This window comes from Anarhichas minor, unplaced genomic scaffold (genome assembly GCF_050575085.1).
Source record: "Anarhichas minor isolate MPS153535 unplaced genomic scaffold, ASM5057508v1 ptg000001l, whole genome shotgun sequence".
Classification (NCBI taxonomy): Eukaryota; Metazoa; Chordata; class Actinopteri; order Perciformes; family Anarhichadidae; genus Anarhichas; species Anarhichas minor.
In genome coordinates, this window is record NW_027466447.1 from 2,276,451 (window position 1) to 2,564,808 (window position 288,358).

Sequence of the window (288,358 nt, forward strand, 5' to 3'; positions counted from 1 at the left end):
CGGGTGTGAGAGAGATTATATAGGGAAAACGAATCTGTATGTTTTGAGTGCTGCTGCCACTTTTCAGTGTTCAGACCCAACTCCCAACACGTTCAAACTCCTCTGAATGAAGTCAATTAAAATACAGAGTTATCTTCCTCACTCACCCCAGCCTCATGCTCCAACTCGGCCAGTAACTGAAACTGGGATCTCTTGTGACTGGATGAGCTATCAGAAGCGCACTGCCAGACCTGTGAAATTACCAGCATCATCAACTCTTCCCTCTCAACTGAACACGCACATAACCCATAAAAGAAATACATGCACCACATATGTCTGCAACAACGATGCGATGTTAGCTGACATTTTGTATTATTCATATCTTTCACACTCAACTTGTCCAAATGACAAAATGCCTGATAAATTCATGGCTGGATAACAATCGAATAACCTCATTACAGTACTTGAGTGTTTACCTTCACGGTGGAATCCCAGGACGCAGTGTACAGCCGCTCATCAAACCAACACATCTCACTCACTGCATCATCATGACCCATCAGTGTGTCCTGCCGCCTGCCGAATGGGACTGAGTAGAAATAACTAAGGGAGGAGAAACATGTGGGTCAGTGTGTGCACATCATAATAAAAATCATATGTACGTAATAACTATACGTACACATTGTTGTCCCAGGAAGAGCACACCACAGTTTTACCATCTGCCAGCATCAAACATGATGATAATGCCTGTAAAATAGAAAAGTGGTTTATTGTTTGGAGAGAGTTTGATGGGACTAGAGGGACGGTGAATTGGCAAGTGAATCCAGCTGCATACCATGTTAGAGAAGGACATGCTTCTCTGGAAGTCCTTCAACTCTTTGGAAAACATTTTAAGGGTTGTATCTGGAATAAAGAGTGATACAGATCAGTACACTTTTTCCCACCAATGAGAAAACACTACAGTCAAGGAACATATGGCTTAAACTGAACTGTAATCAGTGCCTTTTGAACCAATCTGCAATCTTGTTCGCCCTTTCTACTTGTAAAATTGTAAAAAAGTGAATTGCAACTTTAAGTGTTGTGCTATTCCTTTAATTCCTGAGTGAAATTCTGACTGCGATGACATCACTTTGCACCACTATGGTAACAGAAGAACCCCAGACGGCCACTAGAGGCAGACGTTGCCATAATGCTGAGCACATATAAAATCTCAGCACACAGTAACACTAAACTGCAGTCAGTGCCTGTCTTTTGATCTGTTTTTTTGTGCCTCTACAATAATCAATATCTGTCTCTTGATTTATTTAAGATATTCTCCAGACCTTGAGATGTGGAGAAAATAGCTGCTCCATCAAGAGACACAGCGATGCCCGTCACAGCCCTGCACATTCAACAGAAAAACAGAACATATGCATAAATATTCATAAGAAAAACATGGAGGGGAGGATCTACTTAGATTGCAACAGAAAAGGTTTCATAAGCAAAGTTTAGAAATGTGAGAAAACACTTTTCTTCAGAGTGGTCGAAAGATTCTTTTTTCTTCTGAACTAGAGGAGTTTTACAGCAGCCACCCATCCACAGCTGCTCCCCCTCGACAAACGTCCTCACAATACATTTTAATAAGTTACTCTTTTCTGCAGCTGCCTGTCGCCTTCTCACTTTGCTTGCACTTCCTCATATTTGAACCAGAGCTTTCACTTCAGTTATATCTGGACTAGCGATGCAATTATACCCGTACTTTGTCATTACTGTAGCCTCCTGACTTACTCTTTATGGATCTTGTGGCTGGAGATGGGTTTCAGATTTCCAATGTTTGCCCAGGCTAACTTCCTGCTCTCCTCGGTCAAGTCTTCGAAGGACGAGTCCTCACTCTGAGAGGCTGCAAAAGAGCACAGGGAGAACTGCAGTTAGGACACATGGAGAATAGAAATGACATTTTTATGAAAATGTACTATGCATCACTGGAAATTAAATAAATCAGCAGTTATGGGCAGATTATTAAATTATTTCTTACTGGTAAAGAAATGATCCATTGACAAATAATCAGTTTGGACCCATTTTTGTTCATAAACTAAGACCCTAAGAAATATGTCATGGATTGCATGTAAACACACCCACCTTCACATTACTGTAACAGGGATGATTCACTGAAATACAAATCGTATCCCAAACTGCACACAGCAAGAGCTCCATTCACAGAAAACTCAGACCACTGGCCATCACCACTTAGAGGTATGAATCATCATCGGCATATATATATTACCAACGGTATATATACCAACGGTATATATATTAGTAAACTGCACAGTGTGCAGTTTACTAATATTATAACATGACCTTACATTTGAAAGTGCGGTTTCAGGAGTTGCTTCAATTCTTTTTTTTTACTGTGTGTTTCTGCAATTCTACCTGGAGACAGGTCACTGACTGGTGAGTTGCTGCTGGGGCTTCGAGTTATGTTTTGAAACCTTGGCGTGATCCTCTGAGGGTGAGGGATGGTGAACAGCTGTTTGGGCGTCTGGCCGAACTCCAGGATCTGTGTCAGCATGGCGATTCTCTGGTCAGGGTCCTCAATGCTTTTCAGAGAATTGAAAAGTTAGTTCCATGATGTAATCTAAAATTTCTTAAAAAATAATTCGTGAGCGATTTCCTTTAACACCTATCACAGTCGATGCCTCCTTCGTAGGTCAGTGGGTGAAACACTGAAAGATAATGACATAAATATGAGTCTTTGTCCGGCTTTGGTGGGCTTGATGTTGGTGAACGGCTGCTGTATTTTACCATTATGGGCTGCGAGAGCTTCACTGCCTCTCTGTTTAAAGCCAAACACCAGGTCAATCCACTCATGGAGGTGCTCCGACACATACTGACTCTCCAGTGCTGTTCTGTGCTTTTGAAGAAAATCGCTGGTGTCTGGAGTCGTGACAAACAGGACACAGTGAATATGAAGCAGCACACAGACTGAAAGCAATATTAATATTGTTAAACACAAGAGTTAGAGGGTCAAGAGTATCATGTTGTCAGGTGGATGTTAGCGTGGGGGTGAAGGGAGTATATGGCACCTGGGTCCAACAGAGTTTACATGCATATCATGGTCAGACGGGAAGAAGTTACCCGAGGCCCATAGTGGGAGAACAACGTCCCCCACTAAGCTCCCGTTCTGCCTTCTGCCCAAACCAAGCCTCAGTTTGTTTTCCAGGAAGCCGCAGTCATTCCCATAGAACTCTGGAATCAACTGCATTAAAGGAAAGGCATACAGACAAGGCAGACAAGTCATGAAGCATAATCTTGGACAGAAACCATATCAACACTGATACAGTACATGCATTTTTTCTTGCACCTCATTAAGAGCGTCGTACAAACAGATAGTGCCTTAATCAACAACTGAATGGAAAAATTGCTTGGTTTAGACTTATACATAATGTAACGTTATGTATGTTACCCAGTTATGGTTGGGGTGCTTTCTGGATTGAAATTCTCAAAAACCTTCCACCTTCCTTATCTGACTTGTTTGTCACTAAAACTGCATCTTATCAAAACAACAGCAGCCAATTCAAGTGGCAAAATACTTGGTTCAGAATGCCATTTTCACAGCTGTGTCAAAAAATAATGACAAGCACAAAGTGTCTTGTCAGCATTATTGGATGATTTTTTCCCCTATTACATGTTCATGTGGTTTGACAGAACAACTGTGATTTGGCCGTATCGATAGGGCAAAATCTTCACTTCTAGTGTCTAACGGACATAATATACAGTCGAGTCATATTTTACCTCTTTGAAGTCAGTTGCCCCCTCTAAGCAGTTTTTCCATGTATCACCTATGCTGTAAGAAATCAATGCAAGTCAATAAATACCAACGTCTCAAATCAAACCTTTTTTTAAAGCTAAAAATACTACATTTAATTGATAATCATTAATGCAATAATGCATTAATGTGTTATCATTGAAAGATTTCATATAAATATGTATGTATTATCAGTTGTTTTTTTCCCCCCCTTAAACTGTGTCAAGAAATATTTTCATCATTTATGATATTTTTGTTGTTACGTTATATTGTCAGTCCCTCGAGTAAAATCTGCCTTGCACTGCTGATTTCATGGTTTGTCAAATTTGAAGTAGAAAATAATGTACCTATTAAACATGCGATCTGCATGGTCATAGCGGCCATTCTGGAGACACAGCATGTGCTCTGGAGCTGCAGGGGAAAAGACAGTAAGCATTGACAAATTATTAGCTTCATTTTTCAGTAAAAGCAAAGATGTCAGCTACATATCAGACTCAAAAGACCCAGAATACATTTGCAATAGAAATGACCTAACCTTGTATTCGTGTAATCAGTCTCTAGATTGCTGTTGTGAAAGGTGCTCCAAAGAGATTAAAAAAAGAAACCAAGAAAAGGCCGTTTGATTTATTAGTTGTATTTAAGTTGTGCTTGTTTTGGTCTACATGGTGTGTCTTCAGGCTAAAACAATGACCGACATACTGATTATAATGAGGCTGCAAGAGCAATAATATTACCTATAGTATTAAATCTAAAACATGTTCATTGTGTAGTTTTTGAAGGCAAATCAAATTTGAAATGTACAAAGAAGAATTTCAGTTTGACATGGTAGTGTTAATTAATGAACCTGGTAAACTTCTACCAATCTACAACAAACGGAGACATTATTGTTACAGGACAGACAGGCGTGCAGATGAAAACAGACACAGTGGTTGAGCAGTGGTAATGAACATAAACTGTGTGCACTGTGCTTCCATACATGCTGTAGCTTGAATGACGACGTGTGTCACATACCGACTCTGACCAGGTAGAAGAGGACGTAGCCTGGAGAGGAATAGTGGCTGCCATACATGAAGCGAGGTTCAGGCATGCCTCTGTAGCGAGCCTGTAACCATGACAATTGGGCGTTTACTGATACTCACAGTACAAAAACAATATGAAGCAAAACACTCAGCTACAGACATATCTATAGTATAGGTTACATCTGGAAAAAACACAGAAGCAGCAGAGTCTCACCAGCAGCTGGTCTAGTCGCTCTTTGTTTAGGGCTCCCACAGGTTTGTTCAGGTCCCTGAATGTGGCAGCATTTGTCAAATCTGGGAAATAGAAGAAGTCCTGACTATTATGCTACTGGTGCATGTTTAATATGGCTGATTATAGCAATATCAATCAATATAAGTTTGGAGAACAATTGGATGAAAAGTACAGTAATTGCATCTCAGAAGCTGGACGGGCACAGACCATGATCACCGTGGGCCTCTAACATCTTATGTAAATGAATGTGTGTGTATTTCTTTTCTGTTGACTCACCCAACCGTACGCTGGTGTAGTCAGCAATGACCCAGGGGAAGACGGGATACTGGGAGAGGTTGTTGCAGCTACGGTCAGCCAGGTTGTTGAGGTGAAGAAGGTACTGGTAGTTGCTCAGGTGGCCGCGCTGCCACTGCAGCATGTAACTCTCTGCTGTGTGCTCGGTCACATGGTTCTCTGAGCAAGACGGAGGAAATCAGCAGGGTTCAGTTAGTCATGTGTTATGGGGCTTCACCAATATTGGTTTCAAATGCCAATATTCTGGATAAATGCTGAAAGCTGATACACATTTAGGCCATCAAGGGACTGTAAAACGTCCTCTGAAAGCCTGGCTACATCATTGCATATTTGTCTCATGTTAGAGAGTTTTTAGTGACCTTTTGCGGGCCAGTAACTTACATTCATAATGCTTAATCTTCAATATTGTTGACCTTCTTGTTTTTAACATTGTTTAGGAACTCAAGGCACAGATTCACTACTGGTTTTGAGTTTTGCTCACCCAGGAACGTAGCAATGTAATAGTAGATTTCATCTCTATCAGTCGTCTTGTAAAACTTCAGGTAGATGTCAGAGCAGAAATCAGTCTCCGTACAGAATACCTCAAGACCCTGGGCGAGGAGAGACATGCACACAGACATGGGCATTTGAAATTATACAAGCCTTATTGACCACATTATTATCTATTTACTTACTCTGGCTGGTTGCACTCACCAGAGGTCTGAGTCCATGCCGTCTTTTGTAGATTCTCCTGACTCTGTGGAGTTCGATTTGAATGACCTGTTCCTGAAATGACACGTCACAGAAACACGATATTAGTACCTCAGCTCGATAACAGAACATGTCCACTCAGATGTGGTGGCTCACCGGATATCCATTGAGAGGCTGGAAGTAGAGGCTTTCATCCGTTATGCAGACGTGGCCAGGATTGGACACCAGAGGCATGACCATCTCCACTGCACACTCCATGTGAGGCTTCTCAGCAACACTCTGAAAGCTTTAAATCAGAATCCCACCGTTGTCTTATTCAGCTGCATATTAATACTACGACAGTAACTGTTTTAATCAATACATTTCATTAAATTGCGGCGGAACAGACAGTGAAATGTGAACTAAAGTGCTGAAGGCCACATACCAGTTTTTGTCAAAAGACGACCTCGCCAGTCGTGATTGTAAATTGGCTGCAATCTAGAAAAATACAAGAACTGTATGTTTGATCATGCATGATTATATGATAGTTACCAACAATTAACAAAAATCATGCGTAGCAGGAAGTTAGATTATGTGAATTAAAGTTTAAAAAAGCACAATGGATCATTCGTGCTGATTTTCCATCATCATTCAGACTTTAGGTGCCCACTGTGTGCCTGAACTTTAAGTATTGATTGACTCACCATTGCAGTCTGGTCTCCAAGCTTTTCGAGACAGGATGCTCTGTGGAGCTGCAAAATTGACCAGAGTCAAAATGAGCAGAACAGCACTAACGCACACCACAGCAGCACATGCCCAACTTCATGCATTACCCCAACTGAAGCACAATCTAACCTTTATCAAAATACTCCAATACACCGATTCCCATGACTCTGAGGTTGTAGTGGACCTGGCCACGTCATGCAATGTAACCCCCAACCTGAAACCCCCAACCTGGAGCCGCTCCTGTTTGGGAGCAGCTACGTACCTGAAGTAATGTTTGAACGACATCTTCGGTTTTACTCCAACCTTCCAACTGGAAAGTCACTTTATTTGGCCCCTGCAAAGGTGATGAGATAAGTTTAAGTGTTTCATTTGAAGAAATTAGTTCTCTGCACTACTTCTTCTGCACTTTTGTTTTGGTTGAATGTTTCTGTGTGGCTTCAACCAATTCATTACAGATCTTAATGTTGGCATGATAACGTAATAGCTGAAACTTCACTGTTTCAGTGTGGGAATTTGCATGACAACAGGACTTAAGCACAGAAGACCCAACCTTGTACTCAAATATGACTCCTGGAAAACACTGCGGCAACGTATCCGAATGGTTCAAATCCACATTTGGATTTTATTTGAGGCTGCGACAACTCAAGTGTAACTGATTGTATTTCACACACTATTTAAGCTCAACGGGACCTTCACCGTCCACATGTTTTCAAACAGAGAAAACAAAAAACATAAGTGCACAGATTGCAGATTTGCTTGAACAGATTTTCATACTACAGAAACAGGTGTAACAGGTAACACTCATATACATATGAGGACCTCTGTTGAGATTTTGTTCACTCACCCTTTCATTTCTGTAAGGTGCTATGACATTACTCTCTTTGATGTAAATAACCTGAAATTACAGTGAAAATGAAACGTGTGGTGTTACTTTGAAAAGATGTCATGACAAATAATGAGCAGCTGTAACAATTAAAGATGATAACTGTGGACAAATGAAACAACAAACTATTACCACAATGAGGAGTGATGCATCTTTGAAGATCAATATATGTAAAATAAAAAAAAATAAAAAGATATTTACATTTTAATGATGACTCACCTGTACACATAAAATAGAGATGGCCGATGGCCTCGGTCTATGAGGAAAAAACAAACAAGTTAAAATACCAAAAACTCCCTGTAGTTTCATACTTTATTTAAATTACTTTCTAAAAGGAGTTTGTAGATGTACAAACTGCAACAGACAAATGTGACTCATTCTGCCTTAACATTCGCAGGCCAGAAGTTACCAGACCAGTTTGACAAACTGAATAAACATCATCATGTGAGCTGAGCTCCAGATGAAAACATGCTCACTCATTGAAGGGGTTGTACTCTCTGTGCACAAACTCAATCTTCTTACAGTCTCGAAGAGGAATCTGCAGAAACAGAGATAAATAATGATGCATCATAATTCAGAAAGGCCTGGTCACTAAATCTAGTGCAAAACACACGATGCACAATATAACAGCCATGCAAAACATGCAATAGAATGTAGTGTTGTAGTGTTGAATACTGGCTGTAATATATAGAGAGCCATTAGTACCATTAGTTCTTATATCTTCAGTTTGTAAGATAATATTATTGGAAGATGGTTTCCAATTTAGAAGAAGTTTTACAATTTATGGCAACTTCATTATTGTTTTATATCTCATTTCCTGTTTTGTTAAAAGAAACATTTTATCTGGATGCAAGAGTTAAAAAAAAACAGACATAATTTATAATTATACATAAACACATTACTAAAACAAACCTTTAAAATTGGCTCTTCAGGATCCTCTGGATCAAATATGACAGATCTAGAACAGACCTTGAACGAGCCTCTGACTTTTCTGGAAGGAAAATAGCTAGCATTAGCTCGTTAGCACTGTTAGCCACAAGCCCGTCTAGTTAAATATAACCACAATGACACTATAAGGACTGTAATAAAGAATAAAACAAATATAAACTGAAACATGGATTATTATTGTGCGTAACAAGGAAACATATATAATATAAAGCAATACTTAAAAATGTAAAAAAGTGGGGAAACAATGCTAATTATATCGTAAATTTCTCCTCAGCCAGAATAAATTCAAACAACAGTTCCTGGAACTAGACTTTGCAATAAGTGTAGAATAAATGATGCTTTGTATGGCTCTCATCTGGTCTCGTGCTGTAAAGCAACCCAGCAGATTTCTAGACTAATCTAGCATGGTAGCAAAATGTGCTGACTGGTAGAAATGAGCAGAATTATACTAATGACACAAAGTAAATAGGCAAAAGACACTAATATCACTGTAAAGTTCATATCTGTCAGTGGAAAACACAGCTTTTCACATGAATCTATCCATTCTCCTTATTATACACACACTCCACCTGCTTTGACAGGACAATAACACTAAACCATCTCAATAATCTTATTCTGAAAGGCTTGTGACTTGTTTTTAGTTTGTTCAAGCCTTCTTAATAACAGGATACTAGGATGTTTGAACAGCTGCTGCATGTTTTAAAGGCTTTAACTAAATACCAGTACCTGAAAAACCCTGATAAGTACAATACAAGTGCTTTAAGCATATCCACATTTACAACTTATTTGGTCTTTCACACTATTGAGTTTTGGCTGAGGTCACAATGTGGTGATCAGGACTATTACATAATATGACAGAAAAGTTTAAACAAATAAATTACAAAATAATAACTGCTGACCCAAGCAGACAATTCAGAGAAATACATTCATATACAGGGTATATAACAAAGTATTGAGATGAACTTTTGTTATTGACCAAATACTTATTTTCCACCATAATTTGCAAATAAATTCTTTAAAAATGATTTTCTGGATTTTTTTTTTTTTCTCATTTTGTCTCTCATAGTTGAGGTATACCTATGATGAAAATTACAGGCCTCTCTCATCTTTTTAAGTGGGAGAACTTGCACAATTGGTGGCTGACTAAATACTTTTTTTTCCCACTGTATCTCACATACCTCTCCTTTTTTGAACTGGTTGTCACATGGTATGCAGTGTGCTGTTCAAAATAATATTCCTCTAAATCCAGCAACAGGAGAGAAAATCTAGAAGAAAACAGAGGAGAGTGAGTATCTCTGATTGTGCGGCATCAATTAAGATTGTTTTCATGATTGCACTATTGTTATAGGAGTGCAATGCTAAATCTGTGTAGTACTCTTAATATTTGAGATGCGGTCAAAAGTTTTAGTCTATCAGTAATATGGTTTATACAGCTTTAAAACATTTGAACCCATATATGATCCGTTGAAAAACACACAAACTGTAAATTTATTCATTTTAACTTCTGCATGTGTAGCTAAAACGATCTGAATAAAAACGAATGTACCTTTAATTAATTGTAAATACCAAGTCCAAGAAGCCAAAAGGTAACTGTTGGGATGAAGTGCTTATCTGATGCCACTGTACATGGCGTTTCTAGATATTGAGACAACATTTCCCGTAAAGCTTTTAGCTTCATGTACTTCCTGCTCATCCCTACTGGCTACCGGTTTCTTTCTTTAGCCTTTAACCCTCCACAATGTCCAGAAATGCTGAATATTTAGCTTGTTTGCACTGGACAAACATTAGCCTCTTGCCATCAAATCCAAACCCCGATAACAAAATGAATACGGTCACAAAACCTGTACAATACTATGAAGACTTACAGGATCAGTGTGAAATATCTCTGCAATAGTGCTTTAAAAACACATTACCATTTAACACTAATGTGGTTTTCAGTGCGTGACATGCTCACTTCCTTCATTTACATAACTGCATATCCATCTGGAACCAGCTGGAACTTTCTCAAGAATAACATCATAAGCACATTGTAAACTATAGTGAGTGGATGTTAACTGCTAATATATTTAGACTATAAATGACTAACAAACCAGTATAGGAAATGAAAAGATACTTTAGAGCCCTGTGAAATGTCCCCCCTCAGCAGATGAATGTGAAAAGAAGCACACACATCATTCTGCACAGGGGAAAAGCTTGTGATGTATGTTGTTGGCAAGTGCAAAGTGAGTAAGCATGCACATTAGTCAGAATGATGCCAATTATGTGAATAAAATGCAGTTTATAAAGTACTAGAAAAAAGTTTCTTTTTCAACGATTCAGTGTCTTCTAAACTAATCTATGTCCTTTCTATATGCTCCCCTATAATGCACTTTGCTATATCGCTCTGTGGGGACACTCATACCAGTTGTACATAATGTTGTTGCTCCTGTCTCGAGGTCTCGAGTGTGTTTTTTTAAGGTTAAAGAAGATCATACGATAATTCTAAAAATAGGTTTTATGAGTTCAAACGGAGGAGACATTGGACATTTCTACTTCATCGCTTCACTACTGGCACACAGCCACAGACTAAACTCCTGCTCCTTACCGAGGACACTCGTCGTGCCTTCGGTAACAAGGGTGCACCACACAGCTGACATTGAAGCTCTCATTAGCGGAGTGGCCCAGTCTGACGGTATACCGTAATACGATTCATCCACACAGTCGATACAAACACGCCGCTGCTGGTACGGAGCTCGTGCTGGACCCACAGAATGACCCCCCTTATCTGCAGTGTTGTGTTAACGATAAGATAAGCGGCACACACCTTGCTTTAGTTCGCTCTTGCGTCTTTAAAAATGCCATGACTTCACACCATTCTCGTAGAAGCTGAACGCCGAACAGCCACACAAGTCTGCTCACATCTCTGTAAACACGGAAACTTGCCGCCCACCACGTGACTGACTCAGACAAATGATCCATTAACAATGTAGAGAAAAGAGGGCTCACTCTGACACCATTTCTGGAACCATAACTACGTAACAAAATTTTGCCCAGGCTGAGGCATCCTTAATTTATCAATAACAACATTGACGTCATAGTATTTCTATTTTGATTTTGATTATCTGTCAATGATTAAACATATTTCAAAAAACAAATTGAAAGGCCTAATGCTTTTGGGTGTTGCCATTAAAGTGTAGCACAAATACATTACATACATCAGTGCATTGACTGACTGTAATTACTAATCTAAATACATAGAAATATTTTTATCTATAGGACACATTACAGATGATTTTTAAGCCAAATGTGCCTGTTTTTTCCCACTTTTTTGCATTTACTTATTTATTTTTAGTTGTTTATTTATTTACTTTTTGAGATATTTAATTACACAATTTTAGTGCAAAATTATGCCAAAGAGGAAAGCTATTCCTTAAAGTGGCACTAGAGTGATTTAGTATGGCAGTTCTGTAAAGTTAATAAGGCACTCAAAGGGGCAAATCTATAAAGAATGGTTTCAATGAATACAGCAGAGGTCGAGACAGCCTGACATTTGTTTTACTTCAAAGAGGATAAAGTTCCAGAGTTTCTCTTTCTGACTTAGGGCTGCAACTAACGAGTAGTACCGTTGTTGGTTCATCTGACAAAGTTTATATTTTTGATTGATAATGTCTTCTCTGAAATGTCAGAAAAACAGTGTACAATGTATATTATAATTTTCCTTAAAATAAATAGTTTTGTCCAGCAAACAGTCCAAAACCCACAATATATTACAAGCTTCACATACATAGTATTCATCATAAGAATTTTACTTTAATTATTTTTGTCAATTAAAATGTTTTATTTTTATTTACTGTTTTTCTATTTTAAAATGTATTTTAGTACTTTATGTATGTTAGTGTATGAAATGTACTATAGAAATAAAGTTGATTCGCATAATTACATTCAAATTTATATAAAATTAATATATAACAAATCCTCACGCATATTTGCATGAAAAATTGCTCAAACTTAATGAATCAAGCTAGCTGTCAACGAATTTTCTGTCAATCTACTTTTAGACGAATCGACACTGAATCATTTTTAGCACTACTATGACCCCATACAGATCCTGGGGTAGGCCACATGTAGTATTCGTTATTAGTCGAAATGCTTTTGTTTTATTTTGTATATATTCAATACTTATTCATTGCAGATTATCCTGCAGAGAAACAACGAAAGCCGCCTTCATGAAGCAGCGTGATTCACATTTGGGACCAGTGAACGATCATCCCAAACATTGACGATCTTTGTCTCACAGTGTCTTGACGTGTCATCACAGTGAGAGAAGTTTCCTATCTTGAAATGTCTCGAGTTTGAGACAGAGTTCGTGTATTGACGCTGAATAAAAGTATTATTAGTTGTTAGGAATCATGTCCCTGCTGCAGTGTGTCGGAGGTCAACATGCAGTGGAGAAGACACATCACTGGCCTCGCTTTCAGTTTTGTATTCGTTGTATCATATTTCACGAATAAGGTGAGTTTGAGTCGGATATGGTTTTATCTCAACTCCAAGTAAAAGTACATATTTCAAGCAAAGTAAAAAAAAGTGACTTTAATGCATCGATTTAATTTATAACTGTCACACTAGATCTTTTTTTATTATTATTTTGCAGCGTACAAGCAAAGCAATTGACAGCAAGGCTCCATTTAAATTATTGTACATCTCCCAGTGTGGAGAACGTGACTTATCTCTGTGAAACTTTCAGAAAACTGCAATGTAACCCTCATCATCAGCAATAACCATGAAGTGATCATCATTCAAGAGTCTTCTCGGTCTGCTGTAACTAATCAAGCATGAACATGACCCATCAAAGCAACTACCAACCACTACTGACTGTATTAACACATCCTCAACCTCAATGTTGGCACAAAACAATAGAAAAGTAATACATTGTAAAAAATGACATGTTGTTGGATGTACAACGCGCCGAATTGAAGAGTGAATCCCCCCCATACATTCAGAGTTTTATTATACCAAATAAGTGTCTTTGTGCTGATTATGGACACACTGAATTGGCAGAATTTTATATTTTTTTGGTGCCAGTGGGAGTATTTATTTGTACCAAAATAAGTTAGACAAGTAACCACACTGGCTAGCTTATGATAAACTCATGACCTGAAGTATATTTTTCTTTTTTGCTTATTTTTTTCAGTTTGTCCTGTCAGTGTTGAAATTCACCTATCCTACGTTATTTCAAGGGTGAGTACAGGTTCATGCTGTATCAGTTCATCGTCATTACAGGTGTAGGCACATTGAAAAATGCTTTAAAAGGTTCCCTGTACGATATTCAATGAATCAATACAGCATCAAACAACTATTTTTTATTTAAATTAATTATGAATTTTTAAAAAGCTATACATTTAAATCTAAAGCTGCATCTTGATTAAAATGGCCTGCATATTTCCAGATGGCAGACATTTATCGGGGCTGCCTTGCTTCTACTCTCTGGGAAGTTTGGATGGGTGGAAATGAGCCGCATCACCAGGTACTTTTTTAAAAATATACTATTGGAGTAATAATACTTGAGTGTTTTCAGTGGCTGCCAATAAGCACTTGGATGATTAAGAGCTTTGTCTGATCTGTTGTGTCACAGGTCTGCAGCTCTTTCCTGGCTTCCAGGCTCCCTCCTCTTTGTGGGAAACATATATGCTGGTTCCAGGGCCTTATCGCACATTGTACGCCATATAACCTATACACATTTAGATGCAGCAGGTTTTCAAATGCACTCATTCTAGATAATCTAGTCGGTTGTTGCCATGCTCAGCATTTACAGTTGGGATATAGATCTAAAATCCTTGTTTTTCTTTTTCTGTAGGACATTCCTTTTTTCTTCACTCTTCAGAATTCCTCACACGTTGTTAGTTATATAATCTTGAAGGTTGTCAATCGACAGGAGAAGACACAATGGCTGAAATTAATCAGGTTTGTGCTTTTTTCCGTTTTTCCTTCACCTGAACTGTACGTTTTATCCAGATGGAATGCAACTGGAAGCATTTGCTGCAATGTTTCATATGGCAAGGACACAAAGGTTGCAGGAGATGGGATAGCACAAGGGAACACACCGCATTTTAATTGTAAAGGAGCATAATTGCTTTATGGTAATAACAATGATGTTATTACCATAAAGCACTTTTCTAGCAAGATTCTACTAAAAAATACAAAACTCAAAGATGAAATATTCCCTTTCACATGACTGCATCTTTGAATATGCTTATTTTCGTAGCATATGCTTCATTCTGCTCTCAGCCATCAACCTCCCCCTTCATGATCCTCAGGTAATAATTCATCATCATCAAATGGGGTATTACTTATTACAACACCAACATTTTAACAATCAAAAATCTACTCGTGTTTACATGTTTGCTTACTCTGCAGTTTGACTACAGCGGTTACCTTTGGGCTGTTGGCCATCTGCTCTGTGTGGGTAGGTCTAAGAATATACAGAGATGCTACACTGTTAACTGCAATAGCTCTGGAGTTACATAATGAGAATAATAGCAGCTTGAGGTTTGAGCCTTGAGGGACGCCATAGATAATTGGAAGAATGGCAATAATCAGTAGAGGCTGAGAGCGTAACGGCGTCATGTACTCTTTCAGGTGCATACAGGGTGTTTCAAGGTCACTACAAATCCAGTAATTTGAGGTACGTGGAAGCACAATGATGGAAAATATCAGTAAACATAAACACTTTGCTTGAAACTGTTTCTTATCTGTGCCTCTGTTCCTCATCAAACACAAAGTGACGTTCTTTTTTTTTTAGCTTAAAGTTGTTAAACCACTCTGCTGATGGAACCAAATAAGGAAATACTGCACTTGTTTACCCAAACTCACACACTTAACTTAAAAGCAGTTCACTGAGGCCGCTCCTTTTTGTGATGTTTTCCCTGTAGTGACCTTGAACAACATTGCATCAACTACTTGTTCAGGTAAGAATAATAAGTACTTCTTAATAACTGGATTTTGTGCATAATAAGCACAAGTTAAAGATGGAAGGTTTTACAATGTCGTAAATGGTCAAACAATAATTCTCTCTTTCTCAATAGATGTAGACCTATATTCATGTCCTACTTCTTTTACTTGAGAAGGGATTTCAAACTACATATAATAGCTTACTTACCGACGATATTTGAAGAAAACCTCATTTTAATTAAGTGATTGTAAAAGGTGAATTGATTTGCGTGTGCATCCAGAGAGGCTGTAGTGATGTATCAAACACAAAAGTGCAGCTTCAGGTATTCTCTTGCTAATTTTAGCTTCTTCTGCCTTTACATAACAGCGTACTGCTGCTGGCCATTGCAGCCCACCCAACAGGTATGAATATGAATGAGCATATTTCACATGGTGATAAAAGTTGCAACAACCCAACGGAGGTTTTACGGTCTACATTTGTACCCCGTAAACAGATCTTTGTCCCTCTAACAGGTGACCTCACGGGTGCCTTGGAGTTCCCCTCCCTTCAGTCGTACACATTTCACTGTGGTTGCTGTGCCAGGTGAGACATTTCAGTCACGTGGTAGTTGTTGTAAGCACTGAAAAATGATTATAGAGCTACCTAAATAGTACCTATGAACATTGGCTGTGCCAAATAATCTTCTAGGTTAATGTGAGAAGCAGCACTAGTAGAGAATACATCATACAGTGTTGAAATAGAACATGCTTTCGGTAGCAGCTGACATGTCAGACTTGAGGGATATCAGAGAAATCCTTTTATAATATGTGGAGGCCCACAGATATAGTTAAGTAGATCTGTGTTAGAAAGTTCTAGTAACATGTTTCAGCATCAACAATTATCCTTTTAAGTTTTAATTTCTATGTTAGAAATTCCTTCCGACAGGGAAGCCGTGACACTCCTTTTCAAAAGAAGAATATTTGTAATTAGCCTCAGTCTCATTCCACAGTGCACTGCTGGGTTTTTTGTTGATGCTGGCAACAGTCAAACTAAAAAGTGGATTGTCCCTGGAGCACTTCGGGGTCTGGATCTTCTTATCCAAGGTGATTATACTGTATATCATATGGTTTTCTTTTTTCCAATTTAGGTTTAACAGTATGTTATGGTTGAATTATTAACATGGTGGGGCGACCGTGGCTCACTGGATTAAGAGGGTTGTCTGGTAACCGCAAGGTCAACGGTTCGATCCTCGACTGGGATGTGTCATGTGTCGAAGTGTACCTGAGCAATACACTGAACCCCAGGCTCCCCGGGCGCCTGTCATTGGCAGCCCACTGCTCCCTATATACAGGGATGGGTCAAATGCAGAGACAAATTTCCCCCTTAAAGGGATCAATATAGTATAATAAATTAAATTTAAAAAAAAATGGTGCACTTTACAGAAACTTGTATCCAACACATCATGCATCATAATTCCCACAATCAAAGGACTGAGTGATGTGTAATGAGTGTTTGACCTCCTTCCAGATTACTGCCATGTCCCTCTCCCCGTTCATTTTCTACATGGACATGAATGCTTCATCTCTGATTTGGTAAGTGATCCTAGGTACTGAGATGTGTAGATCGGTTATTATCAAACCATGAATGACTTCTACTGTTTCTTTTCCTCTGTTTGGTTGCAGTGTGGTGACCAGTCATGTCGGAGAGGCCCTGCTGGTGTACTCTCACAGAGACTCTCAGCTGGGATGACATAGTCGCAGCTCTCCGGATTAACCCACAGCTTGCACGCTAAAGAGATTATTTTTACCTAGAAAATGTATTTTATTTTTGCGCTGACAATCTGACCAAATAAAATTTGATTTGTGAACACATTGTACTTGCTGTGTGCTGTCATTTTGCAACCCACAGTGACATCTCCCTGAATGAGGAGCTGCAGCAGTCGAAGTAAAGCAGAGTGGATTTCTCGGGTCATTTACATCACTCCATAGACATCGAGTTATTTTTATTTATCCAAACACACAATCTAGAAGATCTTACCTAAACACAAAGCAGTCAAACAGTCTACACATACATAAAGAACATCGACATTATAGACATGAAACTGAAAATAAGACGACTAGAGGTCAACATTCTTAACGAGGGTTAAAACAGAGATTCATTGTACACAGTGCAGTTTTAACACAGTGACAAGCCTGCTCTTTATAAACTGTAAATGGGCCATTTCAAACAGCTCTTCTTTCAAAAACACACTTTTTTTTAGCTCTCCTGCTGGTTTTGCTTCGGGGAGAATAAAGCATTGAATGGTTGTCTTCTCCGAGTACGTGCCTGAGGATTCTGCTCTTCCTTGATATAACCTACGAGGAAATTATATCTCAGTATCTCTATGTCATTCTCATGAATTTGACATCATTACGGGATGCTGATAACACTGACCACATTGTTAGAATGACAGTTAAATGATCCCTGAAGGTGTTAAAATGTTCTGCTAATGCTTTACCAACCACGTTAAATGGATGGTTTAACTCAAAAGTTAAAAGAATCGGTTAATTACCTCTTTCAATGCATGTCTGAGTCGATGGGAATCCAACTTCCCAGAAGTTTTCAGGAGTATTAGGAGGAATATATAAAAACCGGTGCCTCGAGCACGCAGATAACTTTTTCTGCTTTGCCTCTTCCGGAAGATGGGCGTAATACTGTTTGAAATAAACATCATCAAAATAGGCTCAGCGATGAAGCGTGTCAGTGTTTCTCGGCTTTACGGTCTAAATACTTACAATTTCACATTCCTTGCAGGTAGCGCCCTTCAGTTTTCTTCTCTCGTCTTTCTTGCGAACCACAGCCATGTGTGCGAATGTTGGACGTCTAATCCAAACGGACAACATGTAGATTGAAGGAAATTGACAATGTCTGCGAGACTGGAAAGATTTTTCTGCATAAAATATCCCACAAGATAACAACGTTGACCCCCCAAAAAAAGCAATCAAAAGCCCCTGCCTGTAAGGCTGATAGGGTGCTTCTTACCGTGCCTTGTGCCCGTAACTTTGGCTCATCGTGTTTTCATGAGGATCTTGTTGATCTTGAGATTAAAACGAGGGCATGAGCACAAGTGAAATTCATGAAGGGACATCCAATGTCAAACACAGAAATGCTGGTCAAATGACACGATGACGAACACAGTTTAGCTCAATCTGAAAGCCTACCGTCGTCCTCTTCTCCTGCTTCATCATCACCACATGGCTGGCTCTGGCCCAAGTGTGAATTGTTGCAAGACTTGTACTCCCCGTAAGCTGTTGTATCAAACATCATATCCAAACTGTCGTTCGCCTTCTCTCCCAGTCCTAGAGAAGCAGACAGATAAGACCCATCAGCTTATGTGTAACCACACCGTAAATCAAAATACGTTATTTTAAAAGTTGTAGCTTGTAGCTACCAGACACACTGTCCCTTCTGTCCCGGACGTTTTCTCCCCGACACTGGAGGAGGCTGTGACTGACCCAAGTGCGGTCGGAATCTACTAATTCTCCATGACACTCTTCTTCTTCTTCTTCTTCCTTTTGCTAAAATATAGACAGTGATACAGATAAACAGCCTGGTGTAAGAGACAACCATCCATCCAATACATCCATTTGAACACACCCAAAGATTTCAGATTGGAGGATTTTCATGTTCACATGTGCTCTTAAAAATCATGACATATTTCAAATCACAGAAACGTGTCGTGAACAGAAACAGTGGTCACAGGTGGACACACTCTCCAACTGGCTTGATATTTGCTAAATGAAACAGGTCAAAAACTTAATAACTCGTGGTAACATGTTGACTAATTGATATACAAATGTTCATTTTGTGGGTGAAGTATTTCTTTGAGTCATAAACACAGGAGAGAAAACTATTTCGATCAGACTTAGAAAATGTAACACCAGATATTTTTTTTCCCCCACACAACAACAATAAAGGGCTTTTAAAAAAAATTCATAATGCATTTCAGTTCAGCACGATACAGCCATAGACTGTGTATTTATAGCTAAAACAAGGCACAGGAACCCAGCAACTGTTGTACATCAGGTCATGTGACTTTACCTCGTCTCCTCTCCCCTCACTGTCGAACATGGACAGGGCGAGCGCAGGGTCAATGCTCCACATGGGCTCCACTTTGAGCCACGTTCCAGCTGGGAAAGCAGAGTTAGTACGCTCACATTCAATTCAATGGACTATAAAGAAAGCCAACAATCAGAAAAAAAAGAAAATGAGCGATGAAACGACACTCAGGCCAGCAACAGGACAGAACGCTGACCTTCCTTTCCTTTGTGTCGGTCATGTGAGGCGTCCAGATCCTGCTGGGGGGTTCCTTTCTTCCCAACACCGTCCTTGTTTGCTTCTCTATCATATGGCTTCTTAAAAGCAGCACTTATAGAGGACACATTTGGTCTTTGGTTGGAGGTCCCATTTTGTGCTGACTGATCCTGTTAAATGTTAAAAGAGTCACATGGCAATTTAAAACCACTCTGAGGAATTAAATCCTAATTACCATGCTTATATATAATAGGCACTTCTATTGGACATATCTCTCACCTTGCTGTCCACCAGCCACTTCTTCAAGCCTTGATTGCTTAAAGGTGTGGAGCTTTGTTTGGTCAGTTCAGGTTGTACGTGTTTGCCTTCCTTCTGTTTGTCCACCCCTTCCTCGATTCCTTGCACCTCCGGCTCACTTTCCTCTTTCTTCCGTTTTGCTTTGTTATTGGAGCCCTCCTCTGAGAACCTTTTGACACTTTGGAGAAGTGATGGGGACATTTCTGTGGCCGTGTCTGGACCGCGGAACAGCGTTGATAAAGGGGATGAGCGGTAAGGTCTTAAGGGAAACAAATATGATTATTGGAATGCTTTTTTGCATGGGAGGAATACGGGAAATTGGAGTAAAACCTTGAAAGCATGGTGATATTGTATTGTAGTTTTGAAATCTAAAAGATTAAAAGAGAATTACGACAATTCATGGGGGGGTGAGGGGTCGGGGTTAGCAGCCTGCATTGCTGTCTGCCACAGCGTCTTTTTGAGTTTGAAATGATAACTCATGATACTGTCCAACATAACCAACTTTATTCATCCTTACTTTAAACGAAAGCCATGCTTCCTGGAAGGTTTTGAGCTGCTCTGCTGACCTGCCGTCGTCTCGGTCTTCTGAGAAAAGACAAAAAGGAAATTACAGAAATTATATCATTTGCTAATTAGCATTAAACAAGAACAGCTGATGTGGGTGTGATTGATATTAGATACACACACAATCTCTCTAATAAGCACGAAGCCTTCCTACCACGTGAGGCTCGCCAATAAGTTCAAGGCCACAGGTTTCTGCTATCGCTTCTTCCAGGTTTAGATTCACATCATCTGAACAGAGACAGATACCCAAAAACACCTTTACACATGTCACAGAAACATTTCTATCTTCTTAAAACTAAAAACTCCAAAAAGTATCATCATGTCTACCATCCCTGCCGATCTATGATGCTTCATATCAGTTTTCATCAATCAGTCCTCCAAGTAGAGAGGGCTTAACACTTGAATCTGTAGCAACGCCTCTTTCTATGTAGCACCACCGTCTGAATTAGGCTGATAGGATGGGTGTGCATGTAGAGATAAATGTTTCCCAGTGCTCATCTAGTACTTTGAGTTATAGACAAGTTCTAAAGGAAGGACATATATATGGTTTACAATTCCTGTTCTCTTAGAAACTAGAAGTAGTCTTCCTGTTTTCATATTTCTTATTTATGAAATAATGATGATATAATAGGAGTACAGGGGATGAAGTCATACTTGAGATTTGGGATGTGTCCAATTCACATGTGTTGGGTACAAGCACTTGTGCTCTTCCAGGATTCTTTGTAGCGTCAACAGGCTCCTCATCCAGAACTTTAAAAACAGAACCAGACCCGTTAGAAGACTTGGTGCATTCAGACATGTGGATCAGAAAACAGTTCCTTTAAAGCTGACTGACCAATGAAGAGCGACTTGTTTGGTAGAGGCATCTCTGCATAACGAACGTGCTTCATTTTGTTGATATCTTTTCGTTTCTTCAGTTTGTTTGCAACAGGCAGCGAGCTCGTCAGGATTGGCGAGTCTGGGATGATGCCGTCTTCTTGTTCCGAGGATGAGGCCTGCTGGGGCTCTAAGCTGATAAAAGAACAACACCTGCAATATTTAACTGGAGCTTTAATCCTGTGCCAGGACACTTGAAACCTGACTAGTCAAAGCAGAAGTGAAACCACAACGATACAAAGGGCAACTTTTACAAAAAACAGCTGATGAAATATAGAAAATTGCATATATTTTTACAATGTCAAAGAGAACATGTTGTAACACACTAAAGAGCTTACCGAGACATCTTTACTTTTTGGAGTTCAGCATGTAGTTTTCTGTTTTCATCCTCGAGGCTCCCTCTTTCATTCTCTAGGGAAAAAACACCACACACACACACATCACCATCAATAACATAATGGTCTTCAACATGCTAGTAGCCATAACTGGTGGTACACTAGTATGGTCAATATAAACCCATACTATGCAGTAGTAAGTACCATGGATTCTCTGCAATCAAGACTGTGCTAGCAGCTCTGTGGGGCTGTATTTAGGCACTAGAATGCTAACATTAGCTGATTAGCACTAAGAACAAAGTACAGCTGAGGCTGATGGGAATGCTATTAGTTTTGCAGGTATTTGGTAATAAACAGTACTACTGCACCAATTGAATTGTTGACTTGATAATGGCACTAGAGGAACTGTTGATGTATTTACAAAGTGTTTAAGACTCATTGTCGAGGTAACATGAATGTGTGACCAAAAATATCATGGTAATTCATCCAACAGCTTTCGAGATATTTCAGTACGGACAAAAATGCTAGACCAACCAACGTTGCCATCCCGAGAGCAGTGCTAGCGTGGCTAAAAACGCAGGCCTGCGAAAACTTAACAGGCTTCATGTCGAAAATACCACACCTAAAGGCACGGATAACCTCTTCAAAAATAAACCCAACAGCATGGTTCTCTGATTATTGGAAAGCTGACAAACAAGGTTATTCACGGTTTCAGGAAGCTATTTTGGTCCATAATGAATACATATGCAAAATTAGGTGTTTTTTGCCCTCAAATCTTAAATGTATAAAAAACTGTGAGCCCGCTATCGGTTGAGCAGCAGACTTTGGAGCATATGGTGGGTTGGTCAGTCCAACACATGAAGTCTTGATGTTGACTTCAGTTTCAACAGTGGTGGGCCGTCAGGGCCAGCAAAGCCTTCTCTGCTGGCCTAGACACTGACAGAATCACAAAGTTATAGCTATTTTATAATTAAATTATTTTTCACAAATACACTACTTGTATTCTAATCATTGTACAGCTACTGTCTTCCTCTGTTGCCCTGCTTCCAGCACAGCTTGTTTTAAGTCCAATCAGATTTCTCCCCTGTGCTGTCTCTAGGTAAAACAATCTGCCCGAGGCCTGCAGAATTACAAGTGAATCCTTTTGCAGTTGAAGTAAATGGGGACGATATTGTTGATTGTCTTCAACAAAACATTTTCAGCCCTCAAACACATTAAAACGTATTCAAGAAACACAACTGGGGAGGCTCGACTGTCTTCACTGGCGTCCATGAATGGAGAAGGACCTCTGGCTGGAACTGAACCGATGTTCTGTACAACCGCGTCATTGAACTCTTTGTTAACAAATAAAGGAGGATGGACTTTGTCTTTAGTGAACAGCAGCTTTGGTAAAGTGAACTGATTTTGTTTTACATCTGCAGTAGCGTTACTACTGCGTTAATGTTTCTATGGTTTCTATATTGTTCCCTCTGATGTGAATAATATTTGAATGGTGATCTTGTCTGTGGAGAAATGCGTGTTTTAGCGCCGCAGTGTTGCTGGAATGTGCAGAGGCTTGTTGAATCGTGTTATTTGGGTTTTATGTTATTCTACCTGCTTTGTTGTCATATAAATATATGTGACTGGTTCTGCATTGCCCGTTAATGACGAAGCATCCCGTCATGCGGTAATGCTTCGTGATAATGCATGAGGTTATTAGGAGGTGGTTCAACTGTAGTAGGACAGCATTGAAGGCCCAGGTATAAAACACACGGCACGCCACTGGTTTCAACTCAAAAGTTACTTCACTTTTCCCATTTGTTTATCATCAGATGACAACATTTTTTATTTTATTTAATTGAAATTACATCATTAAGGAAACCCCAGTCAGCAAAAATGTGCAGTGCAATCATGTGAAGGTGTGAAGATCTTCAAGAAGAAGAAGTGCCATGCCCTGACCTTTGTCCTGGAAATACGTTTGAAAGTGATTAAGATTTCTAGTGCCTGGTAAAGTTCTCGCCTGACCAAAATGCAGCTTCAGAAATTCAGTCTCAGCAAGCAGCCATAATGAGTAGTGGATATTGTTAAGTATTCCACTTCAGCAGCGGGGATATTGTCCTTAGCAAAGAGGTACAATTAATGTTTCTGTATTTGATTATTTTCTTTTATAAGCAGTTAATGTATTATTCTCAAAGTGATTCAAACATTGGGACAAAGTGTTAAAGTAGAACATAAGTGTTTTTTTCTTTTTCTTTTTTACAACAGGAAGGGTGTTGACCTGCAGTTCGTCACTTCTCTATCTGATAATGGAATAATAAGAATAATGAGCAAACTTACTCAGTTTGGCAATGAGACGCAAATTCTGATCCTGGTTATTTTTTAGGTCCTCCTCTAAGATGGCGCATCGATCACACTCTCCCATACAGAGCCTGGAAACAGTGAAACAAGTTGCTGGTCTTTGTTCCATATTGTTTCTGACAAAGTCAACCTGTTGGGAATGAAGTTACCTTTCCTGCAGGCGACTGACGGCATCCTGCAGGGTTTTGTTTTGCTCCTTTAGCTGCTGGGTACGAAGGTGAAACACCTCAAGACTCTGAGCATCTCTGAAGAAAACAAATGCAATGACAGGTAGATTCTATTCAGCCATTCACAAAAGAGCTCCTAAAGCCAGGGTAAAACATGTTATTATCATCATTTCTTTAATATTATAAAACGAATGACTCAATATACTCACAAATAGCGCTCCTTCTTCAACTTGCTCACTTTTTCCTCCAGTTCTAAAAACAGCAACAAATGCCATGTTGAAGAGTGTGAAACACAATGTATCTGACTTCTTTATAACCTGCAAGAACCATTGAGGAAATCACTTTTTATCTGCGTGCATTACATCATGGATCAGTTACCTTGAAGTGCATTATGATGGCTCTCTCTGAGCTGCCTCCATAAATCGTCAAAGAGGTCAGTTGGGTTGGGTGTTCCACTGCTCGGTCCTGGGCTGCTCATCCTCCATTCACTGTTAACCACAGCCGGCCCTGCTGCCGCTATGACTTGCTGCAACTTGTCAACTTTACATGGGGGAAATAAAAATCTGTCTCACATATTTCTGTATTAATTCGTGATGTAATGTACGTTAATGTTGGTTTCTCAATGTAAAATACTAACTAGTACAGTATGCCACAAGCTCGGCCTTATTTTAGTCCTGTCAATACAGCTAAGCTAACTATTGCAAATGTTTATATTGAACATGAACACTATTTGGGTAAATATTCTTCATGACGTTGACGTTATCTATTTTCTTTCCTCGTGTCCACCGTGATGTTATTCCCTTTTTGTACCTCTCGTGTGTTATAAAGTTAAATTAGCCAATGTCACAATATATGGAGAAAAATAACTGCAAGTAACAGCTTGTAGGAGCTTTAGCTAGCGTTAGCTAAATATCCACTCGGATGCACTTTATCTTGAAACTGAAAACAGGTTCATTCTAGTGTCTGCTGACTTGACCGCGGTGTTAAAGTTACACAATACAAAACACTGAATTCTTTATATTTATCTACTATGCCCTAACGAAACATTAACGGGTTCAATGTTACGTACTCACCACTTTGCTTGACTGTAAACACAACAGCATCACAACACTAGCACTGTTAAGATAACGTTGAATTACACGTCAGTTAACGGCTGCAACCTTTCAAAATGAGCAACACTTACACCAATGAGTCAGAAAAAACGTTAGGGTTTAAAAGATTAGTACTGTTGGCTAACATATTACTGTATGTTAGTACAGTACGAGTATTCCCCCTGGATGGTACTCCAAAACTAGACAAAAAAAATTCTATTTCGCGCGCCGAAATGCATGCTGGGACGTTTACCCCCCTTCTTCTTCTTCATCTTCTTCTTCTGCTATTCTTGAATCGTCGGCGCCCTCTTCTGTTCAAACGTATTATTAACTATAAATAGTAATTCAAAATTATTTGAGCAATATAACTATTTCATTAGTTTGATTATTTTGTTATCGTATGTATTTGTTGTTGACTCTAGGGGCACCGAGCACTAGGCCAGGCACTTGTCTAGGTGAAGGGATATAGGTAGGAGGTGAGTCAGTGGCAGGTGATGCACCAGGAAGGGACAGGTGTTGTTTTACCAGAGCAAGAGAGAGACTGCACGAGAAATGTTTGCTTTTAATCACTATAATAAATTCAACCTAAACTGCAAATCACACCTAAACATTGGGACTTCTTGCCCGAGTTACAAACCGACTGAAAGTGGCCTTTTGATGCAAGTTTTGCTTTGATGTTTTTTTTCCTTTGACAAAGAGCTACTTCAATGACATTTTTACAGCATGTGGAGCTGATTCTGTCACAGCCGTTTACCGTACAGTAGAGCATCGAGGTCGTTTTCTCGTTCTAGCTGCACAGGATTACAGCACCCACATTTCTCTCAGTACAGAATGTGTTAACTGTCGCTCTAAAGTTGTCAACGTTTTTACAGCTTGATTACATATCACCTGTTTGGCCAACAATACACAGTTTGGAGAATGTGGTTGTGCAATTATTCATGTGAAAACACATTTTCCTCAATCTTTAATTATTATTATCAATAATTACATATTGTTAAGAGCTTTACTATATCTGCCAGGTGGGCCAGGAAGTACAAAACGGCACAATAAAGGGGAAACAAAGATTATTCTTATATTTGTTTATTTTTGGTCTTTCTTTAGAATACAAAACAAGAACCAAAATCACAAAAATAACATTTACAAAACAGATTATTTAACTGAGGTGACTGAGGCAACATAGAAAAGCATGTCTGAAACAGTGATATTGGTGGGTTAGCCTGGAACCTTGAGGTAAAACAGCGAGCAATGTAAAAGGTCAGATATCTTTACTGTTTTGAATTAGTGCCTTCCATCAGTAGTGCTATTCACAAATAGAGTTTAACAATATCATGTTTTCTTAACATGTCCACAATTAGCTTGATTTGATGATGTAGTGCTTCAGACCTACCTAAGAGCAAATTGATTATTGTGAGATGTAGGCCGAATATTCTAGGCGCTTCGCACTATATGGCACCATTTTGAATGGTTTCTATTTCAATTCTCATTTAAAACACACACATACAATCACATACACACAACGCTGGTCCTACTCATCCACTCTCTGCACTCTTAAAAGGGTGCAAATGGTTTCCAAAACGTCCTCTACTTGTTCCCCACCAAGAATGCTTCCGGCTAAAATAAGTGAATAGTTAAAACATTGATATCACTCAAAAAAAAAACGAAAAAAAATAAAAAATAAAAAATAAAACAGGAACCCAAAGCTGCTGCACACTTTTGGAATAGTTGGTACTCTTCTCCTAAAAGGTTGGACAGCAGAGGAAAAATAAAACGCTCAGAATGATTAAGTATTGGAATGGCCGTCAGTCGGAGGCACAAACTCAAAGTCCCATCTTTCCTAAAATACAAAAAAATGGTAAGACGAAATGCATACACTGCATCACTGAGAGAAATAATAAAAACCTAGCTCCAATTACCAAAACACGAAGCAGTGAAAAGAGTACAGTTTGGTCTGCACATGTGTGTGCAGGTATGTTTTTGCATGAATAAACGTTTCTCGCCTTTTAATCTTTCACATGTAAGACATGGTCACTGGTGATTCAGCATTGCAGATTATTACTTTTTTTTTTTTTTTTTCAGATCCTTTGGACGTGTGCCTTTTGTTTGATTTTGCATCTGTCACAGCAGGTAGATTGCGCTAGCATTACTTCATATATCTATATATACACATGCATTCAACATCATATGTATCCCCCAAATTAAAAGAAACAAAAAATACTATTCCAAACTCCCTTTTCACCACTTAATAGTTTAAGCTATAAAAAACCTGCATGACAATCCACAAAAAAAAGTTTGCATGGAGGCATTGCTGTTTGATGCGAGATATGCAGCAGGTTGTAGAGGTGCTGGCGCTGGGGTGTGACATGGAATGCAGCCTTATTCCATTGAGAGGGGTCATGGGGATGGGCCTATTCTTCACCCCCTCCTATCCAAATGGGCCTCGTTCTATGTAGTTAGGTTTTAGATTCACATTATACTGGAAGAAGAGTAACTGGTTGCAGACGCTGGCAGGGCAGGTCTTCACCAATAGCAAAAAACACTGGAGTAGAGTGTGAATGCATATCTACCATCTTCTGACCTGCAGAGAAAACAACATGTGGAAATATAGACTTAACACCTGCATGTGACTTTAAGAGAAGGTTTTAAACAGTTGACGAAAAAGCCAGAGGGGTGACGCGTTTTATTCAAAACAAATGTTAAATGCATGCAACAATCTTGAACCCATATCAGACTTACATACGGCCGGCAAATACCAAAACAGCATACTCACGCTTCCCTCTCTTCACCACTGTGGGTAGGTGTAACTGGGTGTGCCAGGATGCCGATATGTCGGCATCGTGACTTGGTGGGGGTTAACAGACGCTGGTGATTGAGTTGTCAGCAGAGTTCCTAGGAAGCAAAGTGGCCACAGAGTGAACACCGGTGCACAAGTTTGATATAATATACACTTTCACAACAAATAATGGGGCACAGATCTACTGAGACTGTAAAAGCAAACTGGGCATGCGTAATAATATATGTTTATTTTGCTATATTCAACACAAGGTGGTATAGCTTCATATGCATCTCTACAAAGTATAGATACTGGTTAAATGATAAAAACAGAAACGGATGCTCACCAGCTGACATGGCCATGGTGGTGCCGGCTACCATCCCCATGGCGACACTGTTGTGGCGTTGGGGGGCCATGTGCGGGGCATACATGGCCGCGGGCATCCCATTTGGCTGGACCACTGTAGTGTGATGGATAACGTGAGGCGGTGCAGCATACAGAGGCTGTGTGTAATAAGTGCCTTGCTGTTGTGAAGGTATTAGTGCCTGGATCCAAGAAGAAGGAAACACCACATTACAGTTCAAAATTATAAAATAAAACAGGACTTTGTTAAAGTTAGGTGAAACCTGACAGAAGACAAATCGAAACAAAGAAACCAGTTATGGCCTTGAAGTTTGAAATTTGGACCTATTGATTATTGCGCCATCCTCAGGCCAACCTGGATAATACTTTAATAACGCAGCCAAGAGCCAAAATCTGTCACCCGTCAACAACACAAATGCACCGACCTGTGCATAGGGGTTCTGTTGGGGGTAGGTGCTCCTGACTGGGTAAACACCGGCAGGGTAGGGGTTGGGTGAGGAGGAGTATGGTGGGACAGTCCCATTGTTGGGAGAGCAGGACATTTTGAAAGGAGTGCCTGGAGCGTAGCCTGGGTGGAAGGAAGACACTTAAAGTTAGTACTGCCGACTATTCAGTGCAAGTCACTTTCAGTCAGTGGGTGAAGAAATATGCAGTTGTTGCAAAATTGGTGAATAACAACTGCATCTTAAGAAAGGTCCGCAGACGGAAACTCTGACCCGCTTACAACCTGAAGAGGTGTTGAAATCCTTGCAACAGCACCGACTTGTAAAATCTCCATTAGCTAATGTCGTGCACAGTGCAAACACACAGTCTACAAACATTCTTACCACTGGGGAAGGCTGCGTTCGCTCCTGCATAGATATTGTGATATGCTGGAGCAGCTGCTGCATAGCCAACAGGGAATCCAGCTGCCATGACCAAAAACAGAACATCAAAAAAATCGATCATTTTCAACTTTCTTGATTTCAGAATATTTGATTGCAGTTAAGATATTTGCTTGAAGCATTACACATCAACACGGGGATTTACCTGGGTAACCCATACCCTTGGTATTGGTAAAGGGGACCCCTGCTGCTGCAGGGTTGTAAACTGGATTCATAATGGACGTCTATTTACGGATGCTGCAATGAAAAAGAGAATGCGAGTTTCAGAGAATGTAAAATTGACAAAACAACAAACTAAATTGATAAGATCATCTGGGTAAATGTAGCACAGGTTCAGGAGACTCATGAGTTCCAAAAGCAGCCTATGAGACAGTATCTTCTGCAGCAAAAACAGAGCAAAGCATGATGAAATGCAGACATTCCCATGATGCTGCAGATAGATGATAGTGCCAAGTGATGGTCTGAAATATGGACATTTCCGTGACTAGAAAGGTTAAAAGGAAACAACAATGTTGTATTGGGAATATGATATCCTCTCGTGAGGGAACAGGGAGGACTGCCGGTGGCTTACATGAAATGACCTTGCTAGGTCATATAGTCACAACTGTTTTTATTCACCTTTTAAGCGCTGTGCACACATACTGATAACTGGAATACCATCGTTTTGGTTTTGCACAATATGCAGAATTTAACATGGACTTCGGCACTTCTTTAAAATCTTAGTTTTGATTCCCCCCCCCCCCCCCCCATGTCTTAACTAAGTATGACCACTTACTACACCTTACTGTTTCTGTGTTCATCCACTTCGCTTTCATAGTAATGCAACTGTAATTTTGTACTATACCGTGTATAGAAAAGCTGAAATATACTCCCTAGGACACATGCATTTGGAAACATTTCATAAAAACAAACGCTACATTTGTTCAATCATTTACAGAGTTGCGTTGGTTGCGTTGCAGCAGTTTTACAACTTTCTAAATTCCATTACACAAGAGAAAGACATCGACTTCTGCTACACATGATGCTCATTAACTGAAAAAAAAAGAGAAGAAAAAAGAAAAGAAAAGTGCCCTCTAGCGGGGGTCCGCAAACCATTACATCACTGTAGGTCTGCTGATTCAAGGACAATTTAAACAGTGACGGAAACGCATCATTTCCATACTATATTTGTTATTGTGTTAACCGAAAACAAGGACACCACTATTTCTAATGAGTAGATTACCAGCACCTCATGTAGTTATGGAGAGGAGTCCTACAAACCCAAATCTATTCTACAGTCGGACTTTGTACGGAAACCATAGGGCAACATATAACCCGACTAATCCTTACTATCATATTTTCAAATTGACAACACATCACAAACTATATACAATATTTTAGCAATGACTGTTTTCTTCCACTAAAATATGCAGTCGACATGAACGGAGAGTGTGACGCAATACAATAAGTTGATCTTTTTTTATTTATTTTTATTTTTAACAAAGTCCCGCTTGGTGGTTTGCATATAATCTTGTTTGCATCCGGCCTCGATACTCAAGAGGTGTAAAGAGGCTCATTTTCAGGTGACGTTGGAAAATGTTGCCTACAAAAAAAATAAAGATGGCAACCTTTAAGTAGAAGAATTCCGAAAGGTGAACGTAGCGGGGCTTTGTTATCATTAGCTAGCTTAGCTCACGAGCCTTTAATATCCGCACAAATCCGCCGCTATCTAAACGTGTTTCACCGTAGCAGGTCGGTTCCGATGTGCGGACGGACCCTCTAATCACCTGTCCGACCCGAGCAAAGTCATCGGACCGTCCCCGGACAGCAGCCAGATGGGGGCAGCTTGTCAACAGGCCGCACAGCACAAGAGACAGACAGCCAGACAGCTGTGGTCTGCAGTAACGCGCGTCTCAGCCCTACAGATAACCCCGATAACACACGGATCATTTTATCTAGAGATTAATAAGCAACAAAGACTCACTGTTGACTGTTCTGATCGTCCGTTAGTCCGCTCCTTTGGTCTTCTGGTGGAAAATTGTATTTAAGCTAGCTGCTGTTTTGCTCCCAGATGCTTTTGCTGAACTCTTTTGAGCATCTGCGTCACTTCCGTGTAGTGTCACGTGGCGAAAATAAAACATATTACGACGCTTTATCAGACTGTGACCAATTCTATTCTGGTAACGTGTAGCTATTTGTTTTTCGTCTTTACACACTAAAGCATTTTTCTATCGAAACTGCCCCAATAGAAGCACAGTCTCTATAACGATTATTAATTTGACTAAACGACGTAACAAATCAGATACAATTATTTATTTGTTAGTAATGCAATTTGTATTGAGTACAGTGCCTTTATGATGTTTGTTTTCTTTGCCACACGGTTGCGACAATGTGACATAGCAACAATATGTAAGGTCCCTAAACCCTGCAACATTGTGGCAATTCTCCTTGAGCTCATTATTATGTCGACCATACGGTCCTTGCAGGCTATAGAAAATATTTGACGTTGGTAGGGCTTTCCTTTATCTGACAATTTATCATTACTGGATTTAGCTGATTATACTTAACAAATAATGTAAACAACATTTTTTCTAAATTAAATTAAAATTTTCTGTGACAGCACAACTATATGTATATTTGTTCTTCCAGGACCTTGACGCATCGCTTCCATTCAGCCATTGAACTGGGAAGAGTAGAGGGTCCATACTGTTGTGGTTATACTGCGACCTGTATGCGATTTTATAGGCAAAATGTTGCTATTTATCTTATATTAGGGTATCATTCTACGGTGTAAGGTGTAACTATTCGGTCGACTGGAGTCGTCGGTAAAGATCAGGGCCATAATGTCTGGAGCGGCCGGTGGGGGAGGAGGCTCCTCCTGTCAGGGCGCAGCAGCGGCAGCCAGTTGCAGCTCCGCCGGCTCTCCCTACGCTGCCGCAGCCGGAGGAGGCGCAGGGGTGGCCGGGAGGTTGCCAGCTCGGGTCCTGGAGCATGTTTTCTCGTACTTGGAGCTGACCGACTTGACGCGTTGCGCGTTGGTCTGCTGGCATTGGAACAACATGCTGGCGGATGAAAACAGCGAGGTGTGGCGCAGCCTCTGCAGCCGGTCCTTGAGCGATGAAGCTATGCGTTCTGACATCCTGTGCAACCTGCCCACCTACAAGGGGAAAGTAGGTTTACCAGCATACCGCTGTTGTCTCGGGTTAAGAGAACCGTGATTTGTGGCGAACCCCATTCAAATATCTGCCTGTTTAGTGCATACCTGTGCTCTGCAAACACCCTCACGTAACGTGACTGATGATGTGGTAAATTGTACACTGTCCTAAGGATACACCAATAAGCAATAATATTGTATGCCAGAAGACCTTATCGATTCGAGCTCGGTCTTTTGTAAACACATACAAAGTAACACTAATACATTTGTATGTTTTCTTAAAGCCCCGAATTAAATTGGCAGATTCTTAAATGGGCCTTGGTGTAAGGATTTGACAGGCTAAATCATGTGTTTTGTTGTCATTAGCTCACATTAGGTCATTGTATCCTATTTTATATCATGACCTAATAGAGAGGTTACTGTTACTGTTTATTATTGGATAATTCTGTGCACCATGTGCAAGGAAATAATAAGCCCCCTGTAAGAGAAATCTAAGAGCTGTCTCTGTATGAAAATTTGTGTCATGAAATTGTTGTTGATTTTCCATGGGAACCGAAACTACTTCAAGGAACTTTAAAAGGTCCTAGACCACAATCTTGGGAAATTAGTCTTTCAGATATTGATTAATTTTTCTCAAATTATAATAGCAGCCATAATTATTTTCTTATAAAACGAAGAAGACCTTACAGAAGCTTTGAGCTCTTAAGCCCTGATTGGTGCAATACATTCTGTCCTGCATGGTATCAAAGCCTAAGTCCATGACCATGTCTCACCTTGTTTATGTAGGCATCTATACAGCATATAGGATATGTTTCCCAGATCTTCAGTGTTCACCAACAAATACAATAGGGCTTTCCTTTTAACTGTAGCACCCAACAATTCCAAAATATTTTATATTTATTCATAATTATGATTTTTGAACCATTACACATAATTGCACTATAGGATTGTTCAAACCTAAATGTCTTTTCACTAAAGCTGTCGTCCCTGTCCAATCGTCCTCTACAGCTCAAGGCCTTTCAACATGCTCTGAGCACCCACGACTGCTCCCGCAATGTTTACGTGAAGAAGAACGGCTTCACCCTGCACCGCAACCCTATTGCCCAGAGCACGGATGGTGCTCGTGGCAAGATCGGCTTTTTGGAAGGGAGGCACGCCTGGGAGATCTGGTGGGAAGGCCCTCTTGGCACCGTCGCAGTGATAGGCCTTGCCACCAAGCGTGCGTCCATGCAGTGCCAGGGCTACCTGGCCCTGCTGGGCAGTGATGACCAGAGCTGGGGCTGGAACCTGGTCGACAACAACCTGCTTCATAATGGGGAGGTCAATGGAAATTTCCCCCAGTGTAACAATGCGCCAAAATATCAGGTAGGAGCCGGAGTCACATCTGTCGTTTGTACCCTCATATGATTTTAGATACTCCAAGAATAACTTGTGGAATGTATTGCCCTATTAGTTGTTGTTGTTTTTAAAATGTGTTATTTGTTATTTTTGTAATCCGGCAATGTGTAATTGTGTTTGTCCATAGATCGGGGAGAGAATACGAGTGATTCTAGACATGGATGACAAGACGTTAGCCTTCGAGAGGGGTTTTGAGTTTCTCGGTATAGCGTTTCGTGGACTGCCCAAAGCTTGCCTTTTCCCAGCTGTCTCCGCAGTATACGGCAACACCGAAGTCACCATGGTGTACCTGGGAAAACCTCTAGACGGCTAGATGCAAAGTAACCTGTGCCACCATTAAAACTAATAGGCCACTGGCGAGTGCAGGACTTTTTTTCTGTCAACAGACTGCAGACTGTGTTTGTTGCACCGTTTCAAAAGGTTTTGGAGACCAAGGGGTCATGTTCCTTCCCAAGCAGAATAACTATTCACACACACAAAGAGAACTGTTGGCATTTCTACTACAGCTCGACATGAGGAGTCAAACTACAGGGGAGAAGGAATGCGTGTCACAAAACACGTTTCTGTATCAGTGTGGAAGTGTCCACTTTTACAGTTTAGCTGCTGGACTGTTTTATTTACAGGATAGCGGAACATTATTTAAGTTCATGCGATTCGGACTAACAGTGCTGAACATTTGCGTGAGATTTTATGTCTGCTTAAATGAGGCCAAAACTATTGTAAACTGTGGCAAATACTCTCAGACATTGTTTTTAACAAGTGAAACAGTGGTTGTTATCGATGGCTATCTGTTGTATGAGTTAAAGGAAACAGCTCATCATGGATTAACGCAGTTTAACTATAATCGATGGCTGGAGTATAATAGTTATATGCCAAATCAATGTGACCTGATCGCTATAGGCAAACATAGAGGACATGCGGACCAACTGTCATGCATGTGCATGGATAATGGCGTAAAGACTATAACACCTGTCCAGTAATGGCGGAAACTATAGCTGTATCATGTTTATGTGCGTCCTTTTTAATGTGCTACTGTAGTATTACACACTATTTATTTCTTGGTTTTTATCTATGGTACTATAGATGCTGTATGGTAATAAGGCCTGAAAATAAAGTCTACATGATGCCACTCTTATAATAAAGAAGGTTTGATGTTTCATGCCTGCTTATCCACGGCTGTCCAACTACATTACATGTTTCCAGCCCCATGTTATGTTAACCAGCCACGTTCATTTGATGTTTTTGGAGGCTGTAAAGACAATGCTGCAGGAAGACTGCATAGTGTTGCTGTCCTTTGGAAAAAAACATGCATCTCCAAAATTTGGCATTTTGAAGTATGAACTGTTCCTAAAACTGAATACATGGCTGTTTTGGAGTTCCAGTACATTGTTTTCAAAAACAGCGATATGAAATGTATGGTTAACTGCATTAGTTATTGGTCTGTGTATGAAGTGCAGAGCGTAAAGGACACATTATCACGTATACAAGATTAACCATGCATCATACGGACAGGTTGCTAATGTGGTATGGATGAAGTGCACAATAATATAGGCAGTTCATAGTATACACCACGCAAAGTGACGATGCATGAGAAGCATTCCAAGTCAAGGCTGTCCATTGAGCTCTTACTGTAGGTGTTGCTGCATGTCACTACGTGTGGATCAGCGATATCCTGAAAAAGAATCTGTGCTCGGTGTGGTGGAAAATAATATTTTTAACCTCCCGGTGAGAAATAACCGAGATGAGAAAACTCTTAAATATAAAAACATATTTATTGAACAGACACTAATAATAATTCAGCTGAATGGATAGAGCTTTTTCCCCACAGATGGTTCGGAGCAAAACAGCGTATATATGCACATTATCTCGTCTCCTCTCCCTTCACCCCCCCCCCCTCGCAGATGTCGTCCTCTGTCTGCCACTGCACCCACCAAGGCCACGTTCCCAGCCTTTTCGTGGGAAGAGGGTTAGGTGGTGAGATCAGGATGACACTACAGCCAGCCAGAAATGCTAAAATACCTTTAAGTGGTGAGATCATTTATTATTAGCTTTTTAATGAGTCTGGTTGGCCTCATCTGCATATGCAGGTTTAAGCGATACAAGTTATCTAAAAGAACCATATGATACATTTCCACAACACTCGGCAGTCATCTTTTCCCCTGGATCAATAGAAGTGTGGATATGGAAACATATTGCTGTTATGGCCAGAAATATCAGCTATTAAGGCGCACTTGACACTGATGGCCTTTCTATCGTAGAGAACAGGAAGTTACACGGCTACGTATTAAGTTTAACTTTACAGTCAGACAGCCTTTTTAATGAAGAGATTAATACCTGACCTTTGTCCTAATAGCCTCTAAGTTTTTGGCGCATTTCATATCAGACATGAGGAATATTTATTTACAATGTAGAGACCTATTTATGCACAATTTTGTTTTTAATCTACTGTAAATGCATGCATTTTTAGCCAGATTAGCGGTTTGGCTCAAGGAGTGGCAACGTTGGTAATCCCCTGACATTTTTATTGCGCTATCAAGAGGTTGACATTTTTTAGATGATGGATTTCCACAGACGTGTGTCCACACCTGGCCTGATTTTTGCTGCTGGAGGATCATATACACTACAAAACTGTGTGACAATGACATTACAGGAAAAAGACTCACAAAATTACAACAATATATGCCCAAAACAGGAAAACTGTATGAGCAGAGCAACAGTCTGCCCTCAGCAACAATAGCTAGAAGATTGCATCAGGATGTTTCCTTGGACAGAATATGGCCTAAAAATAATTGACACCCAAAAACTGAACACTTTAAGCTCCACATAGCATTTATTGCAAACCATGCAGTTTTAAAAGTGCAAGATCCGCGATCGGGAGCATTTCGTTAACATAAACAACATGCACCACCCACAAAAACTCAACCTTCATCAACAGGAAATAGAAGAAAAATACATCACAGCACTGGACACACTGTTCTGCTTCGGTTCTGCGGATCTCAGAGGATAACTTCAGTAAAATTAATGATTGAATGTGCTGCCAATGCTAAGAGGTATGTCTGCCTATTTGGCCCTTTCTCTTTGAATTCCCCAGAGTCTGCGTATCACCTAAAACAGAGCAGTATCTCTAGTCTGTCCTGTTCTGACCCTGAACGTCTGTTTGCCAGACTGTCGGTCTCTCCACCCTTGATCGTTTATTACTGCCTGTCTGTCAGTCAGTCAGTCACTCTACCTGTTGGTCTGCTTTTCATCCTGACTGTGTTTCTAACTGCATTATCTGTCTACCAGCACAACAGCTTATTACAGAAACCATAGCTGGCTGTCTCTAAAAATCATCTTCTGTTGTTCTGTATATTATCCCATGGGTTTACATCTGCAATACCAGTTTCAAATGTGCAATATATCCTGTCTCCACAAGGCGGCAGTAATCCCCTCATGCATGTCATGCCTTACAGCATAGAACATCCTGGTCATGTGCACCATGAAATCTCAAGAGAATAGATGTGCCCCACCTAACGTTTCATTATGAATCAAACTTTTCATTGCATTTAGTTTTCATTAACCTGCAGCAGTGGATTAAGTTTTATGGTTAAACAACATCTTAAGATATTACAGAACAAACGATGTACGCTAGAAAGATTAGGATGAAGAGAGTTACATTCATATCTCTTGTAGAATCTACCGTTTACTGATGGTTGATCAACAAAAAAAATGAAACCTGAGACATAGGAATCATATGAGTATTTATCCTCATATTTGGTAACGTGATTCCTCAGTGCTGTGGTGTTTTTTTACTACAGGATTTTAGTTGCCCACATCCTCACTCACCTATGAGACTTTACACCCCAACTGCCACATCACCTCCTCAGCTCTTTGTATCATGTATTAATATGTCCTCGAACAGACAAATAGTAGTGCTTGTGCTCATACTTCTGCTGCACATATTTTCACCACAAGTCCAGTTTGAGAGCTACTTTCCATCTGTCTGCTTAGAATATAAGAATAAAACAAGTGATGCATGCTGATCTACAGCTGGAAGAGGTCATGCTGGTTTATAGAGCTATTTAACACAGGTGAAGTTACACCCGATGTAACCCGACCCATCAGCCATGTTTCTGCTGCCCAAAACGGACACACTGGCTCTAGAAGGGCCATTCGCCTTTTCACGTTTTCACGTTTTTACGTTGGCCACCATAGTTCTCCTACACGCTTTGCACACGGAAGAAGTTTCAGTCGATTGCAATCTGCAATCTCACCGCTAGATGCTGCCAAATCCTACACACTGCACCTTTAATGTTTCCAATCTTTGGGCTCACTCATTTGACATGAAGGTAGAACACCCCTGTATCAGTTTCTAACCGTCTAAACCTCTCTTGGCTAGTTATAGAAAATGACCCCAAATAATAATTCCCAGGCTTATAATTATCAAATCTTTAATCATAAATAAAAGAGCTCTTCCACTTCAACCGGACAAACACTTCGGTCATTCATAAAGGTTTACCCACCCAGAATACTTATCGTATTTGTGACGCCACATGGTTGAAAAAAAAGATTAATTGTGTGGTATTAAAATGGACAAATAGAGGTCTCATCAAAGTATGAAGTTTATTAAGACAAGAGCGTCTGTGTCTTAGCCGTCTCTGCTGAGTGCAGGGAGGAATTGAAGTTATAGGGTGAAGATAACACCAAGGTCACAGAAGTAGCAAAAGAGAGTGCATCAGAATTGAAACTTTCTCTCATAACGTGCATTCTTGTGTGTGCACAAGATCCAAACGAGGGCCCACTCTTAAAAACAAAAAATTTAAATAAATCACAGTGAACCTTTAAAGGTGCTAAATTCAAAATGTAGAGCATTAACATAGCATCAATCAACTATTTGCTCTGTCAAGATATAGAGGAGTAATGTCTACCTGAGCAGAGAATGAAGTCAGTCTCCCTCTGTGGCCTCGGTGCTCCAGTGGGCCCACAGTGAACCTTATGTTTACACTCTTTTAATTAAACGTTTCAGAATAGGATTAGATACATTAATTGTAACATTTTTTACATTTTTATAACCAGTTGATAGGCTTTGTCTCAGACGTTTTACCCATATAGTGTGAGGATCGTCACACAACCGAGACAATCCACCTCAACATGGAGTCCCGGATCAGAAAATCCTGTCGCCACCCAAACTTACAACAGAGCCAGAAGTGAGAGCTGGAGATGTCCTGTATGAAAACAGGAAGAAATCACCAACAAATCAACTCTACAAGGATGCCACCATCACTTCCTGATTCCTATTCCCTATTCTCTCACCCATGGGTAACTTGTGAGGAGAAAGAAGTTAACAAGCAGATTTAACAAAGTTAAGAGTACCAAAGAAAGAGTGATAGAAACACATGCATGAAAGCAGACCAACAGGTAGACAGACAGTCAGTGTTTAAGGAACTTGGTTACTTAAAGTAGCCATGTTGGAAACATATTAGTATTGAAAGTAGAACATTAGAGTACATTATTCACTTAGAATATGCTGCAGTGAATTTGGTTGTGCTGAAAAGCGGGCCATGGATCAATGTTACCTTGGCCCAGAACCATTGTGACCCTTCAATACTTCACACTTGAAACTTTTTGAAACTACATCTGTGTGTTTTGTAATGGCTGTTGCAGTGACAGGCCGAATATCGGGCAGGAAGGGCGTGTGTGTCGAGTGGTTTCCTCTCTCATAGGTTGGCTGATCAGAACAAGCCGAGGGTGTGAAGGGTGTGTTCTTGTTAGGTTTTTGTGGTTGCAGTTGCGCTACCAATCGTAGTTGCCTGCACACCATGATCACTTTCATGGTGTTTGTGTGACAGGGTGTGTGAAAAAAAAATTGTGCTGTGCTGGTTGAGAGCTGTTGAGCCTGCACTCGCCTTCCTGTGGCCCCCGGGCTTGAGAACCTCTTTCTGATTGCAGCTTGTCCATGTGACTCTGGTTTCCGTTGCTTGCCTGCTTCCGCGACTAGTAAAAAGAGTCATCAGTGCTTCAGTCAGAAGAAGGAAGGCAGCTGAACCTCACACACGAGAACACTCTCTGCAACAGCAAGTCAACCAGCGATATGGTCAGGGGATCAACCGTCAGTGGCTTGGGAAATCCACATCTAACCACCAGCGTAAGTAAATGCACTGTGCATTAGTTTAGTACTGCAGTATGCAGTGTGCTAAAAGAAGCAAAAAAACATGCTTTGTCTTAAATAAGAATGTTGAGTTTTGGTCTTTTGCACAAGATATCATATTGATCTACTTATTTTGTGCATACTTGAAACCTGCTAGTACTGTATAGCATGTGCTTAAGTCTTGTTACAACACATGTCAACATAAAAATGTAGTTTTCAATGTTTATTAGTGTTGCATAATGAGTCAATAGTAATGTTACCAAATTGCTTGGTATTGAATTTGAGTAATGTCGCTGAGTTATGGATTGCCCACAATTAGAACTTAACATTTTGAAAAAACAAATCTCACTTTAATAATGCTGATTTTCAGTTTCACTCTATGCATGTTTAATTAAAATATCACACATTTTACCATTATTCTAATGAATGAAAAGCGTATGCTGTCTTTTTGAGCTATCCTTATGTGATATTATGTCAGTATCAAACACTGGGTGGATCAGTCACAAACTGGCCAGTAACACTCAGAAAAGAGAGATTAGTATTCTGCAAAACTGTTTGTACACAACAATGTAGTCAACTACCGTCAGATAAGCTATTCATTTGAACAGTTAAAAAAAAGAACAGAAAAGTGATAAGAACAGTGATAAAATGTTATATATAAAATTATAAAAATTTTGATATAAAAGTAAAAACTAGACAACATCGTATACTTCATAAATCCACTAAAATACAAAGTGTATGCGTACAAGCCAAAAAAGGAACATAAGGCCTCCATATCCAGCATGCGTCACGCAGTGGTTTGAATTGAAATTAGGGAAATTTGACCAAAATGCCCTGCTGCTATATTCAGTAGAAAATACAATATTACAGAAAAGAAATTCACACATTAACATCATATTAATCAACTCCAACTTCTTTCATCGTGTTTGGTCAACCAGACACAACAGAAATGAAACACAGATTTCATGTTGCAGACACGTGTAATGTGAAAGCCCCGTTCACACGTTTGTCAAGTCTAACATATACGGTTAGGATACAACAGGTGAAATCATTTGCTCACCGCTACAGAAATGTTTAAGTTGTGACTCAATACAAATTTTAACTGAAAATCATCACTCACAATATGAATGTTTTTGGCACGAGTAGTTAATTATATATCTGCCAGTCCACTGCATTGACCTCCAACACATTAATGTCAAGCTGCCGTCTCGCTCTCCTAGTTTGATAATCCATTTACAGCGGAGGGATTGATTTACCCAATTTTGCATGCCTGTAGACGTGGTGTCATGGTGCTCGTTCCAAAATGTCATACCATGCTCATCATCACATGCAAATCAAGGCTACTGCATATACTCACGGACTGATTAAGTTGAATCACCTATAGTCAGCACATGTCTGTGTTGATCAATAAGCATCCTCCCTCTCTCCTTCTATCACCTTGTCAACAGTGAGGATGTTAAAATGCCAGTCCACGGGCTCACTCCCATCCTGCTCTGCTTGTTACCCATGTGGAGAATCCTGACGCCGGTCTCAAGTCATCCACAACACAGCCAGTGCCAGCTGGTAAGACGTCTCATTTTAACTCAGCTCCACATAATAAAAAGCTCCTCTCTTGAGGATGACACCCTGTGGCTCAATGAGATTACCTGTATTAATAAAGGTTAAATTAAGAGATTCCTTTGGGATTAATACAGTTCTATCTTTTCTTATCTTAAATAAAAAAAAAAAGCACAACTCAAAACGAACTGAGGTCTCAGGAACATTGGTGGAGTAAGACAAATGTCCCACTGGTAGGTAACCTCAGATGTATTTTGTTGAGAAAAGATAAGCATTTTGCATTGCAACACTGTCCTCTGATGCTGCATTCAGTTGTTGTGAAAACATGATAACTGAGAATAAAAATGGTCACATGAACATCCTGCAGGACATGACATTTTGTGAGGATATTTTGAGTGCTCCGACATTTCCCACTTTGTCTCATCAGGAAGGCAAATTGAGTAATTTAATCCATAAATAATCCATCAAAGCTGTTAGTCCACTGTATTAAATTATTTGTTATTTTCACACTAAAACCAACTTTCTAACAAGCCATACTGTTAGCGATCATTTAACAATGTCATATTTACAACATTGGATTTAATGCACTATTGTAGTGGAAGTACACATTATTGATTACTTTTTCACTTTCTAAACAGACATGAAGTCTGCATTTGTCAAAGTGAATACATTTTTAATTGTCTTCTTAATAAATTAAGTAGCTAGCTAAAAAGTTTTCACAACCTGACAACCCCCACATGTCTCTTAATAATGATTTATTACTGATATATTAAGAAGTAATTAGTCAGTTGAGAAACACTACTAAAGACTTTTTCTGATGTGATCAAAGTGCAGCTGAAAAGTGGCATCCAGAAGAGAAAATATATTAGCTGGTTTATTAAAACTGAAACGTTTTTGATGAATTGTCAGTTATATTAATAGTATAAAGAAAATATCTACAACTACTGTGTGAGTAAGAGTGCCTAAAGGGCGTGTTTAAAATATATATATATTTTTTGTTTATAATTTGTTTTTTTATCAACGCTGTGAGTTAAAGAGCAGTTCTTATGCAAAACTAATTCTAAAAAATAAAAAAATAAAAAACTGTCAAGTGACCAACGAAAATGTTCAATTGTGCTTTGAGCTTAACGCTAACATCGGCATGCTAAAATGTTCACAGTAACAATGGTAACGTTGATGCAAGTAATATTTATCAAGTTCACCATCTTAGTTTAGCCTAGTGCTAATTAGCACTAAAAACAAAGCACAACTGATGCTGAATGCCATTAGTTTTGCAGGTATTTAGTCAAAAGTCAAAAGTCAAGTAAAGTATTGGGCACCAAAGTCATTTGAATTCATTCTTTAGTGACCTCGAGTGTGTGTAGCAAATTTAATCTCAATCCATTCAACAGCTTTTGATTAATTTCACTCTGTACAAAAGTGGTGAGTCAACCGACCGACAGACCGAGGTCCATGTTGTTGCTAAAAACAAAAAAAAGAAAGCCCATATTAAAATTCTGACGTTAGATAAAGAGATATGAGAGGTTAAACAATCCCTCCAAAAAAGGAAGCTTGTTGATGTAAACCCACAAAAGAGTAAATTCAGCCTGATGATTTTTGCTCAGGAACCTTGCAGTATTTCTAAAAAAAATGTAAACATTTCTTTCCCACAAGGAGACATACAATAAACAAACCCACAAACTTAAAGCTATCTGCTCTCCTTCTCTCTGCAGATACAAAGAACGGCTCTCTGCAACAATGGCAAGCTCTCCTCTGTGCCTGCTGGACTGCCCGACAACTTAGAGGAGCTTCAGCTCAACTACAATCACATTCAAACACTACAGGACAACTCTCTCCTCCGTTACCCCTCACTAAACACCCTGAGTTTAGCTTGTAATAGTTTGGAAAAATTAGAATCAAACACTTTTCAACACTCAAAATTGTTAGTAAGCCTCAATTTAGCAAACAACAATCTTCATATTGGCTGCCAAGAAACTAGCCACGCATTAAAGACTCTACCCAGGCTTAGAGCTCTGGATCTCTCCGAGAATGTGCTCGAGGACGAAATGGTGGCCACTCTTCTCCAAAATCTGACATCCCTGGAGTACCTCAATCTTTCTGGAAACTTATTGCAAAGACTCGATGAGACGTCATTCAGAAATCTTCACCAACTCAAAGAACTCGACCTACAGAGAAACATCATGTACGAGATTGATGGCGCTTTCGACGGCAATCCAAAGCTCCAGCGGCTCAACTTGGCCTTCAACTATCTGCTTTGCCTGACAGACTTTCATATGACCCAGATGGTGGTCCTCAACGCCAGCCACAACTTCATTGAGTGGTTCGTCACCAGACCAGACCTTAACGACACTTTTCAGCTAGAGACACTTGATCTATCAAACAACAAAATGCTCTTCTTTCCTTTCTTGCCCAACCACAGCCACCTGAGGAATCTTTACCTATCCCACAACAGCGTTAGCTTTTACGAACACTTGGCAGACAACAGCACATTCCTGAACTCCACCTCAACTGTTGAGTTCTACAACATGAAGAAGTACATGGGCAACGTGACGGCTCAGCTGTGGAACGAGAGCCTTTACGGGGACATCTCCTCTCTAGAGATTTTGGACCTAAGAGGAAACCAGGTGAGGTATTTTCCTGAAGGATTCATCCAGAAAATGCCTGCCCTGTCTAGACTTCAAATGCACACGAACTGTCTGGAAACCTTAAATCTAGCGTCGGAACAGTTCTCTGGCAGCTTGTACGAGTTGGACCTTAGCAACAACAGGCTGAACCAGATCGTTGCAGATAGAAGTACGCTGACCGCTCTTGGCAATCTGACGTACCTTAACCTTAGTTTGAACAATCTTGAGCGGTTACCCTCGGGTTTATTTTCCTCATTGCCAAGCCTCAGGTCAGTGGATCTCAGTTACAACAACGTTGACATTTGCCGTGCCGAGGAAGCTGAGACCAGTACAGACACTAGCTCAGCTTGCGCAGATTGGAAAGACATTGCATCCCTAATGCAGCTTTACCTTAAGGGATGCAACCTTACAATAATTCCATCGTCTGCGTTCACTGGGTTGTCTCTAACGCACTTGGAACTGTCCGACAACCCTGGACTCATTGTCCAAGAATCAATACAAAGTCTCAGCAGAACATTGCAGCATCTAGGTTTAGGAAACACTCAAATACAAGATTTAGACTTCTCCCATTTACACAGTCTTGAGTCTCTGAACATTTCAAGGAACTCTCTTGGCTATCTTCCCCCTTCACTTCTAAATCTTGACCTGAAAGTGCTGGATTTGAGGGACAACAGACTGTCCACTATTCCCTCTAGTCAGGCAAACGCATTAGCCCCCAAACTGCACACTGTTTTTCTCACAGGAAATCCGTTCAACTGCTGCCAAACTGAATGGTTCAGGACATTTGAAACAACAAAGACAATCAATATGGTCGGACGATCAGACATTGAATGTGAAGATGTCATCCAAATGACACACAGAGTGGAGCGCTACCAGACATTTTTTTGTTTGGAGAAAGATGGGGAATCTATAATCTGGTATCTTCTGCTTTTTGTACCCATCTGTCTTTTTTTTGTGGGCATTTTGATCATTGTTCTGCTCACCTTCAAGCCTAAAATGCTACAAAAGTCAATCAAAAAGAATTGTTTGAAGCCTACATCTTACTGATACTTTATAAACCTTAAACAAATGTGTTTTGTACAGTGTAGTATTGACAAATGTAACTGAATGTATGTTGGCAATAAATTCAATTAATTGTAAAACTGTCTACAACAATGAAGGAACAATTCTATGATATCTATTCAAGTAAGGGGGCATTAACTTTTTGGTAATGATGTGCTGTTGACGTGCGATTAAAATAACCAGACCCCTTGCCCGATATAACAATGTGGCTGCGTTCTTGTGTGTGTGTGTGTGTGTGAACATATGCAGAAGTAGTGTGATGCAAGTTGTTGCGATAAGCAGCAGAGGAAACATGAAATTTCCTGTTTTGCTAAGATGTGCAGGAACTGCCCAGTTCAGAATCTCAAAGAGGAGGGGTATGAGGTTTCCTTCCCATCATGGGGACACAGATGCAACATAGGCATGAACTTTTAGTGTGTCAGAACAGCTATCATAATAAACCTTACAATCCCTTTTTTGTTTTACAGTTACAGTTGCACAGTATGTGTGTTGTTTCTCAGGAGTCGGAGGCTGGTAGATCAGTGTGTCGCTGTGCACGGTGCAGAAGGCCTAACCAGAAAGTAACCAGAATACCGCTGTGGTGATGCTCAGGGTCATGGTGGTTGGAACATAAAAAAGAGAAACCGGAGTAAAGCTGTGCCAAAGCCAAGAAACTTCATAATTTTTACATATCTTTTATGACAAAGTCATCAGAGTCAAAACTTGTTTTTTTTTGGTGTTCATCTGCAGAGCAGGGAGGATACGTTCTGAGCATGCACATGGGTTCAACTCAGGGCAGCAGCTGACTACAGGTGGAGGAACAGACTTGTGAGTTGAAGGTTTCTGTTTGAACATCTTTAACCAAAATGAAGTGAAGAATAAGTAGTAAAACAATGACTCATCTTGCACTTCTTAATTTATTTCAACTTGAAACCAGTGTTAGTCTACTTGAAGCAAAAGTAGCAAATATCTTGCTGGTAAGGTACAAATTGAGGTTTTCAGTTTCTATCAGGAAATTAACAGCAGGTTCTGACAAAGCGGCTCAAGAGTCTGATCCTATTGGGAAAGACTTGACGTCAAGAATTCATCATTTGCGGAAGGCCCTTTTCCACTGGTCACAGATTGTTGACCAAGGGGAATTTCATTTGATTACTCAGCTATATCAGGTCAGAAGTTAGAAGACAACTATATAAAATAGGTTAGAGGACATTCACACAACACGGCAGCCAAACTTTGATAACTTTGTATCTAACTTATGGTATGTTATGTGTATAAATGCAATACATGTGATTGCACAAGCCATATTCAGTGGTGGCTGGGGAGAAAACATAAACATAAATATGAATTATATCACCACCCAGTCAACTTTGTAGTGTGGACATAGCACAGCAAATTTGCAAAGCACACATAAATAGAGCGGATTTGTTATTGCAAAACAACCAGCTGTGGGTTAGGGGTCCGCACTTAAAGTGAACAACCAAATATACACCACAATACTCTAAGCAATGCAGCTCAGTGGTCACAGTTTCTCACAGAACAATGCAAAAGTAAATGGAGAAGTGAAATTTGAGCTTAAGTGGTCAAATGTGATTCTTTCGTGTAGCATTCTGACAGCGTGCGAGTACTGTGGTACATCTGAGCTAGATCTATACTGCCCCCCCCCCCCACAGCAAAAGTGCCTTATTTGATTTGATGCCCCTTTAGTAGATCAAATGTATTGCAAGATAACACGAAAGAAAATTAATCTTGTCAGGCTTCAAGTAATGCTTTAGTGTCCAGCCAGCCAGTGACCGGACCAATCAGCATCCTGTGAGGAGCTACTGGGCGACTGTTCGTTCTAAACAATAATGGTGGTTCCTTAAGAGGTTAGCGTAGCTGCAATAGCATCAGTTATAGCAGAACTGGAGTGTGTTTCTTTATTGAAAGAAGAGCAAAGAAGCTTTCTGCACGCTGGTGCCCCACCACATGCATTCCGTGCCCTCTTTTATTTATGTATACAGTATATATATATATGCACAAATTGCAGCTGAGCCTGATTGGAATATCAGAACATCATTAGTATTGCAAGTATTTGGGCGTAAATCACCAACTGTCTCAAAAAACTAGCATTGCCATCCATAGAGCCTAGTCACTGGCATGGCATGGCTAAAAAAAACAACCACACAGTCTGTTCAGTAGAGACAATTTGTCTTTGACAGTGATAATATGGTGGCTACTTGTTACAGTGTGAACCAGCATCCTCAGCAAACACATCAGATAAGCAGCAGTTTATCTTCTCGCTTCACTTTTTTACCCAGTTTTTTTTTTTGCCAAAAAAAAAACCACTGCTTGATTTTGCACCCAAACTCTTTTGGCCCTCGAACAGACTCGTAGCTGTCAAAAGGAATGTAGAACTGCCTGATTTGAAGTTGTTAATATGTGAGTATGAAAGCCTTGTTCAAGATGAATCACAAAAAACTGTCATTTTGCTTTTTTCCCCTTAAAATCAAGTGAACGCCTATTTTAGGACGCCTAAAATGGCAGATGTCAAGTATTTTCTGTGCAACATACGAAAGAAAATTAGGACTGATGAAAGAGGAAGTGTTTCTTTCTCAGGATCACTCATCTGATCTGTGAACTGGTTTAAGGCTTACTTTATCTAAGCAAGTGGGGTTATCTTTAGACAGATAAAGAAAAGTCAGGTTTCAGAATACTGTGCAACTGAAATGTCCACAGCTGAGGTTTTATGAGGTCCAATGTTAGCCTCAAATACATGATTTCTTGGTCTTTACTCTATATTTTTGTTTGGTGTACAAACACTTAAGGATATTTTTCTCCATTGTGCTTTCAGGCTTTACCTTTCAATATCGTACTCTTTTGGAAAATGGTAACACAAGCTACTGTAGGTCAAAGGTTAGTGGTTAATGTGACGCTGATGGCCGCATGTCAAAAAAGCAAATTATTATCCAATGTAAGCTGACGTACAGGCAGCTTCTTAGTCAACAGGCAGTTTGCAAAACTTGACTTCCTCTTAACCCTTCCTGCTCTTATGACAGGCGACGATGGGCGCTTTGCACTGGACTTATCGTTTAGCCAGGAAGCCTTTCATATCAGTTGTTAACCGTGTAACTGCATCAAGACTGCTAAAAGTGACTAATGAAAGCATTTGAGTGTGAAAAAAACAAGATTTCACTGTATGTTTTACAGGCTCATTTTATTAAGGTCACTGTATAGAGCCTACCCAGAACAGGGTTCCTTGGAAATCTTTTAAATCTGCAAATTAAGAGATTCTGTCAAACTGGGTCAGATTTTTGAGATGTTTTCTGGTCCACAGCTGCTGGCACTGCAGCATGAAGATCCACTGGGAGTTGTGGAAGTCACTGGGGATCGGGCCAGGAGAGAGCCCAAGACAACAACTGGGTAGAGGGAATCTACTCTTCTGCTCACCAAATTCTCTTTGAATGAGTCAACATTGAGAAAATATTTTGTGAATCACTTTAAAATAGAGCTGCTTTTGGATGAAGCAAGACAAATCATCAGAAGAATAAGCGTCCATTCAGAAGTGTCATCCATATCATAATAAACAGCCTTTTGATCATGGTGGGCATGACTTCAGTCAGAGTGCATCTGTTTATCTTCTTTCACGTCTCCCACCACTACTGTAGAAACCCTTTGTCGGTGTTAAAATTAAAAACTTTACCTTTTAGACTCAACATTTTCTTTAAGATCTAGAGTAGATTATTGAAGGTTTGACATGAAAGTGCTTTACTGAGAACTAATGAGAAAATGGTTTTGGAAATTGACCTGTAAGAGTACTAAATATAATTATTTTCCTTGAAAATGGTTAATTCCAGTTTCCTCTTGGTTTTTGTCCTACAGTATTAGTATGTTCATGTTTAGTCCTTTAATGACATTTAGCACTATATCACTGGGTCTAAAATGGCAGCTTTCAAAGGTGTTCATGCATTACATGACATTTACTTTCTCTAGCTCAGTAACGTGTCTCAATCTCACATGATTCTGCCAAATTACATTTCTTCAGTTGTATTTAACAGCACAACCAGTTGCTTGCTCTGCCCTCTAGTGGTTCCACTAGGAATCAACAATCAAGACGACAGTAAATGCCACATTTTGTTCCCTCACTACTGAAAGTGTGCATGGACATAAATAAAACGAAAACTCAAAACAGACCAGTGTTATTTTCTTATTTTAACTCGTCATATTTTATATTTATTTTACAATTGTATGCAATCTTATCAGTTACACAAAAACAAAAAGCAGCCATGGAATAATATACTTTCATCTCCCAGAATGCAACAAGGCTTTTTTTTTTTTCTTTTTCAATGTGAAGTTGAAATGCAGGTTTAAGGGAAACTGATGTTAGTAAGGTAAAAAAGAAAGTGTAAATGTTTTTACTTTAAGGCTTTTTCTTCATGTCGACAATGAACATGTCACTTACTGTGTATTTATGTACAATACACAAGTCAATAATTTAATCAAAGACAACAGCTGTCTTCAGATAAATGAACTTCCAACAGAAACGTGGAAATGCTGGTTTCCAATTGTCAATAACTTAAATAGAAGTATTGGGGTTCAATACATGCAGAGGAGACTGAATAGACCGTCTCAATACGGCTGGTGTAGCTGCAAACAAGGCAAATGGTTTCAGAGAGGCCGATTCACTGCGATAGGCACTTAACGATGTCTGGCATGTGAGTTTGGTAACCGCGCGGTTATCAGCAGGTAACACCGTCTCTTATTCCGCCTCGCTCTTCAATCAAATGTACTGGAACAATGTGTTTAAACTCGCTGTCCAGCATAGCTCCATGTGAATAAAGCTGAGGAACAATACTTACGATAATGTTTAAAAAATAATAATAATTCATTCTTTGGATAACCATAACAGCTACTGCACCGTAAGATTATCAATTATAGAATAAGGCTTAATAATCAGCATCACTCTCCAGTTCAAACTGAAGTGCATTTTTGTATTTAAAAAAAAAAAAAAAAGTGTCTGCTGTATCGCTACTTGAGAAAACTTGCAGTGAGGGAAGAGAAATACAACCCTCACATTAAAAGCATTTATGTCACCATCTGAGCTATATATATATATATATATATATATATCGTAAACAAAACTTTTTTTTTTTTTTTAATTCTTTCTTTTTAAAGGTACAGTTTGGGAGATGTTCTGGCACATATTTGCAGATTGCATGGCGTCAAGCACAAAGGCATGGAAGCATGTTATAGAAATAGCATACAAACACATCAGGGACTGGGGGTCCGGTTCCTTTCCCTTCTCTCAAATGTATTCACTCCAGCGTGTCTGCTAAAACTGAGACTCCTTTTCATAGAAATATAACTCATTCTAAAATGGCCAAATGGAAAGGAAAGTGAAGCCCGTCCCTGGAACACAATATAAATATGAGATCACAGCTGGTTACAGAGGGCCGGTGGTGGGGTGGGGTGGGGGGGTCTCAGTTAAGCAACTCCAGGTAAGTGATCGGCACTTTGCCCATCTGGTTGCCACGCTCGCCCATCAGCCAGTCTGAATCCATGCCAGGGACGCTGCTGACGACGATCACCTGCAAAGACAGGGGAGGGGGTACATTCTCCATTTCTATTACAAACATTACACTGGACCATTTGTCAAGGCACATTACTGACATAGCAGAAGCTCTCACGTCAGTACAATTCGTTGCACTCATCCACTTTACTTACAATTTTCCATTCGTCAAAGACACCAAATGTATGAACTGCTTGGTTACCAATCCCTGTTATTATCAAAAGTCAGTTCGGCAAGGGCAGACTGGAAAATGTGCCTGAATGTGAGTATTAGGGTGAATGAGGTAATGCTGGTTCATTGTTAGTCAACCGCTGGCTCGTCATGGACCGTTCGGTGCTTTTCCAGGAAAAGGGAGTGGCTGATGTTCCGCTACTGTACAGGAACTGCTCCACTGCAGTTTGGTTTCAGACTCCCAGACTTCCCAATTTTGTTAGTTTAATATAAAAAAAAAAAAAAAGGTTGATTCTAATATTAAAATGAAACTGGAAAATAATCTACAATAAAAGACAAAAAATGGAAACAAGTAAGAGTTGATGAATATGGAAACGTGCAAAAAAAAACAGCTTCTTAAAATGTGTGTTTCACTCCTTGTTGACAGTTTCTCTCCGCGGTGATGAGAGAGAATGGAGCAATGATTATCTCAGACTCACCTCATCAGCCAGCAGGGAAAGCTCGCTGCTGCTGGCAGCATCGTAGTCGTAGAGCACTCGGGCTTTGCGGCTGCCGTTGGAGCTACGCAGCTCATTGAATCCGCCCGACGCCGTGGAGCTGCTGCGGCCCGCGGACACACTGGGCAGGGAGGCCGACACCGGGATGGTGGGCACCGAGTTGCTGGCCCCGCCCGACACCGACGATTGGTTGTTGTTGGAGAATGTGGAGGGGAAACTGGCGGGAGGAAGGGGGTGATGAACACTGGCAACTGCAGACTGCTGTGCCACCCTGCAGCAGAGCTGGGTGATTACATGTTCTGCACTGATGCAGTAGATTATTTACCAGTCACATCTTTAGGCTCTCTCTCCCCCTGTATGAATTAGATAAAGCTGACTTCTCGGTGACCTCATCCCTGATTAAGTATTAGTCACTTTCAACAGAAAAGAGAAAAGTTAATGTAACTCTACTTGAACTACTTAATCACAAAAAGGATGAGAAGATCATTCAACATCAATACTTTTGTTTACAGAAAGAGTTTCTAAAAGTAAGACAATAAAATAATAACTTGCTGCTCCCTGCATTAACACTATATTAATACTATTCATTTTGAAATGAGCACTGCAGGTCCTGTTTGGAAAGCACTGAGATGAGTAATGATCCTTGTATCTCAGAACAAAAGCTGTCTTCTATGTGACATTACAGAACAAATGCCCTCTAATGTAGTGTGATGCCAGTGAGCTTAGTTGAATGAAGAATGGATAAACGGTCACAGTGGTGTTTCACCTGCCCAGCTGCTTTTGGAGATCCACCATGTACTGGTAACACTGTGCGTAGTACGTAGACTGGGCCTCCACAAAGTCATTCAAGCAGCGTAGGTGATGTGCCTGGTAATGCACAAGGAGAGACGAATACTGAAGAGAAGAATACTGAAACGTTCACTAGTTTGTATCAAACTTTTTTTAACTCACATGGTATAAAAAGGAGAGTTCAATAGATTTCTTAGCTTAATTATTCTTGTATTTAAAGTTAGATATGCATCATTCTAGAACAAACATTTTGTCATCTTTTAAATGGCAGCTCTACCCACTTCACGCACCAAAATCGGTATTCATGGCAAAAACCAGCAGCACGACAACAACATCCCTAAATGCTATTGGTTTAATGACTGAGTGATGATTAAAGCCTGACGCCTGAGAGAGGAGAGGAGGGTGTGGGTGTGCCGGGCTGGGCTACGTACGTGGGTGCTGCTGACGCCTTCTAGCAGCAGCCGGGTGATCTCTGCCTGCCGGTCAAACTCACTCTGGGTCATCCTCAACTCCTGCTCTGCCTGAGAACCAAGAACCAAAAGTAGACATTTAGAGAGCAACATCACCGTTCCACCGGTGATTGGAGAAATGATGATGATGATCCAAGGGAGCAAAAATCAAGTCCACTGTTCTTATCATTTATGGCTGTAACCACAATGCTTTACAGAGCGAAGAACAGACATATGGCTTAAAAGTAAGAGTGAATGAACATGCATCAGACTAACAAATTGGTTTGCTGATATTCTCTTTTTGAAAGGCTATATTATCTGTATTTGAGTGAAGTTTATGTCCCGTGGTATCTAATATGGAAATAATCACAATCATTTAAGCTGAATATCAACATTTACCACCTGTTAGTCCATAAAAATGCATTAAACAAAATGAACAGTCAACCACAAGAGAAGATAAAGCCAGAGTCTGTATATGTGCATATGACAGGATATGGCTTCAGCAGGTCAAGACCAGAGAGGACAGAGGCCCATCAAGGACAGACGGGGAAAAGGACAACTAAACATGATGTTTCTGTCCTCGTATTGAGCCAAAGGATTCCATGACAGTCTTGTGGAACAATGGTTTGTCGAGACTCTCTAAAGTCCAATAAACATACGGTCTGGAGCTGAGACTGACGGGGACAATGGCCGTACTGTCCTGAACATCCTGAACCCTCTACAGAGAGAACATGGACAGCGTTTGGTTCTTGTGGGACTCGTCTACAAGGATCCAAGGTTCTCCATGAGATACGACGGTACGTGTCATGGAGGAGATACAGAAAGCTACGGGCAGCAGCTGTTCACACTGCTACCAGGGGGTTTGGTGTGTGTGTGTGCGCGTGTGTTCAATTCAAAGATAGCTCCAACATTCCACTCACCTCTGTCACTTCCTCTGCTCACATCTGCTGCTTTGCGTTGTGAAAACAGTGACACAGTAGTTAGAGCTACAGCTGCTGCACGGCCGCCGCCAACACACAACACATCCTCACACTCGGTGTGTGTTTGTGCGAGGGCGAGACGGCGGCGTACTTTCACAAAAAAACCACACTCTGTAGATGCTAAGAGGACGGTGACAATGTAGCACAGACATGTTTCTCATCCCTCGGCATTCACACAGCCAAACCACCTTGGTGTGATGGGTGTAACACCCGCCACACCAAGACTAATGGTGTGAATAAGCTGACACTGTTGATACAACACACCTTTGTTTCTATGGATTAAAGCCACTAGACAACCCTTCTGTTTGGAAAAGCTAGATGCTTAAAATGAGCATGTTGACAAGCCACAGGGATAACATGGCTCGGAATACGCCAAAGGAATCACAGTAATGGATGGAAGTTGGGCTCACTGGGTCTCATCTAGATAGTTTCAAAAGCCACTCATTTACTCTGCAGCCAAATAGCTTTGCTGGGATGTTGCCCAGCGCTGTAATGTCCATCCAGGAGTCTGGCATTACATCATATTGTCTCGTGATTCTTGTAGTTCTATAATATCAGCAGCTTAGTTGGGTATTTGCCTCGTCTCTATTCTCACTGGCGTTCTACTCTTGACGCACGAGGGGAAATGCTAGAGATATCATCTTCAGACATTGTTATCTGGAAGACGGTCTCGCAACAAAGTCAGACCCTTCAAGTGCCAGTGTGAATCAAATGAAGGTTTCTTTTTGCAACTAGACATGTAGATGAAAAGCTGCAGGTCAGCAGGACTCTTGATTTTTCACTAGAAAACGTCATGCATCATCTTTGTAGTGTTATATATCGTGAAATGCATCAAGATATATAACACTACGAATGCAGCAGTCGGTGAATACATCATATTAAAGCTTTATGGGACAATTAGCAAAGCTCAGCATCACTCTGTAACACCAATGTTTGCTCTTGTAAAACCATCAGCTGATCACATCATGTCATTTCTAACTTTCATTTAGTCCTGCATAATAACCTTCAGTATGTGAAGCTTTTGGAAAATATGGTGTGTCAAAGTCAGGAGGCTAATGTCATTTGAATGTGTGAACAGTAGTGCTGGGCAAGTTAACGCGTTAACGCATTCATTAATTAACGCCGACAATTATTTTATCGCGCGTTAACGCAGGTTTTTTAAAATGTATTATTAAGCGGACATTTTTAACACAAGAACCGGGCAGCGAGCGGTGAACAGCTGTGTTTGTGTGGTGTCACTTCCTGCTGCTGCTGCTGCTGCGCTGTGCCCCCCCCCCCCCCCCCCTGGGTGACACGCCCGGTCCGGAACCCCCCTTCACTCAGTCACCGTTGGTCCCTCCTGTCTCACACACATACGCGCGCGATCGTGTCGTTACAGGATCAAACGTGACAATATCAAAATACATATTGTCGTGTTTTTAAATGAACATATAAGCATGTGAGAACAAACTGCAACTCTTTATTAGCATAACTTCCACATGCAGATGACTGCCACGGTACAGACTACAGGTTCCATGCTTCACCTACATTCCCCTGAGTCCTAAGTCCGTCCAAGTACAGCTTCTTATCACCCTCTATGTACCAACGTACATTTATAACAAATACCACACATATTACGGTAATCAGCGTTGCATATGTGTATGGTTTGCAGTTTTCAAGGTGTATATTTCAAATTGCATCTCTTACACACATGAAAATAAAGTTGTGAACACCGGCTGAATATCTATTATCAGAATCATTATAACTGTATTATAACTGCTACTGTGTAAAGGGAATACTGCTGTTAAAAAGCACCTTATTTGTTTAAAGTGTTTGCAAACCAAATGTTATTGCATTTTTGTTCATATAGCAGTACTTTTAAAATAAAAGTGCGCAATACACTACTTTTTAATTCATTATTGAACTTTGTGCATAACAATGCGATTAATCGCAAAAAAATCATGTGATCAAAAATTGTAATCGTTGCCCAGCACTAATATATATATATGTAATCAACATCATTAGATCTTTTCTGCTGATTTGTATAATATTAACTTTACTATGTCAGCATCTTTGGCACAAACATTTCTGAATGTTCAATCTTATCTCATGCTACAAGCTGTGAACATTAATAAATTAGGCTGCAGCTTATTTAGAATTTGAAATAGGTTCACCAAGAGGTTGGAAAGACATCAGATTACAGTGAGTGAATTCAATACAGGATTCAGACTGAATAAAATGCAAAAACCCAAAACTTTGAGAGCCTAAAAAGACTTTGTTGACTCTATGCTGTTTGAAAAGTGATGCATTTTGCAGCGCATGCTGTTTGTTGCATCTCTGAAGCACAATGCTGTCTTTGAGGTCCCAAATACACGTAAGGTTTCACAATTCTTTAGTGATCTCCAAGTTACGTCAGTTTGCCCCTGCCTCTTATGAATATAGCGTTTTAAAACATTCTTTTTTTCTTTTAAGGACACTAGTGCCCGTGAACAATTGTGAGCAGCAAAGAAAAAGAGAAACCCAGATGTCAGAAGAAAAAAGGAGAGACCATAGCAAGAAAACAACTGTCCAGAAAAAGGGAAGTTTGAAGTTCCCAGAGCTTCTCATGTGACTGTGTTGAAGTCACAAGAGACACAATGATCAGCTTCATGTTGTGTAACTCGGTGTGGCAGTCATGACTTGTGCGACTTCAGACAGAGGGGCTGTAGGATATATACGCACAGACAGCTTTTCTTCCTCTCAAAGGAAATTGCCTAATGCTTTTAGAGAATATAGAATTCACTAACAGTGTTCATTAACCAGTATTAAAATGACCGAAAGGCATCCAGATGCATGGATGATGATGATGACGATGTGTGTGTGTGTGTGTGTGTGTGTGCGCGCACACTTACCGCAGCTCTAGCATCAGCCATCCTGGCTTTCTTTAGCCTGGTTTTAGCTGCATCCAAATCCAAACGTTTCACCTGCAGTAGCTTCTTCTCTTTCTGGACACAAAACAGAAATCTTAGGCCTGTGCACGTTTTGCAGATGACATGGCGTGCATCTGCTGTCGTCCCTTACTTTATGATAGAGGGTAGAATGAATTAATGTTGGGATTCCTAATAGAACCGCACGTTTAATGTGCAGGATTTTTGGAGGTCTTGATTAAAAGGTCTAATGGGGACAAGTAACATCATCGAACAGCTACACTGGGTCAAACACAGAAGGAAAAGCATCTGAATGTTCATTTCTTTAAGGATGCCACCGTCATTCACTAAAAGGCTATTGGATGCTGTCGCTCCTCTTCTATAGCAGCTTCACGATGGTCAGCTGCAGAAAAGCTTCGACTCTGAGCTACAGGAAGTGGTGTGTTTGCATTAACTAAAACTGAACGGCAGCTTCGTGGGGCTGATATTAATGATGATGTAATGACCTCAACCCCACATTGCTGAGTCCTCCTAAGTACAAGTCTTTCTAATGTTTTTTAATCAACTTCACTAAACAATTTGAAACCTTTGATAATGTATAGATAATTATCTTTTAGTCTAACTTCTTAACTGAACTGAGGATACAGGAGTTCAATATGATTTCTGATTATTAATGCTGCAAATTAGAAAGGGACCGTCATCAAGACACTCCTCCTCTACAGCCACTAGTGCTGAGAGTCAGTTCCATATAAAAGTTCAAAGTTCAGTGAAAAGCGAAAATGATTTAAGACCCGTAGCCAGCAGTCCAACTCACCAGGATGGTTTTGAAGTCTCCCTCTAAGAAGTTCCTGAAAGGTGTCAGGAAGTTGATGGCGGCACTTTGGATCAACTCCCGTTCGGCCCCGCCAATCTGCTTCTCCGTCTCACCACATTTTATCAGAGCATTTCCTGTAACGGTCAGCAGCACACAAACACACATTCACTCCCAACATAGCACTGGACGGCATAATGTGGCACCGCAGTCTAAAAGGCAAGGCCTGAACTCGTCCGTTTAAGACACAGAGGCCTGCGTCTGCCGTGACTGAGGAATGACACTGACCACCAAAGACTGTTGCAGGGGATTGAGGTGATGTTTAGCATCATAACAGAAGAAAGTTCTCCACAAACTGTCAAAAAGACTCAAAGTCTACACTTGACAGAATAATCTAAACCATTTTATGCAAAGTGATGTGCTTTACTGAATTTACCAGATTGTAAGTTTTACTGAAGATCATTCATCAAAAAAATCTCATTGTGTAAATATGTTACGTACCCTACAATATATCAGTATTGAGGTATTTGGTCAAAAATATCATGGTATTTAATTTTCTCTATATCGCCCAGCCCTATTTTCAATCATTTTATGCTCTATAAATTAGGAAATATTGTGGGGGAGGATTGTGTTTGTCAACCAACAACATGAATCATATAAAAAATAAAATGAAGTTGCTATTAGCCACAGCCAAAGTTGACCAGAATACAAGTCGCAGTATGTCGCTCAGTGTTATCGCTCACCGTAGGCAGTGCCAGGACCAAATTCACCACCCGACTCAATCATGGACTGACCCAGCAGGTCGTGGTTGTTCATTCGTGTAGGGGCTTTTTTCTCCAGTTTCTCGTACACAAACTCTTCTAGCCGGACATCTGCAGATTGCAAACAAGAAAACTTAATTAACAGAAGTCATAAGACCGCCAAATGTAGGCGGCTGCCTTGAGGACAGAGAGTCCAAACAGCCTGCTTTACATTTGTAAACTAAAAGAGAGGCTCTCATAATGACAAACCATGACAAGAAAATGTTAGCACATCACATGGATGAACGCTGACATCAGTCAGCATTTCTGTGGCATGTTGTTTGGATGTACATTAGGAAAAAAAGAAGAACAAATCCAGTTAAAAAAATATCACAGGACTGTAATCACCAGTTGGTCTGTCTGTGTTTGTTGTGCCACAGCGTCATGGTGTGAATGGAGGAGGATGCACAGCTGAGCTTACAGACTTCACAGACACCCTACCTACTGATGTATGTCAAACACCACCTCAGAGACATTAAGCATGGCTTTTATGTGACCCTTGCAAACATGGAAATCCAGGCATCTTCTGGTTCAACGAGCTCCGCTTGAGTGTAGCATGCTATCATTTATCAACACATATAAACTAGTTTATCAGTCCAGTCAAGTTCACCCCAGAGTCAACAGTGGTCTTACTTGGGTTGGGCTGCAGTAAGACTTCCGTCTGCTTCATAATCCTTTCTGTCCATAGCTTGGTGTTCTCAGCTCTGACCAACAGGTTCTCCAGATGAGCATCCAGCTCTGTCTTTTCAGCCTGGCCAAGTTTCTCTTCTGTAAACTGGAAAAAAGAAAATATCCGGTTACAGTGTCCACATAACCTTTCGCATGTGGGCGTCATGCGAGGCATGTTTGTAGGAAAGTGCCAACATGCGTTAGAAAGTTGGACGGAGTAACCAAAGAAATAAACGTTAACGGTATCTGCTTAGCTAACGCTAAATGTTGATGGCTCTATCTAACGTTAATGGTTTCTGCGGCCTGCTTTGATGGTTGTATTGGAATACGGTAGTGTTAGCTATAATAGAGACTGGGATGTCGCGGGTACTACTTAAACAACAGTCATGTAACTGCAGACAACTTTTAAGGATATAACATTGTCTCTCAGATGACAGCAGGCTACTTAGCAATACAATAACAGCCACAGGAGAGTTAAGCTAGCTGCTTAGCATGGGAGCTAACGCTACCTGACTGATTAGACGAGCAGCTAACGTTGGTTAGCAACAACTTCCACAAACTAGACGGTCAAACTTACTTGTACCGCACGGCTTAGGAAAGTACCGGCGTCTGCGGCTAACCGCTTTACATTAAAATCCATGGCACCGCGGGGGTAATAAGCACTTAAAATAACAGCTAGCTTGTCTCACAGTCAAACTGCCATCGCTATACGCTTTAGCAACTTTTTTTTGTCGGAGTTCCACCCAGCTGTTGGTCCTGACAAAGATAATGTACGGACAAGATACTTCACATCTACACCCGTATCTGACAGCTGAGAGAAAAGCTCGCGCTTGCGCATATCGTCACACGACAAAAAGGGAAAGGTGACAGCAGAAAATTATGTCAATACATTGAAACAACTCAAGATTTAGTCAGTAATACGTGTTGCTGTTGTTTTTGGTCGACTGCCCCGCAAATAGCCGCAATACCCTGGGCTTGTAAGAAACAACTTTTATCTGCGTAATATTTTCATGATACATGGGAGTGCTAACAGATTTTGTCCAGTTGATTGTCCCAGCATCTTTGACAATGGTTAAGAGGTCGACGCGCTCTGCTGTGCTTAGTTGTATGTTAATGAAAAGTCGCTGCCATTAGGCTAATCTTTTGTTGCATTCATGTCATGCGGAAATACAGGAATCGTGTTACGATTAAAGCGGAACAAGAAGTTGTGAAAATAAGAGGGAAAATCGAAATGTTCCACAATAACAGCATAATCAAGATGTGACCTTTGTGAACAGAGAGACAGTTCAAACTGAAGTTAATGCTATGGAAAAAGTGATCTAATTCATATTCACACGTTAGAAAATGAAAGGACATATAAAGGAGTAATTTCACTCTACACTTCTATGTGGAGGAGGAGGAGGAGGAGAAATGTGAAAGAGGGAGGCTCATTTGTCCCCATAAATTATGCATTTTCTTATCAGTTGCAGTTATGGCTAGACTCCAAACTTGGTGGTGTGCACTGCCAGTGAGGCAACAATGGAAGACAGGGAGAGATTATTTAGATCCCCCCCCCCCCCCCTTTAGAATATTCTCTATTTTATACCACCATAATGCAACTTCGGTACATGCAGGTCATTTGCAATGAGCATAATGTTCTTGCAACATAATATATTCTGCAACACTCGCCTCTTTCTTAGAAATTGTCCCGAGGAAGAGGACTTTGGCAGATTTTGGAAAAACAAAAACACTCTTCAGGTCTGGATGTAATTATGCCAGACAGAGCCTGCTACCTGCTGCGTGGGAGGATGTCAGGCAGAGAGAGAAATCAAATTACTTCCCCTCTGTAGGCTACCAACGCACCGTCAGCTACAGCCTTTCTAGTCAGCCAAACGATGTCTCGAAGGTTTCCTCATCCACACATGTGTTCCTCTGATGGGTTTGGGCTTCACAAATAATAATGCCGTGGGTTTTCCCCATCACACACATACGCTAGTTTCTTATTGCACTGCCAAGATGTCATGTAATACCAGTTTACATAAAAGGTATTGATTTACAATGTTAACCTGAAATGTTTCAGATTTGAACAAGCTGGGACTATTGCCTATTTATCATCAAGTATAAGCTGTAAAACAGCAAATGGTCTGCAACAGTAGCCCACACACTGCATTTTTTTTAAATAACCACACTATGTCAAAGATATTAAAGCTTTGGCTTTGCTTCATGCTTGGCTAACTTTCAGAATTGTTGGGGCGGGTGCTTTAAACACGTGAATATGGAAGTCAGCACTTTCAGGAAGGCCGAACAGCTCCTTTGAGGGAGGAATCGGTTGCTGTCTGGTTGTTCCATGTAGTAAATCTGTGTGTATCTGCTCTTTCACTTCACAATTACGGAAAGCACACAAGGGTAAGAGAGAACCAAAACCAGCTGAAACTTCAGCAAAATTACTTTCTCATTAACGTATGTTTCCTGGGATTAGGAAATCCCAACTGTCCACTTTGCAGCAATGAACTAATGGAACAATGCATGTATGTCGGTGATATTTAGGTTCTTTATTTGAGACATTTGTTATAATGCAGCTGCTGAGGATAAATGAATTCCAGGAACTCAACACAACATAAATACCTTGCACTGAACTTTCCCTTTCTTACATGACGCATCTTTGACAGAGCAAATGGTTTCGAGTTTCATTCAGCACAAGACTTTAGAATGCGACTGTCATGGATCGTTGTGTCAAAGTACATCTGCAACTTGAGAAAGTCTTCTAGCTTCAATTATGCACACTCCATAAATACTTTCTATGGGATAAAAAGAACGGCATTTAGGGCAAAAATCAAAGCTGAACTACAATTGTAGCTTTTTTTGGACCAAATCTTCGGATAGCTCCAGCAGCAGAGGATATCTCAGTGTCCTCTTCCTCCAAGACTCTGGGACTCCCTGGAGACCAGTCTGAAAAAACATCAAGACGACAGCTGAAAGGCAGCACAAAGCTTTCAGAAGATCTGAGCTCGCTCTCAAACTCATCACACAAGCTCCACATTTATAACGATAATATATTAAACACTTATATAACAAAATATAAGTAGCAACAAAAAATATCCATATAAGAAAAACAACAAATATAATAGTTCATATAAAAGGATTGCATTCAGGGTGATGAATATTGCACAATCCAACCCCCCTGTGCAATATTCATCACCTTGAATGCAATCCTTTTATAGAAAGTCTTGTTTGTTCTTAAATGGATAATTGTATTGTTTCTCATATTTTATTTCATTATTAATCTTTGTTTATGTCTTTCTCTAATGAAGCCTCCCAGCAGAAGTATTTCACAGATTGTACTTGTACAAGCGTAGTGACAATAAAGATCTGGAATCTTGAACAATTACAGACAACAACAATATGCTAAATTATAAATGTGAACCATGAAACACACATGGTTGATATCTTTGCCTGCTTTTAAATGATTATTTTTTGTTCATTGTTGTTCATTCATTGTTGATTGATTTTGTGACCAAGTTAAGTCTTGTACTCTTAGAGTAGCATTGTGCTGTCACACATTATTTGCATATATGTCTATTTAATTACAAAACAAAAATCAAAACACCTTTTCCTCAAATCACTCTTTAGAAATATAAACTATTATAGAAAAAGCACATTTCAGAACGCATTTCCTACTCAAAACAGTATCAGTGACTAATGACTATGTCATATGCCTGAGAGTCACACTCCTGCAGTACCTGTGCCCCAAAACAGGCTCCTATGAAGGAGGCTCTGCTGGCGGTGCATCCCCCGCAGCGCATGGTGTCTCTGACTGCTTCATCCAGCTGTTTCAGCTTCAGGACTCCATGAAGCGCTCCCTGGAACGCACCAGGCAAAGCTAGACGCAAACCCAGATTTAGCAGGTTAATGCAGTTACTTCACCGTGCATTATTTGATTTACTTTTGCAATCTCATTATAACTAGGCTTGTAAGTTGAGCAGACCTGGGCTGCACAACCTCACATGTACATTAAGCATCTCAACCTTTTAGCCCTGTAAAACCTGAGACACTCAACTCAGCAGGAAGGGGGAAATGAAAGGGAAGGAGGAGGGAGACCATTAGTCAGGAGATCAAAGGATGGAGGACCCTCCTAACGGATATGCTGACAGGGAGGGTACGCAAACCGTGCCAAGTCAACAGACCTGGATCCTGCTGCCACCGCCTGGCTTACCTCATGTGTTTGTGAACACAGCAGGTACGAGCTGTTGGGATGTCTTGACTAGGTTGTCCTTCACCTGGTGGATATGCGCTTCAGCAGAGATCCAAGAAGAGAGATAAACTGTATTGTTTAGTGTTCAAACATTGAGGCCCATTTTTGGCTGTGTCATAACACACATTATGTATCTTCTACATCTTTTCTGTAACATTATATATTGATTTTGAAAGACAAATGCTAAAAGACCATTTTGTGTTTCGTGCAGTTTTGAACATGCACTTTTCCCACGAGACCTTTTTGTACTCTTTTCGTCCAACTCTTGGCAGGAAAGTGAATAAGATTATCTTGTTGCTATAATCTCTTTATTGCTTTGAATCTCAAAAGGACCAAGACACATGTAGCCTTACCAACGACAGCCCGGTCCAGCTCCTGAGGGTTCTGTCTCTTCGGGTCGTTCAACTGAGCCAGAACTGCATCCAGGGCATTGGGATCTGGACCATTCAGAATGAAATGCTCCAAAAACCTTACGATGTTAGACAGACAAACAAAGGGTAAGCCTCCCTCCAATCATGTCAACATAATTCTGCAGCTTGTGTGCATGACCAAAAGTTTATCAGCTTCTTCAGAACCTTCTCTCACCTCGCTGCAGCCAGCGTCACAGCCACACACATGTCGTTGTTCTGGGTCACCCGCACGGCTCTCTCCACTTTCTCCAGCATCTCAGGACGGCCTGCGTACATGGCCACCACCGGAGCCAGCTTAGTGACCCCGTCCATCTGACAGTCCACATCACAGCCTCAAAAACAAATACACAAACAGAGATTAATGCCACCAAAAAACAAAATGCCAGGGGATGTCTTCACGCACTTCTGATCTGTGATCTTTACCAGTTTCTTCTTTGCCAGCATCCACATTTCTGATGAAAGCCTTCAGGCTGGCGTTTCTCCATGGGCCGTCTATGGGGAGGATGGCTTTGGGACCTAACAAATGCAGCAAACAGCTGGTTTATATAGGGAAATGAATGCATTTGACAGCTTCACCCTCATTAATAAGATAGAATCAGAGAGGCCTGGATAGGGGACAAAAGAAGAGAGAGAGGAAGAGAAACATTTCCTTGTCTGTCGATGCAGTTTATGTTTCTGTAGGTGGAGCCATTTTCTTTGTCTACTCCGTCGTGGTTATCACTGCCAATGATGGTGACACAGCTCGTCTTGTATTATTCAGAGACATAAAGCCGTCTACAGTTTACTGCACCCAAAAGTGCCCTACGTGCTGTGGTGATTTACAGCAGCACTGTAGTTATATGATATTCTGACCGTAAAAAAAGCAGCACCAATCCAAAGCTCTCAACACCAAGAACAGAGAAGTCTGACTGTATGGAATATCTTAGAGGGAATTCCCCATCAGCTGGTAGGAAAAACGCTGTGCACAGAGTTATCAGACAGTAACAGAGGCTCTCACATCCGTCTGGGCCAGTTAAGTTGATGATTGATACATATGGACATCACAATATCGACAGTTGCATGAGAGCAGAATGGGCACAGTATACCTCCTTTCTTCATGTAAGGATCATTGAGAGGCACGTCGTAGACGGTTCCTGGGCCAAAGAACTTGTAGATGCGCTTGTTCAAGTCTTCCACATTAACATCTGCCAACACATGACATACTGTATCTTTAAGAAAACAGTCATTTTAGTTCACTATTAAACACGCTGAGGTGACATCGTCATCAGCCCCAGGAAGTCAGATCACTCAGAGGAAAATAGTCGAGCACATAACCCCTGATTAAACCACACCATGTCCTTTTTAAACTTCAGCTTGGCTTAACGGTTCCCCATGCTTTCAGTCTTTCAGTCTCAGCTAAAATACTTGTCTCCTGGCTATCGTTTACAAAATGTTCACTTGTGTCAGGAAAGACAAAGAGTAAATCTTAAACGTCTGAGAAATCTTTCAAATCTTTGAAGAGTCGTCCGTCCTCCTTGAAACATTAGGATTTATGGTAAATATATTCTTAATTTTACCAACAGTAACCATGATGATTAACTTTGATGATTTATTGGCAATCGAACAATGCTAGTGTAACACGTTGGCACTGAGAAAGTCATGTTGCTGCCTGTTTTAGTACCTCCACACTGGCTTAGTGACTCAAGTAGGACGTATGCCTGGTCTCCATAGCAGGTCTGCTCGCCAGTCGTCCTGCGGTAGAAAGGATTTGCTGACTGAGGCCGGAACTCAGGACAGGGCTCCAGATCAGAGAGAACTTCTTTGAGCCTGTCTGGATCATAAATCCAATGCATAGGCTGGGCTGTATGGGTGGGGAACACACACAAACACAACACACACACACACACACACGAAAGAGAGAGAAAAATAGTAAAACATTCAATAGCATGTTTTTGACATGAAACAGTCTGACAGATACCATGGAAAGGGAAATAGATGTGTGTTGTTTGAACCTGATCGAGAATGACCTGTTCGACATTCACCAAACAGGAGCTTACATTTGGGATTACTCCCTTTATTGTGCATCATTATATGATGAGTTAAGAATTGCGTGGTCATAAAAAGGCAAGTTTATTCATAAAGCATTTCAGCAACAAGCCAATTCAAAGTGCTTTATAAGGCATCAAAGCTTGAAAAGAAACACAGCACAAAAGGACATGCAAATACAATTAAAACCAGTAAATTGTACCAATAAAAGATCATTTTGGCTAGTATAGGTTTAGCATTGCAGCTATTGCAGAAACTGTGCTTTCGTAACACTATGGGTGAAGTCAAACTGACTTACACAAGTTAAGGAAACGCCCGTTTTTTTATCAGCATGTACAGATGTTGCTTATGCTGTGTGACACCTAAGAAAACAACGAAACAGTGTTTGAAACAGAACACTTTTAAAGATGTATGAAAGATAAGTGTGATGTATAAACTCTAGAATTAAACATGTATATAATATGAAACAGTAGAAGCCGTAACATGCCGTATGAGTAGAACTTAATGAGATGAGATGTTAAGTGTAGGAAGCAGATTTGGTTTGTACTATGCAAAGCCCTGTTGCTCTAATTAACTCAGTCCCAACACCAGTATCACACAGTTTATCTTACCTGCTGCATCTGCTGCTGCTGCCCCAATAATGGCCCCAATGGCTCTGTCTGCCAAAGTCAAGGCCATCTGCTTTTATTTCAGACACGAGTACAGAATACACAGGAAATAATGTGAGGGTTTACTCGTTTGTTAGAACATAGATCGCCTGACATGAATGTCTGTCATTTTAATTTAATGAAATAGAAATACAGCGCACTGTTGTTGTTGGAAATGGTCTAATGCAAGTTACCAAGATCATTTTGCACATTGAGTTTTATTTCAGTTTTATGAATGCAACATTCCGTATATCCAGATGTAGAAGTCATTTTGTCTTTTTTGTTAATTCTTTTTTTTGTGAATCAAACTTGGTTTCATGTAGTTTTCTACCTTATATTTAGGTAGACAACAGAAGTTACCTTGTAAACGTATGCAACACAGCATTTGACTACATACCATTTTGTAAAAAGGTTGGAGGATTATTCTTATGCATCCAAGAATTTAACCTTAGACAGAACACACTTTGTATTTTGGTTCAGTTTTTTTATAATATGCTTAGAATATGAATGTGTATGTTTTTATTGAATACAGAAGTCCTTGGAACAATGAGGTGCATCATAATGAAGTGCTAGAGGACCTTTAATGTCAATAACGGGATAACTTGTTTATCCTTACCTTTGAGCCTCGTCTTCACCTTTTAGCAAACCACTTGAAGTGTTGGAAAATGTTGTCAGTTTTCTGACAAGGGGAGGGTTCCATCAGCCCAGTGATAAGCACGCACCAATGGTAACCCGAGAAAAACTGTTTTGTATCGTACAGGAGGGTGGCCAAAGAGGTGGTAAGATAGAGGTTACAACACAGGACTACAGTTATGTATGTAAGGTTAGGTAAAAAAAAATAAAAAAGCAGGTTTTGTATCATATATGTGGATTGCTCTTGAATCCAGTCAAGAGATACCTTGAAACATTTTACTTTTAACATTCAGAAGGCAGCATCTTGTTTGAAAGTCATCAGGAGATGAATAACATGTATTGTGCTTCAGGCTGGTATTTCTATAATGTTGGAGGTTTTAACTCTATTTTTGGGAACCTGCAGTATTTATGCAACAGTGTCTCATTAGGGGAATTGGCATAATCGTTACTTGCATACAATATATTTATAATCTTTATTCATGACAGCCAAGCTATGCTGTGAAGCGCTGTGAGGTTGTGCTTATAGGCCCAGCAGTGCTTTGAGCTAAATGCTAAAGTCAGTATGCTAGCATGCAATTACAATGTTAACGTGTTGATGTTCAGTGAGTAATGTTTCCCAAGTTCTTGCTGTAGCATGTTAGCATGCTATAATCTGCTAATAAGCATCAAACACAAAGCTGATGAGAATGTTTTGCAGATATTTTTGAAATATCTGACCTGACAATGGCGCTCAATGAAAAGCGAGTGAAGGTCAGGGCCATAAATGCAGTGGCGGGCTGTGCATTTTATACCTGGGCCTTCTGAGCTGTCCTACTGAGCTACAGTTATTTGTTTCTATTGGTGCAATAATACACAAATTCGTATTAAACCGTTTGGTACGAGGCTTACGAACTGAACAATACGTTTGAATAATACTAGTGCATTTGGAAAATGCAGAAGCTTTTAAATTGTGGGAAATATAATGTTTTCGGTGGACTGTGCTCACGTAACAGACAACGGGATGTGTGACCTTTTGAACCCCGGAACAATAACAAAAAACCGAAATAACCCCGTGATGACGGGATGCTTCGTCATTAACGGACAAGTCAGAATCAATGTAATTAACACAATGACAAGAACCAGTCACATAAAACGAAACACCGGCCGGAATCTGATTGGATAAAAGCTCTCCTTAAAACAAGCTGTGCTGGAAGCAGAGCAACAGAGGAAGACGAGCTGTGCAATGGGAACAAAAATTATAATACATGTAGTGTATTTGTGAAAAATTATAAAATAGCTATAACTTTGTGATTCTGTTTCGGCCAGCAGAGAAGGCTTAGCTGGCCCTGACGGCCCACTACTGCATAAATGTCAACCTCTTGGTGGGGCTTGTGGAAAGGTAAGGCGATCACAAGGGTAAATTCGGTTCATCCTCTGGGAACCATGCCTAGTACCACATTTTGTGCCAATACATCAAGTAGATGTGAATGTATTGCACTCAATTAAAGAAAACTTTGACCTACTGGAGGACCACCATAGTAATTAAGATCCACACTCTGGGGACCGTGTATGTCTGTACAAAATGTCATGCCGATTAATCTGATAATTCAGTCCGGATCAAAAATAAAAAGTGAAAGTTAGTAAAAAAAATAAAGATAAAAGGAAGAGAACATATAACTTGCAAGTATATTGATCAAACTCAGCTTGTGTTGCATCTTGATACAACTGACTGTCCCAAATGCTTTTGGAGATGCAGAACTGTCTCCATGCTTCTTCAGACAACTTCTGCTTTGCAGGGTTTTTGAGGCCCTCTACAGACATAACACTGGGGGTCACCCCCCCTCACCCACTGAGCTTGGGGCTCCAGCCGTATGGACTGTTTCTGAGCCTGACCTCGTGACTAAACTCTGACTGTTTTAATAAAACCATTAATGTCTTTTTTAAATCCCTCAACTCATTTATCAGTTAATTTGCACTTGACGAACTCTACTGCGACACCGGAGGGCAATTTACTATGTGTTGAAATAGCTTTCAAAGACTCTCTTTGTCATTTTAATTTGTCATGCTCTCTCTGTATATCTTCCACTCCATTACGTCCATCCTGATGGATCCCCAGCTGATCCCACTGTTCCAGGACTGGCCAGGCGTCACTTATCCCTGGCCTCTCATGGGTATCCCAGGCCATTGATTACTCTCCTGTCCTCCTAAACCAGCAAAATAGAGTGCTATGGGTAGGGTCAGGTAATCAATAGCAGTTAGACAACAATGAACAAAAGCTGATAAGGGGGTATTTAGTGATACCTCTGTGTATGGTTGTGAATGTAATTCTGGAAGAAATCTGAAGGTATTTATGCTACTTTATGTTTAAACTTGCCATGTGTACCAAAATCCTTCTCAAGACATACTTATTAAAATTGTGCATCATTTAGGATAAAAAAGGAAAGAGGAGTATGAAGGTCCTTTGATGAACATTACACACATTACATTCAAATGTATGTAAATACATTAAGTCTCAGTTACAGCAGAGAGATTAATTTTCATAGGACAAGTCCGCTGGAAATGGATTTGCATTCTCTGGCAGGGAGATAACGTGCCCTTCACAGAGGGTATAAAAGAGCTGCACAAATAGATCAGCCACTATCATCAGATCAAGTGACCAGCAGGGTGAAGCTCTATAAATGAAAGCCTGGCAGAATTTGCAAGAAGATATTGATGGAGTGCGTGCAATGTGGCAGTGCCCGCATGTTCGGGGAGCTGCCAGCTATGATCATCTGACGGTGGGGAATGGAGGGGATGCCACTCTGTTTTTTGATGCCAAAACTTGCAAAGCAACAATAAAGAAGGCATGTGTGTGTGTTGACCTGGAAACAATGCTGTTGTGTAGCTTGTGGCATGCTCTGTAACACTTTTATGTACCCCTTTATATTTTGTTTTTTTGGGGGGGGGGGGGGGGGGGGGGGGACTCTTTCAGGCTCCAGTTTGCGGAAAATACAGCAATTATGACTGTAACCAGAAAAATAAATTTGTCAAATTACGCGTCTACTAGCAATGCTAGTGGCTCTGTTAGGCAGAGTGAAGCTTTGTGCTAAATGCTAACACCAGTGTGTTAACATGCTCGCAATGACAATGCTAACATGCTGATGCTAAGCAGGTAGCCTATACGATTTAGCATGTTGCCATAGCATTAGTTAATTAGCACTAAATACAAAGTACAGCTGAGGCTGTTGGGAATGTCATTAGTTTTGGAGGATATTTGGTTATAAAACAAAGTATTGGAAACATTTAAACTTGAAAAGTCAGGTTATCATGAGGACTCATCCTCTTGCAACTATGTATGCATGTATAAAATGTCATAGCAATCCAGCCCGATCTCGTTCCCAGGTTGTCAAATACATATTGTCTGTATATTACACTGGACTTCAAGGATGGATGGGTCAAACAAACAGGACATTCACCTTGGAGACCACAGTTTGTGTCCCATAAGGAACCAAAAGTCAATGCTATTTTAACTCATTTCAAGTAAGTCACATAAAATAACTCTAACCCAAACCACGATCTTTTACTACATCTAACCAAAAAGTTTTGTTGCCTAAATCTGAGTGATGCCAATGGAGTCCTGACCAAGCGCAATTTTGTGACTAAATGGGAATGGATACGTGGTGGGCAATCCATCCCATTAACCAATCTCGGAAATCGAGATTTTGTTCCTGTTCAAAATGTTTAGCCATGCTAGCTTGAGGGGTCTTGGGATGACACGGAGCTGATGGCTGTAGACTCTCCCTTCAATCTAATTGATATACTTGCTTTTGTGTGATATCTTTTACTTTTTGATATCCTACATTCAATACCCTCTTATCGTTTGCCATCTTCTTGTTTTTGCTTTTCTTCAGTGAATGTTTTTTTTATCTCTTATTTGATGTGTTGTGTTCTGATGGTGAGAGAAAAAAAGCCCTGGCAGTCAGATCAAATCTGCCATATGTGCCCAGACATAATCATGCTGTTTCTTGGAAGCTCACATGGATAGTCATTACTTTCTAGTTCTGGTCATATTCCAGGTGAAATAACCCAGAAATAGGCCAGTCATTCATCTGTGCATTGATAGAAAATTTAAAGCAATAACAACATGTTTTGATGGGAATGCCAAGGTGCCACGAAACATCATAAACTGTCGGGATTATTGGGGACGGGCAATGTTAAAAAGAACTGGGAGCATTGCAATTTCCCAAATGTATGATTGTGTTACACTTTTGTGTTTGTGTGCCTCGTCTCATCCCTGCACAGCAGAGGAATGCTGATAATTGTCTTGCTGCATGGCTGTCCTTCTCGGCTGCGGAGAGTGAAGCTGAAACAGGAGAAGGGTGCCGAGAGGTATGCCAGCATCCGGCTGCTAGCCACCTCTCTTGTCATCTGTGCTATGCCAGCCATGGCATCGACTTCGCAAGCCAGCGGAAGACAAAGCTGGACGCTGAGCCACACAAACTCCCTCCACTCCTGATCAGTCTTGATTTGAATACATTGTGGACAAACAAAAGAGTGGGAGACCTGACATCTCTGACATTCATCCAAATCATCTGCACAAGTATGAAGAGAAGAAGGGGAGATGACGTCGTTACAGAAGGGTTTACAACTGCAAAATGCTGGAAACTAATCTTCACAGCATTGTTTGCACAGGCCTCTGTATGTAAATGTACCCGGTATGATTCATCGGCATACATTCTTCTTCTACTGCGTAGGGTCCTTCCTCTGCAAATCTTAGGGTCTCTGTGAATCTCGTTTCTATCTGTAAAAGGAAATGAATCTTGTCGGTGTGTAGTTCTCTTCTTATCTTCCATCATTTCTGCACATACCATAAGAGCAGCCTCATGTAGGGCTGTTAATGTGATTACCAGCACACCCTGCGCTATATAGAGGATTGCGTTTTCACATGTTGGATTTCTCATCCGTGTCTTTTGTTATGTAATTCATACGTTTTTGTAATACATTTAGAATGCTATATTTATCACGTCCCTCTGTTGTGTCGCTCTGATGCTTAAATCCCCTTTTGCACATCCTGATTCAGATGTTTATCTATTTAATCCCGTTTACTACAGTATTTATGTAGCCTATTACTTTTTGTTGTAATAGTCCAACAGGGATCGGTAACAACTTGTGTCAATCTGAATTGTATTGCAGGTGCACTCTCACTTTGCAGCTCGTCTAGATCAGTTGGGGCTCAACAGCAACTTGACAGTGACAGAGGAGAGCGTTGTACTATTTCATATTCGCTGAGCCACTCTGTATGTCTGGGCACAAACTATAAGGCCACATAATACACTGGCATTTGGTGAAGATGGCGCAAAGACAGCCTGTGCATACTGTAATGATCCAACATCCTTTCCATTCTCATTGCTGCGCAATTCAAAACATTTAATTTGATGCTCATAAATCGAGCAGCCAGCATACAGCATTATCACATGGAGGCAATATAAGATAAACCCAGCTTCAGTTAGACCATATATTGGCTCAGTCATGCCAATCATGCGTGCCTCTTAGCGAGATGATTAGCGGGGTTATGCATTTGGCAAGAATGTTATGTTAGAAATGTTAATGCTTTGTTAAAGTATGTCTTAACACGTATTTGCCTCTTTCTGTGAGAGTTCCTATAGTCATTAACAAAAAAGATTCTCAAACCATATTATTTAGGTATATAATCCAGTAATATTGTTACAGTGAAACATATCGTGATGTATGGCCTCTTCTTTAGATGTTTGTGTTGGACACAAATCTAAATGTCACACCTACAAATGTGTGTAAAAACAGAAGTAGTTCTGTTTACTTTCCCCACAACAGAGGAAACAATGGCAGGGGCGGTGATCATAAACTGAAAAAGGCTTATTTAGATGGAGGAGAAACACCTAATTGGTCTTTAATTGTAAAAAGGAATAATATAAATTGGTAGGAGACAATCTGTGGTAGGCTGATGAAGATGGGGGAGGAATAACATACATATATGTCACTCTGTACTGCAATAATAGTCAGTAAATGCTATTAAAAACAACTTTCCCTCCTAAACCGATGTAGCTGTACACATCCTTTTTTGTTATTGTGTCAAAATAAGGAAGCACAATGGTCTCAAAATTCCATTCCATTGAGTGTGAACACCACAAACCCAAATGCTAACTAAATAAAGATGCAAATCAGAAGACAGGTCTCTTATCGTAAGTCTGGTAAAGGAGCAGAATTACAGCTAACATACAGTACAAAGATTACGTTTAAACATAACACCAGCTGTGACGGTTCACGGTTTACCGTGTGGGTTTAGGAGTGGATAAGAGACTCAGGCGCAGACTAAAACACAGGACACAATGTGAGGTGAAAAACAAGGCTCTTTACTGGGCACTTAAACAAAAACAGAAACCAAAATCTACTCCAACCCGGGAGCAAAGAAAATCCAGACTGAAAATAAAAAGCAAAGTCACAAAAAAGGGCTTGGACACAAAAAGGCAGTCACAAACCGTGGACCGCAGAGGGTCAACACGATATATGACCACCGGCGAGCAAAGAGTCCACGGGGAGGAAAAAGTCAAATGATAATCCGGCAACTGGAACAGGGCAAGCAGGAGAGTATAAGTAGGTGAGGGTTGATGAGTGGATTGCCGGCAGGTGAGTAGAGATGACTGGGGTTTGCAAAGGGAAAAGCCAGGGGCAGGTGATTTGGCACAGGTGGAGAGAATAAGCATGATCAGGAGACACACACAGACAAACACACACCACACTCACACATAGCAAAACCCAACCGTGACACCAGCACTGTTAAACACTACTCTACCAAAACCTCCAAAGTTCAAAAAAATCAGTACAGTTTCCTCCCAAACACTATGACTTTCTTTGATTATTATTATTAGAGATTCATGCAAATGAAAGGTTCAAAGTTCTGGTAAAAAAGACCTGCGATACATCACTGAACAAACATGCAACCATTCATTAATATATGAATGTACAAAGCATAAATATAAAATATATACCAACAAAAGATGTCACATTACCTGTAATTTATTGATACAGCATTAATTATAAATGCTGAAATAGAGAACATATCTCAGAAACTATTTGTAAAATTATGCAGTGCATAGCCTTTCACTTAATGCAATACGAAGACTGTTATTGAACTATTGACTACTTTCAACTTACCTCATTATGACTAATGTCAAATGAAGACTTTCAATGGTTTCATGAGTCATAAATCATGACTACATCATCGTAAATGTCAAACTTTTTTGGAAACCATAACAGTAAAGTGGGTCTGTATCTCAGAGTGATGCACTCATTTGGTTTGTTTAATCATTAATTGACAGCATAGCTCTATTATTCTACTCAATGTGCAGCTGGGATATTTGCATTCAGCAGGAACTTGGACATGCTGCTTGATAATAGGCTGTTAATAATTAGCATGTTCGTTGATATCATTTGAGAAATGCATGTTTTTCCCCCCCTTCAGTCTATGTTTTGTTCTATACTAACAAGTAGGAATATATTTCACTGTAATTTCAGATAGTAGGCTACACAACGAGTCTCTGGGTGGCAAGCGGAAGAAGTGAAGAACTGGGTGAGGGGGAGGGAGGAGAGACATTTAGACACATTCAGAGAGAGAGAGAGAAAGAGAGAGAGTGAGTGTGTGTGTGTGTGTGTGAGTGAGAGAGCGAGAGAGGGTGAGAGAGGAAGAGTGTAGGCAGAGCTCCATCCACAGCCTCAGTACACCGGACTGTCATCCTCCACTAGACCTCCGCGTGGTCCCCTTCTGTTTTCATCGGGTTTTACAGTTGGCGGATGTAGCATGGAGACGATTTAAGACGCACTACCGAGCCGTCAGCAGTTTCACTTGCTTAAAAGAACAGATTCTCTTGACGCTCGTCCGGCTGAAGTCAGAATAATGATGGAGTATTGGAGGCAATGCGCGCTGTGGTTAATAAACTGCAAGGTGCTTCCAGCTAACCACCGGGTTACATGGGAGTCTGCACAGGTATTTGACTTGGCCCAAACCCTCCGGGATGGAGTCCTCCTCTGCCATCTGCTCAACAACCTGAGGCCCCAGTCCATCAACCTAAAGGAAATCAACCTCCGACCGCAAATGTCACAGGTAAGGAACGAAAGGCAAACCTGATATCTGCTTCTCGCTCCGTCCCCAAAGTACAACTGAGAGAGCGCAACCAGACATCATAAACAATGATGCTCGTTTAAAGTTTCCTTGCATGTCGGCAAAAACAGCATACCTGCTAGAACACTAATGCAGCTGATTCCAAATGAAAATATATATATATCAAATTCGGCATAGCATAATCCACAAGTTAGCACTTGGTTTTAAGAACATTTGAACTTTTAAACATTTTGTTTAGCGCTCGTTTACGCCCCCAGTGTATATTTTGGTCGCGGAAAAACGGTAAGAAGAAGAAGAATTAGAAGTCAACAAATGATATCAATTAAAATTATATTCACTCTAGTCCGTGATAGCCTATGGAATATGTGCAGAAGAAAAAAGGCAATCCATGCCTCTGTGAGGGGCTCTTAATTGTTGCTTTATGACACAATAATACAATAAGCAAGGAAACACTAAATTGACAATGAATTTAACGGAATTTGAAAGCATTGGGTGAAATTTACAAGTCACTGTGAAATAAAGTTCGGTTTATGTCATTTTCGCTCATTACTTTACTGCACCCCTTTGTTAAGGTTACTTATAGTAATTTATAGTATAGGCTAACAGTTACACATAACAGTTCAGTGACGCTTCATGTATGCAGAGCTTAATCTGCCCTCAGAGACTAGAGGTTAAGTGGTGACATTTTGTTTTCTTTTAAATCTATTTAAAATTTAGTTTTTAATCTATATGTAGCAAGAGCTGTGGCCACGTGGCTCCTGTTTGTCAGATGCCATCTGTTTCAAATACAGGACAGCCGGAGCTATGAGCAGATTAATATTCGCCTTCATAACAGTGAATCTGGTTGTCTGGCTCGGTGTCAACACACAGTGAGGTAGACGCTCACTTACTGAGGCTGCAGACCTGCTCTATAAAAATTAGACTGTACCAGTAACACACACAGACAGACTACAGTATTGTATGTAATTGATGCCCCAATGCTCTCATCTGATGCAAAGCAGGTGATTGAGGTTTGAATATCAGTACTATTGATGTTAGGCTTGTTTCCTGGAAAAAAGCACCATAAACTCAATGTCACAGTGGGATGGTTACTATAATATGCAGTTACTTTCTTTCAAAATTTAATTTGGTACCCACTGTTCAACTTAAAGCACACAGGTCGAGTGCACAATTTAAAAAAATTGGATTTTAATGTCATCAATGGCAATGGAAATCAACTTTTAAAGGATCTGCTTACTCGTAGATTTCAGAGGAAACTAGATTGGGACTGTAAAACGAGAAGCTGATTGGTCCATTTACTGTTCGAAGTTTTTGCTAGCAGCAATACAATTGCTGATTGAGAGTCATCAATAGGTCAGTGTTTGCTGTCAGTCATGACATAATAACATGGAACGGAGCTGCCATGCATAAGAGAGGTTGTGAACTATTATTACGCTCAGTGCCTGGCCTGGCCCAGAGTAGACTGGGTTATTTTTAGGCACAGTTTGTTTTAATGCATGGCTGGATGGCTTACTCACACAAGGCACTGATGAAGCTAAATTTAGGGGTTAAATTAGCATTAGTAGTAGTCCCATAAACATACAAGGCACACATGCAAGTTCACATGTGTCGGGCTTGTTTATACAATGTTTTTGAACTGCGTTTCCCAGAGGTCATCTGCCAATTGAATAGTGTCAAGGGTGAAATATTTTTCTTGGTAAAGTGTGAGGTTTTTTTCGGTGGTCCTTGTCTCTTTGCCAGATCAACCACAGTGGTTATAATTTCTCATGAAATACAGCCGCTGCAGTTTCGTCTTTTGTTTATTGATTTTCATAACCTGCCAGACACCACTGTTGTGATAAATAGTTCAACATTTGTAAACATTGAATATTAATCATTGGTTCTAGCACTTTACTACTTCATATGTATGTTAGTAGATCATGACTCGTGCCTTCTCCTTTCACACACATTCACACCATGTGAGGCTGCACCAACTCCCTGGACCCCCCCCCCCCCCCCCCCAGCACCTTTCCTCCCTGTGTCTCCTCAAAGTTAAATTTACATAACTGAGGGCGGAGTCGCTTCCCCTTTTACCCTGCATAATTCATGAGGGCCGTGGCAGCTACTTTATCATTGGCCAATAATAACACATGGGACACCACTGTGGACTCACCCATGGGACCCATGCGATGGAAAGACAAAGGCAGTGAAGGGACAGAGCTACAAAGAGTCTGCCGGGCCTCGGCAGACGCATCTCAGAGGACATAAAGGGCCCCGAAGGGCTAGCCCGCTATGTCGGTGTTGGCTGCGTAATTAAGGCACAATGCTCTGGAGGGTTGACATGTGTGATGTTGGCATCAGGGCGGGCTGCTTCTCATTCATCTCAACTGTGTTTGGGTGATTTGTATGGGCTATATACAGTAGAGAGTCAGTTCTGTCCATGAAACAAAGAGCCAGGCAAAATAAGTGACATTATGGGATCAGTCTATTTACTGATGAAATGACCTGTGCTCTTGTGGTGAAAGATGCAGAATGATGCATGGGTTTGTGAATGTGTGCTCTGTGCATGTGCGCATGACAAGGTTTGCTATAACGTTTAAAGCAAAGAGCTCAAAGTTCTAGTTCAGGGTGTTAAGGTCAGTGTAAAGCAAACGTTCACCCTCTTTGATCATAGTTTTAACAGGGTTGTAATGACTCAATTACAAAGTCTAGATGCAGCGCGACCACAGCAACATTGTGCTGCCATACAAGAGAAAACACCACATAATCAGCAGTTGTTTTTTTGTCTCACTCTGTGAAAATCAATGGTTTAACGTTAAGAGGAACTATGCAATGTTTGTCGTGGTGTAACGACCCAACCATGTGGTCATACATGCAGCATGCAGCCTTTCCATCCTTCCATCAAAGTTCTGCTTAATCTCAGATTTTACTGAGAAGACTACAAATATATTCAAAACGCTGCTTGTATGAATTGGTGTGTGTGACTTTCATTCTGTCATAATGCTGCGACCAAAAACGTGTGCTAAAAACAAACTAGCTAACAGGCCGGCACCATGAGTCAGCCATTGATAGATTCTGTTCAAACAAACACAAACAACTGCTTAAAAACACAAAACTGAGCTTGTATGGTTTGATTGAAATTTAAATCTTGAAATTTGCCCCTAACTTGTTAAGCCTACTGTTGCCTTGTTCTCCATGACACAGGATTATAAACTGCGGATTCAGAGTTGAGCACAATGTGGCGAACCCACCGGCAGCTGAAAGCCTCTCACACAGACCAGCCGTGAGCCTCAACATGCACAGGAAATCAGGAAATGGAAAAGAGGAAGGAAGTGAAACTAAACATGCCCTCGATCACGCTCAGACCCAAGCGCTGATGTCAGACACAATGAAGAGAAAAGCCGCCGCTCTCTTCTTCACACAGCAAAACAAAAACGCTTTTCTCTTCATTGAGCCAGCATCAAAGACTTCACTTCATTTTTTTGCAAAGTGAAAGTGAGAGAAAGACGGAGTAATAGTCAGTTTCTAATTTTAACGAGCATCAAGCGTCAGAAAGTGTTCCACAGAGCGACAAAGTGCATCATGCACCAAAAAGACACGAGAGAAAAGGCTTCATAGATGTTATGCAGATTCAAAACCAACATAGAGATGCCATGAAGACTTAATCAACACATTTATGAATGAATTATCAGTTTATTTTAGTGGTATACAGAATGTTAGGCTAGCATGTATAGCTCATACACATGCAGAGAACCACTGCCGATACATATGATGGCTTTATTAGAGCATGTTTTCAAGCACATAAATGAAAATGGTGTGGAATGGTGACTGCTCAATGAATAGCGCAGTTGATTTGCTTTTAATGGTTTTATTTTGACAGGTACGCTGCAGGTGCGTGGCTTCAATTGGTAAACTGGTCCCGATTTTTTCCAGGCATATCACATTTGCACATACTGCATATAAAGAGAACAATGTTATACATTATACATGGTACATATGTATATTTTGTCAAGCCCAGACCCAAACGCTGTGATGTCAAACAATGAGGAGAAAAGCCGGCTTCGCGCACAGGCACTCCACGCAGCCTGCTTCAAAGGCTGCGAGGCTTTCTCTTCACTCGCAGAGACAAAAGTTAGCGAGAGATAGAAAGCGTGGGAGAATGAGAAAGACAGAGAGAGAAATGTCTTGATTTTCCTTTGGTTCGTGCAGAATAAAACCTCTGCAAGTCATATGGGCTCAGGAAACATGACAGATTGAGATTCTGTGTAAAAGATATTAAATAAGATGTCCCAAATGTTAACACATAAAAACCTGTCCCCGTGCATTTTTTTCACTGAGTTAGGGTTAAAATTAGGCATTGACAGGTAATTAGAGTGGGATAACGGCTAATGTGGAATTGTCATGGCAACTGAAATTTAAGATACTCGGTAATAAAGCTGAAAAAGGTCATAGATAAGTGAGGTGTAACCACATGAGGCGTTAAGAAAGGTTATTAATACTTTATGGATGTCTGTATGTGAGTGTGTGTGAACACAGACTCATAACACGCATACTCCCTTGTCCTTATCCATCCTCTTGAACAAGAGGATGCACATGATATTTTATGGTAGTAGTTGCAGCCCCCAGCCTCCAGTTTGTGTGTAAATAGTAGTGTATATCCGTCTCAGATCAGGCATTAGAATGCAGTCATCCTTATTCCAAACCATTGCTTTACTGTGATTTGTTCCGCAGTAAAGTGAAACTAATTAATATCTGAAATATTCCTTTTTGTGGTGGTGACAAACCACAGCGCAACATGTGAAGCTTTTAGTGCATTCTTAACTGAATGCCACATACCAGTATGCAGTTTGTGGCACTTTCTGCTTGCAGTCAGACTTTTATTACATCAAAGCGTGAATTTGCTGCTGTTCTGCTTCCTTTGAAAATGTCCCCTTCTGGGTTGTTTCTCTGTCGACTAGAAGGCATAAGAAGAATTATGGGTCAGATTTTTCATGACCGCACTTCTCAGCGATACTGTATGCATATACCCATACCTTTAACCTACTGAATTTGCATACAGACATGGCACACACTACACATTGCATGCTGTTAGTATGCACTATATGCGCCTTCGGACACGGCTTGCGAGTCCCTTGATGACTACCCGAGTTACTGTGGCTTGGCTCCCCTCCTTGATTCACTTTGAAGAAAGGATTGCACCTGTCAGTGTGTAAACACCACGTTACTGCAGCCGTGCTCGGCGCGTCAATGCAAGGCACCATGGCCCTACCGTTTGCAGCGTAATGCAGTCGCACCACGTTAGCTTTGTTCCGTGCTGCGTTATGTACAGGGACGTGGATGTGGATGTGGATAGCGAAACTGACCTTTCATTCCGTCACCAAGGAAACAAGCCTGCACTCACAGCCAACCGGTAACGGCTGTGGTCTAGTGCACATTAAAGTATGGATAGTGTATATGCTGATTTTATTAGGAGATATTCGGCGGTAGAGAATGCACCTGCAATCAATGTTTATTATGTTACTCGATTCTGCCGTGGATGGTTCAGTTAATCACTGTTGAGTGCTCTGAAAGCTCTGAGTAAGTCAATACTGTCTGTTGTCTTTACTGGCAAACAATCATCATCATCATAAGTGACATTTTAAGTGTAGACAGAGGCTTTTAGACACGTCAGAGGAGACCTCACACCATACAGTATGAATGTGAAAGTTTCAATATTCCCAAATGATGATTTCGCCTTTTTTTTAGCTTGGTGGAAATGTCAAAATGCTATCTGGAAGTCAGTGAGCAGTCAGGAATTGTAGCTTGAGATCCAGATGATACCAACCTACAACCATGGTCATAGCCAGCAGCAGTGTGTCTACAACCTTTTACTGTCAGGTTCACTATAGTGGAAACCTGGAGCCAAGCGAGGGGGAGAGCACTGGATCAAGCTCTACAGAAAACTGATTTAAAACATATATAAAACCTCTATATACTGCTCAAATAGACTTGAATGGACCTCTATACCTTTTGTTTTTTATGACATATTGTGTGTATTGTGCAAGTGTGGGCACCCATCGCCTGCAGATCATTGTCCTTTTTTTCAGCAGGGACAGTTCTGCGTTCTGCTTTGAGCGACTCAAGGTGGAAGTGATGGATGACTGTAGTCTATTGGAAATAGGAGTGTCCTTATTTGTGTAATGGAGACAGAGAGGGAAAGAATGCAATAGAAATAGCAGTGGCTCCATACATGTATGACAGAACACACACAGAGGACCAGCAAAAAGGATAGGGCCATGTGCAAGTCTATTACTGGTATTACCAATATAGTGTATGCAATTTTATGATAAGGCTACTTTATGGCAATACAATTTATGAATTTATTCAGCAACGTTTCACTTTTAGCACTTAAATCAAAAAATATCAGCACGGATTCTGTATCAGCCATAGCGGTCAAACCCCACACCTGAATGGACACACACACACACACACACAGGTCAGACATGAGTTGACCAGGCTCTGTCAAATGGCGCAGCGGAGCATTATTCACACCTTTTTAACACAATCTTCCAAGAGGAATAAATCATGGGCCGCAGAAGGAAGAAGAGGGGGGATACTGCTTCAGTGTTTGAGCATTCGGTGTGTACATTTTATTTAGTGCACACTTTATATGACATTCAACCCTCTGATCTCCACCCTTTTAAATACCTTCTTTTGAGCCAATCACACACAGTTGAGATTAAACTATTTGACCTAAGTTTCTGTAGCCAAGAGGGTTCATATCTCACACAGTAACACTAATTCAATTCCCCTATCTAGTGGGGGGGGGGGGGGGGGGGGGGGGGAATGGGGAATGGAGTAAGTGTTGTGTATAAGTGGGGTCATCGGGGTTAAAACCAGGACTTAATGGAAAATGGCCTCTGAGACACTCATTGGTGTTGTGGGGGAGTTACAGGAGAAGGGAGCTGGCTCTTCCCTTATTGCCTTTATTGTGATTACATGAAAGGACTATACGCCTTTGTCTATCATCTGGTCCTGTGATGGGGACTGAGAAATCAAAGCTTCTCCAGAACCTGCATGTGCTGCGAGGCAGAAATATCAGGAGGCCAGTTTTCTGTCATCTTCAATTTATTCCGCGATTGTTCACTTTCAATGACACCATAGCTGATCTCGCAATTTGGGTAACCTTTATTTATGTTAATGTCGTCCAACGACTTTGAGAGCATAAAGAAGTGAGGTGATCTCAGTGCAGCGGAACAGTAATTATTAGAAACGACTGGTATTTGTTTCAGCTTGAGAGTCTGTGTGTGTGTCATCTCTAGGTCAAATGTGTTACTGACAACACCTGCATTGTATGTTTGGCTATATTTTAACACACCATCAGTGATACTGACAATGGCTGTGATGCAGTTTTGTTGTTTGCCAAAGCAAAAATTATAAAAAGGTGAAGTGGTTTTATTGATGTTGGGTTTTAGTGTGTACAGTAATCGCTTTGGCAACATCACATCATTGTCTTGAAATTTATATGGTGGGTCTTTAAAAGAAGATATGCAGCAAAACTACAAGAACTTTTTCAAAATGAGTCTTGTGGACACGGCATCAGTCTGTTCAGTCTGTATGAAATTTAAAGGAAAAGTTTTGACATCTTGGGAAATATGCTTATGTGCTTTCTGGCAGAGAAATGCCAAATGCTCATCTATGTTCATGAGCTAGTCACTGACGTTTGTCGGCTGTTAATGGCTAAAGAGGCAGCATGTATTTGGTTTATCAGGGCTTTTTTTTAATAGCTTTACTGTTTTTGGCAAACCCACCAGCTGTGGGCCGTAAATGAGCTGAAAGATGCTAAAACGCTCTGTAGAGCTGAGGCGAACAACAGAGTCAGGTGATAATTATGTGCGAGTCATGTGATCATCCAGTGATCCATTGTTAAAAGAAACATTTTTATTTGTGCAGCTTTTACATTTAGTCTTCAAAAAGCCACATGTTCTCATTTTCTTTTGAACAATGCTTCGTTTCCCACAATTACTTAGCGTACTGAATGGAAGGATTAGCATGGGCCCCGCACAGAGCTATCTCCTGGAAACACAGATGACTTTCATGCCGGTCCTCTCCTCACCTAAAGCGGGAGGTGACCCACGATCCAAACTCCTGACAAAACAGAATAGTCCCTCACCGGAAACGTGAGACGATAAAGGGGTGATAAAGAGGCTGTCACTAACTAGCGGGGGATATTCGGAGTCACGAGAGTGACTGGAAAAAGTGAGTGGAAAGACCATCTGCATGCTAGGTCAGTGTTTTTCAGTCATGTGGGTTTTCATTCCAACCAAACCAGCAGCTCACTTCACAGTTCATCAGGAGAGGAGGAGCTATGAATTCAAGTTACCATAGTTTTTTTTTCTGGATTGAAAAGCTGAAAAGTTGAAAAGCTGCTGACCACTGTAAAATTTACAATACTCCATCAAGATGGTGTCTGGCCGGGCCGTCTGCTGTGATGACCCCGACCTGAGAGTCTGAGACAGAGCAGCGGCGCTTTCGTCAGCGCCAGCCTATACGTCCCACCTCCCATTTCCTGGTTACACAGCTGACAGAAGCTCCAACATGACATGGATGTGACCTGATGGCTCGGACTGTGATATGTGTCACCCACTGGTTATAACATGCAGAGTCTTGACAGACGAGCTCTACAGACCAGGCCTGTGCACCTTATGTCATTCGCTCCGGACACAATATCTCAGCGGCGTAATCCAGCAGAGGTTTTAAACTGGCAAACATACATGTCTTAAGGTTTTTTACCTCAACATTGCTTAGACATGGTTTCCTCTGAATACTATCCCTCTTTACTTTCCCACACTGCTGTCAGTTAACATATAAAAGAGAGCCAGCGAGAGAGAGCCTTTAATTACCAAATTAGATTCTTTACACAGGCCTTTATTCCCTCTGCAAGAGATTCATCTATTTGATTGCCATTAATTGACGCTCAACAAGGTTTAAGCAGTAAGATGGCCGGACTCTGGCTGTCTTTCATTGCGTAAATCTGGGAGAGAACAAGAGCAGGATTTCATTAAGCTCCACAATACACACGGGGTCCATAAAAGGCTCCAGCTTGTTGCTATGGAGCTTTGACTTGTATCAAGGAATACATAAACAGAAATTGGATACTTATTGTGGATACAGAGCACGACCTGGCTCATCTCAGAAACGCAGCAGCGAGATGGCTTGTCTTACAGGAATATTTTTCCCCTTATATTCCAGATGGCTGGCCTGGTGGGATTTTAAACCCTCCATACACTGGTCGTGTGTAAACTGCACATTTTTTATCCTGAGTCGACGTGTGTGTTTGGAGTTTCCTGCTGAGGTGTTGCGACATAATCTACACTTAATTCCTTATTCTACACAATGAGGTTATTTGCAGGTTTCATTGAAATGCAGAAATAGATATACTGACAGTGTTGGTTATATTTGCCTGGGATTTGATACAGTTTCACTTGGTACATTTATAAATACCAGGGTTATAATCAGAGCCCACCCAATACTGTTATAGGATTATAATTAGTTGTAAAAACAAATCTGACAATAATATATTTATGGATATTCATTTTAATTAATAAACACATAACATTTTTTAAGAATTGTGACTATACTATGTACTAAGGGGGACATGTCTGTGCTAATGGACCAACTATATTTTGGGGACACTCTCTTTTAAAAGGGTTAAGGAGAGTTAGATGTAGATGGAAAGATTGATAGCTGTCTGTACGCTAAACATGAATCTACTGCCAGTTTGCTTAGCTTAGCATGAAGACTGAGACTGGGGTAAACAGCTAGCCTGGCTCGAGATATAACGAGTAAGCATGTTATATTTTCTTTGTTTAGCCAGTCTATAACCAGACAGCAATAGAGAGAAACAGAGCAATGCTCTCAGTGAAGAGCATAAATTGCCATTTTAACACTATAGGTTGTACGGTGTTAATTACTGAGCTTTAGAGGAGCTGGTAGACAAATTGCTTTACTTAGAGAGCCAGGCTAGCTGCGTCCAGTCTTTGTGCTAAGCTAAGCTAACTGGTTGCTGGCTGTAGCTTCGTACTGAGTAGACAGAGTTGAGAGTGGTATTATACTATCAAATATACTTCATGCATATTTTTAAAAAAAACAGCAAAATAATCCTTTCAAAGCTATAATATAACTAGCAAATTCAAAATAAATTTGTGTTTATTACCATGAATGTGAAGGAAATGACTAAACAACATACATTTATGGCATGTGCATGGGCTATATGCATGCAGATACAGATGTGCACACACACACACACACACACACACACACACACACACACACACACACACGAGGCCATTCACATCCTGAGCCCCAGAGAGTCAGTAAAGCAGAAGAAAAGCTGCCAGCGGAACAGTTACTGCTTGCCTCATACTGCTACACTCTTGTTAATACAATTCCCCCTCTACTGTCTCGAGCTCAGTGTAGCAGAGACACTGTCTTACATATGCGCTCTGTGAAGCTGCTTCCCTCAGATAATATACCGAGGTCCTTTGGGACTCTCCGGAGACTCCAGGCAGACAAGATGTGCTTGTCTGATAAAAGAAAGTGATGTGTACAAGTGTAAACATTCAATATTATTCACTCGCTGCTCGCTCGCTGCTTTGCACTGCGTCTTATCTGGAGCTCGCTGGCTGGGGGCTTTTCTCTCTATTTGTGAAGCCATCTGTAAAGCCTAATTCAATCGGAGTGGAAAGGCATTTCATATTTGATGCACGGACATGTGCCATGCAGACCAATCTGATTTTGGGGCGAAGGTGTGTCATGAATAACAGAAGAAGTCCGGCAGCTTCTTCTCTGGAGATATTTGTATTTTCAAGATGACACTGACTCAATTATTGAAGGTTTTTAAGTTACGGTTGTCAAACATGGTTACAGTCAGGCCTTTGAGTATGGACTCCACATGTTAACAGTATGGCAAAGGGTTGTGCTCTCTTTGAAAAACAGGAAAGGCCTTATGAAATCCACTTCCTGTAAACCCGTTACCCAAGAAATAGAAAAAGGAGAAGGAGGTGAAGATGAGACATTGTAATATGGAAACGTATCGCTGGAGAATTTGAAATCAGGTTAGATTGTGAGTGCTATCGATGCAGTTACTATACTATATGTGAAGTTGTGGACAAAATGACAAAAATAAATATCCAAAAACATAAACGGCTCCCATGCAAATAAAACCGACTCTCACCTAATCTAATAATTTAGCCTTTTCTATGATTCAAAGAATATTTTTCAAAGCTGCACTGTTCAAAACTGCCTTTATATGTACAGGAGTCCAGTGTTTTCAGCAGTCTTTGTTCATTTCAGAAGCTGGGCCCTTGTACTGGTGCAGACAACGCCTCACAACCACACAGTTGGTCTTGCAATGATCGCCTCTGTGTTGGCTGTGATATTCTGTTGTCTTTGTACCCCGCATGTCAATATTGATGCTGATGATACTCCGTTAAAATTCCATCATGCAAGCAACCATTTGCATTTAGCCCCATTACAGGTGTTATGATTTGCCTGTGACAGGTCATCACTATAACTACTGCAAATATCTGCATTTTTTGATAAAACATAGCTGCAACAATGCTAAACAATGTAGTTTTCAGTGTAACATGAATGCACTAAAAATGCACATTATCAGGTGAGGTAATTTGTGGTGGACAGTGATGTGGCAAAAAAAAGAAGAAAAAAACACCCCTTTCTGAAAACATCCCTTTCACCAGCACCCTTTTTTTGCTCCATCCTGTATAAACTACAGGAAGGCTAACTGGTGTAAGTCACAGATACTGCCCGTTGGCTAACTACCATATGTTGACACCTTCCCCTTCACTTCTGCGCCTGCCACTCTTCATAAAGAGAGTGCACCACCTCAGAAAGCCTTACTTAATACTGTGTCCCCCCGCCCCCCCCCCCCCCAGTTTTCTCAGTTTCATTGGTGTTGTTGGGCAGCATTCAGCGCTAACTAATGCATAATTTGGATAAATCGTTTCTGGATGAAGCCTCATTAGCATCATTAGCGAGATTTAGATTTAGGATGCAGACGAGGCAGAAAACACACAGTCAGTAAATGACCTTGTTTATTAGAGGAGTTGCTTATTGATTGATTCAATTTTCTCAGATCAAGGTGCACCCTCAGCTGTGCCTGTAATTAAGCTTACAGTGAATAAAAGCTAGCTGAGAAAGACCATGTCATAACACCATGATGAGTTTAGATACACAATTCACCCCAGCGGAAAACAGAATTCCCTCAATTTATTATGAAAGCTTCTACATTTGCAGTTTGGTCTTTCCCGGGAAGTAATTTGCTATATTGTTTGTTTTTGTTTGTTTTGTTTTATGTCAAACAAATTGAAGACAAACTTAGGTTATCCCAGACATGTCAGCTGATAATTAACAAGACATTGCAGGACAGAAATGCCAAATATATGTAGAGTTAATGACAACAAATTGACCATCTCCAAACAGAGAGGTGAGAAATCTAAATTGCATTTGTACTGCACCATCAAACTGACATCATACTTTAATAGTAGGAGAAAATATGATCTTTGCCTTTGTCTCCATGCTCTGATGAATTATCTCTTTCTAATTACGCACCCTTCCATTGTCCTTCTTCGACAGGAAATACATCCTACTAATGAAACAAGATGCCCTCATGGCGCCTGTAAACAGCAATTCATCTATGTTTTAGAGCTGTGGTCCTCCAGTGTGTCTCGCAGGCCCTCAGCTGCACGCCCTGGTTAGACTTCCAGAGTGAAAGCTATACTGTATCAGGAAGAACAGCAGCATGTGAGCCCATTCTGTGGCGTTAAAACCATACAGCTCTATGGAAATGAAAGTGAAATATAATAATGCATCATATCATTTGCGCATGTCGTGTTTATTTCTCGGTGACTCACTCACAGATGAACCCTCTCCGTCTTCCCAACACAGTTCCTGTGCCTGAAGAACATCAGGACGTTCCTGGCGGTGTGCAGCGACGTATTCGGCATGAAGAAAAGCGAGCTGTTCGAGGCCTTTGACCTTTTTGACGTCAGGGACTTTGGAAAGGTAAGGCAGGGTTTGCTCTGTGACACAGAATGAGGCGGAGGCTTGGTTCTCTGTGACGACGACCAGGATCTGCCCTCGCTGTGTTTGCCAGCTGTCCCGAGAGACTGAACTGAATTTGCCAAATGTGTTTTTACGCCTACTCTTGTCCTTGTGTGGAAGCTATGGAACGTAGTCAAAATTATTTATAAAAGGGAGAAAGCTCCTTTATCTTGGACTTGGGTTTTTAAATTAGAATGCAGGTCTTGGTGCATGAATTAACTGTCTTTTTGGAGGCCTTTATCCATTTTGGATAGTCTCTTTTTGTACTTCACCCTCACACTGTAACAGCAACTTTAATGGCCTTCAGTATCATTAGTAGATGTTCTTACTGGCATTGCTGGTGCTAATCAACACAGCCATGTTGCAGTCTTCCTCACACTCCTAAACTCCAAGCCAAAGCTGAAGTCAGCAACATGACCCAGCAGTTTAATCGCTTCCTCTCATTAGAGTGAATACGCCTCAGCGCGCAGACTTTACGAGGGGTTACAAGTCTGGCCTCGGGTTCATTACTTTGACAGAACTCTGCTTGTAGTGCTGTGAAACTGTCTGCGGCTCTTTGACAGCCCTGCTGCTGCCCTCGTGAAGTCCACAGGAGGTTTACCTAGAAATCAGAGCGAGAGAGAGAGCACGCTGCCGGACGCTGGTGCACATGATGTTCGGCCTTTATGAGACGACAGGGTCGTGTATCCTAGTTTTAGATGTGTGCATGTGTGTCAGTGGGAGACGTATTGACTGACTAGTTGTCATCATCCTACATCTAATGATGATGCAATCTGTGAAGAAGGGGCATTTAGAACATCATGGGATGCTAAAGATACTCCAGTGACACCAGTAATAACATCAGTGATGTGTGGTATAATCAGCTGAGATGAAAACAATACACCGTATGCATTAAATCAGCCCCACAATAATGCAAATAGATATTATCATCATATCCATCATATTAGAAGTGAAACTCTGACTGTGATAGCCGATTTCTAATAAAAAGATAAATAGTGGTTTCTATTTATAGTATTGCAACTTAAGGGGAATTGACTCATAGGTGCTTTTTGATGAATGGAAAAATACAATTAACATGTGTCAATTGAACTTCCCCTTTCATGGCAAAAACAACAGGAAGCAACACTCTTCCAGAGAAACATTTATTAAAAAGGTCGCAGCTTGTGAAATGAAGGCGTGTGAAATTGCCACAAAATTTGAGAGTGGCAAACCTTCGTTGAGTATGCGTCGATCGGCCACCTTGTCCTCCTATGATAGACCATTCAACTTATGTGTTCATTTATTAGCATCAACATAATTGGCAAACATCATCTGTGTGTTCTCAGTACAGCTGACTCTTGATCATTTTGGTGTTTGTGAACTGAAAACACAACAATAATCTGTTAATATTCTCTGAAAAATATTCTACTATGTTACTATGACGAACCTTTAACTGGTTATGAAAGCCTCAATTTCATACTGATGTAAACGAGACCATCAGCAACAAGATTGGCTGTTTCTATATTACTATTCTTAGTACTCGTCATCTTCAGTTTCCGTGCAAAAAAGGAGAAAAAAAAAAAGGAGCAGAGCTTCGCCTAGCTGCCTCGCCGGTCCACGCAACACCAACACCATATCTCTAGAGTCCCATGCCGTATTGCTGGGCCCGCTGGAGGGAAGGAAGGCACGGGAGAAGCAGAACCAGGACTGAGCGAGGCAGACTGTCAGACCCTGCAGCAGTAAAATGAGAGATTTTCTAAAGGGACTCTGGTGCTGGGAAACACTACCGCTTTCGAGCACATCGACCGCCATAATCAATACAAAATGAAAGTTCTTTGTGGAAGCTTTAATGAAGGCTTTGACTTAATGATATGTTAATACAGTCCCTCAGATGACCTCTTAACTATGTAATGTATGAAATAAAAATATTTCTAAGAACAGATAATGGAAATGAGAAAGGCTTTAGATATGGTCAACAGCACCTATTTTTATCCCTCATCTTTGCTGGCGTGCCGAGCTGAATTAAGAAGCTGAGAAAATTAAGTCATCTATTCATTAAGTCGTCTATAATTAAAACACATTGGGACCGCTGGCAAGTTCTTTTTTCCCCTCTTATAGGGAAATATTTTCAGAAAAAATCTACAGAAGAACCAACGGTGGCTCAGTGAATTACTGCAGGATATTCAAATACAAATCTTCATTCTCACTCCAGAACTAAAAAAAAAATACTTTGTAGATTTGCTCATCCTTGTGACTTTGCATTCATGTGCTTTTCTTATCAAATTCAGCCCCTTCAAGCATTTTAAAGAAACAAACAGTTATGAAACGGTTGTTTATAAGCTAAAGCTGCTTCTGGAAAAGCCCATATATATCTATATATATATATATATAGATATATATAAAAACATATAGTTAGTCACAGAAACCTGATGTGTGATCAATCTGAGGAACTTCACAATAGTTAAATCCAATCAACTCATTTTAAATGTTTTCTTTGCTGAGAGTTACATGACTGAATGCTACATATGAAGCCACAGTCGGCTAGCTTAGCTAAGTGTAAAAACAACCACTGTTTGACATGGGAGTTTTCTGCCAGACTATATTTTTCTACAGATTTAACAAATTATTTTTATATAATGTGTTCATTAGTGAACTTTTGAGGTGCTGGGAGGCAGATTTTGTCGAGGCATGCCAGGCAAGCTGATTCCCCTGGTTTCCAGTATACTAAGCTACGCTAACTGGCTGCAGCTTTCTAATAATAGACATGATCTACGACAGTGGTATCATTGAGTTTTTCCCAAATGTTGATCTATTGCTTTAATATTTTACATATTCTTCTGTTGTTTAAGCACTTTGTTTTACTTCGAGTTCCGTGTAACAAATCTGTGTTGAGAATATGACATTCAAACTCTCCTTTAAGATTGATTACTGCGCCCCCAAACAATAAATGCTCGATCCTTCTTTAGATAGCTCTTATCATAACTTGACACTAAATGGCTCGATGTGCAATTGCTCTCTTTCTGCCTGACCAGTTTCAGATGAGGAGATAAACTCTTTTCAAGCACAGACTCATTTTCACTTTTTTGCGATACCTTCCTCATTTCCCTCAGTGATTTCAGTGCGCTCAAGCACAACACTTTGATGACTCTCTTGAGTGAATCCCACATTGCCCAGCGTGAATTTAACATCTCTGAAATTAGACAGCAAGCAGGCCGCGTATTCCTCGCTTGGCTGGCTCTGCAGAGGCTAATGGAGTGAGGAGAGGAGGGGATGGGAGAAGCTGCCACTCACCTGCAGTTCCAGCTTTTTTTAATTGTGTATTTAAAAAAAAAGGCAGACTGCTACTGAATAAAACATCCATGTTGCCTGTTTATCTTACAGTTGGTGTGTATTGTTCTGCCTGCCGTTATACCGGACATGTTTTGAACTGAACTCACATGAGGCAACCTTAACCATACAGCCAGAAAATTATTCTCGACTCTTCCACCTTCAAAGCTGGGAAGGAATCCAGCAGTAAAGGACGGGTCCCTGATGAGATTCGGGTCTTAGAAAACATGACCGGACTCAAAAGGAGACTGTGCGTTTATATGTGTGAAAATACTGATACATCTGACAAACAGCCCTTGCCTTGTTGGTGTTCTGAGACTCGAACTGAGGCCGCACAACGCTGCAATGGTAGGGAAACTGACAAATACAGCAGGTCTGTCTGTAGCCCTTTCCCCTCAGTGCAGGAACATCTGGTTTGCACATCTGTCTTGTAGACACACGGAGGGTTGTGGGCTCTGTAGGGAGAACAGAAACTTGGTTGCACAGGGCATACTTATACACTGATGCACACCTGGCAGAGAGCGGGAAAGAGATGGTGGTATTTAGAGAAGATATTGAGAGCTACGGTATCCTACAGGATAGAGGAGGAGGCATTTTGTGGCTGTATGATGAAGGAGATGAAACAGTGGATTTCACAATAAGCATACATAGTTTTACTCTACAAGACACAATAGCGGTACAGTAAATAGACGTAACCTAAGTTACCCCTCTGATCTGTGTGAAAACATCATGTATCCTTGGTTGTGAAATGATTGAAAAATACGTGCTGCCGTCGTCATCTTCCCTGAGAGCGAATGACTAATTGTCTCACTTCTATTTTATTGCTAATTCCAGTCATCTCGTATCAGCTCCTTTCAAAAATAGAATCAAAGTGCTGACAGGAGCTTTCCAGTCACATGACGGACAGTCGCTTAGTACTTGGAAAAGTTGAGTGTCATGGACTGACCTGCTAAATAATGCAGTATACTTCAGCTATAGCGGTACACAGAAACCTGCAACAGTAGCACATCATCTTTGCAGCTGTGCTTGTCATTTGCTGATTTGGGAGTAGTGCTCGCTGACCACTGAACGTCTTCTTAAAGTGACACACTGAGAGAAGAATGTCCAGCTTGGTGAATGAGATTCCAAACAGTGTGTAACAGTATGATAACCAGTAAACACACAATGTAGTTAATACAATAAAGTAATCTCAGATAATTATGGATAATGTTTTATTTCATGCTCAAGTGACGTATGCATGTAAAACAGCAATAGGGGCCCTCATTCATTACAGCAGAGTTCTTTTCAAGTCTCAAAATTGATGCATGCTCATGTTCTCGTGTTCTCAGCCTAACTCTCAGTAAGAAAGCAAATAAGCGTATTTCTTGCCAAACTATTAATTTGAAGAATTTCATATTGTCCTGTGAAATCGCATACTTTTTTGGTCATATTTCAGTTTTAAAATATCAGATACTGAAATGTCTATAAAAACTATGATTAAAGACCCTACTTAAAATCTTAAAGACGGGCTGTGCACATCTGGATGATTGATGAGCACTGTGGGCTTCATGTGGGCTGACTCCTACATGGTGGAGTAACCTCAGATCATCTGCTGCGTTCCATTCTGTGTAGACTATGCAAATTTTGCTGCACCGCAACTTCCTTTAAATGGGCCAGGAGATGCCACACCTGCACGTGTTTAGCCGCACATTATGTAGATAATCTGGCAATAAGAGATTGATTGCGGCACGCTCTTGTTTTTGCAGCTGCTTTCTAGTCGTCCATCTGCAGTGAACTCACCCCACGTTTACTGTAGATACTGTGTGGCGGCTGCATTAATCAGACGCAGATGAAGGCTGAAACGTTCCTCCCAGACTGGACTTGTTTTGAAGTATAGGTTTGTTACAGTAAAACCTGCCTCTACACAGAGTTCTGTAAGTTAAACTCCTTATTGGAAAAAAATAAAAATCAATGTGTTAATATTTTTGTTGAGACTTTTGAGGGGACTGCTGTTATTGAGAGAAGTTCAGCACATCACTAGGAGCAAACATGTTTTAAAAGCTATTCTCTATTGACCTCTGCATACAAAGACAGTGTCAACTCAGCCCCAGTGGGCTCTTCTCTATTACCATATACTACCACTGGCAGTTTTAGGTGGATGAAGACGCTGATTATTTTGGTGGGGAGGGGAAATGGAAGCCCCGGGGGAGGGGAAAGCAAAGATGGAAAGGAAGAGGGAGACAGACAGAGAGGGTTTTTATTGATTAGCGTCTTCCTCCTCAGTTGACTGTGATAAATTTAACCACGGAAACCCACATAAGGCTGATGCATCTCCCGAGCAGCCCTCCCATCATCTTTGTCTGTCCTTTGTCCTTCAGCCGTGCTCTCCCCAGCAGATCTGTGTGGTCAGATATCATATGTCTGCTACAAGCTAATGGATACTTGGGGTGTGTCTTTTGTACTGCAAGCTGCAGTAACAGTGCAATCACAATCGCTTTGGAGGCAGGATTGCGATAGCTGCCTTTAGGACTAAAAGTGTAGTGGATGGTCAACATTAGGATGATGTTGGTCTTTTATTCAGAAAAATCACATATTGGCCTTTAGAGGTTCCTCCCAGACCAGTGTTATCCTCGAGTGGATTACCAGAGATGTCTTTCTAGTGTGGTATAAGAGGTTTAACGTTACAGCCTCATAGGTGTCAGTAGGTTAAACCTGCAATTACATTTTCAAAAGGAGCTGTGAACCCACTTACTGTAGATCTATTAGTCTGGCTTGTAGTGCAAAGCTTTACTTTCCCATCATGGTCCAAATGCTGTTTCAATTGCCTTTCTATTCCGAGAAAGCACCAAAGAAGATACACAGGAAACACTGAATTTATGTAAGTTTGTGGTGTTTTGGGCACAGAAATGTGGCCTTCAAAAATCCTCACACTGGTAGAAACTTCTGCAGCTGTGCACAGCGAGTTTGTTTACTTGGATGAACAAATGCAAAAACAATCTGTTTGATTTTATCGGCAGATGTCTGCACAACAGACCTGTCTCTGACGGACATTTGGTCAAATGCAGGCGTAAGCGCTAACATTAATAGTGGCTGCATTCCAATTGTATTGTGCATGCTGGCTCACTGGCACATCAGTCTCAGCTACACTTTGTCTGCCATGACGAATTTGGCAGTCTGGATTATTTCTGGGAGCTGAAGTAATTGTTTCTGATCAATAATACAGAGGTATCGTCTGCAAGCGTGTAGCTTGAGCGAGGAAGTCACAGGATGTTTGTGGAGCAGACTGTAACATTCATTCCTCTGGGTTTTTTGAGTCTACATTGACTTGCATTTTTATTTATTTTTTTATATGAGAAAAAACTGAGGTTTATAAGGTGTCAAAGGTCAGAATCAAACCTGCATACTTCCACTGTGATTCAACACAAACTATATTATCACCTGAGTTCGGTCAGCACTGTAGAGAAGTCTCTAATGTGTGGTTACTAGTGATGTGCTCTAAAATCACAGTGCATCTACCTCGACCTCCAATGTTTGTGTCTGAAAAAGCTCCCATGCTTCACTTACTTGCACTCAATACATTCGGAGTTATTGTTGTGTCCAGAGCAATTCGATTTAACTTGCTCTAAAGCTGTTGTGCTGAAAGCTCTATGTATAATCCATGGCCTCCCGGTGACTGACTGCATGACATCAGCTTCCACTGGAATCACACTTTTCATATCAACTGGCTTTACTTGAGCGTGAATGCATGCACACACTTGCAAAAAACAACAACAACACACACACACGCACACACACACACACACACACACACACACCCAACCCTTGCCGGCTGAAGATTGCTCGGTCGGAGAGTTCAGTGCTTCCCTGCTTTCCAGCTTCAGCTGAGTCGGATTGTCTCTTTGATTGTTTCAGCGTGTCAGAAAAAAAATCTTCTTTGATGATTGCGGAGACATCTGTTTATGCCCTGTGTGAGTGCGCTGGATGTTTTAGTGCTGTGGTAACCATCACATACGTGATACATACACACTCCTACAACGGCAGAAAAGTAGGCTCATCGTGGAGAGCATGTGGGTTTGGTTAAGAATATGACTATAACAGCTAATTCCTGTCCAGTTGTGACATATGCAGACAAAAAATGTTGTTTTTAAGGCGTTTGTTGCTTTGAAAGGCCTCTACATTGTATTTTACGCTGATAACCACTTGGTCAGAGTTAGCAAAGGTGATGTTCAGCAACAATAGAGCCCTATTTTTTAGGCAGTCAAATCTGCTGACAAAGCCATCATTCACCCCTAGTGCCCCCATTTTTACGTACAGCATGCAGAGCAGTATAAGGGTGTTAGCGTGACTTTTTGGACCACCTTTATAGGCCACAAAAAAGATAAAAACAATCACCGTTCCACTTCAGGTCGGGCTGAACTGATACATTGGTGAGGCATTTTATCTGTCATGTTTTCTTGCAAAAAAACACAATGAGGTTAAAAGACATGCTCACATGAACATCCTTCTAGTAGGAGTTCATATTGTGGCTTAACTGGAAGAGTTTTTAGGCCATCTTGTTGACGTGAATGTTTTCTCTGTTAAAAAAGTGTGAAAGCGCCTCTCTTTATGACATATGGGGGACCGTAAGACTGGGAAAAGAGATTAAGGCAGGACAAGAAGCATTAGGTAACATTAGCATTAGGCTCTCCTTACTGTAACAGGGTTTCTAGGAAATTAGCTGAAATTGGAGAAATATTGGCACTAGTACGGCTGGAGTGAGACAGAGGCTAGTCAGTCATATCCCCTTGCGTTTACACATCGTACAAATAGGCATAGCAATTTTTCTGATGGGGATTTCTGACATTTTAAATGCCACATGGATCTTTTAAATGCGAATTATGGGAATAAGAGGTTTGCGTCTGAGCGTGTCTGTGAGTGGCTAAGTGCTAGTGTGTTTATGTGTGTGTGTGTGTGTGAGAAGCTAGCAGTGACTCCCCTGAGGACTGACTCATCTCAAGTCTCAGTAAGCAGCAGGAAACAGGAAGAGGAAACGGTCACCACAGAGCCCCTCTGGAGTCGGTTCTCTCTGTATGAGTGTGTGTATATACTGTATTCAGATTTAGCTTCAGGTGTAATGGTGCATTAACACCAGTGTAAGCACTATCCGTGTGTGTGTGTGTGGGTAGGTACAGCATACTGGCAGATGTGCTCCATTCCTCCTCGGGCTGTCAAAATCAAAACTACGTCCCCTGTTGTGTTCTATTTCTCACCAGGGCCTCATGGGATTGACAAGTCTGTCTTTTTTCTGTGTTTAACCAACACAATTGGACTTCCCCTCAGTTATCTTCGGCTTGTCTCCGTGTTGTCCCGTCAGAGGCTCTATCAAGCATCCACTCTTCCTGTGACCGGGCCCCGGCCCCTGGAAGTGGATGTGTGTGTCTGTGTGTGTGTGTGTGTGTGTGTGTGAACACGACAGAGAGTGTGTGCAACATAGAGGGTGTTTCCCAAAGTCAAAACGGCTGAATTTCCAGGATGACACGTCATTGAATTCTACCGAGGACTAAGTTCTTTATGCAGAGGATGCATGTTTTCTGCACTACGAAAACACGCACAATCCTATGCGCACAATGCATTTCCTGTCAGTGACAGACTCCTTCATTGAGCTGAGTAACATAAACAAAGAAGCCAGCAACAGCAGAGAGAGACCAGGTGTAAAGCCGGCATATTTTGACATTTAACCTTAGAAATTAAGGGTTTATTTTGATAAAACCAGAGTTGGTGATTGTTGAAATGGCAGAAAGACTAACCAAAATGGGTTTAACGAGTTTTATGTAGTTTCTGTCAAGTTTGAAAGTGTGTTTTACAATCGGCGAGGTAAACATACTGTTCTTCGATGGCGACTGGTGGCTATGAGGAGAACATATTATTCGTATGTTTTGTACATTAATAAATTATTAGTAATTGCCCAAAATCCCGGGTTGATTTGATTAATTTTTACACGTTTTGAATCTGTTTATATTGTTTTGAGGAAAGCAAAATCAATATTCCTACTGGAAATGGTAATGTACTGAATTTATAGAAATACAGTTTAAAAGGAGGAAGCAAGGAAGCATTCTTGACTTGAGAAACACCCAGAGAGAAAGAAACAAAGAAGCAAAAAGGGCACTCCGGAAACTGAATGGCTGAAATTTATTCTTGCCACTTTTGTGGTCTACTGTGTGTTTGTGTTTGTGTGAGAGAGAGCGAGAGAGAGTGTGTACGTCCTTGCACCATACCAGTTCAAAAGGAGCCTCCCATTGAGTGTGTAACACATAAAAACTGCAGGTAGTCCTACAGTGAAATGATTCAAAAGGAAAATGCTCCTCATGGTTTTTTTAAAGTCTTTTCTACTGCAAACCATCGAGACAAATGAACAGGAATGCAGCACACAATATAAACGTGTGTTCCATTGTAATTCTTCACCATTTCATTTTCAATTAAAGATAGATTCCGTGTTGTAATAACTCTCATTTGAGATGCAGTACATGTTGATGCTGTCCTGCTTCATTATTGATTGACAGCACTAGTAGGAAATAGTGCAAGGAGATCGGTCGTTCTGCTTGCAGAGACCTTAGTGTGCAGGCTTTGCATCTTAAAGTGTTGCTATTGAGGTTACCTGGTTACAGACATGCCAGGTATTTATAGGCCACTGCTGAGTCTGGGCCAGCCAGAGAGCATGTGAAGCTAAGCCACCGTGGTCAGGATCAAAGACTACAAAGACTGAAGTGCAGGTCTACAAACCAGCCCTCCTCCCCTCGCTGTCCTACTTTCTGACAGCTTTTTTCCCCCCCAGCGTCAACACTGAGCTACCTGGAACTACAGACCTACATCTCACTGTGACTAAATCATACAGAAGAGGGTGAGACTGATGTATTGGTATTGCAAGGCTGGTAAAAGCCTTTTATTAAAAATGGCATCTGGTTTAGTCAGTGTTGTTGACCTGTTATTGACAGGATATGATGCTGTTTGATTCATATATAAGAAAACACACCAATGTAATCAAATAATGTGCCATTTATTACTTCTACAATATTTATCATTGGGTTGACCTACAACTGAACTCTTTCAAATGTAACAACAAATTGGATTCCACTGAAATATGTATCAATATAGCATCGGTTTATTGTCACTGTTATTTTCATTGTCTTCTATGGTCTAAATGGTATTTTGGAGGCTTTTTTCACCTTGACAAGAAAAAAACACGGGGTCTTGAAAAGGCCTCGGAATATCAACTAAATGTTTGTTGCCTGCAGCTTCAATTGGGATGGTGGGAAATCTTCTGTACCTATAAGCTGGGAAATAATATTAGGTGGCTGTAGAGACAACAAAACACATGATTTATTCAAATAGAGTAAGGTCTCATAAAAGTCAATACAAATGATGTAAAATCAAAGTTTAAAAAAGACACTTTATGGAGTGATGGGGTTTATCCGCCAGAGCATTTTGTCAGTAAGTGTATTTACCCAAATGTCAAACTATTCCTTATGAGGAGACTCTTCTCTACTGGAATAAATAATATTCTTTGTCACCTCAGTCGTGTGATGCCGGTTTTTCCAAGTTAGTGGGTAACTACAAAGATTTCATCGTGAGTTTGTGTATTTAGCTTACTTTTGGTAACAAATTCGTGGATCTGAGACTGAAATGTCAGAGTTCCGGGATATATATTTTTAGGACGATCATGGCTCAGGGCTACTTCAATCCAAAAGTAACAGCCTCCAAAGTGTCTGTAAAGTTCTACTAATTGCAGAGTTTTTCAGCCCACCAAAACATCAGATATCCGATATCTTCATTGCTGTTTCCGGCAGCCATAACTAAACGTTTTAGGTGTTGGACTTCAAAAACACAGCAGACAAACCTCACTATGTAGTTCAGTCTTACAGAGTCGAGGCGTAAAACTTTGATTCTGCTTACTGATGACTGTACGAGGGGCATTTAGAGTCAGAACATGAATTGCCCACAGTCAGTGTTGTCTTCCAGATGGGCAACCATGCGCTGAGATGGAGCAATGTTTAGATTCTTCATGTTTATTTCACTCTCTTCAGTCCACTATCTCCCTGTGGCAAGGCTCCCCTGGGCACCTGCCGGCTTCATCTAAAGGAGGGTAATTTTTTTTTTCAACAAGTGCAATCCCTGTCTGACACATCTTTAAAAAACTTTTTCCTAAATCTTTCATGAGGTGCCGAAGGCAGCATCTGTCATCTCTCCAACGTGGCTGAGCTAACAGCAACGAATGGGATTTCACAGGGACGTTTATGTTCTTCTGATCTCGCTGAGATGTTTTTCTGTAATGCTAAGATCCTGCAGAAGCCATGCAGACGACTGTATGTATGTCAGCGATGCTTTTTCCAGATGCTGAAGGCTCACACCATGAGGGGGGGGGGGGGTCTTTTCTTCTCTGTATTGCTTCCCAGAGGTGGAGGTGGAGTGGGTGGATGCGCTGTCAGTGGGGGCATTTCTAAAACCTAATCTCCAGCCTCCACATTTTGCTCAGTAAATCAGATCCCACCTCACATTATACCAACTGCTATGCGTTATATAATATCCAAAAAGATGCAGTTTTGCTGAAACCACATGGGTTGTTTGGGAAACAAAAGTCAGGCAGTAGATGAAACATGTATATAAATACATCGTGGAGAAAGGAAGCCTCGTGATTATTACATAAAGATAGGAGAAACATACTGACGAGGATCACAGCACTGCTGCATTTATCAGTTGAGTTAATGAGAATAAATTCACAAAGGCCACTGTATATAATGAGACCAGTCAACATTTTACTGGAGGGTTTGACATGAATTTAAGGCAGAGTGAGAGATTATAAATGAAGCCTCATTTTAACAGCATTTGGACACAATGATATACAGTGGAGGTGTACCTATTAAATAGACACTGCAGCAACCTCTGGGTCCGAAAGGTGAAGCCAATGCGGAAGAACCTTAAACTTGAATTCTTTCTCATGGTCTTCAGGAGGTGGCTTTAACCCTTTCACAGTGTGTTTTGACTAATGTGACGAATCTGCACGGTAAGATTGAAACAGTGCGTATTTAATTGTTCATGATTATAACGGGAGCTCCTCGGGGTATGCTAAGTGACGCTAACCCACTTATGCCATATAGATGTGACATGCTGGCCAGAGCTTTAGCGGCACAGAAGTGGGAAATGCATGTGTTGCGTAGCAGGAGTGAGGCATGTTTGGTTAGTGTGGTTCCCTCTCTGTTCTTGTTCGACGCAGTTTTTTAGCCAGTTTGAGGTTTCATCACTTGGTTTTGATGTGTCACGTTTTGTACATCAAGAAGATTTCCCACACTTACTATAACTTACATCAGAATTTTAACGAACACGATGAACACAAGTGAGTGGACGCTCATCTCCGTTGCAGCCCTGCTTTTTGATCTAGTGATCAGAGGAGTGGCTGTTTACGTATTAATCCTGCCTACTGCATTTTTAATACGCTAAACTAGGTAAGAAAACATTGAGCAATAACAGCCAATAAAGAGGATAGTTGACCTCAAATTTAAAAGACTGACAGCCATGATTCACAGGATTGGAATATTGGACTTCTCAATTCACTTTCCAGGCTTTTAATGTCTGGAAGCCAATAATACAGATGACTTTATGTTTATGAACCATGGAGATTTGGATTTATGGCACCGTCTCTTTGAGTATTTGCCTGTTATGGCTTTGGTCAACACTATAATCCAGCATCGACGGAGGAGAGCAATAAAATGGCTGACATGTAAACTACCATGATGAATAGCGGTGCGAGGTGCAACAAGATGGATAACCCCGCTTCAGCCTTTGTTTACCTATGGCCAATATAGTTATAAATCACAGCGCAAGCACAGCCAAGCCGGAGATGCTGTATATTGGCCAGGAAACTACAACGTCTGAGCTGCTGGGACTTGTAAATGGTGGCGCTACCTGTATAGGTCTTATCTAAATATATCAGAGAAGTATGTTTCTCACTAAGTTAAGCAGCAAGCCAAACAGATAGATTTATTTTATGGGAAAAGCAGTAGAAGACTTCTTCATCCCAGACTAAGTGCAGTTGCTTTACTGAGTGCTACTCAGTTTTGGCTCTCGTGAGCACTTCAGCCTCCTGGCTTTTCTGTCCTTTCAACGAGTTAATTGCATTCACCGGCTGTAGGTGTAAATGAGCTCCTGATTAGATGGCTGCAGTAAAAACCAGCAGACTTTAAACACGTCTACTGTTGGAAAGAAGAAACACTTTAAATAATTTATCTTCTTAAAACATTATTAGAATATAATTTCATACAAAAAGTTTTAAATTAGAGGTGTATTCACTGCCTCCAAAATGTTTTTTACGGCTTTGGAGGAATATTCCCTTTTTAGTGAGAGGGATTTGAATAGTGCCACTATCATCATGCTATTTTCAAAAAATGTTTTAAGTAATCATAATTAGTTTTAAAAAATACAAAAAAAACATACTTAACCATTTAGTACAAACAGGAATTATGCAATACATGCGCTGGCAAACATCCAGTCAATTAATCTATGAATTTCACTAAGAAAAAAATGTAATACTTTGTGGAGCTCTCTTGCAACATCTCACACTTTATTAATATGTTTTTTTATGCACTTTTGCAGCTCTTCCATTTGAGCATTGCGCTGTGGGACAATAGTGTCCACCAGCACATGGATCACATGGATTACCTCCTCATATTGACACCTTTGAGTTTACGTAGGTTTAACACACAACATACTCAAAGCCTGCCTAGATTTACTAAGTATAGAATTTGCCCATAGCTTCTGTATTTCCTCCTACTGATGGCATGCTGTAGAGGTGTAAATCCCCATAACTGATTTCAGCATTTAGTTGTCCCCTCTTGTCAATCCTAAGGTCCCATGGGGTGAGGCAGGACCGAATAAACCTGAAGTGTAGGGGTCCATGACTGACAGCAGCATCAAAGGCTCCGAGAAGAAAGAAAAAAAATCTTAAAGGAATGTCCATATGGATTTTCACTGACCGCCTTAGGACATCGTTTACAATGCAGACAACCCACTCAAACTCGCTCTTACACTTGGTAACGGTCTTGGCGAGTCTTTCATGTCTTGGCTCCCCAAATGAGTCTACAAGGAGCTGAAATGCGCAGCTTTTAAACAGCATCCTGATAACTTCACTACATCGGTTGTTTGAGTGACTCTTAAAAGCAGAGTTTATATTTTCGAACTGAACCCCCCCCCCCCCCCTCCGTTTGCCTCATTTCATCCTCAGTTAACTGCAGGATAGTGTTTCGGCGCCGAGGGAATGAGATCGTCATGTCAACGCGATGAAACAATGCAGACTGTATTGTCAATTGGTTTGGAAGTGGGCGGAGAGATGAGGTTATGTCTTTAGCATGGCTGCCGCAATGGATTCAATGATGATAACAGCAGTGGACACAATAGGGGGGACGCTGTGGGATGCCTCTTTCTATCTCTGAGTGGAGGATTTTCCTCAGTTATCAGCAGGCTTATATTGAAGAAAAAAATGATCATTGGTCCTCAGTCTGTGATGAATATGTAATGCTGAGGTTCTTACAAGCCACACACACACACACACACACACACACACACACACACATTATTTCTATTGTACTCGCATGTAAGCTGTTCTGGCAGTGCTGGGACAAGATCAGTTCAATTGTCACCTAAACTTAAGCTTTGAAAATAGCTTTTTATTGTCCTGTGTCGTTCTGAAATTAGTTTTTTGAAGTCTGAAGAAGTAACCCTGACGATGTCATAGTGATGTCATCAGGGTTATCATGGGCTTGAGACTTTTTTTCCAATTCTTCAGTGTTTTTGACAGAAAGCCTGTGTTAAGAACTCCAGATGTGGAGTTTAAAGGATGTTGGGATTTACCAGGCAAAGGAGGTAAAAATGAGAGGCTATTGGCTTGCATTATGCGAGTTGTTGGATCCAGTGTTTTTTGGGCTCTCACCCATACTGAGGACTAAAAGTCAGGATATATCTCTGACTTTGCTGCTGTGACAATCCTTTAGTCTGCGACTGACTATTGATTGGTCTATAACATGCACTAAAAAAAGGGAAAAATGCCCGTCACAATTACCTAAAGCCCAAGGAGATGTCATCTGATTTTCCTGTTTTGTCCAACCAATACTCCAAACTTTAAAAAAATTATCAGTTTATCCTCACATAATGTAGGATGAAGAAAAGACACTATGTGCAGAAAATTGTTGCTTGACAAATGACGTTAACAATGAATCGATTATCAAAACAGTTGCAAGTTATTTTTGTATTCGTTTACTAGTTGATTAAATGACTAGTTCTGCTCTACTTTAACAAAATCTGTCCCTTGTGGGTCGATTGAAAGTGCACCGCTGAGTTATCCCTTCAAAAGTTCCATGTTTTATGATACAGATCTGTTTTGCTTTTAAAACTTTTCATGCACAAACATAAACATACATATTCATTCATATAATACAGTGTAGTAACACCATTGCTTTGACTTGATTGTATCTTTGTTACTCATTGTTACAAAGAAAGCCTACTGATAGCCACACACATGCTGTATATATGTCACGTATGCATATATCTGTGTTTGTACAGTATAGCTGGTGGTAGACTACTGGTCAGTTGTGAGCAGCCTGCTGATTCAGACTGTGTGAAATACAGCTGGAGTTACCTCACCTGTGAGCAGAGTGAGGATTTTTCAGATCAAATGTGTTTGTGCATCAAGACGTCAAGCCGCGCGGGAACATCAGTGTGCTTGCGGAGTGCAAATGTGTCATCACCTGGCTGATGTGCTGCCCTATTAACGTGAACATAAAACATTCAGGGAGCGTGTGTGTGTGTGTGTGTGTGTGTGTGTGTGTGTGTGTGTGTGTGTGTGTGTGTGTGTGTGTGTGTGTGTGTGTGTCCTGAGGGGCTGCAGTCTGTGGAGGTTGATGTGATTTACCTGGACAGCAATGATGCCCTTGCTTTTGACCTTAACCCTGCTGAGATGGAGTTATTAAGAGGGAGAGCGATAAAGGCCTATATTCCGGCTCAAAGCATGCAAACACTGTTAACTTTCCTTCCACAGCACACCACCGAACTGAGCTGAAGTTCAAGAGAAGGAGTAAGAGTGTGACATAGTTAGGAGGACAGGGAGTGTCTTCCATTGGGACGGATTCTGTTCCAAATCACAAGTTTGTGAATTATCTCAGCAGTTGGACCCCTAAGCACAGAATAAACTCTCGCTTATGCTCCAGTTATCACATAGCAGGAGGTTTGTGGCACGTTTCACTTCATGTTTTATAAATATGCAGGCGGTGCCGTGTCGTCCACGAACAAGAAACCCCCATAGCTGCGAGCAGCCACGCACAGCTGTGATCACATTACTTCAGATGACATTGAAACAATGGATCTTTGATTTCACAGAGAAGTGAGGTAAAGCAGGCCCCATTTCACTAGCCGATGATGTTGGATTTCTGGTTTGACGACATAAACATGAATACAGATTAATGACAACATATCCATTGGTCTTTGAAAATAAGTGAGCACAGGGAAAGTTGGCTTCTGAACTTTACTGCCATTCAGCCTCTGACTGTATCTGAGTGGGCTTGTGTCATTATTTTCCTACAGTACAGTTTTTCTCATCCGCACTAAAACACGAGGCCGGCGTTTACAGATTTATTACTTTTTGTGGACGGAGGTCCAAAGAAACCCAGAGAAAAAGATATGTATGGAGCGGTCTGAGGTAAATCGTTTCCAAGGAAGTAAAGCAGTGTTCGATTGGCAGAACAGTGGACTAAGTGAGGCAGGCAATGAAGAGTGAAGAGAAAATGGCAAACGTGTGTCGCATTCCAATCAGCTACACGTCTGTGTAATCCAAACACACTAATTATGTATTATGGGCGTTAATGAGCCGTGGCACTGATTGCCAAACATTAGCTAGTTTCTCTCTCCGAGACAATCAGGCTTTTATTGGCTCCTCTGTATGTGGATTGCATTTTATACACCGGCTGCAACAGATATACACACACACGCACACATTCATGTATGCATATAAGCACCAATAACAATCATCAACCTCACGTTCGAAACAAGCTAAATTCACACACCAACCTGCATTGTATTTGCTCCCTCCATTGTGTATTTTAATGCAAATGTTGCTTTTTTTAATGTGAATGTAACATTCATTGTTTGCCGCTAGGCCCAATAACAGAGAAAGATAGGAGGCCGTTATATGTGCATATGCCCTTTAGTTCCAAACTGTTTAAACGGCAAACATGTTTGAAAATGAAAAGTGTGTGAGAGAAGTGTGTCTTTTGGTGTTCTCCCTGAAACACAAACATCACTTTCCTGACTTCCTTTCCTGCTTTTCATGAATGTTTTATCGAGCCTGGCCCTCAAAAAATGAGATTCATTGAGTAGGCAGTGAGCATTTTAAAAGCTTGATGAATGATATGCAATGAAATAAAATACATTGACAGATTCTATCAAACCTAACAAACCTTTATAGTTTTTTTTGTAGTCTTTCAAAGGTGTTGGCAAAAAGCCAAGTTGAAGCTTTTAGTTCCTTCACTGATGCAGCACTTTCTTTCAGGCTAAACAACATAGAACATCCTTACATTTGACACCCTTCACACTCATCCTCTGGGTCTTTTGTGCAGAAAACTAAAGCAGTAAACTCTCAATATTCTAATAAACTGAACAGTATGCTAAGTGTGAGGGAGGGCTCCAGTCTTTGAAAACACTGCTCCAAAGCATCAGGTGGGAAAATTCCCCAAAAAAAAAAAAAAACGGTCAGCGAGGGCTGCAGATGACGCTAACACCATGTGAAGGTGCTCTCACACCTGCTTGTTTGCTGTGGTCAACCACACCCCCATTTCCTTACTGGTTTTTCTCATATGTGGTGGTGAGAAAACCCGAAAGCAAACAGCTGATCTCTGGTCAGCCTCAGTTAGAGAGTCACGGATGGCTTTCATGTGTAACTCGGAGTGGTTTGTTTTCAATACATATATTATGTGTAAAAATGGCGCAGGGACAAAAGCTGACAAATGGCTGCAGCTTTTATCTAACTCATTTTTGGCAAATTGCCCAAGGCTGCAGTGAAAAATGACAATACTGCTTTTTATTTAGGATTCACTTAACGTCCCAGATGAGGTAATAAAGCTAAGTGGGTCTTTGTCATTTTGACACCGCATGCGGTTCGGTCTGTTTTCCTTTAAAACGCTGCAGTTAAGCACCATTTTCCGCACTGATTTCAGAAGTGGGTAGGTGACCTCAATTACAGTCTGTAAACAGGAATGAAGTGTTCCTCTTCTTGCTTTGGAAGGCAAAGCCACAGAAAGGAGGAATACAAGCAGGAAACTGGGACAGCGTGCTGGGTCATGTGTGAAACCAATAGAACTGTTGGCATGTCATACATTTAAAATGCATCACACTTGAGGTGCCTTCTACCCTGAGACACAGAGTCTCAGAATAGATAATAAGGAGGTGATCAGATATTAGAAGTTGTCTTTGTTCGCTTCCTGAGGATAGAACGTTTTATGTGGACAGATGAATAAGGCCAATATTGATCTTTTTGAGAAAACCACCATTTGTATATCGATGACAAAATTAAGCATGAAAGAACATTTTATGTACAGTAGTATATTATCTGGGATTTCAATAGAAAGTTTTTGCATTCTATAGTATGATTACACTTCAAAGTCAACAGCTTCATTTTCTGACTTGAACTTACACTGTCTATCAATTTTTGAATAAACACTTGCAGTTTTAATTGATTGTAGGTTTAGAATTTCACTGAAAGCAGACAGAGTGCAAGCACACGCACACACACACACACACACACACACACACACACACACACACACACACACACACACACACACACACACACACACACCATCTACTGCTTCAACTGCTCGGGTGTGCATCATTAGATCCAGAGGTGCAGCTGAGGTTCAGACAGGGCAGATTTATTAGCCTCCATCAGAGGGCCGGTGTCCCCTTGCATCAACACTCCTCTCCCACACGGCTGCTGAGCCTGTGACCTCTGCTTCATGTGCACACTCTGGACACCAAAGTGAATGCGGGACCTTTGAGCTTTTTCATTTTGAAGTCTTCGATGATGTCTTACTGACATTCCGTTTTTTTGCTGTTTCATGATGACACAGTTGTTCAATGCAGCTTCAAAGAACAGATGCGGTACCCGTCCAGCATTGGAGTCCTTGTAACGGTTGAATCACGATGCATTTTTGCAGCTTTGCGAACATTAGGGATAATCTATATTTTTTTTGCTTCCCAGCTAAAATGATGGCCTCTTGGAATTTAAACCTCTCATTTCCCTTGTGGTCATTTTCTTGACATTTCTATTAACAGTTGTGCGACCGCGCCAGTGGATGTAATACACGTGAATCTTCAGAGACGCCTCTCGGTTGTCTGCAGATGGTCAGTTTTGTTGCGAATGAGTGTGACTCATGTATCCAATGAAGCCAAAAAGCACTCGAATAGTCGCCCGAACTTGCCTGCCAGCTAAAACTGGAAAGCTTCCAAAGCTCTGTTCAGCACACAGTGGATCTTCAGCTTTTGGACACACTGTGCCTGCCAACTGGCCTCTGGATGTCATGCCCTTCATTTACTAAGAAGGAGAACTCTATCAACTCTGTCTGATAACTGTGAGAGGATTAATAATTGGACGGAGGAAGATTCTCTTTGAGTTTTAGATGATGAAGTCAGTGCACTCACTCACATCTGTGTTTGGATTCAACATGTGTTCCTGAGCATACACTGTATGTTGAGTTGATTGTGAATGCACTGGACTGGGACAGTGATGCACTGGACTGGGACACTGGTCTTTGAGGTTAACTGTCCGGGTGCCATAATCCAGTTGAGAAAAGATCTGAGTGGATAAAAATGTTGCTCAATAAGCTTAAAAGAGTCGATTAGGCATTGCACTGATATAACACTGTCGGTCTAAGGATGGACAGTGTTAACAAAAAATGTTAAAATTGATGCAGCATTTTCAAATTCTTTTTTCGTGTCAAAACCTGGGGCCTATATTACCCACGATGCAAAGTGACTGCCAACAGTTCGCTCTGCAATTTGTGTGTGTTATGCTGCTAGCAGGGTAGCGTGGTCTCGAGCTGCAGTAATACTCCCCAACACCTGTAAACAGACAGCAGCGAGTGCTTTGCATACTTGTTTTTGCCCTGGGTTTTGCCTCTCGGGCTACATACAGCCCGCTGTACCTGATTGGAGGAGGTATTTGGGGCTGAATGGAGCTACAATGCAGGACCTGCAGACACCACTCCTGAAAAATGTACCATAAAGTATACTGTATGTACTGTATGAGTGAATATGGGAAGTGCATCAGCCAGTTTTTTGTTTTGCGACTGAATTAAATGTATATAAATGCAGGTCTGAAACATTAGTGCTACCTCGTCCCATGACGTGTAATCACTGCTGCTGTTCAGCTGCTCGCCACTATTAGTTCCCTTTGATCAGAGCTGCGACTGATAAACTCAATGCACTGATGCACTGCTGCCTCAAAGACTTTGACAGGTTTATGGAATGTCAGTCAGTGTCGTCCACCTTCTATTTGACGGACGTGACACCCTTTGATTGATCACATATTGTGCAAGTAATAAACACTCGTCTGCTTATCTATTAGAGACCCTTGGGGTTAAAAACACTGAATACTGACACCAAAAACAGCTCAGGTCCATCAATCTTCAGCGTCCAACATTGGACGAACATTGGTTGTAAATCGTCGACACACAACATGTGACATTATTGGTTCTATTGGTGCACAGTGTTACAGTTTATAGCATAAAGGATGTCTGCAGAAACTGTTCTTTGTGTTCCACTGTTTATTCTGCTCACCGGTGGGGGAAGGGAAAGGCCAGTTGTGTGATCAGTATTGATCTCTGAAAGCTTATGCTCCAGGCCAGATGTATCTACGGTTACATCTGTGATGTGTGTGTGTGTTTAAATGCGAGCGTGCAGGCCCGTTTTCATCGGCACGTAAGCATGTTATGTCAGCGGACAGATGACCCACAAAAAAAAGAGGCTCTCGGGCCGTTTTCCAAGGTTGCAAAAAAACATGAATGAGCAGAGCTCCCCAGTCGAGCTTTGACTCAGATTCTGTATCGCTCGTTCGGCAGGTGAGTTCAACGCTGATTAGTCAAGCAGGTCACACACACCAACACATGCAGAGAAGGGGTCAAGGGCACGGGCAGGACTGAGTGCAGCGGCGTGAAATTACATGTCATGCTAATAGCAATCATGTCAGCCCACGCGTGCATGTGGTTAACTTCACAGCACGATCAATTACTGATCGGCTCATGCGACTCTGATCTGCTGCTACTGTACTGTTGACTTTGTGTCCAATGAGCCATTATTCTGTGCAGCGACAACATTCTCTCTCTCTCATTTAACACCTCCCTCAATGTTCCCCTCTCGTTATATATGTCTAAATATGTCTGAATGGGTGTGTTATTATTTTAGATGCAACGCAAAATTTGCTTAAATGTTCAAACAAACCCAAATATTATTGTATGATTATATATATGAAATGCTTGTTTGTTGGCTTGCACATCTTAATTAGCTCTAATGGAATGTAACTATACGTCTGTTGCTGCACACAAATAAATGACAGTTACAGTATTTGTCAGCGGCAGAGTTGGAGTGTTTGAGAATGCTGCCCTCATGTGCCCCCGCTTAGAAATGCAGCACCAAGCATTAGAGCACCAAGTCCCAAACAACAAACCCCATCAGTCCCAAATCTTGCTTTCCATCCTGTAAATGTTCTTTGTGATGTAAATAATATTCATAAGATAACTATAATTCTTATTTCCATTGCAGGTTATGGACACACTCTCTAAACTTTCCCACACAGCGATTGCACAACAAACTGGAATCAGGTATGTGGAAGTGAAATGACTCCAATATAATGTGTAACATGATGATACAGTATTATACAACACAATCCACTAGGTGGTCTATGGCAGAGTATATAATGATGATGCTCTCTGATTCCCTTTAAAAGGCCCTATCCATCTGAAGAGAGTGTTGAAGATGAGGATATCTACAACCACCTTAAGGACCTTATAGAGTATGTATCATCTCCTAAACACACTCATTTGCATAACACACACCCTTCTCTTTTACATACTTGTGAGGATTTTCACAAGAACTTCATTTTAAAAAGTTATTTGTTAATTTACTCCCAAGTGTCCCGACCACATAAAGAAATCTACAGGCTGTTTTGTGGGCGCAGGCAACATTTGTTCCCTGGGTGTTGACTGGAAGGCAGCCACCTCCTCCAAAGCTGTTAGCCCACTCTTTTATTAGTGAGCCGCAAGTCGTGTTGGCGTGATCCCTTTTTTCAGCCAGTTTTCACACCTATTGTTTCCCACACACATATGAAAGCTTTGCAGGTTTAAATTATACATTTACACATATACATATACCCTTAAAGCCTGTTTAAACTTGAGTGAATTGTTTTAGGGACATTAACTGAAATGTATTGTTTTCTAATAACATTTGAACATAAAGTCTTGCAGTCTACTGGCAAGCCAGATGCCATGCACTTAACATATGATGAGAGCTAAACATTTTCTGATTGGTGTTTTCGACAATTTAATTCTAAAATAATTTCATCAAAACAACAAATATTAAAACTGAATAAGGAACAAAAGTCACAATACATACTGCAAACCACTCCTGACACAAAGCCCTTTATCTAAATGTTATGCGGCAATAAAAACTGAATCCGAAAGATAGTACATGCTGAAGTGAATGTCTTCCTATAGCTACCAGTGGAGTCGCCTTTTGATTCATAATACTTATAGTTATCCTTTGTTGGTTAGAGTCAAATATATCTTCCTGGACCTAAGCACAAACCATTAACAAATCTGGAAAAATCTAGGGATTGGTTTTGAGTTGCATTTCAAGGGCAAGTAGCTTGTGTGGTGATATAAGTCAGCGGAGACAGATAATCTTACAGTAAAACTGCTGTTGGGAAGGCCAACACTGACACGGTGCACTGGTCTGTGTTCAGCGCGGACAGCTCCTGGAGTAGGAAGCAGCCCACTAGTCAGTAGTAGTGAGGAAAACAGCAGTCTGACAGCAGCCAGCAGTGGATGGGAGCTGGAAGTGGCAGCCCGGATGACACTGAACAGAGCCGTGTTCACCTCTCAACTCCCATCTGCTCAGTGTCCAGCAGCAAATGGACACAACAAACGTACCCATTTCATTGACCATCTAGAGCCAACTGTCTGAACTCTTAACACTATTCGTCAAAAGTCATGACCAAAATACATGTTTTAAGGCCCATTATGTGTTTAACAGAGCAAGGATTCAATTATATAAAGAGCATGTTCTGTATATTACCTGTCATGCTTATTTTCTGATTTATCATTGGCTTAATTCACTTTGATGCAACAGCAGCTCAGAGACAATCTGCCTCTTGATCCCTTGAGAAAATCTAATTATTTAGAAGATGCAATCAGGCAGCTTCATGCTCCACAAAAAAATGCCCAGTGTGTGGCTGGAATAGATGTACGTGGAACTTTTATTAAATGTGGAAATTGTAATAAATTGAACAGCTATGCAATTCAACCTTTTTTTGTCCTGTATATTTACATACTAGAGTTAAAGTTCAAAAGTACTTTTAAAGCCCTTTCCAACTGAAGCCCCGCCCACTTCAAACCAGCTAGATGAGCAGAGAGAAATACAGAAATGTGTCATGAGAAATAAGCAAAACGGTTCAAATTTTGACAACTCTTTTGTCATTATACAGGACCCTCTCACTCATAGTAAGAAGTGGATTAAGAATTTCCAGAGCCTTTAAACTCTAAACTCAACTTTCAACAGTTAGAGCGTCTTTATCATCCGTAACATGGTGTATTTCAGAGTGAGCCAGAATATGAGAGCTGTTTCTTTCAAGCCACAACTCCTTCACCCTCCCCAACATTGTTAGATCAGGAATCTATAATTAGTATCAATGCGTTGATTCTTTTTTTTTTTTTTTTACTTTTAGTGTCTTGAAATATATTTGGTTCATGTTTGTTCTTGTATTCATTTCAGGGGTATCTCTCCACTTGTACAATGAGTGTTATAGTATACTTCTTCTTTCTATGCAAATAAGTACATCAGTCCCTGCTGGTCAAAACAGCATGCTAGGTACCCATACAAAAAAGGGCGAGAACACACATAGAAGCACTGAGTCATGTCATGTTAGGCCAGTTGCTAAGGTACAGTAATTGGCTCAGATGTGAGCAGTCAGAACAGGCCTATGGCGTCACACATAACAGTCTCTACTCGTGTGTGTGTGTGTATGTGTGTTTTTTCTGAGCCACTTTCACAGCCATGGATTAAGTGTTGTCCCCAGCTAACAAGATTTGTAGTAAAGTATTAAAATCCACTTCTGTTAAACCAGAACTGTGTGATTTTGCTTGAACCTTTCATGAGGGGTAAAAACCATTACAGTAAAACTCAAACGGACGTAATGTGATGTCAGTATCATATTCTGTCATCTGTGGTGCAGCGAGAACGGGGTGGAGGATGAGGAGGATCTGTATGACTGCGTGTATGACGATGAAGATGGAGGGGAGATCTATGAGGACCTGATGAAGACAGAAGCCATCCCTCCTCCGGTTAGTCGTCCTCTCTCTGACTTCACTTCTTTACCATGACTGAGATTGCGACTTAACGCATTTAATTACCATCTGTATTAAAGAAATAGTGTGACATTTCATGAAATATGCAAACTAGCCTTTTTTTTTTGTTGAGAGAGAGCGATAAGAAAATTGATACTACTTTCAATTCTGTAGGATAACTAAATGTGAAGTTATAGAGCCAGCGGTCGATTAGCTTAGCCGAGCATAAAAGCTGGAAGCTAACACAAAAATCTGCCTACCAGCACCTCTAAAGTTCACAAATTAACAGAATACAGTATATCTTATTCGTCAAAAGTTTTTCTTGGAGTTATGCTCAACTATTTCTTAGCCGGGCGCTGTAACTTCCTTAATATTGTCGTAGGCCAACGTTACCAGTGAAGTTGCAGGCAACCAGCGGAGATAACCTAAACATAAAATTACAACCTGTCAATTGTACTGTTTTAGTTTTAGTTTGGATTAAATAAACAATATTTAACTTGTTATTACTGAGCTTCATTGGGACAAAGTCAGGCTAGCTTTTTCCCCCCACTGCCTTCCAGTCTTTGTGCTAAGCTAGGCTGCTAGCCATAGCTTCATATTTAGCGTACACTGTCTCACGGCTAAATCTGGGCATTGAAGTCCAGAAATAACTCTCATGTTGCCTTTTTTGGGCTGCTAGTGCGTGAAATTGCCTCTTTCGAGCTTTACGGTACCAAGTTGATGAACTATTGCTATTTAAGTGAAAGTCAACAGAAATGTAGAGACCTTTTTAACCTTATACACAATGTAAATTCACATTTGATATTTTTGAAAGGTTCGGAATTAAGTTATTTTGTATATTTATTTACATTATAAATGCTTAGTTAAATAACAAATGATGGTACCTCCTGCTCATATCATAATTGGCAGACAATCTAGTGAGCATGTGTGACTCTGACCTTGCTCTTAGGGTTGCACAGATTACATCTGGTTGCAGACTCAACAGTTTGTCAGCCCACAGCGCTGACACATAGTAACAGTCCTGTATGTGTGTGTGTGTGTGTGTGTGTGTGTGTGTGTGTGTGTGTGTGTGTGTGTGTGTGTGTGTAGGCATTCCAGAAGCAAGCAGAGACTGACATCAGGAGTTGCTGTTTAACAGAGATCAAGCAGACAGAGGAGAAATACACTGAGACCCTGGAGTCTATAGAGAAGGTACTGACTCACTAAAAGGGCTCGTTATTGTCACTGAACATTTTTGCTGTGTATTTATGCAATTGGTTTTGTGGTATAGACCTGAAAAGTACTTCACATGGAAAAGAAAAAATTGAGAATTCATTAAAACAAAATCTACAATAAATTTAAGTAGCGCAACAATATTTTTCCTCTTTCCTGTCAAATTAATAATCACGCATCGCCTTCGATTTATCCCCTAACCCCATTAGAGATTCCAACTCTCAGGCTGGGAAACACTGGTCCTACACTGTAAATGTAGTGTGTTTAGAAGTTGAAGTCTGAAAAAAAAAACACCTTTCCTGTTAAATGAAAGGAGGGATATGTACTAACATCATGACTTACAGGAACAGTTCTAAATGAGCAAGAAATATTAATGTATTACTGCACAATTTGTTTTACCAGCTCTCAATAATAACATAATAACTACATTATTTCAGTATCAGCAATACAAATTCCCAATCAACATTTTTATTTCCAACCAATATCTACAGTTTGTCAAAAATGAAAGTAAAGTTAACTTTCTTACGGTGAAATTAGTCCCACTCCATTGATTTTATGCAGTGAAAGCATGACCAGAGCACTAGAAATCAATTTGGCCTCCTTATCACTTGCAGTATAACAAACTGCAAGACTGACTGACTGTAATTTGGGGTATAATGGAAAAAAAAACGAGTAGTGTAACAAATATGTGGCGATTGTGGCTAAGTGGATAGCAGGGCCGTCTTTCAATCAGAGGGTCGGCGGTTCGAACCCAGGCTCCGGCTCTGCTAGTTGCATGTTGATGTGTCCTTGAGCAAGACACTTAACCCCAAAATTGCTCCCGTAGCTGTGCCTATGTGATAGACTCTGAATTGTAAGTCGCTTTGGATAAAAGCGTCTGCTAAATGACTGTAATGTAATGTACTCCCAGAGAGAAAAAAATAGAATTTTATTTTTGAAATTAGTAGTGGGTAATGAGTATTCCTAGCACCAAACTATAAGAAAATACCTTTTGTTGTGGATGTTTTCCGCCTTACCCTGCACTTCTACAGAGCAGTGGGAAGGAGGCCCGCCGTCCCTCACCCCCCCGGCCACAGCTACTTGTCTTCTCCCTCTTGTGTACGTTCACGTCTGGAAAAAGACCTTGCTTGCTCTCCCAGCGGAGTACCGAGTAGATGACTTTCTATATGAAGTGGATGGTGGAAGTTAGTTTGCGCTCGCCCACTCCTTTGAGATGTAGAGGTGACTATGCGGCGGGAGTTTTCTGAGAGGAAATCATTAAATTGCAAACTCTGAAAATGAGATTATTGTCGTGACCCAGACAGTCCTCCTTGTGTTTGCTGACTGCAGCTCTTTGCAACAAGGCCCCATAATATAATAGCTTCTCGCACAATGTTTTTCCCACTCTTACTCTGGAGGGGACGAGCTTCATTCTCTCACGTTCTCTCTTCATCTCTGCTGCAGCACTTTATGACGCCCCTCACCATGTTTCTATCCATGCCCGAGATGGAAAAGGTGTTTGTGAATATCCCGGTAAGTCATTGTCTTTACATGGTAATGATCCAACCGGGTGGTCAACTCAAGGTCACCAAAGTCTTTATTGAGGGCCCTTTTTCATTGAACACATGTTGACAGGTCACAGTAGGACAGTCACAGGTTCCACATTTTTCCAAATTGAAACCCAACTGTCCATGTGGCATTAGAAGTGCATTAAATACATTAGAATTAGTAGTAAGACGAAGAGTCTACAGGCATGCTAGCTGCTCTGTGAGACTGTACCTTTGGGGAAATGCTAATGTCAGCATGCTAACATATTCACAATGACAAAGCACACTGTTTTGCCTGTTACACATTACTGTTATAAGAGAACCACAAATTGAATTAAATGTGTCGTATCATACAGTCTGCATTCATTCAAATGTTTAGTTTCAAATGAAAGTTGAGCTGAAATGTACGGAGCCCCTAAGGGGACATAAGGGGGGGAAATAATGCATAAAAAAGAACAATACTTTTCCTCCGAGAAACTTTAGTGTTGTCACACATATATTTTCATTTAGGGTCCCTATGACTGCTGTTAGTAGCTTGGTAAATAGCGTTTTTTCGCTAACTGAAGGCCCTTTTCCAAAAAGTTTTCTCCAAGCAGCTGGGATTGAGGTGGACGGACTTGATAAGACCAAACATTTCCTAATTCTACCTTCTCAATTGTGAGGATTTGCTCCTTTTGTTTGCCCTATGTGATAATATACCAAATATATTTGGGTTTAGGGCTGTTGGTTGGATATAACAAGCAATTTGATATAATGAATTTGGGCTCATCGAAAATGTCTTACTTTTCATATAGACCAAATGATCATTGGATTAATCAAGAAAATATTCTGCAGATTGATTGATAATGAAATAACTTCAGATGAATGAAAGTAACAGAAATGTGATGAACATCAACATTAAAGGATCTTTGCTGCTGTGTTTAAGGACCTGGTTAAAGTTCACAAATGTTTATTGCTGGAAATCCAAGAGTCAGTCCACCACAGAAGTGCCCAAAACCTTTACCAGATCTTCATCACTTTCAAAGAGAGGTAGGCCATGGACTTTGTAACCTCTATATATTCTCTTCTGGTGTTTACATAAACCGTTACATTTTCTATAAAGCTCTTTACATATATTATGTAAAGGTCATAAATGGTCTTTTAAAGTCTTAGCTATACAATTTTCAGCAAAGTGTAGGTACCCTGGCTCTCTGTCTATTCTTATAGTTGCATGCGTTTGATCTGTCCCAGGTTGCTGATCTATGGGAAGTACTGCAGCCATGTGGAAACAGCCATCGCCAGTCTGGATGAGATCTGCAAAGACAGAGAGGATGTACGCATGAAGCTAGAGGTAAAAAGTGTTTGGTGTCAGTAGATGATTATTTAGTGTGACGTGTTCTCATCACCTCAGAATAGTCAGAGAATGCCCTCAAGTGTGTATCTGAGGCATTGCAGGTGATGACACCATGACTTACAGAATACATTTTTGTAAAATGATCTATTAAGCTCTAATAGATTGCTCCATTAGACTCCTACTCATTTCTAAAAAGTGAAAAAAAAAAGTTCAATCCAGCTCTTTTTTTTATCAGTTAACACTTTCAGGTTACTCTTGATAAACAATGCACAGTCACAGGCTGGCTTTCTTTATATGGTCTATTAGATATGATTTTTAAGATAGTATATTGATTTTGTTTCTTCATTGTCGTCTTACAGGAATGTTCAAAAAGAGCTAACTACGGCAAGTTCACACTGAGGGATCTGCTAGTGGTTCCTATGCAGCGAGTCTTGAAGTATCACCTCCTACTGCAGGTACAATACTCTAACCTATCCAACACGATTTCTATACTAATATAGTCATAACTTGTCATGTAATCATGGTGTAAAGCTGTAGCCTTCCAATTAGTGCTGTGAATGTTGGAAAACCAGGTAACTCAAGACAGGCATTTTCCACCTATTCACCTGTGAATACACTGAGCATGTAATATCTATGGTAACATACATTTTTGTATGTATCATTCGGAGACAAATTAAAAAATGTAAGGTCTACAGACATAAATTAAATATCCTGTTATTTACAGGAATACATAGACTTCTAATAAATAAATAAAAAGTTTTATATAAATAGACTCTTTATTTATTAAATTTTTCTGCTGTATTTGTATGTATATAAAGTAAATATATTTGTTCAACAGTCAACAAATCATTTTTCAATCACTCATTTTTCACATCTGTATATAATGTCAGTCATTGTCATTAAATGAGCAAAGCTTAAAACATCCAAAGTATTTACTGACTTTATAGATAACTGAGCCTCATCGGAGAGTTTTTGATTCATCAGAGGTTCATCATTGCCAATCAGACTTTATGAGCAAGAGGACTCGCTGTCACTAGGTGGTGCTGTTGACCATGTTTGGTTCCCGTCCCCTGCCTTCGTCCTTCAGGCTCTGAGACTCCTGTCGTCTATTTCTGTTGCAACCTCTTTTTGACTCTCAGTCTGAAATGACCCACACATAATTGTCATTTGATCAAGCCAATTAAGAAGTAGAAGGGAGAAAATAGATAAGGTGAAGTGAGGACTGAAAGAGAGCGCGGCAGACAAGACAAGACAGACTACTAAAGAGAGACAGACAGTGAGAGGTGAGAATCCGAATTGGAATGTGAAGCTGAACTGAAGCTGTGGAAACTCAGTACAAAGTCAGAGAAAAGTTGTTGGCTGCAACATTTTATTATTTCAAAACGTCTCAGACGACTTTAATTCTAAAATACATTTTGAATTGACTACAAATAATATTCGATGATGGTACAATATGTTTTTATGATTAGAATGTTGAAATATTTACATGCATTTGTAATATAGCTACATTATATAGTTATATGTAGTTATACATTTCCACATAGTACCTCATGCGTATACACATGAGTGAGCATGGCCTATTCTTTTGTCTAATATATACAAACACATACACACACACACACACACACACACACACACACACATACATTCATGCAGTTCCACATACACACACTAGACAGTTATCCCAGAGGATACTAAGTTTGAAGGTGGTCTGTGTGCGTCATATGCAGTACATTAATGAAAAGAGAAGCAGCAGCATTTCTCCTAATGAATAGATGTGTGTGAATGTCCTGTATGTGTGCGGAGGTGACAGGAGCACCTCTTCCTCCTCGTCATCCATTGGGAGGGCTCATCCTCTCTGTGTGTTTTATCTTAATATTTTATTTTTTAATTAATTGTGAAGGCTAACGCTGAACCTCGGCAGAGCAATGAGCACAGGATGGTCGGATTCAAGAGGCTTTATATGAAAGCAAAAAAAACAAAAACAAAAATCCCAAAAGGAAAAGCAACTGAAAACCTACTTTTCAAATTTGATTACTACTGAATACTTAATGTTGAAATTGTAATAATTGAAATATTTTTCGAGCATTCAATAATAGTTCAATTTTACAATTAGGTATTCAATTAATACGGCCTTTCTTTGCTTCCAAAGGTATCCAGTACTCGTTTGATTTGCAGTACAGTATGTATTGAATATTTTATCTGAGAATCCTTACAGCATTAAAATCCCACCAAAAGAAGAAAAAAAACCTGTAGCAACCTAGGTAACTTTCCCACATGGTGACAGCCAGAATCTATACAACAAATGTGTCACTTCCTCTTGCTCCCAGAGTTCCTCTCTTGGTGGTTCTTTCTTGCTCTCTTTTTTTGTCATCAATCTTTCTCTCTTTCTTCCTCACTGTCTCCCGCTCATCACTTCTCTTCCCCCCTGAACACACCGCCACACTTCCCCTCAATGAGTCCATCACATATGGTCCCGACTATCAGTGTGACCACTCCCTTCCTCTGTATCTCTGTGGATGTGGATGTGTGGAGGTGGGAGCAAGGCTTGATAAATGGGACTCTGTCGCCTTGCTAGTGATAATAATGCCCAGGTTGAGCTTGACTGACACCAGGGATTTGAGCAGTGCCAAGCAGACATATATATCTCCCTTAGCGGCGCAGTGTGTGCGTTTGTATTTGTGTGTGTGGGGACACAGTTTATATGGGCCTGTATGAAGGACATGCATGGCATCCTTCCTTATCCTCCACTACTGAGGTCTAGATGTCTTGTTTACGCTGCAGTCAGGCACTGGTAAGCAATTTCAGATACACACTTTCACACACACCTCTGCTATAGATGACTGCACACACACACACACACACACACAGATTATCTGATTTATTTCAGGACAGTATTCTTTTCCATTTCATATCTAGAGCTAAAGCATTGTGTTCTCATGTGTGGAATGTAGCTGCAGTGTATGTAAGCAGCAGGATAACAATGTTCATGAATTTTTACATGTTTTTTTCCGTTTATAATTGTAAGACAGCCTCGCTTTCCTCCTTCCATTTCTAACTTTAGGTGTGTGATTTAAATTATGTTAACTAGTTGTTGAGACTTTAAATCACTTTTACGATATGAAAGAGGTGTTATTATGTGACACTTACATCTATTTTGTGTGTTATTCTTTTCTGTCCACTAGGAGCTGGTGAAACACACTCATGATGCCACAGACAAGAGCAATCTGCGAACGGCACTGGATGCCATGAAGGTATATCATCAGTTTATGTCCACTAGGGCTGTGTATTTGCAAGAATCTGGCAATACGCTTTGTATCTGAGAAATTGTAATGTAGCGCATTTCTTTTTTTATATAATTTTTTTGAAAAAAAAATGAATATAGAGGAGACACAGCCATATGCATACAATCTAAGTACAAAAAGTTTATATTTTTGCAATCACAACAGTGGGATCTGCCTTTTATTACAGTGTACAGACAATTGTGTTCATATAGATTCGAGTAAATATGTGAAAATGATTGAAAATGACCTTTAAAAGGAGTGCTTTATTGTTTTTCAGTTTGTTGGTTAACTTACTGCTGAAGTCATCCATTCATTAAGGCGCTGTAAACCATAATAACAAACATCATTAATATCTGTGTGAAATATTATTGTCCCTCATTCGAGTGACATGTTTGCATCCTGCTATTAAAGCAATTGTGTTGGCTCACAAACTAACATGATCATGTCCAAAAAGCAATATTACACTTAATTTTAAGATATTGCATGTCCACAACTTTTGACTGCACATGAATAAATAAGTATTCCAATACAATCCAGCACATATAAGTCCTGCTCATTTTATAGCCCTGAAAGGCTGCTTACTTGCCTATTGTCAAATACAGTGTCTCATTGGAATTAACAAGCCCACATCAGTAATGGTTCCTTTTGAAGGAGAGAAAAACAGCACAAAAAGAAAGAAAACCTTAGCACAGGAGGGGGAAGAAATGAAAGGAAAAAAAGGAAAGAATTTGTTTTTTGATGATTTGTTTACAGGACTTGGCTCAGTACGTCAATGAAGTCAAGCGAGACAATGAGACAATGCGCGAAATAGATCAGTATCAGAAATCCATTGAAAACCTGGTAAGCCACCTGTTTCTTCCAAATAATTTGATTCTGATCTCCTTTTTGCAGTGCTTTCTTTCCAATGGATTTAATTCCTGTCAGATCCCACCCAATCTTTTCTGTCTCTTTTTCTGTAGAATCAGCCTCTGAGTAACTACGGGAGACCCAAAGGTGATGGCGAGGTACGGGTGGCCTCGGTGGACAAACGAGCTAAACAGGACAGGTGAGATGTCAGGTTGACATGCTGGTTGGCTAAAACACTGACTGACTGACTGCAGCTTAATCAGGTGCTGTAGTTGGAAAACTGCCAGAGTATGTGTTGCTTGAAGCCAAAGTGAAGTTAGAAACTTAACCTGTGTGTCTTGGAAGTGAAGGACTAAATAAAGTGAAGTACACGGGTATTTAGTTATGACCACACAGAGTTCCAGACAAACAGGTTGATAATGTTAAATTAATCTTATTTATTGATTTTATTATGTTAGAAATAATGGATATTGTAGATTGAAGTTAGTGTGTCACGTAAGGGACACAATGATTTCCAAAAATGCAGTGGGTAGAGTAACATGAGTATATGCTCTCAATGACTTCGAAAAATGTATTCTTATTTAATTTCATTTATTTATTATACAGGAAAAGATTAAGAGCAACATTAAATGTGTTATAGTCAAACTGGCCTGACTCAGTTGAAAGTGGTTCACATCACATTTCTGTTGTGTAGCACATACAAGTCAGAATCACATTACAATACATAATAAAAACAGAGATACAAGACCCAAAAAATAGCTATACACACATTACAGATGTGAGGACTTAGGTGGATTGAGCAAGTTGGTGTGTGACATCATCAGTGGTTGCGGATATGTCCTTCCATCAAATGGTATTCATATGGCATGTATAGCTGATTGAATAATTGGATGCTAAATTGATCTAGTGATGCATTTCTACCTTGTTTTGTGTCTTGAAAGTAGAGCAGTAAGTGTTGGAGGGGAATTATTGTTTTGGATCTGAAAGTAAAATTGAATGGCTAGATTATTTGTGTAGTTCTGGAAAGTCAGGGCATTGTGAAAGGGCAGTGCAGGGGTGAGGCCTGTTGTGAAGTGGAGCTTCTAATGACGACTAAGAGACGTCTGGTTTTGAACGGAACACTTTACTTCCTGAAACTGCAGTATTACAACTGTTACAGTGAACAGACCACGCTCTTGCACCCGACATATGGTTTTTCACTTATCATCATCATCATCATTTATTGTTAGCATCAATAAGACACGTACCATGCTACTTCTCCCTCTTCAAAGTAAAAGCACTTCCTGTTTCATGCTATTCACAATAAAAGTAAATCAGGTCAATTAAGCTTCTCACATCTACAGCTTAACAACATAAACAGTGTTACACAAGCAACATGAACCATATTAATTATGTTATGCAATCAAAACAATTCACAACAAGGCCAAAGGGGTAGTGCAGGGGTGAGTCCAAAGGGGCAGGTTGCCATGGATGTTATAAGCTCCTTTGTACTGTTTTGCTATTGGTTCAATGGTTTCTTTTGTAGTGAGAGACCAAATTGGGAGACAGGAGGATATACTAGGGGTATAGGAAAGGATAGGAGGCGGTTGAAAGAATGATTGCAAGATATGTGTCAGAAGCAGAGATAGTATGGGTAAGATATGGTCTGATCTTCTTATAAACATAACATTTCTGTTTGAGCTTCTTCTACAAGTTACAAATGCTGCTCCGATAAGTGAGATGTGAGTCAAGGGATATTCCAAGTTATTTGTAAGTTTCTGTGATGGTTAGGGATGGTAGTGTTAGGGCTGGGTGATAATTCAATATGACAATTTATCATCTTTCAACTGTATCATTTTGTGATGAAATCATTTATCCAAATATTGTGAAGTATAATTATGTTATCTAACTGATAATGACAAGCACATACTGTACAAATTCAAATTTCTCAGATAATCTGAAAATGTTCTGTTAATTTAAAAAGAAAATACACAGTACTTTTCATCTGTCCAGTATTTAATTCACACAGGTGTATAAAAAATGATGTGGTTATTTAATATAGACCGTTTATTCATTGAATTACTAGAAAACACGCTATATCATGATATATATATTGTTATTAAGATATACAATGACCTATATGGTGATAGAAGATTTTGAACATATCGCCTTGCAGTCTTTTCTGCTTCAGTCATAAGACATGGTTCTCTTCAAATCACAGGCACATCTTCCTGTTCGATGCCGCGGTGATCATTTGTAAGCGGCGAGGGGACAACTATGAGATGAAAGAAGTGATCGACCTGCACCTCTTCAAAATCACCAACAACCCCACATCAGACAAGGAGAATCGAAAGGTCCACACACACAGATATGGTTTCTATTGAGACACATCCATCCATCCATCTATTATACGTAACTGCCTTTCCTGTTCAGGGTCGCGTGGGGGGGGGTATGTTGATATGTTGACTTTTTCTGAACCAAAAAAACATTTCATGAACACGACATATCAGCCTCATATCACGCTTGCAGAAATGCACAATGACACGTGGTTAAGAAATGATTGCTTAGGTTGAGGCAACAATACTACTTGGATAAGGTTAGAAATAATTTGTGTTAAAATAATGACATAACAATGTGACAAAGTAACGCAACAACTGAACTACTGTAACTGGGCAACAACCATCCTTATCAGACTTTCTTATATAATGTTACGTAACAAGAGCAACAACTTTATCTAACAAGAGTGAAGTCAATGTTTACTCTCGGTTTTACACGGGACATGAACAGCGGTCTCCTGGGTGAAAGTCCTGTTTTGACCCATCAGCCACACCTTCTCCCCTTTGCTATGTGGACTTCTTGCTTGTAATACTTTATCTACTCTCGTTCACAATGCCGGACAGGGGCTTAAAGTTGGGGGGCCCCCTACTTCTGGCGCCCTTGGCCTTGATCTCCTCAGACTGCATGAGTAGGTCTCCCAGGGGAATTACTCCTCCAGCATGTACATGCCAAAGAACATGTTTTTCATGTTTCACATCTTGCCATCACCTTGGAAAATATATTGGCACACCCTTCAGTCATTTCAGGGCAGCAACACATCTTTTTGTGAAAATTTCCCTTTCGGTTCCAAGAGAGTAACTCAATTTCACTTTTGGCGAGGCCACAAAGATGATGTTTTAACTCAGAGATGCAGCAACAGTAGCCTCAATTAAATCAAGCTGAAGTCAAAAATAAACAAAACAAGTAGTTTTCTTTCCTAGACACATAGCGCTAATTTACAATTTACCGTTTTTTTGTACTTCCTTATTGTAGTGCACACTGAAATGAGGACTGACAAAATATCCCAGTAATTCTGGCAGCCAAATAGTTTATTTCTACAGTTAACACCTTTTAGTCCATATATATCACAACGGAGAGGAAAATGTCTAATTGTATTAGTTTTTTATTGGAATAAGGAGGCTTCAGTTTCTCAGGTCTGATTGGTGGTTATCATAGTGTGTTATCACCATTTTAAAAAAGCAATAAACTGGTGATTTACAGTGATTTTACAACAGCTAAAACAGCTTTTGATGAAATGTTATTTCACCAAGACTAAAACAATGTAGCGAGTGAATTCTACTTTTGCTCTTTTACTGTTGTAATATACAGCATGTAAAAGTGTAACAATAATAACAGTACATACTTCTCAACATTCCGTAAAATAATAAGAACAAAACAAGCATCTCATATAACAACCAATCAGCTATAATGGAGGGAAGTCTTGCACTGTTGAGTCCATTATTGCCTCTTTATGACTAAGTCAGCAAAGCTCAGAAACCACATTGGACTCCTGACAAACCAATTAACAGTGCTACTTCAGCACAACGAACAGCCATAACAATTTATCAGATGAACGCAGGTTCATAAAATTGAGTAAAAATAAAAAGTATTTTATAAGCACCTGTACCAGCATCTACACCCCACGGCTGCCTTTTGTGCCCTGAATCCCTAATGTCCTGCTAAAATGAGCTACATGCAAAAATCTTTCCAGCTCATAACACAAACAAAAAAATAATCACCAGAAAAGACTCTTAGATAATTTGATACAGGCTTGTTCCAGCACATGTTTTACACTGTCTTGTTCATTCACCAGCATAATACTGAAAGTGTCAGACTATAGCAGTCTGCCTCCGCCCAGATGGTGTTATCATTAAATCTCGCTTTGGGCCTGACTACACACACACACGCACGCGCACACACACACACACACAGACACACACACACACACACACACACACACACACACACAAAATGAATACTAAATGCCAAGTGGTGAAAAATATTGCCAATCATAATGAGGGATGATATCTAAGGCGTGCCAGGAAACAATGATTGGGATAATAACGATGTTGTAAATAGCAGACATTAGTAGGCTTATTCCCATATGGGCTTATAAAGTTGTATTTTTTTATGAAACCTCACCTACCTCAGTATCATTCTCCTCTGACATAATGGATATGATGCAGTTTGTTTGATTACATATTTATTATGGACATGCCAAAGATGATCGTGGCTGTTGGAGAGAATTAGCAATAAGAACCTTCATCATAGAAGCAGAATAATCACATTTACATGCAAGTCATCTGGAGGTAAAATCAAAATAATCTTGAAGTCTAATCATTGTACACAGCAGTGGGAAGCTTTTATGCTAGAGCTGATGGTTTGAGATTTTGCAGCTTTACATGTATTTCTGCTGCAAGCTGTGATAATCACTGTTTTTATAATAACAAAAGATGAAATTGCTATGTGTAATCTGTAAAGTGTCGCCTGTAGTGACAAACCAACAGATAACCATTACCAGACTCTACTTGGCTAAATGGAGCATTGCAGGTCATTGTTTTGGTTCTTCAGCTTTGCTTTTGTTTTTGGTGCACTCTCAATGCATTGTTAGTTGTTATCCAGAAAAAAGAATTGCTCTAAAACCCACAGTACGCTACCTGCACAGCACCAAATGGCATTGTTAGCACCTAGCTAGTGAACATGCAGAGCATTTAGCAGCGAAAGAGCTAGATATTATCCTCTGGAGTTGGTGGAGACTAAAACAGAGCTAAAAGAAAAATGAATCTTGGACTTACATTCGCCAGGTGGATAGAAACACGACTCCAAATGAATTCTAATGTTGTTCAGTGTCTGCTGGATGTACAAATAGTCAGCTGTATGCTAAAAAGTGCACCACATCAATTTAAAAAGGTGATAATATGTAAGTGTTGTGTTCTCAGCATGTTTCTGCGGCACTCAAATGGCCCAAAAACTGTAATTGCAGAGTTCACTTGGGCACATTGACCGACGTGGTGAGAGGCATGAGCAAGGGTCAGATTGATTATATTTAAAAGGCAGGTAAACGAAGCAATGCTTTACATTATCCGTCTGGATGTGTGAACCTTTTCAAATTCCTAAGATACACCAAGCAAAAAAGAATATAACTGACAGATGGACAAACACCTTCTCCTTCTTTTTACAAATTGGTTGCTGGAGATATCTCTGCTGAGCGTAGGTCTTGGTGTCCACTGGGAATGCCTCTGTAGAGCGTTGCTTTCCTTTTCTCTTTTCTTTCAATAGAAAAGATGAGCCTCTGCACTTCCCTGACAGCACTGTGAGCTTGCCATGTTTTTAGCCTTTAGAGTTGAGTGCTAGAAGTTCAAAACCCCACCTAGGAGCCCTAAAAAGTGCATCTCACAAGCATCTGTTTAGTGAAGTCATCGAAAAAAACAGTGGCGCGTGTTGACACGGAGGCTAATAGACTAATATTTTGCCTTTGAAGTGGGTAATGGGGGCTGATTACAGGCCCACTGGTCTATGCATGCTGTCTGATGCCCAGCGGTTATATGGCACAGCAACCTAACACTCTCTTCCTGTGTTCCTTCATGCTCTCCCTCTCTGTTTTGTCTCTGTCTGTCAGTTCTGCCCTTCAGCCTTTGAGTTTGCTCTCCCCGAGCATCCCTCTTTCATTTTGCATCTCTTTGTCTCCATCTGTCTCCCTGCTTCACGTCTCCTTCGGCTCCTGCCCCCTCCTGCTCCGTTTGCCTTTCACTCGAAACCCTCAATTTATTTATTCACCGTTGTTTTATTTTCTGTCTGAAATGCGAGTGTTTTTCTTTCTTGTTGCAGTGGTCCTACGGATTCTACCTCACCCATAACCAGGGCCAGAGCGGCTTTGAATTCTTCTTCAAGACCAAAGAGCTGAAAAAGAAGTGGCTGGAGCAGTTTGGCATGGCCATGTGAGTGTGTTTTTTTCTGTGAGCGCACGTGTGTGTGTGTGCGTTCATGCGCCACAGTGTGATAAGAGAGTATCTTTGTCTCTTCTGCCTTTAGTCAGAACATCAAAACGCACACATTGTCTATCCTGTTATTCAAGTTTGGCTACTTGATGATTTATGAGGCACGAGGCACGCGCCACTGTGACAAAAAGATGAGCAGATTATAAGTCACACACCTACTTTCGACCTGACACAAAAAAACATTTTTCATCCAGTTTTTTATAAACATTTAGCACTTTATATACTCAGAGAACACAAGTGATTGAATTGAATTGCAGTGCCACGTGTATGTAATTAAACTGCATCAACCAGTCCGCATCCTGAACTGGATCCAAATTCACCTAAACTGACAAACTGGTGCCAAGAGTGACAAATGGAACCATTGCATTTCACCTGCAGAGCCAAGAAGGAGTAGTCTTTCACAGAGTTGACAGGCCAGTTGAGTTGTATTGGTTGTAGTACATTTCTAGGTATTAAAAATACTATAGTAACTGAAGTCCAAAACACAATTCAAACAATATTGGCCAAAAGTGTGCATATGATTTTAATGAGAATATAAAACAGTAAAGATCGTATACAACAGGACGGTTTGTGAAGATGTGGCCTTTAAGCTGAATTGTTGTATGAAGCTCGCGGTTGATCTACAGTAGAGGGTCAGGAGTCTGACAAAACTCCATTCCCTCATTTCAAACATCACGACCAAAACGTGAACAGGAATTTGTCTTGTGCTTACAAATAATACAACAGGTGCAGTAGGAGACAGTTGTATTATATCCTCTGTGACTCTGGAAAAGCTGTGTAAAGTCTAAGAAATAACCCTGATGATGTCCTAGTGATGTCTTCAGGGTTACACGGGTTTGGTACAGGAGACCGCAATATTTTAACAGAAACCGTTGTTACAGACTGAAGGTGTGGAGTTTGAAAGATGTGTATAACAAAAAGACGCTGTAGACCTTCATTATGGGAAAGGTAGGATCAAGTATTTGATTCTAAAAGTCCAATTATTTTGGCCTCTGCTGCTTTGATTCCAGCTATTATTTAAAAATGTAAAATCTATTTCTTTAGAAAAACCCATTCCTTGTATCTGACACGGATGACAATCCTCCACATCCTCCCAGTCCTCTGTCTCCTTTCACAAGAGCTGAAATACTTGTTATTATATCCATGGATATGCCGCCAGTGGCATCAGTGACAATTACTTAAGAGCAGTGGGGCTCTCAAGCAGGTGCAATTACACTAATATAGATATAAAAATAAAAACTGAGAAAAAATTTAAATCTGTGAAATAACAAAGGAAAGCAACAGGCCTTAACAGGAAGTGAAGAAGAGGATTAGGAAGATGAAGCTGGGTGCGATGTGAGACTGAGAAAGAAGGGGCTTTGGTTGATTCACTTTTGGGGCTGATTTAACTAGCTGTGAGAATAGAAAGTCGTTGCCAGACAATCACACAAAAGCGCTCCCACGGCGATGCTTAATAGCGGATCTGCGAACAGCAGTGAGTGAGCACTCCATCCTTGAGAGTCAGAAGAAGACTGAAGACAGAAGTCCGTAAAATTCAAGCGGCTGCCTCTTAGCAGACTCTACAGAGTTGCATCGGACATCTTTAAAAGCTTCAGCATACAGAGAAATAGTGGAACTGGAAGAGGCCAGTCATATCTCAAAGTCAAGTCTGAAGGAAAAGGAAGCTCAGGTTTTTTGTTGTTGTTGCCATAAGCTATAGCAACGTATTCAGTATTTTTCAGTGTGATGATTTCTATGGTATATGCAACTTATAGTTAACAACAATCTTCCCTAGAAAGCGTAGATATTGGCTGATCCCAGTACAGAGGAGATGACACCACTAAAGGTCTCTTTTTTCTTCTTTAACACTTCCTTCCATCTCGGCGCTGTTTGTCCTATTTTCCAGAGAACATGCTGTAGCCCTTCAGTTTGACTAATCGTTTGAGTTCCAAAAGTAGCACCTGTGCATATGAAGCAAAATGCTTATGCAACAATGTCATCATGTCTAGCTATCATAACACTGACAAAACAAAGGACCGACCTCTTAAATTAGAAAAAACAGGCCTTTGTGCTACAGGAAAACTTGGGCCATCCTGTCTTTTTCTTTCTCCAACACACACACACACACACACACACACACACACACACACACACACACACACACACACACACACACACACACACACACATTCATCCATGTCCCAAGGGGCCAAGAATACTTCTGTGTTCACTTCAAGCAGACCTTGCCTATCTATTTGCAATTCTCTCCTTCCCACTTCAAAGAGTCGTATCGAAGGGTTTGTTGGCTGCAATTATAAGTGAACCTTTTATTTCTTTATTTTTTGCTTTGAAATTCATGTTTTCATCAAAGACCAAAGCATTTTGAAAACTATAACAAGGCAGACAACCAGCACAAATTCGTTTTCATTCATTCATTTTGGCTCATCTGTAACTTGTAGTACAACTTACAGCGCTCAGTGTTTGTGATGCAGTTTCGGTCCAACTGCTTGTTCTGATTTTGAGTCATTACTCCTCCATTATTTGGAACAGATGTGTTCAGGGGCACAGAACAGTACATACAGTTCAATATTGTCAGTGTTACATATGATATATGGAGCTTTAATATTCAACCTGAACCCTAAATATCGAGACATCATGTTATGATTTTTTTATTTCATACCACAAGTTACTGTATATAATATCAACATGTGCTAAGGGAGGTACAGGAGCAGAGACCTATTGAAAACTCAGTGGTGCATTTCAAGCACACTCTCAACCATTTAGCTGACACTGCATTTTGAATGCCAGAAACAAGCATATTTGCAGAACTCTTTTGAAATCTGTTTGCTGTTTACCCACTACTGGATTTGATTTGGCAGCTCACTCTCAAATCAGACAACAATGGAAACCAGTTATCTTTTTTGTGTCATCTTTGACATTTTCAATTCCATTTGTTGAACATAGAATTAGTCCCTGCTTGAACTGAATTAGCATGTAGTCAAGGTAAAGGTAAAGGTGCTTTACTGTCGTTTACTACTCGACCAAGCTTGAACTTCCTGCCAGTTGATTTTTAGGAAATCAGTCTAATGGTTTATTTCGAAAATGTGTTCTAACTACTACTACTACTAATGATAATAATAGTAATAGTAATAATCATATTACAACCATCTTTTGGAAGTCAAAGTAACCTTATCATTATCTAATGTTTGTTGTGTGTTTCTCTCGTTTAGATCCAACATTCATCCTGAGAACGCCACTAACAACTTCCACGAGTTTAAAATGCACACCTTTGAAAGGATCACCTCCTGCAACTCTTGCCACATGCTGCTGAGGTAAGAGGCCGTTTATTATTCACACACACACACACACACACACACACACACACACACACACACACACACACACACACACACAAACACCCACAGCGGAAGCAGCACAAAACCCTCTTCAAGGCCATCGTCAGACATAAAGACTGAGGACGAGACATGGACCCTTTCCCTTCAAACACCTGTCAGGACTCCTTTGAAAGACCTCCCCTCCTCCTATTCCTCTCCTGTGTAGCCTCACAATCTATTCGTCACTTTCCTTTTACTCCTCTCTTCCTCTGCACATGTGCCTCAGCTACACAAAGTTTCTTTTGAATTTGCTGAATGGTATCGGCACCCGGAGCACTGCGGCTCATGGTCTTTCTCACAGCGGGAACGACTGAGTGGTTTCACCGACCGAGGACAGTCAAGGAAAAAATGTCTGTCACACTTCAGCACTATTTGAAGTCAACGCACTGTGAATATACAGAGCCAGGCGCTGAACATTTTCTCAGGATAAGATATGAGAAAAACAAGAATAATGCAGGGAAAGTATCAAGAAGCAACTGAAGTGCCGTGTGTCATTGATTTCTTGATTATTTCTCAAGTGTTCTTTTACATAATGATTGGTCCCTTTGACTGGTTCACTATGACTATTGTGCTAGAGCTCTTTGTTTGCAGTGCCTGTAAAGGAACAACGGATCAACTTGAAAGGACACAATATAAATTGAACCCCTAATCAAATATCAAATTACTTCATGAATCATAAGTCTAATGAGTCAAGTGTTATTCTGTGTATTATTAAATCTGTGATCTAGTATACTCATTTTTTTCTGATAATCTATGTAAGAGCAGAGGCCTTGCTGAGGTATTGTGTCATTAATCATAAAATGAGCAACGTGCCTGGTAAAAGTTTTCTTTTAAGTTTTCATTTAAAAGGGAATTCCCCTTCCTTTCATGTTATTTCATAAGAATTGTGAAGGATTCAGAAGAGCGGTGTCCTAATGGTTTAAATTCACTGCTCTGACTTCTTCCACCAGTGCAACATACACACCCTGCAGTTCTGAACTGCGCAAAAATATTATAGTGTTCCTGCACGTTAATGCCATGCCAGTTTTCTCAAAGATGTTAAACAGACAATTAGCTGGAGAGCAGAGCAAAGCTGCCTTTACTTTCATGTCATTTTAATTAGGACCTCTGAGATGGTTAATAAAAAACAGAGCAACACACTGCTGCTTCAATCTCTGTGTGCACACACACATCATTTACTACAAGAATGTCAGTATCTTCTTTTGTGAGCTGAAACTGTTTTTATGGTCTTTAGTTCAAATTTAAACTTATTAGAATTAACTTTCACACCTGTTGTGGCTTTGGTAGAAAGTATTGAAATCTGGCTGGCGTCCTTGTGCTGCTGAGCTGGCTAATGTGGAACCGTCTTCATTTGAACGCCCAGGGCCTCGAGGACCTTAAGGACTTAACTATACTGCGTTTTAGCAGGGATGTGTTAACCATCTCATTTTAGCATCTTAACATGCTAACATTAGCTGAGAAGCACCAAACACAAAGTACAGCTGAGGCTGATTGAAATATCATTAGTTAGTTTTGCAGGCATTTGGTCAGCTATTTTTGACTTGATGATGGCGCTAGATCAAATGTTAAGGGGTCACATAAGTCATTACAATTCATCCAGATGGCAATCCGTCCAATGGTTGAGGCATTTCACTCAAAACCACAAATGTCCACCTCATAGTGGTAAATACGGAAGTCAGGGGATCACCAAAGTCATTAGGATTCATCATCCTGGAACCATGAATCCTGTACAAAATATCATGGCAACAATTTGCATAATGGTAGAGATATATCAGTCAGTGCCACGCTGCTAAGGGGGCTAAAAACACAAGAGAAATTCACTGTTGGTTTCCAAACTTCTGTTCCTCCTGTGATGTCAGAAAATGTTGCAGCCATTTCTACATAACATTAAACCTTTTGATTGCAACTTGGATCCATACTGTCCTATAAGCCTCACAGCAATGTTGCCATTCTTCGCACTGATATGCCGTTACTACTGTTTCTATACCTTTAAGCAATCCATGTGATGCCTTTCCCTGTTCGTCTGTCTGCAGGGGCATCTTTAACCAGGGCTACCTGTGCTCCAAGTGTGGTTTAGGTGCCCATAAAGAATGCCTGGGCCGCTTTGGCAGCTGTGGAAAAACAGGTAACACTCCGCTGCTTTACAGGCGCAAATAAAACCAAAGTCTCTCGCTTTATTGCACAAACTCATATCAGTCACATCTAGTCTGCAATAAGTCTGCAGTTAACAGTTTGTCCCTGAACAAAATGATTTTGAGGGACGCATTCAATTTAATCGTATGAACACAACTGCACGTTTATGCTGTAGCAGTATGAACGTAATGACAGGTGACGCACATAAATCCAATGTTTGAGTGTCTCATGTGACTAATTATGATTAAGAGGGAGCTTTATTGCCCGGTTTAAAGTTACACAGTAACATCCTGAACAGAATCGCACCAAGTCGAATTGTGGGAATTAGGGGGTTTGCTCTAAATAAATAAGAACTTAATAAGTGCCCTTATTTCTACAAACCAAGGTCATCCAAGTATTCGATCAGAATTGCAGATATTCATTCAAAAGCTCCCCCGCTTCCCTGGGTGGTTTTGACACTTCAGAGCACCTTAAAGGCAATGTCACTGTGTATCATTGTACCGATCCCCAAAGCTTAGTAGTAGTTTTACTGAGGAGTTTTATGAAACTCCTAACTTTTTTTATTATGCCCCTGTTGTGTATCTGTCACTCAGCTCCCTGTGCAGGAGCACTGACAGCTCGGAAAGAAATGGTGGGAAAACTTCAGACATGTGGAATGAAAAGAAGGCCTTCAGAAACCAGCTTAGCATGTCCTGTGTGTGTGTGTGTGTGTGTGTGTGTGTGTGTGTGTGTGTGTGTGTGTGTGTGTGTGTGTGTGTGTGTGTGAGAGAGAGAGGTGAAAAAACTAAATTCACACTTTTTGTTTGTGGAAGTTTTTTTTAGGTCTTGAAAGTGCATGCTTCTGTTCTCATGACACCAAAACTCTGCAAAATGTTTTTTATAAAACCAAGCGATCTTGCTGGTTTTACTCGTACAGCCCGTAACATTGCGTGTCACAATTGCGTGTATTTGTCTGTATTCCCCGTGGCAAGCTGCCAGCTCCTGTTGGACCTGGCATCTGTCATGGTGCCAGCAGGTCGCAGAGGCAATAAAGCCACTGCCAGGCCCACCCTGCCACAGTGCGGACCTTAGTAGATTTGGGCAACACCGGCAGCAGGAGAGCTGGTGAAGACCGGGATGTCGGTTTGAATTCCCCCTCTCATTACTCCACACAGTATCTCCACCCTCTGATGGTACAGGGAATTGTGCAGGGACGAGGACCAATACTTTAGTATGAGCGTAAGGAAAAAGTAGAAGCACGAAAAAAGATGCTCAGTTACAGTGATAAGAGGCATTGTAATGTGTTGGTTGCACCACTTTTTCCACCACTACCGCAGAGTCTGCATGTACAAATACTGTCAATGCACAGGCAGGGCTGCAGAAACACACAATCACAGCATCACAGAAGAGGGTTAAGTGTGTGTGTGTGTGTGTGTGTGTGTGTGAGAGTGTGTGTGTGTGAGAGTGTGTGTGTGTGTGTGTGTGTGTCAAAGATAAGCCATTGTTTACCTAAATTTGTCTCTGTTATCAGCTGCTGTTTGCGTAACAGGTCAAAGGCCTTCTGAGAGTTGTGTGTGTGTGTGTGTGTGTGTGTGTGTGCGTATAGGTACAATGCATATGTGTCTTTCTGCCTGCTAGTGTTTGGGGGCGTGTGTGTTTATGCAATTGCTCTGTTTGCACAGGTACAGGAGTAGTCGTGTGTGTGTGTGTGCGTGCAAAGGTATGTGTTGGTGTGTGTCTTGGGGGTGTAACCCGTCCCTCAGGGGAGCCAATGAAAGAAACTGTTGGAGCAAAAACCTCAGGTTTGCAACCCCCCTCCCCCCCCTAAACCATCCCACTACACACACACCCCCGCCTCGTTACCTCCTCTATCCCGGCTGTCAGGTAGTGGCAGCGCAGCAAAACAAAGCGAACCACGGTCAGACACGAGCGTCCGCCTTCTCCACTAATGAGGGAGTGTTGCCTTGTACCAACGAGTGTGTGCAAGTGTTTGCGTGCACCTGCTAACCCGTCATTCACTATGCCTGTTCTCAAACTTCTTTCAGATCCTGGCTCCGTCAGAACTCAGGTGAGCTGCTGCTGCTGTGTGTGTGTGTGTGTGTGTCTGTGTGTGTGTGTCAGTGTTGATGTGTATACTGTCTCTGTCTGCCGTTCGCCTCCTCTCCAAAGCTTTGCTGCACTTTGAAGACTGCTCTTTCCTGCAGCTATTTGCCAAAGAGACTCCAATTGACTTTATTTGCTGCAGCCTTCCTGACGCCACAAATAAGATTTTTTTTCTTTTGCAGATTTTTAACCTGTGGTGTCCCTGCTGTTTTTGAAACTGCTGTGTACTTTACTGCTACAATGTTAAAAAATATCCCCAAGCAGGAAATTAGACTGGGCTAACAACCAAAAGCAAATAACTGTAGCTAAAACTGCATTGTGCAGGTAAGACTTTTATGCAGAAATGATCCCATCGCATCAGCAAAAAACACAAGACTGGTGTGAAATTGATAAGTGTCCCTGTTGCTCTGATTTTATGTTTATTTATGCACCTTTATTTTGCTAGGTGCTGTCTTGCAATGAGAAGTGTTATTTATGCAGAAAACATGCCCAACACAAATTCAAAATGAAACATGCAATCTCTTGCAGAAACGTTTCGACTAACTGCTTTGATGCAATGCACACAAAACGACTAAATGACTACAGTGTGTTGAATGGTTGTTGTTGTAGTAGTAGTAATAGCAGTACTACTATTTTGTGTGGAAATAGTTATATCCCACTGGCTTCATGCAGTTTTCCACCTATGCCAAAACTTTCTGTATTTGCCCCTAAAAATCACACCAGTGTAACTGCTCTCTGCAGCTTTTAGATATTTCGGCTGCAGCGGGACACACAGTAGTTTGCCTGTGGCGGCAGTACATGCGATATTTGTTTTAATATGTTATGAAGTGCCCTCCATGTCAGGCCCGTTGCATGTGGGCTTCATAGGGGAAATAGCAGGCTGGGTTATAACATGAATTCTGTGTGTGCAGCAGTTGAGAGGTTTATTGGTTGGACTGAACACATTCAGCTCACTGAGTGTAGCTAATAATTGATTTAGTTTGTTATAAGGCAGTAAGGAGAGTTCAGTTTGGATGGATTGACGATATTGACTTTCACCATGGCAGACATTTGTGTGTGCTTGCGATGGAGAAACTGATGAATGGACTAATGATCAGTGGAGAACAAGATGTTTGTGTCTAAAGGTGCTTGTGTTTGTTCGTGAACATGCATGTGCCTGTTTCAGTGTGTAACTCTCTGTGTGTATTTTTTTCAGTGCAAAGATCGAGATGCAGGTGAGAAATTCAGAGCACAACACTGCACCAGACATCCTCCCACCTCCCACTCTGTTTTCTCTTCCGCCCCTGAAATCAGTTTCTTTCTCACTGCCGATGTTTACCTGCATAGAGACAGTTGCTCCTAAAACAAATGACCAGATTTTGTAATGTAATTCACTATATGCACTTATACTGTTTATTAGCATGCTGCAAGTACCAGCTAGTATCAGCTTTGAAAACATTGATCTCTCCCTGCAAAATAAGAACTGGCCAAGTGTTTTTAGTTAAATCTTTTTGAGATGATTTTCACATAACTCATCTATCTAATTGGCTTTATGTTATAATTATGATTATTACACCTTTTAGTGCTGCAATTAACACGTATTTTCATTATTAATTAATCAGATAAATATCTTTCCAATTCCTTCTTTAAACAAAAATGGTAAAAAATATATGTTCCTCACAATTTCAAAGAGCCACAGGTGAGGTTGAGGTTTTACATCGCTTATTTTGTCAGAATAATAGTCCAAAACACAAAGAAACTCCATTTATAATGATAGAAAACAGGGAGAAGTCTCTGTTAATGGACACTTTGTTTAAGCCCTATACCTTTTTCATGTTTGTGGTACTGTAGATGCAGTATTGGCTGTGAATGTGCACACACATACTCATTTTAGTTATTCTATACTTCCCTCTATCAGGTTGTTTGTCTGGATTGGCAACAGGTTTTTTACATGAATTGCCACTGGCATGGTGTCATGATTGTATTTCCTGGTGTCAGAGGCAATCTGGCTCAGTCAGAGAAGAAGGTGTACCTGGTAGCTATTAACTGATTTTATCATTGCAACTGAGACTCAATCTATATATGAAGGTATCATGTTAAGAGTATAAGTGAAATAAAATCAAAATAGATTGCATAAAATAGCATTTTAGTAGTAAAGTAAATGCAGTAAAGTAGAGGCATTGTATTTATTCCTCCCTCCTTCTGCGGCTTTCTGTCCCTCAATCTTTCTCCAACAGAATATGAGTAACATGCAGCATCCTTTCAATTGTGTGTGTGTGTGTGTGTGTGTGTGCGTACACCACACAGAGGGCCTTTAATCTCTCATAAACCTGGCTTCAACACAGATTTTTCCACCCCTCCATCCATTATGCTGCAGAAAATCATTTCTGACTGAAGATGCATTAAAATCAATAGGCATTTGATTGCCCCGGCCCTTGGCGTTTCATAATATTTCGACGCGGCTCTCTTTGTCTGTTTTCAAAGGTGCGCTAACACTTGGCTTGTCCTTGTGTGGATAGGAATGCAATTCGTGCCCCCAAGACTCAATTCTCCATGGCCCTGTGTCTTTAGAAGTCCTATTCAGGCAAGCTAGCACATGTCAGGCTGCCAGCCTCAGTGCTACAGCACTGGAACAGACCCTGAAAGAGAAGAAAGCCTGATATTGATGTAAGAGCTTTCAATACAATGTTGTTGACGTCTGTATTATTTGCCTTAAGCTTTACCCTTTTCTTCATGCACTCACTAGAAGTTCTTTTTCTCACATTGTATTCCTGCACAACACTATCGCCACACAATGCAGAGAAAGATTGCGATACGAACTCGGCATTTGTTTGGCTTGGGTGGGTGCTTCATAACAGACGAGTTATAATTCAATTTCAGTGATTTCTTGGTGAATAATGGGATCAAAGTTGGCCATTGTGCAAAATCAAGTACTGCTGACTGAGGTCATTTCAACAAACAAATTCGGTGTGATTAAAATGTACTTCTTTAAGTGCCAGTGCAAACCCTTACTACTATATTGTAATATATTACCTACAGAGCATGCCTCAATTAGTCCGTGCACTGGATTGTTGCAGGTGAGGGAAAGTTATGCATGGGCGTGAATGTCGGGAAATGTTGACAGTGACAATATTACCGATCATAGTATTCTGAAAAGTAAGGGAACAGTTTTCCTTTTCATTTTTTATTATCAATGCGATTAGGACTCGTTTTTATTCAATTTCAATAATGGAAAAAATTTGATTGAATTTTCCTTATGACTTCCCCCAGCAGGCCAGAATACATCGTACAGCAGTAAACAGTGTCACTCCTGCTTATCTCTTATCTAAGAACCTGATAACCAGCCATGCACCAGAGTGCACTGGTGCTTATCTGTAATATGATAATGGGTCCAAATGATATGCAAGGGCAGTACACTGGTGACAAGGGGTGTGTGTGTGTGTGTGTGTGTTTACACATGTATACTCCCTCTCATTACCAGCTATAATGGGGCCATGTATAGTTTAGTAGAGCAAAGACGCACTTTTAGAATGGCAAACATGCCCTTTTAGACCTGAGGCCAAACAGTGCATCCATATATATATGTATGTATATATATATATATATATACATATATATATACATATCCGATGCAACCACGCATTCACGACTGAAGAAATCTAGACGTAGAAGTCTTAAGACATTTTATATTTGTCCTCCTTTAATTATACAGATTATTTTAAAATATAAAGTAGACATTAACAAACAGGAAAGGGAAGACACCCCATGTGAATAGGGTAAAAAAAAAAAATAATAATAATAATAGATATCACCGTGAAAATTTCCCAGTTAATTATTTACATTTAAGGAAATCCTTTTTTTCCAATTCAAGTTGTTCAATTTTATGTTGAAATATGCAAATGAGGCATTATCTTAGTTCAAAATTCTTGTTTCATTTTGTTAACATATAGAGTCAAAAGTTTTGACAGACGGGACTCTGGATGTCTCTTTCTATCCTTCCATAAATCAGAAAATGTTCTATAAATCAGGCTTTCAATGATATATGAGCAGACAAGAAAATAAGGACAAAAAGTGGAATGTTTATAAATTAAATATACATATATTTTTTGGTATAGTGTAGTTTCAGACACAGTGAATACTGACGAGGCAGATTCGTTTTAAGCCCAAACAGTACACAGCAGCTAACCGTGTCCCTCTTGCAGGTCGGCCCAAGATGCTGGTAATCAGGAACTACTTTGGTGTGCCGAGCCCTACGTCTGGTCCAGCGCTCAGCATCCAGACGGGTGACATCATCGAATTAATCTGCGCCGACCTTCACAGCCCCTGGTGGCAGGTCAGAGGTCCCACTCTTAATGAAGTCTTTCACAACACACAAAAATAGAGCTAGTGTGTTTAAATCTCTCATTTCCTCCACTGTCACACCATCTAACCCTCGTACTGACCTCATATTCTGTAACAGGGTTCGAATGATGTCGGTCAGCTCTGCGTTTTTAATATAAATCAGATCTGGTAAAGTCTTTATGGCCCACTCATTATTAAATGGATTTTGCACTAATGTCCTTTGTATCAACTTTCTCATCAGTTAAAGATATGTTCATGTAGACATCTTACTTCAAGTTGGACATGTTATACAGGTGCCGAGTCAGAATAGCATTCCAGTTGTGTCTCTGGCTAAAGACAGCCCAGGTTATTTGGATTGTTCTTGCCAACAATCTGCATGTGATAATCTAATTCCTTTTAAAGGTGTATACACTCCGAGGTAATTATACACACAGCAGAGCACCCACTTTAAGGAAGTAAAACTCCAACACACTGGAAAAATGTTTGTTTGTTAAATGCAATGTTATGTGTCAACACGCGTGATTCAAACCTCAACGGAGGTGGAAAGATCTGTAAATTCTGATGAATTGTTGTGTATCATTCACATATTGTGTGTGTGTTTCAGAGGCTGAATCAAAGTCATCATAATTATAATGGGATTTTACCCGAGGCCTGAAAAGGGCATTGTATATTGACATGAACTACTGTACTATTGTTTTATAATCTGACATGTAATGAGGAAACCAACCAATCTCATAGTACTAAATACAAGACAGATGAAATAGATAAAAAATTTCAATCAACCCTGCGTAAAAGCTTAACTGGAGGCAGCTACAGCCCCGCAGTCAGCAAACATTCAATATCCATCACCTCTGTAGCCAGCAGACCATAATCATTTCTGTTCTGGGGATGCGTGGAAAAATGGAATCGATCACTGTAATTTTATTTCATTCAACAGCAACCATCTGTTTACTCTGTCAGTGTTAGCAGCTATACTCATTATCACCCTGTTAGCGAGGATGCAGCAGAAAGCAGGGCTTTCCACAAGGTCTGATAAAATGTCCTGAGATAGCAGGGATGTGATGGGCCACAAAACCATCGAAATGGGCTTAGCTGGCTGTGTGCTCCTTGTGCCTCCCATATAATGGCTGAAAACACACAAAGCAATCCCTCAATCACCTGTCATAAAACACTTTTTAACCCCTAGGATCCCTGACATCGTCAAAATCACATTTTCAAATCAAATCAAAACAGTGTGACAGTCAACAGGTAGCTTATGTATAGCCTGATGGTGCTGCAGCTGCTGTTGTGGTTATAGTTCCGAAAACTGTACAAAACAAAATAATACATTTAAATTGTGTGAAAAAAACAAAACAAAATAATACATTTAAAATGTGTGAAAAAAACAAAACTCATGTCTTTTAAGTCCAATTGGCTACATATAGTCCATGCAAAACATTAGCCCTTTTTACTCTCGCTCGGCTAATAGTCTTTACATTGGGATAATGTAATATGAATTAAAATAGCTCTTCTAGGCTTTGAAAGACTTCTTGTATTAAATAATCATGATAGAAAAGTAATAATTGGGACAAATTGGCAGTAAGGCTAACTGATGTCTCTTGATACATTAACAGGGCCAATTATTAAACAGAAACGCAAGAATGTATTCAGAGCGTATCGCAGGTAACATTTGAGCTTTGGGATTTGCAGAGCTGGACTTGTGCAAGACAGAAGTTATACACAAAAATGCTCATTTACGCATTGGACATATAAAACGGCAGAAATGATGTATTGTGTAGGAAAATTGATGATGGACTTGTAAAGTGAAGATGTGACAGTGGTGAAATAGCAACAGCAAATTTACTGAGTATATAAACAGACACTGCATGCATGCTGCAGCTAGGTCACTGTGTATCTACTCCTGCTCAGTTCAGAACGGCCGTCTGCATATGCACAAAACTCCTAATCTGAATAATTTTGAGCCTCAATTTCCTTTTTTTAGCTATGGAATTCATGACTGGTTTATTGTCCCTAAATCAAATATCTTGTCAACGCACAGAACAAAAGAATCATCATCAACCCACAGTGCCTGAGAAGACCTTAACTGCACTTCAGCCTCTTTGTTTTTACAGACTGAGTTTCCCCATTGCTGATGAATCAAGGCTGAGCGTCATCACCACGGGAGGAATAAGGAACTCTTCCTCTTTCCTTCTTCCTGCCAGCCATTATTTTCAGCACTGGTTAACTAGGGCTGTAAATTTACACTGCTCTGTGTCGCGGGCTAATTGTTTCTGAATAATAGAGACAGAGTCTGCCAGATGTACGTAACACAATTATCTCTCTGTGGTTTCAGGGCAAAATCCTGACGTCGAAAGAGGTTGGCTTCTTTCCAAGCGATGCCGTGAAGCCTTGCCCATGTGTAAGCAGCATTTCCTTCTTGTCCTTCGCTACATTAGAGCCTGTTGTAGAAGCTCATGTTTGGCTACATGTTCTTACTAGCAGGCCAGTGATGCGAGAATGTTTGGGGATTTGTGAAAGGAAGGTAAGCTATTTTACCTGGCATGAGAAGAAAAAAACAGCCCCCGGGTTTTTATGTTCTGCGCACGAGGAGCTTGTGCTATCTTATGAGATAAAAGTGCTTTACTGTCTAATTCACTTTATCATTAAGAAGCAAAGATGAAAACCATGTCTTATAAAGGAACAAGCAGTACTTTATATTGTACAAACTAATCTGGAAAGCTGAGAAGGAGGAATAGTGGTTTGCATCGTCTTCATTGTGTTTCAATTGCTTGTTTTTGTTCCCCCTTCTATAAATCTCCGCACCACTGGACTGTCTCGTTCCATTTGATAAAATAAAATTCACTCTCTGTCCAACTGCTTCAGGAATACGAGCCGTCCCGTAGATAACAAACCATTATCACCATGTCAACACATTTTTTAAAGATAAGAAGAGCATTATGCTGTTTTATTGGCGTTGTACAGTTTTTTTGTTTTTTTATTGAAGGGCAAAACATCAGCTTGAAAACAGTACTGTGGAACTGGCGCCAAGTACTCCACTGTAGTGGTGCACGTGGTATTGAGCCTGGATGAGTTCAAGCTTCATGAAAAATAACAACAACACACTTTTGCTCTTTGCTCCAGGTCCCAAAGCCCGTCGATTACACCTCTCAAGCTTGGTATGTCCACACAACAGCCGTCTCAGTCTGAATGTATTACTAAAAGAAGGTGAAAGTCTTTACTCATGCTCAAAAATATATTTATTGGATAAAGCAAAACACAGCCGATACAGATGTACATTTACAGATACAGATGGTCACACAAACCAGCTACAGGCTGAAAAGTCTTTTGGCCCAGATAATGACAAAATATAAATGTATTTGAATTTCACATACACACACATATCAAAGCATTTACACAAGGCAGCTCTGACCTGGAAGTGTACGCAAATTGAACTGCTAATTGAACAGTCAATAACTTGTCTTCTTTTCGGCTGTCGTGTTGTAGGTTTGCGGGGCCCATGGAGAGGCTCCAGGCAGAGGCAGAGCTCATCAACAGGGTCAACAGCACCTACCTAGTCCGCCATCGCAGCCGAGAGTACACGGAGTACGCCGTCAGTATAAAGTAAGTGTGACACTCCCATCAAGTCATTCAAGAGCCTCATATACAGAAATTGTCAGTGTCACCCCCTCTGATTACAACTAGCTTCTTGGATTTAATTGATTTAAATGAAATACTATCATGAATGAAAATTATACACAAGTTGCATTCATAATAGGAGTGCCCTTTAAATCTAATATCCGTTTTTTAATGAGACAAAGTGTTGACAACAAAAATGAACAACACATAAATGTGTCTATTTAATCATTAAATAGACACATTTATGTGTTGTTCATTTACTCATTCAATTTTAATGAGTAATAATTATGGGCTTGTCTCTGGTCTGGTTATCAACAATCATCAGATTTGATTGTTTCACTTTAACATGACAGTTGTTCTGTCCGTCTGCGGCTGCTCTGCCTGCTAGATTCATCAGACGCCTTCAGCCAAACCACACTATTGACCAGATGTAACTCCCGGCTGAACAACACAGTTTGACAGACCCATTTATAGCTCCTTTGCAGGATGATGTGCTTTCGGACTCTGGTGTCCCACAGTGATGTGTGTGAATCTGACCAAACCAGATGCTAATCGTGGAGCAGGATCTCTGGAGTTAAGGCACGGAGCAGTATTCCTTATGCTTTGACCTTTAAAAAACGTTATTACACACACAGCCATGTTAATCTTGGTAATAACAAATGAACAAAGCACATTTCAGAACCTTGGGGTGTCAGCGACCATATCATTGTTTGAAACGTATCTCTTTGCATAAGATAAATGGCATCAGTGTGAGCGCAGGCAGTGAAAAGAATGGCGTCTTCCACAAGGAGCCAGCACGCTTCTCTCTGAGCAAGGAAAACATTCCTTCAAACTCATGCAACTGTTTTTAGCATCCTTCTTTATTTTCTCTGGAATGGGCCCCGCTGTCAGTGCCTTCAAGTTTATTTTGCGCGGACGTCTTAATTGCTTGTGTGCACACAGACGGCAGTGGTCCGAACAAAGCAGAGAACAACTGTAAGACTATTCAAGGTTATTTAACACCCCCCCCCCCCCATAAAAGAGAGCGGCAGAGAAGAAAGAAACGCCTACGTTGTGGGAACAACATTTAAAAATAATTAGTCACAAATGGAAATGCCCCCTGCCCTCTCCTTCAATGTGTGTTTCTCAGAGTAGAGCTGGCAGAAGATTTTTTTGATGATTGTGTCCAAATAGCCAAGAGACCCCCGTTCTGTACAAATTAGGCTCCAGCCTTTTGACTCACTGTGGAGAGTTCTGGCCACACACAGTGGAGTGGATATCTTCATGTCATTACAAGTTTACTTTTAACATTGAGAAATCTGAAGATTTCCTTGAACTAAACAAGACCAAACAATTTGAAATATACTACACTATATCTCAATGTTTTGGGAAATAAACCCAATTGCTGACTTGCAGAGAGTGAGATTGATAACACTCTTGACTACCATGAGACAGTTCGTTTAGCTTAGCACAAAGGCTGGAAACAAGAGGAAAGAGATTCAGCATCACTGTGAATGACAGACATCTTTTTTGCACACTCTGACCAAAGCTTTTACCCGCCCAACCACAGAGTTCCCATCAGCCACCCTGTTATTGCCAACACAAGTATGCGGGTGGAGGGGGCGCTTACACACATGCACACATTCTCCTGACCACCCATCATTCATGTGTCACAAACCTTCGGGACCCTATGCATTACAGAGAGGGCCGTGCTCTCCACATGGGCCAGGGGCCGGCCACCGATCGATGGCGGTGATCAGAGACGGAAATTAGACTCATAACTTATTCAATCGCCCACAGGTACAACAACGACGTGAAGCACATAAAGATCCTGACCAAGGACGGCTGCTTCCACATCGCAGAGAACAAGAAGTTCAGGAGCCTATTAGTGAGTCTTTTCAGCCTCTTTTATTTTTTTCTAATTCCACCACTGCAATTCATAAATAAATCATCATGTTCGCTTAATGAAGTGTCAAAACCTGAATTTTATTTTAGCAGTGTGCACAAAAATAGCCATGATTAGAGACGTGTTTATACTGGCCTGAGGGCTTCAGCATTATAGATAAGTCCAGTGCATATTGGAAAGGTTCGCCAGCTTTCTTCAAGCCAGCACAGTATTTTCTCAGATTTTTCTAATAACAGGTGTTGGAGTGTAAAAACAGTATTTTGTTAGCATATGATTTCACTGCTTTTTATAGATTCAGAAACCCTGATCTGACTATTTCTCATCTACAGCAGGTTAAAAGCAGGAGGTACTGTGTCAAAAACAAGATTCAGTTTTCAAGCAGACTCTTTCATGATATGTAAATTATAGATTATAGAGCTGAAATGGGTGATTTATCTGGTTTTACAAACTTAATAAATAAATGTCACATGCACTAAACATAAATGCAAATGACTGCCTATCTAGCTTACTTATTTTAATATGTGTGTGTGTGTGTGTGTGTGTGTGTGTGTGTGTGTGTTGTGTCTCCAGGAGCTGATTGAGTACTACAAACACCACTCCTTGAGAGAAGGTTTTCGGAGTCTGGACACCACACTGAAGTTTCCTTACCAGGAACCGGAGAACGCTGCTATGCACCGCCTCAACCGGTCGGGTAGCAACAGTAAGTAGATCTGAATAGGCCCTAAGAATAGGAACAGTCCAACACTAAAACACTTTATATGAAGTAATGGCAGCAACTGATAATGTATTCCTTTAAATACAAGTACAACTACAGCTAGAGTTTAATAACCCGTTTAATCGATAAATCTGTATTTGTATAATATGAGCTGATGATACATAGCACTTCAAACTAGATTTTTCGGCTAAAAGGTTGTTTTAGTGGGACAGGAACTGAATTACAATCTGGACAGTTGTTGGCTTGGATTCATTAAAGGCACCCTGTGGAGTCTTTGACCACTAGGCTTACTATGACGTTTTGATGAGTGGGTTCATCTACTGTTTGTATCTCATGCACACTGAAGTGTTATTGGAAACATAATACTTTCATGTAGAGGGTACCTTTAAGTTTCCTGTGTCTTTATTTAGCCATGGCTGCAAATAATGATTATTTTCTTCATTGAGTAATCTGTTGATTCATTTCCCAGATTTCGTCTTTAAATTCTGGACCACTAGTCCAAAACCCAAAGATATTTAGTTTGCTAAATATTAGTTTGTCTGTGTGATCTGACACTTTCACTCTGCTGATTATTGTTGATAGTTTTTGTTTCAACCTGCAACAGGCTGCCGTCACTGGCTCTGCTGATTTCTCCCACCACTACTCCTTTTCTGTGTCCTTACCCAGCATCCTTTCCAGCTCTCTAACACACGCTTTAATTCACTTGGCAGCATCTTCACAGACTTAAAAGAGCGAGGTAGCTAATTTGTTTTCACCAAACTGTCAAATGGTGGTTGGAGAATCCACTGAGCATGTTTTAGATTTGATAACACTCTCTGGACGTTTACTGACGATCAAATTGATTTGAGTTGCAGAGGAGAGAGCGATAATCTGGTAGAACCTTCAACAAGTGAAAGTCAATAACATTTATTATCTGAGTTATAGTCATATCTACCTAGTGGGTGTTACAGGAAAGACAAATAATAATAACTTCCATTGTTAGTTACTTTTAAAATATTTCTTTTCACTTTTAATTTCATGTGTTATTGTCACCAGAGTCATAAATACACTTGATGTACCCTATTATAGACATATCATATATATATATATACATATAAATATAAATATAAATAATACTACAACAGCTTTTAAATGTTTTAATGCAAAAGTAGAAGTAGCTGTTTTTAGAGAGACTCTTAAGCATATACAGTTTCTTTTTTTAGATATCTGGTCATTCAGTTTTTATTTAAATAATAATTTTAACATCAGAGATGTCGCATTTCTTCAATCAATGGTTTAGTTTATACGTTTTATTGGTAATCTAAATAATGTTTCAAACATTTCAAAATACAACATGATTTAAAGTTTGAAACTTGCTAAATAAGAACATTCATTTATTAGTTAACAATACACCATCACTTGAACATATGGCATAGCCTGAACTAAGTGACAGTCACAGATTGATTTGAAAATGAAGTATTATTGAATCAACAATACATTTATTACACAAGTGTAATTTGTGATAATGAACAGGAAGCTCACCAGCAGATTCTTGCTATAATTCAGCTGTCAACTGCTGCAATCATTTTACACTTCAGACAGCCCAGAATGTGTTAGCAACCGCGCCTCAAGAAGTTGTGTGGAACTTTTTGTTCTTGTCAATGTTGTTGTGTGCTGTCTGGCAGTTGTTGGGGTGAAGATCTTAGCTGTGTGATATTTCCTACCTGAGTAAGAAGGAGCTGTTTGCTATGTTTTGAACAAAGCTGGCAGCACCTCGATAAAACAGCTGCCGTCACCAACACTATCTGAGGAGCACAACTGTGCTGATGATTATTTATGCATGCCGCTGCTTTTTTCATTACCCTTAATAACCTGATTTCTCTCAGCATTCAAGTGTAAGACATATTGTTTATCAGGCCGGATATTAGAGAACGAGACATCCAGTGAGGCGGTTTCCCTTTCTTACTTGTGACAGATGTACAGTGTGTAACTTTGAACTTGAATTTTAGAGATGATGTTGGGGTTTGAAGTGAAGCAACAGGTGAAAGAGCAGAGCATTGTCAAAGTGCCAATTCTGTAGAGAATATAAGACATTTCTCTGACAAAAAGAATAGATTTTGGTGATGAAAAGTGTTTAAAAAAAACGTTTTAAAGACCTTAGAGGGTTTTTTGGGGGAAAAGAAATGTTAAATTATTTGTAATCCTTGGTTGTATTGGCTTGTCTGTTAACGTCAGCTGGGAATACGTTTAAAAAACCATCAAGAGAGGCGTAAACACTGAAGTAGAAAGGGCTGTTTGCCCTGTAAAACAGCCATGATCACCCCACACAAGCTGAATGTTTCAAGCAAAGCCATAAAAAAAGGTATTAAACCGTTTGTGAGCCTGCCAAAGCAACACTGTTAACTGTTGGTTAATGGAAAATGTATGACTTATCAGTGGCAAAATGAGATTTAATTTGAACCCGTATGCCACTGCGTGCAATGGGGAAAAGAACAACAACAAAAACTGACAATCACATTCCAAGCGGGAGAAATGTGAACAGATTGTACAGAGCTGTTTGGTTGTTCCAGACGAGGCCTGTTGTTCAAACTCTTGCTTCAAAACACAAGTCGAGACAGCTTCAATCCAAATTAGTTTTGCTCCGGTGTGGTCTTCTATCTTATGAGCGGCTCTCCTCCTGGTGTGCAGACTTCATTTTCTCTCTTTCACTTCTAAATGACTCTTTTGTTTTGATTTCCATCCTCCTCGAGCACTGCTGGAAGACTGCTAATTAATGTTCATGCTTTGTTTCATGTGCTTTTGGGCAGTTTCGCAGAAGGAAAAACTGATTGATTGATAGTTTTTTTAAAACCAATGCGCTAAATACAACAGCAACAATACCAGAGTTAACCCAAAATATAAATGACTTTGTGTCCATGGAACAATCTCAGCTGACATCGTGTGGGACTCTGGGCTGCTGATTGGATTTTAGCTCATCTTCTACAATGCGTGTGTATGTGTGTGTACCCTCGATCTTAGTCTCCTCCATTAGTCACCCAGCTCCATATCGTGTATTCCAGTGTGTTACACAAATCAGATTGTGCAAAAATGAAGCATGTAAAATGCAGCTGGTGTTTTGGTGGCTGTTTGAAGTGGAGGGCGATCCCTCTTCATATTGCTTGTACCTAGACACCATTAGGGGTTGCTGAGCTGTCTCTCAGTGCGCTGATTAGTATTCATTTTAAAAACCACTGGAGCTCTGCTCTCCTTTCAGCATATCAATAAACCAGGCAAGTTAACTTGCCAGCGGTATTGTTGGGAGCGGCACATTTTTCATAAAGTTTGGGCATTCATCTGGCATAGGTGGGGATTACATTTTCTATTCTTGGTGGCAGAAATAAGGGGTGGGGGCATTTGTATTGTGACTCAGATTTAAAGCACAGGTTCTTTAAAATAGTAAACTGTATTAATAATTACACGGTTAATTCAGTGTAATAAATACATGGCAAATAAAAATATATTAAATATTCTCAATTATCAGCTGCTATTTGTAACTTCAAATAGCCTACAGCATGGATTACGAGACAACCCCCCCCCCCCCCCGCCCCGATCTTTCTGAAGTCGTTTTGCTTTACTTTGTATTTGTTTTGCATCTCCTTGTAGTCACATTATCTGTTGATAGTGGTTTTGCTTCTCTTCCTGGCAGGTTTGATTGTCTTTGTAGTAATTTTCTGTCTCTTTGTGGTCATTTCAAATGTCTGTCTGGTCGTTTTTTGCTGTTTTGTTGTCATTTTGCATCTCTTTTTATTGTTGTTTGTTACCTTTCTTGTTGGCAAATCAATCAGTCACTTCATACAGAGACCCCGGTCCATTGGGCCCCCGGGTCTGTGCCCAGTATGCTCATTTAGTCGTCCATCCATGATACTAATAAGCCAACTACCATCACCGTCTGACTTCTGCATCTGTCTATATAATGTATTTTGTATTTTCCATTGCCCAGACAGAACAAATAATTCCTGCATCAGGAATGGGATGTTTTGTTCACCCCACTTTTCTAAACAAAATCAATCATTGGCATCAATTTAGCCAACTACCTGTATAGATATATGCTGCATGGTCTGTTTCTACTAATAAATACCTTTATAGCATGAGCATTTTCCACTGACGTTACTTGCGCCATACTTTATATGTTGACATTCCAAAATAACCCAGTGGAGTCAAATTTATAATACTTCTATTCCCCAGAGCAAAGCCCCAACACTGCCAACTCTAAGACATTGTTGGAATCAGATGAGAGATAGAAATACAAAAGCAGTGGGCCTCCGGTAGGTTATTGCTTTGTTGTTTGAAAGGCAAAGGCACAGTTAGTCCTTTGAAAGTAGAGAGATCTGCATTTTGGACATGTAAGCTTCAGAAAGACGACATAGAACAACAATTAGGACACCATAGAAGGTATACTATAATAAAATAATATGAAATAAAGCACTGTTATTGTCTCATACATTATCAAGTTATACATCTAATTCCTGTCTGTCAGAAGGAATTTGTGTGTATCTGCAGTTGTGGCTGCATTACAGCTGGATAATTGTCTTTATAAATATGCAAATAGAAATGTATTCCCTATGCTGTAATTGTGAGACACCTCATGTTCCTCTCTATCATCCTTTTAGCAAACTGGAAACAAGGTGTCATCACTTCCTTTTTCAACAAAATCTCAGCAGTGATGTGTAGATGGACCTTCAGTGTTTGACCTTTAATTTATTCCAACACCAGAACGCAAAATGTGCATTTTCTAAAAAAATTGACATTTGTGAGATATCACAAAAATGCTTAAAATGTTTTTGTTTTTGAGTACCACTTCATGCCTTCAATTTATAACAGCCAGGTTTTGTAAATTTGAGGTTTCATTTTTAGAAGTACGAGCATTTCAATAATGGAAATTCTGTTTTTATTCTTTGTTAAACAGAAGCGTTGAAACGTTGAGTTTGATTGTTCATATTTGAATTAAACTTTTAGATTACTAATTACAGTGCCCACATAAGGCCAACCAGTGTTAATATTTGTAGGGGTATAAATCATAAGAGAAAGAACTGCTACCAGTGGCTGTGTAGATAAAGAACCACTCGCTGGAGCTCATCCTGTGCCTGTCGTCATTTATTTTTTATCAAAATGCAGCTGTGTTCTTTATCCCTCAGAGTTGGGATTTTGAAAAACATGTTTTTTTCTCCTTTGCTTCTCTCTCCTTCTACATCTACCCCCCTCCCCCCATACCTGCCCTCTCTCTCTCTGCCCCCTGCCTGGCCTGCCCTGCCATAGCCCCATTGCTCTGCGGCCTCTCTTTTGTAACTCCTGACGGCTACAGCTTTGTACCTCCTTCCTCTGCACCCTTCTGGTCAGGTACAGGTATCGCTTCTCTCTCTGTCTGCCTCTCTAACGCTGTATCTCTCTCTCTCTCCTTTCATGTTGAAGGCTGCTTAGCATGCTGGCTGTAGCTCAGTGTATTCACATCATCGTCTGAATCTCAGCCTTCACAACTGCCGTTCGGCTTTTCCATTGCACCATTTCACCTCTTCCATAAGTTGTGTGCACATATATGCCATCTCGTGTGGAGAACAGGGACTGTTTTAGTATTGCATGTTATTTTGAGTGTTGTCATTTTTGCATGTGAATATCAGAGAGTGAGGCAGAAACCGCTGAAAAAAGGAGTGGTGTTTGAGGTGTTTTCGGAGGCACATGTGGCTGAGTTTGATGTGTGTTTGCTTGTGTGTGTCTGTCCGTCAAAGTAAAGGTGGAGGTGTCCAAATACACAGAGCTCCTCTATATTAGATATTCTCTCCCCACGGCCAGGTTGTAGAGGTCTGACATTCCATTTCCACCTGTCAGCTTAGCCCAGTCCGACCCAGCAGTCAGTGTCTGGAGAAGGTAGAAAGCCGGCAGGGTGGGATGGAGCAGAGGTAACTAGCTAACCGTCTCCACAGCTGTCTCTCATGCTGCTGTCTCCTCTGCAGCATGTCTAGTCTCACACACACACACACACACACACACACACACACACACACGGCTGTCAGCACACTGGACCCGACTAAAGCAGTGCACTACACAACTACAAGAACTTGTAGGGCCTCACTTCTCTTTTAGTTAGGCAATGTATAATGAATCACTTGCACAGGGAGTACAGACGTATATCTTATGTATGTTGTTTGTCAGATTACCTGCAAAATTCCGAGAAAATAAACAGCAAATGAATTCCTTTGCACATCATTTCTAACTTAAAATTACATTTAAATGAGGTTGCACCACTTAACCTTGGATATGGCTTAACTAGAACCTCGTTAACTTGTACATTGGTTTTTATGAGACATTTGTAGAGCCGTACAATTAAAGGCAATCAATTTATGTTAGGTAAACAGGAAGTCACTGTAGCGTCACAAGCTGTACTGCCAAAAATAAGAATGTCAGGAAGGAGACAAAACAGAGAGCCAAAGTCATGACAACATGCTCAGGCTAGCCCCCGTTCCACCTGTGTTCCACCAGCTTCTATAACTCAGTATTTGGAAAAATAGTTGAAAGAAATGCTGAATTAGATGTTACATTAATCTAGATCCACTACAGTAGTTGCCATTAGAAACTTATTTAGATATATATAATGTAAAAAAAATATTTAGTACAGTACAAATTGACAGATGTTTGTTTCAATTCATAAGAAAAAGAGAAGGGGAATAGAAAGATGGTGAGGTTTTTCTTGTTGAATGAAAAGTTATCATCCATATCATCCGTGTGTCACGTGTTGTCACTGCACCTGATGTTTTTAAATTTCTTTCAAACACATCTTCTAGAACCTTGAATGAACTTAAAATCCTAAATTTTTTTGAATACCCGCCTCTCTTTCTCTCTCTTTCTAGTGTTTACTCCAAAAGTGATCGGTGTGGCGATCGCGCGGTACGACTTCAGCTCACGAGACACTCGGGAGCTCTCGCTGCAGGAGGGTGACGTGGTGAAGATCTACACAAAGTCGAGAGCCAACGGCTGGTGGAGGGGCGAGGTCAATAGCAGGGTAAGTGGCCGTCTTAAGATGCCAATAAAACACTGCCTCCCATCACCAAATCCAGGGGGGAAATAATCTTTTCTGAGTGCTGATATTGGCTTTTAGGTTATCCACTTCAGCTAAAAAGCCTAGAAAAGTCCCCTTGTTTGTAGGATGAAATGTTGTCGTGCCCTTTTTCCATTGGTTTTCATTTGATATATGTAGCTTTACACTGCTTGCATGTCTAGCTTAAGTGATATTTCATCAAGGCAGAACGTTTCAGAAGTCCCATTAGCTGTGTTCACTTAGATAGTTTTGTTTATTCATTCTGTCCATTCAATCCTTAAATCCAATTTTAGCTAGCGCTAAAAACTGCCTCTTTGAAGAAGTAATTTTTGGCAGATAGTCTTGTCTAAATGTGAATAGTCTCTTCCAGGTATATGTAGTCGTTTTATCTTTAGTCTGTCATGGACACCTTCCCAACATGTCTGTTTTTCCATTCCTTGGAAGTGTTCACTTGCTGCTCTTGTACGTCTTTAATGCGCACTTTTTCCCTTCCAAAAGCAAAATCACTTTATAATCAAGCATGCAGCATCGACAGAAGCCTGCTTCTAAATGCAGGAATGTATATGTACTGACTCCCACTCGCTTGCACTGCATTTTAGCTTGGCGGAGAGTGATAGACTGAGTGACAAATTCAGTCTGTGTGTGTGTGTGTGTGTGTGTGTGTGTGCGCTGCATCCCTCAGTAATGTGTCTGTGCCGTGAGTGTGTTTTGTAAACAGCTGTTGTAAATGAAGAAGCTTTTCTCTTTTAACTAAGCCTGATGTACGCTTGATGCCGCTCTGGTGAAAACTAAACTCTGTATCGCCTAGAGTCTGTCGAGAGCTGTTAGACTCTCTTTAGAGCCTTCAACCGGGAAAGGCAATTGCTACTGCTGGCTTGAAAAAAACCGGCTGATTCTGTCAATTGAAAAGCACTTCAGGATTATATCACTACAACCTTTCAGTATCCGTTTGATGTAATAGCAGGCTCTTATTATCATGAAAATGGTCAAAACAAAAAAAGATACTGGCACAATATATCAGTGATCCTAGTATGTGTATAATAATTTGGCTTATTCCAATCGTACAAAATGACCGCCAGCATGGAACGATATGTGTCATTAACTGGAATTATTTATTACATTTAATGAACATTTAATCAGACTAAATGTGTCTTATTAAAAAAAAAAAAAAGTTCAGCTCAGGTACCATGCTTTGGGACCATGTGGGGGATGCTAAGACATTAAAAAAAACATTTGCCAAAAAGCTGTAATTGATGTTAATATTGAGTTTAAAATATTAATCAGTGATGTGTTCCCAAAAATGAGAATCCATGGCTTACTTATCTTATTGATTTTGCCAACAATTGAAAACAGTAGCAATAAATGTTCCTGTATGGAATCACTATCTGAAATAGAAAATGCTAAGTGAGTACACCATAAATTACTACTATGTGATTACTAATTCCCATTCCCCCCCCCCAGGTCGGCTGGTTCCCATCCACATACGTAGAGGAGGGCGAGGAGTGAAAGGTCCAACATGGGGACAAGATAAAAATAAAGGAAGAGCGGCAGCAGTGGAGTAAGCAAACTGTGAACGTAACAGTAACAAACAAGAGTGAGCTTCTGCACCGCTGCTTGCCCAAGTGTTACTTTTCAGAGCAAAGCAGGCCGCTTCACTCTCCTCCGTGGAGTCCTGTTGCCGACAACCATCCCAGAGGCCTTTGGGAGAGAAAAGGGGGCTGCAGTACGTTGCCGATGCAAAGATGCCCCATCATTTCTTGTTGACTCTGTGTGGCTAAGTGACTCTACCAAGTAGCAGCTTGCCTGTCAGCGGGGCACAAGCCCTCGCCAGACACCCCCCCCCCCCCCGTCCTCCCTCCCCAACTTCATCCCTCCATCCATAATTCACTCCCTTCCTCTCTCTGCACCAGCCAGCCCCCAACTCCCACCTGTTTCTGCTTGCCAAGTCTGCCGTCGCCAGTCTGTCAAAAGTAGATTCTCAAATGCCACTCCTCCATTCATGCACTCACCTGTCCATCCATCCCCCCCCCCCCCCCCGTGAGAATAGAGTAATCTGAGCCAGAAAAGACCCACACTGTACTATTTTTCTTTTCTTCTTCCTGTCATCCCCTTCTCTCTATGAAGGGATTTCAGTTAGTTTTGACCTTGCCTGTGTGTTGCTTCCACTAATGCAGGTGGTTATTGATGACTTGATGACCCAGATTCACACACACACACACACACACACACACCACCCACCTCTCCTCCCCTTCAGATTATGATCGCCTCACACGCGCTCTTACAGGAGATGGAGGAGAGGCATGGCATCGGATAGCATCACTGCGCAGTGCCAGCAATTGATCGCTGTTGTTCCTATTTTCCTCCCACCTCCTACATTCTTTATCTCCAGCCCAGCCTCTCATGTTTTTAGTTGTCTTGGCCGTTAGCGATCCTCTGCTCTTATCGGTGGCAGCTCTGTCGACAGGAGCCCATTCGCCGAGGGTTTATCTCATCGGAGGCATTAGCGGCTTGTCGGGGAACAAGCCACACTACCTAGAAGCCACCTGTCCCCTTAACACAAAAAGAAAAGAAAAGAAAGAAAAGTTCTGCTATGGGTCTTTTACTATAACTGATATTTTAGCTGTTTTTTCACACGCGACAGTACAATTTGTGCAGTAGAACTTGCAATTTTGGGGATTTATTTTGGCAAGAAAACATTTAATTAAAACAATGTATTTATGCATTAACACACTTTTTCCACTGCTTATATCTTCCTGCTAACTGTCCTCCCTCTCACCCCCTCTCCTTTCCTGTGTGTCTCCCCCCCCTGTATACATTATGCACACTGTCTGCTTAATCCACAGTGAAAGAGGATTTTCCCACATTTGAGGGACCTTTACAGCAAAACATGCTGCACAACACACGCGTAATGTTAACACACGCCATAGTCACAGACAGAGTAAGGAGGTGGTGTGTGCAGAATCAAATAGTGTCTGGAGGTGAGACCAGAAAATCCCCAGCATTTGGCTTTGTGCAGCGATGTTTTAATCTCAGCCAGGACGTAGATTATGTCTTTCATAAAGAGAGACAGAAACAAACTACAAACTACTTACATGTTTGAAATATGTACATATTCATTTTTTTTAATTTAACTTGTATTTTGTGATTTCTGCTCACACAACGAGCAGAAGGCAGGCAAACTCTTCAACCTAGTCTTTAATGTCTCCCTTTCTTCAAAGCTGTTCTTTGGCTGTGTTTCTCATGTTCCCCCTCACTCCTCAGATACTTTCACATACGCCTAAGCACGGCATTTTAAAAAGCATCCGTCTCTTTTTCTGCGCAAGGAAACTAATAATGCAGTGTACATAAAATGCAATATCTATCACTAAAACACACATTGGGCTCGTTTTCTAAGGGGCAGCATTCTCTCGTTGACAACTTAAGTGAAAAGATGTATCAGACGTTGAATGAAGCCAGAACTTTCAGAGCTAACAGAGAAGTATAACTATGTGGCTAAATTGTGGATCCTGCCTCTGGTAACAGCCCTCGGGCCGTCCCTTCCATTCAAAGCTTTCATCCCCCCTGTCATGTCTTCATTGTGTCCATGCCATTGGGAATCTGAGTATGAATTTAGTGTAAAGATATGCTTTGGTATGCACTTAATGGAGCCATTATGTTTGCACATCCTTAATAACACCCCTGACAGACCTGCCACTCCAAGCCATTATGATATGTATGACAATAGATGTTTTTGTTCTCAGTCATATTCTTTAATAATACTGGACGGAAGAAATGTGTCAAAAAGAGTCATATTAATGTATTTCTGCATTGTGAAGTCCCCGTTTCCAAATGATCAACAGTGTCATTAAGTGACCACTAGATGGAAGCATCCTAAACACATCTCTTCCTCTCCAAGCCAGTCACCTTCAACTTACTTAAGTTTGGAGATGACATCATCTGATTAGGAGAGGTACAATATTCAAAGAAGCATTTAGCATCAGCCTCAGACTTGTAGCTCTGAGCGAGAGGAGACACCTTATAGACAAAACCAAACCATAAATAGATCACAAGTTTTCTAAAGAGGTGAACAGTCATGAAAAAAGGTTTGTTTTGTAAATGATCTTTCTACCAGATGTTAACATATTCCCTGACTTTCTTTCAAAATGTCCCGATGTTCCAGGAACTTCTTGTCTAGTATTAACCCTAAGGATGATAGTTATCCTTTTCTCCTGCTTCCTAAAGTGTCTGCAGTCTCCGAGCAGTCAAACATTACATTCATAACATCTTTAGGAAATCTGCAGTGAGGCAGCAGCACGAATGCGATCTAGTCTCTCCCGTCTTGGGAGAGACTGGAGAGGCAGAGTAGGCTCTCTCTGTCTCTAATCGCAGACTCCGGTAATCCACTCCCGCACTCCTCCTCCGCCCAGATGAACTCTGACAGCGGGGCCATTTACAACTGCAGGCCTTCCTCCACTCCGAGCACGCTCCCAGATTTTTTTTTGTTGTTGCGCGCAGGAGGGACGTGAGGAAGGCTCAAGGGTATCTGTGATCTAATCATTACACCATCTCCTCACCCCAACGACCCCGCTGCATCCATCTCTTCTGTCGGCTACTCTCTCTCTCTCACCTTGTCACTTCTCTCTATCTCTCTCTCTCCATCTCTCATCCAATATCTGTCTTCCCTGTTTCTCTCTGTATTCTGTCCCTCACCCCGATGCTCTGTAAGCTGTTACTGCTGTACGTTGGCGGGAGGAGAATAGAAGATTCCGTATCATCAGGAGAGAGAGGTGGTCTGATGCTCTATGAACAAAAACCACAGCAAATCGAGGACCGGTTTTTATTTTACTGCACATTCACGGAGAGAAATTATGCCAATTAGAGAATGAATAAGACACTCACTCTCACCGCTGTTATCTCTTCATATAATGTGCACTGTGTGCACAGATTATGTCCATATGCAGAGGCACACGGTGTGTACGTGTGGAGAAACATTTTGACAGGATTTAGGGCTGGGTGAGTCTTAACCCAGCAGGGGGTTTTAGGATCCAATCTTCTTAACCAACATCAGAGGACAAATGTGAAGTAACCTGAACAGAAACATAATACCACCCATACATGAAGAAAATATGTCATATGATACTGGGCTGAAAATCCATCCTTAATCCATTGACAGATCATCCACACCTCTCTGCGTTATGTTGCCGTCAGCGCTCACTGTGTTCTTGCTCCATGTCCATGCTCTGTTGTCCCTCTGAAGCCAAAGATGTATGCCGTACTTACTGTACACTCAGTGTTGTGTCTCATAACCACGGTACCCGACCGCTGTGGCCTAACTCTAAAACTGTGCAATCTCGACTGTGTAGCGTTACCATGTATTGTTGCTGTACCATACTGTAAAATATGTACATAGCACATAATAAAGATATACATTGCTTCTTCTAATGAATTCTTATTTCATATTGCACAATGGGATATTTTCATCAGCAGTGTTCAAATGTGTCAGCTCTCTATGAATATTCACTTAAAAAACAATAAAAAAAACATATAGGATCACGTAGAATGTGTGTTTAAATCATGATTTTTGATACATTTTGAGTTACATTGAGTCTGTTAGTTGTAGGTATCGACATTTAAACCTTCCTACATTTGGTTAAGTACTGTTATACACGACGCCCCCGAATTTGGGGGCTTTGTGCTCAAGTGGCGTAGCAAAAATTATCGAAACAATTTACATATCGAGAGCGAATATTTTGCATGTATACATATGTTATACTGTATACCAGATTAAACAGCAACAGCTGGGCAACACTATCATGTAAGTCACTTTGTACACACTCCAAACACAATTATACCAACTAATATAAGCAACTAGAAGATTTACCACAATATCACGTATTTTTTCGCCACGAATCGGCGACCTATGCACTCCGTTTACATCTCCCAACAAAGCTGTCCATTATCATGGCGGATGGATACATGAGAAAGCACGAGGATTCGACCGCGAGTCGACTCACAGCTTCCAAATTCCTCTCCGTGAAACCATTCAAAAGTTACATACATAAAGCCAACGAACAACAAACCGCTCCCCAGCAAAAAAATTTAAACGCATCGTACCTTGAGGTGATTTTGGTGACGAAAAACGCTGGAAATTGATTGTAATCCGTCAATATCCGTCAATAACCCGCCTACAGCTTTCCTGAGTCTCTTTCGCATTGAACAAGGTGTCACATGATGAAATCCGCCAATCACAGGCCTTAAAAGTTCTCCATCGACTCAGACAGAGATGAGAAAATTCCATGGAGGAGAGATATGAGATCTCAAAATGATGGCAAACTACTGTATTAGGATGTATTGAACACTAGTAGTGATACAACAAGTGAAATATATAGTTATATAGTATATAAATTATATATAAATATATAAAAACCAGCGCAACAGCTGGTTCCAAAAATGAGAATTTGGCTTGAAACTCCGTACTCAAACCTCTATTATGTTGGCCTGCTTCACTCAATCGAAGTAAAATTAGTTTGTGGAGACCTCAAACATGTTGTGCTATGATTGTGGTGTATTTTTAGGCTTGTATCTGCATTATTTCAAATAAATATTTTCAATAAAAGTGCTTTTTTTTCAGGTGAACCTGAAACTTTTCAATTTGAGCTGTGTTCCATCTTCATTCACTATTAACCAGTAACATATACACAATATTTACACATCTGAACAAGTGTCTCACAAGTTTTACCTGTATTATAACATCAGAATTATTAAAATAGACCTTGTAGTTAGAGATCTACACTCTCTTTAGTATGGGTATGCAATTTTCGAGCAGAGGCCTAAAAATAGGGCTCGTGTTTAAGAGGTTTAAGTCTCATTATGGCTACGGATGAAAGGTTTTATTCATTTGAGTGTGTCATTTGGAAGTTACAATACTCAATAACCCAAAGTGATTTATTACCGACTCATCATTAAATGTTTCACACAGCACAAAATGCTTCTCCAGTTGCTTAATGTATTTGTGCACTGATTGAATGAGCATCCACAAGCCTTCAGTATGAAATATATCAAATAACATGGTACATCGTACAAATGAAATAAATTGTATGCTGACTGCATGGTTCATGTTATTTGCTTTGACACGATGATCATGTTGCTGTCAGGTTTGTAGTGGTGGAGGAAGTAATCAGATCCTTAACTAGAGTTCAAGTAGCAATATTACATAATAAATGTACTACTACAAGTAGCGCTTCAAGTGAATTAGTCGAGTCAATTTTATTTATACAGCCCAGTATCACAAAACATAAATGTGAAAAAAGGGGATTTTGCTAGTGTCACTGTCCTTGGAAATGTACTAAGAGTTTCAAAAGTTTAACTCATTGGGAATTGTTTCTGAATAGTGGAATAAGCGTTAAGTAGCAGAAAGGGGAAATAAGTAAGTAGGTGCTTCAAATTTGTACTTAATAAGCACGACGCCCCCAAATTTGGGGGCTCTCGGGCTCAGAACCCCTCAAACTCACATGCAGCAAATAGCCTGATTATTAGCCAGTAGTGTGGACACGGCCACTTTTTATTTTCGATGAACCAGCAACGTGTGGACAACAACATCATATAAGTCACTTATTATAAACTCCAAAGACAACTATAGGCTACTCATATAAGCACAAAAATATCGTGGCATAAAAGCACCAAATCCTGGCCCGAAATCGGCGCTATGAGTACAGTAAATCAATGTTTGTACCCTCATGCTAACGGCTACCCAGTCATACAATGCATTTATTAGCATTAGCACACGTGGCGGAACACGTAACTAACTTCTGTTTTACGATCCGTAGAAGCACTAAACCGTTGTGGATGATCAAACGTACCTTCATGCTGAACTTCGCCGACAAAAATCGTGGTTATGCGCCCAAGTTTTCTCAAAATATGGATAATAACGTCGCGGAATTTCTGTTCCAAAGCTGTAGTCATTGCTGCCAACTGCATACTGTTGACTTCCGACTTGTTTCCAGAATAAGAGCGGTCAAGGGGGCTTGGGCGAGTGGTCAGACTGCCTGCGACCGGAAATTTCCGCCGGGGTACACGCCTCACTTCTGGCAACTTTATTGTACGAAATCTTTTGTCGATCACCACCAAATTTGGCATGAGTCTTCCTAAGCCTGTGACGCGTCTAAGGAGGGGTTGTTTTTGGAAATCGACCGAGGATAGGCTGAGATCCAGCCACACACACACACATGAACTGAGAAAATCCTACAGATGACAGCCAAAACTGGCTCTGATGATGTTATGAATATGAATATGATTCCTATTATCTGTATTTGGATGTATTGAATCATATGAGTGATAAAGAAAGTGAAATATATAGTTATATAGTGTATAAAAGTACAATGTAAGAGCTGCAACAGCTGGTTCGAAAATGATGCCTCGCCTGACTAAAACCTCTTATTCTTAACTTTATTCCACTTTATTCCACTTTAACCTTTTTTTAATAACTACTGATCAGTTATGCTATGACTTGGGAAAGAATCAGGGAGCTAGCTGCATTATTTCAATAACCTTTTATCACTGAAAGTGCATTTTTCCCAGGCGAGGCTGAATATTTTCACTTTCAGCTGTGTTATGTCTTATTCTCTATATTAACCAGCAACATATTCACAATATGACCAATGTAAACTATGTCACAGGTGTTGTGATCTGATTATATCAACAAAAATTATTAAAATCGACCTTGTAGTTACAGAGCTATGGTCAGTTTTGTAGGGCTATGCTTTTTCGCTCAGAGACCTCAAAAACGGCTCCGAGATTAAGAGGTTAAGAGGTTAAACAGACATTTTCACACATGAAAGCAGCCTCTAAATAGCTCTTTCGTAAGATGGACTCTAATAATTAATAATTCAAAGATTGTGATTTTTAATGTTGACGTCATCAACGTAATTAGCTAAAGGAGCCCACTGATTATAGTGGCCAACTGTCAGTAAATCAAAAGAGTGTAATTCAGTCTCTGGCCTTTTTTGTGTGGTCAGTCTCATCCCTGTTAGCTCAGCATGCATAAGTGACTTCCTGGCTAAAATTAGGAGTCCTTGAAGTATAGAAGTGCTCATTAAATGGCTGCTGCGGTGTGTTACTGCCCTGTTTTGTGGCTGTTCCCTCCACAGGACTTAAATAACCTGCAGCCAGTAGGGTGCTGTTTCTCACTGGCTTATTGGCTAATAGGTGTGAATGAATGTGGGGATGAACGGTGGGATCTTGTTGCCGTTATCTGCTGCTATCTGCCGTCAGCCATACCTCTAAATATAGTGAGTTTAAATGGATGCAAAAAAAGGTGAGTGCTAACAGTACTGTGGGTGTGTGAAAACATGCAGTGAGTAGTTGTACAAGTGTGTGCAAGAAGCACACCATATGTCTGTGCTCACTGCTGGTTCCTAGTCAAAATGATTGTGCACGCATGTGCAGGTCGCGTGTGTGTTTGTGTGTGTGTGTTTGTGTGGGTGGTGGTCTCCCCGGCCATCTGGTGCCCGGCTACCTGCCGTTGCTGGAGCTCGACTGAAGCTCGGAGACCAAAAGGATCAGTGGTGGTGGGATATAGCAGCCAGTGCTGCTGGCGCTGCAGGGGTGAAGAGAGACTCTGCACTAAATAACCACCAGGCGGGCTGTTCACCTTGGCCGGGCCTGTCTGGATCCACCACCAGTCCACTTCCAGCTGAGGCTGGACCACCAGCGTGACAGATGGCTGGCGAGAGCCGGTGACATCAGCCCTCCTCGTAGCACTCAGAGATCGTTGGGACCAACTTTCCGGACTGCTGCACTGCTTTCTGATATGAAATGGATTTGAAGATGAGCAAGGAGTTCTGTGTTGTTGAGACTGATAGAACGAGAAGCTCTTGTTACTGATAACATGAGAGAGCAGGGGTGGCTGATAGTTATAGTGAGGTTGTTCCCAAATCAGAGAGTCCCAGGCACAGTCTTCAGTAGAAGTACACACTGAAACTTTGCCTATGTGACAGATTCCGTAGTGTAAGTCTAATGGCTCCTGAGCGCCATCTCCCAGTCGCTAGGCAGCAGTGAAACTTTGTCAATTCATGAGCAATAAGTTTATGTTTTTGATTATGTCATACACCTGCACGTTTTCCAACTCACATGGATGTTTGACACCAAGCCATTTCAAATGAACTTGGTCGACTAACTCAAGCTCCATTTCTAAATAAAGAAATGAAAAAAATTATACTTTTTTCTCTTAATATTGTCAATGATATTGTTTTTTAAATTTTCAGATCATACTAGTACATTTATGTTAGTGCTTTGTTCAAAAGTTATGTTTTCAGAAGATCAAACCTGAAGTTTTACTGAAGTAAAATTAGTCCTAAAAACTCAGTTAACTTAATGAGGAGATTGTTTTATCTGTTCTCTAAACTGCAATGCCAAATGTAGTAACACGTTTGTTTGCTATTTCGTTCAGATTTTACACACATTTCTTTTGGAAAGAGATTTTCTTTCAGCCTTAAAGTGAATAAAAACCAAAGGATACCTGGCAGCATGCATGGTACCTTAATTGTCAATTCTGATGTATAAATATTACTCATACCATAGTTAACTGTCTAGAACATCGTAAAACACCAGTGAGGACCATGGAAACCAAATGACCTGCAGTTAACTGAGCATCTCTCTTGTTTAAGTTCAGCACTGAAGTCATTTGTCTATTTTTCCCTCCATCTCCCTTTTTCCAAATCCCTGCATCTCATCTAATCCGTCATGTTTTGACTTCTTCGACTGCACTCCATATATCCTGGTCTATTTCTCGCTCCGTCTCGCTCGTGCGTGTCTCTGGGTTTATTGCTGCCTTTTGGGGCCATGAGGGAGCCATCATCATTGCCAGACGGTATGGCTTCTGTGTGTAAATATCAAGCAGCACTCATTCCCCCTTGTTTTCCTGGAGACTATCAGCACTGCATAAACACTGAGGTGCCGTCTACGGAACACACCGAGACAGCTCATCATCATAAAACACACAAACTCCTCGATTCAGAGACACACACACACTCCTGCATCGGCATCTTTCTGTGGTTGCAGCGACATTATTCTAGCCTTTAGTTTTTTCTCATACATAGTTATGCAGTCCTGAAGTGTTGATTCAAGTGAACGTATGTCCTCTACAGCCCTGTGTGCATGTTGACATGTCCTGGCATTTCTCAGCAGCGAAGTGTGTGTGTGTGTGCAGCGTGATTGCATTCATTCCAACTGGCACTGGCATTAAATGAAGGCATACACTCATGCATACTCTAGTGTACTTTTCAGGGCTGTTTTTTTAGTAGAAATCCACACATACATACATACATACATACATACGTACAAACACACGCGAGCTGTACAGAATGTACAATCACACAAACGCACGCACACACATGGGTAACAGATGGTGGCACAAACATTGCCTTCAATAATAATAATTAGCATCATAAACAGTTAAATATGTATCCTTTAATGTGCTGAAAGGCTGACTCCAAGTTTCATTTAGCCACAGTTCACTTGCAATATTTAACACATTCTGCTCGTATCTTCCTGAGAGGGTGCATAAAGACTTAACGGTGTTGTCCTTCCCAATTCACATTCAAGGTCAACAGGTACCACCAGCAAACCCGCTGCACAGCTGAAGTTGAGTGAGCTCAGGACCATGAAACGTTCAGTCTGAAACACACACACACACACACACACACACACACACACACACACACACACACACACACACACACACACACACACACAGGCTTGATAAAAGTGTCTCAACAGAAATCACATGTGCAGTTGATATTGCAGCAGTTACATTCAGCTGGTGCTGGAAATAAATACTTGGGTGTGATGACACCTTATAAATTCCACACCAGTTTTTCTCTGTGCATGAATTGAGATAAAAAAAGTACTGGGAGAGTGTGGGTGTGTGTATCATACTGTGACCTCATCATATTGGGGTTGCAATGAAACATAGTGTACGGTAATTATACTTACGTTGTATTATTACATGTACTGCTATTATACAACTCTTCCCCATGCCACTGTCACTTAAATTATTCAAATGTGTTGACATATCAGTAACCATGGTTACACGACAGTATAATACTCTTAACATTATATGACTGAGAGGTAATTTGTGCACATCATTAGCAGATGCTGGCATATAATGATGAATTGTATTATTCTGTAGCCATTAAATGTGTGTATTTATTAGTTACCTCTCTACGTATATCGTCGTTGGTATTTTCAGGGGCAGAGTCCGCCATTCCAGTTAGAGGACGAGGGGGGAGGGTCTGATTATAGGCCATTACCATTCTTATATTTCTTGACGAGGACTAGTCCCAAACAGGCAACTCTATCTCAGAATCGGCCTTGCAAGATTAGGACTGATTTGAAACTTAATAGGCTTTTTGAGAATGCTGATTTTTAGAATGTGTTTCATTACAGTACAGTCCTATCATTTAGTTTAGAGCTTAAAAAAACAAGTTTAAGTTTGCAGTATTCTTTAAGTTTGGTTTTTAAAGGAGCAATCATGCCCAGGAGAGATAAGTGTAACGGACATAAGGCTAATGACTGGACGTTTCTATTAGAAAAGAAAATGTACAAACTGTCTCTAGCAGTATTAAAAAAGTGAGCTGTGTGTTTATGAGAACACATAACTGTACCTTTTGTTTTTGAGCTATAGTAGCTTGGTGAGCTGTATTAAGCAGGATAAACATATGGTCAGACATATGGTTAACAGTATGGAAATGTGTCATCTGACATTGAAGCAACCCAAAGTGAAATTATTGGTAACATTAAGTTCAAATTGGGCAAATGAACTTAGACTGCCCTTTTATTTTCACCCCGGTATTTTGACTTGTGCTCAAGTGAAATTTCCAACACAGCCGAGGTACTTCCATGTGTCCCAGAGATTCCTCCCTCCCCTGTGCTTTGTACGGGAGTCTGGAGCTCACACTGATCCACTCCGACATAGCAGAGAAGACAAGGGAAACTATCTCTGTGTGGTAAGCTACTGTCTCTGTTACATTTCATTTGCCCCTCTGTTCCAAATGCATTAGCTCATCATGCCGTGTTATTGAAGTGGGACTGGAAGGATTTACACCTCCAGTGTTAAAGAAACTTCTCTGCTGAAACTACTACCACGGACAGCCGATATCACGTACCATTTGTCTGACGTATCAATTATCTACATGACTATCACATCTCTAATTTGGCATGTTAACTGCCTGAATGTCTGCTCTTGTATTTGCCCCGCTGCAATATACGGTCCATGTGAACTGTTTTGATCGGTTGTACAGTTGGTGGGAGCTCAACACATTTCCCCACTGTATCTTGTCTAATCGCTAGATAAGTTTATTTTAGGTGCTGCTGGGAAGCTTCACATCCATTATTTATCCGGACTGTTTGTGCAATGCATAGAAATTGCAGTTTACCGTATGTTTGTGTGCATGTGTGTTTAAAATCTAGAGCATCGTGCTGCCTCTCTTCAAAGGCAGAAGAAGGATTTAAACTTTAAACTATTAATCATATATATATGTTGAAGAACCTTTTTCCTTCTTGGGCTTTTTATTATCATTGTCACAGACCTTACATACAACCTTAAAAACACATTTGGTCAATGTAAAGGGTGCAGGGTGAACACATGGACAAACAATTAGTCTTATTTCTTATTCAGCTCACACCAAGCTTAAATGCAGCTGTATAAAATGTGTGGATGTGTCTTATTTAACACACACATGACTCCATACTGTGACTCAAAGCATGACTGTGGCTGGAAGGAGTTTAGCCGTTAGTATAACACACAGCTCTCTGTATTATGTATGCAGACCCCTATTTCCTCCCCGTAGCAGAGGGATGATGGAGATGTGTGAGGCAGAGCTTCTATTTTAGGGTCTTTGAGTCGGCCTCACTCTTTGCCTTGCCTTTCTCTTTCCCTCCTAACCTCAACTGGCAATCGTGCCATTCGCAATGTGCCCATTCCCCAGTGTCCCCTGAAGCACCTCCAGATGCATTCAGCTCCCATTTGTCATTCCTGGGAATGTGGTGGCGTCAGCAGTTATGTCCCAACCTCCACTGATGGCACCACACCACCACTATGAAGAGTTTCAGCCCCGCCTGAGGTCACCCTACTCCCTTATTACAGTTTTATACCTTCAGCGTGATGGATAATGATGATGTTGTTGCCCTATTTAGCCCGCTGTGGCAACTACACTCACGCATCAACTGCTCATTCAGTTGCATTTCATTTATGTGCTGGCTCACTTCTTATAGATCTGTTAGCTTCACTCGCACACTCAATGCCAGAGCTGGATTTGTTGCACAATTTTCCCTTTTAAACTAATAACCCGTTTTCTTGTTATTAGTGATTGGTGCATGCAAACATTATAACTGAGACAGAGTCAAGTACCAATGGAATAAACCAGACTGGTACAATAAATTGCAACTTACAACTAAGTGTGATGTGAGTACTGTAAACTTCAATATGTGACAAAGCATGGGTCAAATGCCTTAAACCAAAATATCTCACTTTTCAGTAGCCTTGGTTAGTCAGTTTAGTACATCTTGAAGTGCATGAATGTTAGAAGATGAAGAATATCAACTTGATCTAATGGGAACGCATATTAATCGCAATATATTTCTGACATTTCCACGAGTCATAATGGCGCATATTAGCGCCGCTTTCCACGACACGTCATTTTCCACCATGTCATTATCTTGAAAATGTCGTGGTTATATTCAGAGAGAAAAACGGCATTGTTGGCCGCAGTTAGGTTTAAGCAATGAAACCACTTAGTTAGGTTCAGGAAAAACATCATAATTGGGCTTAAAATAGCTACGTGAACTAAGTAAAATATATATGGAAACAACAAAACGAGAGAAAAACCGTTGTCACTAGCATAACATCACTATCGTATTGTTTTTTTTTATATAACACTATGGGACACCACTCCGGTCTCCTGGTTGATAATCTGTTTAGACACATGCCTCCCATTCCGCCCACAATAAGCGATCTGTGTCACAATTTATATTATGCCACTTGTTGAAGGTGTAGCTTATTTACATTGCAGTCAGCACAGACTACATGACGTACAAAATGACAATAAAGCAAAAGAGCGTTCCTCATGCACACTTAAAGACTTACATTCAGCCTACAAATTCATTTGGGAATGTGACAGTGGCATAGGTGTGCATAAGCAACATAAGCTAATGCTAAAATTTAAGTTTGTGATCAGCATATAGTGACAAAGATACTGGGTAACAAAACCTTCTCATGATGGAAGGTGAACAGGCTACAATACGGAACAAAAAAAAAGTATTACTAAGTTCCTACCAGAGGATGTTGTTTTCTTTGTTTAACTGATTAAATTCTGCTCACAAAACAGGATGTGATTTGTATGAGAGGCTTTTTACATGATGAAGAATCCCATTAGCTGGTGAGATAGAAGACGATGAAGCCTCCAGCAACTTGTTGAGCCGCTATAACGGCTGGCCTCATTTGAAACAGCTTTGACAGCCCTGTTCTCATCCCCCGCAGCTACAACATCCACCTACGGAAACACAAAGGCCCAGTGGCAGCATACGCTGATGACGATCTAATACATTAAACTCAATTAATTACCATGTTTAGCATAGTTCTGGAGTTTAACAAAGGTCTTTGTGGTAGATGTATGCATCACAACAATTATTCATTTTGATGAGCAGGGATTATAAATGAGGCAATTAACGTGCTGTCAGATTGGAGGGGAAAAGCCTCGCTGCTCCTTCTTTGAGTCCTTTTTTTTTTTTTTTTTCATGTAAACTTCAGACTTGAGTGCAGCGGTGGCGGCTGGTATCAGGCTGTCAGATGGGGAGGGCTGAGGGTCGACTGGGTACTGGAGCGACCGGGACAGCAGCGGACAGTTGCCCCCATCAAAACGCAGAGCGGCTGAGTTGCGGAGTCCTTCTATCCTCTCAGGTTAACCCGATTTAACTCAACAAAAGACAAATGTACACTCAGGATGTTAAAGCCCTCCTTTCTACAGATCACGTGGGCACGCACACAAACAGACAAAAAAATACACACACACACACACACACACTGGCTGCCAGCAAGTTAAGTCCCCAGGCGAGAGCTGGGGCTGCAGAGACGGAGAACACATTAGCCTAATAAGGGCCATCTGGTGGCCATTCATTAACTTGACCATCCTTGAAGTCCCTGACCCAAAATGTCATTTTTCACTTTGCAGAGGAATCCGTTAGGTGACAAGATGAACTTGGGCCAAATTACCAAAGATGGAAAACACGAGTGAAACAGGAAGACAGAAAGTGAGAGAACAGAGGGAGAGGTGGGGTGTGAGGAGGACTGGTGGTGATGGTGGTGGATCTGGGAGAAAAGAGAGAGAGAGAGAGAGAGAGAGAGAGAGAGAGAGAGAGAGAGAGAGAGGAGAAAGAGCAAGACTGATGGGGAGTGGGGCCAGGAAGAGAAGTTAATTAGTTGATATTGTATACACTGGGGGGGCTGATCTGAAGCATTAGTGACAGTGAAATGGAAAAACTCTTTTTCACCCCATTAGCTAATTCTTCATATCATCATAAACACATATTCAACAATGGGGTCCAAACATTTGACAAATGTATTACTTTTCCCATTAAAAAACCCATTTCTTTTACTTCATGGAAAAGCCTACAATTATTTTTTGACACCTTAATAATAATAATAAAGAAAACACTCTTCTTGTCCGGCCCAAATAGCCACCAAGATGTCACAGAAAAGGCTTTGTGGAGACTAATGGTGGAAGGATTAATGAGGAGACACTGTGACAGATACCTATGCAGTGTATCTCAGACCTTGACTGACACTCATTTACCATGATAAGTGATTCTTAAATGAGTGTACGCTTGCACACGTGAGCTGCAAGCCCCTTATGCAACAGGGGTCTGCGCAGCTTTAATCAAGCTTTCTGATTAGATGCGTGCACAGAGAAGCACCTTTCTGTCCTACACCCAAACACTCCACAAGGTCATATGCAAATGCACCGACGACTTCTTACCGCTTAAATTCTTCCAAGTGGCAATGTGAGATATATGTATTTCTTTATAATCCTTGGTGCTAAGCGGTCATTGTTTTTTTTTTTACTCTGCAGTTCCCACAGGATAAATGTGTTTTTATCTTAAACATCTATTGCTGTCTGTGGTCAAGGTTATTGAAAATGAATGGAACCATTTTTGGTACAGCAGGTAATATAGTTTCATCATCAGGATAACAATGCACATATTGGCTTGGAGCTGCCGGCTCTGCACTGTACTGGTATGTTGTTGTGTTCATGAGCAAGTGAGCTGGAGTTTCATTAGATGATTTGAGTCTGGTCTAACTTGTTCTTGGTACACCTCCTCAGGATCTGTTCTGGGCCATGTGGTGCATCTTCACATTCCTTTCTGCAGGTCAAATGTACTTTTTCGTACGACTCCTGCTGGCTGCTCTTGAGACCCTCAAAAGGGCCTGTGAACCCCTGTTTGCTTTGCATTTGCATTGATACAAACACATGTATAGTTAGTGTATACATTTCATAAATAGAGTGGTTGCCTTCTGGGATTCTTCAGCCATGCTCTCTGAACCTGCACTACCAGTGCTTTGAGATCAAAATGCTAACATGTTTGTGTTTAGCAGGTGCAGTGCAAACCACTTATAGTGATCGTTATTACAGTGATCAACCGCTTATGTGTATCAAAAGCTTGGGACCAAGACTAGATTAGTGCGTCAAGGGTCCCTGGGCACTAAAGCTCAATTGCAGGCACATGCCCAGATATTCCATATAGTAGATACGGGTTTGTTTGGGATAGAGTTATTGTTCTGTTTAAATTCACTTATTCTAATGTAGTAGTCCGCTTACAGTGTTCATTTTTGATCTTTTATGCTTTACAACATATTGAAAAAAAATGTGTAACTACTGTAATTCAATAATATTCAGCAAATAGCGAAGCTGTCAGTTTCATTACTTTATATTCATGTAATAAATACACAAATGTCCATAAAATGGTAATCTGCAGAAGAAATGATTAATGTTAATGTTCTTCTTTAGCTCGCTAGCATGCTACAGCTGAGGCTGATGGGAATGTCATTAGTTTTGTAAAGTATTGGACATATTTCACCTGCTGGTTTGGCCCATAAAGACAAACTCTGTTTACAGCTGCTTTAACTCCTGCATGACCAAAATGCCTGAAGGCAAGGCTGCCAATGTTTCATGCCGCAACAGCCCCAATAGACCTGCATCACGTACTGTGCTGTGTTGCTCTGTCTTATGTGTCCGTGTTCTGTTGGTGTCCTCTTTCTGCTCCGCAGTCAGTCATACATTTGTTTGCCACTGTGTGGGAAAATGGACATGTGGCGTGACAGCGTTTTGAAAAGTGTCAATTGACCCTTCCTAAGTCTCTTTTGGCTTTGTGCTCCAATACCATCTGAGCAAGCTTGAAACCCTGCAGAACCTCAGTCAACCTTCCCATTCCCTGTTATACTTTAACATTACTATGTAAATCCCATTACGTTGACGTCACAATCTTTGTAGACACATTACATTGTATTTAATCACAGTTACTATGAGGAACTTTCATTTTGTGTTTTTGACGGTCCCTGTGGATGTAAGCAGTAGTGTTTCTGAGAATTCTACTGCAGCTGGGTCTGACAGTCTGCCTCACATATTCCTGATGCCTCCCTTGCGTACAGCTGGTCCAGCCAGCAATCCGACCCGGGCCTCCAGCTGCGAGGCAAAGCTCTGCTCCCGGCCGGAGGTGGAGTCGCTCTCCCATCTCTCGCCGGAGCTCTGACTGCAGGTCAAAGGCTGCAGCGAAGCTGGATCTGGGTCTGTCAGAGGCGGGCTGGTCGCTGCTGGAGGCCCCACTGGAGTCTGAGTTTCTGGTAAACATGCCACCCCGATGGAACTTTTGGTTGTATTTATTTTGATACACAATGTCTAGCAACCCAACAGGAAAATTTACCAGAGCAAAAGTATATCGTAAATACATCCTTCCATCGCTTACTCTAGTCCTTGTCGTCGGCTTCTTCAAGCTACATTCTATGGCTTCCAGAAACTGTACACACTGCGGCTCCCCGCTAAACGTCACTATGTTTCTTTTTGTCAAGGTTGTCCGACCTAGCAACAGTAAGGTGCTAGAATTTAAGGAGCGGAAAATTAACCATAAAATTGGGATTTTTGAATGTTTGAATGGTCTGGTCGATGAACAGAAGGGTGAGTCTTAGTCAAAATACAGGTGAATATCTTGTGCTGCTAAAGGAGGTATTCAGTTACAGCTTCCAGCAACATGACTTAATGGTTTATTATGTGGACAGAATGGAGATAGTTTCCAGCACACAAAGCAGGGGGATTATTCTTTTCATTTTGACTGCTTTAAAAACAGGAAGCCATCACATTCATCGCGGTAAGGTATATTCATATCTCCATCACTGAAGTCGCAGCAAAACAAAGCTGTGCAGAAGACTTTAGAGCAAACACGCCATGCATAATTATTTCACACACACATACACACCTGTTTGTGTCCTTGGGGATATGCGAAAGCAAAAAAAAGGTATTTTCTGCTGCTCAGAGACGGCTCCTTAATGAAGGTCTTCCTTGGCAACAATATAGGTTACCAACTGCATTCGCTCATCAGCACTAACCAGACAGGAGGGATTCTCACCTGGTTGGACGAGAGTTTCAGTAAAAAAGAAATGTCTTACTTATTCTCTCATTATCCCTTTTCACTATGGGCTTCAAAGATTTAAAAAAATGTCCCTCCGGTGTCAACACCTCCAGCGCTGTGTCTCTAAGACACGCTTCTCTTTTAATCTTCATGTATAGGACCATTTTACTCATGCATATTTTTCAGCATTGTCCTCTATGATAGACTCACTGACGCAGGCTGGATGTGGTTTGCTCAAGGGTGCTTTAATTCCAGTAGATGAGAAGCAAAGAGGGAGGTTTTCATTTCCTTTCCCTAGTTGTTGCCGCTGAGCTGCCAACCTAACACACTGTGCTACCCAAACCCTGGAGGTTGCCCAGTGGTCAAGTTGCCAGACTGAAAGACCTTTTAGCCATATTTGTCTCTTTACCGTCCAATGAACGCCTTTTGTTTGATTCTCTGCCAAAGCCTTTGCTGAGCTATTCCCCATCAGGAGGGCTGGACCACAATACGGCTGATTATCCCATCCTTATTAAAAGCTGCAGGGATGCCAGCAGTGGAGCAAACTGTATTTACAGCACCCAGAGATGCTCTTTTGTTCTCCCAATAAAAAGGGAAGGAACCGGAATGTTGGCTAATGATGGCACAGATGACCATCTTGTCCCTCATTTGTAGTTAGCAGGCAGCATGAGGCATCATTCTCTCCCTCAGACCGTCACCCTTTCACTCCCATCTCCCACTACATGGTGTACCTGCAGGAACATCAAAGATAGCAGGAATTAGCCTGCCTCTTTGATGGTGAACAATGCCACAGTGATGCTAAATCTCTAACCCCCATCTCCTTCTCTTTAAAGTGAAAGAAACTTCAAATGAATCATATCACTATCTATCTGTCAAGTGTGTCCTCATTTTTCGATGAAAAAAAAAAATGGGAGGAAGCAAACAGTAGGCCTAAAGGAAGAATTACTTAGCTGGCATGGTCCTAGATATGAAAACATCGAGATATGACTGACAAGTTTTCTATCAGTGACTGATTTTTAATTTGTCAACCCATCCAGGCGCTTTTGCCTTTTTCCCAGAGTGGTTTACAGAGGCCAAAGCTACAAGTCTCACATGTTTTTGCACATCAGGTGTTTTGCCATAGGCATGGCACTGAATCTGTTATATTTCTGACGACACAGCTGTCTCTGGGTCTTATTATTGCGATACAGGCAACAGTGAACATTGATAGAACTGCCTTTAAAAAGACGGCATGTGAGTGAATACCTGGTTTTCCGACAAATTACTGTCAAAACCAATCTGCCCTCGGTGACAATAATGTGACAAAGATGACTGTCAGTAACATCTTTGATTCATTTAATTAGCTGGTCAACAACCACTCTGAGATCAGAGGATTACGCTAGCTTTATAGTCATTAATGCCATCAAAACAGGAAAAAAAAGACCTGTTGAAACTTTTGATGGAAAAAAATCAAACATCTTTTGGGCACGTGTGCTTTGTGACTTTATATTTGACCCCGCATTTGTTCAGTCTTTCAGTCTATCAGGATGTTGACACTGTGGTTGCACTCTGCGTTTGTCCACGGCACACACGACATTTGTGGAAAATGGCCAGTGTGTACTCAGGTTGATACTACACACACCACAGTGACACAGAAAACAAACAATCTGTTCGTCCAGATCTCAGCACTTCTATATTCAGTCATATGTATTATTTTGGACTTGTGTGATGTGAGCCTGAGGGACAAACGTCCCGTCACATTCCGCCCCTGAACACAACACCTTTCGTAGAGTTCTGCTTTACACACGCGTGTCAAAGGTCTGTCTGAAGTGACTTCTGGGCCTTTTTGAAGGCTTGGTGCCAATAAGAGAAGGACCAAATCCTAAATCCTAAATGTAATCAATATACAGCCGAAGAAATAGCATTGTCTTAGTTCAAATCTCATATACTGTATATCATAAATCCATTAAAGCACATGGCACACCTTCCTGTTCTAAAAGTCTTTAAAGTCACACTGAATTTAAGTTTATTTGACATTTTAACATGACATTTAAAAAAGCACAGGCGTAAGTAATAAAATAAATGATGGCTAAAATGAAGAGATTTTGCATTATAAAGTTTTGTTTTGTTAACAGGATTACATTTAGTAGCCTATAAATATTACAGTTCTAGTCTACAATATGAACTTCAAATCTCGAAGTGTTGAACGACACAAAACCGCCGTCTTAAATCCTAGAATATCATTTTAGACAACTGTGCCATGGCACATGTCTGCGTGAAGATTTGGCAGATCAGATCTCACAGCCTGATCCCAAAAATTGTTTTGTGTCATATCAGGATTACTCCTCAAAACAACAAATATTTATGTCTTATACCTCCAGATTTCAATCAGTTGGTTTTTATCATGATATCAAGTTGTATCAAATACTGTAGTCTTCATTGATTTCTTCCTTTCGTCTGACTCATGGTTTGTTGTCCTGTCCGCTCTGTATATACAGCTATAACATTACCAAGGAATTTCAGCCAGCATATCACTCCTATTGTAATTCCATTCACAGAATAACCAGTTACATTTGGCTGCGGTTCCCAGTAACAGGTGCATCATTCCATGGCCAACGAAAAGGTTGTCTTTGTCGCCAAACTGTCACATCAAACCCTCTCTACCCATGTGATGGGGGCTGGCGTCACTCCCGACTCTCGCTGGCATGAGAGCTGCATTTGACATCCATCAACCGCGTTGAGCCACGGTGGAGTTTCACTCGCTTTACATCTCAAACATTCCCTGCTCACAGCTGGAAAATCATCATGAGTGTCAAGTATTTTAAAGTACTGAGGGAAAAGCACAAAAAAAGCTTGAGTCCCAATTGCCTAACTCCATCGTACAATATTTTCACTTCAGCGAGATGTCGCCCCTCGGTCTCACTTCTCAATCACTTTGTCTCCCGTGTGTTGCCTCACTCTGCCGATGTGACGGGGCCCAGCGCCGAGTAAACACACTGTGATGATATAATGTGTATCACAAGATGATGAAGAAGTCTGCACAGCCATGGCCCCGCATACAGAAAAGACACGTGTTGGAACATTTTTGTTCTAGTAAGGGCACACTACGACACAACGCAACACACACCGTCTTTGTGGAGCCAAAAGACTCATTTCTGAGATCGTTGTTTTGTGGCGTTGTTGAATTGGATTGGTATATATTGTAAAGTCAAAACATCAACATCATACTCTGAGTGTTTCTTCTTTGTGGCAATAAAAGGCAGTCTCCCTTTAAGAATTACCTGTGTTTCCAAACACTACGGGAGCTGACTATCTGACATTTCCCCCATGAAAAAAGGATACAACACCAATATGTTCCAGCCAGGTAAGGTTCCCAGACGTGAAATACTTAATCACCAGCAGGGAGACGTATTACCCTGGTAACATCACCGTGGAAACTCTCAGGTGTCCTGGTCTCCAAAGGAATCTGTACCTTTGAAAAATGGAGCCTTGAAAGTATTCATTAGTTAGTCAAGCATCGAGATTACCCTGCTAATGCTAGTTTTATTTAAAAGGAAAATAAGTGGGCCAGAAAAAAAACAGAAAAAATACTTTTTACCTCAAAAGAACCATTTCTAAAGAAAAGTCAAACAATTTCAGTCAAGCTCTGTGAAGGCTTCTTGCTGAGTCTCAGCTTTAGGATCCATTAATGGACATACTGTATGTCTAGTTTCAGTGTGGAGAAACCACTCAGCACCCGCTGTAGGAAAAAGAAACGCTGATCAATAAGTGCTGTGTGCGGTTCAATAAATGCATTGATCATCACACAAACAAACACATCACAACCGTAGCGGGAATGAGAGTGCTGGGGCAAGGTCAATACCTCTCAACCCGACCAAATGTAAGTCTGCTCGGGCTTGTTTTTCGCTTGCCCTCTAAAACGGGATCAGTCATGTACAGCAATTGAATACACACTGACATTGAACGTTCAACATGTGAGACGTGTCTGCTGTCACTTTATTTTTCTCAAATTAGGATGATTATATTCCATGATTATGGCAGATTGTCAAGACATGCAGAGTGAAAGAATGTTATCAATCACACACATTTCACAAGACAGTCAAGTGACATTATGAATTACTGTTAACTCAAATCATGACTTGCACACGATAGCTGAGGGTAAGAATGCTGGGACTTTTTATTAGAGGTTAGGGCTCTTCAATACACAGTTCTCTTCAAACCACAGCTGTCCAGCCCAACGAGAGTCAGGGACAACAAATAGAGCCATCGTCTGTTGAACTGTCTATTTACCAGTATTCCTGAGTGAAGTCCAGGTTAATGAGATTGAGACTGTATTCTATCATCAAACAGCTTGAACAGTAGTACATATAGCTGTCGTAAACGGGAAGAAAGATGTCCACGGACCCCCTTAGGTTTGGGCTGAGCCCTGAGCCCTGAATGTGTCCAACATCTGGCTCCGTCCCTGGACTTTATGTCTTTAAAGTGGCTATAATCAATATGCTTAGATTAACTATGTATCACATGACTACTTGTCTATGAAAGGTGTCGCTTACAGTGATAACCTGGCAGATAATTATTACCCGAACCAACAGCCCCCCCCCCCCCCCCGTCTCTACAGCGTTTTGTAGCAACTCTCAGTCACTAAATATGCCACTGCCTGGACACGGTTAGCTTAGCTTAGCATAAAGGCTGCTCCCTGTTTTTAGGTGACACATGAAGTGTATCCAGGATTTTTTTATTCCAATCATTTTTACAATTTCAAAAAAGTGTGTCCTCTGTGATGCTTTTGGCAAAATATCCAACAGCTGATGTATGACTACAAAACAAAAACAAAGCATGATAAATATCCCTAAAGTCTGCTTGAGAAACAAGGACGCATCAGACGGCAATTTGACTCACTAGCAAACGGGAAAAGCCTCAAAGACTCTGCATGATTGAGGTATTAGGTTTACTAAACAGAACTGTCTGAAAATGGAAACAACACAGTCCACCTCAAAGTGTAAAGCTTTTTCATTTCTTTGGAGGTTTGCGCTCATTAACACAAGAGAAGTCCCCCCACAAGCTCTGAGTTGTGTTCCTGGATTCGACACTCACCTTTTATCTGCACAAATCTGCCAAAAAGGATTGTCCCCTTGAGCTACAGTGGCTTGTGAGTGACACATGCGGTTATTACATTTCAGGAGAATTCAAGCTAATTATAGCATACAACCAAAGAAACATTCATTGCCTCCGTAACTGAAATGCCTTTGTTGAGTCTTTGATTCCCCACAGATAAGTTCCACAATGTTTTTGCCACACGGCAGGAATAAAAAAAATGAAAAAAGCCATTTCCACAAAGCCCATTACAGGGGGAGATAATCCAGTGGCAGTGCAGGGTTTGCTCTGAGGTATTTTGGTGATGCTTCATGGTTGGGTCAGCCAACAGCTGCTGGAGGTGAGATATCTGGGATGAAGTCCTCTCCCCAAACGACATCGACTCTATTTTAATTCTCCACGCAGCATGGTGCATTGACACCTGGGCTGAACACATGGTTAAAATTAGGGCCACTGCAGGGGACCTTGACAAACAAGTGACTTTGACTGAATGTATCAGGGCGTCCCTGGAGTCAGACAGAGGCGGAGGAAATAGAGTTTTGTTTTGTTTTAGTTTGTGTTATCTATCAGTCATCACTACCAGTTTTAAAATGCACTTACATGTGATGCAATTATAAATGGTAAATCTGCTTGAGAAATGTATGCTATGGAATTAACAAATATTGTCTTCTTTATTATCTATAACACATTATTTGTTAAATATTTTTCTGCTTCTATACTGCTAAACAGTATAGAATAACTTAACATATTGAAGAAAAAAACAATACTTCAAAATGACTTTTGCAAAGAAATCCCAGCACTTACAGCCAAAAACCAAAAATCCAGTCAAATAAATAATGTCTTTTATTTTCATTTCAGTAAAGGTGCTGCGGTACACTGAAGATTTTTCTCAAGATGAAGTTTGGAATTTAAATTGTTTTGGGGATTTGGTGGCTCTGACTCAGACACAAACAGAGATATGGAAACTCAGAATCAATCAATTTGGCCTAATTCAGCCCAAACCTAGGGGTCAGGGGGCATCCTCCCCCGTGGAGATTGTTTTACCCACTTAGGGAAGCTATATGCACTACTATTCAAACCATTTGGTAATAAATCACCTAAACATCATCCTGTAGATCCAACATCCTATTTTGTATCCAACTGTTCTCCAACTGTCTTCATCATTGTTAACCCAAAACACAACAAATGTCAAGAATGAATAATTTTCCTATTTCTGTTACACTATGCCGAAAGTGGAGTTCACAGACTGAATGAACTGACACATCTGATACACTTAAATTCATCCCATAATAATCTGGGCTGCTCTAATTGCAAATCAAGGACCCCCAACAATGCCAAGTAAATGTGGTCTTTAATACTCTGATTGAATATTAGGCCAACAGCTGAACATTTACCCAATTATTGCAGATTTCTAAGGAATAGCATACTCTGCTTTCTGTGCTGAGAAGAAAGCAAACTTAATAGCATATGGCTGTGCTTGCATTCTCAGTTAATTAATACTGTCCTATTGAAAACATATTAGCTTTCAGCGTAATAAACAGTCCTAAGTTCCTTCATTTCCTTTGAGTCAAACTTAAAGAAAAAACAAAAGGGTGCAGACTGTTTAGCCGAAGCTGCGGCTTGAATATTTCAGGTTATGGATGAACTGTCGGGTGTCTGACAAGACCCACTATATAAACTTTGACTCTCACAGGCTCTCCAGAAGACATCGATAGTTGTAAATATTTAATTCAGTGCCTCCGACAATGCATGCCACTGAAACAAATCTTTACCAGATTGAATTCAAGATAAATAGCACGGAAATATCACCAGCGCTGATGCACAGCTTTTTATGCCGTTGTTTTGTCAGGGTGGCCTTGTTGGGGGTTTGTGTTCCACAGATCGCATGTAAGGTTATCCAACGTGTCAGCACTCCTCAAGCAGCACCTCAAGTGTCTGTCACATATTATATGTGCAGATGTGAATTAGATAACGATACAGTATGTAAAGGCTATTTAAGGACCTAGAGTGTTTTTATAAAAGTCGTAAACTACGGTTTCTGAACTCTCACGTGCTGCTGTTGGTTCAAAACATGCAGTATTTAGTTCCCACCAGAGAAAAAGAGCTGCAATCCACATTGACCCTCCTCTGCATGATACTCAATACTACGGCAATCTGCACAAAATATAATAGGAAACCATCAAACACAGCCTGACATCCTTTTTACTGTATTTTAATGAAATGTTAATGTATCCTCAGTATGCTGTGCAGCTGTAAGATGAAGGACAAAGTAACCAAGACAAAAATTGTAAAAATTATACATGGTTTCCCTGCTGCCTTAAAAATTAGTTAGACTGAACTGAATTTAAATAAATGTCATTAGTTGTGAAAATGTACGTTCACTGAACTTAAGAAAACAAGTTCAGTAAACTTAAAGTATTTAGTTGATTCAATAACTGTCATAGTCAGACTAGTTATCCATTGAATTTTCAATTGACACAAATAACTTCACAGCTGTGGCTGCTACTGTAGGAGCCACTTTATCACCACAGACCTTACAGGAAGCTGTCCCCACAGATGTGGTTAAAGTAAAGGCTTATGGGTGAAATATAAAGCTCAAAGTACTTTTTAAAACATGTATTTTATAATATATTTGATGAAGTTAACAACAAATCATTAGTTAATTCAGCTAAAGTCATGTAGGATATTTTGTAGTCTAAAGGTAATGCATTATTTCACATGTCTGTCATTTTATAATAATAATAATACGAAATAACATAATTATTTTGAGGAAATGTCTTGGAAATGGTTGGCAGAAGGACTCCGGATCAGAAACACAATCAAGAGAAGAAGACAAAAAGTCTAAAATTCTGATCTCAGTTCGGAAACATCTAAATTACATGGCTTCCTGCCATCAATAAATGATCAACACAATTCAATTTTTAAACTTTTATTCACTTAAATTCTCAAGTGTTAAAGCAAGAACAAAAACATTTATAATGTCCTTTGGTGGGATTTTATTACACTTTATTAATACCGTATATGTAAACTGATATTCTTTGATGCCAGCACGTTGCCAATACAAAGGAAAATCAACTGCACAACTAAAAGTAATATCAACAAATAAAAAAAGTGAATGAAAGAAATGGAAATCAAAAGAAAACCATAAACAATTGCTTCTGCATTTGGATGTTTTAAATAAATACATTAAAGGTTGCCTTTTTTTCAATCACAGTTCGGCAAAGATACAAAAGGACTACATGACTCTTTTTTTTTGTTTGCTCTGTCGAGAAAAGAACTTGCAAATACACCGATGGTTTTCTATGCACTTCTCGTCTGCTCAGGTGAAAACTATCCTCGGACCGTAATCGCAGGGAGCGTGGAGGCTCTAAGATAGAAAAAGAATCAGACAGCTTTATTGGAGTATCTTTTTGCAGGAGAGGAGAGGCGGGGAGGGTAAGGGGCTTCTTACACATGTGCATCACTAACATCGGACAAAAGAATCTTTCAACCAACAAGGGTTTACAGAGTAACGTTCACGAAAGCACAGGTCTGTGGCAGCATGGCGAGGGGGTTTGGGACTGGAGGCAAGAGAGGGAGGGAGGATGAACAGGAGGGAGGATGAGATAGAGCTCAGGGTGAGAGGGGTGGGGAGACAGAAAGCTAGAGAGGGATCAACGTGGGCAAGGTTTTTTGTGTCACAAAGTGGCAGTCCGGACGGATTTCCTTCTATCCACAAAGCACTGACAGCAAAGAATGCTTCGTGTGTTTCCTCCTCTTTTTTGTCGAAAGCGGCACGGTCATATTTCAGGCGCCAGCCAGTCAGCCATTCAGCGCGGACGGCTTCTTTGAGATTTCTTCAGCGTCAGTCCAGCCAACATTAAGTCGCGGAAGCGTCCCGCAGGGGGGGATCGACGGCCACTACCGGCTCGCTCGAGAGCTGATTGGTCGCAGCTGTTGTTGCCGTGGCAATAAGAGGGGAAGTGAACGAGTCCGTCATCTTCAGTTATCCCTTCTCAAGCTGGAAGGAGCGCAAGTACCTGGTATGGCTTAGAAGGGGAGGGGGTCTCATTGTTCTTTGCACATTTTACTCTTAATAGGCAAACGCTCTTTTTTTTTTTTTTTATAATATCTGGCATTTTTAGAAGTATATGTTTTTTTTTTAATTTTTTTATATATATTCTTTGAAATTAAATGAAAAGTTTTTGCACTCATTTGTCTGGCACATTCCCTTTATCGTCAGCGCGAGTGTCCTTGAGTCTGGCGGCGGAGAAGCTCAGAACAGTACAGTCCAGAAAGCTCATGGTTGTTCTTGTTTAATGGTTGTTGATTATTTGAAAGGGTGGGGGGGGGGGGGGGGGGGGGAGGTTAAAGTGGAGGCGGCGGGGGAGTTTATCACTCCCACCAGGTCATGGGGCCTCTTTAGAGCAGTGCGGGCCAGCAGGAGGCCTCTCTCAGCAGCGCCGAGCCCAGCAGCAGCAGCAGCAGCAGCCTGTGGGGCGATGGAGGCGTCAGGGGGGCCTTGCCCGAGTCGGGGCCCCTGCAGCCACCCAACTCCGATTTGCAGCGGGGGTTCTCGCACAGCAGACCCGTGTAGTCTGAGGTACAGCTGCAGCGGACGTTGTTGACACACACCCCGCCATTTTGGCAGCGCAGGAGCTCGTTGTCACAAACCCGGGCTAATGCAAAGACAGGAGAGAGGAGTCAGGATCAAACAGTCAACACAGTTTGGGTGACCCTTTACTTGAAGTGTACTGTGCTGCAGCAAAAACGTATCAGAATCAAATCAATTTCAAATCATTAAATGATCTACTCCCCATCATTAAAATTAAAATGATCCCTGCAGGGAAATTAGGAATTCTCTCATGCTCCAATTCTAACAAATCAAAAACTCACAAAAGGTCTTCTTCAAGTAAAGCGTTACCGCATTTTATTCCAGATTTGATTTAGCTGAACTTCGACAGGAAGAGTTAAACATTTTGGAAAATAGGCTTATTCAATTTATTTCTGCCACTTTGATGAGGTCAATACAACTCTTATATCTGTACAGTCGATATGGAGCTAGAGACAGCAGCCAGTTAGCTTAGCTGAGTTCATATCTCTTTTCGTTAATCTGAAAAATCGGAAGTGTAAAAGCACCATTTTGTTTAATGAGTGTTTTTTTTGTGCCAGCTGGTTGCTTGGAAACATTCCCTTATGGGCACATACACCTCTGTAAAACGGCAAATTGACCATTTAAACACTAATCGGCTGCTGCTGCCTCCAGCTTCATATCAACAGCATAGTAGATGTAAGAGTGATTATATATTAATATTATGATCTTACTCTCAGCAAGACAGCCAATAAGCTGATTTCCCAAAATGTAGAACTATTGCTCCAACATTATACTATGCAATATACTGGATTTGCAAAAAAATAAAAAAAAATCCCTGCTATGAAATATATATTATTCTTCAAGGCAAACTACAGTGCATGCATCTTAATTACATCAGTCAATAGTTGACTATATCAGGTTAGTAATGTTAGTCTAACTCGTAAAAGCACACACGTTAAAGCCACCAGGTGTAGAATTATAAAATGTCTACCTTGGCGCCCCCTGTGGTAGTACCAAAACAGACATTGATTTTCACAAAGATTGTCTAATTTTTTATATAAAACTTGTGCCATCACAATCATTTCAAAGATGGCATAATTACATCAAGTATATAGACAAAGTGGATTCATAGGATTCTTTCATCACATCTAGTATTCTAGTTTAAGTTTAATATTTTAAAATTCCCTTCACGAATTTCATTATTTCCTTATAAAAACAAACTATACAATTTAACATCCTCCTAATAATATGACATGCAATCAAACATCATGGCACCTTTAAAAGTTACAGCAAAGAAGAATGATCCTCTTTTGTTTTGTAAACGTAATCATTCCGTCTGTTGCGTGAGTACATTCCCTTCTTGTTTACGTCTTTCATAACAAAGCTGATTAAAGCCTCGTCCCATCAGCGGTGTTGCTGCACAGAAGTCCTCAAAGCCTGACAGGCTTCCCCCCAAACAGCATTGTCTTTAGACAAACCGAACGTCAGGTGAAAATTGGTGTATATTTAGAGCTGGGACACCGAGGCCACTCTATTCCCAGTGGAGGCAAGCTGTCAGGCAAGCTGGAGGCAAACACAGCAGCGGCGCACAAACTAATAAACCAACAGAGACAAATAAACAGTGATAAACACAGGGGCCACTTCTGCCCATTTCAGTCCTTTATGGGAGTGGAAAACAATGTGGTGAGCAATCTATGAACTCTATGGGACATAAATATCACAATAACAAATATCAGGCATCTCTCCTGATACTCAGGATTGGACGCATGCTGTCTCCCAGGAATAGTCAAATGGGGCTTTGATGCGAGGCTTGTTAAGAGACATTGACTCTGTGAATCCTATTTGTGCCATGTCTGTTTTGCAGGAGAAAGGGGACCTGCTGTTTGGCTCAGTACGTTCTGCTCCAGGACACAGCTCACCCAATTACCATACACAACTAGATCCAAATAAGACATCTGAACTCTGCCGTTGTCTTTTTGTCCCTCTGACTGACATATCAATTTCATGACAAATTCAACCACTCAGCAGGAAATAAAGTAATGTGTCAATAAAACATCAATCACTGTTTCTTTTCTTCAGAGAGCCATTGTTCTCTTGGTTTTCTCAGCAGCTAAACTTGGTAATAAAACGTCTCCTTCAAGATGACAAGGAAGAACGTATTAATTAAAGAATCGTGTTTTTCCCCACCAGGCCTTGATATGATCAGTTCACTGCAGAGACTCCTTTAATTAGACAATGACTTTTCATCATGTCCGTCTTATCTCTCATTGCTTTCATGATAAAATGCTTGTATGTTGTGTATTTCTAAAGATATTAATAGTGGTTTGTGTTATTTATGTGCTCTAAATGTATCATAAAAACACTGGAAATGATGTGCAATACAACATTGTATATTCAGATCTTTTCAAAGTAAAAAACCAGCCCAAGGTCTACCAACAGGCCAGAGCATGAGGGGCCTGGAGGATAAGCTCAAGCTATGCTAATTTGATAAGACAAGCAAAATGAAGGCAGCTTTAAAAAAAGTGCAGCCTTCTCCTGCACTACAGATGTGACAAAAGAGCTTCGTGACAATTGCACAATATTTGATTTTCACCCTACTCAGGCTACGCATTTCATACTTGGAAGACATTACAACCCTGAGTTGTTGATTAAGTCTACAGAAGCTTAAAGAGTAGCTTTCAGTAATGATACAGAAGTAAGTGTGTTAATGGTGATTATGTTATGGTCATCTCCAAATCAAGTTGGTTGAAGGGTATTTGTTTGAGCTGCAAACTACTTTCAGCAGAAATCTTAACTACCGGTAGCTAAATCCATCTATCGCTAACTTCAGCAGGTATTACTCCTGTGTCAAACAATTACATAATGTCAGTGAGTATGAATTCAGCTGAGTTGGTTTCGGAATAAATGTTGGCTAACAATATCTGTGTGACTGGTAATCTTCAGCAGCAGGGATACTCTCCTCAGGTTGCAGGTTTTAGCCTAAATTTATAACTGGTTGACTGTCCAGAAACGACAGCAACATGAGGTGTTTCATGTATTTCTGTGAGACCAGGTTGGAAAATGTTATTTACTTCTGACTTTCAGCAGTAAGTAGAGAAGCAGCCTTTGCTAGCTCAGTGTGATTTATGTTTAAATATCAATATTGAGAGTGAATCTTCATTTTACGGTTAACCACTACTTTAAATATTAACTATGCATGGTGCTCAACACGGCGTTCAGTTGACTTCAAAGTAAACCTCAGGTAATGGCCGACCCCTGCAGGCAAAGTGCTTCATTTGCTGCCAATGAAGCAACGCTAAAGTCCAAAATTATTGTTTTTTAAACGTGCAGTAGCAAGTTTGTCAACGATGTAAACTACAATGAGATTAAAGGTTCTCTAACAATGTGACGGAGAGAGCAAAACCTGAGGGCACACAAAGTACCAGCATGGGGCATTATGTTTGTATACACTAAAGATGGGTATTCTAAGGATGAGTGTGGAATTATGCTGAAAGCCTGAAAACTCATTTGGTGGAGGATGAATTCTTCTTAGAGCTCTGCACCTTTATCTCTCTTCAATCCCTCACATTAACCATTTTCTCGGCATGTAAACAGAGCCAGCGCAGGCAGTAAATGACAAGATTTGTAGCGTTTGCTTTTGATATGAGTGATAATATTTAGAGAGGGGCTCGATGAACGAGGTGTGCCTGTCTGGGACTGTGATGTGTTTGATGAGAGATTTGAGTTTTAATTGCATTCTTCAGTCTGCATGGAGATCGAGTCTTGTCCATGCACATAAATACTGCAGCAGCGGGGAAGCAAGGGGAGGTCAAGACTGAAAAGTTTTCAAACTATTTCTGCCGTGGAATAACTCAAGCATTAGAAGCTCCTTGGGCAGGCATTATTAAACTTTATTTAAACTTTTTTGTAGAAAACCTTTTGTGAAGCCAATGTGAGATCAAGTTCACTATAAAAAAGCTGTGTTTTCCACTTTGGACCCAGTTTTTGTTAAGTTCTTTTTTTAAATTTCCGTGGAAAACTGGCTTTTTAAGTTATTGCCAGAGCAGTAAGGGATTAATTTCATCTACTAAAACATCTACAACAAGACATGGAGAAATCCATAGCCGAGGCAAAAATACTCATTCCTCCACCGTGGCCTCAGAGGACCAAAATGCAATGCAGTCAGGGCTTTCATCTTTGCAGATTGTCAGTAAAGTAGAGTGTAAAACCCGGTGTATTCTTCACCAGGGCCGAATATAATGGTGTGTTCACACCAAATGCAAAGGAACTTTTTGCCCTTTGTATCTTACGCTAGTTTGACCGCAAGTCTGTGGAAGTCCCAGATATGTTGTAAAACCAAACGAGTTTGGATCGATCAGTGCTAGGCTATGCTAACATTGTAGCATTGAAAAGGTCGCTTTTTGGTTGTTGCTTTTTTTGGTTTGGTGTGAAGACACCATAACACCACACCATTGTTCTTCTTTTTCTCTTTTTGATATTGCTATTATAATCACACACGTATAGCACAGGAAACTCCTTCTTTCCATGAAAGGCATTCTGGGAAATATAGTTTGTGTCGACTGAAATAAAATAATAGGTTTAATTAAGGGCAGTGGGCACGCTACAGAATAAATTCTAATTTAATCACAAAAGAACACATCTTTCATGTAAATAAAAGGCCCTCAAGTTAGATTTCTACATTTTGCACATGATCAAGTGTTGCAGTATTTCTTAAACCTCTTTAGTCTCATTGTAGGAAGAGTGAAAGTTTGAGGCTTAGCAGTTTTGAGAACATACAAATACTTCACACAAGCATGTTTGCTTGATTTTCTAATCACTGCTTCATAGCTAATCTGACAAATAAATCTACGGATCTATTCTGTGCTCGGTGTCTTCCCATCTGTTTGACATGTTTTCTGTTCACTCATTTTTACCTTCCTTGTTTCTTGTAAAAATTACTCCTGTTGTACAGCTCAGTATTGTCAGTATTGAGTAGTGAGTTTGGATATGGATTTATAACATGTTGGCATGTGAACCATACAAACGTATGCCTTCCCCTCTACCTTTTGTGTAGAAACAGATGTATTCACACTATATCATTTATAAGGGTCAGGAACTGCTGAACTATGCACATGACTTTAAAGCACTTGTATTTACATGTTGCAGACTAACAAAGGCTAAATAATAATAGTAATAATAAGAGTATTGGTGTTATTTTTAATATATTAGTGTCAAGCTGCATACACTGCATCTTATAGTGCATTGTGGTCTATTGTAGCTGCCGCCATACAGCAGAAAGCTTTGGTCTCTTTGATGATGGATTTCTTCTTTATTGTTGAACACAATAGTGAATAGTAGTTCCTAAAAAGCCTTTGCTGTTATTTTGAGGGACTAACATTACAACCTGTCATTTACAAATTTCATCATAGAGCCATAGCTCAACAATTGTTCAATACAACGATTAATTATATTGATTATATATAATTGTGATATTGTATTTTTAACACTGATAAATAATCTAGCTAAATTATAGAAGGCCTTATTTTTTTCATTATTCATAAAGATAAAAAAACTATTGCCAGTTGAAATCCTACTGAAAAGATATTACCATTTGTTTGTGCCATTGGCCAAGTGGTTCCTCATCTTTATTTTCTTCCTGCTATATTTTCTTCAATACCTCTTTCTGTTTGTTTGAATAATTCATCACAAAACAGATGAAGGCGTCATTTATCTCTGCTCAAAGTTTGTGCTGTGCATTTATTGTGCTGTGCCTCTCATTCACATTCCTCTGATTGGATCAGAAAGTATTTCAAGCTCGGCGATTGGATGAATACTTCATAGGAGGCAGACCAACTGCTGACATTCGTCATGATAATATTACACTGGCTAAATCCTTAAATCCACAGGAAGAAATAGAGGCCGCCACTAGAAATGAATCCCTCAAAATCCTGTCACCCTACAATGTTGAGGCACCTTATTTAGGACGCCATTGTTAGACAGGACAGAGATTAATGTTGAGCTACAGGAGGAGGGCAAATAGATGTCACCACCGTGTGGAAAAGGTCTATAAATCTGATGTAACTTAATCACAGTTACAAACAGTGACACAGAGATGGGTAATGGTTGGTCAAATGCTAATTGGCAGCAATTACTAACTCGTCTGACAATAAGTTATGTGAGTTACAAGACAAGTAATTGCTCCAAACAGGCCAAATCCTTTGTGCCCAAACTGTAGGTTAATTTGTCAAAACATATGCAGCATAAACAGCGTTTGCAATGGTGATTTTGTATCTTAAAGATCTTTTTTCATCTGTCAGAGTTAAAATCATTCCTCATGAGGTGAGTACTTTATTATGGCTACCTCCTGTAGGTTTGTCACCAAAAAATAAAAAATAAACAAATGAAAAATTGGTGACATTTGAAAACAAATGACTACATGGGGCATGCATTGCAAAATGACCGGGGGGCATATAGACAATAATGAATCTCCTTTGAAAAATGTTAGCGTTGGATGACATTGTCCTGTTGTGAGCTGGCGAGGGGGTGATGGCTACTCAAACAGATCACAGGCAGCCTGTCAAGCAGTCAACATTGACTCAGCTGTTGTTTTGTTGGTGTGCGACATGGCTGGATAACTGAGTTACGGAGCAGCATGCACCCTGCCATGCCATTGCCTTTTCTCTAGTTGAGCCACACAGGGCACCTGCTGATATTACACTGTTAACTCGGCCGCAGCGAGTGTGAAATGCAGGTTCAGTTGGTGAATCAAATGGCTTAGTTTATTGAGTTAGATCGTGTTATGGGTTAGGTCTGTATTTGTCAAGGCAGCTGGGCAGTCCTGCACATGTGCAGCACATTCTTCCAGGCAAAGCTCAGGAATCAGAGAGAGAAGAAATCAGAGAGAGGTAGCAGAGAGAGACAGAGCTGAGGGAGAGAATAGTCGTGAGCTGCGTGGGGAGGTTTGTGGTTCTACTTACATTTGCAGCCATCGTCCCACAAATAGCCGGGTAGACACTGCTGACACTTAGGCCCTGTAGTGCCCTCCTTACATATACAAAATCCTGTGCCATTACAGCGATCACTGACTGAGCCAAAGGGATTACAATTACACTCTGGAAAAACAAGACACACACATACACACACAGGCTGGAAACAGGGTGGTGCTTTGACTTTACCGGCACACGTCTAGGATTTTCACAGCGTGGACCTCGTTCCTCGAGCTCAATTATAAGCTCAACTATTGCAACAAGAAGCTTACTCATCTTTAACTGCTAAAAAGAGAGATTTAAAAATAGATTTAAAGACATAGAGAAAAAATGCTACCATTTCAACTGTAATGGAGACAGAATGAGAAAAGAATGACTGACCCTAGATGCATGAACACTTTGTATTCATTACAGAATATTTGTGAATATTATAGAAATATTTTTGCAGTTATATGGCTATACAACGTGCAATGAGCAAATATGCAAAGCATTATCAGTAGCTTTGATTTAAGATGAACAAAGAGAGCTAATCGGCACATGCTTTTCCAAAATCGTATTCATTCATACAGGTATGGACAGAAAAAGATGAAAGGAGGAGAGAGGAAATGTGATGAGCAGGTATCAGATGGAAAATGGCAAGAAAGAGTGATTGATTATAGAAGAATGAGAGTACAGCACATTGAAATGGGCATTGTTGTAATATGTTCTTTAATTCTCTCTAATTTTCAAATGGATGTACATATTGCCTAGAAATTTGGCATAATCCTCAAATGCCTATTTGTCAATAACAGAAGAAAACGGCCATTAGCCACAATTAGATTTGGAATAAATAACCTCTGTGAAATAACAACCTGTCAAGTCTCTGGTGTCCTACGCTCAACTGACCTTCCAGCTTTCCACAGCGACTGGAGCACTCTGCAGTCAAAGTGACACCTATTTTGACAGTCCCTGACCATCACATTGCACCTTCTGTGGCTGTGTTGGCTGCACCCGAGTGACATCCGGGGGTCAGGCAAGAGGAGAGAGGTGACGGCAAGTGACAAACGGGAGGGTCAGTGTGAGAGAGGCAGGGTGACGGCGAGTTTGGCACAAGGTAACGCCTCGGTGACTCTTAATGCCTTGTGACGGGTTTCAGCTGCTACTCTTGAGGCCATTTCATGTATATGACATATGCACTTGTGTGGCACCTCTGACTGGCGGTGTGACTTCCCTGCGACATTTCTCTCAGAACTCTTGTTGCTTGTCAGACTCTCCCCTCAGGACTCACAAATGCACCTGGCACTGAGCACTGATAACTCACAGTCCACATGCTTGCTAAAGAATCCAATAGGGAACCAACTGATTGCCTTAGGAACTAGGTGAAATGCAATTTTCACATACTTTTTCACTTAAGAAAAACAGATGATGCAGTGTATGAATGCCTGCATAAAGGTCATGGACAAAATAACAGAAACACCGGATGAAAATGGCCTTTTAACTTTTACATCACAAAGGTGATCTGTCTTCATAGCTGAGTCATATTGATGAGGTGACAAGCCAAATAGTAAAATTACATGTACCTTGATCACAAATGATGTAGTTACTAAGGATGACATTTTGAGAAATATTAGCATAATGATGGGAAACAGAAGGATACAGCTAGCCTGGCACCGTCTGAAAGGCTTTTACAATTCAGTTTTTGTACAGATTAATCAAAGGACATATGATCTGTTAATTAATTAACATGTATATTTTGTTACCTTTGGACAGACCCAGGCTAGCTGTTTCCCCTTCTTTCCAGTCCGTGCAATGCTAAGCTAAACTGCTGCTTGCTCTAGCTTCATTTTTAATGTAAAGACATGAGACTATTTTCGGTGTTTCCATTAGTTTGTGCACATGCTTTAATTCTTTTTAATCAATGCTTGGGTCCAAACCAATTGTAACGTACTTTATTATTAAGTAAAAGCTAGCAGCTAGAAACCAATTGTAACGCACTACATTAATGTGAACTAGGAGCTATAAACCAATTGCAACACACTACATTAATGTGAGCTAGCAGCTATGAACCAATTGTAACACACAACATTAATGTGAGCTAGCAGCTATGAACCAATTGTAACACACTACATTAATGTGAGCTAGCAGCTATGAACCAATTGTAACACACTACATTAATGTGAGCTAGCAGCTATGAACCAATTGTAACACACTACATTAATGTGAGCTAGCAGCTATGAACCAATTGTAACACACTGCATCAATAAATACAAGCTAGCAGCTAGCTAACTGTGATACTGTATCAGTCTAGAGTGAAAACCATGCCTGAAAGGAATGACTGAAAACCACCAAGCATTCTGATTATATTTTATATTTTAGTATTTGACTAAAGCTGATGGACGAGTGTCCTCCATATAAAACTCCACCATTTTGCAAAAGCAGAAGAAGCAAACAGGAAGATGTGGAGACCACCAAAATACATGGGACAAGAGGATGTAAGGGTGATGAAGCGGTGGGGGATGAAAGATGACACTTTCTCTGGTAACGAGTCAAAGACAGGAGGTGAGGCAAGGAAAGTGTTTGTGTGACAGCAGGGTGGCGGTGAAAGGGGCCAGGTGGGGGACTAACCTATGCAAACATTTTCATCGTCCAGTTCTGCCGAGGTATTGCGGTAGTAGCCCAGCTTGCATAGCTGGCAGTGCTGGCCCCTAGTGTTGTGCTTACAGCTCACGCAAATGACGGTGTTTAGCAGCTCGATGTAGCTGCATCGGTTGGAGTGGCCGAAGCATTCACAGTCTTGCAAAGACAGCGTGAAGGGGAGAGAGGGGAGAAAGAGAGGCAAAGAAAGAGAGAGACGCGGTAGGGAGTGTTGTCATTGTTGCTTTTGCTGCGAGTGCTACGGCGGTGGGGTTAGCAATAATTTGAGTGAGGCACCATGGCATGCAAGGTTAAGAATGGAGACTGCGTTGTGAGGGAGAAGATGTTAGGAAAGGGATGAGAGTGAGGGTCACTCATGATTAGTCTGACATGGGCACAGCCGGAATTAGAAGACATCACATAAAAAAGCACGGCGTTAGTAGGACTCGAAAAGGTCACATCACTTCAAGCACACCACAACACGAGGCAAGGAAGGCTCCGCAATGATGAAACAGAGACACGGTCACATTGGGAACACCGCACAGTGTAAGGCAGGTCAAACCATGAATGAAATGGAACTTCTAACTCAGGGAATTGTGTTGGGAAATTTTGAAATAGTTGTCTAATTGATCTCTTGAATGTCCCAGATGATATAGTTTGAGCTAAGCGGATGAGACTTTCAGTGGCGCTTCATATCACAACCCTCTAATGAAATGCATGATGAATTCATAAATTGACAAACCCTTACAGTAAATCACCCAACAAATATTTCAAAATTTGCTGGATGGTTGTGTAACTCATCAACCTCACAATATGGAAAGTTAACATATGCTGAGGTCGACCGGTAGAGAGTGTGCCACCGCCTGCTATGCAGTGTTATGTTATGCTAAATTAGATACATGGAGCTGTAGCTGGACTGTAAAACCTCATGTTGCAGTCTGTGATACTCACTGACAGCACTGGCCTAAAGGGGTGCAGGATGGGAGGGGTGCAGCCCCAGCTCAGCTCCATCCGAGTGAGGATCAGTCTGCCACGCTGAGTGACCACTGACACCACGTGTCACAGCGCAGACAGATGTGACCCTTAAGCCGCACTGGCAGTCGCTTGGACAGAAAGCACGCGGATCCAGAGTAGAGAGGTGGCGGATGGGGCTTTCGTCCAAGGGATTGTGGTTATTAAGGATCTGTATTGAGGTCAGGTCTCTCTGTCCGGCCGCTAACAACCCGACAAGACTTGGAAATGAAGGAGCAGCAAGACTACTCCTCTCTACCTTTCACCTGAAGCAGAGAGTCCGGTTCGAGTGTGAGCTAAGATCTCCTACATTAGATATGCCTCAGTCTCGCAAACATACTCTTAGAAGACAAATAATCTCTCTTTTCCAGAAATAGGCTAAGGTCATAAATCATGCACGCACGGGGAATACAAATTCCTGAGTCTCCGAAACATGTTTCCCAAAAATAGTTGTAGTCCCAAGCACCTGCTTTATTTGCTGAAAAATATATGATTCCAAGGGACTTTTATAGTGTTTAGAAACGATTCCATAGATGAATGAATCCTCAATGTGCAATGTACAGTGAAAACCATCAGTCCAGTTCAGAGCTAGAGATATGGACACACAGTGCTCTGGCATTGGGTTAGTGCTGTAAGGGTTAGGGGGCTTACAGTTAGTCAGAAACATCAGTTTATCTGGGGGGCAATGTATGAATTCCAGCTCCTACCTCGCTTGCTGTTTGCAACGTGGACAGAAGGGGCAGTGGACAATGCAACCTGAGGAGCTACTAGACAAATTAAAAGAAGAAACAAACAAAACAAAACAAAAACATGATATTGCAATTAAACATAAAACATGTAATGTCAGAGAATTAAGAATACTGAGCATCATGCTTCATAATAAATGTAACTGTAAACAAAAAGAAGAAGAAGAAATAAATATATGAATGATGGCATTGGGAAATAAGGAGTGACATTGCCAAGTGTAGTTGGCTGCATGTAGCAGCATCTGTTACAAATGTCTTGGATGCCGAACAATTCAAATATTATGGTCCTTCTTTTATGCTTCATTTCATTAACAAGTGCTTTGTATAATTCAAAAGCCTCTGTGTATGCTTCCCCAGACAGAAACTATCCCCTGACAAACTACTCTCCACCTCTGTGGAGGCCAGCCAAGAATTTTCACCCTATAAATTTGTGCACAGGAGCGTGGGCAGGGAAACTGGCTAGTGAACACATCCATCCCTCGATTCCTTTACGGTCATAAAACAAACAGTGGGAAAAAGAAATAATAGGCCCAGCCTCTCCCATTGTACTGGGTGACATAAGCCCCTGACACATACAATGTGTGCGCTTGGCTGCAGTCATGGAAACGCAGAGCTGAGTGGTTGTGTGCTAGTTGTTTGCGAGGTGGCTGCACATCACATTTGCACGATGGATTAAGCTGAGATGAGCCTCACATCAATCTGCATAAAAACCAGAGTGGAACCTCTCCTGCTTTGCTTCCTGATACGCTGAGATGGGACCGAGAATATATATAAATGTACAGGGCACACATTGAGAGGATAACGTACGGCACTGCAGCATGTTGCAACATGAGTGCCCCGTGAATGCACAAGCCTCCACTGAAAGAGCCAAAACCCTTTATCATGAGCAAGACAAGCAGGCGGAGGAGGTTTTTTCTTTTGGTTTGTCAGGAAAATAACCAAGATTGGAAACGGGGGAAGATACTACCCACAAATACTCATAGCTACCAAAGAGTCTTTTCTTTTCTTTTTTTTGCTTCTATGCAAACACCCCGAGATAAATGAATCTGTGAAAAAACATAGTTGTTCCATTTTCTTGGAAGCCTACCTTCTTTTCGGTTAGCGACACCTAGGGATGACACATTCGGCCGAACTGCATGCAATTGAGAGAAACCAGGAGTTATTCATGTGCACTTGTGTGATGCACTTTACAGATATTCTAGAGGGGGGGACTACGTGGTGGTGTACACACACAACTGGACACACGGACATGTCCAGCATGACTCAGATCAGTAAATTAGGAAACAGCAAATACAATGGGGCAGGGCTGACATGGACGAGCAAAGAGAATGCATCCAAAGACCCGCTAAGGACATTGGTGAGACGTTGTATGTCATTTGTGTGACTTCCATGGGCTTGCTGTGTATGTGTATGTTCATGGCAATGGCAATGATGAGTGAAAAAACGGAAGAAAGAAAATGGTAAAAACCCTCTTAAACTTGGTATTTAAGTCATGATTTATGCAAGCGAGTCTAAACTATGTATAGCAAATTAAGAAGTTAGGGGTCATTTTGTTTAATTCATCGCATTGACTATGCAATCAATATCTAATTACAGTGTATTTCTGGTGGACGAATAACAATGAATAAATAATGGCAGGTGTTGGGACTTGGAATGACAGACTGCTGTGGGTAGCATAACCTCATAATCACATACAAGTCCGTATTTCCGTGTCAGGGAAATACTTTGCGGTTGGAAATGGAGAGGACTCAAGCAAAGGGAGGAATACAGATAAGTTTCCTCTTCATGCCCCTTCATCTCCTAATTTGATCTTTCTGTCCTTTTGGTATTGACTCCATGAATCATGCATTCTCGGGTAATTAACAACCAGCGGTGTCTTGGCAAGAATCCTATTAACCTAACTGTGTGTAAATCCAATACAAGACTCCTATCCAGGCCGAATCATGTTAGAAATACCTTTTTCACATCTAATTAAATAATACATTAGCTTTGAGCTTGGCATGTCCACACTGTGACTATCACTTTTAAGCCCCCCTTACATTACCAGTCATTGATTTTAAAAGTGCATGAACAATAGACGACCATGGAGTTTGCCTGGTCTCATCGTTTTCTTTCATTTCCTTATTTCCCTACAAAATGTTTCAAAATGGATTACCCGGTTAAAGTTACTTGAGTCACTCGATGAGAGGCTCCATGAAAATGAGAAGGGCACACCACATCGCCACTCAAACTCAGGTCTTACATCTTGTAAATGGTCAAAATTCAAATTCAGATTGACCCTTGTTGTTTTTATCTGAATTGAAATCCTCAGTTAAGTTTTTAGCGGGGAAGCTGTTTGCTTGAAAACAAAACTGACTTGCGAGGACATGAGCAATAAGTCTATGACAAAAACACAAGTATGCATAATCTGAGAAAACACACATGAGCACACCGCACTGTCCCGATCTATAACGTCTAATTGGTAAAGTCGGTTCATTTGAAATGATTCTGTGTTGGATGTAACACACATCTGGGTGCCATTAATTATTTTGTTATAGAGAATATTTAGGTAAGGCGAGCTAAATGAGTGGTGACGGATTTTAATCAATGCCATACTCATAATGAAATGCAATCTTGCGTTGCCAGAATTGTTTTTTAAAATATTAATTTCACTTTAATGGTCCGCATTAGGCAATTCTGCCTGGCTTAATCAACTTGAAATAGAATTGAGGAAAGTCAATAAGGAATTCAATTACCTTCAAACAACAACATGAAAAGTGCTGCGCTTTCTTTCTTTGTCCACAACAGCTTTGCTTCTAGTCCATTTAACAACCTCAAGGACCACCTAACCTTTCCCACTCTATTCTGACTTCATTTATAAGAGAGACCGACGATTGGTTTGTGTTTGCATTGAAAACAGCCTCCTCTTCAGTTTTTTTTTGTGTCATGCCGGTTCTTTGTGAGGCTGCTGTGACAAGACAGCCATTCGTGAGAAGAACTCTAAATCCCTGTGGGCCAATCTGGATAGGAAGTGAAGACTTTGTTTTGTCAGTGTCTGCCCCCCCCCCCCCCCCCCCCCCGCTCACACACTCAACCAGACACTTATCAGCAAGCACACTCTCTCCCCGTGAAGGATTTGAGGACAGCCTTTGGACATGGTCTGGCCTGGCATTTGGATGGGACGGAGAGGACTGATGTGAATATGTATGCATGTGTACACGGCAAGTATGCGGAGCATGCACACGCACACTGAGCTCTCGTCAGGCCATGCATGGAGTGGAGGCACGGTTTGTAAAAGTGAGAGGAGGTGGTGAGGGAGGTAAGCAGCGGGGAGATTGGGAGAAGGGAGGGGGCTGGTTTTGGTCTTCTTGGCCACATGTCCATTTCTGACTCATGTCATAGCATCAGACTCTACAACCAGTGTTCACTTCCCTTCTAAAGCCTGATTAAAAACCACCTGGGAATAATCTGTTTTCCGCCTGCGTTTCACACAGCACGTTTTGGGAAACTTGCCCAGCTATCGTCTTAGCCCTTAAATGATGAAAACAAGTGTATCATGTGTCATCCAAGTGTCCCTTGGTGTGTAACACTTGAGCAACTTAAGCATGAACTAGATATCGAGTACAAGTAAGCTACTACATTTAATATTAAGAATCTGAAAACAAGCACTCATAACAAAGCTTTAAAAACGTGTTCAACATTTTGAGGATGTTGAATTGACCATTCAATTGTCTATATATATATATATATATATATATATATATATATATATGTTTTTGTATAAATCTACTGACAATTTCATGAAAGCCAGTATGAACATCTTACTGAAAAGGTCAACTGTCTAGCTTTGGATGAAGATAATAGACTTCATATCTCATTCCAGTGTATGCTAAAGTGTTAGCATGGAGCATCAGAGCCAACGCTATTGTCATTGTGCTGTCTTTATCATCATTTAACAGTTAGGTTGATCATTGGGGTTAATGTATCAGAAAGGTGCATGTCTCTTTAACCCTCGGCCAGTCTATGTGGCTCTGGGATCAGACATGGAGGGTGCCATTTGCTAATCAATCTGTTACCACGGGAACAGAGGATCCCCGCTACGATCAGGGCAATGAGTAAAAAGATAAAGAGAATTGAGCCGGGCTTTGAATGCACTTTGACTTGTTCAATACAATCCCATGGTTCCTGCATCACACAGCCTTCCAGGCAGCGGTAACTTGAGACATGGCACCTCTCTTCTTCCTCCCTCTCCTAAGGGGCTACTGGTTGACGAAGATAATACCAGCCGAGGCGCTTGCGGCTCATATTAAAATGACCTCCTGTGACATTATACTGCCAGAGAGGTCTTGGCACTTTAATAAAGTCTAGATGCCATTTATTTATAATGCATGGGAGAGAAGGGAAAAAAAACAAATGACATTCTGCATGCAGATCCAGGCAAGTGTTATCTGGTTGAGTCTGGATAAAGTAAATGAATATGCCCATATCATGGCAATACAGCCCCCAGCTATTGCTTCTCTGTCTCCCCAAAAAACAGTTGACAATTGAGTGATCCTTTTGTAGGAAGATTGGAATCAGAAATGAACACTTGGCACCAAGTTCAGGGATGTATGGTGAAGGGTGGCACATTAGGCAAAGCAAAGCATCAAGCATTCATATAGTTCCTTTGTATTTTGTACTTACTAACTGGACCAATGTTGTTAGCAATACCTGCAAGAGAGAAAGAGAAAAAAACAAACCTTAAATTAAGGCATAACATTGGCTTTAAGGCAACAACTGCAACATTTCTCCTTGAGACTAGCAGTGTATTGTTAGTCCTGCTATCCTCCCTCACAGTAGATTGGTTTCCCATCCCGATGCTCGTGATATATCTTGATGAGCTGAACACACTTGAAATGACACATAGTGTGAGACAGTGGCATCTGAAACAATGCTAGTCTTCCCCATGATTTGAAAGTGTTGTCTGCTGTACGTTTAGCTTCACGGTTCTTTGGTTTCCTCCATTATTTCTGCTTTGATGTCCCTGATGTTGCCAGAAAAGGTCATTGCTGCCCTCTCCCACAGCACAGTGGTGCACACCTAAATCCAATTTCAGCAACCACTACGGGCTCACAGAGTAATATTTTAGTTATTCTGAAGAGGTGCTTAATTTGATATTCCGAGCGTTAATATAGCAGCAAACAACTATTTGCTATGTAAATATATAGTGGAGTAATGACTACCCGAGCAGAGATTGAAGTCGCCCTCCCTCTGTGTGTGTTGTTATCCAAGCTTCTATGTTCTTTCTTGCTGGTTTGTGATTTTGAGTGTTCTCCACATGCTATCTCACGGCCGCCGCTCTGCGCTGCTCTCATACGGCGGTTACAGCCGATAACGGCGTCCTGACTGCGTCCACCCTACGCTTCACTGTTAGCTCTGTTGTTTGCACAGTAAGCACTGTTAGCTGCAAGCTGCGGGCTCAGCCTTTCTAATGTTCAGAGCCTTGAGAGACAATCATGATGTTCCTCTAACTTGTATATAGCACCTTTACAAAGTTGCATACTTCTTGAAGACACTTCTCAGCACATAAGTCTTTAAAATATGTGTTGCCAACGACACACGACAGAATTCCCATGCACACAGACACACAATTACACACACACCATTATAACATCAAATGACATCATAGATGGCAAACTAATGCCATGACATGTCTTATCCTGCTGCCTGCCTGTCCATCTCTCCATCAAGCAATCCCTTGTGCCAGACAGCCACTGAGCGGATAATACAGTCTGTCTCATCCCCATGGTGACCAGATCTTTCCCACACCAGGACGTTGGCTGGCTGTAGATCTAAAGGAGATTGAAACGTTCATTGGCCTCTTGCGTCGACCATCTGATCTAACCACTGACGTCTTGGTTTGGGAATTAATTAGGACTGTGGAGGCTTCCGACACCACGAAGCGCAGGTGGCTTTAGAAAGCTCTTTGCCATTTTTCACTGTTTGCATCTGTGTGCTTCAAAGTGAACGTGGACACACTGGCAGCGTGTTTTTGGTCGGAATTCATTTTCAGAGGAATTTGCTTTCAGGACATCGAGGCCAGCTCCACTATTTCTAATCATCTGTTTGAACGGAGGCCCTCCTTCGCTCTACCCCCTGCCCTCAATAAGGCAGCCTGCCCACAAAAACAAACAACCCCCTCGCCATGGGAAGGGGAAGCATGCTGGGCAATAAGAGAAATGCGCCCACGTAAACTAGAGAGGAAGAAATTAAATGAAAAGGGGCGCTTTCTTCCTCTCCTGCTCCCGTCTCTCCCGTCAGCTGCTTACTACCACAACTTGGGCTGAGGAGGAATCTGTGCAGGATTTTTGGTGGGGCCTTTAATCTGATAGATCCGTCACGAAATATCTCCAAGTACTGAGGGGAAACATGAACATTTCCTGAGTGTGTGTTTGTGTACATGGACTTTGATCAGATTCCTGCCATTCAATCACTCTTCCTCTGATCTCTGCCTGCAAGCTGTATTCAGGAGCCAAACCTGTGACCTGTCTGAGAGCTGTGAAGTGCTATGCGGACATATGGAGGAGAAGCGTAATTGATGTCAAGCCTCAAGGGGGTGGGCAGATGCTAACCAGCAGACGGGGACAAGGGCAAGGACAATAAGAATCACAATCACCTTACCCACAAAGTACAGTTTGATTTGGCAGCAATGGCTCTGAGTGTCACTATACATATTGATACAACAGAAAAGTGAAAACTTCACTATGGAAACTAAATATCATTCCACGTCAATTACAAACATGATATATTGTTTGACTATTAAGGGTTTATGAAGGATTAATGCAATGCATGCTGTCTGGATCTGAATCGTTGATATTGGTCATTTGAACTATTTCTTTCAGGGTGGAAAAAAACATGAACCACCTCAAAACTTCTGTCTAAAAGGAGATAACTATAAATAGTACTAATGATGCTAATACTACTAATTAAGAAGTAACAGGTAAAGAATAATCAAGTTACATTTTTAATTCAAATTAATTTAGATAATGTGCCTCATAAATTCTTCAATGAAATGTGTGTCTATGTAATATGTTATGTCAGAGACTGTTTGCTAAATAGCAACCATTAGTTTCTCAAAGCAGTATGCATGGAGCTATTAAGAGACATACTCTTGAGTGTACACTTGACAGAAAAGATTGTGTCTTTCTTTTACGGTACATTTAGCTTTAACCTCTTTTAGAACGTTGTGTATGTTATTGCCATCAGGTTCATATTTAACATCCCTTTCACAGGGTCGTCATTGTTACCAAAATAAGGGGCGAGTAGTTAATCGGCCCCGTTATTATTCTGAACTGCAATGTGCTGTGCACAAACGGAAAGATTGAGAGGTGTGGCAAACAGTAACTCAGAGGAGCATGGATTATGTACATGTATATACAGTATTATATATGTTATTTTAACGGTAAAATATGCAACCAATGTAGGCTACTGCAAACTCTATGTATGCATGCTGCTGAGCCACACATGCATTATACAAGGTTCCTCCAGTTTCTCACGAAGTCAAAAGTGTAAGAATGCAAGTGTTTGAGCTGTTTAAATGAACTGTAAAAAAAAGGGGGGGAGGGGGGGAGGGGAACAGTAACGCAGTGCTCAAAAGGCCCTAGTTAAGTAGCTGACGGTGCAATAATACACAGGTGCTATCTACATCTAGTCTGGCAGATTAGCAGGGGACCAGATATATAAATATAAAACCAGAGAGAGAGAGAGATGTGACTTCTATTAGAGTGCATCACCAAACAGTAGTTTACCGTTTGAGCAGAGAAAATAGCTCATAACAGCGTTCAGATGGAGAGAATACACTGTGGTGCATAGAACCAGCTGTAATACATCAGCATGACCCTTTGTCAATTGGTCTAGTTCAGGGCCAAACAACCTTTTCTTCTAGGTCATGAGTTGGAACACCAGTACCCTGTCAGTGCAATTATTCGCCGCTTTATGAACAACCTGTGGGGTTCGAGCAGATGTCCAGGATCCCATGTCGGGTCATTAGATTCATTTTCAATCACAGTCATTTCCAATCCCCTTCACCTGCCTGGCCCCGCCATTGTGGGGCATGGCTGGAATCTAATTTTGTCCTATCGCACAGGAAGAGCATTAGGAGCTGCTTATGTTGACGGTGTGCGCCATTGATTTTTATGAGTTGTGCAGGAATCATGGTTGCGAGCCACTGGGTGGTGAACATGATCTCTTAGGGGTGTGCGATTCACTGAACATAATCCGTGTGCAATTGGGTTCAGCACATGCAACATAACACACACACACACACACACAAATATGGGCATTAAAGTACAGTAGAGAGCCTGAATCATGTTGGGCATCAACTGATTTACAATAAGTCTCACATCACAGAGCTGTGTGGTTACAAGTCCCAGTGCTTGATGTTCATCCCTCACTGGTTCAGCTCCAGTTCTGTTGTCATCCATCCAAGACAATCACTGTAACCTTGCAAATGGATTATCACAAACCAATGATTAAATGTTCTCCCGTGGGTCTATGAGCCTTAAATCTTTGGCATACATCCTATTTCCTCACTGAGCAAGCTTATCTGTCATTTTATTCTACTGTCAAGAGCACATGCGTGTGTGTGTGTGTGTGTGGACAGCATTACATTGTTTCTGTCAGTATCCATTCTGCTTTGACCTCCAATGTGTCTCACCTGTTTGCCTGGGCGCTACCTGGTCTACTCTGCTTATCTGCTGAATTTCCACCGCAGGCAAAGTTGGTAATTACTTTCCTTGGCTGCCATCATTTTAAAGCAATCCATCATCATCTGGAGCTCTTTGGCTATATAGAGCCCAGTGATGGTGGCAGGCATTGCTAACTGGTTAGCAGCGGAAAGGCTGCCAAAACACAAGCACTCGGCATGCAACTTGATTGAATTCCTCAGGAGCAAAATTACGGCATGCCTCGCCGGAATACCCAGCTCGCTCGCTCCCTCTCAATGTGTAGATCTGAATTGAAGGTGGCAAGTCTTAAAGTGCCCAGGAGCCAAGTTGGAAGAAGAACAGTTTAAGATTTAAGGGAAGGAATGAGATGTACGTCGGTGGTGGTAGCTATGGGGGAAGAAGAAAAAAGAAAAATCTGGAGATGGAAGAAACAAATATTTGAAAGAAAGATTACCGTCACAGCTGCACAGAGCCGAGATGTGGAAAAGACAGAGTAAACAAGCTCGGTCTCTGGGGTGGTTGAGGGTGTTGTGGGGAGAGAGAGAGAGAGAGAGAGAGAGAGAGAGAGAGAGAGAGAGAGAGAGAGAGAGAAAAAACGCCAGCATGAAACAAAACCAAGAGATGGAGCAGGAACAGGCGGAGGCAGGAGAAGAAGAAGTAAAAGAAAAAGAAGAAGAACAAGGTTTTGGGGAAGAAGGGCAGAACGAGCAAACGAATGGGGGGCTGCAAGAGGAGGAAAAAAACAGGAAAAAAAAGCGGGTAAAATGGAATTTCAAATAGCTGTGGAGAAAGGAATAAAAGCATAAATGAGTGGGTGTTGTGTGTGCGAAAGAGGGACAAGATGGAAGTAAAGCTATGTGCGTGCAGCAAATGTGTTTATGTGCATAGATGCATAAACACATGGCACTAAATGAATACACAGTCGAGCTGTGAGCCTGATGAAAAAAAAACTACTTACACAGAGCAAGCTGTCTCACAAGGCTCCCTGTATTTAGAATTAGGAGCAACAACACTAAAATCATATCATATTTTAAATAACGCCTTCTTTTATCAAGCAATGGTAAGGTAAAAGAAAAACATCAAACATTTTGTTGAGATTGTAAATGGAATACATGTATTGGTAAATAGGTAATGTGATTACATGTGTGCATTCGTTAGGAATGTGCTACCCAGGGCTCATTAAACCGTTTTAATATCTATAGTGAATATATTAACAACTCATTTTTGAAGGCAGTTTGCTATGCTTGTGCAGCCCACACAATTTCAAGTCAAACATCACATCACAGAGACCCTCAGAGACCCATATACAGTAACGCTTGTTTGTCTTCACTCACTAAACAATGAGATTTATTCTACACTGGCATCATCAGTTCCTGTGGGATTTGGTCTTATCATTGAACTGTGTATAGAAACCTACTTCCTATGCACGAGAGTTAAGCCCTAACTTGTTTCTATATGTCTGCGCAAATGAGTGTGAGTGTCACATTTCCATGATCAGCACCTTCCAGTTGGACCAGAGGATTAATAATAAGTCTTTAGCATCTGGTAGCTCTGAAATGAATACACTAATTAGAGAACAACGGCAGAAAAAGTCAATATTATTTTGAATGTAATTTAAAATAATATTTTGCTGTTATTTTGTGACTGTGCTCTCCAGATATGATGCGGATTCTTTTAATTTTCATCCGTGAGTAAGAACTGCGGTTTTTTCAGTCAGACGGTGGCAGGCCAATGTGGATCTTCTCTCCAGGCAGGGGATGAATCATTCCAGTGAAATCCACTGCATGTCCAGCCTTTGACTGCTTTGATCAAAGGAGATCCGTAAACGGCGAGGCTGGCTTCAGCTAAATCTGAACAAAGTGGCTCCTAATCCTGTCCTGACAAGGACTCATTTTATCAAGCTGCAGACGGAACAAATGAAAAGCTTTCTGAACTAATTCATTTTTGATTTAGATTTTACGGAATACACTTATTTGCAAAATAAACAAATAGATAAATAAATACAGCTTCTTTTTCAAGACTATGTGATTTCAAACAAAATCACATGTTTGATTAAATTACCATTTCAAGTGTCTAAATACTGGCACAGAAAAACATTAGAAAAGGGAGATGACTGCAGGTGTTTGGTGGGATCATTTAGTATTGTTGACTTATTTCAGCCATCATCCGAGTCTACTCTTGAACATTTCCCAGGCTATCACCATGCAGCAAGGTCGCCCTCCTCTTATATAACTTATATATAACCGCTTATGTCACAATGTGCAGACGAGTCACAACCTTCAACAGCTTCCCTCTGTCCTTCCTCATAATCCCTGCTTGTGATTCGCTGGTGCCAATTTTTTTTCATTTGCAAATGAATAAAAAACGTTACCCTAGTTGAGGTCAGAATGCAACTTTAATTGGATGAATTATTAAATTGGTAATCTGTAGAGGGATTTGAACATTTTCGATGAATAATGTATACTTTTCTGTGCATTCGGCAAATTAAAGTTCTCATTAGAAATCAGCAAGTCACGTAAAACTGCTCGAGCAGTTTTGAATTATGGAGCCCCCTATTTCTGGATTAGCCTGCTGATGATTTCAGAGGCGACCAAACTCTTTTCCTTTGAAGGAATTTGTTCGCAGTTTGGAAAATACATTTATTCGTTTTGTTGCCGAGTGTTGAGATGAGAAGTTTGATACCGTTCTTGTGTGAGCAAGCTAAATATTAAGTATAACATTAAATATAACAGCCAGGAGACAATTGTCTTAGTTTAGCCAAGAGAGTGAAGCAGTGACTTGCTTGTCTGGTAAGCCTGATAACCTTAGTAAAGACAAGACTCTTGGTCATCTTCCTTTAGATAACACAACTTGTCCTTATAACACAGGCAAGAAATGACGTGTACATTTGTGAGCTTTAGACAGATTTAGCACAGTGTGGTGGTGCCATGTTAATGCTATAGGCAAGAGAACATAAAGGTGCTCTTTTATATTTTATACGTATTCCAAATGCAGCATTACAGTCTTCTGCTTTATTACCTCCAAGGACCTCTCTTTAAAGTACCATGTGTTTGTTAATTTGCAGGATATCTAATAACTACATGAGATGTTTCAATACCATTAGTTAGACTATGAGCTGAAGAAGAACTGATTGGGTATTTTAGTGGATAGAACCAACATGTGACCTTTTCTTAATGGAGCAATGCAAGGTAGGTCAGGCAGTCAATTCAAGCTGCACTGCTACAAAAATGCTACCTGACAAGCCTCATAGCATATACCAACAACACCCTCCCACTTTGGCGGTCTATCTAAGCCGCAAAATCTCCCATCTCTCCCTCTGTCTTGTTAATGCTGCTGCTGCTGAGCCTGCTTCAGTATTGATGCTACCTGCTCTTACAGCCCAACCATCACCACAGCATGCGTTATTATGAATCCAAATGCTTTTTCTTGGCAAGACCCGCCCCTGCATCGCATTCAAGTGACAGGATTGGCCAGGCGTCGATGCTTGCTGAGGTATCGTGACTCTAACTCCTCGAGGTCAATGCCTAACCTCAACCGACCCTCTCTGCCTACATATCTCATGTAATCCTGCAGGGGGAGAGTAAGTTGCAGTCTAGGAACACGCATGCAACATCATTGCTTTCCAGTATCTGTTCTGTTCAGTGGCCATTAATGCACACGTTCTGTATGTGAGTCTGTGTGTGTGTGTGTGTGTGTGTGTATGCACTTGTTGGAGTTGAAGCTACTTGAAACCTTAATTTAAAGTAGACTTGCTGCTGATCTTATGGACATTCTGCACTAAAACTAAGCTAATCTCTTCTTTCAACATACTACACACACATACAGGTTGCAAACAAGTCTACAATTCAAAATCCAGATTAAAGGGCATTTAAAGATTTTTCCCTTCAATATGATATTCAGGATACATTTTTACTATTTGAAATCAACTTTTCAAAGGCCACCCGTTACTGCCCCCCCCCCCCCTCCTCTACCGCCGGCTTCTATCTTCCTCGTGTCCTCAGCCCTACAGTGAAATGAACTGTCATGGTTAATTCTCAAACTGATCCCTCTCCCTCTGTCTCCACAGAGGGGGAAAGCGAGGACTGAGAGACGGGTGGGGGGCGAGAGACATAGATGGAGAGAGGGAAAACGAGAGAGACAGAGCCACCCCAGAAGGCTGAGTTAGCTGTGACAGAGAGTGATGCCCACCTCCCCTCCTTCTATCTCCACCATCCTTTTCTCTCTTCCTCACTTTTTAAACCCTGTTCTTCTTCTTCCTCGTGCCATTCTCAGACCAAATAGACCCCCCCCCCCCCCTCCTCTCCCTAACTCCACACCCCCTCCGGATGATGATTCATCGATCTCCTTATCGCATCAGACGTCTTGATGGGCATAGTAAAAAGAAATTAAATCTTAATTAAATTTTCATCTTTGACAAATTTGTCTCCAAAGAGCTGCCATATGCTCACTGGGTTTGGGGGGAAACATTGAGAGGGAAGGACACTTTCAGAATTAGAGTTGAATGGACTTGAAAATTACAAAACAGCACAAAGTGCATTTTTCTGTCAGCCTTGTGCATTCTTTTCTATTCAGGGGGGATCGCATTGCATTCTTATAGATTTTCACAGCGTTATTACATTATGGATTTGTTCCCCTCCAAGACAAAGTATAATAATGCACTTTATACTGAGAATGTTTTTCATCACTCGTAGGGCAAAGGGAGTATGGGTGTGTGTCCTTGTGCAGTAGTTCTGAATGTGTGTGTGAATGCTTTGAGGAGTGGAGGTCTGGATGAGCACCTGTGTGTGTGTGTGTGTGTGTGTGTGTCACCTTTTTTAATAATGTGCTGTCAATCTGGGCTCTGGGAATGGCCATTTCACTAACCCTTCCTAAGTCTCATAAACGCGGATCCTCTGGGAGGGAGAATAAGTCAAGGCCAAGAGTCCTCGAGCACCGCAGAGAAAGGCAGAAATCACAGCGGATGCAATAAAGGGACTGGGCAGGATAAAACTTGGGCTTTCGAACGAATGCCAGCACATTTGAACTTATAGCACTGCTACTCTCCTCCCCACTGCTGCTGCTCATACCCAGGACTCACGACCCCTCGGTGTCATTGGGTACACCTTGGCGTCGCAAAGGTTTAGGTAACAAAACTACTTGTCAGGCTTCGGCTCCGGTTGAAATAGATATGTTTGTTACGTAACCTAAAGCCTGATTAATTTGAAATTAAGAGCTTATCTATTTTCTCCACATGAGAGCAAGGGCTGAGCTGGCGGCTTGCAGCTAACGGTGCTAACAGCGCTAACAGTAACAGTGTTTACCTGAGGGGTAAATGAAAGTTGGGTGCTACGACGAGGCCGTCAGTCGGGACGGCGTTATCTGCTGTAACCGGCGTATGAGATCAGTGCAGGGCGGCGACCGTGAGCTAGCATGTGGGGCACGCTCACATGCACTAACATGCACTACATTGAGAGGCCCGGCAATGTCAACAAAGCAGGGAGAAGCTCAGATTATAACACAAACAGAAGGAGAGCGACATCATTCTCGGCTCACTTCAGTGCCACTAAACTACCGTATGTAGGGAGCCCTGTGTTACATGGTGTCCTTGTTTTGTTCATACCCCAGGAAGAGCAGCTGTTGCTTTTTTCTACTGGGGATCCAAATAAATAATGAACAGCAAGACTTTGGGTGTGTGTTGGAGAGAGAGAACCTTGTGACAAAAAAAGAGGAAAAGGAGAATATAATAGATGCCAAATGTTGCATGGCTTGTCAAAAGCATTTCATTCCTTCCTCTAGTCAAAGCAAGTTTACCTGTAAAGCCCGAAATTAAGAAGGAAGGGCCTCATGCAAGTCTAATTTTGTTAAATCTAACTTCTTTCTATGAAGTTTGCTCATACTCAGGATTTCTACGAGTCAAATTCAGCACCCCATCTTAACTGCACACAGTTGTCATAAATTGCTCGTTTCAACTTGATGAAAGCCAAATGTTCATGAGTGAGTAAACACAGAGCATAAACGCTCCTCTATTGCCACATAAGGGTTCCACGCTGCCAGACATCAGCAGACAAAAATGGAACATATTCTGTGGACCCAAAATAAATACTAATACAGGTTTATCACTTGCATGTACCACTGAAGAACAATTCTGTTCACATGAGTGGTTCTTGCAGACGTACGGACGGACAACCCAAAAACATAATGCCTCCGGTCACAGCTCTCTCCGTCGCGGAGGCATTAAAAGGCAGGAGAATAAGAAAAAGGAAAAAGTGTAACATATTTGCACCGCCATGTCCCTCACAGTTTACATGCTGCGGCATGTCTGTAATATCACAGTTTCTCCAACCACAAACCTTCAGGATTGCAGTACAGATTGAGTCAGGAGAATAGAAGGAAATCACTAACACTACAAATGATATATAATCATATATATGATCATTGCTTTGTTTATCATAATATCATAATACCTCCTACTCATCAACGCAATGCTTATGTCTTTGTGTCTGCGGTTCACTTTCCCTTAAATACAGATAAATCAAACTTGTAATTGAAAGATAGAGTGAACTGAACCATGACCCCCACACCCCGTTTGTACATACAGAGGAGAGAGAGTGCATGGTCCTTTCAGTCAAAGCACTGCCTTGATGTCGTGGGTGTTTTGTAAAGGATAGGAAGACGGTAACGATGAGTGAAGTCAGACACAGGTTATCTGCTGCTGCTGCCTCTGGGCCGCCTTTTCTTACACTTGTATTGATGTGCAGGTCAGGTAGGAGGACTCAGTGTCTCACAGCTGCAATAAACCCACTGCACCTACAGCACACTGCAAAATGCATTACTAATACATTTGCAGTTTTTGTGCATATTTAGTTGCTAATATGGGGCAGGGCTTTCCCTTGTATTAGCACTAGTTTTAGACACTGTAATTCAGAGTGTAGTTTTGATATATTTAGCATCTGTGCTGTTGTTGTAAGTGTGCGCTTTCACTCTCAGCGACTTACAGTATGACGCGCCGACTCTGCTTTCTTTGCTAATGCAGGTTGCCCATATTCAGCATTATTTGACACAATTTTGCAAATTGAATTCCAGCTACTATTGAGAGGATTTGCATGTCAAAACACCCCCGTTTTATAAGGCTATAATCGCAACATAGGACTACAGAACAGAGAAGAACACCCTGTTCACATTTGTTTCCACAGGACTTGATAAAGTCTCCCCACTGGCTTTGCTTCTCATTAAAACATTGTTAATTGCTTTACATTGCTTTGGAAGCTCACAACTCAACATCTCACTATTAACGTGGTGGTCGCCAGAACTCGCATATGTGACACACAGGATGCTGGTAATTGGGTTTTTAACTATTATCACTTTGCCTTTGCTATTTTGATTTAACATTTTCATGGGAACTCTCCAAAGGTTTGCGCTTGTAAGACCTAGACTAACACCTGCTGACCCGTCCTTTTAATTACTCAGCTTGTGTTTGGTGAGTTTGTGTGTGTGTGTGTGTACTCACAGATATTAGCTGTGCCCTTGGGAATGGGCAGGTAGGAGCCAGCACTCCACGCTCGCCCCTGGTAACTCTTCTTACAGCGGCCACAGTCAGGCCCAGTGGAGTTGTGTTCACACTCGCAGCTCAACTTCTCTTTGTCATATACACAGCTGTTGGCGTGAAGGTTGCACTTGCACCTGTCAAAGAGGGAGAAGGGTGGTTGGGGGGGAGGGGGAGCGGGATGGGGGTGTTGAAAGAGGACAACCGCGTCAACATGAGTGAATTTTCTGGCTCTGAATGAATTATTTTGTTGGACAATGCGGCTGAAGGGCAGCGTGTCCTTGACTAGCGGTGGCATTGGAACACAGTCAGAGCGGCTGAAACAGTTGCTTCTTCAACTTCAAGAGGAGCCGGTTCAAGGGAGGCAGGCGGTTGCACGAACAAATCTGGCATCATTATTTCCTCCCTTGTCTTACCCCCCCTTCCCCCTCCCCCCCTACTCGGGAAGGTAGTTCAGTTTTAATTGTCCCACTGGAGGATGCATAATTGCAGTAAGGTCACAGTCGATGGGCGGGGGAAGATCAGGAGGGAGAGAGGGACAAAGAGGTGCGAGGGGGAGGCTGAGGAAAACAAGCCAAGTTAAATTGTGGAACAAGCGCTGGGAGAAGGAAGGCACTCAGGCTTTTAGGAGATGGAATAGCTCAGAGTTAGCCAGAGGGCGCAATGGAGCAACAGCACGGCTACGTTTGCTGTGACAAATTAATATGAGATGAGATCTCAGAAGCATACTTTCAGTATGGAAAGAGGGACTCCCTTAAGGTGCACTAAATCCTCCCTCACATCCTGCTCACCAGAACCTTCATTTAACAAGAAACTCAGCAAATTCATTTTCTGCTGTGGCTAGATGTGCATCGAGGGGATATCTATCTGTTCAATTAATTTATGATCCTCATGCAGCATAAAGTACTCAGAGGAATATGGAGAATTGTAAGACCTCTTTTTGTACACATTCTCAATACCAACTCATCAAATACTGACACCTGGTCAGCAGCCCTATGGCTCAAACTATGATGCTCTAGGTGCTCCTCTAACGTCAGTTTCTCTGTGTTACATGCAAACAGTCTCTTTTCAAAATAAACTTAAACTAATAAACTTAGTTTTTAGGTTTACTTGGGCTATGAAACTGCGTGGTTAGAATTAGGAAAAAGTTGTGTTATTGGTTAAAATAAGTACTTTTGTTATGTAAAATAACATTGCGATGAAGTTTTGTCATAATGCATTTCAAGATATTAGTCAATAGAATAATAATCATCAGTACATGAACGATTAAATGTTCCCTTTTCTAGAAAAAAAGATCAAAATGTCTAGATGTTCAGGTGTTGTCCTACTCTGTGATCGTGCTGGTGTCCTACTACTAGAGAGTTGAGACAAGAACCAGACTGGACTCTCTGACTGCTTGACATCTGACGCTGAAATGTGTTCCGATGCGCTCCCAAAACATCAAGACAAAGATGCTTAATTCTCAAAGATAACCCAAAGTGCACCATGAGTGACGATACAGTGCCAATGTCAACACTTGCTGCAACTCACAACAAAAACTGGCAATCTGACTTCTACCACGCATGAGTCATCCTAAAATTACGCAGCAGTAGCTTTGTTTATTTTAAGATAAAATGCTGAGAGGCAGACCAAATAAAAAAACATGTTTTTATGGTAAAAACACTGGCAGCTATGGTTGCTAGAATTTAACAGGAATACATATGGTAGATCTTTGTCTTACCATTACAGTAAAATGATATTAGTACTACTGATTTTAAGGTCATTGTTGTGTAGAGTCTGACACCTGGTTGCGTTTTAGATCCTGTTCCAGGTTGACGAAATGTAAAAGAGACTTTAAAATCTTTAAAATCTTTAAAATCACTATGATCATGAGTGCACTTTGTGTGCTTTTTGGAATATCGTTTTTTTTTCATGCTAATCAGCGCATTTGCTCTGATTTGGGGCATGCCATATATGGAGGAAGTAGCTTATGAAACATAAGGTATGCAAAAGTAAGTAGGCTACACCTGCTTTTTCATCCTGCCAGATACATTTTTAATCAGCACTTCATATCTCATGCTGCTCATGTCATTTCCAGGCTGTAGCTACAGGATGTGAACAGTAATACGGCTCACACTCACTACTGTAGTGGTTCTGCCTAACAAAATGCAATTTGGACAGCCCTTTGTATTTCAAATATTTTTTTCAAACCTTTATTTAACCAGAAAAGTCCCTTTGAGATACACTATGTCTTCTGCCAGGAAGTCCTGGTCAAGATGGGCAGCAGGTTAAAGTTCTTTTAAATACGCGAGTATGAGTACATATGAGCGGAAACTCGTTTTCATTGGAGTCTCTCAAGGAATCCACTTTGAGGAGCTCCACTGTGACATCCTCTTGTACACAGGACTAAATCTTCAGCAGTTTTCATAGTAATAGTCGACACTGAGACGTACTGTAGTGAAATTGATTGAGAAAAAGTGGCTGGAGTTGAGTCTGTGTCCATTAGTGGCTAAAAATCAAGCCAAGATCAGAATGGAGTCCCTGTTCAAAGAGCTTTCTTTCCTTCTGTGTTATAAAAAGTCTGCATTTTTACTGTGTGTGTGTGTGTGTGTGTGTGTGTGTGTGTGTGTGTAAGAGAAAGAGAGAGAGAGAGAGAGAGTAGTGGGTAGAGGATGTGGTGAGAAACAACTTCACAGGAGCCCTTTGTGGTTTAACCTTCAGCTTCTTTTAACATCGGCAACATTTTAATCAGTATCCAGAAATGATAGCGCCGGCGGCATAATGATGGAGACCGCCAGAGAGGCCCTTAGGGTCTCATATCCACCAGTGTTGTTTTGCTGCCAATCAGCAGTGGCTCCTGAATGTGGACACCGGGGGGACACTCCCTTACTGCTGCACCAGCAACTACAGCTTCAGAGCAGGAGCCAAGTAAACGTGTATTTAACAGCATTTTAATAGCAAATTTCCTCCGGGGTTCCCTGTACATCGTGTTGTGTCTTCATTTCCTGTTGGGCCCGCTTCACTTTGAAAGCTTTATGGCTGGTCTCCTCCTGACTTGCCATCAGCCTTTGTATCATTCTCTTCTCCATCCACCTATTAGTCTGTCACTGTTAACTCCAGTATCTCCCGTTAATAAATATTCATGGAGCTCAGGCATCTTTGTTTTTGTGTGGTGCTCTCAAAGTGATATTGCTTGAGGCATTATTGAGAGAGCCCGCCACCGCCTGTGAGCTAAAGGTCCTGATATGTATTCATAAAATTACCCATGAGGCAATGAGCTGAAATTGCTCGACTGGCAAAAGAAAAAAAAATTAGAGGGGAAAAAAAAAGTTTTGATTCCATTTTGTCTGGGGGAAGGTAGCAAACATTCTCATATCTGACAAGAGTTTAAAGTTCTCCTTGAAATGTGGGAGACAGAAGATATTGTTGGGCTCAAATGTATTATTGTTCTTCATCCTGGTGGAAATGTGAGGCCGTTGAGACTTCAGCTTACCTGGAGCAGTGTGTCTATGACCTCTGCAGTAATGGGATTCTGATTGACACCATGGGTGCACACGGCATATTGCGCCTTTCCTTGTGATGAGGCCAGCAACAAAAACAGAGCGATACAATGTCCTGTTTCTCAGAGAAAAATTCCTCTCAATCACTCCAGCCATTATCTACATGATTCCATTCAGCCGAGTTCATTCCCCGGCATTGCTCCATTTCGCTCGCTGCGGCTTCAAAGCCAAGAGTATCAGCCACTAATTGATAGTAATTATCCATAATCCAAGCCTACAACATCCCCGACGCACAAAGCTGCTGATCCCAACAAATTGAGCAGACTAAACTCAACATGGTCCTTAAGTGGGTTAACTAAGTGAAGCAATTACATTTCAATCTAACGCCCAGGTGTTTTCATACGCCAGCCAATTGGGTCAAACACTTTGTTCATAAACACTTTTTTTTAAGCTGGGGAGGGCGGGTGGTTTCAGAGAACAGGCAGAATGATGAAAATGAAATAGAAACACACGAGTGGCTGTTAAAAATGCCTTGAGGTGTGTTTGTGAGTGTGTGTTTGTGTGTCTGTATGTGTGAGACATACACAAAATGAAATTGAATGTACAATATATTTCCCCCACCTGGTCTCCCCAAACTGTCCCCATATGGAAGGCGAGTCCCGACAATGTGACTGTGTACACAGATTTGTGTCCCCGCAAGATGGGTAAAACACACCCACTCACACACGCACGCACACACCCCTCTAGCGATATAGCGCTTACCCATTGACATGGAGCTTGCAGCTGAGTTCTGTATTGGCTTAAAACAGATCAGCCTCTCTGCTAACGTGTTACCTGCTAATTGCATCCTCTACCTCTCTCCCCCTCCCCGGGCCTGCAGTGCATTGTGGGAAGTGGAAGGAGGGCGATATCTGCACCAGCTCTCCCGGGATGGATCTCAGACCCCAAACTCCCCATAATTATACCCTTCTTTGCCAGCCCTCCTTCTCCTCTCACTAGAAAGTGGGCAGTTAGAGAAAAGCGGAGGCTGTTAGAAAATCACAGCACAATTTCTGTATTACTCCTCTCTTCAATGTTTTCTTTCCACTTAAAGGTTCGAGAAAAACATTTACAGAGCTACTGCATGAAGAGATATCTTATTTACTGAACACATATGCAGTTCAACTTATATAAGATTACAGATATTGCTGAAGAATTTACATGTATAATTTACTCAGTAAACAGTTCAGTGTATCTATAGCTTAGCACTATCAACAGTTGGTACATTGGCTGTTTTGGGTGAATATTGTGAGACAGTAAAATGTGTCCGTCTGAACACAGTTACAGTTGACACTTTTACAGCCATGACAACGCTGGCAGGCAGACCCTCTTGAGTATTAAGCAATCATACGGGAACATCTCAATCCTTTGTATCCTTCACATGTTGGTCTGGTAAGGCTGCTTGTAACAACTGGAACTGATGGCAGAAAAAAGAAAAAGAAAAAGCAAGAAAGATCACTAAGGTTAAATTGCAGCACTTTCAAATATTTTAATGATTGTTTCGGCGAGCTGATGAGTTGGTTCTTGTTTCAATTATATGTTACTCAAAATATTTCATTATAAATCTAAAAAATAATCCTGCAAAACTAAACATGTAAACATCTCCTGTTCCCCGCGTTGAGGTAAATGTGCCATCTGCCGGCATCAATCCGTCCGGGCCATCCATCTATTGAATCCTCAGCATTACTAATGTATGCAGTTGGACAGGCTATCCAAGCAGGAGTCAATCAGGAGGTCTTTACTGCCTGTGACATGCCAAGCCTGTTCAATAGAATCGACATGCTGGGCCTCACTGATACTGCTCTCAGCTAAAGACTATTGGCTGCGGACTCGGCGACAGAAAGTGCACTGCAGAGGAGAGAGAGAGAGAAAGTGAGACAGAGACAGAGAGAGAGAGACAGAGAGAGAGAGATCTCCATCACCGGGAGCGTGCTGCCATACAGATTCAAGGCGAGGCCAGGTGGAGAAGAGATATTAAGAGATGTTGTCATTTCATAAGTGACATAACTGACTGGAGCCCTTAAAGGAAGTAACTCCCCAAAGATCCTGTAACATTGATCCGCTTGGGTCGGTAGCTAGTCCGCAAACTGCGAGAGGTTAGACTGCATTTGACCTCTGTGTGTGTGTGTGTGTGAGAGAGAGTGTAGAAAGAAAGGGAGAGCGAGTGTAATGTAGCAGTATTAAACATTTGCCTCACCCACAGTCACACATTTTCAAATTAATCTAACATTTATGTACAAACAAGTTTACATTTTGTACCCAGCATCACCAATTTATTTAAGTTGTTGTGTTTCATGTTATGTTTTAAATTGTAGGAGATAAAACAAAGATACAAAAAGTGCAATACTGGTGTCACTATCTGACTGACACGCAATCTCAGGGAAGAGCAGTGAACTATTGAATTTACTCAATATTAAGAATTTTGGAAAATATAAAATATAAAACACTTCTCCAAACTAGGGCTGGTAATGCTGAGACACTCGCAAAAGTAAGCTAGAATCTTAAAAGTATTCAACCGAACAACCCAACACCCTTCGGGCCTAACTCAAAAGCCACTCCCCCAAAATGATCGTTATGAACACAAACATATAATGCACATAAGAAACTCACAGCTGTCAAGCTAGTTCGCTCAGGTAGAAAGGCAGGTAGCCCATCCAATCATTACATTTGGGCCGAATCACATGATTGGACGGCTTATCACGGTCATTTGATTTATTGATTGCTGTTGGGATGTTATGAGAATTTCAACAAATATAACAAAAATATTTCTGTTTTAGAGTTTACCAACTCTAGTTCTAACTCTCTACTGTTATCTTGTTGCTGCTTGCTGATGTCACCGACCATTAAACCTGGGCAACCTTCTTCCTTGTTACATAATCCCGATGTCTGGAGCAGACATCTCCCATGGCTGCGACCACCAGGGGCCAGAATCCGAAACCAGGGTCGGACCCAAAGAGCAGGTGTAATTACACAAAATGTTGGCAGCTTCCCAGCTAGCAGGGAAGTTAACTCTTAGCATCACTTTCCCCTCTTAAACCCTGGGCGAGGGTTATAGTAGCTTGGGTGGTAACAGTGTTCACCATTGGGTTTTAAACAAGCGCCTATGATAAACCAGAGGGAGCAACGCTTCCAGTAAATTAAACGAGAGGCTGCATGGTGATTAAGAAGAAATGCTTGAAGACGTATGCGCAACAGAGATGAATATCTAGTAAGAGAAGAACTTGGTTTGTGTGTGTTTACATCTGAGCAACGTTTGTGGCAGTTTTTAAGCCCCTAACTTTTGTGCAGCCAAATTAACAGAAAGACCACACCCACCAAAATATTGCATGTTTGGGTTTATGTAATATGTACTAGTCGTACAGACTGTAAATCAAGGAAGGAAGAATGAAAATTAGGCAAATGTCACTGAAACTGATTTATTGTTGCAGATTGACCATTGGGAAATGCATTTATGATTTAACATCTATTTCATTGAGACTTATGAGAGCGAGAAAGGGGGTTAAAAAGAGAAAGATTGGAGAAACTGGATGTTCAACATGTCAGCACCAGCTAGATAACATTGCAAACTAAGTGACAGAATATCGTAGCAAAGTAAAAGGCCCTTACTAAGAGCACTTTACGGGAGCTGTCCGTTCAGCACCACAAACCACAACACAAGCAAACAGACCAACAATGCATTACAGTAAGAAAGTTAAAAATGTGGTGTTATGTTTTATTCAAATTAGTTTTATTCAAGGATAAACCCCTTGAGATGCACTCACTGGTTTTTAAAGGCGGTCCTCAGACAAAGCCGAAATGAGTTTATATAATATTCAGTAAACCCTTTAGCTGACAAAATCACAGAGAAGCAGCACGGCTAAAAATTGCCTGTTTGCATTAATGTACAATACTGGAGGGCGCTTTTAAGTATGAATGAAAAATATGACGGATGGGAATTTAATACAAATGGTCATTGAAATTGATTTATCATGGCAGATGTATTTGTGGTTTAACATCTGGGAAAATAAGATGTAAAAACGGAATATAGTTGTTTTATTGGGCAGAGAGAGAGAGGGAGAGAAAGAGAGGAAAATTAGAGACTATTGCTCTGCTCAGCATCAACGCTTCAGTTATATAAACCAGCTATATTGCAAACAAAATCATCTGAGAGACAGAAACAAACACTACTGCAGCAAAAGATGCAAAGATATAGTGCAGTCTATGGGAGCTGTCTGTTCAGCACCAGAAGCCAGCAAAGCTTAACAGCAGTCTGGTTTGCTTTTCGACAGCATCATTTTTCTCCAACCAAGGACACAAAAATGTGTTCTGAAAAAATCTTAAAAATGTAGGAATCACAAAAATCTTTCACATATTCTAATTGTTTTAATTCAAGGAAGCCTTTTCAATTCAACTACTGACCTATTTTTCTGAATGCTATTGAACAGTACAGAAGAATACGGCTTCCCAAACGGGGCAGTGATAACAGTAAGCCAAATAGGGGGAGCCACTGAATGTGGAAAAGTGAGAAAATTGAACATTCTAAATATGTGCATAAAATAAAGGAACTAAATTGCATAAAGAACAGAAAAAGTCTATCCTTTCCACAGGATCTTGAAAAATTGAAATTACAAATTATGTTTTTTAAACTGATTTCAGCAGCAGAAAGCATTATTTTGCTCAGTATCTTCCCAAATATATTAATATGTTAAAGTATCAATCATTAATATTGTCATCATATCAAGTTCTATTTTTTTAACTACTGATGGCTGGCATTTATATTGCACCAGGGACTCACAGAAAATCACTGGTTGAGATCATTTGTAGACCGCTGAGTAAGTCAAACCGATATTGAACTTTGCTCAGACTCACCATCATCTAGCATCATAATCACTATCATCTCGGCTATCCCCCAACATCCCCACTGGTCACCACGATCGTGCTCCAGCAAGTTACATTACCTCGTACAAAAAAAGAGCAAAAGGTCTGGAAAATTCAGAGCAGCACTTATTCTTTGTTTGATTGTTATTATTCCCCTCTTTTGTCAGGTGCATCTCTTTTGTATGCTCCTGTTCTGCTCGAAGGCGAAAGCGCCGTCGGAAGGCCATACATAATGAGCGTCTGCATTCACTGGCCCTCCCCAAAAGAGAGCTCGCTCACAATCGCTTTTCATGACTCAATGATCCCATTATCAAGCGGTTTTTATTCATCACTCCCTGTCGTCTTCAGATCAGAATCAAATATCTCGCTTGGGGAGCTTTGGGATCTTACCACATCCACGATGTCACCGCACGTGTGTGTGTGTGTGTGTGTTAGTGTGTTTGTGTGCACACAAGGTGGATTAAACAAACAGGAACAGTATGATGACGCTTTCAACACTTCTCCTTCTGTTAGAAATATCTGTTTCAGCTTATGAGTGTGGAAATACTGCCATATGGTGTTTTCTTCACTGACGAGGCTCTCTTCTAATGCCACCCATGCTGGTATGACGAGCTCAGTAGGATGTCTGACTGTTGAGGGGGTGGCCAACTCTTTTTTTTGGTAATTTTGATTATGTATTACTTTACCACTCATCTTCTTTCACTTGGTCAAGGTGAGCCCTTCAGGTACCCTTGAATTAATTTTTTAGTTGATTAGCACATGAGTTCTCAGGTCTTACATGTGCTATTTTCAAATCGATAATTCATGAGCACATTGATTTTAAGATCATAGCTAAGAACTCTGTCATCATATTTTGGCCTCTACTGTATTGCTTTATGGCACAGAACAGATAATCCTTTTGCCAAACAATAACGTCAATATCAGACGATTCCGCCAAAGCCAGATTTTTCTGATGACTTTTCTTTTTTTCCAATGCCAACATGTTTTAAATTGTTGCTTTCTACAATATCTAACTCGTAGATATTGTAGAAACTATATGGTTAGGGAAATATTGTGGTGACGACAAATAAGCCATGGTTAGTACATGTGTATGGTACCCACTCGGTTAAACTTAGACCAGAATTCTTTGGGCCAATTTTTGGGTCTGCGTATTTACACATCCAGCAGATAATGAGCAACATTGTCATTCATCTGGAGTTGCGCTTCGTGCCACCTGGTGAATTTAGGTCCAATGTTTAACCTCCTTTAAACTCTGCTTTTGGTCTCCTCCGACTCTTTCACAGAAAACAGCTGCCTGCTGCGGATGAAAACATCACGATGAGAACAATGATAGTGAACCAAAACACGACATTTGCGGTTTGGAGAAATATTGCCACTGTAGAGGTATGCTTTTTTTTTCCAGATGGCATTGACTTTGCAAGTGTTGTCAACATCTCCCCCTCTCTACCAGTTACCAAATCATCAGTGTGGTGGTGGGGGCTGCGAGTGAAGGAGAGGTCAATGAGGGGATTAGTCATGAAACCCTGACAGGAGGGCCCATTATGAGGGCAGCTGTAGCCGACAAAGACAGGGGGAAGACACGTCGGGGAAAAAGGCCTCTCCATTAACGAAATGGGTCACCCCATGAATGTTGAATGTGCTCTGTCGACAGTGAGGAAGAGAAAAATGCCTCTGATATGGTTGGTTCCTGTGCCTGAGACCCCTTCCTGGCACAATAGAGGGAAATTGGCTCCCCTAACCTGGAGATAAAAAGGTTTTATGAGGAATGAGATCGGAAAAAATGGCTCATTGTACCCTTTGAGAGTGTCATGATTTTAATGTAATGTCATGGTAAACAGTTAGTAATTAATCATTTGGTTTCTATGGGGTATTAATGTATGGATCATGACGGGAATCAAAGATGCTGCCCGTATCGTCTTTATATGTGTGTGTGTGTGTGTGTGTGTATGTGGGGATTTTAGATTGAATTCCTGCTAGATTTGGATTTATGGAACAAATAAGGGATGGATATTGCCTGGAGGATATGCACTCACATGCACGCATGCCAGCCCACACACACGCACACACACACAAGCTTTAGTCGTAGAAAGGCTGTATATGCTGCCACCACATTCTATATGTACCAGTGAAGCGTGAGCTGTCTTGTCATGCGGGGCACATCAGCAGTGCGTTCTTCTAGTCCATGGCATTCCAATATGTTGTGTGTGTAGCTACTAATAGTGTTAACCCCACTGGGAGGGAAATCAATGCACAAAATATAATGTCTGTATTATCAGCAATGCAGCCCTCCATGAGAAACAAAGTGTATCACGTTGAAGAGTAAACTCTGCCTTCTGAAGTGAAAAATGGATGTTGCTTCATCCCTGAGAACGGGAAAGGGATCTGCTGAGGCAACGAGCCTCCTGTCGTCTGCTCCGCTGATAAAATCTTCATGTCACTTGTAGCTTTGCTCCTCATATCTCTGGACTCGGTCGATTCCTCTAGCCTGTGATAAATAGTAAGGGATTGGCTTGTGCACCGTCTGGGGGGTTCAATGTCGGTGACATTGCTGCTAGTCACTGGATTTTATTTGTACATAAAGCTCTCAGTGTACTTGATTTTATCTCACAACTGAGCTGTTCTGTGCCATTTACACTGTAGCGGGGATTTGTTTGTCATGTCGGTCTTCACTGCGAAATACCAACATCAGTTGTTTTTGGTACGAGAAGAAAGTGAAAATGAAAAAAGTGTACTTTTTTCATTTTCACACATCCATTTTTTGTGGCTCCTTTGGACACGGTGGTTTTAATGCCTGGTTACCCATTTGTTTTATTACAATAAGCCATTTCAAGGTATTCCGCTGTGCACAGAAGCATAGCAATGCTCTCGCAAAGGCAATGGAGAGAAACTGAAAAAATGCTTGATTTAAAATATTCAAAAAATTGGCATTGCAAATCCTTTGAGTGAAAGGTTTGCTAGACCTTTTGGTTGAATATAGATATATTTATATAGTATTCGTTTAAAAAAAGAAAGGCTTCTGGTTATCTTTAATTTAGCAAAAGAAAAAAAGAAAACATTCCAGCTGTATTTGTAAAACAAAATGTGATATTTTTAATCATTGTTAATTTAAGCTTTGATAACTAGTCTACTACTGCTATTATATTATTACTTGTATACTTTTTTATTTTCATTTTACAGCTCTATCTATTTCAAAATCAAAGACTGCTACTTTCACCTGCGTGCCTCTCCGCACACACACTGTACGCCTACGGTGGTTTCTATAGGCACCCTCCTTTATCAAACACACCAACTTTATTCAAACAGGAAACGGCTGAAAGCCAGCACTCCGCTGTTTGTGTTAGGAATATAACAAAAAAATGAAATATCATAGACCTTATGAAAGTACAATACAATAGGTTTAAGCTGGATTGTCTTTGGAAAGGGTCAATTCAGCAAATAGAGGCTAAGCAGTCCAAATCCATCCTTCTTTCATCCTGCCATTTGTATGTGAGAGTGGTAGTCAGCATGGGGGGGAGACAGAGGAGGTTTTTAACAGCAGTGAGAAAGCTCTGTGCTTGGAAAAAGGTAGATTATACATATTCTGGGACTCAAAAGTCCACTGTAGCACTCACACTCATATTCACCTTCTGAAGAGACCCAGGGTAAATAAAATGTGCTACACAGACAGATGGCCTTGAACAATAACAATTAAGTTTTGTTAGCTGTAACAAAACACATTCGAAATTCAACCAAGTGATATTCTTTCTCCTAACTGCAGCAACACCCAGAACAACTTGTTTTACTTCACAGAAAACTGACCAGGGCGGCTTTGGATTCTTGTTTTTCCATTTGTTCCACATTTGTATCTAAATTGCATAGGGTCTGAATGCTTTCCATAATAGTTTTTAAATGATATATACTGTATATATATATATATATATATATATATATATACGTATCTCAGTTGACAATCTGTGCTTTTTGGGGCTTTTATCTCTTTAATGCATTTAAACCCCATGTGGGTATTTGACTAACTTAATTCTGCAGAAATAACATATCACTTTTCAACTAAATGTAACAGAAGTGGCTGATTTAATTGCTCCTCTGTGAGACATGGTACTCTCCCGAAGAAGAAAATAAAATGCCATTTAAAACCTGCCTGATTGCATTATCTGTGCTGTTCACGCCTTGGGTTACACTAGGTTCCATTCTAAAGCTTGATTTTCACTATGCACCTTACAACAAAACTATATACAACTTTGAAAATGACATCTTAATAGGTTGAGAATGCAGAATTATTGTGTCACAACTGCTTCGGCAGGTACGTGCCAAACATCTTTCATGACATGATGTGTTACTCTTCAGATATGAACTCACTGTAATTCTAAAAGACCAACCGATGTACCTAAGGCTTTGATGTAACCCTGTGGGGGTTTTACAGCTGAGCAGCAAAGCTACCACGGCTTGATTAGAAAATCTCTTGGAAGGAAATAGATGTGGAACAAGTCATCCATTACTTGTGTTCTTAAGGATTTCTAATAGTGGCCAACAGCTTCTATACAGGAAGTCTCTGTCAGCCTTATCCCAGTTTATATTACAGTATCTGACAATAAAGTTAATGTAGATTATGCTTTTTAAGAGGGCTATGCAAAAATATCAATACAGGTGACTAACCCAATCGACGATAGTATATGTGTCCGTGACTAGTATCGATACATTGTATTTTTAAAATCCTGACAGATTTAAAATGTCCTGTAAATGCCTTGACTCCGTGTGTGTCAAACAACCTCCTCCTCTGCTCCTGTAATGCCAGATGTCCCTGCCTATTACCTTCTAAGCTAAGGCCACTGACTTCCAGGCCTGTCACACGATCCGGCCAAGATCACAACATGGCGTCTCACAAGCAAGTGGCCGTATACTGTGGAGCTATATATACATAATGTGATCCTGGCTCGCCGACACGTGATGGATGTAGCAGTGTAGTGCCCAGGACTTACGAAGAGGTGAAGAAATGTGTCAAAACATGACTCCATGTTACCCTCACTATTTCTATGATGGTTGATGGTAATTGGCACAAAAAAGTGCAGCTGTGGCTGAAGGGAACAGCATTCGTTTTCCATTGATATCTGGACCAACTTTTAGGATAATCCATTCAAAAGTGACCAAAGTGGTGGACCGACAGGCTGACATCATCCAGAGAGCCAGGCTGCTGGAATGGATAAACATATGGCCCCTCTCCTTAATGAGAGCTAATTCGTACCAAAGTTTGATTGACAGGAAAAACATCATCAGGCAGAATATTTTCGTAACACCATCCATTTTTGTACATTGCCATAAAGGACACAGACGTGGCGACGATGGCCCGATCTTGCCAGCAGCCATATGCAGATGAATGTGCACAGGCAGCTGTGGCCTCTGGTTATGGCGCACTACGCTCTACTGCTGCCAACGCCACGCACCTCATATTCTGCCTCCTCCTATCGCATTTTTCAAATCTGCCCTCCCCCCATACGCTTTTCTTTTTTACCTTCACGGTTCACATGTGTACTGCTTGGGGGAGGTTTTTTGCAGCTGGGAATATCCAATTAATTGGACAGGGGGACCAGCTTCTATATTCATACCGCTTCACACAGAATCACACACACCACAGCTGCCTCTAGCTGGTGACATGTTTGAGCAAATGATTGTGAATGGTAATGCTCAAACGAGGTAAATCACTGGAAACATTATTGTTTTCATTGCAAGCATTTAAAAAAAGCGAGAAGTCAAAGCAGGAGCTGTGTGAGGACAATAAGGGGACTGCAGGTGTTGGAGACCGGTCCAAACTCTACAAGGACAAATGGAACTAATAAATCACATTGGGTTGGGATTTTTTTCTCTGCAGCTGGAGGTTGGTGCCAAAAACTTTAAAAGGCCCTGCTGTCCGAACACCTATGCACTTTTTCAAAGTCCTATCAAGCAGGCACTTCCAGAATATAGGAACAGGGGGAGTAAAAAGTTTCTTTTGAGCTCCTCAGCCTGGCAGACTGAATCAGGGAGGGCGCCAGCTAGAGGAGAACCGAAGGAGGAGGATCAAAGGTAGAGAGGAGGAGAAATGGCCCTGGACAGAAGTCAGGAGCGACAGGTGATGTAGGCGTTGATGGAAGAAGTCAGAAAGTGACTAAGGAAACAGAGGCAGCCGGGGCTGTTTGGTAGCGTCTGAGGCTGACATGGACTGCAAAAAAAAAGTAAAATAAAGGTTCATGACCCTTCAGTGACATCAACCAAGCGGATGTCATAACCTATTCAGGACAATAGTTTCAATTAATTCCAGTCAAAGCTGAATACAATCTTCAAATGAAGACAGAAAGTCTTGACATGTAACCATGAACCTTTTCACTTAGAGCAGTCAGTGTATTTCAGTCGCAAACTTCAGGTCACCAGTTAATAAAGCATCCTACGCTTCCTCTCCCAGTAGACTTATAGTGTAGGAAGGCAGCTCACGGCTTCAAAACCGAACCGACTCTAAACACAGCAGAAATAAATAGAAGGCACATTTCTGTGCACACTTTGAAGTGAGAAGGTGGATGAAGAAGAGCAGGGAGGGGCGGGGGGGGGGGGGAGGCAAACGCAGGTCAAGGGATGGACTCAGGCCACGGAACAATTTCATTTTTACAATACGTCTGTGTTATATAATCACACAGAGAGGGAGTATCACTACAACCACACAGTATGAATCGATTGTCAAAATAAACACAATAAGAAACCTTATGTTACAGCACTGTATGCTAAAAAGCAGTGATGGAGATTGACAAAGTACATTTAAGAAAGTACAGTTTTTAGGTAGTTTTCCATGTAAAGGTATTATATGCTTTTCTGGGGGAAATATTTTACTTTATTCATCCCTAAATGTATCTGACAGCTATGGCTTCTCGTTACTTTACTCACGACCCCCTTTATTTATGTTGTGACACTCTACACACCGTTAGGGACTATTGGACAAAACTCCCTATCTGTATCAATCAGTTACAGCAGTAAAATCATAGTTATTATAAATATTAGTCCAGTTCCCATTGATTTTTATGGGAACTCACAGTGGTCTGGGTCGTCATGGTCCAATAATGCCGATGTCTTCTTTGCTTGAGCCAGTGTATGGAAAAACTGTGTGAACAGCGACGTGACACATTGATAAATGGGGGCGGAATGAACTGGGCGTACGATTACAACCGCTCTACATCTCTGGCCTTTGAGTGGCAGCCATGAGTCATGCCTGGATGCTCCACTTCCACTCCCATCATCTTTATAAAGCAAATATGCCAAACACACAGATTTGACCATTTGACTTTCAGCCTCTTTGATGCTCAAATTCCTCCATTAAGTCATTTCTGCTGCACTAACAAAAGGCTGTGGGTCGTTTAACAACCCCCATTAAACTAACATGTGGCGTCCATGTTAACAGATGGTCCGAGCTGTCTGGACCTCTCGGCTCGGCCCGTCCCACAAACGTGGCATTCTCCCACACAATGACTAATACAGACTGCTGATTTCTTTTTTTCAAAGCTGAAATGCAGAGCACAGCGGAAGGTAAATAGATGCTTTTGGTGGCACAGAGAGAGAGAGAGAGAGAGAGAGCGAGAGAGAGACTAAGGAGGGTAGACAAGTGGAATGACTTATTCAAGGGGGAAGTGGGCAGGGAGAAACATGAAATTAGCACAAATAGATTATCTGTCGACTACGGGCAGGCCTAAGAGCAAGCCAAGCACTGTGGAGGGAGAGGGGGAAAAAAAGCAGATTGACTTCTTGTTTGTTCCTCCCTGAGGGGACATCCGATAGAGCCATCACTCACCAAATTGCTGATCTGTAGTTGAAACAGCTGCATCCAAAGCACACATGCACTGAACTACACGCCAATTAGAATGCACAATAGTATGACCCACGCACTGCGGGAGAGAGCAACTGTCTAATCTCTCACATTTGTTTTATTTGCGTGTGCCTCTGATGAAAGCTGTGCTTTATCGTACTTTTGGATGTTACTGCACACAACTGCAACCCACTAATGTGACAGAGTCGTAGGGTTGCTTACAGGAAGAGTTTTGACATTTCGCTTTCTTCACAACGGTAGGATTAGAGGATCAATACCAATTCTCATGCCTGTACGCTATGAATGAAGCTCCAGCCAGCAGATGGTTAGCTTTGACAACACATGACACATTCCATCGCAGATGTGCGATTCTCTCATAGAGTGTTGCAGGAATGAGTCCTAAAACCCAGAAATGAGTTGGCATTTTTGCACTTCCAGCTCCTCTCTTCCTGAAGTCATTGGGGTTTTAGTTAAATGCCTGAAATAAGATCTGTGGTTAACACAAGCTTAAGAGATTTAACCGATTTATTCTACGATATAAAATATATCACTAAAAACCCCTCTCGAGAATTTTGAAGCTTTTACATATCTTAAAAAGAGGTGGTTGCTAACAAGTGGCTAAATGAGACTACAAAACGTAATCACGCCGACTAGACGTGTACTCTCGTTCATGCGACCGTGCTGAAGTTAGTTTATAGCCTAATGCTTTCTACTTCTGCCGAATGCATTCACGCTTCTATGAATGGATGTCATACCATTTTTAGAATATATTTTAATAGGTTTGCCAGATATCATTTGATACATTTTGAGAATTTATCTCAAATCAAGCATTTCAAAAATCCAAACATTTTCCTTGATGTACCATCCAAATGGATTCACAGAAATGTCCATGTTTTGCTTATTAAAAGTAAAAAAGTATCGAAATTGATGTAGCAGAACCAAAGATATGTTCCTTATTATTTGTGCAATGTCTGAGTCTCTACATATTAAACCTACATCAGCTGGGTACAAAGCTGCTGTTTCCTATTGGCAAGTGATGCAGAGTTGGGGTAAAGTGTGTGGTGGACCGCTGCCAATGATTTAATAAAACAAAAAAAGAAGAAGAAGGAAGAAGAAAAAAACGTGTTAGTACTCCCCTGTGAGTTCCCTTTTGAAACGATTTAGCGTGCTCCCAACCCGCAGCAAGAGACTAAATATAAAGGAAACGAGTTGAGTCCACGCCTCCCTTTGTTTAACATCCAAATGATCTTTCCAAGAGTTTCAAATTGCAAAGGTTATACTGCATGTGAGCTCAACCATAGCAGACCCGGGGGAGAATTAAAACCAAACTGGGAGTTGTCCCGGGCAACATTCTGAGATGTTGGGGTACATGGTCAGTGTGGGGATTCACAGTCACGGAGCAGGATGAGGCTGAATCCACACCAGAAAAAAGCTTTGGTGCATCTAGTGACCAATTCGCCCTTTCAAGTGAATCTCCGTACCACCCTGCAGTCAAAGTGACTGTGAACGCTGGAGGTTGTCTCTGACCTTGCCTGATAACGCCTCGCGCCACATCTATGCTTTGGAAATGGAATCACAAGGGTAAATTGGTGAAACAAACTTTACTTTCCCTATCTTCTTCTTTTTTTTTGCTGTATACGCAAACAGGGAAGAAATTTAGTTCAAGATATGGGCCTTATATTATTCTTTTCATTCACTGACGGCGAGGAACAGGTTCGGAATTAATAGCACAAGTGTGTTGCCAGATTGGGAGGTTATGCATTTGGCCTATTAAAAGGTTTGTTATTGTAGGTTTTGGCAAATAAAAACATGACAGTGGCATGACATAAAAGTAGTGCCACCTACAGCTCTTGCTATTCGGTGTACTCTTTGGTTCGTGGTGGGCAGTGTTTTTCACGGGTATGTAGTTGGCGTTTATCCCTCAGGTGGTTCTACAGGAATAGAATGGGACTGGGTCTTCGTATATAATTCAAGGTAGGGACCAAGAGCCCCTTCAGAGACATGTCTGCGCAGGAGAAACCGAGCGAGACAGGGAGCCGAGGCCGAAAGAGAGAAGCTGAGAGCCAGAGAGAGATCCTTTAGTCGCCTGAATCTTCTCCAGCTTTAATTACACTGTATTGATCACAGGCGGGGGGGGGGCATCGAGCGAACAGGGGAGACAGTTGACCAAATTGCAGGCTGTAGTTACTGTAAAGCATGTAGAAAGAGAGAGGCACTGCAATTATGCCAGAGTCATACAGCAGATAATTAGAAAATCCTCCCAACACTTACTCTCTCCACACCCCCATTCAGCCCTGCTGATACAATAAAGCAGAGAGGGTGCTTGGTTTGATTTGAAATTCTTTACATCGATTCCCCCCCCCCCCCCCCAGCGCCTTAAGTCCGGTCCTCTCTTGCAATCAACCAAAATAGAATGGCCATGCATGACACCTCTGGCTTCCCTGTAGCAACTTCAGCCACATGTAACAGAAGCAAAGTCTACTTCTGCAAAGTTGTGCTTCTTCCTTTTTCTTTTTCTATCATTTCTAGGTTGACCTACTTTGGCAAAGAGCTTAAGTTCCTTTCTTTGTTTCTCACACTGTTGTGGCAAGGGCAGAAAATCTGCGGGCTCTCCTACTGTATTTCCATCCCCCCCCCCCGCTCACTCCCGATCCGGGGGGATGGCAGCCGAGTCCAGCACAGTGAAATATGCCAGACTCAACCTCACTGCCCCTGCAAAATCGCTCCCGCCGAGTCTCACACAACTGTATTCCGGAGGTTAAGGAGCTTACGTCTCGTATACGACGCACGGAGAAAGGGACTGAGCAGTGATTCGCCATGGGGGGGTGGAGAGTAAAGCCTCTCTGTGTAGAGTGTATCTCATTATGGCTGAACTGAGTGTTACCTTTGGTAAACAGTGGGGAACATTTCTCAGGCGAGCGTCGCTCGGCAAAAAGCAGCGGGCTGGTAAACGACAGCGGCCCGATGGTGGCGCGCAGCCATTGCTCAAAATCTGCAGCCCCACAGGGATGTATGAGCTTGGCCGTGGTTAGTCAGATAGAATAAATAATCCGCTCCTGTGACAGCCGCCGTCCGACTCTTTTGTGTGAGTAAATTCCCTCCAGTTATTTTTTTGCTGAATGACCTTCTCAATCATGCGAAAAGTCAAAAAAATTCAATTTCTGAGCGAGGCATTCATTATCAGTCATTGTGCTCAAGGGTACCTGCCCATTTAAAGATCATTAGAGACATGTGTACTGCAGTGTGGCTGTACTCCATTTTAAAAGGCATATTGAAGGAAATCAACAAATTTGAGTTTCATTAAATAGCTTGAAGGCATTTGATAATATCCATGTGAATAACATCACAGCAGCAAACATATTATTACAGTAGGACTATAACCAGTGGCGCATGAGAATGACAACAATTGAGGTTGTTTAATTGTTGCCTGATGCTAATCCTTGCACTCAGCTGAGAAAACTTTGATTTTTTTTTTTTTAACAAAACCACAGTGGTTAGTTAGAGCAAATGATTTTGGGACTGAGCATGTCATCTCCCCAACTTTGAATTGTTGTGATGTTCCGCTGCTCTGCTCCTCTCCACTGTGAGCCTCTCATGTGTGAAAAACAAAACAAGAGTAATTAAATCTTCATTCCTTCACCCCTACAGCCATATTCACATCTGTTAAATTGAAAAACCACACAGTGTAAAACAGACCCACTTAAGTCTATGCCCCAGTGACTCTTGTAGGAGCGTCACGGAACGGGGGAGGCTTTTGTCGACCTTTCCTCCAACAGTATAATGGCGCATTGCTTTCCTGTTATATGACCCTCTGTGGCTTCCGTAAATCAAACACTAATTACAGCGTGCAGTAACCTGACGGCTGAAATGCTACCTCCAATGTCTTCCACGGGCTAATAGACAGCTGAGTGAATTCGCCGTCCAAAATAGAGTGTTTCAGCAAGCCGTAAGCAGCTTGGTAAATTAAGATGCACTGACAACTGGTGAACTCCGCACATCATTATGGATCCGCTGCCTAATTGGAAAGAATGGCAACGGTAAACGCATTATTCTTCACTATTGGGTAGCTGTGCTGTTACTGCAATAAAACAACAGACAACCACTGAGGAAGTCCTAGCAGGATTAACCCGACAGGACACCCCAGAGCTAAAATGTTGTGTTGAACCCCTATTTGTCCCACTTTAGCCGATTGGAGCAAATTCCCTTACAAATTTGGAATTTCCCGCCTACATGCCATGATTACAAAAACAATTCAGGTCTTACCTGCCCTGGACTTTGATGTCAGAAACAGCATAGAAGTATCTGGACAGGTTGTTCTCGTCCACCATCGTAGCTCCTGTAGCGGGCCGGAGCAGACGGATCCTCAGGTCTGTGATGGTAAAGAAGTCCCGCAGGTTCTTGGTAGTGTCCAGCTGGCCATAAAGCGAAGCCATGTTGTGGAGCCGGGGCCCAGCAAACAGCGCAAAGCGGTCCTTGATCTCAAAGCGCACCGTTTTATCGTACTTCCACACATAACCTCGCGAGTAGTCCTCGGTGCAGATGATGTCCAGCAGGGTATGCTGAGTCAGGTCCTGCACAGTCTTGGGCTCCATGGTGAAGGCATCCAGGCAGTCAGTGGCATAGAACTGGTAGGGCTGCCAGGTCCGTCCATAATCCAGCGACTTTTCTAGCACCATCTGCTCGGGCCGGCCTGACTCAAAGGTGAGGACGATGTCGTCGGTCAGCTCGATGGTCTTGTTCCAAGAAAGCGTGATGTTGACCAGGAGGGCCTTTGGGTACTTCTTCCAAGACGTGGACTGCCAGAAGGTTGTGGGGTTGCGGCCCTCGATGTCAAACATGAGCTCTGGAGGGTGGGCGAGTTCCTCCGTGGTGGCGTCACATTCATTATTGCACATGTAGGGGTTCTCCTACACAGAGAGAGAGATACAATACAAAGTATTGAAAGGTTGTTAGTCTTGGGGAGAAATAACAAATGAGGTTTATTATGAAGAGGTAAGAATGGCGTATCTCATATACCACCATGTCATTAGGAGAGTCATTTAGGGATTTGTGAAGTCTGAAGCTAAATCATACTAAGGGCACCGTGTGCATACACATGCTCTGCTGGAGCGCAGTGTGCTGTTGTATATTAATATTCGAAGCCACGTAGCTTCATGGTTGCACATCCATCTTTAAAGAGTACGCAGCACCTTTGTTAACACCCGTCACTACAGCGTGTTTGCTTCCTCTCTGTTGCATTGTTACATCACGTCACTACAAATGTCACATCCCTCCCAGAACTGCAATTAAGACGTGTGTTCTTCGAACATGTTGAAATCACAGGAGTAGCGTGCTGTATGTGTCAAGTGGCACAGAGGAACAAATTAATTTTGTGTGATTTGATCAAATGAATAGCATAGTTCATTGACTCTTCATGTATCTTCAAGTATCTCTTGTAGCCCCCCTCAACTTGACTCGTTACCGGTGAGCACATTCACTCTCCACAGGTTGTGCACCTGACTTCACCTAAACCTTTTGGACCATTTAATCATTTCAGCAATAACTTCATTCATCGAGGCAAAACAGACGTCTTATATTTATCCCTCGCGTCCGAATTTGACTTGTGATTTTTTTCAGAGTTTCTTCGCAAGCTTGAAACTCATCACGTCTCGCGCTTGAAAGAGGTCTTTCTAAAAACATTTGTCCGATTTACCACAAATCATTACCAGCTGATGTTCTCTCCTTGCTCCCTCGGGGCTCCATCTAGCTGTCAGGGGGAGGAGGCACTCCTCCAAGAGGACCTTTCAAGTGCTACAAGCTCCAATTTATCAGGACAAGATAATCCACTACTTGATTAGGTGGGAGATGTCACCCTGTGCGTGAGCCCGTGTGTGTGCGTGTGTGTGGAGGTGAGTGTGGCAATGTAGCGAGGAAACCGAGAGAGGAGCAGGATGTAAGATCGAGAGAGAGAAACAGCTCCATTCGGCTAATAGGCTTTGCAAGTTTTTCCTTGTCTTCCAAGGCAAGGTGACAATGAAACAGGGCCCTGTCAGGCCTTGTGACTGTTGGAGGGCCCCATTAATATCCTGTCTGGACCACCCCCTACGGGCTTCTCCCAGCACTGGACAGCGGTGGCTGGGAGGAGACTGAAGAGGACGACGGCAGACGGGCAGTGGAAAATTCCACCCAGGTTTTAGTGTACCATCTCACGGTGTGAGGTTAGGTGTGCCATTAAATGCAGCATCTGGTGCAAAGACAGATGTGTGATAACTCATATGCGACAGTTATGCCTGCTGAGGGGGAGTGCGCGGTGTCTAAGAAACTCACTTGGCATGCAGGAGGGGTGACTGTGGTGCCGTGGCTTGTCGTAAATACGCATTCATCGAGGGAGACCTAAAACTGTTACTCAATGGCGGTGGAGTGCTCTGCTCGGAGCACAGGGGTAGACCGGAGGAGAGAGCATGTTCTTTTAATTGCCCCCATGAATTGTTGTTAATTATTCTGTGTTTGTACTACGTCATACTGACTGAACAAGACGTACTCTTGCTCACACACATTCTTGTGATTAGCACTTCCCCTTTCTAAGGGTGTCCTTGTGTTCCTAAATCATATTAAATGCTGTTAGAGACTCCTATATTTTAATTAAATCTCTGCCTTGAAATCAAGTTTTCAGTTACATAATATTCCATTTTTATACTAAGCAGTTATCTCCTGACACTCATACGGGCAGACTTCTCTACTGTGAGTTTGCTTCGTTCTTACTTATAAACAGTGGAGTATTCGGATCCTTTACTTCAGTAAAAGTAGGAGTACTTCAAAGTAGAAATACTCCAGTGGTTTAACTGTTCACCAGGACCTTGTGACATCACTGTTGGGAGTGGTTACGGATTCAACTGACCCAATCACACACCAACAGTAAAAACACTTTAAAACAGCAGAGTGATGCCTGTCATTGGTATATTGTTTATCGAAATATTACTGGATTATTATTCCTGAGGCTTAAATGCATAAGCAGCATTTTAATGTTGTGGCAAGTTCAGGTTAAGCTCATTTGAACTACTTTATATACTGATGGGTAAGTTCATCTTACACACTTTATCATATTTAATGTTGCACAGAGTAACTGTAGCTGTCAGATAAATGCACTTCAATTATAAAGGAGCAGAACATGACAGAATCTAAATATACAAATGTACTTAGTTTCTTTCCAGCGCAGCTGATAGGTAGGAGATGCATTGATGCCACCGTCAACCTATAATACGCCAAAGGTTCTGCCACAAGAAGTCCAGCTGCAGCCTGTATACCTTTCGGCTTGAAGAGTAAAAGTAAGCACAGGGTGTCTTGATGTGAGCAGTTGTGTCACGTCTGAGGTTAAGCTTTTTGTTCCTTTACATCAGGCAGATCTAGTGATCAGCTGTTACTGTAAAACACACACACACACACAAGCGTCCATCCTCACAGCAAATCTCTGTAATCGGACAAAGACGTATCCCTATCGATCCCTGTGGCTGGGCAGCAGGAAATCTGCTGCGTGTAGCACCCGGCATCCTGGGCCAGTCGTCCAGCGCTCCCCCGAACACACAGGTTAAAAACCCTTCATTACTGTCTCCTCCGCTTCTCGCCTAACGACAAAATACTGCCTTTATGAAGATCAATAACCTCGGCGGTCCGAAGAGAAACGAGATAAAATGCTGAGTGCGGCCTCGTGAAAATCAATGGCAGACTTCTGTGTTTTACTGTAGGGCACCACTGAGGGCTCTGTTAGCCGATTAATGGCTTGGCACACATTAAAATAATTGACAGCGACCGGCACGGCAACGCAGCATTTCTGTAATTACGAAGGATGTTTCTATTAATCCCAGTGTGATGATAAGTGGCCAGGATGGGGGACAGCCATCGCAGACTACCAAGCCAGCGCTGAGGTTGCTGGAGCGGATAGGTCACGCTAAATTGGTGCTAATAGAGATGGCGTCGATCCACCCAAAACACAGCGGCTTAATCCGATTATTAGCAGAGATAGAGTGAGAGGGCAAGTGTGTGTCTGTGTGTGTGCAGGTGGGTGTTCATACCAACGTGGTTGTGGGTGGATTTCTAAATTCCTTTGATGTTGTCCCCATTATTGTCAAACTGCTAATTTTATCAGCTGACCAGTGTAATAAAAATCAAGCAATGCAGCAACATAGAGGATAATAAATTATAATGATTGCTTTCAGCTGCACTCTACAGACCAGCACTATTTGTCATGTTTAGGCCACAGGGAGATGGTTTTGCCAACCAAGGCTTTTAGACATGTTTCAGATGGAACAATTTGCCTTCATATCACTCGTGTGAAGCAATTTAACCCTCAAACATTTGTAAATTAAGTCTGGGTGGATTTTCCAGTTTTTGATTATGCCTCTGTAACTGCTACAGTTTAATGAACAATGGTTAATCATCTGAACAATTATACATTTAAAGATAAAAAAGAGGCTCCTCTAGTGTACCATCTTCCATTAGAATGATATAACAGAAGGCACCTTAAAATTATTCTTACTTTTATGCAAATTCTCACATTTCTATGATTTATTACTCAACTTGAATATGTGAATAACTACCGTACCTTGCTGGGAAACACACCATGCTGCATTGATTCTCCCCCTCCCCCACTCACATGTTTTCTCATATAGATGGCAAGAGGTGATTCAACCTTTACCTAAACTAAAAAAAATAAAAAAAGAACAATTCTTTATGTAAAAAGGTGTTCGGACAAAGGTTAACAAAAGTTACTGAGATTCTGACCGTGTCTAGCTTTAAATTAAGATGTGACCATGGTGTCTGGCAGTCCGTCTCCGCTGATGGAGGATGGGACTTCGGGGGGGGATATCAATTTACTATCTGCCGACAAGCCAACGCGATAGATGGTCTCCCACCAATCAAACAACCCGACAGATGTCTTGGACTTGTAACCCAGATAGCAAATTGAATCCACCCTCCGTCTTTTCCTCTTTCTGCCTCTCCCTCTTCTCTTTTTCTCCTTTCTTGCACACATACATTTCCAATCCAATCTTGTTTTTGACTTCAACAAAGATATGACACAGAGGGATTGGCATTGAGAAGTGCAAGCCGGAGGAGGTTCTTTTAGTTTTTATTGTCGTTGACAGTGGGGGACACTAAGCACCGGACCAAGCACTGGTTAGGTAAAATGATAAAGGTTGTAGGTGTGTCAGTGTCAGGTGATGAACTACTGAATGTTTGCTTTTGAACTCGACATTTAAATCAACCTAAACGTGAATCTTGCCTGGACATTGGACTTCGAGCTTGAGTACAACCCAGCTGAAATAGTGCATCATAGCCTTTTGGTTGATTTTTTTCACAAACAGCCACTACTTCTCGACGGAAAATGATGGAGGAGGACCGTTAGTGCATTCTGATTAAAAGAGCACTGGCATCAAGATTTAGACTGTCAAAGCATCGAAAGTCAGAAACTTCCTTACTATAGAATCTGTGAATGTAAAACAAGAGTCAAACAGACTGAAAATGAATCAAAAGTATCAACTATTTTTGAACAGTGTTACTAAAATGCATGACTGCCGTGAAAATCTCACTTTACGAGTTAACGAGCTTCTGTGTGAGGATATTTTACAATACGGCTGTTTGAAATACGATGTTTACTCCCATATTGTACACAATTGATGATACCAGCATTGATGTTGTCATTCGCTGTCAATATGAAGTCAATTGTCAATCATGTCATGTTAGGAGAATGTGTTTTTTTCACCAAACTCCTTTTGTTACTGAACAAAAGGTATGAAGAATGGCAGCTCCGCCACTAATAATGCTCCTTCTGCTTTAAGATATTTAAAGTAATGAGTTTTTATGTTTTGTTTATTCAGATGCTTTTTGGACCCACACAATGCTGGCAAACAAACCATCCATCCAACCAAGCAACCAACCATCACACCCATGCAATGCTGTCCTATGCTGTTATTGTAGCACAGGAGAGAGAGACATAGACAGATGGAGAGTGATTGGAGGAGTTTATCTCTAAACACATATCAATACCAGAGCCCAGGAGCTCCTAATGAGAGCAACAGATTGCTTCCCCACCACATGCTCCAGCCTTTGCAGGTTTGGGAAGAAGCACTCTCCACGCGACAGTTTATTAGATATGAAATTCAAATCAATTCCAAAGCGCACTCCCACTCTTATTCTTCGCTTCGTCTTTAAAGCTTCAATAGTCAGTTTGGAGAGTGTTTTTATTTGCCAGAGGTTAAAAATATGCTAAGATTAAAGATCATGTGCTGCAGTCTTTCTTTTAATGGGAGAGTCTCACAAATAGATAACGCTTGGTGGCATAAAACAGAGCCAGAGTGCATAAGGAGCCTTCCTGTTTATCGAATACTTTAAGCTTTCAGTTCCTTACAGTAAGAAATGGACTCATCAATTTTCTGTTTGACTTATTCCTAAGAGAAACACGCAACAGTACTGGGATAAGATAATGCATTGTACACAAATACTGCACGGTACCAAAATAATACTGGTTTACTGTAATTAAACGAGCATCCATCCATCCCTCCATCTTCTATTCTGTCCAAGGTCATGGAGGACTGGAGCCTATCCCAGCATGCATTGGACAAGATGCACACTCCACCCCGGACAAGTTAGCAGCCTCTTGTAAGTCTACCCTAAATTTACCATCATATCAAAATATCAATCCACCAATATCAATTTATAGGTGAGTAGAAACTGCTGTTTTACAGAAATTAACAAAGCAGGCGAAAGCAAAAGCACTGTAATTTCTATACTGTTGTTACATATACTCCCATTACAACCGTGCACCACGTGTGTGAGCATGTCATTGCATCAAGAGTATAGAATTTCTCCCACCTATTCCCCAGACATGCATAATATCTTTTCATACATCTATCCATTTCTCTTCAATGTCTTTACCTCTCTTTCCACAGCAAGGTGTGTGTGTGTGTGTGTGCGTGTGAGACGGTGGGGTTAAAGCTATCCCTGCTGCATTAATGAGACCTTGTGTTCCACAATAGATTTCTTCACCCCGACCCAGGGGCTTGATTGAAGCAGTGCTCTCTCAATTTCAAAACCTCTCTCTCTCCAGTCATGCCAACACCTCGACTGGATTCCCTATCCCTCCCTCTCTCACACATGGTGATGGGTGGTGCAGACATAAAGAGGGGCTTAACCTGGACGTGGAATGAATATTGGATGCCAGTGTGACAGATTACAGTGGTAATAGACACCCGGGCCAAATCCTCACAAGGATTACAATCATATTTTCAAATGGCTCAGGGTCGGCCGGAGGTCAACCGTCCTGGACCACGGTCAGCAAGGCCACGGGGGACCTGGAATCACACACACACACACACACACACAGCAGGTTCAGCCTGCCAACTGTCTCACAACGGGCATGCTTTAAGCATAGATTTCAATACAGCTTCTTGAAAAAACTAGCTATTTTACAGTAAGCTTTAGGTCAAAACAGTCAAAGCACCACACCATGAATTAATGATGATAATGAGCTAAAGGAATGGGTGCACGATTAAACCTTCATTTAGGCTTAACAGCCTTTGAACACACACTCTCTTACACACTCATTTTTACAATAGGGTGCAACATTGATAATAGATCTCCATGTTTTACATGATTTGCTGTGAATTAATTCATTAGTGGGTCAACAATTTGGATCATTAATAGTTCAAGTAATTTCAAAAGTGATGGTTTATCTTTCTCATTAAATATCACTGTAAATGGAATAATTGGGCTGTTGGTTAGACAAACAAAAGTAAATGATTTGTGAAACAATTAATGAGGAAGTTAGAATCAAACCTATGAAGTCTCTCCATGACATCTGTTGCACACACCTACACACACACACACACACACACACACACACACACAGATATATACAAAGAGTATTGGTGCTCCACAGACCCTCAGCAGCTTGAAATGGACCACAGGCCGACAGCTCAAAGGGAGATATATTTCAAAACACATGAAATATGCTGTTTTGTGGCACCGGCGGGGTAAAATCCAATAGTGATGTAAGGCAACACGCTGCACCGTTGAACCACCATAAGCACCACAGTGCGGGCCGTCCAGTCGACTGTGGGGAGGTTATGAGGCGAGACGATGTGTAAATGTCCTCGCGTTGCGTTCATCGCGATCAGTGGTGGCGATTGAGAAGATTCATGAGCCTTAAAACAATGGTGGGGAAAGCCTTTAGCAAGCAGCCTCTGCACATTCAGGGGATATAAAAACAATTTCATATTCCATTATCTTTTATATAGTGGTGCAAGCCCCAACGGGTGCCACTGCGATACGGTTTGTAGGACAGACCATCCCCTGCTTAAGAGGTGGTAAATTTGTGAGAGCAAGGCAAGTGCATCGAGAGCTCCAGCCAAGAGTTGTTTGATAGCTGGAAGTGTAGCTTTAACACGGGCAGTTAAGTTGACCGGTTAATGCAGAGTACAGGACATTCGCACAGTACTTTAGCACAACTTAAGGACAATACAGTCGTCAAGCATAACGTGTACAATTCACTGCATCCTTATCTGAGCAAGATTACAGTTTTCTCTAATGTAAAATAAGTTCTTTTGTGTGTGGAAAGACATCAGGGGCTCAATGTAAACGGAGCAGAAAAACTTTAAACAATGTACAGCAGCACACAATTCAAATTTTAGATATTTATTTAAATTCAAATAAACTGATTATATTACATAGTAACTACTATACTGGCACTACTATCACGTGGAGTATCAGAGGCTATTTGAACTGTTTAGCCATTTCTTTTTAGCTTCTGTATTTACTGCAGCCTTGAATCCATTACTTTTATCTGTCTATTTTCAGCATTTATCCATTAGCTAAATGTGGAGACGTCTCTACTCTCTTGCTAACTGCTTTTCACGCTCTCTCCCCAAAATCACAACATGTGATATCCAGTTGTTACAGCATGTGAATATATTATAAAACAAAGCAAACTAAATCTAATGAATATTTTAAGTTAGTCAAGCTATGCTATAATTTTTCCATCCCCACGCAACTTGAAAAGCACTCCCTTGAGTAGTACCCTGGTTTGGAACCACTGATTCAGACAATGTTTCCTTATACATAAGATCCATAGATAGCAATAATGAATTATCTGTGACAAATATGTAAAGAATACCCAGTGGGAGGGGAAGTGCATTAAAATAGAAAGAGAAAAACGATACCACTTCAAATCAAAGCCGGATCCCTTATTCAAATCTACAAAGGAAAAACTGAACATTATTAATTTACGAGTAACTTAAACTGGAAAGATAAAAAGTACAGTAGGCTAATAGGTTTTGGTGAAGTGCAGTCTGGAACTGCTCCTTTGGATTCAGCATTATAATTGTGACTCATGCAATGAACACTGCTAAGCCTCCAGGCATAGAGCACATTATATTCTTTGTAGTCTAGGACAAAATATATATTTCCGAAGGCTACATTGCTGCCCCCCACCAAATCAGGAATGGATCACTGTTATTTTCCACCATTTTCAAGTGTCATTCATCGTTTATTAAGATGACATTTCCACAGTGAGCCAATGCACCAGGGTATAATCGATCTGCTGGCTGCTGCACTGCTGCATCTCTCAATCAAACTGTCCGGTCCGATAACACGAAGGATTTTTCACTGCACATTAAGACTTGAAAACAAGCCTGCAGCCATGATCACCCCTCATCTTTTAGCTGTGAACTCCCTCGGGGGTTGAAATCAGGTGGCAGAGGGGCTATATCACACTCTCACTACCTCTCCACACCCCCCCCCCCCCCCCCCCCCCCCCCCATCCTTTCATTCATGGCTATTTTTAATGGTATAATAACGCCACACATCCTGTATAGAAGCCCTCCAGAGAGACATGGATCACTGTCACCTTGACCAAGCTAGGAGGCTGAGCCCAGCACAGGGAGCCGCCCCGGCTCCTTCCCCATGGAATAAAAGCCCGACCTGCCCGCAACAATACGGCTACCTTACAAATTAGTGCTGGATCACTTGTTGTCCTGATGTCAGTGGGGAAAGAGGTACGACACAAAGGAATATTGTGTGGAATGTAATTGGTATGGCAAAGTGTGGGAGTAGCCATGCCTTAGCCTTCCAATTCTTGTATTTGTCATTGAGCAGTAGAAACTGCAACATGTGGTAAAAAATACACAAAACTACAATGTTAGTTGTGCAACTATCCTTTGATTCTGTAAACTTTACCGCAGCTAGTGGTGACAGGTTATTTTTTCTCTTCCAGAGACATTGACTTTGTGTTCAAAATGTCACAATAACATACTACTCATATTAAATACGACATAAAAATCAGTATGTAGTGCGTTCACACTGCGTAGGTTGTTGATTGTGAGACTTTGAGCCGAGCTACAAGCTGATAATATGTCACTTTATGTAGATGTCTGTTTACAACATGTGTTCCTGTGAAGACCCGTGGTAACTTCGTTTTTAGGATAAGGTTTATTTTCATCACACCTATTTTTCCATTTGAGCATATTAGCATGCGAGAGTTTTGTTTAAAAATTGGCTCATCTGTGTAACGTTATGTTATTTCTTGAATTAATGTACATTCATTGGGATGAACTTTATTTGTATCTCTCTTTCAGTTTCACCGTTCCCCAACTAATCCGTCTGCAGATCAAAGAGCATTTCTCTGTGAAGTTAGAGAGAGAATGGTGTGAATTTGACTAGATCACTACACCGCCAACTGTTTTATGTCAGTCAGTAAGCACTTTAAGTTTGGGAAATGATTGAACTACTAATGTTTGAAATAAACAATTATTGCCAATTTGTCTACCAAAAAGGAATAATCATTAATAATAATTATTAATGTTTCATCAGCTTGTTTTTCGACCAACTTCCTGCAAACACCATTCCCTTCAGCCTCAGCTGCTCAACCTGATCTCATGAGAAGGCGTATAAATAGCACGACTTCTTTGTGCGTCATTATCACACATTTTATGTTTGGTTTAATGCCACGTCGTCACCGTCAAAGTGTCCCTGTTGTGCTTGGTGTTACAGTTTCCTGGTTATCAGTCCTGTGTTTGTTTGACTCCGCTAGACACTGTGTTTTTTCCAGAAACACCCTGTTCACACTCTCAGTTACATTACACAAGTGCATATAAGCAGGTTTGGAACTGAGAAAGACCATGCATTTTATGCAAATATTGGATTCCTTAGAAATTGGCTGCTCCCACCTTCAGGCCGATGGAGAGATACAGTAGTGGTATTTTGAAGAATGCCACAGATTTTAGGATACTGTTTGAAAGAATTGAGGAGCAGATACACTTTTTACGAATGAAAAGAAATGCTTTAAGGACAAAAAATATATAAAAATCATCAGGCCTACTACCATTGAGGAATAAGCAAGGAAGCGTAGTGTCCATCGCACAATAGTTGATCAGAAAGCTCTTACAGTCATATAAGGGCCCTCACATTTCACTCCTAGTGTTGCCTTTTTCAAATCAAGCACCCATCATTGCACTTCACCCCTCATTAGTGGCTCTGCAGACGGCCGTGAGAACACGGAGAATCTATTCCCGTTAATGAGCGCTTCTGTGACTCGGTCAGCAGCGGCCAGAGGAGGGGGTAAATTTAGCACCTTATAATTATCTCAAAGGGGTCTGGGGGATGAGGGGGGGGGGGGGGGGGGGCTGAGGGTGTGAAAGATGTCAAAAAATCCAATAAGTCGTCATCCTTCCATTTTCCGTATTCACAGGATTTCTATTTTCTTTACTCCAGTCTTTAGGGTCTTTCCCTCTTTTTATTTTATTTTTAAGTCACAGCTTTTAAGAGATGATTAAAATCAATAGTGGGGTAAAGCTCAGCATTCCCAGTGTGGATATTTAACTGTTCAGAGCGTAGTTGGGATTCAGCTCCAGGCCTCTCTGTCAGATCACTGAAGGTCTATTTAGTCATTCTACAGGGAGACTTTCTTCCTTTTCCCCCCTCTTTATTCTTCTTTCTCTGTCTCCTTCCCTCCCCTCCATTTCTTCTTACCACGGAATCTGAGGAAATGATTGGCAGATGACTCCTGGGAAAAAGAGCTCGGGCCTTTTCCTCTCTCAGAGCTCTCAGGATCATGACACTCAAACACACTGACAGGCAAAGTGGGCGCACACAGACACACACAAATTCATTTCAAAGGCAAGTCACACAGATCCCTGAAGAAAAATAAGGACAAATACACACACACACACACACACACACACACACACACCGACTTGGCACTATTCCTATGATCCTTGACAGCTTAGTATATGTAAAAAAATGAGTGAAACTCCTAAACTTGGCCAGATTTTTGGGATATATTTGCAGATGTGAAATTAAAGAAAGCTTAATAACTCAATATTAGCAGCAGCTGACACCACAGGAAATAATGGTGTCCCCTTGCAGTCACCACATCTCACTGTTGCCAAGGTATTCAAGCTACAACAGTTAATACAAAGGCAGCCATTACAAATACTGCGAACAATTCTGAAATATGTAATTCTCCGTCACCATACATAAATAAAACGGAGTCAGAGAAACTCATCAATACCACCAGCACCAATGCTCCAAAGCAGGAGACACTCTATACATTGATTCTCTGAAGACCTGTCGGGCTAAAAGAGGAAGCGGTCCATGAAATAAAAACTAAAAAGGAAGACTCCTAATAGCGCACAGCGAGCAACAACGAACCACAAGTGGATCCACTTGATTCCACGACAATAACTTCAAGCATCCGCCACTGTCGTAATCAAAAATCCTCAAAAGGGAGTCAAGGGTGCTCCGCCGGCTGATTGTCTCGGAGCGCTTGATGAGCCGCCATTATAAAAGATGAGAGGAGAGTGAGGGGTGGGTAAAATAAATAAAATACAGAAAAGGAAATCAAAAACTTTAACAGGGCCAAAGGGAAATACTAAACTAATCAACTCCACTCTGCTGAAATGATAGATGAATTAAGCCCTCTGCTAGTGATTAATTAAAGTAAGAGATTCTAACTAATGGGACCACACAGAGCAGTGTAGAAGACCGGTACTAACTGTTGTGTACATTTCCGGCTCCAAACACAGCAGAACCACTTCGGTCTCAGGCTGCAACCCCCTTGTTAGATGCAGTGGTTGATCTTGTGATCACTGCACACAGGCTTTGCTCATTAAGGAGACGGCGGAGGGAGGAGGAGCTCTTCGTTAACGCTCATAGGACGATACATCTATAAAACCACTGTGAAGTAAGATTTCACGTGAATGCTAATATTTCAGATTTTGCCAATGAAAAGTGAGGGCTCACTCGGGAAGTTACTTGAGCAGATAGCAGCAGCAGCAGGTGCTGATGTGTTTCTGTGATGCAAGGGGTTCGGTGGTTAAACTGTGTGGGGGGGAGGAGGGGGAGGAGGAGGAAGATGGGGAAGAGCAGGAGAAGAAAACGAAGCATCATGATTGTATTTTCTGTACTTTCATTAGGTAGATTTGATGTTCTACTTATTTCACGGACATCTAAATCTGTGTATATTAGGCATGTAAAGCTGCCATGTTTATCTCACAGAAAAATACAGATTTGTATTCAGATTTATGCCAGAAGTGGGTGAAGCATACTTCAGGAGTTGCCAGAGAAAATCTTCACAGCTCCTTCTCTGTGTTTATTTATATTTGCCGACAAAATATAAAAAAAAGAACATAACATTTAAAGGATGTAACTTAATTAATCAAAATGATGAAGCATACAGAAAAGCTTCGTATCAGGTTGCAGGAGGAGGTCCATAAAATTAAATTGGTCTGAAGTGTAAGAAAAATCTGAAAAACTCAGCTGGCAATTTTGCATTTCATTTCAGGGACATCAGAAAACCTGTTTGCGTCAACTATCAACGCATGCACAGTGCCAGGCTCCAATATGGGATCATTAGGTAAAAATAGGACCTTTGCCACATCAGAACTTTGAATGTACTACTTCACTTTGCCATGTGCGGTGCAGGATGAACAGGACTGAAGGATGAACCTTGTTAAATCTCTGAATATTGATCTTAAAACCGTGTGTTTTTGGCTCCTTACTTTACACGTTGACAAATCTGCATCATGAGAAGTCATGCTGCTTTGCAGTTCCTGTTTGCAGTGTACAGACAACAAACACCTGGATTACTTGTGATACCTCTAAGGCTGATAAAAGGCTTTTTGCGTGTCTATCCTCCTCCTCCCACCACTGTAAAGTCTAAAGTCTACTTTGTGTAGCAGTGTGTCTGATGTCTGTGTGTTTTGATTCGAATGAGTTATGACTGACACAATTTGCCTCAATTGTCAGACTGCTACTCCAAAATCAGGTGACAAGGATGCAGTTCCTTTTGGTTTCAGGCACATTACGTTCATATCCACATATTGTATTTGTATTCATTATCATATAGAGATACTGTATAATTTTAACATGGCTGGTAAAGAAAGTACCTAATGAAGTAAAAGTTGAGAAGTGTTGTACTAAAAACTCCACTGCTGTAGTTTGGATGTGTTCATCTGCATTTCGTTGTTTCTATATAAGCAGCTTCTCTGCTAATGAGCTGCTGCTCTGCTGGGTAGCTCTACAGAGGAGAGCTGATTGGTGGGTTTCAGGCACGTCTAATGTCTTGACAGACACGAGAACAAACTCAGAGTGGCTTATTCAAGTGTGTTCTTTTTTTATAGTTTCGGACTCTGGGGAAACGGCGTGACCAACATCATTTGGCTTTTTACTATTCCGCAGCTAAATTTCATGGATATCCTCCTTTTAAAGATATATGTCCTGGGAATGTACTATCACCAGCCTTTTTTCTGCTTTTTCATACTGCACATTACAGTGTACAGTACGATCTGGGACAATGAGTAAAGCATATCTTCCTTGTTTGTGGAGGAGTTAGCAGTAGAGCTTTCTGTTGAGCGGGGTTTGTAAAATGAACAGTGCTGACTGCAGGTTCCCATTTCCTATTTTGGTACTTGACTATTTATGAACTCCTACGGAGATATGTGCAATCAAAATTGAATTTGTGCAACCTCGGTGAGATTTCACCTGGCATTAGAAATTCCAAGGGAGGTTTGCTTATTAAAGGTAGATGCTGGGAAATATTTCTGCAAACTTTAGGATTTCTTTAATGAATACTGCCAAGAGGAGCATTTTTCTCTGGGAGTTGCCACACTTGTTGGTCTCTAGACATGAGAGTCCAACGTGTACCAGGTGGCATCAGCTATGAAGCAGTAACCATTACTTAGTACAAATGAGCCTGTACGTGCAAGATCAGACTTGTCATTGTTCATCTGGTGAAGTTATATGTGCGCATGTTTGATACACACCAACTTTGTAGCTTGTACGGGCAGTTCACCCACACACATGCTTTGGAAAATGAGAGCCCTCTCTAGTTGTTTACAACCGCGTTCCATTAAGGATAGCCTGCTGGTTTTCATTCAGGACAGTATCTATAAACACCAAGGTTGTTTAGATCCAAAGCGCTCCACCCAGGAACTCGGTTTCAATACTCAACCTTTTTTCTTCATTCTCACCCGTGGCTTCCTGTTCAGCTATTCAGTATCATCCCCGCTTCCACACACTTTTGACAAATTTGACTTTACTGCCGGTGTCTGACAACAATAACGATGCACAGCGATTCAAGCCCCAACGATGTCTCAAAAGCTCTTCACGAGAAGCAGGGAAAAATATCTCTCTCTTTCTCCTGTACGCGCCTCTCCCCGTCTCCCCGTCTCCCGCCTCCTCCTTTGCTTCTCCTCTCTGAAAGTTGATTTCATCTGACGTGACGGAGTCGTGGAAGCCATGGGCGGAGGTGTTACAAATGCTCCTGTCGCCGCGCGAAACATGGCAGGAAGCAAAGGCCTCGACAGCTCTCGGATGCAACTTGGGAAATCGGCAACGCTGCGCTGCCTCGCTGCCGCCGCCTGTTTGACTTCAGCCTTTATCTCTCATTTCAACTACACTGGCAAACTGTTCTGTGCCCGCCCTGTTCAGCTGGCCTAGTTTGGGTACCGGGGAGGGAGAGCCCGCTGGCGTGGAAGTGGTGGCAAGGAAAAAAGGAGAGGCGAGCGCTGGCTGCCGGAGGGAAAATATTCCTGGTTCAAATGATGCATAAACAAAGTAAGCACAGTTCAGTATTTGGTTAAACAGGCCTTTTGGAGTAAAACACTAAAACACCATCTGCAAACAAGACACATCGTCAGAGCGGGAAGCAAATAACAGCAGCTTCATGTGACACAGCAGCCAGGATCCACAATGTCAATACCACTCAAACTGGCGTTTAATTTCAACGTAAATAAGGAATCACTGAAGCGGCGGCGAAAAAAAAAAATAAAGTTAGCCTAATGCATATCAGTGCCGAGTATCAAACTTCAATCTTTCCCCTGACTCGACAGTACCGGCAGAAATGAGGGCTGGCTGTAATTCAGCCTTCCTTATAGATCTCATCTCTGTGGCACTATCAGTCCACTGCTTGGATTTGTAAAATACATGTGTGTGTGTGTGTGTGTGTGTGTGTGTGTGTGTGTGGGTGTGGGTGTGTGTGTGTGTGTGCGTGTGTGTATGCAGATCACTTGTAATTAAAATTTTGGTACGGACAATGTTTTAGCTTCAGGTTGATGCACAAACAAACAAAGAAAGATGATCTTGGATCCGGACAGTTGTGTCCACGTACTAGTCACATCACAGACGTCGTGATGTGGTTGATGAATATATGTTGATCAGAGTGATCACAGTGTATAACAGCAACTCTACAGTTTGTCGTCTGGCAGTGTACCAGACTGCTGTCTGCTGTTCGAGAACGCACCCAAACCAGTCTGTCTTGAGGGCTTCAGTAGACATAATTGGGAGACACGGAATATTATAGTAGTATTACAGTATGGTATACTACCTTCATGACCCAACATCAACTCATGCTCTTGTGACTGAATGGGAACTATAAGAAAGCCCAGACACTGACTTCTTTGGTATGTCACCATAGCATTTTTTTGTTTTTTGTGTGTGTGCATCAACAATTATTTCTCAGGTTCCCAGTTATTAAGACCAGATAATGTGTATTATTGAATCATTCTTGTCTTTTAAAAATAGCTAAATGGATATTCATTGACAATTCCCTAAAAATGTTGGGTTGTAATATTACTCCACTAATCCACAAAACAAAGACTGAGCACAATAGGCTACGTGCAGAGACACACAGTGAAAGCAATCTCGTTTCACTGACTCTACACTGTGGAGCTGCAGGCGGACACACACACACACACACACACACACACACTGAGGCTTAAACCCCTTGGAGAGAGTCTGTTGGCAGTAAGACAGAGAAGCCTTGCCAAACCTCCTCCCAGTTTTAACTTCTTAATGGGGATATGACAGCCAATCTACCTGAATTAATAAACCTCTTAAATATCAATAATCCCCTGAAAACAAGCCGTGGTGCTGTGAGGAAGTTTAACATAATTGGAAACTGTAAGTGTCAATTTAACTCGCAGTCAGGCAGTTCCACTGGCACTACTGTAAGTGGCAGAGTTCACTTCTAGTAGCACTGTCAATGTTAACGTCGTCTTCAAATACACTGACCATACATCTGGTGAAAGTCCGACCAACTGTTTTTAATGTGTAGTTGTGTTAATGTACTGGCGAAATGGTCACACAATCCAAGCTTTCCAAGCTGGCTACACGGCATTCCATTTATCGAATATTTTCTCTTACAATTAAACCAATAAGGCAGAGTAAACAAACTTTGCAAGCCAAACAACGGGCGAGCTGAGATTTGCACTCTTCAGTCTCAGGCCAGAGGGCATTTGGTAAGCTCCCATTGTGGAGCTTCTTCTGAAGCTTGTCTTGAACAGAGGAGGAGAATCTTAGAGGTGGAAGTGTGTTGTGTATTGACCTTGGGCCTGGGCTCGGCAGAAGAACTTGAACGGCTTCAAACGCAGCTAAGCACTTTCATGTGGGGGGAAATAAAGGCTGCCGTGTATAGGTGGTGTATCGTCCATCTTCCATTTAGTGTGAAGGCCTTGAAGTCCATGGTAAACAGCTATGTTATGCACTTGGCATGTGACACATGTACACAAACACAAAATGTCACGGTCGTATCAAGGAGACAGAGATGGGCGCGGACACATCAAACGGTATCTTGTCACAAATTACGAATACTTGCTCTCTGTCCGTGGTGGGCTGGAGTCTGAGCCGAAGGAGTTCCGGGTGAACCGGCATGATGATGTAAGCCGTTTATTGTGAAAGGTAAGAACAGAGGGAGTGGATCTTATATGCGCTGCTTTTAGCGAGGTTGAAAGGAGTGATAAAGTTGGCTGTCTTGGTTCGAACTAGAGAGCCTCCGTGTTGTTTAACACTATACTGTATGTTTGTCAATCACAACGTGATTGGTTGAAGCCTTTATTCTTGGTGCGAAAGCTCAGACAAACCTTGTTCACGCCAAAAACCACAGTTCAACAAAAATATATTGAAGTGCAAATAATTTGCACGAAAAATTTACCCCCCAGGCCTGAAATATGTAAGGTTCATAATGAAGGCAAATTTACAAACATACAATATGGAATTGGAATGTCTTTCAAATTACGGGAGGTAATTAGTGCATTCTTCAACACATTTCTTTCAATCGGCCTCGCAGGGCTGAAACGGGTCGAAGAGACGACCTGATTGGATTCCGAAGGCTTAGTTCTCCAGCGAGAGGTGGTGAGTTATTCAGCTAGGTAACTAAAGGTTGCGTGTTTGTGCTGTGGAGGAATTCAGATGTGGAGGAAAAAAGAGACAAGATAAAAGGTGGGAAAGAGCAAGGGTAGAGGGAGAGGTGAGCTCGATGCTGAGTATACTGCTACGGTTATTTAGAAACAAATGTGTGAGTCTGGATGTACAAGTGGGGTCGAAGCACGGCTACCATCCTAAATTTCTGCTGAAAGAGAAGCTAACCTCCTTGTCTAAGGCCTGTATTTGGATAAAACTGTATACAGTTTAATAGCTTAATAACCGAGAAATCCCGGTGTGTTTACCTCGACCTAAATCTCCACACGGCAGGATGTCTCAACCAGAAGAGGAAGGGTGTGATCAGGCTGGATCTCAATAATTCAGGGCGGTCCACTCCTCACCTCAGCCTGCGTCACTCCCTAGAGCTCAGCCTCGACTCGTGTACCGCACCACCACCAGGACAGGGTGACGTAGCGTGCACCCAGTTAGCCTTCACACCGTGCACATGAACAAGTCACGGCTGCTGTTACAACTTTACAACTCAAATACTGTAGATGTGGTGGGGGGGGGGGGGGGTAATCGAAGAGGTGAGTGATTACGGGCTGGCACGCCTCAGCCCTCCAGCTCTGTCAGTCGATTAAATATTAGTGTAAAGTGTGTTGCTTTCAGAACATTAGCTGATTACTCCGCAGGCTCCACTTACGCGGTGTTTTATGGCCGACAGTAAGCCTAAATCATTGCCATAATGCTGGTGTAATTCAACCTAATGATTGTTATGTAATTGTACATGCAGCCGAGGTGTTATACTTCCCTGTGAGTATGTTGATGCTGAACAGATGCTGTTATGACAACTCAACTTGGTTCCAAATACTTGTACGTTTGTTTGTTTTTTTGGATGATTGCGAATGCAAAACTGCACCTGTCTTACTGGCCTAAATCAAGGTAAGGCTTCTAATTAGACATCGTAAAATTCAACATTTTTGCCCAAATTTATTTCTGCCGTCAATTCAGATACGATCCAGAAAGTCACTGGGTTGTGTTTCAGGATGACATTGAAAGCTTTGTAGCTTCTCTAATGAAATGGATCAAATTCAGGTATAGCAGCAGGCTGTTTGTACCGTGTACAACTAAAGCACACCAGACAGATCCAAACTGAAACACTGAGAACGTCAATAATTGCGGCAGCAAACTGCAGAAAATGTAAAATCAAACCACACGTCAATTTTTAGCAACAAGAACAAAACTCGCTCTTTGCCTGGTTGCATTCCCTGAGGGTGTATTTTTCATTTTCCAGAAAAGGAAAAACAAAGACCATTGTGAGAATATCCACTTGTTAATTTGAAAAGCAAACTAAACAAGGAACACGGCCGACTTGAAGACAGCTGTCAGTGTGACAAGAGCTATTATCAGGTGGGATTTAAATTGTTATGCTGGAGGCAGCCAGGCGGTGTCCAGAAGGGATTTGAAAAGACAAGGTTTGGGAAGGAGGGGGGGGGGGGGGTGTTTAGTGTCTGTCACTCAAACATACATTTTATTTCTACCAGGCCTTTATGTAAAAGTTTCTCTGCTGAATATTCATAAAGTAGAACTTAACGACTCAGAAAAACAGGAGCTACGCCACAAGCAATTATATAACAAAGGTAAACAGGTGTACAGTACAGGGCAAGTTCAAAGTTTCACAGCTACCGTATTTGCTTCTGGGCGGGTAGAGGGGAACAACCGGGCCCATGAGTAAATGCTTTAAGCTTAACACATTGAAGTGCAATGGTAGCATGGATTTCATGAAGGACTTTTTAGAACGACATTCACGTTATTCTTCTCAACAGAAAGTTACAGTACGACAGGATCGGATGCCTAAAATATCCATCCTGAAAAAAAAAAAAACACAACAGAATACTTCTGAAATCCCTTGTTGTAAATTGTGAAGAGGAAGTAATGAATTTGAAATGTTAAAGACTTAAGTAAGCTTTTTAACCAGGACCAGCGAGGGAGCTAAAGCAATGTGATAACGAGCTCGGCTAATGAACCAAAGTGCGAGAAGCCCATTTGTTTGTGGTCTCACAATGTGCTTCTTCCACCACAGATACTGACACACAGAGGTCAGACCGTTGGAGTAGCCAATTAGTCATCTCACCCTTGATATGCACGTTACCAAGACAATACAGGTACAGCAGCTATGGACCAAACCAGATATTTATATCAAATTTAACTGTGTTGAAAGCTGTAATGTTCAGGACAATATGAACTGTAAATAAAAAAATTAACCGACCAGCAAAGTTGACAGCACCTTTATTCGGTGAGTAGCGTCTGCAGGTACTTCTTCATTTTTTTGTATTATTTTTTTTTTTTAACTAGCTGAATGGGGAGCCAGTGGAGGTTTAGAAGGGCAGGGGTGACACGATCTCTGGAGTGGATGAGCAGACGGGCAGCTGAATCTAAGAAGGCTAAGAAGGAGAGGGAAGACTTCTTATCAAATGAAAGAAGGCTATATGAATTTAATGTGGTTGACGCGATGTTCGAAGGAAAAGGGTGTTGAGGCTAAAAGAGTTGGCGGAACCGGAGTGGACGAGGCCATGTGGTGTTGAGAGCATCTCTGTATTACTGCATGTATTCTTTAGGGCGTGTACTGCGAGGCCATTTGTCTTCAGAGAGCTGCTCTAGTTGGCGTTTGTGCGATTTCATCAGATAGATTTAAGGGGCGAACCAAGGAGCCGTGTGGCTGAAAGAGACAAATGTGGTTTTGAGAGGGGCAAGCTGATTGAGGCAGGAGGACAGGGTTTCATTGTAGAGGGTGAGGGCGGATCGTCTTTCAGTGAGGCGAGCCGACCGGGATGAGGGACAGACGGACATGATATCATGGAGTGTCACGGTTGCGCGTACGTTTGGGATCTGGGACGGGGATGTCCACGTGTTTGATCATGGCTAGGTGGTCCGACATGGTGAGCTCAGAGCCAGAGAGGTAAGGTATTCCTTACAAATTCCTCCAGAGCACAAACACACAACCTTTAGTTACCGAGCCACACGCACACTGGCGTGACACTGTGGGGTCACTGACCCCTTTGTCTATCAATATAAGACGTTGAATTACCACTAAGAGATTGAATTGCCTCAGTTCTGTACACGGGAAACAAGCTAAAAAGGCAGCCGAACAAGGGTAAGCGCTGGCGAGGCAAAAGGCTGTGAGCACCATCAACCATATGCCAGCATCCGCCTACACTTCCCAGCAGGCTCTGCCCTCTTGTTGCAGACCTGTTTGCTGACTGCTGCCAATATTCACTGGCAGGAACCTTCTGCAAGACGTGCATCCAGTGAGCACCACAGTCTAACACCTTTACTCCAGGAGCAAGTCGGCCTTTATTTTAATGTGCACCGATCCTCAATAACACAGCGGATTAAACGGCATCTCTCACATGTCATAGCACGTTGCGGTGCTATGACAATATAGTGCTGAAGATTAGAGCGCTTACATAATCGAAACAATTAGACCAGCCGATTACATGCTCATATTCCTAATCACCATGTGAAACTATCCTCAATGAGCGTTTCGGTTTCCAACCCTTGCAGGATTTAGCTTCTTTTTTTTATTCCCTCTCATGTGCGTCGCCATTGATAATCTATTTCAAATAGGTTCTCACATTGAGCACGTACAGCATATAAAGTCAATATGGCGCTCGGCAAGACTCGTCACTTTAGAAATAGAGCAGCCCTACAACTTCCAACAAAGACGATTCAGAGGTGAAATCCAGTAGGCTGGCGCAGCAAGCGGCTTACCCTGTGTTCTTATCTCTTGGCAGAGCAAAGCCGAGTCGCTCGGTGCCACATGGCACCCGGATACGCAGCGAGACACAGTCACACAGTCACACACACTCACACCAACACACATATAGACACACGTTGGCTCCTGTGATCTGTTCCCCAAAAGCACTTCCGTAGGTTCAAAAGAGTCAGTAGCAATGATTCAGGGGCTGGAGCCAGGTTCTGCTCTGTTATAGCAGGGTAAAAGAAGGGAATGTGGTGGTTTTCTCTTGGTTTTGCTGATCTAAATCTGGCTGTGCTTCCTCTTTGTAAACTCATAGACGGGGTGGGAGGGTTGCTTTAAACTTTTAACTAATTACCTGTTCAAAAAAATTTAAATCAGTAACCTAATCCAAATATCCCAATATGAACGTAATGCAATCTGATTTCTCTCTGTTGCTTTTGGATTACCTCAATACCAAAAATGAAAATAAAGACCAGACAAAATCTGAAAGCAGAAATGGGGAACAACATCACAGTTCACTGCAAGTGTTACAGAAGCAGCAGTACCCATCTACAGTCAATTAAATTAATAACCTACATGCAGAATGTAATTTCTTACATTTTTGTCCTTTTTTAGCTTCACTTGAGGTTTTTAATGTCTGTCGTCATATTTTATGATGTCATCACTCTAAAAAGATGGGAAAAATAGGATTTTTATGTTATTGTGCTTATAAAATGTAATTTATGGTGCTGTTGGATTGCTGCTAGACCGCCCCGTTAATACAGCTGCATGCCTCCCTCTGTGTTTTTTGACTGCAGTGGAAATGTTTTTGAAAGGCTAAAAGCCACAGTGGTAGGTAGAAGAACTGGTTAAAATGGGCAACTTTCAAACCCTGCATGAGTACCAAATATCTAGTAAAATGGGAAAAAATGGATGAAAACCTCCAACAGTAACACCCGTTTCACCCTCTATAGTGGCCATCAGTCAGACAGGCAGCAGGGAGAGGTAGTGGCAGGGCTGAATGGGTTCCAACCTCAATTGCACACCAGAGGGAATATTTAAAGTAGGAGGGGGGAGTACATTAGTGGAGCCAATTAGGATTATTAGCAGGACGTGTTTTATTCAGCTGGGACTAAAGCAAATTGCGTAAAATGAGTGCAGAATTACTGACAGCCGAAGTGCACTTGCCCTTTTTTTAAAGCCAGTATGTATTGTGAGAAGCAGTGTTGCTATACATGCCTGACCTCAGAGGGACACCAGTGATGTCATACGTGATTCAAAGTACATTAGCAGCACAAACAGGAAATACAATAATCGTACACGATTAACACAGCTTAGGTCTATAATCACAGATCCTTTCACAGCACACATTTTTGGCTTGTTAAAGCACAGGTGGAAGTAAGGTTATTAACAATGGCTCCATTCCATTAAGTGTTCCAGTATGCCTTGTCAGTCCAGGAGCTTTTACAATACCAGAGCCTTGGAACTGGCTCACCTAAATGTGTGGCAGCCAGCATCAGTGGTATGAATTGGTATGCAGCCTTTAGCTGAGAGAAAAACGTAGTTTTTTCTACGGCCTGGCGTGCGCTCCTCTCTTGCGCCCCTGTGCCGTGTTTTAGTAAAAATATTCTCACCTTTTCGGCACTAGGTGCGGAGTCGCACCGCTCGTCAGTGTCACACTTGACCGAGGCAGCCATTCAAGTCTAGCAAGAGGCGGGCTTTACTACTTTACCGCTCACTTCCTGTTTTGATGCCTTAGATGTGATAGGAACGGACAGAAGAAAGGTTGACATTAACGTTTTTTAATTACTATTAAGTGTATCATTTTTCATCCGCATCCAACAGCAGAGCAACAGAAAGAGCTCAATGTCCCCATTGAATCCATTTCCCCCCGTTATTTACATTTGATCGCCTGGTTGCGCACGCACCCTGTTTTCTGAAGCGGCCGCACCTGTTGCGACGTGTGATCGGTGTGATCGGCCCCCTAAAGTGGCATGAAATGATGATGGAGATAAACTCAGACACGTCACCACACACAGCATAAAGTTAGTGTTCGCATACAGTCACTATCAGAGTGCAAAGCAAAAATGGAAAAGCTCTGATAGGTGAGATATGAGCACATCACTTTCTAAAAAAGGGCACATCAAAGATGAATCTATCAAGTTATCATATAAAACCAGGTATTCATATCACCACAACTGATGTGTCATTGTCTGCTTCTCAGTGTTGCTCTACGTTCTCTAAAGCAGAAAGGGTGATGGCAAGGAAGCAAGCCAGCTAATAATACGTGTAGAAGAAAGCCCCTTGATGAGATCCGAGGGAATTCAGGCGAGGAGGGGGGAGGGGGGGTAGCAGACTCCTATCAAACGCCAACTCTCCCTGCCACAGTGTCTGCAGCTTGGCTGTATCTCCCTCGTGTTTACGGCGGGGGGAATAGTCTGAAGCGGCGCTGAACGCCGTTGAAAGAGAGCCTTCAACGTGACAACATTGTGTCGTCCCGGAGTAACAGCTAATGCCTGGCACCTCTAACTAAATCATTTCATTTAGAGCCTCTGATGTGCAGACAGAGGGGATGTAGAAATGCATTTCCATGCCAAGCCTCTCAATCGCTCACCGTCCCCGCGAACATAATGAACAGATTACCGTTCGCGTGATACTCCTCTGACAAGTGCCTGGCACCTTGTGGGGGATGTTTTCACTGCACCTCCTCTCATTCCAGGCGGAGGAAGAAAAAAAAAAGGAATGACCGAAACTACTTGCTAATTAGGAGAGTAATGGACTGAGGCAGACGGTATTGCCTGAGTGGATGGCTTGGGGAGATGGAGAGAGGTTGAAATGCCAAGTGTCTATATCCCGGCACCCTTAGGCCAAAGTCCTGCAGACACTGCAAGTCTACACCCAATTTACCAATTGCTCCTTCTGTCCTGACTGGGGTTAATAAAATGCTAACAATCTCAATATCCATGACGGCCCTTTGCTAACTACTTCCCCTCTAGTTAAATTCTCCTCTCCTTTTCTCTCCCACAGAAAGAGACTGTAACTCCTGCCTTGGCTTAATCAGGAGGAACGCTTATTAAGGAGAAGCTCTCGGGTACTTCCTAAATTGGGGAGAGGACAGTCTCGCCAGTGCGATAACCGCAGATTTATGTCAGACTGAGGTGTAAATAGCTGCACTCCCTCTTCCCCTCCTTTAATTAAGCAAGCACATTTTCTAGGCCTTCGTCTTGTGCGCTGACCGGTCTGCTTCCCTCTGCTGAGCAGACGTTAGCTTACAAAAAGCAACTCAGCCATGTGCAGGACAGTGCACAGAGGAGCTAAAAATAGTGTTCAGATGGCTTAAAATCTCAGCGATTGTCCTTAACATTCTGTTTATCCCTGTATGGGTTTGATGGGAGAGTTTTCAAGCAGATATGTCACTTTATTTTACACGTTTTGTTGTCTGCTGTCTTTTTGAGCCAGTAATCCAGCCAGTTTGCGTCTATCAATGAGTAGTCATTCGCAGTGATACATGGTGGCGGATGTCAAATTACTTCTCAGCGTCAGATCAAGCTGAGCGCACAGGCAGAATGGAAATGTTCTACGAGAGTGTAATATCACTTTAAAAGACTGCTGAATCTGTACTTTGAAGACAATTCCATCTGTGGCCTCTCATCTCCCCGAGTTCTATTTTTGAAGCTCCAGATAAGAAAAAAAAGGTGCACGTCCCAACAAACTTTACACTTTCTCTTTGCTGCGGCTCTGCTCGTGTCTGTCAGGGAGAGAAAAAATACCTGAGACGAGCAGCGGGAAAATGCTCTTGTGCCGTTCACGAGGGGGTACTCAGCGTTCAGATTCAGCGTTCAATTTCCATCACTGATAGCGTTGCTATTGATTCAGAGTTTGCCCTGTGCTTGGTGCGCGGCAGACACAACAGATCCCTGGGTTTGGGAGCTGTCAGTCAAGGTAATCCAGGAGTCTTCTTCAGAGCCTGTCAGGGTGAAGAGCACCGCCTCACATTTCTCTCAAACGCGGAGGACGACAGAATCGGCCTAAAAGCTGTCTGAGAGGAGAGGAACGCTCCTCAAGAGACCAAAAAGGCAAGAAAAACATTACACTTCCGTGAAAGGGGCTTCCACTTTATTCCCATTTACTTATTTAAATCGGCACACATAATGCTTTGGGCCAACAACAACAACAAATGTAGTGCTTAGCATCAGGTCATTCCCCATTTTGAATTTAGTCCATCCTTTGATGTTTCCTCGGCAGGTTTTCTCTTCCTCCGCACACGGTTTTGACATGAAGACATGAAGCAGTAGTTCTCTGAGGCTATACATCCACACTGCTACGTTTCTGTTTTAAAACCCAGATCTTTTGCTGGCATTCCGCCTCGTGTCCACACTTCTGCTGTGTTTTAGAACGGATGAATGGTTATGAATGGTCATGAATGGTCATGTCAAATGCGTTTTCAGGCGTGGAGATTATTTCTTAAACGGCGCTAAAACGCTCACCCTTTTTGGTTTCAGAATGCTGTATTAAAACTAAAACGTTGCAGTGCGGATGTAGCCTTAGCTGCAGAATCAACACCACCTTTTATAAAGAACAGTGAGGGTGCAAATGTTTCCCTTCCTTCTGACACAGACTTGATTGCCAAAAACGTCTGACAAAAAGCTGTAACTGTTCACATCCAAGGATGACATGGATGCATCATACAAAACCGATCCCACGGCATGCGGCCTATATGTTGCTCACCGGAAACAACTATCATGACACTTGTATAACGGCAGCGTTGCAGACTGGCTGAACCCAAAGGTTTCAAGAAAGCAAACACAGATTCAGGCAGAATTTGAAAGCCTGTGTAGTTATTCAGAAAAGTCCTTTTGCTCTTTTCCACATGCATATACAGTAGGTTATATCCTAAAATAGATGTGAACAGTCATCTAAAACAGTAAGGTGTGAGCTGCAGTTCAGAATTCATGAAAGCCCGTAGTGTGGCTGTAGATACAGACGCAAATAGAAACAGGCAGAGGCACACACACACACACACGCATGCCGCATAAACACCAGTCACTGTAAAAAAAATAAAAATAAAAAGAGGTTTTATTGTGCTGATAAAGGACAGGAGGCCCTGCTGCCTTGAAATGCTGAGTAGTGGAGGGAGAGCATCTGCCACCACCCACCATGGATTAAAATGAGAGATGGGATCACTGGGATTGCTCCATTCACAACACTCCCACTTATCTGCTGCAATTAACATTAAAAGCCCCCCAACACAAATAAATGAAAACATGAGTGCCTCTAAATATGAATGCTGCCGTATGTCATGCTTTTGGGCTCTGTAAGCTTGTCTGTATTTGGCCTGTGTGTGTGTGTGTGTGTGTGCCATTTGTTACCCGGGTATTGTGAAAACCAGTGTTCTAGGCAAGTGAGCTCTGAGGGGAAATCCACCCCAGAGGTTCAGAGAGCAATTAAAAGTCAACGGATCTCTCCAGCAGCCAAGCTGCCGGTTTCTCCACCTATTCTCACAGCCTCGTGCACAGGAGGCGGAAGGAGTACAGGGGGACGACGGAGGGGGTTCCACACCATAATTTTCCATGAGTGATGAGCTGTGAAATGCAACAAAAGCCTCCCCATTACCGCGAGAGGGATTTGAAGCCCAGAGAGCAATTGAAGAGAAGAGGGGTAAAACGCCTTTATCAAATAAAATACATGAGAGAGAGAAAGAAGAATTCAGACTGTGAAGGCCCATATCCCCGGTTCATATTATGCACGGGTCTTCAAATCCCAGTGAGCGCACTGAGCATTTAACAATCAGACAATGTGATATTTCTGGGTGACTTGCAGTCAATAGGGAGGGCCTTTAACATATTCAGAGGCTGAATCTGAGCTATGGGAGATCATTCCTCCCTTGACTTATATTCAATACTAATTTTCTGGGAATTCATCATGTCAGTATCTGGAAACCAAAGCTGAAGGAAAGTGAGATATAATGTTTTCGTTTCCCAAAATGAAACGGTAGCCTTTTCTCCTATTGACGTCATTCTCATACGCGTGAGAGAATATTTTCTTCAAGTCCCACTTTCACCATCTAACATATACAAAAGAATCGGGGGTTAAAAAACACTGAGATTTTCCATTCTTCAGCATCTCCAAGTTTTCCTCTCCAAACTTTATGGCAAACGAGGAAATGTTTTGCTCCAAACTTTGACAAGAAAAAAAAGAAAGAGTCAACAGAAAAGCCTGTGGGAAGCTGGAGTCAAGGAGGGCCCCCCGTTATCTTGTTATGGCAGCGTAAACGGTGAGGCAACACTGAGCGCCTTGATGCAGCCCAGATAGACAAGTCACACGCTCACTCACACAACATCACAGCGACACCTGATGTTGTCTGCATTCCAACTTTTCTTTTGCAAACTTTCCTCCGTGGAAGTCAACATTTCCTCCTGTTTGCACTTTTTAAACAACACTCGCTCATTTCCATTCCTGCTTAAACCATAATATGTCACACAACAGTGACGTGGTGGTCGTGTTAAACATGACAATGCTGCTGTTAATGACGATGATGAGGACAATAACGGCATAGAATATAAACATCACCCTCTTAGTTACCGTAAACCATTGAAGAAGTAGATACAAACAAAACCCCCCTTGACTGCATTCGACATCTAAAACTAGTGTTCTCACTCGGGTCTTACTCAGACTGGACCGTGCAAGGCTGGGCCGCAACATGCCCATAACAGGAAGTGCGGCTTTTTCTGCCCACACCTGTTTGTTAATGGACTTCTCTTGATTTGGCTTGGCCTGGCTGACAAGCCTGTGTTAGAGCCTGAAGACGTGGAAGAACGAGCGACGGTTGGAGGAATAAATAAATGAATGATAAAAATTCAGACGGTGCCCGGCAAAGTGTATGGCACAGGACGGGTCGGAGAGACTGTGATGAGTTCCTCCCGTGACCGCGGTGTGTGTAACCCTCACATCGGGCAGAGAGACGCAGCCTGACAGTTCTGTGCCGAGTTCTCACTGTACTGGTAGTGTTTCAGCTGAATGTATCAAGCTACAGAATGAAAGCTTGTTTATGGTTGCAGATTCAAGAAAGACGAATGCTAATTAATCAATGCTCGTCGCACTAATTATTGTGAGCAGCGTGAGCGTTCCAGATGGTTTCCTAATAATATTTTTGTTTAGCGTCCTGTAGTTATTTGTTTGACAGCTAGCTATATTTGCTGTTTAAGCCGGACTAACTACTACAGGTTACAACATATCATGTTTTAATATAGATTGTTTTTCAAAGATTTCAGTCGCTAATGTTTATTCAGGTATGGTCTAACAATTACGCACGAGTGCAGTGCATTTTTGGGTTAGTTTGGGAGCCTCTGTAGCACGATATACATTTTTAATGGTGGTTGCATCAACGGTAATGTGACCGCAGCTTTACTCTTGTTGGAATACTACAGAGTATTTTATGGCTGCTCGGTGCTCTACCCATTAAGGAGAGTGTTATCCGTCAAGTACAATAATGAAATACGACGTAGTGTGCGCTACCTCGACTTCAAATTTAAATTGTTTGTTGAGGGTTGATTTGCGTAATTAAATCACATAAATGGAGGCAGAATTCCCTTGAGCACAGATTAGGATCTGTGAACAATTCAGTTGAGTCTCGAAACGCTGCCTGTTGGTGAGTTATGCAGAAATAATAACTCCAGCCTTGCTTTGCACTCCAGATAGCCATCTCCAATCCAACAAGAACAATGACTTGTGCTGCAAGATGGAGTGAATTACACACATCTCACCGTTTAGCTTGTTTTGGTTCATATCTTGTGCCTCTGTCACAAGTTTCAGTAAACCTTTGATTTGGTTTGCTCTGGTGAAGATGAAAGAAGACACATACAATGCATCAAGCTGACTTAATGCTCTGATGTTAAACAGCTCTATTGAATGAGTAATTCACTTTGTCAATGCTGGTTACTTGCTGCTACATGCTGTGTGCTTCTTTTCACGGAAACATGGCTAACTGACAACATCCCCGACTCCGCTGTGCAACTGGAGCAGCTAACATGCTACCGAGCAGACAGAGCCCTGGTTACAGGAGGAAAGACTCGCGGCGGCGGGGTATGTGCTTACATCCGTGATGCATGGTGTCGGGACGCTGTTGTGGTATGTAAACACTGCTCACCACTGGCGGAGTTTATGATCATAAGGTGCCGTCCTTTCTATCTGCCGAGGGAATTTACAGCGATTCTGCTAGTCGTTGTTTACATCCCTCCCACCCCCAACAACAGTGACAGAAGTGCGGCCCTTTGTGAACTGTATCAGGCCATCAGTGAACAACAGACAGCTCACCCAGACGGCTTCACCATACTCGCTGGAGATTTCAACCATGCTAACCTTAAGACTGTCCTTCCCAAACTACATCAGCATGTTGATTTCCCAACAAGAGGGGAAAACATTTTGGATCTGGTCTACACTACTCACAAAGGAGCATACAAGGCCTCACCCCTACCCCACATAGGACTCTCTGACCACATCACCGTCCTGCTAATGCCAGCATACAGACCAAGATTGAAAGTCTCTAGACCGGTTCTGAAGCAGGTACGGGTGTGGCCAGATGGGGCCTCCTCCGCTCTCCAAGACTGCTTTGACACAACAGACTGGGGAATGTTTAAGCAGGCAGCCACATACAACAATCACACAGACATTGAGGAGTACACAGACACTGTTACTTCTTACATTAGTAAGTGCATTGATGATGTGACTCATATAAAAACCATCATCACTCGGGCTAACCAGAAGCCATGGCTGACAGGGGAAGTGCTGCTGAGGGCCAGAAACAACGCCTTCAGAGCCGGGGATGGAACTGGCCTGAGAAGAGCGAGAGCCGACCTGTCCCACGGCATCAGGAAAGCAAAACAGGATTACACGAATAAGATAACCAGTCACTTTAAAGACAGCAGAGATACACGGAGCCTGTGGCAGGGCATTCAGACCCTTACGGACTACAAACCTGTGCCACAGACCTGCGACAGCAACATCTCTCTGCTAAACAACCTCAACAGCTTCTTTGCACGGTTTGAAACGCAAAACAGCACACGTCCACACAAGACTCCGCCCCCTCCCCACGATCAGGCTCTGTGCCTGTCTGCTGCCAGCGTGAAGAGGACACTCTCCACTATCAACACCCGCAAGGCAACAGGTCCAGACAACATCCCTGGTCGTGTGTTGAAGGACTGCGCAGAGGAGCTTAAGGATGTCTTCACGGATGTCTTTAATACTTCTCTGAGACAAGCTGTTGTTCCATCATGCTTCAAGGCCACCATCATCATACCTGTGCCAAAGAAATCCACTCCGTCCTGCTTTAATGACTACCGTCCGGTGGCACTGACCCCCATAATCATGAAGTGCTTTGAACGGCTAGTCATGTCACATATCAAATCCATTCTTCCCCCCACCCTGGACCCTTTCCAGTTTGCATACCGTGCCAAACGGTCCACGGAGGATGCAATCTGCTCTGCTCTCCACCCAGCCCTCACCCATCTGGACACAAAAGACTCATATGTGAGAATGCTGTTCATAGACTTTAGTTCAGCATTCAACACCATAATCCCACAAAAACTCATCTTCAAACTTGACCAGCTGGGGCTCAACACCTCGCTGTGTAACTGGCTGCTGGACTTCCTCAGTGAGAGGCCACAAGCAGTACGTGTCGGCAACAACACCTCGAGCAGCATCACACTGAGCACAGGGGCCCCTCAAGGCTGTGTGCTCAGTCCACTGCTCTTCACCTTGCTGACACACGACTGCACCACAACCTACAGCACCAATCACATGGTCAAGTTTGCAGATGACACAACTCTGGTAGGTCTCATCACCAACGATGATGAGACCCACTATAGGAAGGAGGTCAGCCTTCTGACCACGTGGTGCAGAGACAACAACCTCCTTCTGAATAACAGCAAGACCAAGGAGATTATTGTTGACTTCCGGAGAGGCCACACTCAACACCCACCACTGACCATCAATGGTGCTGATATAGAGAGAGTGAGCAGCACCAAATTCCTGGGGGTGGACATCAGTGAGGACCTCTCGTGGACAGCCAACACAACATCACTGGCAAAGAAAGCTCAGAGGCGCCTCTACTTTCTCCGCAAACTGAAGAAGGCAGGAACACCACCACCCATCATGTGCACCTTTTACCGAGGCACCATTGAGAGCATCCTGACAAACTGTATCACTGTGTGGGGTGGAAGCTGCACTGACTACAACAGGAAAGCCCTGCAGCGCATAGCGAACACAGCTGGAAGGATCATTGGTGCCTCACTCCCCTCACTCCCCTCCCTGCAGGACATATACGATACTCGCCTCACCCACAAAGTGACCATGGTTATGCGCGACTCCAGCCACCCCTCTCTTCAGCCTCCTGCCCTCTGGGAGAAGATACCGGAGCCTCCGTGCTCGCACCACCAGACTCTCAAACAGCTTCGTCTACCAGGCTGTTAGGAAGCTGAACTCTCTCAACTCTCTCCCTCCTCTCTTTTAAGACTCCCCATGTCCAACTGCTGCTAAATCCCCATGTCCAACTGCTGCTAAATACAGATTGATAGGTTTTTTTTCTCTTATTATATATATATATTGCCTAAATGTTTTTTTAATCTATTGCACTGTATTCACTTTATATGTTTATATGTTGGACTAGAGAGAAACGTCTTTTCAACTCCCCTGTATGTCCAGTACATTGTGGAATTGACAATAAAGCAAACTTTGAACTTTGAACTTTGCTACATTTGTGGCTCTGACCTTCATTAATGTCGATCAGAAGGTTTGAAAAGCCACCTTTGTGCAGTTTCGCCTTCTCAACAGCCAAACAGGTTTATGAGACCGGATGTCACAGACAACACTGTAGCCCTGTGAAAAAGCCACCGTCTCTTCCCTCTCATGCTCTCCTTTCTCTAATAACCTTTGAACCGACTGTTACAATATGGAATGAAGCATATTGCTGACGACAGCGCACTCGTTTCTCAGCGCAGAGTGTGGTGTTACAAAGGGGCGGGGCTGTTTGCCTGAAACCTCTGATCAGGATCAGCTTCGGAAAAGGTCAGATTTGTTTATCGCAATGTAAAATTATCGGGAGCCCACAGAACCCTCGCTCGCATTTATTGACCAAACACGTAGAAAAGCCCCTTGAATTGTGCTCGGATGGATTCTCGGAAATGATGCTGGTCATGGAGACAGCAACATATTGAACCTGTTGTGGCTCTTAATTGCCATCAGGAGTGTTGCTTGTCTACTCAGTGAACGTGCGACACATATTTTACCTTTGTGAGCAACAATCTTTTACTCCCTTTTATTCTATTACTCTTTACCGTCAGTTAAATGCAACACTCCGTAGAAATGTTTCTTCAACATCTACTGACTATTGCAAGGCTTTTTGTTTTCTCTGCACATTTGTTCTGCCTCTTTCCTGGTCAACAATTACGGAGGCTGGTTGGCAATTGGAAATGAAAGTTTTGACAGCCAAATTCATGAGGTTCATCTCAGTTCCAAAGCATGGAGAACCATTAGCATTCACAGCAGGAGGTCTTGTGAGTACTATATAAATATAAATAGGTCTATATAGTAAAATTGTATTCATAATAATAAATATAAAGAACGTATCGTACTATAGTTTTAATGTGGGCATATTTTATGCAGAGCCTTGACATCAAACATCATCATACAAAGACAGTATTTGTGAGCTACCTTCTCTTATCTTTAATGACCTTTCATCAGGGCTACAAAAGAAAGCCACACGCTGCACCACCTTTTTAATAATCTCCTTCCTTTCCTAATTTAGATTTGATTGGTTATGAAATGCGCCGGCCTGCCGGGACTCAGGTTTCAGCATTCATCAGCGTTTCCTGGTTGTAAATTGATGGCACAAATAGAGACATACAGTACTCCCATGCATGCATAAGGACATCGACACGGGCACGGTTAGTATGAATTATAGAGCTGCACCTAGAAAGGTTCTTCTTTTATGTTTAATGCCATACGCATCAAAAAAAGAACCAACACATGCAAGGTTATGCTGCTTGATAAATTGTGTGTTGGAGTGTTGGAATAACTGAGTGGATGTTAGTTCAGTTTTTAAAAAATGAAACACTGATAACTCCCATGAGAGTCCTTCTATATGGTACAGGAGCTTGAAATGAGGAAAGCTCCGCTAGTTCTCTACCTGTGCTAGCCAGCACTGACTTGTCTAAATGTAACACAAGTACTTGCATTTACTACTTTGTCACTTTTTAAGTATGGAGGTTTTGCGAATATGCAATAATCAGAGTTGTCAATTAGTCTTTTTCGACAAGTTGCTTAACGAGAGTCAGCTTCTTCTGCAACTGTACATATTTTTTTGTATGAAGTCAAAGCTTTTTTTCCCCCCCCCTAAATCCGCCACAAAGTCAATCATCGACTGGTGGAGGCTCTGCGACCTGTCCAGGCTTTTAAAGGCCAGCCTGAGTCAAACTGGAGGGGACAATGAAATCTCATATGATGGCAGATTTGTGTGCCAGAGTTCAGTGAATGCCAGCTTATTGCTATCGAAAAGGTCACCGAGCTAGAAGCAGAATAAAAAGCCTTCACTGGGGAGAGTGGTGTGTGTGTGTGTGTGTGTGTGTGTTTGGGGGATGAAGGCTGCCACCTGAGGTAACCATGCTCATATAAGCACCACACCCTCCAGCTGCATCTCTCTCTGTCTCACTCTCTCTCTCCTTTCGTCAGGCTTTGGTGTCTGTTACCATCAGCTCTCCAGGAAGCCGTCGCAGGCCTTTAAAGTATACCCGCCTCTGCGAGCGCGGAATCAATTACCAGAGAGATGAAATTCTCCGATAACGCGGCCTAATGATAATTGCGCCGAATCTGCAATGATCTGACTTACGATACAAACCACTATTGGCACTGCAGCAGCGCATTGGCAGCCAGAGTAGCTGGAATATCAATGATAATTGTTCTGATGTTGATTTGGAGCCACGTTACTGCCTGAGGTAAACAGAAACCGATTGCAGAGAATTGGGCTCTATGGCAAGCAGCAGGGGTCATATTTCCCTCATGTTTGTGTGATTACAGTACAGCGGAGAGAGGAAATGGTTATGTGGGAGCAAAACCACGCCTGTTTAATTGAAGCACTCGTATCACATTGACTGCCGGAGACACGAGGGCGACAGCGCGGCGCAATCTCCCACTAATTCAATAAGCGCTCATCAGACTGTTAAAAGGCTGGCAATAATACAGTAATGATGAACTCAAATAGCACGGCTCCATCGAAGCGTCAGATACGGATGGTCCGCTGCTCATACAGCATTCATCCACAGCAAATACCAGACACGCCTCAGGTTCAAATGAGGATCAATAGGAGGTCACAGAGCCACCCGGAGGGAGAACTGAGGGTGACCCCGTTTTGACGATATGGCTCCCCCCCCCTCATCCCACCCAACCTCCTTTGCCTTCGACCAACCTTGTCCGATCATGGGAGTCAGCGTTTTTTCAAAAGTGCCTGAGAGATGTCGGGCTGAATAATGTGTCCTATGAATAAAACACATTAGCTACAAAACACGCTGAATTATTCACATTTCAGAGGCTCCATGCTGCCCCACGCAGGAGATATTAGGACTTCAGTCACCGTATGCTTTGCACACAGTCCTCTGGGTCTCTGTCTCCCCCATGTTCGCTCCGTGTCGCTCTCTCTCTCTTGATCATTCTCTCGCTGTGTTTGTCATCTGTATTTTGTTAATCCCTGTCTAGCTCCTCTGTGCCTCCTCTCAGCTGACTTTCTGCTGATGGAGACCGTCTATTTATACTACTTTTTCCTGGAACATCTCCCTATTTATCTAAAGGGCTCTTGAAGCTGTTGAGGAGCGCATTTGTTCTGAGAGAATCTTTGATGACTTGGTAACACGCGCCGGCCCACAATGGATTCATCATTTAGCGTTAATCTGAGGCGACCAGCTGTGAGTTTCAAAGTGAAAAGCACCCGGAATAAGAAGGAGGGCGGTTTGCTAATTAGATACTTGACCTAATATGCATCTTTTTGCTCATTTTATTTTCAGCTCCGCCAGGAATTTGTGATTTCCATGATTGCGATGTAATTTGCGGAATCAACAGCGCCACATGAACTTCAAAGGGTAAAGCAATGAGCCGATCACTGCTTTTTATAGTGCTGTTTGCATATGAAATCCCTCTCGTCCCACAGAATATCACTTCTGAGTAATCCCGATTAACCTAGTGTGCACAATGTGGAACCCTTCATCAACAAGTCGATCACAGCAGATTTGTTCAGCGCCACAACGACCCCTTTGGGAACAGGACTACGGGTCTACGGCCGTGGTAACGTCTCTGTGAGGCTGAAAGCACAGCGGTGCTTTGAGCTAAATGCTAATGTCAGCATGCAAACACGCAGGCATAACATTTGCCACGTTCACCATCTTCCCCGAGAGGCACAAGAGTCGCTCCTGCTACTTTATCTTGAACTTGATCGCAAGGAAATCAGACGCAGTCATTTCGTGGCACTGGATTCCTGAAATAATCATTTAAATTGTGAAAAATGACAATATTAGTGAATGCTGGGCCGCTGTGTTTGAGTTGAGCAATGAACACTTACAGCCCTGCGCGTGCAAAAATGTTGCTAATGTGAGAAAAACAAAAGCCTGAAGTACTGGAACTTAAAATACTCATACTGTACACGCTGCTGTATTTTTAGTCCACCTGTGCACTGTTTCACCCAGAGATAGTTTGAATTTTTAGGCCACCCACTCATCCAACTCTGCTAAAAGACTGTTGCAACAGAGAAGCCGAAATCAAAACGAACGAGGGAACCGTATTTTTTCATGTGACTCTGATGTGTGTGTGGAGCGAGATGTGTGTGTTGTTCGTCGGTTTGAGTCACAGAGTTTTCTGCAAGTGAACGGCACACGAGACAGTGTTTGCGGCGCACTCTCAGAAGCAGCTTTCTAAACAGCAGAACGTGACGTCAATGGGCACGAGCCTCTATTTCTTGGCGGCCGGCGATGTATCTGAGTCACACAGGCTTTGAGAGTGTCTGTCACGGCTGTGGGGTCCGAACAAGCCGAGAAGATGCACGATACGCAGGCACAGATAAGAAAGCTGCCTCTGTGTTATGTCTGCGTGTGTGTAGAATTTTTAAACGAAAGATTGTGTTTCTTCACTTTCTGCATGTACTCACCAGGGCACAGTAAGTCTCCGGAGGGTCTCCACAGGTGATGTTGGGGGGATCCAGAGTAACCTTCAGGTACTGGGTCATGTCGGCCGCCTCTGGCTGACACGCCATGTAGTCCCAGGTTAAGCCTTCGTCTGAGTAAATCTGGGACTTGCACACATCGTAGTGGCCCCACGCTGCCGGGTAGTGCTGCATGGCCGCCTGGCAGACGCCGGTCCACAGCGCCTGCAGCGTCAACGCAAAATGGAAACGCATGGCTGGTCCTCTCTCTCTGTCTCTCTCTCTCTCGATCTCTCGAGGGCCTGTGTCTCCTTCTGAGGGGGGTTACTAACGAGGGATCCCTCTACTACTTCCACTTATTCCAACTCACTCAACTGGAGTGAGGAGGCATGCCAAACTCCCCTCAGGTGGAGTGAGAGTCGGTACAGAAGTGTCTTGTTGTTATTTGGTGCTATTTCTGGCCCTTTTAGGTTTTCTGGAGTGGAGGGTAACTACGAGGGATGGCCAGGTTACCAGTCCGTCGAGAAGATAAGAGGGGAGGATTGAGGGAGGGAGGAGGAGGAGGAGGAGGAAGAGGGAGGGGGGGGGAGGCGAGAAGGAGATAGCCCTCTGACACGCTGATAGGAGGATGAGTGACAGGTCTCCTCAGCTCGCCCAGCTGTCAATCATGGTCCTCTTCCTGCACGGCGATCTGGTGCTGCGGAGAAACAGAAGAAGGAGAGGGGGGGTGAATATACCTCTCTTATGGGAGTAGAATTTTGACAGTGAGAGAACATTAGCTGGCGCCATGGCAAGAACGAGAGGCGTATGTGTGAGTAGAGAGTCGGATGGGTGCTAGGTAGGTGTGCCGTGTTGGTGTTTGTTGTCCATCAAAACACAGAAAATCAGTAAGTGAGGCCATCGAGGTCAATTGGATCCCACGGCTCTCACACCAGACCCTCATCTCACACAGCGGTGTCGAGCCTACAGTGTTACATTCCGTTCAGTTTTCTCCGTCCCCTCACACACCCCACACACTAGACACTGCACGAGCTGGAACGATAAAGAGTAGACATCCAAGATCTGATCAGACGGTGCAGTCTTAATCAGGAGCAGAACTGTGAGGTGCTCCACTTAATGTAGTCAATTAAAGGTATTTCATTTCAATCTACCAGTTCCATGGCGACACTTAAACTGTCCTTGTGTCGTATATCACTATCAAATACTACTGCTTATAGCCAAAGGAGTTGTGGGAAAAGAGAGACTGTATAGTGGATGTTCTGAAATACTTTATCAGTTAGTGGACCGCCATCACTCAAATCTTTACATTTTACGTTTCAGCTCATGTACTTCAACCTGCATGAAGCGGAGCAGCTACTGAACACTTAGAGACTTTTGGAGAGTTTTCCACGGTTAATATAAAAAGGTAAAAAAAAAACACCAGACTTCAACTTGAACAGGATAAAGTGGCCACTCCTGATAACAACAGCCAAACGTTAACATAAAGATCTTGTGGCTATAGTGCTGCTTTCACGTTTCTTCTCTTATGTGGCAGAGCTGTCTGTGGCAGGAGCCACCGCACTATATCACATACAGAGACTTACCTCCCAGGCTACACAGCCCCCATTTATATCTGCCAACCATTGTGAGCGGTGGCCTCACTTTTCCTTTTGTCTAAGGTTTCTGGAGCTGAGCATCGGACTTGCCCCTGCTGTCCTACTACTGTTCCTTCCACACACGTGTCAGTATAATAGGAAATAGACATTTCTTTATTTTGTAATTAGGACACACATTGCTAATTAACACTCATTATATTTGATTGACACTGGGTCACAGCAGCTTTAGATCTAATAAAATAACTGTATATCGGTAGAAATAAAGGGGAGAGGGTAATATTAGCATACCACAAACTGATCAGTTTCAAGAGATGTATAAAAAGTCTGGATTTCAGCACGGTGGAGAACAAGCTGTGACAGAACGACGAGGTGACCTGCGTAATGTGAGAAAGACAATACGGGGAAAACTAATATACTATATATACAGTATAGGAGTTGTGCTCACATTTAACGGTACACCAGAAGCCTGGAGACTATAAACGCGTTCCAGAGGTTTCTCTTGATTGTGGAGACAGTGTTAGGATGAACACATCTGGAGATTTGACTCACAGAAGAAAAACAACACGTCTCATGTGTGTATATATAGGAATGTGGTAATAGTGATATTTACATTTGCCTTTTTCAAAGTGTAGTAGATCTGGAGCTGCATCTGTGTCCGATATTTCGTAATAATAATAATTCTCGAGCAAAATAGAGATCCGTTACATCAATAGAAATTAGCTTTAGCCACAGATATGGCTGGAAACTGGGATTCAATTTTGCACCAGATGATCGAGACAGACGATGTAAAATCGGTCCAAAAAAAAACCAACGAGAGCAGGTATTGCTAGTCAGAGGACGGAGGAAGGAGGACGAAGTTAAGGGCGGAAAGAAATGAAGCACCTTAAATGTAAAATGTAAGAATGTCAATATTGCTAGTCAGAGGACGGAGGAAGGAGGACGAAGTTAAGGGCGGAAAGAAATGAAGCACCTTAAATGTAAAATGTAAGAATGTCAATGGGGGAGATGTCAGCAGGTGAGGAAGCAGCCAATTATCCAGAGGAACTCTTGGCACCGAGCTCCCTGTTCCCATTAAGAGACATAATATTACCGTGTTACGTGGGCGAAGACTAAAGAGATGGCCGGAGAGTGTGTGTGTGTGTGTGTGTGTGTGTCTGTGTGTGCGCGCCTCACGTGCAGAGGTTCAAGTCATGGGTAATGAGACAACAAGCTTGGATAACAAGCAATAGACATCACAAAAGCGGTGGGTCATTATCACTCCACCGTCCTGGACTCAGCGGCCTCTTCCTTTCATTACTCCCCCCTTGTAACCCTCCGTCGCCCCAAAGAGAAGAGGTGAGGTTGGGGGGAGGGGCAAGGGGAGCAGATGGAAGAAGTGCGGATGTGCATTTTAAGTGAGAATGGGGTTTTATTTTAGGGCAGGTCGCTTCCTCCAACCATCGATCAAAGTCCGAGGACATCAGAGGAGCTCACAGGAAGTCTGACATTCTTGCATGTACAGGAATGTATACTGCACCGTAGGCACAGAGCGATAAACGCTTACAGTAACAGGGGGAGGTCGCTGGGTGTGGCTGCCAGACATTTTAGTTATAAATAGAAATAAAACGCGTATAATGAAGCCTGGTCACAGCACATTAATCGAGCACATTTTACCAGTGGCGTTACCTGCGGTGTGTTAGGATCAACTTGAAATATCTGAAAAAGTCAAATGGGAAATGTTTTTTAAATAAAAAATCAAAGCTGAAATTTTGTGTGTAACAAAAAAGTAAATAGCGCTTTTAAATAAATCCTTTAAATAATATTTTGTGCTGATGTGGTTTTTCCAAACTGATGTTCAAATACCTGCTTACAAATCCTGCTTATAGAATGAATTAATATCCAAAAACAATTTCATAAAAAAGAAAAAAGTTCAACTACTGGACGCATGACTAATTCAACCACTAGTCTGCCTGATCAGTCTCCACATCACACTTCTTCACTGTACGTTGCATACTGGACCGTGATTCGCTGCCATACTAGTTGCGATGTCACTAGAAGCTGCTCACGCGTACATGTGTTGAACTGAGATTTGAGGAGAGCACGGAGAAACGTTCCCCCTTCAGCAGACCAATGTCAAAAAAACAGCCTTCTAGTGTCACACGCACACACATCATTCTGCTCAAACATCCAAGTGGAGGAACAATAAGCAGTGGAGGACCTATGAATAAAATATGGAAAAATATATGAAAAATAAAAAAGTTAAAGCAGCAGTAACAAAAAGGGAAGTAAAAGCTGTTTTAATGTTTTAAAGATGTTTTACAAAAGGAGGGTTTTAACACTAAACTGAAGATGAAAGGAAGTTAAGTAGACAAAATGTTATCCTCCATGTATGCAGGTATTAAACCCTAACAATATTGAAATAAAGAAATACTAATTTCAATGGAGTTAAATAACAATATTTATGGTGGAAAACACTGGATATTTGCATGTTTTTCTGGGGGGGGGGGGGGGGGGCGAAGGTAAGCAGACCGCGAGCTCCATTTTACATTAAAAGACAACACACCCACTACTGGCACCCGTGAACCTGACCACTCCCCGGTCTCCGGGGCCGAGAAACAGCCCTCGGTGTCCGCTTGTGTTTCATCCCCGGGGCCAGTGGAGCATGACGGAGTGTTTCTCCGAATCGCAGGGGAAATGCCACACGCACGTCCCCAGAGCCGCTCTGTACTACTGGTGGGAGTGACTTGTAAATCATGCATGTCATCAAATGAACAAATGAAGGAGCACGTCCCTCATATCTGCCCCCTTTGTCTAACCCTAAAACTTCTGCAGGTGTACATGAACTCTTATCATACCTTCACGCTCAAATTGGCAAGTAAACACTTTTTCTTTTCCTCCTTCTGGCCACAACCACTTCTTCTCCCGTCCATCCACTTTTCAATCATTGCCCGTATTGATCATTGCATTTCTTACTGACCAGTGGTTTGTGTGGGTTCAGCATTTTCTCCTTCTGCTGGCTACAGTGCTGCCAACATTGTGAACTGCTCCAGACTCCAGATTTTTAGTCCTTCTTTGATCAAAAAGGGACATTTTTCTTTTCCTCACTGTGAGGACACGCTAGAAAGAACTGTCAGGTCATAATCTCACAGGACTCCTCTACGGTGGCCCACAGGGGGCAGTCCTTACACACCTGCCTGTCCATTTAAAATATATTAACACATTATATTATTATAAATGTCCCAAAATTGAAAGAAAACTGTCCGCTTTAGCTCTAAAGGATGTGCTCAGCACAGAGTGAGGTGGAATAATTACGAGGTTACCGCTCATATCCCAGCTACTTTCCCCCCCTTTCATTTTTAATTTCACGCATTTTATGCACTTTCAAGGGCAATTTCTGACCCCGCTTTTGCCCTGTCTCTACCTACTTTCATCTTTTCTGCCTCTACCTGTTTCATATGCCCCAGAAAGACAGGAGGGCAGACAGTCAGAAACAGATGAAAGATAGATAAAGATAGAAGCTGGCCCAGCTTCAGAAAACAACTAAGAAAATCCTCCTGCCTGCTCTCTGAGCTCCACTCACCAGATTTCTCTGCCTGCCTTTCCAGAATCCCTAATCTTGCCTGTTAACAACCTGCCAATAGGACCCGGCGTCCTCATGAATAAGCATATGGAGAGTGGAGCATGGCCCCACAGACATGACAGCCAGCCTAACCGTGGAACAGCGAGCACGCCTATAATGCATCCCCGGGGCTCGCCTCCGAGTCAGCCCATCACTTAGCGCTCGTCTCCTCTTCTTAAAAATGTCGCCGCCTTCAATCGGCAGGCTTATGATCTTTTAATAATGACGACAGGTAGCAAACGGCTGGAGTGTGCTGACAGCTGGTTAAGTGGCCGCGCTTTGGGGATGGGTGGGCAGCTTCGGAGAGAAATCAAAGCTGGGGCCCGGCTCTGCGGTCAGACAAACAGCTAATGCTGCCGGTGTCAGGGCTTGTTTTCCGCCTCTGATGTGATCAACTACGGCCTGTGTGGAGAAAATCTGCACGCAATACAAATTTCAGCCATAACAAGTGCCTCGCCCTGACAGAATTTCACTAGTTTAGAGTTTTAGATTCTCAAGTTTGGGACCCTGACAGGGAAGATTTGGGAGAGTCAGTGAAAAGGCCACATCGGTGCCGGCTATCAAAGAGCCGTGCCTGAACCCTGCTGAGGTAATGGTTCCTCTAACAGGATGTGGCTGCAGCCTCTCCTCAAACCCAGCCTCTACTGGAGCCAGACAGGTCAGGCCTCAGGGAGGGGGGGGGGCGAGCAAGTCCCTGACTGCTGCTGAAGACGTGCTCCACTTGCCTCCACCAGCTGCATCTGCCACAATCCTCCATCACTCCCTCTTGTCCATTCTAACTGCACCCCCCTGGAGCTGCAGAAGCTGCCACATGCACTCTGGGTGTGCGAGAGCAGCACTTCTGACAGGGTGACTGTGCCGATGCTGACCCAAGTGGAGCTGAACACCCCACCCCCCACTACCCCCCGGGCGTCAGTTACTCCAGCGCCACATACACAACAGTGCCGCCCGATGAGACAGTGAGACGAGATCACGCCTCCCTCCCTCCCTCCCCTCTGCCTCTCCTCGCCACCAAGCGCGCTTCTCTTTGCGACACGGGAACACCTTATGCATTATTGAAGACACTCTTCCTAAAAGGCTGCAAGCGCATTACTCTGCAGCCGCGGTGACATGTCTGGCTACTCAAAATGTCCACTTTAGCTCCAAACAAACGCGCTCACCCAGGTAGCTCCCGCGTGCTGGAAATACACGCAGGAAGAGCCACATGGCTTAAAGTGGCAGCCGCTAACAGACACACAAACGATGAGTCATTATTGCCTGTCAGTATTTCACAGGATGAGTGAAATAATATCAACTACTGAAACCATGAAGATGACGACTGACTGGGACTGGGAGGTGCAACTTTAACTCATCCAGTTGTAATGCTGAACTTCAAATGCACAGTGTGTTCACATCCACTCAGTATGTGCCTCAGCCATTAAGACACCATGTTTATGATGACAGTTATGAGCACAAACTTAAAAGAATAGGTACGATCCGATACAAGGCCGAGGTCAAATCGTGAGGGTCTTACAGATTATAATTATCATGAATAATATTATGACTGAAGAGCATGCACAGCCTCAGACTTTTGCGTAATAATAGCTGTGCTATACAGCAACAAAGGAGCATTGGAATCGAGCAAGTTGCATCAAATGATGCGCTAACGTGTGTGTAAAGAGCGCATGCAGCAAAACAAATCTGTTAACAGGCTGCTCGCATCATTAAAGCTAGGCCAACTGGCTGCAGCATGACACAAATGGGAATTATGCGTGATAGATAGGCAGCGATGAGGTCATAAGTTCCACAAGGGGGCGCCTCTAAAAATGACCTGAAGACATGCTGACAAGTTTAGGATGCATTCAAGGTTTCCTCCTTTATGAATATGAATAGTTCTTCCTGGTCGGAAGGCTTGGAAGTTGTTTATGCTGTTTAGAAGGAGAAGAGCCACAGCTGTCTGCCAACTCAGCCAGGAGTCACTTCCATAACCAGCTGCTTTAACGCAGGAGTGGAGAGCATATGATCCAACACACAAAAAGTAAACTTTAGCAGCAAAAGCAACACAAAAAAACTTACATTTCTTGTACGAGGTACTCCCTGTCCCCTCGCTCTTTTAACGCCGCTCAACAAGTTCAGAGCAGCAGAATGAACATGAATGAAGAAAGAAGCTCTTTAAGACGCGCTCCTTAACAGGAATGTGATGAGTACGCACGTCAGTCTCTGAGGAATCGCTGCGCGCACCATCTCTCACTCTTGTCTGGCGACCGAGGCGGCAGGAGAGGGAAAAAAAACGATCAAGAGGAGGATTTTCCTGCCACTCCAAAACAAATGAGTGATGGCCGTCCAGAGATGCTTCGGTCAGCACCGCGCCTGGCGTAAACGGGGGGGATTTCTGAGCAGGAGCTCCGGTGCCAAAGTGTCCATCATCCTCTCTCTCTCCAAGTGTCATTCCATCACGGAGTCAATCTGTGGCACAGCGATGTCCGCAGGAAGGAAAGAAAACCTCCACTTCTGCAAATGAAACTTTGACCTGCTGGCGTGCGTCCCTCCTGTTTATAATTCCTTCGTTTCCAAACAGTCCTGCTTGCGGATCTCTGCGCGAAATCTCGTCCCCACTCTCTCCTTCTTCTCCCGCGCTATGAATAGTCTTCAGCCACTCAACGGGGACACGGATCACACCAATTAGACTCGGCGGCTGAGAATATCCGCTGGCACCTTCTCCTTCCTGGTCGTTCTCCACCGGCACGGCGCAGCACCGACCGCCCAGACGGAGATGACGGGGATGATAGTGCGCTCCGAGGCTCTATTAGATGAGACGCACACTCAGCTTGTCCTCCACCCACCCCCACCCACCCGCGCACACCTATGGTTTCTCTCCCCCACCCTTCTAGTCCGTCTCCACTTTGCGTTCAACCCCTCACACACACACAAACACACAAACACACATCCACACACCGTCCCTCATTCGGGACCCGTTGGGAACTCGGGATGGAGGAGGATCGCCTTTAGTTGAACCTTTTCCACTCGATCGCGTTACATTATCCAAGAAACGCGCGCGTTAGTCTCAAAGGAATTATTGCATCCGGGTAAAATAGAAGGAAGAAAACCTCCGGCTCTCAGTTGACGGTTATAACTGGGCAGCCAAACTGCGTGTCCAAACATGTGTTATTTAAAGTGGTGAGACGTTTGTGCCAGCTCAGATGCCAAATTCGTTCTGAAATTCCGTTTTAGTAATCGTTACATGTACCTTGTAAAATAAATGCCACATTTGTATATTTGTGAATGGTGCGTAATTGTTGTCCAAAAAGTGATTTAACTCTATTGAGTAAAGAAAACCTTGGGTTTAGGTTTTCTATCATCGCCTCATTCAGTAAACTAGAACTCCAAACTGGAGGAAGTCGTCTAAATATAATAACTCAGGGAAAAGGAGTCACTGAAGCGCGAGGGTGCCGTTCCGGAAAATAAGAAACTGGCCGCTGATAATCGGGCAATAAAAAAAGTCATTATTAAAGGAAGAGGGTCTTTCATTTATTATAATGTCAATGCCAATCAAAACTCACAGATCTAACTCTCTAGAGGCGACGCGGCTTAACGTCATCTCAGCCTCATCCACAAAATAAAATCCCCTACGAGTTCAGTTTGATCGGGAGAGCACCGTCTTCTTCTTCTTCTTCTTCTTCTTCTCCTTATTCTTCTGCTCGCACCTTAATTGATTACCGCAAGGAGAGCGCGAGAGGGAGCGAGCAGACGTCAGGTCACGACACTTGGCGCACAGGTTAACCCCGCAGCGGGTCGACAAGCCTCTATGCGTCGAGAGCTGCGCGCAGCATAGGGCCCGGAGAGGCCCTATAATCTAGATCCCCCCCCCCCCTCCCCCCCCCCCCCCACGCACACACACCTGCACACTTCACCCCAACGTGTGCTGGGGCTTGTAACGTTCACCGTCAGAAAGAAAGCACAGAGAACGTGCGTCAAAGTCTCCTTGTGGCCAGACAGATTGTTTTTCAAAGATGAAATACAGATAAAAGATGGTTATCCAGCGTGATTAAAAAAAAAAAAATATATATATATATATGACAAGAGCGCTGCCTCCGTGTTATCCACAAATGACAAGAGAATCATGTGTGTTATTATCTGCACAGAGCATGACTAATTCATTTCAAATGGCTTAGGTGCCCATACCGCCTTGGAATCTGCGCGCTCACCGCGCGTCCACGAGTCCTTTACAGCCTCACAAATACATACAGGTGAGTTATGCACAAAAAAATGTAAGAGCACAGCCGTTCAGTCTAAGAAATAGAAGAGCTCTTTCCCTGACAAAGTCTGGAGACTACAACATTTAGGCTACACCTGATTTCCTTATCTTTTCTTTTGTGCTGCTTAGGACATTCCGACACATAGAAAAAGTGCCGAATGAAAGCAGACAAAGATAACCAGCAAAACAAATATTTAAAAAAATAACATCTGTTCTCAAAATCGTCGGCTCACTTTTCTCTCATCACGACGCACAATTTGGCCACCCACTCGGCGCGCGTCGTGGCGACGCTTCAAAAGTTTACGCGTCTCCGGGATTCGCTTGGAGAAGAACGGAATGAAAAAGAAAGCAGCTGCCGGAGCCTCTCACCTTGGTCTTCAGTGCTTCATACCGCCGAGGAACAGCCACCCGCGTCGCCTGTTGCAGCCAAATACATCCGCTTTAAAACGGGACATGTTAGCGCGGCGCAGGAAGGGGGGGGACTCGCCTCGTCTCCAGCCGCTCCCGGGGAATGGAGGAGAGCTCCCGGTGCCAGCGCAACGTCACTTCGAGCCGGACACACACGTGGAGACGACGGGAGAAAATGTGTAACGGTTCTTTTTTTTTTTGTTATATTTTAAAGTTGTTTAAAAATGAAGCGGAAGATTCCAAGTGGCTCCTGAGGAAGAGCCCGCGAGACAGCAGAGAGAGTGACTCACTGCTCTCAGACACAATGAGGCGCAGTCTCTGACGGCTGACTTTCACCTCAAGTTTATGTCTTTGCTGAATGAAGCCGTGGACAGAAAGCGGCTCTCACTTCTGCGGTTATAACACACTTTATAAACGGTTCCGTTCCGTTATAGCCTACAGCTCAAACACACTTTATTGTGACAAGTCACTGAGATCACTGAGCACATGTGACCGCCAGCATTGGTGGAAGGAATTTGTGTGAAATCTACTGGCATTAATTTAAATGTCAGGAAAGACTGCTGGTAGAACAATCCCCTAATGATGTAAAACCAGCAGCAGCAGCATGACACAGAGTGCAAAGGGGGCTAAATGCTTCACATGTACATTTTAAAACCACTCTCCCCGATCATCCGCTGGTTCTTTACAGTCCTTACTCAGAGGTCTAGCAATTGATTTGATGGCCATGTTTTACACTGCCACACATAGGGCCTTTAAAAGTCACATGAGGGAATTTATTAGGTGATCTGTGGAAATGGAACATTGCAGATCTTTGGTACAGCAGAAAACATGACCACCATGGAGGGTTAAAGGCAGGATATCAGACCTGATGGAGGCTATGGTTTTTATTTAGAAAGAAAAAAGATAGCGTGATGACCTCCAGCTGAGAGGGAGGCAGAGAGTACGTTTTGAAAGCTTGAAGGCAAATTGAGTTGATCGAGAAAACCAACCGAACCCCACAGACATGAAGTACAGGCACAGGGTCGCCTGGGTTTGCTTTGTCGGTGGAACAGTGGACAGGTTGAGGATACAGCCGAGGAGAGAGCTCTTCAAACAGCTGCCTCTCTCCTTCTGCAGCCCAAGGGCAAGCTGCCTACACATGGACCTCTCTTTTTATTTATTTCTAATTCACTCGGCGACAAGGAAGAGGAGTGCACAGTGGATATCTATAAGACAACATGTATTTCCCTCTTATTGACTCAACGCGGTGACGCGGTGTAATATGTTCACTCACAATACATTTTTTTTGAAGCTTGAAACTGCAGACTGTTGAGCAGTTTCCTGTCTCTTCTTCTCAAGGACTGAAAACAACAAGCTCAGTTTATTACAAGACGTATGTGTCAGACAAGATGCGCACACGGGGTCAGAGTGAAAGGACGATGCTTTTGAATGTGGAGGATTAGTCTCTCACACACACACACTGAGACGAAAATACACACACACATGCACACAAGACACGTGTGTCTTCGAATCAATCAGTGGGTTCAATAGATTGCTCTTTACTTGTGAGGCCGAAAATCACGTGGCCCCCTTTTTCCGATATCTCATCTCCACCCTTGTGTGTTGTTAAGTGCCTCTTTTTTTCCATTCTTGTCATATTTCACGATGGTTATTAGAAAATTGATGGGTAAAGCTGTTTTTGCACATCCCTGTCTGGCGGATGCCAGGCATAGAGATATTGGATTTTTTATTTATTTTTTTTTACTCCTGTTCAATGAAGGGTAATGTTGCCTCCGTCCGGAGGAGTGTGTGTGTGAGTGTGTTTGTGTGTGTGTTAGTAGAGGGGGTGGAGGGAGAGGGAGAGGGCAGGTTATTCATAAAGGAATATTGTGTTTAGGCCTCCGAACACTTTTAATGTGCTGAGATACCGCTGTGTCAATAAACTGAACCCGAGAGCGCAGGGAGCTGGGACGCTCTGACAGAAAGGTTCAGTCAGATGTGCAGAGCAGACAGCGGTAACCTCTAGCATCACCACGACAATGTAGAAGTCAGGGAGATGTACTTCAAGTATCATGGAATATTAGGACTGATGCTAATATGATGACATGACTGTTTACACTGAAGTATTTACTGGTGTTATTACACCATTGCATGTCTACTCTACAAAGTAGTATAGTCATTTAAACTGTAAAGTGGTGAGTTTTTGATTTGGGCAAATATATCAGCTGGTAGAAGCTCCTTGTACGCAATAGTGGTGGGTAAAAATAAAAGTGCTAAGTTATTCATATTTAAGTCCCAGAAACGCTGTATTAAACAGTCAGAATCTCATCTCACACTTCAGAGAGTCTTTATGTGGCCAAAAGAAAGGGATGTGTTTCCTGCGCAATGCACTTCTACTATCCAATCTTGACTCTGAGCATTTTGAATTCCTGCTTTGCGTGATAGCAACACATGCTTCTCCCATAAACTGCCTGTGAAACGCAAAGCATCCCAACTCCTCTCGGGAGGCGAGACACTCAGTGAGAGTCGGTACATACGCAGGGTTCACGTTGCAATATGGGACTGAATCAGGTCAGTCTCAGCACCTCTGTGCACCTGCTCCGTTTGGACTTTGTGTCGAAGGTTCATCACGCTTCATTTCAGCCCCGGCACCAACCCTAACCCCTCCAATCTGCCTCCCGCAGACCTCTGCTGCTTATCCAATCCTGCACGGTGTCCTAAACCCCATAACCCAACGCGCTCACATTGAAATATCATATTAGGTTATAAAACAATACCTGAGAAGAATTACATGGAGGCATAATCCAAAAAGTGCATGATTGAAAATGGATTAGCGGGTAGGAGGTGGGGGGGGGGGATGTGGCCACACAGTTTGGTGGATTTGTACTTTGCTCACAGGCTGAGAGCTGTCTGCCTCGGGATGATTGTGAATCGGGGCCATCCCGTTCAGATTTACGTGCCCCTGCGAGTGATTTGGGATTTACTTTCTTAACAGGCGCCGTCCAGATCTGTCCTTGTTGTACGCTGTGTGTCCGTCCGTGAAGTCGCGCCTCGGTGCTTTCGGCTGGATGCGTTTGTGATAGGCAGGGGCTTTTTTTTTTCTGGCCGAGATTGCAGCTCAGGGCTAGAATAAATACCGTTTCTCATTTAAATAAGAGCACTGTTTTCATAACCGTTGAGGAGAAATACAGGGACATGCCGTGGGACCGAGGTATTTCGGGGTTTAGCGGCATGCACAAGGGGTCAGTTCCTGTTGCTAACGATAATGATGACGGATGGTCTGGCCATGCAGGGCCTCAGGAAAAACGTCCAGCTCTCTGGGGGTTGGCCACCAAATTAGCTTTTGTCAATACCGCGCTCCCAAAACTGTCCTCACAGGATGTGCTGACATTGGTTACTGTAAGCGAGTGAGGGAATTGAATCCTATTGGCGTATTCATGGCGTCATTAGCATACGAGGATGAATGAGCGGCGGTGATTAGACACTGAGCCGGAGTCCAGTCAGGTTTCAGCGATCGAAAATGAGCTCTGCAGAATCGCGTACCCCCCCCCCCCCCCCCCACCGCCCATTCCCCAGTGTGGGCTATATGGACTGGGTAAACTGAGATTTTCCATCCACCCTGATTGGACATCTACATAAAAGGTGGCGCATTTCCCCTTTAATCTGGTCCCTGAAAACATCAACGGGAACAAATTACTGCAGGAATTCAAATGAGCTTCCAACACTGCCGACTCAAATCAAACTACATTGCATTATGGAGATTCACTTCTGTTATTTGAGTTCAAGGTGACAGCCAGCGAGGCATATCGCACGTGGAGGTGAAAGACCATGAGGTGTTTCCAAAAAAAAGCCAGATATTGTACTGTTTTTCTAAAGTCAAGTTGTTACTGTTACTTTGAAGATGACATCGAACAGACTCCTGTGATTTCCCGGGCGATTCAGTGGGAGCAGAACGGCTGTGGTCGACACAGATGTGGGGAGCTGTACACTGTGTTCCCATCGCTCTAGAGGCCGATGTCAACAGCAAACCCACATCGTAAAAAAACCCACATAACTGCATGTTGTGTGTGTCTTCGACTGAGGTTTACATTGTCACTTACATTATTGAGTTACTTGAAATCACTCCAGTGACCGCTGTAGTCTGTCAGCAATCCTCACTAATGCACCTGCTCAGTGTAAACACAAGTTGGAAACTGTGTACCACTGTGTTTCGCTATAATTACTGCTGGGGTTATACTGTACACCCGTTGTATGTGCACGCGTCTGCTGAGTGACTGCTGAGTGTGCGCAGATGCTCCCAGTGGTTGACTGTTATATATGAGTCTCTGCTTGGGCTGGTTCCTCCTCACCTGTGTACATAATGTATGGATATGAAACAAAAACAGTGCCCTGAGTTAGGACACAACGTACAGAGGGAGTCGAGACTGTCAGGGCGGACTGTGGGTGGATTCAGGTTGCTTTTATAGGACCTGGAAGGAGCGATCTTGGTCAGTGTGTCACTCTAGAAAGAGAGTTTAAACCCAACAAGACTTTTACCTGAATTCAAATACTTCCATTTACTTCTTTTAGATTTAGATTTGACAGTAAGAAAACAGCCTGCACATGTGTTGAGAAAAGATGATGCTGTCATCTAACTTTGCAGGCTGTTCTCATCCAGCATTGGTAGCCAACCTACAAAATGAATGCGCTGTAAGTCATATATGCCACAAAATCAATTGTTTCATGATCTTTTCCTAAACCTAACCAAGTCTTTTTTGCCTCAACCTTACTAAGTTGTGTTTTCTGTGACGTTGATTTTGAAAAGACTGTATGCCTGTAGCGAGTGGAACTTGACACGTGTTGCTGGGTTTTGTTTGGTAAGGGAAATGCACAAAACAAGAGTAACTTTTTCGTAACATGCAAACCGTTGTGTGAGGATACGTTTGAACTGAACTTGAGGGATAATGCAAAGTGCTCGGCATCAAAGCGACAGAGGAGACGAGACGTCCGGCATGAAGGCTGGCCGAACCAACATGGGAGAGCTGCATAACGGATCGACGGAAAAGGGTTGTGGAGGTCTTTGAATGAAAAGTCATTTCATTCCTACCACTAATCATAAATTTCATCGTCCAACGTGGGAACACAGGTTCTAAAGACAACTACCTGTATTGTGACTCCAGATCAGCGAGTCCTGGGCCGCGTTGTCTCTCGGTCTGAGTTCAAACACTGAAGAACGAGTCTTGAAATCAGTGAGATTAAGCACATCGTCTATTGATTGGCTGTGCGATACAAGGCAAATAATCCCATTTCAAGTTGCAGCACTCGTTTCTAATGGTTTCCAAACCGTCTCAGGCAGGGACGGATCACAATTAGTTTAGCATTCAGCAGACAAGAGTGGCCCTGCATGCGTGAGCGTGATTCTGGGTTTAACCGCGGCTGCATTTGACATTTCCATTCTCCGGACATCTTCCTCTGTGCTGTCTGCACAGTCACCTGCAGAAGGAGGCTGTGAGTGCACATTAGGCCAGCTGCAAGTGTAGAATTCAATTTGAATGAAAAGCGTACGACATTTCTTTTATTTTGTCTCTCCGACACAAAAGTGCTTCTTGGGCAACAAAGCGACTGAGAGAGCCACCTCCTACTGCAGAGCCCTTTCACAACAGAGCAACAAAAAAATCGGTTTGACATTTCACAACAAAAAAGCTGACCTTGTTCAGACGTGGTCACATCCGAGTCGCTCTCACTGCTCGACTTTTTGACAGAAAAAGAGTCGGTGCACATGTGTTACATATACAGAAACAGCTGCATCGTCTCTCAGTCGTAAACAATGTGAAGCTCCACGTTTTAAACGATTTTAAAACATTGTGTTTCATTAAAGCGCCCCTAAAAACTGGTCTGGTAGAAGTGGCAAAACAAGTGGGTTATTCCCATGTCTTCTTCCCTTTCCAACGTTTTCTCTGAAGCTCTATGGATCTCAAACACTGTTCATCTTACAGATTTGAACTCCCACAGACGTCTTATCACTCAGTTCTCAATATGTGCTTTTATCGACCATCAAAAGCACTTGTTAGTTTAGGCACAACGTGATGACTGTTAGTTACACGAGGAGCAATATGCAACTAGATACAAGTCCAGTGTGCTGTGAACAGAGGGAGCTATTGACAGGCTTCTGCTTTGTGTGATCTGACTGTCATCACATCACGAGTCTGATCGCTGCACCGTCTTCCGTTCGCAGCTGCTGTCACGTTACACTCAGCGTAACTGAGGATCTCCTGTCTGAAGGTGTTTGTTTTCCCAATCAGTCATCAGTGTTGAGGTGGTCATGATTGATTTCCCCATTAAGCTTCTTTTTTTTAAAGTACGTTCTCTACGTTTTAATGTCAAGTCGTTCCTTTTGCTTTTTCAATGAGGAACTAATGTCTCCGGCACTTTGACTCTAATGGAGTTAAAGTGGCAGATCTTCCACGTTAAGGAAAAAAAAAAAGGAGGGTCAAAGAAACCATAAAAAGACAGTGCAGATTTAACACTTCAGATTGAGGCTTTGATTTGGGCTTGGATAACCTTTTCCCTATTCATTATGACCATCACTAATAGTTCATCAGCTTGTTTTACGGCAGCGAGCAGTGTGTGTATTCTATCAGCTTTCTCCTCATTCACACAGTCACTTTTTTCTTTTTTTACTCTTCTTCATAGACTCTGAATTTTGCAATACAGTTCATCCAAAGAGGAAACCAGAGGCGAGACAGTTTGCAGCTGAAAATGGGACTCGGCCAACAATGCCTTTGATTTGTAGAGACTATACTGCAGTGTGGCTTCCTGTTCATTTCCAATGTGTTCATTACAGAGCGGGCGCACAAGTACCGGTGACACTGAAACCAATGAACACCATATTTCAAATGATGACGGGGTGTGAAAGATGGATGATCATGGAGCATTCTCTGGAATGTGTGTGTGTTTATTATCTGCTGTGTAATTAGAATGCAGAGAAGACTCATTCTCATGTTATGGCTTGAATTCAATGCGCACTGAGAAAGACTTCATCGGTCCACAGTATCTACTTTATACACACAAAGACTTCATCAACACATTGGCTTTGGTTTGACGTGGGAGTAACACAGTATTCCACAAAATACTATAACAATGCATCTACAGAAATAGTGATTGTTGGAAAAAAACTGTATAAAATGATCATTTAGGATTCATTATTGGATTTAAAGGAGCAGTACAGTAGTTTAGCAGGTCAATGCACATACTGACATGCTCATCGTATTAACAAATGATATCAGTTTTGATATAATTAGTATTTTTTTCAACTTAATGTCAGTTTTTTTTGCATACGTTTTTCTAACATCACAGTTGACTTATGCAATCATAAGTTTATAAAAAATAAAAATGAATATATTTAAAAATAATATTTTCTGAACATTTTGTTTAAATGTATTTGTATCCATTCAGCAAGGAACAATATAGTTATGGAGGCCCCTCTCATGTCAATGAAACCCAGCATCAACATGTTTATGATCACTATCAGTATTTTTAATGACCTCACATAAAAACATGTGTATTGTTATCTTGTTCATGACCTATCTCATAGATGCTAAAAGCTCGGTCATAATTAACCCAAAGAAAGGTGTTGCAGCTCTCCTGAATGAGGACAGTCCACTCTCAGTACAGGTTTAATATGAGTGTTTAAACGTGCAGGTGGAAAGTTAGAGATGAAAGAGCTGTACAAAAATAACGATCGTAACGTTATTAGATACTATGCATTCAGTCAGGACTCGTGACACATGAAACACTTCATTAGAGTCTGGTTCCCATTTGTTTAATGATGAACATAGCTAGTAAACAACTGTCTTTCAAACACATCGGCTCACCAAACTCTGCAATAGAATCCTCCAAAACCCAACCCCACTGACTGTACAGTGACTCTAGAATAATATAGAAAGTCAATCAATGATCGGTCCCCAGACAAGATGTTTGTGTTCAACAGTGGTGGGCCGTGAGGGTCTGCAAGGCCTTCTCTGCTGGCCTAGACAGAACCACAAAGTTATAGCTATTTTATAATTTAATATATTTTCTTCAATACACTACATGTATTATAATTTATAAAATTATTTTCCCCATTATCTTATTTTCTCATTGCACAGCTACTGTCTTCCTCAGTTGCTCTGCTTCCAGTGCAGCTTGTTTTAAGTAGAGCTTTTATCCAATCAGATTTCACCTCTGTGTCTCAAGGTAAGAAGAGAGGCCCGAGGCCTGCAGACTCACAAGTGCATCCCTGTGCAGTTTAAGTGAATGGGGACGATATTGTTGATTGTCATAGTGTTCAACCAATCAGATCTTTAGTTTGACATGTTGGGCGTATTCTTTGACGTGCCAGAGCCTGCTAGCTGGCCTACAACTACGTCAGCATTACGTGCAGCTCTGCAGTGAGGTGCAGCGTGTGCTGTGATTGGTCAGTGGGCGAGTACGTGACTATTGGAAAACAAAACCTAAGCAGAGGCTTAGTCGGAGTAGTAAGAGTTCAAATTGAAAGATATGGAAGCAATTATGAAATTTTTTGCATTTTGCCTGGTTTACATTTTTATTTTTTTTTTACCGAGCTTTGTTTTTTTAACACTCAATGGCTGAAGGAGGAAAAACGGATTTGTGAGTTGGGATTTAACCGTGTGATTAAACTCTTTGTCAACAAAGAAAGGAGGATGGAGTTTGTCTTTAAGTGAACAGCATTTGGTAAGTCAACTGCGTTTGTTTTTACATCTGCAGTAGCTTTAATATGCTTGTTTATATATTATCATTTGTACAACTTGTTTTTATGAAGATGGATTTTTGTTTGGTTTTATATGTGATAGGAACTATTGTTACATCCAATTTTGCACTGGGGACTAGGGTTGTCACGATACCAAAATTATGACTTCGATACGATACCTGCCATAAGTATCACGATACCCGATACTTACGATACCAGAATTCGATACAGTACCACAAATACGATACTGGTATATTTATCTATAATAGTAATAAATAAAACATCTGTACGGTTCCCTTTTTTACCAGCTTGTTCCTGCCCAGCTTTTTGAACACTTAACAAATGGCATTAATATTAATGTTTAACCTCTTCGCATCTTTTGAGCCTCTCTCATATTTCCGCTGGCTTTCAAACACAGCTGGAAGGGAACTCTGTCTTTGTGTTGTTGCTGACTCTGCTGGCATCTGTTTGACTGTCTGTGGGAGTGGGTGGATAAACAATGCTTAATTTACTTGCATAGTGAGTTTGATATTTTCACTTCATATCTTATCTTAATTCATGGAATAATTATTTTTCCTTAACTAAAAATAAAAAGAATTGGCTCAAGATCCACCCTCAGGCTCCACCAGCATGTAGCCATTTTGCATCAATTGTGTTTCATTTAGTACACTTTTGTGTGCATTGTGACCTCATGATCATATAGGCTTGTCCTCAAACTAGGCTAAGGCTACTCGTGTTAGGCTGTATATGGGTGAGTTTGGGGGTGTTCATGTTTATAATCACATTTGCTTACCTCTCGTTCTTTGAACTCTTTGAAAAGTTCGGGGTGTCTGTCTGAAAGGTGCTTTGCCATGTTAGAGGTGTTGCCTCCCTTGGTCTGTGCGGCTTTGAAACACGTTTTGTAGACGGGTCTCTGTATGTCAGTGGGGACCGTACACGGACCACCATTTCCGTTTTTTGGTTTGAAACGAAAAACGAGAATATCATGGTATTTCCGTATTGTCGTTTTTTCGACTGAACGGTAAAACAGACTATCAAAACGTACACGGACCCTTGATGCATGTCTCCCCTGCTATCACTCGCTGTGAGTGAGCGCTAGGCAGCCCCGCCCCCTTGCAGTCAATGCGTGCAGGCAGCATGACAGGGAGCGGAACAGTGAGTGCGCTCTGATCGCGCCTATTTTAATGAAGTATCGATACTAAAATATGCAAAATCGTATCATTTTAACGTACGGGTACCGCGCGGTACCTTTTTAGTATCGATACACCGTGCAACATTACTGGGGACATATTTAGCCGGTGTCAGTGTTGCCAACTTGGCGACTTTTTTTGTCAAAAGCTACTAGTGACAAATCTAGCGACTTTTCTGGTGTTGTTGGAGACTTTTCTGGTGTTTTGACTCTGACGTGAAAGCACATATTGTTCTACAGTTACTGTTGTGAATGAGCAGCGGGTGCTGCCATGAGCCGCCCCAAAGCACTCACAGGTGGACTCTCACAGCAGCCTCGAGCAGCAGTCAGAGGAGACACACTCTCGGCATATTCATTGTATCTGCACTCTGCAGTTAGTGTATTTATAGGTGTTGCGCTTCATTTTTATACGAAACAAATAATAACCGCAGCTGTGTTTAAGCTGCAGGACAGCAGTGAAGGCCCAGGTATAAAATGCACGACCCGCCACTGGTGTTCAATGAATGATGAGCGACAAATCTGTAAAATAGGCCATCAAACTATTATCTTTTATTAAAATATGAACGTTTTTAACATCAGCCACAATCAAGGGTAAGTGATTGTAGCTGATATTAAAAACTTTTATATTTTCACAACTCAGTCCGTTAGAGACAGCAAGAGATGCTCAGGAAGGAAATACTTTGTATATTATAGTCTTTGCTATTTAGCAGAATGCTGCATCACAATTACAACTTTGGATAAAGTCAGTTGTTTCTGGCAATCGGTGAGTGTGTGTCCTAACCAGAAATAATGAGCCAATTTAGTTCTGTTATGAAAAAGTGAAAACCAGCCAATGTAAAAACACCTCCTGCCTGACTGCAGCCAGTCCAAGTCAATATATCGCTCTGATCCTCATTTGAATGCAACATTTACATCAGATTCCGCACAATATGCATGATTAAATGGATTAGAATATCAGACGTCTGCAGCATGGCATTGAATTTATTCAACAACTTGTAAAACCTCAGATGAAACCTGCCTTCACTCGGCTTTACACAGCAGCACACACACACACACCTAAAACTGTTCATTAGTCCGGAGGAGACTTTATGCTTATTGTGATGGCCAAATATTGTTTCAAATGCTCTCTCAAAATGATTTATTATGTAAAAACAAGCATAAACCTTCACAAGCGTGTGTATGCAGAGGTGTCAGCTGAGGGCCCTTCATGCATTTGGCCGAATGAGACCTCATAGATGTTTAGGTCAGAACAGTCATCGCTCAGCTCCCTCCAAACCACAGTGAGCATCTCTGTGACGGATAATGAGACAAGGCCTTTGAGTGTGCTGCCTGGTGATTACACTGTGACACTGCATGTTGATGCCACACTAGGACTGGGCTTCACTGCTCCAGTCGGGGATGGAA

The 288,358-nt window shown here is 41.6% G+C and overlaps 11 protein-coding genes and 2 long non-coding RNA genes across 22 annotated transcripts in view; 6 read left to right on the forward strand and 7 right to left on the reverse strand.

The window, feature by feature from the left end:
* The window catches only part of nsmaf (neutral sphingomyelinase (N-SMase) activation associated factor), a 17,266-nt gene extending 5,782 nt beyond the window's left edge, over window positions 1-11,484 (reverse strand). The window contains exons 1-27 of one of the 2 annotated variants that reach the window (XM_076087019.1): window positions 11,335-11,484; window positions 9,710-9,796; window positions 8,496-8,574; window positions 8,060-8,121; window positions 7,803-7,839; window positions 7,545-7,595; window positions 6,963-7,034; window positions 6,679-6,726; window positions 6,420-6,472; window positions 6,152-6,281; window positions 5,999-6,070; window positions 5,787-5,895; window positions 5,288-5,464; window positions 4,994-5,073; window positions 4,772-4,862; window positions 4,108-4,171; window positions 3,748-3,799; window positions 3,091-3,211; window positions 2,758-2,889; window positions 2,636-2,678; window positions 2,386-2,552; window positions 1,744-1,855; window positions 1,299-1,357; window positions 812-879; window positions 656-723; window positions 456-579; window positions 147-230 (exon numbers count right to left, since the gene is read on the reverse strand). In XM_076087019.1, the coding sequence (XP_075943134.1) occupies window positions 147-230; window positions 456-579; window positions 656-723; window positions 812-879; window positions 1,299-1,357; window positions 1,744-1,855; window positions 2,386-2,552; window positions 2,636-2,678; window positions 2,758-2,889; window positions 3,091-3,211; window positions 3,748-3,799; window positions 4,108-4,171; window positions 4,772-4,862; window positions 4,994-5,073; window positions 5,288-5,464; window positions 5,787-5,895; window positions 5,999-6,070; window positions 6,152-6,281; window positions 6,420-6,472; window positions 6,679-6,726; window positions 6,963-7,034; window positions 7,545-7,595; window positions 7,803-7,839; window positions 8,060-8,121; window positions 8,496-8,574; window positions 9,710-9,796; window positions 11,335-11,372 (2,280 nt within the window). In that variant the 5' untranslated portion in view covers window positions 11,373-11,484. Of the gene's footprint in view, window positions 1-146; window positions 231-455; window positions 580-655; window positions 724-811; window positions 880-1,298; window positions 1,358-1,743; window positions 1,856-2,385; window positions 2,553-2,635; window positions 2,679-2,757; window positions 2,890-3,090; window positions 3,212-3,747; window positions 3,800-4,107; window positions 4,172-4,771; window positions 4,863-4,993; window positions 5,074-5,287; window positions 5,465-5,786; window positions 5,896-5,998; window positions 6,071-6,151; window positions 6,282-6,419; window positions 6,473-6,678; window positions 6,727-6,962; window positions 7,035-7,544; window positions 7,596-7,802; window positions 7,840-8,059; window positions 8,122-8,495; window positions 8,575-9,709; window positions 9,797-11,334 lie in introns of those variants that run through there. The other variant, XM_076087105.1, reaches the window with a different exon arrangement.
* Window positions 11,485-12,823: 1,339 nt separating this feature from the next.
* slc35d4 (solute carrier family 35 member D4) lies at window positions 12,824-17,309 on the forward strand. Of its 7 annotated transcripts, none has more exons than XM_076087731.1 (15): window positions 12,870-13,022; window positions 13,255-13,431; window positions 13,702-13,748; window positions 13,957-14,034; window positions 14,143-14,224; window positions 14,365-14,471; window positions 14,773-14,824; window positions 14,925-14,973; window positions 15,147-15,192; window positions 15,440-15,475; window positions 15,826-15,860; window positions 15,972-16,041; window positions 16,448-16,541; window positions 16,966-17,030; window positions 17,121-17,309. In XM_076087731.1, exons 2-15 carry the CDS (start codon window positions 13,408-13,410, stop codon window positions 17,185-17,187), a joined length of 852 nt encoding a protein of 283 aa, XP_075943846.1. In that variant the 5' UTR covers window positions 12,870-13,022; window positions 13,255-13,407; the 3' UTR covers window positions 17,188-17,309. The 7 variants fall into 7 exon arrangements, with proteins under 7 accessions (XP_075943588.1, XP_075944017.1, XP_075943506.1 ...); XM_076087550.1 differs by having other exon boundaries at window positions 13,255-13,384; XM_076087391.1 differs by lacking the exon at window positions 13,255-13,431 and having other exon boundaries at window positions 12,827-13,022.
* Window positions 17,310-18,455: 1,146 nt separating this feature from the next.
* On the reverse strand, window positions 18,456-25,617 carry rbbp8 (retinoblastoma binding protein 8). Its single transcript, XM_076076312.1, has 16 exons — window positions 25,381-25,617; window positions 24,686-24,847; window positions 24,517-24,559; window positions 24,290-24,385; window positions 24,120-24,211; window positions 21,807-21,879; window positions 21,428-21,621; window positions 21,247-21,342; window positions 20,747-20,820; window positions 20,546-20,613; window positions 20,011-20,287; window positions 19,733-19,901; window positions 19,483-19,607; window positions 18,869-18,995; window positions 18,639-18,776; window positions 18,456-18,514 (listed from the first exon to the last, which is right to left on the reverse strand). Exons 2-16 carry the CDS (start codon window positions 24,783-24,785, stop codon window positions 18,456-18,458), a joined length of 1,731 nt encoding a protein of 576 aa, XP_075932427.1. The 5' UTR covers window positions 24,786-24,847; window positions 25,381-25,617.
* Window positions 25,618-26,462: 845 nt separating this feature from the next.
* On the reverse strand, window positions 26,463-31,529 carry fam168b (family with sequence similarity 168 member B). The gene is made up of 7 exons (XM_076088142.1): window positions 31,379-31,529; window positions 29,561-29,652; window positions 29,359-29,439; window positions 28,957-29,099; window positions 28,515-28,713; window positions 28,166-28,284; window positions 26,463-27,973 (listed from the first exon to the last, which is right to left on the reverse strand). Exons 2-6 carry the CDS (start codon window positions 29,628-29,630, stop codon window positions 28,178-28,180), a joined length of 600 nt encoding a protein of 199 aa, XP_075944257.1. The 5' UTR covers window positions 29,631-29,652; window positions 31,379-31,529; the 3' UTR covers window positions 26,463-27,973; window positions 28,166-28,177.
* A 39-nt stretch (window positions 31,530-31,568) lies between these two features.
* fbxo45 (F-box protein 45) lies at window positions 31,569-35,103 on the forward strand. Its single transcript, XM_076088031.1, has 3 exons — window positions 31,569-32,564; window positions 33,557-33,913; window positions 34,074-35,103. The coding sequence occupies exons 1-3, from the start codon at window positions 32,238-32,240 to the stop codon at window positions 34,257-34,259; spliced, it is 870 nt and encodes a 289-aa protein (XP_075944146.1). The 5' UTR covers window positions 31,569-32,237; the 3' UTR covers window positions 34,260-35,103.
* A 4,668-nt stretch (window positions 35,104-39,771) lies between these two features.
* On the forward strand, window positions 39,772-45,520 carry nrros (negative regulator of reactive oxygen species). Its single transcript, XM_076088256.1, has 3 exons — window positions 39,772-40,070; window positions 41,522-41,636; window positions 43,343-45,520. The coding sequence occupies exons 2-3, from the start codon at window positions 41,535-41,537 to the stop codon at window positions 45,299-45,301; spliced, it is 2,061 nt and encodes a 686-aa protein (XP_075944371.1). The 5' UTR covers window positions 39,772-40,070; window positions 41,522-41,534; the 3' UTR covers window positions 45,302-45,520.
* Window positions 45,521-46,129: 609 nt separating this feature from the next.
* On the forward strand, window positions 46,130-48,889 carry LOC142947100 (uncharacterized). The gene is made up of 3 exons (XR_012953247.1): window positions 46,130-47,713; window positions 48,126-48,187; window positions 48,609-48,889. It is a non-coding gene; the product is annotated as an uncharacterized LOC142947100 (long non-coding RNA).
* Window positions 48,890-49,470: 581 nt separating this feature from the next.
* sh3glb1a (SH3-domain GRB2-like endophilin B1a) lies at window positions 49,471-60,423 on the reverse strand. Its single transcript, XM_076088385.1, has 9 exons — window positions 59,469-60,423; window positions 58,856-58,997; window positions 58,166-58,294; window positions 57,426-57,559; window positions 56,597-56,689; window positions 52,729-52,818; window positions 52,275-52,375; window positions 51,491-51,725; window positions 49,471-50,859 (listed from the first exon to the last, which is right to left on the reverse strand). Exons 1-9 carry the CDS (start codon window positions 59,529-59,531, stop codon window positions 50,752-50,754), a joined length of 1,095 nt encoding a protein of 364 aa, XP_075944500.1. The 5' UTR covers window positions 59,532-60,423; the 3' UTR covers window positions 49,471-50,751.
* Window positions 60,424-61,403: 980 nt separating this feature from the next.
* On the reverse strand, window positions 61,404-66,901 carry LOC142946863 (crystallin J1A-like). 2 transcript variants are annotated; one of them, XM_076088507.1, is made up of 10 exons: window positions 66,821-66,901; window positions 66,169-66,238; window positions 65,193-65,372; window positions 64,618-64,716; window positions 63,956-64,048; window positions 63,708-63,864; window positions 63,476-63,591; window positions 63,084-63,161; window positions 62,611-62,750; window positions 61,404-61,819 (listed from the first exon to the last, which is right to left on the reverse strand). In XM_076088507.1, exons 2-10 carry the CDS (start codon window positions 66,233-66,235, stop codon window positions 61,715-61,717), a joined length of 1,035 nt encoding a protein of 344 aa, XP_075944622.1. In that variant the 5' UTR covers window positions 66,236-66,238; window positions 66,821-66,901; the 3' UTR covers window positions 61,404-61,714. The 2 variants fall into 2 exon arrangements, with proteins under 2 accessions (XP_075944622.1, XP_075944700.1); XM_076088585.1 differs by having other exon boundaries at window positions 66,169-66,235; window positions 66,821-66,884.
* LOC142947019 (uncharacterized) lies at window positions 64,749-71,618 on the forward strand. Its single transcript, XR_012953159.1, has 2 exons — window positions 64,749-65,066; window positions 71,098-71,618. It is a non-coding gene; the product is annotated as an uncharacterized LOC142947019 (long non-coding RNA).
* Window positions 71,619-74,476: 2,858 nt separating this feature from the next.
* On the forward strand, window positions 74,477-158,031 carry vav3a (vav 3 guanine nucleotide exchange factor a). 2 transcript variants are annotated; one of them, XM_076088798.1, is made up of 27 exons: window positions 74,477-74,932; window positions 87,875-87,991; window positions 110,147-110,205; window positions 110,331-110,396; window positions 112,833-112,941; window positions 114,043-114,135; window positions 115,600-115,668; window positions 116,608-116,711; window positions 116,913-117,012; window positions 117,375-117,470; window positions 120,201-120,269; window positions 121,053-121,139; window positions 121,259-121,344; window positions 123,346-123,478; window positions 127,269-127,378; window positions 130,648-130,749; window positions 132,846-132,937; window positions 134,970-134,992; window positions 136,223-136,241; window positions 139,209-139,339; window positions 141,680-141,745; window positions 142,468-142,502; window positions 142,831-142,947; window positions 144,742-144,829; window positions 145,418-145,547; window positions 152,423-152,574; window positions 154,072-158,031. In XM_076088798.1, the coding sequence occupies exons 1-27, from the start codon at window positions 74,726-74,728 to the stop codon at window positions 154,114-154,116; spliced, it is 2,505 nt and encodes an 834-aa protein (XP_075944913.1). In that variant the 5' UTR covers window positions 74,477-74,725; the 3' UTR covers window positions 154,117-158,031. The 2 variants fall into 2 exon arrangements, with proteins under 2 accessions (XP_075944913.1, XP_075944839.1); XM_076088724.1 differs by having other exon boundaries at window positions 74,478-74,932; window positions 114,034-114,135.
* Window positions 158,032-181,737: 23,706 nt separating this feature from the next.
* On the reverse strand, window positions 181,738-267,478 carry ntng1a (netrin g1a). The gene is made up of 7 exons (XM_076095189.1): window positions 267,230-267,478; window positions 229,908-230,551; window positions 209,415-209,587; window positions 197,907-197,933; window positions 191,479-191,646; window positions 188,866-189,000; window positions 181,738-181,994 (listed from the first exon to the last, which is right to left on the reverse strand). The coding sequence occupies exons 1-7, from the start codon at window positions 267,476-267,478 to the stop codon at window positions 181,738-181,740; spliced, it is 1,653 nt and encodes a 550-aa protein (XP_075951304.1).
* Window positions 267,479-287,915: 20,437 nt separating this feature from the next.
* The window catches only part of prmt6 (protein arginine methyltransferase 6), a 1,496-nt gene continuing 1,053 nt past the window's right edge, over window positions 287,916-288,358 (reverse strand). Inside the window, exon 1 of the mRNA XM_076088922.1 lies at window positions 287,916-288,358. This exon is cut by the window's right edge and continues 1,053 nt beyond it. Within this exon, the coding sequence (XP_075945037.1) occupies window positions 288,322-288,358 (37 nt within the window). The 3' untranslated portion in view covers window positions 287,916-288,321.

Bases quoted from the DNA above. Each gene is read 5' to 3' on its own strand.
- slc35d4 (XM_076087391.1), top strand. From the start codon at position 12,951: ATGCAGTGGAGAAGACACATCACTGGCCTCGCTTTCAGTTTTGTATTC. The intron at 13,749-13,956 runs GTGAGTACAGGT...GCATATTTCCAG, and splicing joins TATCCTACGTTATTTCAAGG to ATGGCAGACATTTATCGGGG. The intron at 14,472-14,772 runs GTTTGTGCTTTT...TTATTTTCGTAG, and splicing joins CAATGGCTGAAATTAATCAG to CATATGCTTCATTCTGCTCT.
- vav3a (XM_076088724.1), top strand. From the start codon at position 74,726: ATGATGGAGTATTGGAGGCAATGCGCGCTGTGGTTAATAAACTGCAAG. The intron at 115,669-116,607 runs GTAAGTCATTGT...GCTGTGTTTAAG, and splicing joins AGGTGTTTGTGAATATCCCG to GACCTGGTTAAAGTTCACAA. The intron at 132,938-134,969 runs GTAACACTCCGC...AACTTCTTTCAG, and splicing joins TGGCAGCTGTGGAAAAACAG to ATCCTGGCTCCGTCAGAACT.
- sh3glb1a (XM_076088385.1), bottom strand. From the start codon at position 59,531: ATGGATTTTAATGTAAAGCGGTTAGCCGCAGACGCCGGTACTTTCCTA. The intron at 57,560-58,165 runs GTGAGCGATAAC...TGACCGTTACAG, and splicing joins TGGTCCTGGCACTGCCTACG to GAAATGCTCTGATAAAATGT. The intron at 56,690-57,425 runs GTGAGTTGGACT...TTTTGTGTCCAG, and splicing joins GAGACTTCAAAACCATCCTG to AAAGAGAAGAAGCTACTGCA.
- nrros (XM_076088256.1), top strand. From the start codon at position 41,535: ATGCCAGTCCACGGGCTCACTCCCATCCTGCTCTGCTTGTTACCCATG. The intron at 41,637-43,342 runs GTAAGACGTCTC...TTCTCTCTGCAG, and splicing joins AACACAGCCAGTGCCAGCTG to ATACAAAGAACGGCTCTCTG.
- rbbp8 (XM_076076312.1), bottom strand. From the start codon at position 24,785: ATGAGCAGCCCAGGACCGAGCAGTGGAACACCCAACCCAACTGACCTC. The intron at 24,386-24,516 runs GTGAGTATATTG...TGTTTTCTTCAG, and splicing joins TTGAAGAAGGAGCGCTATTT to AGATGCTCAGAGTCTTGAGG. The intron at 19,902-20,010 runs GTGAGAGATATG...AACATTTAACAG, and splicing joins AGTGGCTGGTGGACAGCAAG to GATCAGTCAGCACAAAATGG.
- ntng1a (XM_076095189.1), bottom strand. From the start codon at position 267,478: ATGCGTTTCCATTTTGCGTTGACGCTGCAGGCGCTGTGGACCGGCGTC. The intron at 209,588-229,907 runs GTAAGACCTGAA...CCTCTTTGACAG, and splicing joins GACATCAAAGTCCAGGGCAG to GTGCAAGTGCAACCTTCACG. The intron at 189,001-191,478 runs GTTAGTCCCCCA...TTGTTTTTCCAG, and splicing joins CGATGAAAATGTTTGCATAG to AGTGTAATTGTAATCCCTTT.
- fam168b (XM_076088142.1), bottom strand. From the start codon at position 29,630: ATGAATCCAGTTTACAACCCTGCAGCAGCAGGGGTCCCCTTTACCAAT. The intron at 29,100-29,358 runs GTAAGAATGTTT...CCTTCCACCCAG, and splicing joins GAACGCAGCCTTCCCCAGTG to GCTACGCTCCAGGCACTCCT. The intron at 28,714-28,956 runs GTCGGTGCATTT...TCTTGGATCCAG, and splicing joins AACAGAACCCCTATGCACAG to GCACTAATACCTTCACAACA.
- fbxo45 (XM_076088031.1), top strand. From the start codon at position 32,238: ATGTCTGGAGCGGCCGGTGGGGGAGGAGGCTCCTCCTGTCAGGGCGCA. The intron at 32,565-33,556 runs GTAGGTTTACCA...CGTCCTCTACAG, and splicing joins TGCCCACCTACAAGGGGAAA to CTCAAGGCCTTTCAACATGC. The intron at 33,914-34,073 runs GTAGGAGCCGGA...GTTTGTCCATAG, and splicing joins ACAATGCGCCAAAATATCAG to ATCGGGGAGAGAATACGAGT.